At 41.3% G+C, this 205,032-nt stretch overlaps 1 protein-coding gene and 1 long non-coding RNA gene across 7 annotated transcripts; one reads left to right on the forward strand and one right to left on the reverse strand.

The window, feature by feature from the left end:
* Positions 1–26,952: 26,952 nt before the first annotated feature.
* LOC123611579 (collagen alpha-4(VI) chain-like) lies at positions 26,953–149,147 on the reverse strand. 6 transcript variants are annotated; one of them, XR_006718740.1, is made up of 38 exons: positions 149,022–149,147; positions 133,676–133,764; positions 129,668–130,270; positions 125,699–126,304; positions 121,133–121,762; positions 116,323–116,868; positions 115,424–115,978; positions 111,501–111,835; positions 110,435–110,513; positions 108,527–108,672; positions 108,056–108,148; positions 106,104–106,157; positions 98,918–98,989; positions 97,827–97,853; positions 94,851–94,895; positions 92,606–92,659; positions 89,366–89,428; positions 88,980–89,045; positions 85,097–85,150; positions 84,944–84,979; positions 80,229–80,291; positions 78,408–78,470; positions 77,282–77,344; positions 76,676–76,738; positions 74,636–74,686; positions 69,724–69,759; positions 69,557–69,619; positions 68,227–68,289; positions 67,020–67,055; positions 66,011–66,050; positions 63,680–63,691; positions 63,091–63,584; positions 43,952–44,042; positions 41,654–42,337; positions 39,371–39,467; positions 38,672–38,886; positions 28,798–28,917; positions 26,953–27,069 (listed from the first exon to the last, which is right to left on the reverse strand). XR_006718740.1 is itself a non-coding variant. In XM_045503672.1 (37 exons), the coding sequence occupies exons 2-37, from the start codon at positions 133,749–133,751 to the stop codon at positions 28,910–28,912; spliced, it is 6,282 nt and encodes a 2,093-aa protein (XP_045359628.1). In that variant the 5' UTR covers positions 133,752–133,764; positions 149,022–149,147; the 3' UTR covers positions 26,953–28,909. The 6 variants fall into 6 exon arrangements, 4 of the variants coding, with proteins under 4 accessions (XP_045359628.1, XP_045359627.1, XP_045359630.1 ...); XR_006718739.1 differs by having other exon boundaries at positions 28,513–28,917; XM_045503672.1 differs by having other exon boundaries at positions 26,953–28,917.
* On the forward strand, positions 28,886–35,696 carry LOC123611581. The gene is made up of 2 exons (XR_006718741.1): positions 28,886–28,990; positions 35,541–35,696. It is a non-coding gene; the product is annotated as an uncharacterized LOC123611581 (long non-coding RNA).
* Positions 149,148–205,032: the final 55,885 nt, after the last annotated feature.

Raw genomic sequence — 205,032 nt, forward strand, 5'->3', positions numbered from 1 at the left:
ATTTTTTATTATTTTTAATATACATCCACGTTAGTTAGCATATAGTGCAATAATGATTTCAGGAGCAGAAGCCAGTGATTCATCCCCTGCATATACCCTACACCATAGGGCAGTTCTATTTTTAATTTTTTGAGGAACCTCCATACTGTTTTCCAGAGTGGCTACAGCAGTTTGCATTCCCGCCAGCAGGGCAAAAGAGATCCTCTTTCTCTGCATCCTCGCCAACATCTGTTGTTGCCTGAGTTGTTAATGTTAGCCATTCTGACAGGTGTGAGGTGGTATCTCATTGTGGTTTTGATTTATATTTCCCTGATGATGAGTGATGCTGAGCATTTTCTCATGTGTCAGTTGGCCATCTGGATGTCTTCCTTGGAGAAGTGTCTATTCATATCTTTTTACCCATTTCTTTACTGGATTTTTTATTTTGGGGGGTTGAGTTTGATAAGTTATTTATAGATTTTGGATACTACCCCTTTTCCTGATATGTCATTTGCAAATATCTTCTCCCAGTTGGTTACCTTTTAGTTTTGTTGATTGTTTCCTTTGCAAGAAGCAAATAGTTTATTTTTGGTTTTGTTTCCCTTGCCTCCAGAGACATGTCTAGTAAGAAGTTGCTGCAGCCAAGGTCAAAGAGATTGTTGCCTGTTTTCTCTTCTAGGATTTTGATGGCTTCCTGTCTCATGTTTAGGTCTTTCATCCATTTAGAGTTTATTTTTGTGTATGGTGTAAGGAAGTGGTCCAGTTTCATTGTTCTGCATGTTGCTGTCCAGTTTTCCCAGCACCATTTGCTGAAGAGACTGTCTTTTTTCCATTGGATATTTTTTTCTGCTTTGTCAAAGATTAGTTGGCCATATGTTTGTGGGTCCATTTCAGGGTTCTCTATTCTGTTCCATTAATCTGAGCGTCTGTTTTTATGCCAGTACCATACAGGATTGCTTTGGCTATTCAGGGTCTTTTCTGGTTCCATACAAATTTTACGATTGTTCGTTCTAGCTCTGTGAAGAATGCTGGTGTTATTTTGATAGGGACTGCATTGAATATGTAGATTGCTTTGGGTAGCATCGACATTTTAACAATATTCTTCCAATCCAGGAGCATGGAATATTTTTCCTTTTTTGTGTGTGTCTTCTTCAATTTCTTTCATAAGCTTTCTACAGTTTTCAGTGTATAGGTTTTTCACCTGTTTGGTTAGGTTTATTCCTAGGTATTTTATGGTTCTTGGTGCAGTTGTAAATGGGATCGATTCCTTGGTTTCTCTTTCTTCATTATTGGTGTATAGAAATGCAACCAATTTCTGTGCATTGATTTTATATCCTGCGACTTTGCTAAATTCGTGGATCAGTTCCAGCAGTTTTTTTGGTGGAATCTTTTGGGTTTTCCATATAGAGTATCAAGTCATCTGCGAAGAGCAAAAATTTGACTTCCTCCCGGCCAATTTGGATGCCTTTTATTTCTTTGTGTTGTCTGATTGCTGAGCCTAGGACTTCCAATACTATGTTGAATAACAGTGGCAAGAGTGTCATGTTCTTCATCATAGAGGGAGTTTTTCCCCATTGAGGATGATATTAGCGGTGGGTCTTTTGTATATGGCTTTTATACTCTTGAGGTTGTGTTCCTTCTATCCCTACTTTCTTGAGGGTTTTTATCAAGAAAGGATGCTGTATTTTGTCAAGTGCTTTCACTGCATCTATTGAGAGGATCATGTGGTTCTTGTCTTTTCTTTTACTGATGTGGTGTATCACGTTGATTGATTCGTGGATATTGAACCAGCCCTGTATCCCAGGTAAATCCCACTTGGTCATGGTGAATAATTCTTTTAATGGTTTATGGTTAATGGATGCTGCTCTTGTGGAGAATTTTTGCAACCAATGTTCATCAGGAAAATTGGTCTGTAGTTCTCCTTTTTAGTGGGGTCTTTGTCTGATTTTGGAATCAAGGTAATGCTGGCCTCATAGAATGAGTTTGGAAGTTTTCCTTCCATTTCTATTTTTTGGAATATCTTCAAAAGAATAGGTGTTAACTCTCCTTTAAATGTGTGGTAGAATTCCCCGGGAAAGCCATTTGGCCCTGAATTCTTGTTTTTTGGGAGATCTTTGATTACTAATTCAATTTCTTTACTGGTTATGGGTTGGTTCAAATTCTCTATTTCTTCCTGTTTCAGTTTGGGTAGTTTATATGTTTCTAGGAATTTGCCCACTTCTTCCAGATTGCCCAATTTGTTGGTATATAATTGCTCATAATATTCTTTTATTATTGTTTGTATTTCTACAGTGTTGGTTGTGATCTCTCCTCTTTCATTCTTGATTTTATTTATTTGGGTCCTTTCCTTTTTTCTTTTTGATCATACTGGCTAGGGGGTTACCAATTTTGTTAATTCTTTCAAAGAACAAGCTCCTGGTTCCATTTATCTGTTGTACTGTTTTTTTATTTCGATAGCATTGATTTTTACTCTAATCTTCATTTTTTCCCATCTTCTGCTGGCGTTGGGTTTTATTTGCCATTCTTTTTCTAGCTCTTTAAGGTGTAAGGTTAGGTTGTGTATCTGAGAGCTTTCTTCCATCTTTAGGAAGGCCTAGATTGCTGTATACTCCCCTCTTATGACCGCCTTTGCTGCATCCCAGAGGTTTTGGGCTGTGGTATTATCATTTTCATTGGCTTCCATGTACTTTTTAGTGTCCTCTTTAACTTCTTGGTTAACCCATTCATTCTTCAGTAGGATGTTCTTTAATCTGCCATTATTCGTTGTCTTTCCAAATTTTTTCTTGTGGTTGATTTCAAGTTTCATATGTTGTGGTCTGAAAATATGCACAGTATGATTTTGACCTTCTTGTACTTGAGGGTTGATTTGTGACTCAGCATGTAATCTTTTCCAGAGAATGTTCCATGTTCACTCAAGAAGAATGTGTATTTCACTGTGTTAGGATGAAATATTCTGAATATATCTGTTAAGTCCATCTGGTTCAGTATGTCATCCAAAGCCTTTTTTCCTTGTTGGTGTCCATTGTTGTAAGTGGGGTGTTGATGTCTCCTGCTAGTATGGTATTATTATAAATGTGTTTCTTTGTATTTGATTATTTGATTTATGTATTTGGGTTATTCCACATTTGGGATATAAATGTTTACAATTGTTATCTTCTTGGTGGATAGACCCCTTAATTATGATAAAATGCCCTCTTCATCTCTTGTTACATTCTTTATTTTAAAATCTAGATTCTCTGATATAAGTATGGCCAATCCAGCTTTCTTTTGGTGATGATAGATGGTTCTCCATCCCCTTACTTTCATCTGAAGATGGTCTTTAGACCTAAAATGGGTCTCTTGTAAGGAGTATATACATGGATCTTGTTTTTCTTATCCATTTTGATACCCTATGTCTTTGATTGGAGCGTTAGTCCATTTACATTCAGAGTGATTACTGAAAGATATGAATTTATTGCTATTGTGTTGCCTGTAGAGTTGGAGGTGTTCTCTGGTCCTTTCTAGTCTTTGATGCTTTTGGTCTGTTTTGTTTTTGTTTGTTTGTTTGTTTGTTTGTTTTTCATCTTTTCTCCCCTCAGAGAGTCCCTTTTAAGATTTCTTGCAGGGCTGGTTTAGTAGTCACCAACTCCTTCAGTGTTTGTTTGCCTGGGAAACTCTTTATCTCTCCTTCTATTTTGAATGACAGCCTTGCTGGATAAAGAATTCTTGGATGCATATTTTTCCCATTCAGCATGTTGAATATATCCTGCCACTTCTTTCTGGCCTGCCAAATTCCTGTGGACAGATCTACTACCAACCTGATCTGTCTTCCCTTATAGGTTAAGGAGTTTTTCCCTTTGCTGCTTTCATAATTCTTTCCTTGTCTATTTTGTGAATTTGACTATGAAATGTGATGTCTATTTTGTGAACATGACTATGACCTTGATGATGGTCAGTTTTTGTTGAATCTAATGGGAGTTCTCTGGTCTTCTTGGTTTGATGTCTGTGTCTTTCCCCAGGTTATGAAAGTTTTCCTCTATGATTTGCTCACATAAAACTTCTACCCCTTTTGCTCTTTCTTTATTTCCTGGGACTCCTATGTTTCCAATGTTACCCTTTTTTAATGAGTCACTGAGTTCTCTAATTCTTATATAGTGTTCTTTTGCCTTAGTCTCCCTCTTTTTTCTGCTTTATTTTTCTCCATAATTTTGTCTTCTATATCCCTGATTCACTGCTCTGCTTCATCCATTAGTGTCATCCTTGCTGTCATATCATCATTTGAGATTGCATCTCAGTTATAGCATTTTAAATTTTATCCTGACTAGATTTTACTTCTTTTATGTTTGCAGAAAGGGATTCTATGTTTTTTTCAACCCCAGCTGGTATTCTTATTATCGTGATTCTAAATTGTGGTTCAGACATCTTGCTTATATCTGTGTTGATTAAGTCGCTGGCTGTCATTGCGTCTTGTTCTTTCTTGGGGGGGTGAATTCCTTCACTTTGTCATTTGGAAGGAAGAAAAAGAATTAATAAAATAAAAATTAAAAATTAAAAAATTAATAACAACACAAAAAATCAAATAAATGAAGCTAGATCCTAGGGATGTTTTGGTCTGGTTATTGAAAGAAGTTTGATAGAATAGAGGGAAAAAAGGGAAAGAAAAAAAGAAAAAAGAACATGTATAAATATATATATATATATATATATATATATATATATATATATATTAGTGTATATATATATATTAGTGTATATATATATTAAATGTATATATACATTAAATGTATAATGTTTAAATGTGTACACACACATACACACACACACACATATATACACACACAATAAAATAGGATAACATAAAATGAAGTAAAATAGAATAAAAAATTTACAAATCAAATAAAAATACATGGCACAAGAACAGACACTCAGATCAATGGAATAGAATAGAGAACCCAGAAAGGGACCCACAAACATATGGGCAACTAATCTTTGACAAAGCAGGAAAGAATATCCAATGGAATAAAGACAGTCTCTTCAGCAAGTGGTGCTGGGAAAACTGCACAGTAACATGCAGAACAATGAACCTGGACCATTTTCTTACACCATACACAAAAATAAACTCAAAGTGGATGAAAGACCTCAATGTAAGACGGGAAGCCGTCAAAATCCTCGAGGAGAAAGCAGGCAAAAACCTCTTTGATCTTACCCGCAGCAATTTCTTATTCAACACGTCTCCGGAGGCAAGGGAAACAAAAGCAAAAATGAACCACTGGGACCTCATCAAAATAAAAAGCTTCTTCACAGAGAAGGAAACAATCAGCAAAACTAAAAGGCAACCGACAGAATGGGAGCAGATATTTGCCAATGACATATCAGATAAAGGGTTAGTATCCAAAATCTACAAAGAACTTATCAAACTCAACACCCAAAAAATAAATAATTCAGTGAAGAAATGGACAAAAGACATGAATAGACACTTCTCCAAGGAAGACATCCAGATGGCCGACCGACACATGAAAAAATGCTCCACATCACTCATCATCAGGGAAATATAAATCAAAACCACAATAAGATACCACCTCACACCTGTCAGAATGGCTAACATTAACAACTCAGGCAACAACAGTTGTTGGCAAGGATGTGGAGGAAGAGGATCTCTTGCATTGTTGGTGGGAATGCAAGCTGGTGCAGCCACTCTGGAAAACAGTATGGAGGTTCCTCAAAAAACTAAAATTAGAACTACCCTACGACCCAACAATTGCACTACTAAGCATTTATCCAAGGGATATAGGTGTGCTGTTTCAAAGGGACACATGCACCCCCATGGTTATAGCAGCACTATCAACAATAGCCGAAGTATGGAAAGAGCCCAAATGTCCATCGATGGATGAATGGATAAAGAAGAAGTGGTATATATATACAATGGAGTATTACTTGGCAATCAAAAAGAATGAAATCTTGCCATTTGCAACTACGTGGATGGAACTGGAGGGTATTATGCTAAGTGAAATGAGTCAGAGGAAGACAAAAATCATATGACTTCACTCATATGAGGACTTTATGAGAGAAAACAGATGAACATAAGGGAAGGGAAACAAAAATAATATAAAAACAGGGAGGGGGACAAAACAAAGAGACTCATAAATATGGAGAACAAACTGAGGGTTCCTGGAGGGGTTGTGGGAGGGGGGATGGGCTACATGGGTAAGGGGCATTAAGGAATCTACTCCTGAAATCATTGCTTCACTATATACTAACTAATTTGGATGTAAATTTAAAAAAATAAAAAATAGAGTTAAAAAAAATAAAAATAAAAGTACAGTAAAAAGAAACTTAAATTTTTTTTATAAAAATGGAAAAAAAATAATTTTTTCTCTTTCTGTATCCACAAAGAAGAATAGAAAAAGAAAACAAAACCGAAAAGATGGACCAACGAACAGAATAAAATCCAAATGAAATTACATCCAGTTTCCCCTAGAAGTCAAACTATGAAGCATTTTATACTCCATACACTAAGCAGGCAGAGAGACTTGTGTTCCTCTAGAGATTGGTTGGTGCAGTTGGGACACGACTTGGTGTAATGGCTCCATTCTCCACTAGGTGGCGTTGCTTAGCTTACTGGGGTGGATGGGTGTGGCATGCATGCGTGTGTTTGTGCATGCGAGGGAGAGGTGAAAATGGTTTCACCCAGCTTCCCAGTCTCTAGCACAGGAACACTGCACTGTCACCAACCAGCAATCAAGCACCACTCCTTTGTCTCTAGCTTCTGTCCACTCCTCGTTTCTACACTGTCCATGTCCAAGCCATCAGCCTGCTAGGCAGCACCTCCCTCCCCAGTTTTATCTCAGATAGGGCTCTGTTTCCAAACCCCTCACTTCTGAGTTCCCTGTGGCTTGGACCTGCTCCAACCCTTTGGGGGAGAGTCTCTCTGAGCAATGGCTGGGTGCTGACTTGCCCCTGGGAATGTTAGAGTGATTGCACTGCAGCAGAGGCTCAGAGATTGGGGCTGGGTGTCAGCTTGTCCCAGAAAAAGTTTGTGCAATTGCATGGCAGCAGAGGTTCAACGATTATGTTAAATCACAACACACAACTGGCACCAGGTTTCACCACGCCCTGGGATCTTTGTTCAATGCCAGCAAACGTGACTGTTCTCCAGGGTCTGCTGGGACTTTTGCCTGTGGGGAAATTGTATGGCCTCTACCAAATGCCCTCCAAGCAGGAGAACCACTTCTCACCCTTTGACCCGCAGATCCCTCAGACCTGGCTGCCTGCTCCTGGGAATTCACCCTTCCCACGAGAGCACTGCCAGGTATTGAGCTGCGGAATTTCTGAGTCTGCTCTCCCTTGTTAATAGACTCATAATGGTATTGAAACCCTCTCATTTCTCCTTTCTCCTTTTCTTGTTCTATCATTTGTGGGTGTTTGCACTCTTTCTCTTTCTTTCCAGCTACTTTTTGGGGGAGTGCTTTTCCTATACTCTTCCCCCTTTCTCTGTCCTCTCTCCTTAAAAACAGCTCTGTACCCTCCATGGCTTCTCTCTGTGCCAGGTACCTGGCAAGTTTTGTGGCTCAAGTTATGCAGATTGTTGTGTTAATCCTCATATCAATTTTCTAGGTATACAAAATGGTTTGATTTTGTGCTGATCTAACTGCATTTCAGGGACAAGAGAAGCAGAGAACTTCCATGCTGCTCCGCCATCTTGGCCCCTCATATTATTTTTTAAGAAGGCAATTCTTTCCTCAAGCCTTGACAAAGGTGCAAAGGAAAAAAGAAAACCGTGATCTGATATTATTTGATATTAGTAATTAATAATACCTAAATGCAAAGTATAAATACATTACAGTATTTGATTCAAGAACACACCACAACCAAATGCAATTTTAAAGAATTCTTCCATAATAAAAACTTTAATGAAATAACTTATTAAATAGGTCAAAGAAGAAAACTCTATTAATTATTGCAAAAAAATAAAAGCTCTGAAATTCAGAGCCTTTTGCTAAAACAGATGTTCAAATGCAAAGACAACAGCATCTTGCAGATTTGTTAATTAAACAAAAGCTATACATAATAGAAATCAAACTATATGTTAATGTATATTTTGTGACCTGAATGATGAGTTTAAAAAGTGGGGAAGGACCTTGAGAGTATTCACATGAAAGCAAAGCTGCAAAAGATTACAAGAATTTTTATACCCAGTTATAGAGGTTTGTACTATTAGTTTGGTTAAAACTACATTTTCCAGAATTCCCTCTGGTGCATAATAACAGGTTAGGTTTGGACACAAGAGGGATTTGCATGGGATTTGGAAGTTGAAAATGAAGGTCTCTGAAGGCTGCCATGATGGATGGGGGTGGATAATCCAGCTTACCTTTGGTCTCTCTGCTCCATTTCCAGCTCATATTCTCAACTGATGCTCCTGATGATCAATGGCAGTCACAGGCTGAACACCAGCTCTTGACAGAAGATGAGAGACAGAGGTAGTAGAGGCATAGCTTCCCGTGGACGCCCTATGTGCTTTCTCTTTATAAACAGCCTCACTTCAGTGGGGGTGTAGGCTTGACTTCTCAGATTAGTGGTAGCTTAGATTCTTCACTCCCTCCAGAATCTTTGCTTCTCAGATCCTCCACAACTGTGTAAAGTTTGTTTCCTATGCTGAATCCTACATCCCAAATTCATAGCATTCTACTTCTCTCATTGAACTCTGAATGACTTATGAACCACTGTCATCTGTAGATTAAAACAATCAAAGTTTTTCTTAAATATGCAAAGACCCAAAGTAGAAAGCAATATGAGCCTTTATGAAGATCAAGTCTTTGAAGAGTGTTTAAAAGAACCAGATGACTAAGGGAAATTTTTTTTTTAAAAAACTCATTATAAAGAAGTTATGGGCCAAAAGGATAAATGAAGGCTACTAATATTCTTAAATATAGAATTAAAACTAGATGAATGTAGGAAATAAAGATATAGAATAGAATGCCAATATCATACAACCTCACCTTAGATTAATAATGGAAATAAACAGAGACAATTTGAAAGATGGTAAGAGGGAAATTTTCTAAGTACACCATTTCTTTAACATTCATAGTGGGAAGCTAATAAATACCTTATGAATGGGAAATTTTTAAAAGTGAGATTTTTAAAATGAGACTGTCAAAGTTATGAAGGGACTCATGTGAAACAACAAAAACAGGTAACAAGACATCCAAATTAATGAAGAAAAAAAACTTTCAAAGCAAAAGAAAGAAAATCGCAGATCATAAAACAAACGAATGCTTTTAAAAAGAGAAAACACAATATTATGAAAACATACATTGAAAAAAAAAAGAAAAAAGAAAACAAAAAATACTTTTAAAACTTTTTTTTTTTCAACGTTTATTTTTATTTTGGGGACAGAGAGAGACAGAGCATGAACGGGGGAGGGGCAGAGAGAGAGGGAGACACAGAATCGGAAACAGGCTCCAGGCTCTGAGCCATCAGCCCAGAGCCTGACACGGGGCTCGAACTCACGGACTGCGAGATCGTGACCTGGCTGAAGTCGGACGCTTAACCGACTGCGCCACCCAGGCGCCCCAAAAAATACTTTTAAAAAGAGGAGATTGATCAGTAAAACCAGAGTCAGATTCTTTGAAAATAATAATAAAATTGACAAATTTTTTTGCCACCCTGATAGCAACAAAAAAGAAGACATTATAGATAAACTTTGAGTTGACAGACCAGAGCTATACACAGAAATAGGGTTAGAAATTAGAGATTATTGGACCACCTGGGGTGGCTTGACAGGTTAAGCGTCTGACTTCAGCTCAGGTGGCGATATACCGGTTTGTGAGTTCGAGCCACACCTTGGGCTTTGTGCTGACAGCTTGGAACCTGGAACCTGCTTCAGATTCTGTGTCTCCCTTTCTCTCTCTACCCTCCCCCTCTCGTGCTCTGTTGCTCTCTCAAAAATACGTAACCATTACAAAAAAGAAATCAGAGATTATCATGCATAGCTTCATTCAGTAAGCACTAACATTAACCAGAATGGGTGATTATACAGGCACATGTAGATGGACAAAATAATTTTAAGTAGGAGAAACCTTAACAAACCAATCATATTAAAATAAATTGCATAGGTTCTCAAAGACGTACCCCCCAAAATAACCACCACATGCAGATGAAAAAATTGGATCAATCATTGGAAAATTCTTATGTCAACTGTTCAAGGGCATAGTAAATTACAGAATCTATTCAATAATGTTAACAGAAAACACTGATTTTTAAAAACCCAGAAAGTTGAAAAGAAGGAAGTAGGGAAGGAAGATGGGAAGAAGAGGTGAAGAGAAGGGAGGGAAGAGATGAAACAAAACACATATGAGTCATTTTCATTTACAAGTATTGAATTCTGTTGTATAAGGCAGTTAACTCACTTACAGATCAGATTTCTCCACTTGGACTCCGGCTCTAGCAGCCCGCCCTAGGGCTTTTAGCTCTACTCTTAACTTACGGCCTTTCTGAGGTCTCCGCTGAATGCCTCCTCTGTCCAGTGAGCCCCTCCACCCTGGCTGGTTAGAAACCCACTGTTCCCCAGCACTTTGTGTCTTCGGGAAATTCCACTGAGCTCACAAACCCACAGTACCCATTCTGCATCAGTCCTCGTGGGATGTGTCAGCCATAGGCTCAAGTGGTCACCAAAGATTTCGAAGAGATCCTTCCCTGCACTGCTGCCTTCTCTGTTTATCTGGCACACACATTCCAGCCACCTCCTTAGCTCGCCAGTCTCTGGGATCCACTTTCCTGTGCCACAGTTTGGAAAATTCTCCAATGCAGATAGCTGGAGTAAGCACAGCGTTCCACTGATGTTTTTCCTTCTCTTGAGGATTAGAACGCTGCAGTGCCTACTGTTAAATGCTTAAAAATAGTGGCTTCCGGGGCGCCTGGGTGGCGCAGTCGGTTAAGCGTCCGACTTCAGCCAGGTCACGATCTCGCAGTCCGTGAGTTCGAGCCCCGCATCAGGCTCTGGGCTGATGGCTCAGAGCCTGGAGCCTGTTTCTGATTCTGTCTCCCTCTCTCTCTGCCCCTCCCCCATTCATGCTCTGTCTCTCTCTGTCCCAAAAATAAATAAACGTTGAAAAAAAAATTTATTTAAAAATAGTTGCTTCCAAGAGGTGCAGCCACCCTGGAAAACAGTATGGAGGTTCTTCAAAAAGTTAAAAATAGAACCACCTATCACCCAGCAATGGCACTCCTAGATATTTATCCAAAGGATACAAAAATACTAATTCAAAGGGATACATGCACCCTGATGTTTCTTGCAGCCTTATCAGCAATAGCCAAATTATGGAAAGAGAGCAAATGTCCATCGACTGATGAATAAATAGACATAGGGTGTATACGGAAGTGCTGAATCACCACATTGTACACCTGAAACTAATATTACATTGTATGCTAACTAGCTGGAATTTAAACTTGAAAAAAAAGTAGTTACCTCATATATTTTGATCAGTTTTTTTAACATTTACTTATTTTGAGAAAGAGAGGGGAGGGGAGGGGAAGAGAGGGAGGGAGAAAGAGAGACTCCCAAGCAGGCTTGGGCTGTCAGCACAGAGCCGGACGCAGGGCTCGATCTCATGAAATGTGAGATCGTGACCTGAGCCAAAATCAAGAGTTGGACTCTTAACTTGCTGAGCCTTCAGGTGCTTGCCATCAGCTATAAACAGCAAGGGGACAGTACAATATTTGTTACTCTATCGTGGTGAGTAACTCCATCATGGTGGTCATCTTTTAATTTTAAAAGGTTTTAAACCTTGATTGTAACACAAGAATAGGAAACTGAAAGCAAATAAAAACAAGGAAATTGCTGAATTTCCAGGTAGATGCTTCTTTGTCACAAAAAGTATTCCTAAAATATTCCTCTTAATTAAAAAAATAAGTAGTCATAAAAGGCATTATGAGGCTAGGGATAATGGCTTTTGGGTTTTTTTAACTACATATTTAGATTTTACACAGTTCCAATTGACATCCTGCCATGAGGGATGAGGACGTTGGGACTCTACCAATTTTCCTCACCACTGATTTGATACATATTATACATAATACAGAGTTTTCATCCATAATACATCATTTTCAAGGTTTATAACATTTACCTTCTGTTTTGTTCATTTCTTTCCAATTCTTATCCCCTATTATTTCCTTTCGTTGTCTTATTCAATTAGCGAGGAGCTCTAGTAAAATGATGAAAAGAGGCAGCGATAGCGTCACAGTTTTGTACCTTATTTAAAAGGAATATTTCTAAAATTTCATCAAGTATACTGTTTGCTATGGTTGTTGGTAGTTTCTTTTCATAGGTTAAGTAAGAATTCTTTAAAGTTTAAAAAAAAAATTTTTTTTAACGTTTATTTATTTTTGAGACAGAGAGAGACAGAGCATGAACAGGGGAGGGTCAGAGAGAGGGAGACACAGAATCTGAAACAGGCTTCAGGCTCTGAGCCATCAGCACAGAGCCTGACGCGGGGCTTGAACTCACAAACCGCGAGATCATGACCTGAGCCGAAGTCGGACACTTAACCGACTGAGCCACCCAGGCGCCCCAGAATTCTTTAAAGTTTTAAGTGACTATTGCATTTTATCAAATGCTTTTCTGCAATTATGAGATGGCCATACAATTTTTAATCTGTTGATAACTTACCATGATTAATTTTACTGAGCCCATCCTTGGATTCCAGGCACAAATCCTATCTGAACATGCCATATCTTTTCATATGCAACAAAAGTCCATTTGTTACTAATTTATTTAAGATTTTTGCAACAATTTTATTGTGTAGTTCTTTTTGTCTTTGATATAAAGTTTTTATTAGCCTTTTTTTTAATTTCCTATATTTGGAATCAGTTTGGGTAAGATAGGTATTTATCTATTCTTAGAAAGTTTGACAAAACTTATCTATAGGAGTCTGAATAGAAAGACTTTTGATTGTAGGTTCAACTAATTTGATATACTCCATTTTTCCCATTTCATTTTAAGTTAATTTCACAAAATTATATCCTAGAAAATTGTCTTCTTTATCTAAACTCCAATTTATTTTTTTATTTAAAAATTTTTATGAGTTTTTCGTGTTTATTTATTTTTGAAGCAGAGAGAGACACAGTGTAAGTGGGGGAGGGCAAAGAGAGGGAGAAAGAGAGAATCCCAAGCAAGCTCCACGCTGCGAGCACAGAGCCCAACATGAGGCTCGAACTCACAAAACCATGAGATCATGACCTGAGCCAAAACCAAGAGTCAGACACTTAACCAGCTGAGCCATCTAAGTGCCCCTAGATATTCCAATTCAATGACACTGAGTTTTAGTATTTCCTTAGGTTTCTAACACCTATTTTCAATCTATAAGATTATAGTTATATATATATATAGTTATGTCTCACATTTTATTTATTATAGTTTATTTATTATAAATAAATATAAATTATTTTTATTATAGTTTATTATTATTATTTATTTATTATAGTTATATATATATATATATATATATATATATATATATATATATAGTTATGTCTCACATTTTATTTTTGTGACAGATTGTTTCCCAAAACCGGCCACAGCAATACTTCCCATCTCAAATGTTCTTCCATAACCTAGCCACTCCTTCAAGTGGCAGAGTCTATTTCCCTTCTCCTTGAGCCTGGACCGTGGAGCAGAGCCAAGCCCTCCCCACTGTGCCCACCTGAAATTCATCATCCACAGAGTCTGGGAGCATGATAAACAGTTTTTACACCACTAGATTTTGGAATCGTTTATTAATCAATTCTAGTAACTGAAATAGTCATGGATATTGCTTAATTGCATATACTGTAGAAAAATTTTCTTGATGTATATTGTTGAACATTTTATATTCCATTGTTCTCTATACTGAGTATAAGTAAATTTTTTTGTACTATTTCTTCTCTAATCCTTTTATACTCATATTTTCCCATTCTATTTTATTTTTCTCAGTTTTCTGAAACCTATCTTTTATACCCTTGATTGGATTTTTAGTACTGCTTGTACTCCCTTCTTTACTTTAGGGCTACCATTACATAATGGCTTCAGTCTTCCATTTTTTTTTTTTTTTCCCTGAGGTCTTCCAGACCATTGTTTCTCTCTTTTCAGCATTTTTTCCCTCTATCTTCTTTGTACCCTTGCTTCTCTGAGCTCTTGGTGCAAAAAAGGCCATATTCTTAAATTCATCTTCTTTATTTGATTTCAGGTATTTATATTTTCTTCTACTTTGCAAAATCATTATTCTGTTGTCCTTCTTACAGTGAGTTTCTCCATTTTTATCTTTCAATATTTTTCTCGGGGCGCCTGGGTGGCGCAGTCGGTTAAGCGTTCGACTTCAGCCAGGTCACGATCTCGCGGTCCGTGAGTTCGAGCCCCGCGTCAGGCTATGGGCTGATGGCTCAGAGCCTGGAGCCTGTTTCCGATTCTGTGTCTCCCTCTCTCTCTGCCCCTCCCCCGTTCATGCTCTGTCTCTCTCTGTCCCAAAAATAAATAAACGTTGAAAAAAAAAATATTTTTCTCACATTCCCAGCTAGTTTCTTTATGATTATTATTCATCTTTTCCACAGAAGCCTGTATCTCTTGGTCAGCGGCTTGCTGAAGAATAGTCAGATATCAGACTGGGTGATTGGTCCAGCTGGCAAGTAGGCTTTAGATCTGTGGTCCTAAAAAGCTCCCACCACTTTCCGCTCCAGAGCTTTTCTCCTTTGTCTCAGATGCCATATGTGGTGGCTCTTGGTGAAGCCAATGCCACTGAGTGTTCATGCATTGATTTTGTGTCTCCTTCTCTTTAAATGACCTTACCCTCCCACAACATTTCTCCTTATATTGCCTCTCCACAGCGTGCTTCTCATGAGATGGCATGCCTACTACTCCTCTGTAAGCCTGAAATATCTTTCTACTACTTAGCATCAAATGGAGTTTGAGGAAACACTGGCAAACCATCCACTCTAAGATCAAGGGTTGCCAGTTGGTAATCCCATTATACCACATATTCATGGAGAATCCTATGTACTTCTAGCATCTGCAGAAACATGTTCATTCATTCAACAAATATTTACTGAGTGCTCACCATTTCCAGGCACTATTTTAAGCTTTTGAAATGTATCAGTGAGCAAAACAAGCAAAACTCCCTACCTTTGTAGAATGTATACTATTGAGGGGAAGGGGGAAGCTGCAGCAGACAAGAAAACATACATGTTACTGTTTGGTGTAAATTATATAGTATGATAAAAGTGATAGATGCTAGAGAGGCAGAAAGGGGGAATCAGGAGTAATAGGAGGTAAATAGGTTATCATCTAAAACAGAACTATCTTGGGGCACCTGGGTTGTTCAGTAGGTTAAGCATCCAACTTCAGTTCAGGTCATGATCTCACGGTTTGTGAGTTTGAGCCCATGTAGGGCTCTGTGCAGACAGCTCGGAGCCTGGAGCCCGCTTCGAGTTCTGTGTCTCCCTCTCTCTGCCTCTCCCCTGCTCATACTCTGTCTCTCTCCCTCTCTCAGAAATAAACATTAAAAAAATAAAGAAATAAAATAAAAATAGAATTAGCTAGATTTCCCTGCCTTTGGCAGCTTTTCTTTACAGATGCTGGTTTGGGATTTTCTTCTCCTATAATCTCAGTTGTTTTTCTGTTTTTTCAGAGAAGAAAAGAAAACTGGTTTGAATGATTCTGTTAATCCTAACTTCTACCATCTCCCTTTGTATAACTCTAGTTATCTCATAAATTATGATAAATTTGCAGTGAAGCATTTTTGTTTTTCTACCCTTGGCCTTGCTCTCTATGTGTCAATGGTTAAATTCTTAAAACCTGACTTTTTTTTTTCATTATTCTGAATCCAACCTAAATCCAAAAGCCACACTGTGACTCATATGACTCTTCCTAGTCCCCTTGAGCCTTAGTTTATTTATGACAAATGGTTTGAGCTTTCTTTTGTGGTTTTCCTTAGAAAAGCACATTCTCACATGACTTGGAGGAGGAGTGGGGGGAGACACATGAGAAAATAACCTGTTTCTCTCCTCTCCTCCTCCTAGGTATGTAGCTGCAGTGATAAGGACGTTTATGTTTTATTCAGATTTGCTGACGAGATTTCAAGATAAAAGCTACCCTCCTACATGTGTCTGCTGGAGAGGAGAAGTCTTCCTGACAGGAAATCTGGACCAAGAAGCGACTACGAAGTAGCATACAGCGGAGACGCTAATTTTGACTATGCAGAGTCAGAGTGTCAAAGACGTTTCCTCATGGTAGATCTTGGATGACACCCAACAGATGAAAAGGATGAGAGAGTTCCAGCGCTCTGTGGCAAGTGTGCTAATATCACAAAACAAGAAGAGAACCCTTATTTTCTGGTGGTTTAGCTGGGAAGATGTGGCCAAGAAACTATTGGGATGACGGTCCAAGACTTTTAGAAAGAACTGGTATGAAAAACTGGAACGGACCCACACAAAGAATTAGAGTTAAAGGTAGAAGTAAGACGCTTAACCACCATTTGAGTCTCCTGTTCCCAAAATCCAACTGTATCTGTTCCTTCAAAGGGTTACCTAAGCCAATGAATTCTTCTTATTGTCTTTGCTCATTTTGAGTTTTGCTTCTGTCACTTAAGTCCTAAAGAGTCTTGACTAAAGCACAAGAGATGAGGGATCTGTCTACTTGACCTAGAGATTTAAAGGGGGAGTTTTAAGTGCCTTTGTATCAAGTAGGGTCCTGTTTGGTTGCTGGTTCCAGAAAGCCTGATAAACCTAATCAAATGAATAAGGAGTTTGTAATCACATGACAAGGAGTCCAGGATAGGCAGTTGACAGTGTGTAGTTCGAATGCCTGTAACAAGAAGCCAGACTTTTTCCAAGTGTCTGCCGTCCCTAGCAAAGGGGTCTGCCTCCGCATCCTCATGTGCACATTGTAGGTGACAAGAGCGAGGAAGCTGAAAGGCAACACCAACAGGCTCCTATGTACTTCTGAGTCACACAGCCTCTCTGGCTACAAGGGAGTCTGAGAAATTGGGCTTTCGGGGTTCCAGCGTGTAGAGTAGAGTAGCGTTGGAAAGGTTGAAATCCCCAGAGACAGTGTGATGGTGGCAGTGAGAAAAAAAGACAGTAAGAAAGGAAGTCAGTATTCAAGGGACAAAGTTTGTTTCTCAGGTGTTTTCCCAGCTTGGAGAGTCTCTTCCCATTGCCAGCTTTGGAGAGTCCTGGGGAGGTACCGATTGTGGGGAGCTGCTGCTGTTAAGAGAAGTGATCATTGCAAACATCATTCTATAATTTTGTTTTATTTTTTCATAAAGGAGAAAAGACACAAAAAAATACACAAAGGGAGGGACCACAAGGAAATGATTGGCAGATTGGCTACATAAAATTTGAAAACTTCTACTCTCTACCTTTACTACATATATGTATGTATGTATGTATATATATATATATATATATATATATATATATATATATATATACATAAAACAAGGTCTGAAAACTAATGGCAAACTATAAAAAATATCAGTTACATATATGATAGATAATTTTCTTTATTTGCAAAGAAATTCTAATATCAATAAGTAGAGATAATGAACTCTGTAGAAAATTTGACTTAAAGGCTATACATTGGCAGTTGTTGAAGAAAACCCAGAAATCAAAATAGCCCTCCTAAAAAAGGTGACCAACATATTCATAATCAAATAACCATAATAAAAACAAGCTACCATTTTTAATAGATCGGATTCACCAAAATTTTGAAATTTGATGAAACTGGTGCTGGTTTTGTAATTTCATAATGTATTTCACAAATGTAGGAGGAAGTGGGCATTATGATACCACAGGGAGGAATTTAAGTTTGCAGGGCTATTTGGCAAGATCTATAAAATTTAAGACACATACTTCTTTTGCTGCAGCAATCTCATTGCTAGTAGTGAATTTCTTTATCAACATTTGCCAAAACATAATGCAATCAAAAGTTATATCCAACCTTTGTATGCTGTTATGGTCCTCTGCTGGTGTCCATCTGTTTGATAAGTGCCCATGTAATGTCTTTAATATCAGTCTTAAAATGTATCTACTGACTAAAAGCTGGAAGTTACCAACTCATCTGTCCGTAGGAGACTAGTTCAGTAGATTGCGGTCTTCCAATCCAAGAATATGTGACATCTTTCTATTTATTTGTGTCAAATTCAGTTTCCTTCAACAATGTCTTATAATTTCCGGTGCACTAGTTTTTCACCTCCTTAGTTCAATTTATGCCTAAGTACTTTATTCTTTTTGATGCAATTGCAAATGTGACTGCTCTCCTAACTTCTCTTTCAAATAGTTTGCTGTTTGTGTATAAAATGCAACTGATTTTTGTATGTTCACTTTGAATCCTTCCACTTTACTGAATTTGCTTATGATTATAGCAGCTTGTTGGTGGATTCTATAGGGTCTTCCAAATATAAGAGCACATCATCTGCAGAAAGGCCATGTTATTTCGTCTTTCCTGATTTGAATGTCTTTTATTTCCCTTTTCTTTTCCTAATTGCTTCTGTCTAGGACTTCTAGTACTGTGTTGAATAGGAGTGAGGAGAGTGGGCACCATTGCCTTATGCCTGATCTTAGAGGAAAAGCTCTCAACCTTTCACCATTGAGTATGATGCTAGCTGTGGGCTGGTCATATATGTTCATTATTATGTTGACATACATTTCTTCTATATCCAATTTGTTAAGAGTTTCTATCATAAAAAGATATTGAGTTTTGTCAGATGCTTTTTCTGCATCTATTGACATGATCAATTTTATCCTTTGTTCTATTAATGTAGTGTCTCACATTTATTGATTTGCATATGTTAAACCATCCTTGCATCCCAGGGATGAATCTCACTTCATTGTGGTATATTATCCTTTTCACGTGCTGTAGAATTTTGTCTACTAGCATTTTGTTGAGGATTTTTACATCTATATTCCTCAGAGATACTGGCCTGTCATTTTCTATTCTTTAGTGTACTTATCTGGCTTTAGTAACAGGGTAATTTCAGCTTCAGAAAATGAGGTTGGAAGTGTTCCCTCCTGGTCAGTTTTTTGGAAAAGTATGAAAAGGATCATGTTAATTCTTCAAATGTGTGATGGAATTAATCACTGAAGCCATCTGGTTCTGGGATGTGTTGTAAATGCCTGACAATTAGCTTTTTTGATTTTAGTTTAAGTTCCCAACATTAATCTTCTGGTTGCCGAGGCATTCATTTCAAAGACCTCCATCTCAAATAAACATATTGCCACACACAAGAGAAATGGCCAGGTTGCCATACCCATGCAAGTCTTGGGTGACCTACGAAACTGACCATTTGAGTGACCCTGCATTTCCCTTCCTGTGACTTAACTCCTGCTCTTCTGTTTTAAATTCACCAGTAGTGAGTGAGCCTGTGAAACCCTAGGTACTCCTCCTTCAACCCTAATAAATGCAGAACCCAGGACCACACTCTCACGGTCTCTCTACCCACAACCTTGCTATTGGCCCCAGGGCATACTACGTGCCCTCCAGGATTTGTAATAAACCTTACTTTTTTTCGAGGTTCCCAGAGAGTTGTTGCTGAAGTGCATCTTACAATCACAATAAGAGCCTCAAGGGTCAGTGCAGCCATAACATTAGCTCTGGTCAGGGAAATGTCTGTGGGGGCTTTCCAGACCAGGTACCAGTCCAGGTGAGTGCCCCCATGTATTTCTAGCCCATAGCATCACTACTGATAGGCTGAGACCAACAAAAAACATGGGCTTTTCTTTGTTGGGAGATTTTTGACTATTGATTCAATCTTCTTACTCATTATCAATCTGTTCAGATTTTCTATCTCTTCATGATTCAGTCTTGGTAAATTGTATGTTTCTAGGAATGTATCCCTTCTAGGTTATTCAATTTTGGGGTGTATAATTGTTCACAGTAATCTCTTATGATCCATTGTATTTTTGTGATATCAATTATAATGTCTCCCTTTCATTTGTGATTTTGAGTCTCCTCTCTTTTTTTTATAGTCCAGCTAAAGGTTTGACAATTTTGTGTACGTTTTTAGAAAACGAGCTCTTTCTTTTGTTCATCTTTTCAGTTGTCTTTCTAGTCTCCATTTCATTGCTCTCTGCTCTAATCTTTGTTATTTCCTTTCCTCTGCTAACTTTAAGGTTAGTTTGTTCTTTTTTTATTTCCTTGAGGTACAGAGTTAGGTTATTTATTTGAGATTGTTTTTTTCTTACTGTAGACAGTTATTACTATAAACTTCCCTCTTAGAACTGCTTTTACTATAGTTCATACGTTTTGGTATGTGACAATTCCATTTTCATTTGTCTCAAGATATTTTTTTATTTCTCTTTTGATTTTTTCTTTGACTTACTAATTGTGAATAAGGTCTCTCTTTGATATTTGACGGTTTTATTAGAATGTGTCTCAATGAAGTCCTCTTTGTGTTAAATCTGTCTGGGGACTTCTGAGATTTATGTGCCTGGATGTTCATATGCCTCCTCAGATTTAGGAAATTTTCAGCCATTATTTCTTTAATTATCTTTCAGCTCCTTTTTTTCTGTCCTTCTTCTGAAATTCCCATAATGCAAATATGGTTTTAGTTGGTGGTGTCCTATAATTCACACAAGCTTGTTTCACCCTTTTTCATTTTTTGTTCTTCTTTGACTGGGTAATTTCAAGTGACTTATCTTCCAGATCAGATTCTTACTTTCTGTTTGATCAAGTCTGCTGTTGGTGCTATTGCATTTTTAAATCTCATTCATCATATACTTTAGCTCTAGAATTTCGGTTTGTTCTTTTTAATGAATTCTATCTCTCTGTTGAACTTGTCATTTTATTCACATATTGTTTTCCTGATTTCATCGAGTTGTCTATCTGTGTTCTCCTATAACTAGCTGGGCTTCCCTAAAAAAAACATTTTGAATTCTTTGTCGAACAATACGTAGAGCTCTTTTGCTTTGGGCTCTGTTAGTGGAAAATTATGTTCCTTTGGTGGTGTCCTGTTTCCTTGATTTTTCATGTTTTTTGGAGCCTTGATGTCTACATATTTGTTGAAGCAATCACCTCCTTCGGACATACAAATGGTTCACCTGCAGATGGGTGCTAGGGTGCCAGCTGGGTGGGGTGGGGTGCTTTCAGATTTGGGGAAGGTCTAGTATCATCTCTGTGCAAATCTCTCAGCTGAGGTTAGTGCTGGCAAAGATTGTAGGGATCCTCAACAATCAAGGTTTCAACCAAGATGTCTGTAGCTGCAGTAAAGCCTGCTGGAGTCTTCAGTGGTAACAGCCACGGGGGACCACCTGATCTCTTTTTGTCCTATGAGCGATGTCATGGCCAAGGGGATTCCTCTTGGTGCTGGGTCAAGCCTATAGGTGCCCTCATGGTGGTGGCAGCACTGGTGTCTGATGCATTTGTGCCTATTGAACAGCCAGTGAGCTGGAATCGGGAGCGCTGGTGCTCACAGAGTGGCAGCTGCTCCAAGTCATGCAGTGGTAGTGGCTCCGTGCCTCAGGTATGAGTGCTTGTGGCACAACTGTGGACGTGGGGTCTGGAGTATGAGCATTCACAGAGCAACAGTGGCAGGGCAGGTCCAGGGCAACTGGCTAGCCTACAATATGATGACTTGTGTACTTGAGTCACAGGTGAGCACCAAGAGGCCACAGAACCAGGTTCTAGAGCAAAGATATAGACAGAGATAGCATCTGAGGGGCTGAGGTGCTGGTTTTCCTGCATTATGTGGCTCTGGCACCTGAGATGTGGGTGTGCACACAGCAGCCATTAAGCCAGGGTCTGGAGTGCAGGTGCACACAAAGCTGGTGTCCGAAATGCAGCTACATGCGGAGCAGCTATGGCTCTGGGGTCCGAGGCATGCACGGGGCTTGGGGGCAGGAAGTGCGAGTTCCAGGGCAACACAACAGCAGCTCCTTCTGAAAGGTACACTGCAGCATCTTTCTTCTGGGGGTCCGTGGCAGCTACGGCTCTTGGTATGTCTGTGGCAAAAGCTGTTGGCTCTTGGGGTCCATGCCAGTGAACGTTATGGGTCCTCTGCTATGAGAGCTATGGGGAATCTGCCACTGTTGCGGGGGTTGTGAGGTCCTCCGTGGCAAAGGCAGGAGGGGGTCCCTCTGCAGAGCAGGTCACCAGGGAGATGGCAGCAAGTAGCACCTGCTGCACAGCTGATTGTGGCAGCCCCTGCCCCTCTTCTTTGTCCTAGTCGTCTCCAATGTCCCAACTAAGACAATTTCCCCAGTGATCTTTTTTATGCAGTGATTCATTTTTTGCTACACTGTGTTACAGTAGATTCTTGATGGAATTCGAGCCCTTCCATTGTTATTTCGGATAGTTACCTAATTGCTATTGTTTTGGTGCTGGTATGTGAGGAGACAAAGGCCAGGATCAAGTACTCTGTCACACTGCTGACCAGCAATGATTTTTTGAATGTGACATCGAAAGCTTAGGCAACAAAAGCAAAAATAAACAAGAGGGACAACCTCAAACTAAAAAGCTCTGCACAGCAAAGGAAACAATTGACAGAATGAAAAGGCAACCTACGGAATGGGAGAAAATGTTTGCAAACCATATATTCAATAAGGAGTTAATATCCAAAATATATAAGGAACTTCTACAACTCAATAGCAAGAAAGCAAACAACCAGGCTGAAAAAAAAGAAGCAAAGTAACTGAATAGGCATTTTTCAAAAGAAGATATACCAATGGCCTAAAGTACATGAAAAGGTGCTAAACATCACTAATCATCAGGGAAATTCTAATCAAAACCACAATGAGAAATCACTTCACACTTGGATGGCAATCATTAAAAAGAGGTAACACATGTCGGTGAGGATGTGGAGAAAGAAGAACTACTTGTACACTGTTGGTGGGAATGTAAATTGGCACAATCATTATGGAAAATAGTACGGAGGCTTCTAAAAAAATGAAAATTAGAACTATCCTATGATCCAGCAATGCCACTTCTGGGTGTTTATCCAAAGGAATTGAACCCAGTACCTTGGAAATATCTGTGCTCCCACATTCACTACAGCATTATTCACAATGGCCAAGATGTGAAAACAACCTAAGTGTCCTTTGACAGATGAATAAAGAAATTACGGTATGTATATACAATGTGACATTACTCAGTCTTAAAAAATGGTTACCCTTCCACTTGCAACAACATGGATGAACTTAGAAGACATTACACTAGGGAAAGAATTCAGATATGGAAAGAAAAATACTGTACGATCTCAGTTATATGTGGAATCTAAAAAAGAAATCAAATACATGGAAACAGAGAGAAGAGTGGTTAACAGGTGGGAGAAATGGGGAGATGTTGATTAAGGGGTACAAAGTTGCAGTTATGTAGGATGAATATTTAAAAATATAATGTACAGCATTATGACTCTAGTTAATAATTCTATGTTGTATACTGGAAATTTGCTAAAAGGGTAGATTTCAAGTGCTCTCACCACATACCAAAAGAAAAAAATGGGGGGGGTTCCCAGATGGCTCAGTCAGTTGAGCATCCAATGCTTGATTTCAGCTCAGGTCATGATCCCAAGGTCGTGGGATCGAGCCACATGTCAGGCTCTGCACTGAGTGTGGAGCCTGCTTAAGATTCTCTCTCTCTCTCTCTCTCTCTCTCTCTCTCTCTGCCCCTCTCTCTCACTCATACTTTCTCAGTAAAATTAAAAAAAAAATTGTAAATAAAAATAAAAGGTAACTACATGAGCAGATGAAAGCAAGAATTCACTTTTTTTATTCTTCACTTCTATAACCCAAGCTAATAGAAGTGTTCTTAGCATATAATAACTAAGATAAGTAAGGGTTCAGTAAATTTTTATTTGGATAAATAAATATTACTTCTTATATCTCTCCTTTTAAATTTCTTTCTAAGTCCTGTCCAGTTCTAAGAGTCAAAATTATGACAATCTATTAAATGGGAGAAAATATTTGCAAATGATATATCTGATTAGGGGTCAGTATCCAAAACATATAAAGAATTTATACAACTCAACCCCCAAACAAAACAAAACAAATAATCCAATTAAAAATGGACAGAAGGCATAAACTGACTTTTCTCAAAGAAGATATGTACATAGCCAACAGACATGAAAAAATGCTCAGCATCACTCATCATCAGGGAAATGCAAATCAAAACCACAATGGGATATCACCTCACACCTGTCAAAATGGCTAAAATGAACAACACAAGAAACAAGTGTTGGTAAGGATGTGGAGAAAATGGAAGCCTCTTGCACTGTTGGTGGGAATGCAAACTGGTACAGCCACTCTGGAAGACAGTATGGAAGTTCCTCAAAAAATGAAAAATAGAATTACCATATGATCTAGTAATTCAACCACTGGCTATTTACCCCCCACCCAAAATCAAAAACACCAGTTCAAAAAGATATATGCACCCCTATGCTCATTGCAGCATTATTTGCAATAGTCAAATTGTAGAAGTAACTCAGGCATCCCTCAATAGATGAATGGATAAAGAAGATGTGGTATATATACACAATGGAGTATTATTCAGTCATAAAAAGAACGAAATCTTGCCATTTGCAACAACATGGATGGAGCTAGAGGGTATAGTGGTAAGTGAAGTAAGTAAGAGAAGGACAAATACCAGGCGATTCCACACATACGTGGAATTTAATAAATAAAAAACAAATTTAAAAAAAGACACAAATAAAAAAACAGACTCTTAAGTATAGAGAACAAACTGATGGTTACCAGACGGGAGGCGGGTGGGGGGATGGGTTAAATGGGTGATGGGGATTAAGAGTACGCTTATATTGGGCACCTGGGTGGCTCAGTGAGTTAAGCGTATGACTTAAGCTCAGGTCATGATCTCAAAGTTTGTGAGTTTGAGCCCCACATTGGGCTCTGGGTGGTGAACAGCCTGCTTGGGATTCTTCTCTCCTTCTGTCTCTGCCCCTCCCCTGACTGTGCGCGCTCTCTCTCTCTCTCTCTCTCTCTCTCTCTCTCTCTAAATAAACTTTAAAAAAGAAAAAAAAAGAGTACACTTATACTGATGAGCACTAATATAGAACTCTTGAATCACTGTATTGTACACCTGAAACTAATATAACACTGTCCATTAATTGTACTAGAATTAAAATAAAACAACCAAGGTATTTCAATGGACTTCGAGATTAAAATGAGACTGAACATCGGACATAACTCTTCACTTTCCCCTGAGGAAAGTGATTAAGAAATCAAACCCGGGCCCAGTCTGAGTATTTCTTTTCCTAACAGAAGGCATTCTGATGTAATTGCTGTCTTCTGATGAATGAAAAACTCATGCTTTTACAATGAGCCCACTCATAAATACATAGTGAAGAGCTTGCTTCCGCTTCCAAAGAAAGACATTAACTCAGACCAACATAGAACGTGTTCTACTTGCCTGAATCCAAAGTTATATGCAGATAACATTAGCTCACATGTTCTGGCTTTGTATTTCCAAGGAATTTCTGGAGTACTGTGGTGCGTAGAACATAAATCAATGGCACAAAACATAAATGTACACTTTAGGGACTACACGTAAAGGAAATACCTGTGGAGACAGAACTCTGGTAGGAGACTTGAACATAACTGCCATCCATGTTCTACTTCCCAATCCCAGGCACCTCCCTTTGCAAAAGGATGACAAACTAGGGACCCTAGGAAGCAGGCTCTGAAACAGAGCTTAACATGTAGACTATTTATAAGGGAGTGCTTTTGAGGCCAACACCTGTGGAAAGGAAGGGAAGAGAATCCAATTAGGCAGAGACAATAGTTGGGCTGTGTGGGAGTCCCAAAGAAGTTCTTAGCTGACCCCACAGACAGCTCAGAGCTGGGATGGCCCCATAAGTGTCCCAAGTGGTGGGGTTGGACCTTTATAATTTAAATTTAATACTGACCAGTCACTGGATACATCTGCCCATGGCAGGATGCGAGTTTTTCTTCAACCGAGGAAATCTCCAGTGAAGGCTAGCCTCTGAGGGTCACCAACCAGCAGCACTCACAGCAGCTGGAGGAAAGAATTCTTCATTCCTAAAAGGCGGGTATGGGTGACACATCACAGCCTGTACCACATTGCCATCCTGACTCCAATGGTAACTGCATCTTTCCTTTTTTCCTGCCTAGTCTCACCACATAAGGTATAACAATATAATTTAATTTTGCCTGTTTTTGAAGCTTAGATGAATGGAATCCTATTCTGTGCATATTCCTTTCTCTCAAAAATATCTTTTGTAAGATTCAGCCATGTTGCTGAATCTTAATTCAGTTTCATTAACTCCTTTCCATTTCTGTACACCCTGTTTTAATGTAGCACAGCATGTTCACCCATGTCTTTATTAATGGACATATGGGTTGTTCATGACTTGGGGGTCAGAACTTGCTGTGAACACTGCACATTAACGTGTATGTATCCCGGTGATCGTGCACATGAGTTTCCAGGGGATACACCTAAGACTGAAGTTGCTGGTCCAGGGTATTTGTATTTTTAATTTTAGTAGAAAATGCCAGAATTATTTCTAATTTTGACTCCCTAGAACCATGTTTGTGAGTCCCCATTGCTCTCTATCCGTATCCCTGGTAATAGGCTCGGTAATGCTGCAGTAACATCCCCTAAATCTCAGTGGTTTACAGCAAAAAAGGTTCCTTCTCAGCTGTATTTTGTGTCCTTCATGGTAAGTTGTTCCTGATCACTGCTAGATCCAGGCTGATAGAGCAGTCTCTATCTGTAACACTGCTGTTCTCTTAGATCTTTTTATTTTTCCAGAAACATATTCATATCATCTACAAACAGAGATTATATTACTTCTTCCTTTCCCATTCTTCTGCTTCTAAAGCTTCCTTTAACTTAACTGCATTGGTGTTTTATATATTTTAAGGCTTTATTACTAGATGCATACAAATATATTACTGTTTGCTCATTAGGAGGATACCCTAACTGATCAACAGACTGGTGGCTGGCTGCAGATACATAAGCCAGCTCAGCCCAACTTTCTTCAAATTATATCACCCCAAAACTTAGTGTTCTAAAACAACAATCATTTATTCAGCTCATTATACTGTGGGGCGACAATTTGTGTTGGACTCAACTGGGTGGTTCTTTTGTCCTCAGCTGGGCTTGCTTCTTTTAGGTGCCTAAGGTAAGAGAAGAGCCAAAGAAGGAATGGATTAGTTTGTGTGCAAAATTTAGACAGACTACAGGAGGCAAGAGATGTTCTTCTCATCCCCTGTCTCCTCAGCCAGAAAAGACCAAGGTCCAGAAAAAATGGAGTCAGTTGTATAAGTCACCAGGGAAATCACAGAGGGAATCAGATGCTGAATTCTGGTGCCCAGTCTTGGTATTTCCCATAACACGATAGTGCCAACTATGAATCCCCAGCTACATTGAAAACATACCTCTGGGACTATTCAAAAACCAAAGGAATAATCCAACACAAGATCTCAAGATGGCAAAAATTTAACAAAGTTTAATAAAATTTAATAACAAAAATTATTCTAACTTTAGACTACCAAATGATTCATTACATGAGATTTGATTTCACTTGGCCTTTCTAATCTTAATTCCTTCATCAGAAAAACCAATATCCCCAAAACAGTTGATAGTGATGATATGATAACTGATCCAAAGAGGAAATTAAAAATACACAAAACTTTTTCCACTTGGCTGATGGGGCACTGATATCCTGACATCTGGAACAAGTGTAGAACATCTACAAAGCAGAGAAGTTTTCTACAGTGAGAGGTATGGAATGAGTCAAGCATTGTTGGGGGTGGGGGTTCCTTTCTAACAGTCTCTGAAAACAGATAGAGAGTTACAAAATCAGGACTGAAAGAAAATCAGTTGGGCCCTTTGCAGGGCAGGCAGTTCTAAGGTGAAAAAACTCACAGTCTAAGGAGACTAATAGGTAAATGACGTAAACATAGTGGAAAAAAGGCAAAAAGAGAAGTGTGCCCAAGTCAGCCTATGGCAGGTAATGACTAATTCTTTCTTTAAAAGGGATAATCAGAGGAGTTTTCAGAGAGGCAATGAGACCTGAGCTGGATTTTGATACAGGTAATGGACCTGGTACATAGTAGATGCCTATGAAATACTTTTCAAACAGAAGAATTAAAAGGGCACTCCCCACAGAAGTATCACCAAAGGCAGCAGCATGGATAAATAGGATGTAGAATTTCCAGAAAACTATACGTGTTCTATTTAGTATTGTTCAAGTGAAAACTTGAAGGGACAGAACAACTGTCACCGTCGGTGAGGCCAGAGACTGAATGCGAAGACCCAATCTCTGAGGCCTCGTGCTACACTAATGCTTCTGAGTGTGTCCTATCGGATTCAGGAAGCTTTGGAAATTTGGAAACAATGCAGAAGGACATTCCCTGTAACAGCACTGTGATGCAGATGCATCCCCCAGAGGTCCCCTCAACAGAGGGATGTTGCCCCAGCTGCTAGGAGCACGGTTGGCAGACAGCTCTCAGGTGGGCCCCTTCAGAGCTGCCTCACCCACGAGTGTGCCCTTCCTGGGGCATCCCACTTCCAACGGCTAGTGGAGGCAGCCATTGGTCCCAACTAATTCCACACACCTGAGGCAACTTGGGCCAGACTTTTAGCTCTAAAGCTCCCTGTGGGGTTGGCCAGGGCTGTCCTTAAGATTCCTTGCCTCACAGGTCAGCTTTTCTTTCAGTCCATCCCTGCTGTTTCCTCTTCCAGACTTGGGCCAGACCAGAACCCCCAGGGCTGGGAGGGGAGCATCTGAGGTAGACAGCAAAGTCCAGCTCCTTTATGTCAAGCAGGAAATTTCTCTCTTCTGTCTCAGTCTATCCTCCTACCCGACCCACTTTGGGCTCTGACCTTCAGAATTCTCTGACCTTCGGTGGCAGCCAATGTTTTGGAACAATGGAGTAGAGCTGAAGGAGCACTGTTCTGGGGATCAAAAAGAATTCCAAGCCAGTTTCTGTTAGGTGCCTGGGTCAAGAAGCTTCACCTTTCTGAGAATGGGAAGAACAAGGGGAAAAATTAGAAAGAACAATGCCAACATCCAAGATTTAGTGGTAGGAGTAGGTAAGTACATGAAATAATGTTGGAAAGTGTCTTATAAATTGAATAGTATCTAGAACAATAGATATTGTTTCCAATCCTTGATCAGATTGTCTAACTCATGGCTTTTCTTTTTTCTTTTCTTTTTTTTTTTAACATTTTTTAAATTTACATTTTAGTTAACATATAGTGCAATATTGGTTTCAGAAGAATTCAGTGATTCATCACTTACATACAATATCCAGTGTTCATCACAACAGTTGCCCTCCTTAATACCCATCAGCCATCCAGCCCATCTTCCACCCATATCCCTCCATCAACCCTTAGTTTGTTCTCTATCATTAAGAGTCTCTTGTGGTTTATTGCCCTCTCTTCCCTGAAAGCTTTTCAAGTACACTTTCTGCTTGGGTCAGAGGAGCTCTGAGGAAGAGTTACACCACCACCTATTAAATGCAAGGAGAACTACAGGCGGACCTTATAAGCGTTCCAAGGATGGCAACAGCCAACACCTGAACAACTCCTCCCAACATTCCTCTTATATTGAATCTTTGCCTTTGGGTTCTCAATTTCTAGGCACTGGAAGGGCAGGGTGGGGATAAGAAGTGGAAAATAGATCACAGCTCAAGTCACATACCATCCGCAGGATAGATACGCTCAACCCCTTTATGCCCAGGCAGCCGAGGTTACGCCTAAAAGAGAGAAATGCATACACGCACCTGCACAACGAGCAGCTCTTTCAAACAAGACGGAACAGTTCCATTTCATTCTAATCATGAAAATGCGTTAGCTAAAAAAATAATAAAAAAAAATAAAAAAAATTAAAAAAATAAAAAATAATAAAATAAATAAAAAATAAATAAATAAATAAAAATAAATAAATAAATAAATAAATAAATAAAAAGAAAATGCGTTAGCAAAATCAGGTACAAGGTAGTGTGCTAAGGAAGGGGAAAAAGATAGTATTCTAGGCATTTCTGGATTATACCAAATGATTACCTTTCGGAGAAAAGATTATAAGTGATATTTATTTCTTTCATGTGCTTTTCTGTTTTTTACAAACTTGCTGCCATGAACACATAGTTATCATTTCGTGATCAGATAAAAATAATTGCCATAGAAATGGAATCAAAACGTTAATGTTTCTGTGATTATTTTATATAAACCTGGTTCCTATCCCATCTCCTTTGTCACTGGGCCGAGAGGAGGGACGAATAGGATTCTGTTGAACCAGAAACTTGCCAGGGAGCAAACTCCCCTCTGGGTCCGTGGGGGCACCCACCAGCTGCTTGTGATCCTTTATAGACTGAATGTTTATGTCACCTCAAAATTCGTATACTGAAGCCCCAATGTGACTGCATTTGGAGATACAGCCTTTAGGAGGTAATTAAGGTTAAATGAGGTCATGAGGGTAGAGTTCTAATTCTATGGAATTAGTGTCCTTGTAAGAAGAGACACGAGAGAACTCTCCCTCCCTTTCTCTCCTTCTCTCTCTCTCCCCGCCCCCATCGTCATTCCCTCACTCCCTCCCTTCCTCCCTCCTTCACTCTCTCCCCACAGAGGAAAGGCCATTTGAGGGCGGAGTGAGAGGGCAGCTTTCTCAAACCTAGGAGCCCTCTTCTTTTTTCAAATCGTCCACACTTTGGTCTCAGACTTCCAGTCTAGTTTGGACTTCCAGAACTACGAGAAGGAAGTTTCTGATGTTTAAGCCACGCAGTCTGTGGTATTCTGCTATGGCAGCCCAAACTGATTCGTACATGACCCTCCCAAGGCCCCACATCAGGCACCCTCAATATCTAGCAGCTCTAGAATTCCATGCAGTGCCCATTTCTGCCCTGAAGCTGGGCCCAAGTTAGAGGCCTGGGGGATAGAGCCATGAAGCCAGAGGAAGAGCTCCCCAAATCATAATTTCTTCACTATCTATATGGAAAAACTTCTCATCCAGGGTGAACCTAGACCCTTCGTTTCATATTTGCATTGAAAACATCAGCTTTAATGGTGAGTCACCAAGTTTCAAAGCACAAGAGTCGTAACAGATGACAAAGACTCGGCCCCACGGCAAACTCACTGCTTTCTCACCACCATCTGCTATGTCACAAAATATAACACAGATTGCAGCGAGCAGGTATCACACACAGTTTCACACCAAGTGACTTAGTCAAAATACCTTTATTTTTACACTGAGTAGCATGGATTAAATATCGCATGAAAAATTCCCAGACCCCCACTTTGACTAACACTTCCATGTTCTCTTAGTGACAAACAAGAATTCAAGTTGCAACTCACTTCCAAACTAGGTTTTATTCACTGCTTCCATTGAGTTTTCTTTTGCCACAGAGCCAAAAAAAAAAAAATTTTTTTTTTAAGTAATGTTGTAGGTAAAATTCAAGTTTCTTTTTCATTCAGTTCTAAGTCCTTGACATACTTGCAGGAACCTTTCAGTTAGTCTTTTAACCACTAGAACGCAGTCCTTCTCAAGTGACGAATCATCTGGCCCACGTCCTCGCTCATAGGAGAAAATTCAGGGGTTAGGAATCCGACCAATGAGATTGTAGAGTGAGCTACATAATTTATGAGCCGTGTGGTACTGTCTCGGGAAAGGTAATCTCATTTTCGTCAGCTCTGAAAACAGAAGCAGCTGCAAGGCCCTACAGGGGTGTTGGGACACACCGGGCCTCGCACTCTTCCTTGGTTTGGAACCGGTTCGCGTTGCCCCCGCAGCTGCCATACCAGAACTGTTGGCAGGCCTGTTTCTCCTTGTCATAGTACCATCTCAGGGTGTAATTCTGGCACTTGCCTTCCATTGGATCGAGGGAACAAGGGCCTGCAGCAAAACGAATGCAGAGAGAGCTGAACTTCCTGCGTGAGCCTGACAGCAAAGGAACGATGGTATGGAGACACAGACTGGGAATGAATCCTAATCTCACCCCCAACTGGCTGTGTGAGCCTGAGCTTATCCTCTCTGAGCCTCAATTTCTTCAACCGTAAAAGCAATTTAAAAAAAACCCACATCCCAATGTTTTTATAAGGTGGCACAGAACATACATGAAAAGTGCAATACAGTTGTAACTATCATTTTGCACAGTACCTGGCATATGGAATGCACACTAGACAATGCAGAAATGAGTGAACGAATGAATGAATAAAGCTTTCTGATACCAAGAAACTCCTCAGTTGCTTATAATACTCATCTCCCTCTTTTTCTTTTTTTTTTTTAACGTTTATTTTTGAGACAGAGAGAGACAGAGCATGAACAGGGGAGGGTCAGAGAGAGAAGGAGACACAGAATCCGAAACAGGCTCCAGGCTCTGAGCAGCCAGCACAGAGCCCAACGTGGGGCTCGAACTCACGGACCACGAGATCGTGACCTGAGCCGAAGTCGGCCGCTTAACCAACTGAGCCACCCGGGCGCCCCTCTCCCTCTTTTTCAAACCATATCAATCCCTTGCCTAATCCCAAACCTCCAGCCATCTAATGGCCTAGCAAAAAGGCAGCTTATTTATTATATAGTATACCCTGACACTTGCCCAAGAAGTTAAAATATCTCTTCTAAGAAAAACATGATGTTTCTGGAGAATAAAATAGTATTGAGATCAACAAGTTACAACAGAGCAAGATTTGAGATGTCCTGAATTTTAAATCAGACGCTAATTTCCCCATGTATGTAACTTGTGCCTTCCAGAGAGAACCAATTTCCTTGGGTACACTTGAAGTCACAGAAAAATATTCCTGTCTGAGTTCGACCATACAGTATAGAATAAACCATGCTCCAGATGGTTTCCCCTGGGTCTTCCAAGCACCACCAAATAAAGAAGATAATGTCTTCAGAAAGCAAGGGGCTAAAATTCATTGTCTGTTCCTTGAAAGACACCTCCCATTGGCATAATCAGCACAGACTAGTTTTCTTGAAGGAGTGATCAGATGTGCTGGACCCAAGGGAAAGAAATATACTCTTAGTAGGGTAAAGATTTGATCATGGAAATTGTCCACGAGAAGCAAATGCTTCTCCAAAACTTGTTGGAGTCAACAGGAGAACACTCCAGTGGCGAACTTTTGGCTGTACTCTGTAGATTCAATAAACAGACTTGCGGCTCAGCAATCAGCTGGTGCCCTCTAATTTAACAAGCCAAGGACTTGTTTAAACCAATCATTCATAAAGCAAAAATAAACTACTGGGACTTCATCAAAACAAAAAACTTCTTCACAGTGAAGGAAACAATCAACGAAACTAAAAGGCAACCTATGGAATGGGAGAAGATACTTGCAAATGACATATCTGACAAAGCGTTAATATCCAAACTATGCAAAGAACTTTTAAACTCAATACCCAAAAGACAATCCAAGTTAAAAACTGGGCAAAAGACATGAACAGACATTTTTCTAAAGAAGACATACAGATGAAAAACACATGAAAAGATGCTCAACACCACTCATCATCAGGGAAATGCAAATCAAAACTACAGTGAGAGGGGAGCCTGGGTGGCTTACTCAGTTAAGCATCTGACTCTTAATTTCAGCTCAGGTCATGATCGTACAGTTCATGAGATCAAACCCCACGTTGGGCTCCATGTTGACAGCACAGAGCCTGCCTGTGACTCTCTCTCTCCCTCTCTCTCTGGCCCTCCCCCATTCACATACAGGTGTGCTCTCTCAAAATAAATAAAATAAACTTTAAAAAAAACTACAACGAGGGGCAACTGGGTGGCTCATTCAGGTAAGTATCCGACTCCTGATTTCAGCTCAGGTTGTGATCTCACAAGCTGGCCAAGTTCAAACTCCACAGTGCGGAGCCTGCTTGGGGTTCTCTCTCTTTCCTCTCTCTCTGCCCCTCCCCCCCCTCAAAATAAATAAATAAACAAACAAACAAGCAAACAAACTTTAAAAAACTACAATGTGATATCACCTCACACCTGTCAGAATGGCTAAAATCAACAACACAGGAAGCAACAGATATTGGCGAGGATACTGAGTAACGGGAACCCTGTTGTACTGTTGGTGGGCTTGCAAACTGGTGCAGCCACTCTGAAAAACAGTACAGAGGTTCCTCAAAAGTTAAAAATAGAACTACCCTACGATCCAGTAACTGAACTACTATTTACCCAAAGGCTACAAAATACAGATTTGAAGGGATACATGTATCCTAATGTTTACAGCAGCATTATCAACAGTAGCCCAATTATGGAAAACCCAAATGTTCATTGACTGATGAATGGATAAAGATGTGGGGTGTGTGTGTGTGTGTATGTGTGTGTGTGTGTGTGTATACACACACACATATATATACACATATATATATACACATATATATACACACATATATATACACATATATATACACACATATATACACACACATATATACACAAAATATATGTGTATATATGTATAGTGTGTATATATATAGAGAGAGTGTATATACACAATATACATATATATAATGGAATATAATTCATATATATATATATATATAATGGAATGTAATTCAGCTATCAAAAAGAATGAAATCTTGCCATTTGCAATGACATGGATGGAGTTAGAGAGTATGATGCCAAGTGAAATAAGTCAGAGAAAGACATACCATATGATTTCACTCATATGGAATTTAACAAACAAACATAAAAAGGAAGAAAAAGAGAGGAAAACCAAGAAACAGATTTTTAACTACAGAGAACACACTGAGGGTTGCTGGAGGGGAGGTGGGGGAGGGGACGGGTTAAATGGGTGATGGGTATTAAGGAGGACACTTGTGATGAATAGCGGGTATTCTACCTTAGTGTTGAATCACTAAATTCTACACCTGAAACTATTACACTGTATGTTAATTGGAATTTAAATAAAAACTTGGAAGAAAAAAAATAAACAGATAATTCACTTCTCTTAGTGACACTGTGGCTTTTGCCTTTAAAACCCTACCCTTGCCTTTAGTCTGGGAGACAAACAGAGGCTGCTTCTTCTAGATTATACTCCTAGAGCAGTACCATCCAGAACTTCCTCCAATGAGGGAAACGTTCTATCTTTGCACATAAATACCCAGTGTGTACTGAGTATTTGAAGCGTAGCTATTGCAAGTAAGAGAGTGAGTTTTTGGTTTTATTTAATTTCAAATTATTTAAATTTATTTTTTTTAATGTTCATTTATTTTTGAGACAGAGGCAGAGCGCTAGCAGGGGAGGGGCAGAGAAAGAGAGAGACACAGAATCTGAAGCAGGCTCCAGGCTCTGAGCTGTCAGCACAGAGCCCCACATGGGGCTCGAACTCACGAGCCTTTGAGCTGTGAGATCATGACCTGAGCTGAAGTTGGCTGCTTAAGCAACTGAGCCACCCAGGCGCCCCCAAATTATTTAAATTTAGATAGCCAATTTGGCTAGTGGTGGTTCGGTGCCCCTAGAAGTGAGTAAATCTTTGATGCTTTATCTCTGAGGTATTCTTTGTAACCTAACACTCAGAGTCTTCAGTTTTATTCTATCAGTAGGATATGGCATGGGGGGCAATGAGTGTTACCCAGGCAATTAGTGCTAGCCCCCCAATTTTACATTTGCATTATTTTCACCATGAGTATTAACTTTTGTCTTATTAGAAAGATCCAACAACAGCATTACTCAAACAGGTCCATAAAATCCAAGAATGAAGGGGAAAAGAGGGGGAGAGACAGAAGTTTGTTGGACAGGTATGGGTCTGTCTCCTCTATGTCTTATCATGCAGTCCTATCTGCAGGGGAAAAAAAACACACACACAAAAAATAGACCTGTGTGCTTTGGAGAATACACTGACATTGAAAATATACCACGAGCAGCCTTGTTCTGTGAAAAGAGAACAAGTAGGTGCAATAAATGGTTGCCGGTGTTGTGGCAGAGTTTAACTGAAGATGCAGGGACACAAAGGAGGCTATGAACATTTAATATCTCCCTGGGCCAGAATAGACTCTAAGTAGAGGTGAAACTTGACCTGCGTAGTCAAAGGTGAGTAGATGTGGTGTAAGTGGACACCATAGAGAGGATGCAGAAGGGCAGATGAGAGTGAGCACCCCCTTGGTGGCTCGGGATAAATAACAGGGCATCAGGGGCAAATAGTGCAAGAGGCATCTGCAGGGGAGTGGCAGCCAGTGAGGCCCCGGAGGACCACAGCAGGGGTGTGATCACAGAGGCATGTGTCCCTTACCCCGGCACGGAAACATTGTTTACTAAACGATGGGGAAATACAGAAGAAGAGAAACGGCCTGGCCACATGTGCAGGAACATCAGAAAATGAACTTGGTGCTCAAACTGCAAGTGGAAGCAAGCCAAATTGGAAGAAATGAGACCAGATGGAGAACTCCACAGTTACACTTGAAGTGAAAGCCAAGCTGTGGGGAGGAAGATGCAGGAAAGAGAGATGGACCTCGGAGATGACAAGGAGGAAGTCACACCAAGATCTGGTCACCAGCTGGAGGTGGGAGGCGAGGAGAGAATGAGAAGCGTGATGTTTGGGTTTTGACTTTCCATTCCTGGGCTGATGGTGGTGCGTTCCAGTAAAGGAACAGAGGAGGAGAAGGTATGAATGGGAAAGACAAATCCAGCTCATTTAACTGAATTTGTTTGAGATGACTGAGGGCATGTGCCGTGGTGCAATGTGGAGGGTAGGTGAATACACTGGTCTGCAGCTCAAGAGAGTGAAGGTAGAAGGTACGGATTTGGGGCACACAGGGCAGAGCCGAAGTCATGGCAGGAAAGCTCGCCCCAGGGCATGTGCCCAGAGTGCTCAGGGCGCTGACCGCAGCCTCTGGGGGAGAGTATTGCGGGTTCACCGTGAAATTAACTAAGCCTAAGCTTCTGGGCCCTTCACCTGCATGATCCTCTTCTAAAGAAATACTGTTTGTACTGAATTGTTATAATTTTGTTTTCTTAAAGAGAGGCTTAAATGTAGGCGTTGTGTAAACATCAGGTTCCATAAAACCTAGACCCCCGCTGTGAGGATGGACCCGGGGGGAGGAGCCCACAGGATAGACCAGTCCGGAGGGGAAGACCAAGATAAGAATGCCATATCTGAAGCTAAGAGAGGATGGGGTTTGAAGAGGAGGCTAGCGGTTAACAGTCCCCAAGGAACCCAAGTCAGTGGGGCTTGAAAGAGCGAGCCCTTTGGTCTTTCTCGACAGTTTGGAACATGCTTGAAGACAAGGGCTTGCTCTCTTCTCTGAGTGGACGGCTGGAGGAGAAGGTGTGTGGCCAGGCATATGGGATGTCACAGGAAGTTGTACCTGGCCACCTTTATCTCTTTTCAAAGCAAAAAAAAAATCATAAAAATAAAATAAGGGCATCTGCTAGAGGAAGGGACGTGGCGGAAGGAGCTTGGGGAGGTGGTGAAGGTTTAGGGTGCCCTTGGAATGCATCAGGAGAGGAACTGACCAGAGCCACGTTACAGAGGGGTGGGAAATTTGGGGGGACTTCCGGCCTCAGTGTTTGGCTGCGAATGGGATCGGATTCGATAACCAGTAAGCTCTCCTCCATGTCTTTCACTTTGAACGTGAGGGATACGGAGCCTTAGAGCAGTTGTCACACTTGTTTGCTCAGTGGACTCGCTGGGTAAGTTCCACACCCAGAGACCGTGACTGCATTGGTCTGGGCTGAGGTCTAGGCATTGACAGTGTTTGGATTCCAAGGTGGTTCTGGTGTACAGCCAAGACTTAAAATCATTGCTTTAGTAAGATTACCTGAGGATATTATATACTGAAAATATAATAACTGACAAGGTAAGTTCTTCTATGCTTAATGTTCAGCCTAAGGAGGTGAAACGTTGCTGTCTATGCCAGGAGTCCCAATTCCTAGATCTGTCTGGTTTTGTTATTTCCCTTTGGACATGTGTTTGCGTTAGAATCCAAGAGGTAGGACATACCATTGATATCTTAATAGCTAACTTGTATCCCTCTCTGTGGCAAACACATGCATTATCAAGTTTCATTCTTCAAATAATCCTATGAAGTAAAGATTCACATAATCCCCATTTTACAGATCAGAAAACTGAGCCACAGAAGGATGAAATAATTTTCCCATGGCCACCTAGCTAGTAGCCCCAGATGGTAAACCATCTGGGCACATTCAAAACTTCTAGGTCATTATCTTTCATTTAACCTAAGTAGGGCCGACCCCACCACTCACTAGAAACCTCTTTCAGCTATCTTGTCCCTGCCTTTTCCAAACTTCAGAGTCCCACCCCACCCCATATCTCTTTCCAATGTGTTCACTGTTTTGCTCACCTTGCTGATTCCGTGGAATCATGGCATTTGCATTACTATCTGCTGTACTCAAAACTGATGCTATTTTTCTATTGTTTTAGATGGATCCAAAATGTTCCTTAAACTTGGTCAGTTTATATGTAGCCACTCATAGAGGAAGGAACCTTCTACTTTCCTTCAAGGTCAGGAGGATGTTCACCACTTCTGCAATAGATCATTGCTTCTGGCAATGAAGTAAACACTTCATAGGGTCTGTCTCATAATACTCCCTGAAAAAACTGCTGTTCAGCTCCACCTTTACAGTCAGAGGAAAGTTAGCCTTCATATGTTTTCTTCAATTAATTTCTTTGGTTGCGTACATGAATTTGCGCATTTGAAAGGAAAAAGTGTATTAAAAGCCAAAACTTGCACGTGAACACAGTGCACGGGAATTAAAAAAAAAGAAAAGAAAAACAACCAAAGGAACAAGGAGTAGTTTGGTTTTTTACCACAGGCAGTACCTGGAGTTCTTTTTTTCCCGGTTCGTTTCTGTTTTGCAGGCATTTCTTGTTCATTTCCTTCAGCATCATATACATTCTTATAATTTTCTAGTGCTTCTTGCTGAGTTACAGATTTCACTGGGGCTTGTCTATTCTCCTCTCGGAAAAAGTCTGTCATTTCAAGTGCTTCCAAATCGTCAGCAAAGCCAGATATGCCAACCTGGCCCTTGGGCAACCTGCACAGAGAAAATCCATCTCAAACTGCAAAACTGAACCGCAGGAACTGGAAGGTTCGGCTCCCAGTTGACACTGGCAGGCTCAATAAACTGTAGGTTTGGAGCATTTCCTGATGGCTTCGGTATCCAATTAGCTATGTTCTCAGGTTTGGACAAATATCAAAATAATATGTTTAGCATTATTAATTTTGCCTCTGAGACATGGTATGAGGGGCTGGCAGGGTGTAGTAGAATGAGACTGTGTTATTTTTTGCTTTTATATACTGATGGGCCCTTTAAATTTTTTATATTGTCCCTATATTACTCTTAACATTAAAAAATAAGAAAACCCAAACCATTTCGGAGTTGTCAAACACAGGAGCATCCTTGCCCCTGTGGTTTGGGTCAGGTCAAGGACTGGCATTGCCTGTGACCTTTCTTTAGGGACAGAGTCTCCTGCAAGGGACAGAGATGTGACACAACCTCAGCTCTGCCTTCAGCCTACCTCCTGGGAGACCTAAATGACTGCAGCAGAGTGTCCCCTCGGTTCGGGCCCCCACATTTTCTAATGAGCTCTGGAGATGGGTACTGGTTTGCTCCACCTACAAAGAAAATAAAAAATTAAGTCAAGTCAAATCAAGCATAAAATAACATAAAACTTGGGGCGCCTGGGTGGCGCAGTCGGTTAAGCGTCCGACTTCAGCCAGGTCACGATCTCGCGGTCCGTGAGTTCGAGCCCCGCGTCAGGCTCTGGGCTGATGGCTCAGAGCCTGGAGCCTGTTTCCGATTCTGTGTCTCCCTCTCTCTCTGCCCCTCCCCCATTCATGCTCTGTCTCTCTCTGTCCCAAAAATAAATAAACGTTGAAAAAAAAAAAAAAAATTTAAAAAAAAAAAAAAAAAATAACATAAAACTTAAAAATAACATAAGCATTGGGGCGCCTGGGTGGCTCGTTCGACTTCGGCTCAGGTCATGATCTCACAGCTCGTGAGTTCGAGCCCCGCGTCTGGCTCTGTGCTGACAGCTCGGAGCCTGGAGCCGGTTTTGGATTCTGTGTCTCCCTCTCTCTCTGTCCCTAACCCGCTCGCATTCTGTCTCAGTCTCTCTCAAAAATAAATAAACATTTTAAAAAGTTTTTTTAAAAAATAACGTAAGCATATAGTAAAATAAAGCATAAAAACAAAATGTTGTCCATTAAGACATAAAATTTTAAAGACAAAATAAAATCAAATATGCAATAAAACAAAATAAAAAGCATCAAAAATAAAAATAAAATCAAACAAAACAAAATCCCAAAAGTCCCTGACAGAAAATGAAAAAACTATACATATAAAATGAATTCAAATAAAGCATAAAATAAATACTAAAATACAAGCAAAGAAAAACCCAAAAAAACATAAAATTCATTCTATCCCATAAATAATATAAAATAAAATCGAACATAAAAGAATATACCAAAACATAAAATTAAACCTAACAAAATAAAACATACAAAAACAAAATGAAATTGGAACAGACTAGAAAAGTGATTCTCTCCGCCTGCTTCTCCCTCAGAGTCACTAAGCCACCAGCCATCTATTATAATTCTCTCCTGTACCTCCTACGAAGATAAGGAATCTGAAATTCAGAGTGTTTCAATGACTTTCTAGGGTCACACAGCTCACTTGTGGTAAAGCTAGGACTAGCACCAATTCACTGATCTTTGTACTTCTAGAATCCAAGAGGCACAAATGCTGTCAGTACTTCTAAGATGTCCATTAGCTTCCCTTTATTCCTTCAGTGATGAAGGGGCAGGCATCCCTCAAGGCCCCAATGGGATGTCATACCCCCTTATAAATGCAGAAGCGAATGTCGCCCTGTAAGGACAGCAAGAAGGCCTGATGTGTCACAAGGAGGCACCCTGCACATGAGGTGTCTTAGACTGCACGTTGGTAGACAAAGCCCAACAGAAGCTCCTGGGAAGGTGATCGTGATAATACCCACACCCAACCCTAACGCTCTGCATTATCGTGCTAGGGACACAGGAACCGGCTGTCTATGAACTTGGTTCAACTAGTTCTGACTGGAGGTAGGGATACTAGGACAGGAGGCGGGGAAGAATCTGGGCCAGGACCCACTGGCACAGTGCCCCTTCATCTTCCCTGCTGGCTTCATCCACCCAGCCTGAGGTGGGAGACCCGGGACATCCGTCCTGTGTCCCCAGTTCCTGGAAAGTCTCTGAAGACCTCTGAAAATAAATGTCCTTCGCTCTTATTATCCAAGGTGTGGTCCATGGACCAGCAGCACTAGCATCGCTGTGAGCTTATTAAAAATGCAGAATGTCAGGCCTCAACCGAGACCGACTGAGTCAGAATCCACATTTTAACATGATCCCTGGGAGATAGATGTGCACATTAAAATTCAAGAAGCACTGTTATATGCCACTGGATTCCAGACTCTATTCCTGGATACAGAATAACAATAACTATGCCTTAAATTTGTACAACACTGGGCTTTCAAAGCCCCTCCGCACCCATATTTGAATGTAGGCTTCACAAATAAGGAAGAGACTGTGATCCTCATTTGGGTAAATGAGAAAATCAAAAGGTTAAGCAGAAACCTGAGGCCTCTCAGCCACCAAGTGAGCCACCAAGCCAGCACCAGGCTTGGCACGGTGTCAGGGCAATGATAGCTCAGGGTTCTGAGGCCCGCCTCAGCAAGGTGAAGGGTGCAATGGGTGCCTGCTCTCCCAGATGCCAGGCTCTGGTAAGTTCCTCTCCCCACCCCACCCAGAGTGTCCCCAGTGCTTACTTTTTAGGAGGTTCAGGAAGGCCCGGGTGAACCCCTGGGCATAGGCTACTTCTGGGCCTGAGACGCCCTCCAGGCGCAGCAGGTGCTGCTCAGAGGGGAGGCTGGCCACCTCAGTCAGCTCCGCCAGCTCGTGGGCCCCTACACCGGGGCCCAAGGCCAGCACAAACACAGCGATGCCCTTGCACTTGGCCTCCAGGGACAGAGTCCTTAGCTTCTCCCGGTCCCAGGCGCTGGTCTCGCTGGCCACGATGGGGAAGAGGACCTGCACCCGCCTGGGCAGAGGGGCTGCCAGGAGCACCTTCTCCAGAGTCCATTCCAGGGCATGGCCCAGGGCGGGAGATCCCCGTAGAGGGCCACCGGCGGCCTCGCGGAGGTGCCTCTGCATCTGCAGCCGGTGGCCGTAGGAGGTGAGGTGGAAGCCCTCCAGCACAGGGGGTTGCCCCGCACCTGGCCAGAAGCCTGGAGTTGTGTGCATCACCAGGGCCACGCGCGACCCATGGGGGGACGTGCTCGGCTGTGCGGCCACCTCCAGATCGCCGAGCATGGCATCCACTAGACTCAGGGCGGCACGGTACACGTCAGCCCCAACGCCATAGGAGCTGTCCACCACGAATGCCACGTCCATGTCTACTGCCAGGGGTCCCGGCACGCTCGCCATGCACTCTGGGGCTGGTCTGCACTTGTCTGGGGAGGAAGCGCCAAGAGAGGCTGGGGTTACCAGGCATCCCTTTCTTTTCCATGCAAACCCATTTCCAGCCTCTCGGTAAGAATAGTTGCTGCTGAGCTCTACCAGCATTGTGTTAACAAGGCAAGCTGATGGGCCCTGTAAGTAAACGTGCCCATTTTTCAGAAGAAAGGATTCAGAAGATCTGATCCCACACTTAGAAGTTTTTTAACCACTAGGCCACAGCATTCTAATCTGTAGGTTCACAGACACCTGCCTGGTTCAGTCCTGGCTCTCTTACTTGGATGAATTATCCAGCCTTCTTCCCGCCTGTTTTCCTTATTTGTCAGATGGAGATAACGATAATAATAACAGTACCTACCTTATGAGGTTGTGAAGTTTAAATTAAAAAAAAAAAGAGTTAATAGATATAAGTGCTCAGAACAATGCCTGGTGTATGTCAGAGTTCAAGCTCAATAAATACCAGCTAGCTTTAAGCTTCTACAGGAGAAGGAACTGAGGCCCCCAGAGGCCATGTGTCAAATGATTTGATGGGTGTGAAAGCAGCTCATCAACTGTAACATATTCTACAAATGGTGGTTACTGTATTTGACTCGACCGAGTTCTCAGAGCCAAATGTCCCATGGCAGTGTTTGGTCTAAGTGTGGATCAAGTAGAGGGAAAAATTAAATCTCCTTTCAATTTCACCTCACTCTGGCCCCAGATACTATGGGTGTGGATGAGAGCCCTTCACACTTGGGCATGCATGGGCTTTAGTACAAATTTCTCTCTGGCACAGATTAACATGGGGTGCAGGTACAGTGATGAAACCTGGAGACCCAGAGACATTGGATGGCTTGCCAATATCCCACCAGTGGTCAATGGAAGTTCCAGGCTTAGAGCCCAGGATGGCTTGCCAATATCCCACCAGTGGTCAATGGAAGTTCCAGGCTTAGAGCCCAGGATGGCTTGCCAATATCCCACCAGTGGTCAATGGAAGTTCCAGGCTTAGAGCCCAGGATGGCTTGCCAATATCCCACCAGTGGTCAGTGGAAGTTCCAGGCTTAGAGCCCAGGACTCTTTTAATTTAATTTAAGTATTTTTTTAGAGAGGGAGGAGGGGCAGAGGACGAAGGGGAGAGAAAATCCTAAGCGGGGCTCCATCTCACGACCATGAGATCATGACCTGAGCCAAAATCAAGAGTCAGAAGCTTAACCAACTCAGTCACCTGTGTTCTCCTAGAAGCCCGGACCCTTGTGTCTAGCTTCAGAGGTCTGCCTTATACACTAAGGGGTCACTAAGTAAGGAACACAGCCCAGCCATCTACAGGATGAAATCTAAGAGCAGATCAGGGATAAGACAATAGGGATGAAAGGGACTATGGGGCACTCACAGATGCCTGCCCCATCAACAGAGGTCAGGCACAACTCGGTTTGGGCTGACTGTGGCCACAAGGGAATGCGGTGTGTGTGTGATTCTCAAGATGATTCCTAAGAAAAAGTGATTCCCAGATTCTAAGACTCTGCACATATCAAGCAAATACACATCTGCAGAGCAGACCTGGCCTGTGGCCACCAGTTAATTCACCCCATTCTAAAAACATCAGTCCTATCAGAAATACTATCTGGGCTTACCGTAACACAGAGTGCAGCGGGCCATGTGCTCCACATCCTGTGGACTCTCGGTCTCCCACACGAACACGTGAAATCTGTTGGATCCATCCACCTAATCCAAACACATACACAAGGCTATCATTAGCTGAGTTAAATTTCCAGCCATGCTGTTCATGCTTTTCCCAATTCCGATGAGAAGGACATTAATATGATATTTTTAGAGAACATGTATAATTATATACATAATTAGAATTTGGTATTATCTGTTACAGTCATTTATTGCCATTTAGTTTTCCAGTTCTAAACTGGATATGAGACTATCATTGCTGTGGGTACGTGCAGGTCTTCAGACTCCCAATGTGTGTAAAGCTCAGTCAATGTCATGTCGTGTTGGAATGAAGATCAGGGAGTTGAAGGTTCGGTCATTTATAAATTCCATACATCTGGAGCTGCCCACAGTATGCAAGATGCAGTGTGGTGGGAGTTACAAACACAAACAGGCAGACTCTTCATGGTGGTGGTGGCCATATATGTAATACAGCATTAAAATACAAAGAGGTAGATACCATAAGGGAGGCCTTTCTAGCATATTCCTGGTGTTTAGGGCTGGTACATGCCCAAGCCAGAAGCCAAGAGTGAGGAGCACTCAGGGAAGGCTTTGGGGGAAGGCAAATATGTTCATCTCTTTCCTTCAACCTTTCCAATTATGACTAATTTAATAACTGATATCAAAGCTTAAAAGCAAACTATTAATAAATCAAAATAGTGATAATGATAATAATAATAATAATAAATCATCCAGCAAAGTCCATGTGACAACTGGTTATCAACAAACCATTCCCTCTTCTTCTTTTTTTTTTTTTAATTTTTTTTTTTCAACGTTTATTTATTTTTGGGACAGAGAGAGACAGAGCATGAACCGGGGAGGGGCAGAGAGAGAGGGAGACACAGAATCGGAAACAGGCTCCAGGCTCCGAGCCATCAGGCCAGAGCCCGATGCGGGGCTCGAACTCATGGACCGCGAGATCGTGACCTGGCTGAAGTCGGACGCTCAACCGACTGCGCCACCCAGGCGCCCCATTCCCTCTTCTTCTTAAGGCCACAACTAGACTACATTTCCCACCCTACCTTGTAGCTATTTAAAAAAATTTTTTTTAATTAAAAAATTTTTTTGAATTTAAATTGAAGTTAGTTAACATATAGTATAATAATGATTTCAGGAATAGAATTTAGTGATTAATCACTTACATATAACACCCAGTGCTCATCCCAACAAGCACCCTCCTTACTGCCCATCACCCGTTTAGCCCATTCCCTACCCATCTCTCCTCCAGCAACCCCGTTTATTCTCTGTATTGAAGTTTCTTATGGTTTGTCTCCCTCTCTGTTTTTATCTTATTTTTGCTTCCCTTCCCCTGTGATCATCTGTTTTGTTTCTTAAATTCTATATATGAGTGAAATCATATCATATTTGTCTTTCCCTGACTTATTTTGCTTAGTTAGCATAATACTCTCTAGTTCTATGCACATTGTTGCAAATGGCAAGATTTCATTCTTTTTGATCGCAGAATAATATTCCATTCTGTGTGTGTGTATACACACACCACATCTTCTTTACCCATTCATCAGTCAATGGACATTTGGGCTCTTTCCTATGATTCAGATGTTATTCCTTTTTAATGAGTCACTGAGTTCTCTAAATCTTGTGTCGTGATTTTTTTCCCTTTCTTTCCCTCTTTTTTTCCTGCTTCATCATTCTCCATAATCTTATCTTCCATATGCTGATTTGCACTCTGCTTTGTCCATCCCTGCTATCAGGGCATCTATTCAAGGTTGCATCTCAGTTATAGCCTTTTTAATTTTGGCCTGACTAGAATTTATTTCTTTTATCTTTGCAGAAAGGGATTCTCTGGTGTCTTCTATGCTGTTTTCAACCCCAGCTAATATTCTTATAATCCTGGATTTAAATTCTAGTTCAGAAATTCTACTTATATCTGTGCTGATTAAATCTCTGGCCATCACTTCTTCCTGTTCTTTCTTTTGGGGTGAATGCCTTCATCTTGTCATTTTGGAGGGAGAAAAAATTAACCAAAAAAATTAAATTAAAAAATCAGAAACAAAACAAAAATATCAATTAAGAAAGCTAGATCCTAGGTATGTTTCAGCCTGCTGGTTGAAAGAAGCTTGATAGAGAAAAAAGGGAAAGGAAAGAGAAAGAAAAATAAAGGAAATTTTTAAAAATTGAAAAATATATATGTAGTAAAATAAAGAAAATAAAATAGAATAAATTTTTTAAAATTGAAAATAAAATAAATCAAACAAAAAATAATTTGTTCTTTCTGTATCCAAGAAAGAGAAAGAAAACAATTTAAGCAAAAACAGAAGTAAAGAAACTGAATAAACAAACCAGTAAACAGAATGAAATTCAAATGTAGTTACATCCAGTTTCCCCGAGAACTGAAACTATGAACCACTCTATAATCCATACACTAAGCAGGTGGAGGGATTTGTGCTGGTCTTCTGGGGGATGTGCCTAGGGGGCTCAGTTGGGTGGGGCTTGGTGTAATGTCTCCATTCTCCACTAGGAGGCACTGCTTAGCTTACTGAGGTGGGTTCGTGTGCACGCACACATGGGCGTACAGTAGATGTGAAAATGGCTTCACCCAGCTCCCTAGCCTCTGGTGCCGGAACTTCACACTCCTATGGACCCGCTGTCAAGCATCCCTTCCCTATCTCAGATGGGGTTATGTTTCAAAACCCCACACTTCAGAAACCCCTGAAGCTTGGACCCACACCAACTCTCTGGGGGAGGGTCTCAATGGCCGAGTGCCACCTTGCCCCAGAAAGTGCTCATGCAATTGCACAGTGGCAGAGATTCAGAGATTATGGCAAATCATAACACACAGCCAGTGCCAGGTTTCATTGTACTCTGGCATCTTTGTCCCAATACCAGCAAACGTGGCTGCTCTCTGGGGTCCATTAGGACCTTTGCCTGTGAGGAGGCTGTATGGTCTCTACCAAATGCACTCCAACCAGGAGAACCACTTCTCCTCTTGTGGCACACAGGCCCCTCAGACCCCACTGCCTGCTCCTGGGGATTTGCCCTGCTTCCTCAACCAAACACTACCAGGCACTGAGCTTCAAACCTTCAGGCGCTGCTCTTCACTGTTTATATACTGGTGCTATTGAAACTCTCTCTTTCTCCCCATCGATGGTTTTGGGGAACAGATTTCTTGTTTAGTCACCTGCAAGTGTTTTCATTCTTTCTGTCTCTCCAGTTACTTTTGGGGGGAGTGTTTTTCTTGCATGATCCCAACGTGCCACACTCTCCCCCTTTCTCTTTCTCTCTCTGTCCTCTCTGTCTACAAAAACAGCTCCCTACCCTCTGTGGCTTTTCTCTCCCAATTCACCTCTCCACACCATGTACCTGCCAAGTTCTATGGCTCAAGTTATGCAGATTGTTGTGTTAATCCTCAGATCAATTTCATAGGTGTTCAAAATGGTTTGGTGATGATCTAACTGCATTTCAGGGATGAGAAAAGCTCAGGGTCTTCAGGCTGCTCTGCCATCTTAACTCCTCCCCACCTTTCCTCGTAACTAATTGGACCATGACTAGGGTCTAGCCAATGTCTAGCAAGCAGATGGATGCCATTTCTAGTGCATGCACGTCTGCCAGTCAAATGTAGATGGCCCAGAAAAAGTTCTGAGGACCTTGGGTATGGTGGGGACATTCATAGGAGCCCAGGTGCTGAAATGGGTCCATAGCACAAAACACTCCTGTCCTCCAATGCACATCAAAGGAATTGCATTATGCCAAAGGATGGCATAAATATTACTTTATTATGATAAGCCACTGAGACTTGGGCATCAATGGTTCCACAATTAATCTTCTCTGACAGATGCAGATTATTTCCAGGACTTCTAACTCGTGATAAAATTAGGAATACTTTCAGATTATTTCTCTCCAGATGTGAGGTGGTTGTTAGGTTAGTCGTATCCATCCCATTGTCTGCTCTCTGCCAAACCATGAAGGACAGTGGCCCACTGAGGAGAATCTCCTCCTCCTTCATCCCTGTGGCCAGGACCAAGCAGGCTCTGGACCCTCCTCTGGAATCAAGGGCCTAAGGTCTAGGGCTAACATCATGTTACTTTGGAAAATAATTTTCTGTAACATGTACTCCTTATAGAGCTCTTCACTCTTTTTGTTTGGGACTGCAACGTATCCCAAACTTTATCTCTCAGAGTGAGCTTACTTGAAAGAAAATCCCATGTGGAGAAAGAAATATAAAGAGTTGGACTTTTGTTCGTGCTAATATAACACAAAAAAAAGAAAAAAAACCATGGAAACTTTACTAAGACTCTTGAGAAGAAAGGCAAAATGCATCTTCTCTTCTTCCTCACATGGTTATACTTTTTGCTGAATTAGAAATTCACATTAACCAAGATCAATTAAACAGCTACTACATAAAAGCCTTAGCAAGCCATGTGGCGATACAAAACTGACATAATCACACCTTCAAAGAGCTTAAAACCTAACAAGAAGGAGAGAAAAACAATTTTCAAGAAAGAAAGAGACCTATTGATATGTTTTAGGAATGTTCATTTCAAGAGCAAGGGATAGAGGGAGCCTGATGCAGATAGCAACATCTAGCACTTTGGGGAGAATGAGTAGGATACTTACTTAGCAAAGAAGCAGGCGAAAGTATTACAGTGTGGAGGAACACCATGTAGGAAGGCCCAGAGGTAGACAGTGGTTGTCTATAGAATTCTCCTCAGTGTTCCCACTCCCCAGAGATTAGAGAACACCCACCTCCAATGTGCAGCTACACAGCACATGTGAAACCCTGGAACCCCCTCCCCTGACAGATGGAGGAAGCTGACATGAAGGAAAAGTGCAGAGTTGCCAAAATTCAACATTCTGATTTACTCCAAATGGTCATCAGATCTGAATACTGACCAAATCAAATAAATCATCAGGAATTAAAGAGAAGAGCGTAGGCACAGATATGACAGATTGATGGCTTTACTGGAATCCACAAGAGACAATGTGAAAAGCTTCTGAAAGCAGGACCCATAGCAGTGTTCCAGAAGCTGTGAGAGGTCCAAAATCATCCTAGGAGTATCAATTTTATGCAAAGAGTTGTGGGGAAATGCTAAGTTAGTGTATATTATTTTTAAACCACAGGAAACCTAGGTGAAGTGTATTACAAAATTCAGGATTTGTGTGGAATTTTAAGATACTATGAAAAACTTCAAAGAAATTCAAACATCTCCCCAAGTTTGACCCATGGGAAGGGTCCTCTGCCATAGTTGGCTGTGTGACCTTGGACAAGCCTCTGGCCCCTGATTCCTCAGCAACAGAGTTTAGGATCTGAATGGATGCCATGGGATTTCTTTCTGTTTCAGTACAGTACAGCCTGGTCTTCAGTTACAGTCTTCTATATTTGCCTCATGTTCAGGACACTGTGTTACCTTTTCAACTCTGAGCAACTCAGAAGATATAACTATTCCATCTCTTGTACGCTTATTGGAAAATTACCAAATTCAACTGAATTGGAATAGTTACAAACTTACATCTTTTTAAAAACTTTTCTTAGGGAGAATAATTTTATGGTCACGCTTAAAAATTTTCCTGTTCTTAAAATAAAATTGTGGGAACAAGTACACAAAATCCAATGCAAGTCCACAGGGAAATATGATTCAGTATAGAACATCTGTATGTAGTTGTTATCAATGAAAAATTAATTACTTTGAATTTGGACTTGCCAGCATGGTCCTTGTCATTGATAAGGTGAATGAGACAATTCCTGGGAAAGCTTAAGCAGAGAAACAGTATAGGAGGGAATCCAGTAGAAAGAGAGGAGAAAAGTGGCTCTATGATCCTTACTACAAACTCCCATCGGCACCAGAGTAGGAAATTTCAAATATAGAGTACCTTAAACACTAAGTGATCTGCTTGGTGGGCGAAGCTTTACAGTGGTTTAAATTGACACCTTTGGTGATTCTCTCAACCAGCCTCCTGAATGCCCGGCTGTGGTCTGTTGGGATTAGTTGTGTACAAAAGACAGGAGTGTATGGAGGAGAGAAGACATGGCACATGGATTTGTATTAATGTCCTCTTTTGTTTCACAGACAGATATTTTTTTCAAAGGATCCAGACAACCTTCAAACCCTAGCCCCAATGTTAAAGAAGTATCCATGAGCCCTGAGCTGGAGAGATCCACAGGGTTTGATTCAATGTTTCAGCTGCTGTACTAAGCTGCCAGGGTCATGGGACAATGTTTGTTTCTAGAACTAAGTTGGGGGAGGCTCTTGGCTTGGACAGATGGGAGTAGAAGAGAAGGAACCAAGGGTTGGGAAGGAGGATTTGCTTTGGACAGATGGGGAGCTAACTTGACCCTAAGGAGGGAGAGCTGGAAACCATCTGGCTTCCAGTTGAGGCAAGGACTTGGGGAACAAGAAGGGGAAACTAGACAAATTAGGGAAGGAGACAGAAATAGAAAAAGAATCATCATGTAACCTGTGATGGACTCCAGGAGGTTGAGTCCAGCCCCAACTCCTCGCAGTCGGCATGGTCCCATCCCACCCCAAGACTGCTATGAAACAGCTGCCTTCTTCTGGACTCCCCAGGGTTTGGCATTAGATAGAATGGGGTGTCAGGTGGCAGAGTGGGACTTGGGAACCTGACAGATTGGAGTGCAAATTCCAGGATTATGCAGTTTAGAACATGTTGCTTTCAATCTTTTTTTAAATGTTTATTTTTGAGAGACAGAGATAGAGCACGAGTGGGGGAGGGGCAGAGATAGAGGGAGACAAGAATCCGAAGCAGGCTCCACACTCTGATTTGTCAGCACAGAGCCTGACGTGGGGCTCGAACTCACAAACCATGAGATCATGACCTGAGCCAAAGTTGGACACTTAACCAACTGAGCCACCCAGGTGCCCCAGGAACAAGTCGCTTTACCATTGACCTTCCCTTACCTCATCTGGGAAATGCAGATTATCATTATTAACTTGTGTGATAGTTATGCAGATTAGGCCAACACTCCTCAAATTTAAATGCCCATGCAAACCATCTGCGGATCTTGTTAAAAATGCAGAACCTGATTAATTAGATCGGGTAGAGTCTGAGATTTGGCATTTCTCATGGACCTGGGTAATGCTCATGCTGCCAGTCCCGGGGCCACATTCTGAGCAGTGAGGGGTGAAGGTGACAAGGCATGAAAACCACATAGCACGTGGTTGGAACGTCATAGGTGCTTACTTAATGGAAGCTGTCTAATTTAATAAATAGTTACTGGGCATAGAGGCACTCTTAAGGTCCTTGAAGCGATGGTAATAATAACAGCTATACACTGAGTATATAAATAGAAAGTGTCAGTTTTTGTGCCTGTAGACACTATCTCCTAGAACTCTTAGAACAAATCTGTGAGTTTATTCCCATTTTACAGGTGAATAAGTGAAGCTCCAGTGCCAAGAAAACATGTCTAGATAACACAAGGAACAAAAACATAGTGTGAAGCCTCATTGTCTAATTTCTTCCCTTGGTTGCTGATCCTGGCTGTATGGGAGTAACAATCTAATAGAAAATAACAACCCACATGGCCTCGGCAGCAGGTCATCCATGACCTCTGCAAGAGCCTCTTTGGACAACCCAACACTTTCTTCAAAAAAGAATGTCCTCCTCTGGCACAAAAACAGATACTCAGATCAATGAAACAGAATACAAAACCCAGAAATGGACCCAAAAACATATGGGCAACTAATCTTTGACAAAGGAGGAAAGACTATCCAATGGAATAAAGACAGTCTCTTCAGCAAGTGGTGCTGGGAAAACTGGACAGTGACATGCAGAAGAATGAACCTGGACCACTTTCTTCCACCAGACACAAAAATAAACTCAAAATGGATGAAAGACCTAAATGTAAGACAGGAAGCCGTCAAAATCCTAGAGGAGAAAGCAGGCAAAAATCTCTTTGATCTTGGCCGCAGCAACTTCTTACTCAACACGTCTCCGCAGGCAAGGGAAACAAAAGCAAAAATGAACTACTGGGACCTCATCAAAATAAAAAGCTTCTGCACAGCGAAGGAAACAATCAGCAAAACTAAAAGGCAACCGACAGAATGGGAGAAGATATTTGCAAATGACATATCAGATAAAGGGTTAGTATCCAAAATCTATAGAGAACTCCAAGGAAGACATCCAGATGGCCAAATGACACATGAAAAAATGCTCCACATCACTCATCATCAGGGAAATACAAATCAAAACCACAATGAGATATCACCTTACACCTGTCAGAATGGCTAACATTAACAACTCAAGCAACAACAGATGTTGGTGAGGATGAGGAGAGAGAGGATCCCTTTTGCACTGCTGGTGGGAATGCAAAATGGTATAGGCACTCTGGAAAACAGTATAGAGGTTCCTCAAAAATTAAAAATAGAACTACCCTACGACCCAGCAATTGCAGTACTAGGTATTTATCCAAGGGATACAGGTGTGCTGTTTCAAAGGGACACGTGCACCCCCATGTTTATAGCAGCACTATCAACAATAGCCGAAGTATGGAAAGAGCCCAAATGTCCATCGATGGATGAATGGATAAAGAAGATGTGGTGTATATATACAATGGAGTATTGGCAATCAAAAAGAATGAAATCTTGCCATTTGCAACTACGTGGATGGAACTGGAGGGTATTACGCTAAGCGAAATGAGTTAGTCAGAGGAAGACAAAAATCATATGACTTCACTCATATGAGGACTTTATGAGAGAAAACAGATGAACATAAGGGAAGGGAACCAAAAATAATATAAAAACAGGGAGGGAGACAAAACAAAAGAGACTCAAATATGGAGAACAAACTGAGGGTTGCTGGAAGGGTTGTGGGAGGGATGGGCTAAATGGGTAAGGGATATTAAGGAATCTACTCCTGAAATCATTGTTTCACTATATGCTAATTTGGATGTAAATTTTAAAAAATTAAAAATAAAATAAAATAAAAAGAATGTCCTCCTCTAACTTTTCTGAGTCCTGAAATTAAACAAAAATTTAAAGTGACCCCCCCAAAATTTTTTGGCCCTCCTCTTAATGTTTTCATCTTCTAAAGCTGATTTCTTTTGTCTCCACGATAGCCAGCATTCCATTCTTTGGATGTGGATTTTTTTTTTAAGAGCAATACATAGAAATAAAAATAGAACCAGTTCATAGATTTATCTCATAGTGTTGTTGTAAAGATAAAATGAATTAACACATGGAAGAACTTAGAACTTCTAAACTCTCTTCCTATTTTTCACTTTTGAACTCAAAATCTTATTGCTGTTGGGAATTCCACACCTTGAGCAAGTTATTTAACTTCTCGGTGTGTCAGTCTCATCATCTCAAAAATAGGCTATGATAATAGTTATCTCACTGAGTTGTTTAAGGATTAAAAGACATAAGTGACTTAGCACAGTGCCTGAGTCAATAAACGTGAGCTATTATCCTAGGTAATGTTTCAAAGGAACATGTACTAGACTTTTCGTAAAGAAACATGAAATTTGAAACCTGGCACTGAAATTGCATTTTCCCTGCAATCCTCTGCTTTTTAACTTTAAAAATAGGGCAAATATTTTGAGACACAGGCAACTGGACAGTTCTTAACAAATGGGATCAGGGAAAAAGAAAGGTATGGGGACCTGAGCTTGTCTTGTCCCTGAAACACAGCTAGATCAGCATCAAACCATTTTGAACACCTAGAAAATTGGTCTGAGGATTAACACACCAATCTGCATAATTTGAGCAATAGATCTTGGCAGGTATGCAGTGTGGAGAGGTGAATTGGGGGAGAGAAAAGCCATGGTGCCGTGGAAGATAGGGAGCAATTTTCATGGAGAGAGGACAGAGAAAGAAAGAGAAAGGGGGATAGAGTGCAGTGCATTGGATCCTACAAGAAAAGAACTCCCCCTGAAAGTAGCTGGAGAGAAAGCAAGAGAGAAAGAGTGAAAATACAGAGGACTGGACAAGAAAACTGTTCCCCAAAGCCACTGATGGGGAAAAAGGAGAGGTTTTCAATACTGCCAATTTTCTATAAACAGTGGAGCACAGAGTCTGAAAGTTTGCAGCTCTATGCCTGGTGGTGCTCCAGCAGAAATGCAGGGTGAATCCCTAGGAGCAGACAGTTTATTCTGAGGGGCCCATATGCCCCACAGAGAAGCAGTTCCTTTGGCTGGAGTGTATTTGGTAGAGACAATATGGCCACGCCATGGGTAAAAGTCCTGGCAGACCCCAGAGAGCTGCCACATTTACTCATATTGGAACAAAGACACCAGAGTGCAGCAAACACTGGTGCCAGCTATGTGTTGTGATTTACCATAAACTCTGAGCCTCTGCCACTGAATGATCACACGAGCATTTTCCGGGACAAGGTGGTACCTGGCCATTACTCAATAAGACCCTCCCTGAGGACCAGCGCAGGTCCAAGCCACAGGAGTCGCTAAAGCATGGAGTTTTGAAACATAGCCCTGTGTGAGACAAAACTCTGGATGGAGGCATCACCTGGCAGGCAGACAGCTTGGACAAAGATAGGGTAAAGGCAGAGAGTTGAGGACAGCCTGAGACAAAGGAGAAGTGACTGATCATGCATCTGTGAGGGTGCAAAATTCCTGCACTGGAGATTAGAGAGTAGGGTGAAGCCATTTTCACCTCTAGCACGCTCTCACTGATCAACCCCAGTGAGCTAAGTAGTGCCATCAAGTGGCGAACAGACCCATTTACAACAAGCCCTGCCAACCTGTACAACCTAGTGGCATATCTCCACTAGGGCAAGTCAGCCTGAGAATTAGAGCAGCAGGACCCTCCCCAAGAAGACCAGCATAATCCCTTCCACTCTGCAAAGTTCCAGTTCTAAGGAAACTTGATAGAGCTTCAATTGGATTTCATTTTGTTTGCTTGTTTGTTTGTTCATTTTCCTTGCTTCTTTTTCTGCTTATGTTGTTTTTTCTCTTTATTTTGTTTCTTTTTCTTTCTTGGAAACAGCACATTTTTTATTCTATTTTATTATTTTAAAAAAATCTTTTTTTTTCATTTTTTAGCTTTTTTTTCCTTTTGTCTTTTCTATCAAGCTTCTCTCAAAAAGTAGACCAAAACACACCTTGAATCCAGCTTCCTTTATCTGATTGTGGGGTTTTTTTGTTTTTAATATTTTAATTTTAATTTTACATTTAATTTTATTAACTTTTTTTTCGTCCTCCCAAAATGACAAGATGGAGAAATCCACCCCCCAAAAAAGAACAGGAAAAAATGACAGCCAGGGATTTATCAATACAAAATAGGTAAGATGTCTGAACTGGAATTTAAAACCACAATTATAAGAATACTAGCTTGGGTTCAAATAAGCATAGAAGACATCAGAGAATCCCTTTCTGTGGAGATAAAAGAAATAAATTCTAGTCAGGCTGAAATTAAAAGTGCTATAACCGAGATGCAATCTTGAATGGATGCTGTGACAGCATGGAAGGATGAAGCAGAGCAGTGAATCAGCAATATAGAAGAAAAATTACGGGGGCACCTGGGTGACTCAGTGGTTAAGCATCCGGATTTCAGCTCAGGTCATGATCTCAACGTTTGTGAGTTTCAGCCCCACATCAGGCTCTCTGCTGTCAGTATGGAGCCTGTTTAGGATTCTCTCTCCCTGTCTCTCTCTGCTCCACTCCCACTTGTGCTCACTCTTCCGCAAAAATACATAAACATCAAAAAAAAAAAAAAGATAAAATTATGGAGAATAATGAAGCAGGAAAAAAAGAGGGAAAGAAAGGGGAAAAAAAAGACTTAGAGAACTCAGTGACTCATTGAAAAGGAATAACATCTGAATCATAGGAGTCCCAGAAGATGTAGAGAGAGAAAAGGGGGCAGAAGGTTTATGTGAGCAAATTATAGCAGGAAACTTCTCTAATGTGGGGATGGACACAGACATCAAAATCCAAGAAGCACAGAGAACTCCCATAAATTCAACAAAAACTGACCATCACCAAGGCATATCATAGTCAGATTACAAAACACATAAACAAGTAAAAAAGCTTGAAAGCAGCAAAGGAAAGAAGTCCTTAACCTACAAGGGAATACAGATCAGGTTGGCAGCAGATCTATCCACAGGAACTTGACAGGCCAGAAAGGAGTGGCAGGATATATTCAACATGCTGACTGGGAAAAATATGCAGCCAATAATTCTTTATCCAGCAAGGCTGTCATTCAAAATAGGAGAGATAAAGAGTTTCCCAAGCAAACAAACACTGGAGGAGTTCGTGACCACTAAACCAGTCCTGCAAGAAATTTTAAGGAGGACTCATTGAGTGGAGAAAAAACCAAACCAAACCAAACAAAACAAGATCAAAAGCAACAAGGACTGGAAAGGACCAGAGAACATCACCAGAAATACCAACTCTACAGGCAACACAATGGCAATAAATTCATATCTTTCAATAATCACACTGAATGTAAATGAACTAAATACTCCAATCAAAAGACATAGGGTATCAGGATGGATAAGAAAACAAGATCCACCTATATGCTGCCTACAAGAGACTCATTTTAGACCTAAAGATGTCTGCAGATTGAACGTGAGGGGATGGAGGATCATCTATGCTGCTCATGGACATCAAAAGAAAGCCAGAGTAGCCATAATCATATCAGACAAACTGATATTTTGGACATAATCATATCAGACAAACTAGATTTTAAAATAAAGACTGTAACAAGATATGAAGAAATAATCATATCAGACAAACTAGATTTTAAAACAAAGACTGTAACAAGATATGAAGAAAGGCCTCATATCATAATGGAGGAATCTATCCACCAAGGAGATCTAACAAGTATAAATATTTATGCCCCAACTTGAAACACCCAAATATATAAATCAGTTAATCACAAACATAAACTCATCAATAATAATAATACCATAATATTAGGGGACTTTAACACCCAATTTACAACAATGGACAGATCATCTAAGCAGCAAATCAACAAGGAAACAATGGCTTTGAATGACACACTGGACCAGATGGGACTTAACAGATACATTCAGAACATTTCATTCTAAAGCAGCAGAATACACATTCTTCTCGAGTCCAGGTGGAACATTCTCTGGAATAGATCACATACTGAGTCACAAATCAGCCTCAACAAGCACTAAAGATCGAGATCATACCATGCATATTTTCAGATCACAACACTAGGGAACTTGAAAGCAACAACAAGGAAAACATTGCAAAGCCCTCAAATACATGGAGGTTGAAGAACATACTACTAAAGAATGGATGGATTAACCGAGAAATTAAAGAGGAAATTACAAAGTACATGGAAACCAATGAAAACGAAAACAAGACAATCCCAAACCTTTGGGATGCAACAAAGGTGGTCATAAGAGGGAAGTATATAGCAATCCAAGCCTTCCTAAAAAGGAAGAAAGGTCTCAAATGCACAACCTAAACTTACACTTAAAAGAGCTGGAAAAAGAACAGTAAATAAAGCCCCAAACCAGCAGAAGATGGGAAATCAATAATACTGAAATCAAAAAAATAAAAAAAGAGTAGAACATATCAATGAAACTAGCAGCTGGTTCCTTGAAAGAATTAACAGAATTGATAAACCCCTAGCCAGATTGATCAAAAATAAAGAGGAAAGGACCCAAATAAATAACAAATGAAGGAGGAGAGATGACAAACAGCACTGCAGAAATACAAACAATAAAAAGAGAATATTATGGGCAATTATATGCCAATAATTGGGCACTCTGGAAGAAATGGATAAATTCCTAGAAACATATAAACTACCAAAACTGAAACAAGAAGAAATAGAAAATTTGAACAGACCTCTAACCAGTAAAGATATCGATTCAGTAAACAAAAATCTCCCAACAAGAGTCCAGGGCTGCATGGCTTCCCGGGGGAATTCTAGAAAAGATTTAAAGAAGAGCCAATACCTAATCTTTTGAAGCTGTTCCATAAAATAGAAATGGAAGGAAATTTTCCAAACAATTATATGAGGCCTGCATTACCTTGATTCCAAAACCAAAGACCCACTAAAATAAGAATTACAGACCAATATCCCAATGAACGTGGATGCAAAAATTCTCAACACATTACTAGCCAATCTAATGCAACAATATTTTAAGAGTTATTAACCACAATCAAGTGGGATTTATTCCTGGGATGCAGGGGGTGGCTCAATATCTGCAAATCTATCAATGTGATACACCACATTAATTTAAAAAAGAATAAGAACCACATGATCCTCTCAATAGATGCAGAAAAAAACATTTGACAAAATACAGCATCCTTTCTAGATAAAAACCCTCAGGAAAGTAGAGATAGAAGGAACATACCTCAGGATCATAAAGGCCATATACAGACGACCCACAACTACTATCATCTTCAATGGAGGAAAAACTGACAGCTTTCTCCCTAAAGTCAGGAACACGACAGGGATGTCCACTCTCACCACTGTTCAACATAGTACTGGAAGTCCTAGCCTCAGCAATCAGACAATGAAAAGAAATAAAAGGCATACAAGGAAGAAGTAAAACTTTCATTCTTCACAGATGACATGATACTTTGTGTGGGGTACCCAAAAGACTCCATCAAAAAACTGCTAGAAGAACTCCTACATGAATTCAGAAAGTTGGAGGATATAAAGTCAATGTACAGAAACCATTTGCCTTTCTATACACCAATAATGAAGCAGCAGAAAGCAAAATCGAGGAATCAATCCCATTTATAATTGCACCAAAAACTATAAGGTAACTATAAATAAACCTAACCAAAAAGGTAAAAGATTTGTATTCTGAAAGCCATAGAAATTTTGTGACAGAAATTGAAGAAGACACAAAGAAATGAAAAATATTCCATGCTCAGGGATTGGAAGAACAAATATTGTTAAAATGTCTATACTACCCAAAGAAATCTACACATTCAATGCAATCCCTATCACAATAACATCACCATTCTTCACAGAGCTAGAACAATCAATCCTAAAATGTGTGTGGAACCAGAAAAGGCCTCAAATAACCAAAGTAATGTTGAAAAAGAAAACCAAAGCTGGAGGCATCACATTTCTAGACCTCAAGCTGTATTACAAGGCTATAATCATCAAGACAGTATGGTACTGGCAAAAAAACAGATGCATAGATCAATGCAACAGAATAGAGAACCCAGAAATGGACCCACAAACATATGGTCAGCTAATGTTCAACAAAGCAGGAAAGAATATCCAATGGAAAAAAGACTGTCTCTTCAGCAAATGGTGTTAGGAAAACTGGACAGCAACGTGCAGAAGAATGGACCTGGACCACTCTCTTACACCATACACAAACTAAACTCAAAATGGATGAAAGACCTAAATGTGAGACAGGAAACCATCAAAATCCTAGAGAGGAGAACAGGCAACAATCTCTTTGACATCGGCCACAGCAACTTCTTACCAGACATGTCTCCAGAGGCAAGGAGAACATAGCAAAAATGAACTATTGGGACTTCATCAAGATAAAAAACTTCTACAGTGAAGGAAACAATCAACAAAACTAAAAGGCAACTGATGGAATGGGGGAAGATATTTGCAAATGACATATCAGATAAAGGGTTAGTATCTATAAAGAATTTATCAAACTCAACACCCACAAAACAAATAATCTGGTAAAGAAATGGGCAGAAGTCATGAAGTAACACTTTTCCAAAGAAGACATCCATATGGCTAACAGAGACATAAAAAGACGCTCAACATCACTCATCATCAGGGAGATACAAATAAAAACCACAATGATATACCACCTCACCCCACCCCTGTCAGAATAGCTAAAATCAACAACCCAAGAAATAATAGATGTTGGCAAGTATGCAGTGAAGGGGAACACTTTTGCACTGCTGGTGGGAATGTAAACTGGTGCAGCCACTGTGGAAAACCATACGGAGGTCAAAAGATTAAAAACAGAACTACCCTATGACCCAGAAATTACACTTCTAGTTTATTTATCCAAAGGATACACAGATGCTGATTCGAAGGGGCCCATGCACCCCGGTGTTTATAGCAGCACTATCAACAATAACCATATTATGGAAAGAGCCCAAATGTCCATCAACAGACAAATGGATAAAGAAGAAGTGGTATATACATATATACAATTCCTTGGCGATCAAAAAGAATAAAATCTTGCCATTTGCAACAACGTGGATCTAACTAGAGGGTATTATGCTAAGCAAAATAAGTCAGTCAGAGAAAGACAAATATCATGTGATCTCACCCATATGTGGAATTTAAGAAACAAAACAGATGAACATCAGAGAACGGAAGGAAAAATAAGATAAGATAGGGGCGCCTAGGTGGCTCAGTCAGTTGAGAGTCCAGCTCTTGATTTTGGCTCAGGTTGTGATCCCAGTTTGTGAGATTGAGACCTGTGTCAGGCTCCACGTTGAGCATGGAACCTACTTGGGATTCTGTTTTCCTCTCTCTCTGCCCCTCCCCTGCTTGCGTGGTCTCTCTCTCTCTCAAAATTAAATCAACATTAAAATAAAAATAAATAATAAAAATAAAATATAAAATAACAATAAATATAAATATTATATAAATATAAATATATATATAACATATGAAATTATATTTATTATAAAATATATAAAATAAATATTTATGTATATAAAATATATAAAAATATTTTATATAAATATAAAATAACAACAAACATAGAATAAAATGAAAACAGAAAGTGAAGAAACCATAAGAGACTCTTAAACACAGAAAACAAACTGAGGGTTACTGGAGGGGAGGAGAGGGGCTAGATGGGTGATGGGCATCAGGGAGGACACTTGTTGGAATGAGCACTGTGTGGTATATGTAAGTGATGGATCACTGCATTCTACTCCTGAAACCAATACTACATTGTATGTTAACTAACTTGAATTTACATAAATTTAAAAAATAAGACCAAGAAAAAAATGGAATCAGGCACAAATAATCCAAGGCTACAAAACTTTTGATGTTTGTTTATTTTTGAGAGAGACAGAGAGCACGAGCAAAGGGAGTGACGAGCAGAAAGAGAGGGAGACACGGAATCCAAAGCAGGCTCCAGGCTGTGAGCTGTCAGCACAGAGCCTGACATGGGGCTCAAACTCATGGACTGTGAGATCATGGCCTGAGCCAAAGTCAGACGCGTTACCAACTGAGCCACCCAGGCGCCCCATGGTTTCTTTATATTCTAGGTGTCCTTTTAGATTGTGGCTTTTTTTTCTGTGCCCCAGGGCAGACAAGTCTGCTCAGGGTTCCCTCCACGTAGCCTTCCCCACTGCAGTTCAACATCAAAGGTGAAGTTCCCTTCATTGCCATGTCAGCGTCCCTCTTGCCTTTCCCTCTGTAGTGTCTCTTTCGGTGTGCAGAAGCTGTTCAGTCAGCCCTCAGTTCTTCAAGAGGAGTTGCTCTATAAGTGGATTTGTGTGTTCATAGAGAAGTTGTGTTCAGAATCTTTCTGCACTGCCATCTTGGACCGGAAGCTGTTTTGTTTTCTTGATAGGTTACCTAGTAATTTATCTATTTTATGAATCTATTTCAGAGAATAACTTTTTAAACTTAATTTTTGTGTCTTTTTCTTAAAGCCTTTTTCTGCTTTTATATTAAATATATTTTTGTCATTTGCAATATTGTATTTAAGTCCATTGTAGAGGACACAAATAGCTACATCTAAATGCGGGGGGGGGGGGGGGGGGGGGGCTAGGAATGTAGCCATTTGCCCATCATTTCCCTTACAGTGGTAGAAATGGAAGTTGGATTTAAAAAACTTTTTAAATTTTTTTGTGTTTATTTTTGAGAGAGAGAGAGAGAACAAATGGGGGAGGGGTGGAGAGAAAGGGAGACACAGAATCCGAAGCAGGCTCCAGGCTCTGAGCTGTCAGCACAGAGCCTGATGCGGGGCTCAAACTCACGGACTGTGAGATCATGACCTGAGCTGAAGTCAGATGCTTAACCAACTGAGCCATGCAGGTGCCCCTACAAACTTTTATTTAGGGCTAAGATGACCCAGTGGATGGCTTTAAAAAGTCTTTTCAATATGTCCTACAGCCTTGAGCATGTTTAAATGGAACAAGAAATTAGGGCATCTGTTTATATAATTGTTTCAAATTGAACAACCATCATTTTTCCAGAAGAAGCATGTAAGCATTATTCTGTGAAATAAAATAACATAGAGGTGAAAGACAAAAAAAAAAAAAACAAAACCCACAGATAGTCAGAGATTCCTCTGACAGATAATTATAAAGACAAATTATAGGATATTCCTACTCTCCTAATAGGATCCCCCTAAGCATAACACACAGAGTAGCGGGGGAGGGTAAGGGCTATAATATGCCCAGCTATGAAGAAATGAGAATTTTCTGACAGGTCCTGAGAAGGGGATTTTTATTTTTACAATTTCTCCCCTTACTAGTATCACCAGAAATGAGGTCATCCATTATATTTGAGCTGGCAAGCGCCATTTAACACCATGTAACATTTCTACATTGCTACACTTAAGAAACAGAATTGGTTTCCAGCATCCTGGGGCAAGAATATGTCCAGGAAATAGAAAGGAGAGCAGACAGAAACGACAGAGCTGAGGTTCGAGTATATTGAAGCTGGCAAATTCTTTTCATATACCATTACATTCTTTTACCTGGAACCCAAAGCAACTAAGAGAGCAAGAACATCCTAACCAAAATCATCTCTACATCAGATCCCAACACTGTCTGCCCAGGATCCCCTGTCAGAGAAGAGCAGTGATGGGCATTTGGGGGACATAACTGTACCCCAAGGATCACTCTCCTCTGGACCTTTGATGGTACACTTAACCCCTTTAAGCCTCAGTTTTCTTATCTCTGAAATGGAGACATACAGGAATACCCACCTCATAGAGCTTTGGGGATATTAAATAAGTTAATATTGTGAGGCACATGGCACAGAATAAGTACTAAAAGATGGCCCGTTGGTACTAGTGGTAACACTAGGAGAAGAGTCCATACCGAGGACCACCCCTTCCCGCACATACACATCAATTTCTAGGGAATCCCTTCCTCTGAAAAACTCTCACTCCTCATGTGGTCCTCAGTGGAGGAGTAAGAAGCAGGTACTAACGCTTGCCCCCGAGCAGCTCCCCTACTTACCAACAGGGCATCTGGGAGGTTGTGCTCTCTTGTGAAGGTGATGACGGCAGGGGTGATATCCAGCGCATTGAGTTCCAAAATGGCAGTGTTGATGGTATCTGTATCATGGGCCCAGCCCGCCTGGAAGAACACAGCCACCTTCCTCATGAGAAGGCCAGAGCGCACACGTTTGAATACATGTCTTGCCACAAACCTCATGGCTTCCCCAAGGCTCCTGCTGCCAGTTGACCCTTGCAGGGGGATTCTCCTGACCGCCTGCAGGAGTGCAGGCTTCCCCTTGTAGTCTGAGAAGCGAGTCAGGTAGTCTGTTTTGGAGTTGTATGAAACGATAGCCACTCGGGCACCTGTTGGGCAGTTACTTTCACTTATATCCATCTTCATCAGTAGGGATAATAGAATGTTTCTCATTCTCTCAAAATCCAAGTGGGAGACGTCATTTGACATGTCCAAGGCAAAGACCACTTCGCTAGGGAACACGGGGCATTTGGAAACACCTTGACACAATGGATACACAGATTTAAGATTTTCTGTAATGTCTCTGAACAGGTGAAGTTTGAGATTCAAGTGAAAAAGAAGATCTATTACGTACCTGTTGAGCAAGCTGGAAGGGAAATTGTTTTGGAGAAAATACAAGACATTGTTAGTTTATATAGGCAGTGGTATGTTTTCCAGCTGAGTGCTTTAATATGAAAAAACCATCTCCTCTGAGAAATTCAAGCAGTGAACTTCTCTCTTGCCTATTTGCTCCCCAATATCCATTCTTCCTTTTTTCTATAGCAGTAGATCCCAGTCTCTGGGCATATGGCTGCCTGGCACAAAGATGGCATTTCCCAGTGGGGGGGGGGGGCGGCTATCTTACTAAGTTCTGAGTAATAGAATAAGAGAAATGGTAGAAACAATTTCAAAAAGATATTCTTCCCTTTTCCCTTCCTTTTCCTACCAGCTAAAGTTTGATAGACATCTTGGACCTTGAGGGCACTTGGGAAACAGGGCCCCCTTACCCTAATGGCAAGGCAAGAAACTATAAAGACCCTGTGTCCCTGAATACTGTGGAGCTCTGTATCAACCCTGCACTGGCCACTTCCTGGCTTTGATCTGAGAAATACACTTGTGTCATTGCTATTGAGCACTGAGGTCACTCTGTACTGAACTTAAACCTAACTAATACACTGAGATATTCTGAAACTATATATATATATATATATATATATATATATATATATATACATATATATATATACACACACATACATACACACACATATACATATACACACATACCTAAAACTATGTATAATATACTATATATATATATATATATCATATACCATATATTATGTATAAGTGTGTATGCACAAGTAATATGTTTTATGGAAAATATCAGAAAACCAAAAATTAAAATGACCTTTAATCTATAATGTATATGCATGTGTATGTATATTTAATTGTTAATTTAGTTTTATAAAACTCGGACCTTAGTATATGTCCTATGTTGAATCTTTTTTCACTTAATATATGATGAACATCTATTCTTCTCGTCCATATGTTTAGAGCAGTATCACCTCATCTACTATAGATGTCTCATGATACTCCCACCAACATCCCTTTGTGATGAGCGCGTTTATACATGTATCTGTGCATCTCTGTCCAATCATGGTCCTATAATATCTCTATAATTGTGGCTTTTGATATGCAGTGTCCACAATTGCTCTTCAGAAAGGTTGTACCAACTGACCCTCCTACCCGTAGTGTGTACTTTTATACATTTCCCAAATTTAGGTAGAGAATTTTTTCTCATCTCAAGAGTATTTCCAATTTGAGAAACGAAAAGAGTATCTCATTTTCACTTGTATTCTTTGACCTCTTGGGAGGTCAAACATTTTTACAGGTTTATTGTTTGTTTGTATTTTTTTCTTCTCCGAATCTTCCATTCATTCATGTCTTTTCTCCCATTTTCAATCCAAGAGTTTTTTACATCAGGTTTAACAAATATGAAATATCTGTGCTTGTAGGTGAAAATGATTGAGAAGGACCAACTGTATATACTTTGACCTGACATAGTTAAAAAGATAGGTCCTTTGCTTGGGTCCATTGCTTATATTGCATATATTTCCTCCCATTTTTCTGTGTGCTTTTGACCTCACAGTGCTCTTCAATATAAAGGGGTTTTAATTTTTGACATGGTCAACTCTGACGTTCTCCCTTTGGGGTCAAAATTATAGTATTATTCTTTATGATTTCTAGGAAAGAGGACCCCAGAATCTCCTGGACCAGAAACTGAAAGGGAATGGACAGAATTTAGAGTTTGAATAAGGAGGGCCGGGTGTATGTGGAGAAAACCCAAGCATCTAAATTAAGCACTCTGCCAAATCAACATTCTCTCCCTATTGCTAGTGAATAGGGAAAAGTACATGTTACAGGATGCAAATATCCTGGCATACATTGAAGACACTAAGTAAATTCCAGTCTGGGAATGTGACAAAACATTAAGATCCGATCATTTGCAAATCCATTTTTAAAACATAAATGTAAATTTAAAAAGACACATTTCTTATTGAAGGCTCACTGGTGATCCCTCTTGTTTAAATGGATGGGATAAAAATAACAAGGCTTCTCTGTATTTGTTTTAAGAAGCACCAAGATGCAGACACATAGGTGTGCAATTGCCAGTGCATTTCAGGAGGTGCCACATTACAAGAGAATTTTTCTCCACCATTGAGATGGCATGCCTTTTAACCACTTCATTTCTGAGACCACATTCATGAAGATTACTTGCCCCAGGGGAGACTGAGCCAACTACATTAACTGATAAGAGCTTTTCATGTGAGACAAATCCACAGGTGACTTAAGTCCCCAATCCGTGACCCATTCCAACTTCTCACCACTGATCCCCATTTGAGCCTTTTCCCAAACAACTTACGGCAGTTTTCTTGTATTAAGTCAACGATTTCACAAGATTGCTAGAAAGATAGAAAAAGAGAGAAAAGTAAAAGGTATTTAATGTGAACCATATTCCTTCTTAACCCCAGGACTTAGAAATGTTATATGTGTGTTATCAGTGCCTTTCTGAAGCTTTTTAAGCTATAATCGAAAACCAAAAAATTGTTACAGCACATGAAACTATCCAGAAGTTAGACTTCTAGACACAGCAGATATTTAAAAACATTTAAAATATATTTTATATACAACACAGTGCTCGTATTATTAGAGATAGGTAAATAAGGGGAATTCTTTATTTTTTTTATCTGCCTCACAAAGCAGTGGAATCAAATCTGATTTTGAAGAAGTTTCAATCCAGAAATCTTGGCATAAAAGGCAAAGAAATGCCTTCAATTCTTGGATCTCTATGTCAGCAATTCTTGGAACAGTTCATTAGAATAACTGCCAAGACATGGGCCCCTCACACCTCCCCTAGAATTCTGCTGTGTTCCTTTGATCTCTCCCCTCTGTTCTGTTCATCCCTTGACCCCATTACTTCTTGATTCTCATTTGTTCCCACTTCCTTCCCCCACAAAGTAGTATTTTTGTACTTGTGAGGTAAAAGGCCATCATAGCTTCTGAGATTGTTTTCAGGTGTGTCACGAGACACGAAGACCTGTACTATACCATATGTTGGCTTATAAATACTTTATAAGCAACTTTTAAACTTTACAACAAGGCACATAGCACAGGGGTAGTAGCCTCAAAGTCTTTCCTTCCACCTGCAGTACTCAAAAACAACCAAATTCCTTCCACAATTTAAAATATTATCCGACTCTTTTCACTGATGTGATTCTAACATCTCTGAGTAAAGTTTATAGATCAACTTAAAGTACTAAAATAATTTACAAGAGGAGAAACTAAAGAACCTTCATAGATTTCTATTTGGTGAAAATGGAAAGCTTTGTATGCTAAAAAGGATAAGGCTTAGAATTAAAATGTTCACGTACCATCACATCTACCAAACCTTTGGCGCCCTTGATGCCCTGGAAAGAACAGAAAGGAGTTTAAAATGCAAGGTTCTGAGGTACAACATATTATTCTCCAGAGTTGGCAAGAGATTCTGAGAAAGCTACCACAGTATAGCCCACTTTCTGCCCTTTACTCCTGGCCCTGAAATTCTGACTCCTTAAGGAAGAAAGTTGGAGTGTCTAGGAGGTGTGGCCCAGACCTCAGAATCCAGGATATCCAGGATTATGGTACATAAGGACCTTTAGAAGATCAGGTCATCTTGTGACCAAGCCACAGTATAGGATCCAATTCAGAAAAAGACCTTTCAAGATCTCAGGACCGTTCATAGACAATTGTAAAGCAGACCTCAGTCATTCCCTATCCCTTCTCCTCAGGCTACTCACCGACACCCCATCTCTGCTCTTGTGCTGCACAAGTCATCCCTGGAAACCCTCAGAACAGATAAGCCTTACTGCAGCTACTCTGGGAGTCAAAGGACCCTTGCTTCTATTTAGATTCTACAAGGTAGTAACTTGTCATCTCGGGCAGATAACTATAATCTTCTCAGCCTTTGTTTTCTCAACTGTAAATGGCCACGTCCAGTCCTTCTGCTTCTAAGATTTTTGATTCTATGACTTTGTTGCTGCTCTACAGTGAATGGTAAATGCAGTGAAACCACCAGGTTCAACCCAGGACTCATTCACTACACCATCCCTCACGAAATGACAACCTAGCCTCATAGGATAAGGTGTGGCACAAAGTGACAATAGCCCCAAAGTCTTTCCTTTTATACCAGATGAACTCCCAGGCAATTTTAAAAATATTTGTGGACCAGCAACATTGTTAGTTTAGTTAAGATTGTATAAATGTCATATTTTGTTAGGATTTCCTTCTAGTGTTTGCATAATGTTGTTACTCGCCTTGTTTGCATTGATAAACTCACTGTCCAGTGAGTTTTATGTATTATGTATTTAGACATGTTTATAAATCTCCAGCCACGCTAATATCTTCCCCATGTTCAGGTAAAAAATATATACCGAGTAAATATACTGTATCAGTTGATGTCCTCTAAAGCAAATCTGGCCCATTCCCTATATACATCCTCTAGTGCATCCTAAATGTTCATTTCTTCATTAAGATAGCTCTTTGCAAATTCTCATTTACTTTTACCCAGGGGTTGAAAATAGAAAGAAGAGTCAATGTTACCACTGGTCCTGGAGGGCCTTGGTCACCTGGAGTTCCAATAAATCCAGGAAAGCCAGCATTACCCTAAAAATAGCCAAACCAAAGGAATAAGCTTCTCCTCTTGAATACAACTTGATTAAAACCATCAGACCCATTTTAAGATACCAAGCTGTCATTATTTCTAAGGTCCCATGAGTCTGCTATGAACCAGTTAGTTTATGAACTGTATCAATGGAGTGAGACACCAAGACTAGAAAAGGAGGGGGCTCATTATGGGAGCCATCTAAATTGCCCCCTACATACCTAATCCAAGCCAACATGTGGACATACATACAGACACACAATTGAGTCCAAATTGACTCAATACTCAGTTGAGATTCCAGGTCGTATAATTAAAAGAATGCAGGAAATACACATTGAGGGCCTGGCAACAAGAGAAAGGAAAACTTCTTTCACCACCTTCTGGTCTTTGGAGTCTGAAAAAAGGTATGAGCTGACCTTAGCTCGCTGCTTGTCTTACAGGTATTTGAACTGACACAGCATTACCTGCATGTAATTGATGCTTTATCTTTTTTTATTTGAAACCAGAGAGATAAGTTTAGCTGAGCAGGGCAATATTAGCCAGCAGCAAACCAAGCTAGACATAGATCAAATTTTTCTGTATGTCCTTGCCAATGTGTGAAAATACCAATTATTGAGGGCTTAGATAATAAATATTCTCTTTCCTCTCTTCTGCACTGAACATTACTCGTGTCCTTTTCCCAAAAGCCTTGCTCTCTAATGTCTATCAGCTAAACACTACCAGGGTTTTAGATATCCACAAGATTATCCTTCCTGAATAGAGCCACCAGTGATAGCAGCCTTTCAATGTTGAGTCTTTACATCCTGAAGGAATGGATTTTTAATGGTAGACTCTACAAAGCAGAGTGAAAACATGGATCAAAGTCCACCAAGATGGCAGCCATATTCTTGAGATTCTAGTCCTAAATTAACAAAGAAAAATTTAAGGCTTGGAAGAATCTTGAAGAAACATCAGTGTTTACTCTGCAGCTAAAACAATGCCCTTCTGAATGATATCTAGACTTCACACAGATATTGATATTGTGTAACCGAAACTCCAACTCAGATTTTCTGTTATTACGGTTTGATGAGCCACATTTGCATTTATAAGGTAAGTGAGAGTGGTATTAAGTGGGACAGTGGGGTAGCCCAAGGGAGGTGTGGAATATGCACTGACTTAGGGGGACAATGGCCTTCCTGCTAAGAAGTCCATTAAGTCAATAGAAATCTGCTCCTGTGAGCGGTGTCATGTGGGCCTCTACAGATCTTGGGCAATTCCTTTGGTTCTTACCCTCCTCCCTCTGATTCCCTTCGCCCCCTTCTCTCCTCGGTGGCCCGGGTCACCATCTTCTCCCTTAATACAATCAAAAGCAGAGTGCTGAGTGTAAAGAAAAATAAGTACAAACAAATGACACATGCTGCATACCAGATGCCAGACCCCAAAAGATAGCTTCTTACTTGTGCACCAGGAGAGCCAGGAAATCCAGGTTCACCCTAGTGTCAGAAAAGAGATAAGGTCCTGTTTACTGTCATGTGATTAAGTCTTTCTTTCACATTCCTCCAAGAAAAAGAATAAATTATAATTTTGAGAAAACAGACTCAAAACAGGTGCCAGGAAAAACAACTAGAGCAACAGTTGTTATCTTGAACTACTCCCAAGTGGCCATATTTTATTTTTATAATTCAAAGTGAAACAACTTGCAAATGACTTTTACAAATTCTTCCACTTCTTTGATATATTATGTAATGGAACTTCCTTCTTAAACAATTTTATCTGTTGGTCTAAATATCCAGAGGTCTGACTCAATGGAAACCAAAGGAAAGGGGACCAAACAGACTGGTGGGAAGCAGGTGCCCATTGTCAGAGCAAAGGCACACCACAAAGCAACTGTTCATTCAACAAATATTTATTTAGCACCTATATGCCAACCACTTTTCTAAGCACTGGGAATTCAGCACTGAACAGAACAAAGACCTTGCTATCAAGGAACTCAACTGCTAGTAAGGAAGAAAAGTATGTCAGGGAAAGAGAAATGCTATTCCAGAAAGGAGATTAAAGAATAAAGAATGATATGGATGGGGTTAGGAAGAGGGTCATTATTTTATATGAGGTGGTTGGACAAAGCTTTTTGGTAAAGGTGGCATTTGGGCCAAGACCAGCATAAAGCAAGAAAGCCAGCCAAACAGGTATCTGGGAAAAGAGCATTCCAAGCAGAGGGAAGAGTGTATGAAGAATCCTGAGGCAAGAATATGAACCTGTGCTGTGTTTGAGGAACACTGAAGCAGAATAGGGGGAGGGGAGGAGGCGGAGATAATGTCAGAGAGTTCACAGAGGGGCCAGATTATATAGAATCCTGTAGGCCATGTTAACAGTGGGGTTAATTCTGAATGACATCAGGAGGCACAGCTGGACTTTGAGTGATCTAACTTTGCATTTAAATTTTTTTTTTCAACGTTTATTTATTTTTGGGACAGAGAGAGACACAGCATGAACGGGGGAGGGGCAGAGAGAGAGGGAGACACAGAATCAGAAACAGGCTCCAGGCTCTGAGCCATCAGCCCAGAGCCCGACGCGGGGCTCGAACTCACTGACCGCGAGATCGTGACCTGGCTGAAGTCGGACGCTTAACCGACTGCGCCACCCAGGCGCCCCTAACTTTGCATTTAAAAGATGGCACTGGGGGTACCTGACTGGCTCAGTCAGTATAGCATGTGACTCTTGATCTTGGGGTTGCAAGTTCAAGTCCCATGTTGGGTGTAGAGTTTACTTGAAAATAAAATATTTAAAATACAAAATAAAATAGGGCTCTGGCTGCTACATGGAGGACTAACTAGATGAGGCAAGAGTAGAAGCAGGGAGAACATTTAGGTGGCCATTGCAGTAATCCAGGTGGAAATCATGCTGGCTTGGCCCAGAGGATGGCAGTGGCGGTGGTGAGAGGTGATGAGAGGCTGCACGTATTTGGAGGGTGGACTCACCATTATTTGTTGATGGATTAACTATAGGGGGTGAGAGACAGACATTTGTTAAAGATTGGATAATGTCTGCCCTGAGCAACGGGCAGGAGGGAGGCTCCACTCCCTGAGATGGGGAAGGCTGGAGGAGAGGCAGGTTGTCAGGGCAATTGTTGTGGCTGACCAGATGTTTGATGAAATTAAAGGATCAGTGTTAATTCTTTGGTTGATAATGTATTGTTGTTATTTTGTTTTATTAGTTTTTTGAGTAGGCTGCACACCTAATGTGGGGCACGACACGGAGCGTGAACTCATGGCCCTGAGATCAAGACCTGAGCTGAGATCAAGGGTCAGACGCTTGACAGACTGAGCCACCCAGATGCCCCTGTGGTTATGTTTTTAAAGAATTTTTTAGAGATGCAACTTGAAATATTTACTCATGGAATATATGATATCTGGGATTTGCTTCAAAATAATTGGGAGAAAGATATATGTGTGGTGGAATACATAAAAAACAACATTAAATGGGTCAAGGTTTTTTATTCTTTGAGCTAGGTGATGGGTACATGGGGATAGGTGTCATTATATTAGTCTCTCCACTTGTACATGTGTTTGAATTTTTCCAGAATCAAAGGTTAACAAACAAAAGAAGAAGAAGAAGGAAGGAGGAGGAGGAGGAGGAGGCTGTTTGGGGACATGCCAATTTTAAGGTGGAAACATATTTAGAGTTTAAGAGTATGGTCCAAGCTGGAGAAATACACTGGAGATCACAGGATAGATGATACTTGATGCTATGTAACTGGATAAGGTCACCTGAGAAGTGAGTAAAGAGGGAAGTAAGAGAAGTAGAAAGATAGATCCCTGAGTTTTCTAATATTTAGAGTTCAAGAACATTCCAAAGAAACTGAGAAAGAGCAGTCAGCAAAAAACAAGTGAGTGGGCTGGTCTGGACGAAGAGAGAGGGAAGGTTCCAAGCATAAGCTCCTGATCCCCTTTGTCAAATTCTGCTGAGACGTGGAGTATGATGTGGGCAGGGAAGTGACCAATGGATTCAGCACCGTGGGTTTCACCTTGACTAAAGGTGTTTAGTCGTTGCGCGGGCAGAGCCGAGGGGTGAAGGCTCAATTGTCACCAGTTAGAGAGAACCAGAGGAAAGAAAGTGGAGTTTCTCAACCTCGGCACCACTAACATTTTCTACCTGACCATTCTTCTTCGTTGTGAGGGGCTGTCCTGTGTTTTGTAGGATGAAAAATAGTATCTCTGGTCTCTACTCACTAGGTGCCATTTGCATCCCCTCCCCTGGCGTGACAACCAGAACATCTCCTAGAGGGTAAAATCACCCCTGGTTGAGAACCACAGATCTAGACCTACTCTTTCAAAGAATTGTGCCAGAGAGAAAAGGGACAATGGTATTGTGTAGTTAAATGAGTGTTTTTTTTTTTTTTTTATTGTCTGTCTGCTTGTGGGAGGGGTGATATTCCCACTTCTTTGTATACTGACAGGAATGATCTATGGAGAGGGAAAAACATTACAGAAGGGAATCGCAGAGGGGAAAGGACCCAGGAAGGAAGCAAAAGGGGAACAGAGTGCAGCCCATGAGAGAAGAGATCAGTCTTAGACAAGGGCACGGACTCTTATCCACAGCAGGAGGAGGGAAGGCAGGGTACAGAGGCTGGCCTACGTAGTGGCAGATGTATGTAGAGGTTCTCTGCTCACTGCTCCTATTTAATTAATGAAACAAGAAGCACAATCACCTGCTGAAAACGTGGGAGAGAAAGCAGGTCTTAGAAGTCTGAGGAGAGGGGAACAGGGATGAATCCATTGATTCAGAGAGGAAAATGAACAGAGAAGGGAATGGTAGCCAGCTGGCCAAGCAGCAATAGGGCTATTTAAAGTGAGGCCATGAAGCCTTGCCAGGAAAAACCCATGCAATGTGGACTGAATCCACGGTGTTAGCCATACCACAATAAGCATAGGCTGCTTTGGATGTAGTACCAGGGCTGGTATGTGGCTTAAAACGTGAACATTTGAGGGGGGCCTGGGTGGCTCAGCCAGTTAATCACCTGACTCTTAATCTTGGCTCGGGTCATAATCTCACGGCTCGTGACATCGAGCCCCATATCCAGCCCTGCGCTGACAGAGTAGAGCCGGCTTGGGATTCTCTCTCTCTCCCTCTGCGCCCTCCCTGCTCGTGTGCACTCTCTCTGTCTGTCAAAATAAATAAAATAAACTTTGAAAAACTGGACATTTGAATTCTACCCAGAATTCCCCTGCTATGCAAACTCTCCCCTAGAGAAGAAAGACTTAATTTGCCAGGATGGAGCTCCAATGGGCTAGCTTCTACACTCAGCTCTGTCTCTAAGCAGCTGTGTGACCATCGGCAAATCACTCCATTTCTCTACGTCTCAATTTTCGTATCTATAAATCAAAAAGGCTGAACTAGATGATCACCAAGGCACCCATAGTTCGTCATTGTGCAGATATTTACGAAGAGCCTACTATGTTTTGGGCATGTATACACATTAATTATACTAAGGGGAATATCCTGATCAATAAAATGGCAACAGTGTCATCCAGGGAAACAAGACAATTGCAGGGTTAAGTAGCTGGGCATCACTAAACATCCTAGTGATTTCTTACGTTGTGAAGCAATAAATGGTAACTCTCAGACTGAAGCACTCAGAATAACTGTGGCTATTGACATTTGATTTGTTCAACAGTCTTCATGTGATTTCCATTCTTAAAAACCTGTCAGTAACCCATTAACTACATGTTAAAATACCATATCCTTATGAGAGTAGAAATATTCAAATATACTTACTGAGTACCTACTCTGTGCCAGGCTCATTCAAGCAATACGAAATTGAATAAGGTGTAATCGACTGTCAAATTCACAAACTGGGAAGTAGCCAGATATGTAGGGATAAACCTCAATATAACCTCAATAGAAAGGGGCTACTATAGAAACATGACCAATGTGCGTGAGGAACACAGAGTATAGGACAACCAAATCTTTCCATGGGGGAGTCCAAGAAGGGTTCCACAAGGAAAAGTTGATACATGAGTCGATCTGAGAAAATGTGTGAAAAAAGTCCAAAGGAGGGAGGTGTGTAAGGACATGCCTAAATAGAGTCAAGAGTGTTTGCAAAGACAGGAAATTAGGGAAGTTCCTGGCTGGGGTGGAAATATCTGGCATAGGTGGAAGATGAGGAAAGGAGTTCAAGTTTTAAATAAGGCAGTAACAAAATCAGCTTTTATTTTTTAAGGAGGGAACTCTGGCAGCTATAACATGTCATAAGCAGCATTTAGAAACCATTTCTGGCATACCACTTGGATAATAAAGACTTATTCTAGTAAAATTAAAAACAAATCACCGTAGTAGTTAGTTCAGAATACCCTGTAAGATAACCCTCACCTTTTTTCCTTTTCTTCCTGGATGTCCATATCCATCTGGACCTGTAAGACCCTAAGAAAATGACACAAGATGAATGGTAGAGTCATCTAGATCAATACTGGTTGACAATATTATCTGAACCCTTGGATTAATCAGCAGTCAGCAGTGCAAGCAAGTGGAGAAGGCAGAGGGGCTTGGTGGAGGCTTATACTGTATCATAGGATAAATCCTCGGCTACCTTTATAGGATAAGGAGAGGATAAGTATTTAAAACTTGAAAAGTATTTTTTTTTTTCAATTTTAACTTCTTCTTTAGCAAGATTCTGTACCTCACCAAAATGATGCCACAGATGTAGGGAGCCACATCACTGTACAAAATCCCTCTTGAGCTAAATTTCCTTTCTTTGCAGGGTAAAGTAACAAAGGAAGAAGCTCTAGAATTTGGCAAATCTCTAGAGATAAATGCAGACTTACGGAGGAAAAGACTGGGATGGAGACAATAGAGTTTAGTGAATAAGTTCATAGGACGTATACCCAGACAGACCTGAATTTTCATTCCACTTCCAACACTGGTTGGAAGCAAGTTATTCTGGGGGGGGGGGGGGGGGGGGGGGGCGGGGGGGGGCGGTGGAGGTGATGATGGCAATGGTGGTGATCTTGGTCATGATGACGGTGTTCGTGGTGGAGGCAGTGATAGTGGAAGCAGAGGTGATGGTGATGACAACAATTATGAATATGTTAATGACACTACTGGGATCTTAGCATCTGTACATATACACAGTGAGCTTCCTATGACAAGGGGTAAATTCAGAACCTTTTAGGTACATCTTGCTGAATGGACAAAAACTGCACCTAAACCAAGCAGTCAACTGAGGAGAACAATTTTAAGTTTTAAGCCACAAAGATCACTCCTATGGCCTAAGGGGGAAAAGCCTGAAACATTAGAAAAATGAAAAAGAATAAGATAAAGAAGATTGCCAAAGATGAATTGTTTGGGGACAAAAAAGATGCAAATGAGGTTCATTTGCTGTTCCTCCGTTTTCTCTCTGCTGAAGGACACACACAGCCTCGGGCACCTACAAATTTCAGAGATGCAAACCGCCTATCTTGGAGATAACTGCTTCTGACATTCCTGAAATGACACCTTCCAGAAAGGCATTGCTCCCCAGCTTTGTCCGTCCCAAGAAGAGACCGGTAGAAACAACCTTTGCGTTATTTTAAACCAGGAAATTTTAATAAAGTGAAACAGCATTAACTTCATCATCCGAACTGAGAGTAGATGCAGAACACTACTTATCCCATATTCCTTTTGACAGTAATCTTGTTCTATTTTCTCCCCCTTGCACATTTAATTTTAAGCTTTTTGGCCTGCTTTTTTCTTCTCCCCTTGCTAACAAATGCAATTTCAATGTTGAGTGCAAAACAATGGCAGGGTGTTCCCACTGTTGATGAAATAAATCTCAAACATAGGAGCTGCAGGAAAGACAACATTTCTCCCTATCATAAAGCTCATTCCAATAAAATGATGAATTGAAAATAGTCATAAAATAACTAACTGGCTCTCATGTTCAGAGGGATGGCTAAGGTCTAAATGCAGAGCCCTGTCTCTGGGAGCATTATCTGTTCAAGTAAACCTTTGATGATCCTTGGTGTCCAAAGGTTATTTCTATGTTCTGGGTAATTGATGCCATGCACTTAAAAGTTTGCAAGTCTGATTGCCTGCCTTATTTGTTTCCCTGGAAAAATTGTTTCATTGAACACATCTGTATTCCAAAAAATCTCAACTGCTTAGAAAACATCTTTGTCAAACAGACGAGGCTCACTGGCATATCCCTCTTCCACAACATGTGAGGAGGCAAAATAAATCCCAAGACATCTTTAGGTTCTTTATTTATGGGAGGAGTTTGAGAACCTTTGACTCTTTAGGGTCACAACAGCTCTGGCTATCATATCATATTTGCACCCCAAAATTCATCAGGAATATTCGAACTTTGTGTGAAACAAGAACAAATAACAAACAAGAAATTCAGCCGAGAGTCCAAAACAGAGAAGCCAGACTTACAGGTTGCCCTCTGAGTCCTTGTCGACCCCGTGGGCCTGTGGCTCCTGTGTCACCAAGATCTCCCTTTTGTAACAAAAGGTAAACATGAAGTTAATTTTTTCCTATGAGTTCATGCAGTTTTATGTCATTTTCCTTAGAGAGTTTACAGTCACCCTTATTCAGGTCCCGTTGCCAACACCATACAGTCTAAGGTGAGTATCTTCCTCTGGACTTTGTTACACAGAGATTACTAACAAATATAGTGGAGATTTGGGCACTGAAAATTAGTGAAATGAGGTATATGGCATCCGTGACAGAATTTTATATTTTTCTGGCTTTTTCTAGGTGTGAATGTAAGACTATGTTTGTGGAGAACCCATATATTTATCTATTTATTGATATGTCTTTGCCTACTGATATAGGTGGCCATCTATCTATCTTTCTATATGTCAGTCTATATGTCTTTCCTTCTCTGTATCCACTGTCCAACTATAAGGTATAGTCAATACCATCACCAATGATATCAAAAACTCACACTGGAAATGATCACATATGGAGAGATTCACATGAGAATACCCAAGTTACAAGAAAAAAAGAACAAAAAAAGATGTGTTCTCTGACATTTACCTTCATTCCTGTTGGTCCCGCTTTCCCTTTTGAACCAACTGTCCCTGGAGGCCCAGGAATCCCCTACAAGAAGACCACAACCAAAATCACCTCAAGGGCCACAAAGTTAACTCCCTGACTCTCTTGTTATTATCGAAATGGTCTGGAACTGGTAATATACTCATAAATCACCTTTAGTGTTTTATACAATTAATTGCATCCTTCAACATACAAAATGCTTCATATACACATTTAACGTCTGGGCTGGTGGTGGGGTGGGGGAGAAGGAGGGAGGCGTTCTATGTAAGAGGCCACATCTACCAAGCTCTGAGCACTGGAGCGATGATCTGGCTACTAGAGGGAAAAACGCCATTTGATTAAGAGATCAGGAAGACAAACACCTAGACTTTCACCGGCTCCAAACAGAAAATACTATCAAATGAGAATGAAAATAATACAATCGGTACAAGGCTAGACTTTTTCTGATCGAGAGTCAATACGAACAGAACTAGGGCATAGGCCATCCTGGAGCTGCTATTTTTGAATCTCCAGATCGAGACGCTTATCCCTAACTTAAACCATGCTGCTCAGAATTTAAGCTATGTCAAATGCTCCCATCATCAGGAAGCCACTCCTAATCATCTGTCTCAATGTGGTCTGACGCTTCTATGAACCACTGGGAGACTGGGTCAGGAGTAGAAGGGGCACTAGAAAGAACAAGTTGGAAGCCAAATCCACCATGGACCGTCCCCATGACAAATCATTTTTAATCCCTTTGAGCCTCGGTTTCTTCATCTATAAAATTAGGATAGTAACGCTTCCTTTTATGCTTGTGAGGATCATATTGGCCGTTTATACCTCTGTACAGCTCTATTTTTCCTTGCACTAGAGGTAAGGCACGATCAGTTTGTGTTAAACACCCTTGGGGCTCTAACCCAATCTCACTGATCACCATATTCCCACAATTTACCAGAATAGAAGGGGGTACAGCCAGTGATCAAGTTAGCTATTTCTAGAAACCCCTGATACCTACCAATTCGAGAACAAACAGTGTAGCTTTATGTTATTTATCCAGGAACACTCAGGTGTATGAATTGGCCACTGTTAATATGCAACTCTGCTGTAGTTTTTCATTTTTCAAACGTACCTTAGCACCCAGTAAGCCTTTTGGTCCAGAATTTCCTGGTTGTCCTTGCCTTCCTCTTGGTCCCTGGTTCAAAGATGACATTAGAATTCAATCAGTGTTTATGGTCTATTTCCCATGTAACCACAAAGTCGCCTTGGTCACCAACGGGAGCACAAATCAAGGTGCCCTGACCCATCACTATCACATGTATCACACTTTATTCAGCAGCATCAGCACCAAAGCAACCCAGACTCACTCCATCTGAAGCACTGGATATGAGCCTTCAGCATCCATATTTGTGATCACCTCTGCAGTTGAATCTGATGAGCCCTAAAATCTCAGAACATTGCTTTTATATTTTAATACACCCAACTAGTTTTAAATCCTCAAAGGGGAATGAAAGGGGCTGCTGGGATATTGATCTCCTCTGAAAGTTCAACCTTCTCTGTACACACACAAGGGCACATTTTGATTTTATCAAGAACCAATAGTACCTTTAAGAAGCCGAATCGCACTGGACACATTGCTGGGGAGTTACTCATTTTCTCCCCAATCTATTTTATTGTACTGATTTCGACACTAATTTTTCTCCAGCTTTTCTGAAAAAAAATGCTTTCCTATTAAAAGCATTGATCATGGCCTCTATACTCCTGGGTGAGGTATTGTAGTCATCTATTTAAATACAGCATCATACCCACATCCCAGTGGGAGGTGAAATTAAGGAGAGGTTTTATTGATTATCTTGCTCATGGTTCACAAACCAACATGTTCCCCTTGCGTTCAGCAGTAGGATAGAATGAATATAAAAGAGAAAGCCAGGACACAACAGTGGCGGGGGGTCCAAATTTGAATTAAGCCAGCGATCAAAATGAAGGCAAAAATATATCTCTAGGTTGTTTTCCCCTACGTTCAGACACTTTTCTATCATAAAATAAATACAATCCCTAATTACACTTTGATTACCCATTTCTTCCTTTAGTACCTTTGTCAAGTCGAAAAACAACAGAAACCTTTCAAAGTTATCACCTGACACTCATAGAGTTTTTAAGGTTATGGAGAATGATTCAATGTGTGAGTAAAATGTGTTGTTTTCAAGTTCTTCCACTTGATACTTGGGAACAATTTGGCTTTTAAAAGAAAGATGTAGAACATGTTCCAGAAGGGTTTGCAGAATGACAGATTTGGGTTATGCTTAGAAGATTCCAAAAGAACTGGACGGGGAAATTTAAATTTCCAGTTATCACTGAATCCTTTACAACACCCTGCTTGAGGGCAAGACTCTTCCTGGCCTTAACGTCCTTCCTGAAGGTCCCACGCCTATTAGCAAAGTGACTTATGTATTATAGATACTCAATAAACACTTCGCTGATTTTTTATGCCAAACTGAATAAAATTTTAATGAATTAAGTACTGTTTGAGTAAGTTCAGTACGGTTTCAAAGGCAGTAATTAAGAGCACAGAGTTGATAACTAGACTGCTTGAGTTTGAATCCCATCTTTATCATTTACTAACTGTGGGAGCTTGGCCACTTTACCTTACTTCTCTATCCCCCCCCCCCTCCACTTCTCTCTGTAAAATAGGGATAATAATCCCCCCCCCATTAAAGGATTAAATGGGTTAATACAAGTGCTTAGGGCCATATTTAAGACATCTTAAGAATTCATAAATATTGCTATTAGGGTTCAACCTGCCCAGGAGAGAGATACACAATTTGCTTGGGAAAGGCCCTGGAAAAGAGGTATCCAAGGCCATTCTGATTTATGTTAAATCTCCATCCAAGTATCTAAGTTATAATTTCAAACAAATATCCTTTAGCACTAAAATCAACTTCACTGATACAACCTGTGGGCCTGAGTATCCAAGCTCTCCCGGGTAACCCCGTTCACCGAATTCTCCACGCATACCCTGTTAAAATGAACAAAACTTAGTGAGTTCACCAGGCACCCTTAGGGTTCCTATTGAAGGCAGGCTTCCCTGCAATATGTCATTTGACAGCCACAAGAGAAAGATAGGAAAGATTTGATTGTCTGTGCTCAGTTCTCTTAGGATATGGAATGCGAGAAGATATGGGGGGAGGGGGATCCACTTATGTTGCAAAGCCAGATTTTTTTTTTCAGTTTTTGCATGACTCTTTCCAATGTCTTAGCTTAGTGATAGAAGCAAAAACACCTTGTTTAAACAACTCAAGCTCCCATTTGACATAATAACGGGTTCCTAAAAGCCCATCCATTCCTTTTAAGGGATATGGGCTAAGTACTCACTGGTGTTAAGGACTCTTATCCCACGTGAAGGAACCCAGAATGTTGAACACAGCAACAAGCGTGACATTCTGGGGGAAGGCACATGAAGCACAAAGAGAAAGGGCAGAAACCTGACTTTAAAACCCTATGGGTTCTTGTGTGGCGCCTGGGTGGCTCAGTTGGTTAAGCGTCTGACTTTGGCTCAGGTCATGATCTCACAGTTTGTGGGTTTAAGCCCTGCGTCGGGCTCTGTGCTGACAGCTCAGAGCCTGGAACCTGCTTCTGATTCTGTGTCTCCCTCTCTCTCTGCCCCTCCCCTGCTCATGCTCTGTCTCTGTCTCAAAAATAAATAAAACATTAAAAAAAATTTTTTCTAAACCCTACGGGTTCTTGAAACAAAACCAAAAATAAACCCTATAGATGCTTACAGGATTAAGCTGGCTCTCTGGGCAAAGGGTGAGCCCTTAACATGATTCGTCTAATAACTGACTTCATTTCTCCCTCATATTAAAAGTTTCACTTCTACAGAGAAGATACATTTTCTAAGATTGAAGACAATACCCATTTTGTGAATTATTCTGCCTTCTTTTTCATGTTGCTCATGTGTCGGAAAGGCTACTAATTATTCATAGATTTGCAAAGAGAAAAAACCTTAAACTGAGAATTAATCACTGTGTAGGTCAATTCCTCGTGCTTCTTAAGTTTTTTAAACCGTTCAGGTAAATGGGAAGCACTCCTTTTTTTTTTAAGTTTTTTTCTTAAATGTGTATTTATTTATTTTTGATAGAGCATGTGAATGCACATGAACAGGGGAGAAGCAGAGACAGAGGGAGACAGAGAGTTCCAAGCAGGCTCCGCGGGGTCAGCACAGAGCCCAACATGGGGTTTGAGCTCACGAACCGTGAGCCAAAACCAAGGGTCTGATGCTTAACTGATTGAGGCACCCAGGCATCCTGGGAAACACTTGTCTTAATCATTATCGTTATCTTATTCTGCTCTTTAACAGTTGACTTCTAGATTTATGAACATAGCTAAGTTTTAAAAGGACTGTAGCTAGAAATTTTGAAATAGGTTGTGACAATCTTTGCACATCACATTAGTGACATTCAGAGTGCAACATCCTGAAAACAACTTGGTTCTATATAGCCAAGTTCAAACTCTTGTTATACCTCCACGCTTGTACATTTATATTAAGGGAATCATTTCAGCAAAGCAAAAGCAAGAACAAAACAAAAAAACCTGTAATACAGTTTTTCTTTTCATCACTAACCACAATATCTGACAAAACAGAAATTATCTAAATGCTTAACATAAGAATAGTTTAGCAAATAGTTGTTCTTCTACAGAGTATGCTATAATATATTTAAATGATAATAGGATGATTTGGAAACAGAAAAGCAGACTGTAACATAATATATCCATTATAATAACTCCTATTATCTATCTCTTACAGAAAACACACAAACATGAAAATAATTGCAGGAAGCTAGTGAGCTTACACTTTAAAAATGATATTTCCTTTTTTAATTTTTTTTTAACATTTATTTTTTATTGAGAGACAGAGAGAGACAGAGCATGAGCATGGGAGGGGCAGAGAGAGGAGGAGACACAGAATACAAAGCAGGCTCCAGACTCTGAGCTGTCAGCACAGAACCCGATGCGGGGCTTGAACTCACAAAACCGCGAGATCATGACCTAAGTCAAAGTCAGACGCTTAACCGACTGAGCCACTCAGGCACCCCTAAAAATGATATTCTTAATTAAAGTTTCCCCTTATTGCCAAAATAATCTATGCATTGACTTGTCTGCCATAATACAATATTTTCCATAAACAAAATCTTATTTAAATTTTCAACGTATTATACATCTTGTAGATGTCAGCATATCTAATTTTATAGACAGTAATGAGCCATATTTTCCCCAGATCCAAGGGATGCTGTAATCTGGAATTCAGCACCCTTGGAAACTATAATCTTCCAACACGACTTGCTCATCGTTAGCAAGTCACAGCCTCAAAAACATAAATGAATCTATGTGACCAATGTTCCAACACTAGGTTAACTAGCAAACTATTGACATGTTAGATAAGTCCGCTTCAATATGATTTTATCTCTTATTTAAAAAATCAAAGCTTGAATAGGAAAAAGAGCAGACAACTACAGGGATTCATCAAGATTACAATGTGTTAAATGGAGAGGTCTCCTATTAAAGACAGTAGTTTGCACACATTTTTCTCTGCTCTCAAAATGAGCGGTTACTGTTCCACAATCTTTCCCAATAAGAAAACAGAGCAGAGGCCCAAGCAGCAATTGGTCTGAATCCGAGCAGGAGGTCAGAAGGCCAGAAAGGAGAAATCCAAGAGAAATAAACCTCACATGTTTGAATATACTAGGTTACTGGTTTTGTCAAAGAGCTTTATAGTTAACTGGCAAAGTTAATTTACAAGCAAATGAGGAGACAGAGTACCTCAGAGAAAATAAGAGTTATATAGCTGCAAATAATATTTACCTAGCAATCGTATGAACAATGAACAGTCTTGACCAAAAGTGGAGAAAGTAAGTATCTCGCAAGGATGAGTTGTGGGAAGTGTAAGAAGGAGAGGGATAGGTTAAGAAAAATCTTTATCCCCCCCATAGCAAGAAATCAATAGAACAACATCCCAAACTGAAAACCAAGAAATACCAAAGTAACCATGCTGTTTAGAGAAACGACAATAATACCAGAAGGACTTAGCCCGCAGTGAGTTGCTCCTGAAGAGCTGGGAAGAATGGACAGGGAGATAATGCAATCTGACTTCAAATGTATGCACAGGCTTCACTCTGATTTAAATTAAATTTAAAATAACACAGGAGATGGGGGCGGGGGAGCACGTAGGTGACCTGGTTAGTAGGTGTAACTCTTGATTTCCACTCAGGTCATGATCTCACAGTCATGAGATCAAGCACCGTGTTGGGCTCTGTGCTGACAGCATGAACCCTACTTGGGACTCTCTCTCTCTCTCCCCCACCCCTCTCTCTGTCTCTCAAAATAAACCTTAAAAAAAACCCACAGGAGATGAAGTGACATAGGGAAAGAAAAATAACCATGACCCAGCTGAACAGAGAACCCACTGTTAATGGATATTTAGATAAACGATATGTAGTGTCACAAAAGAATTAAATGATTCAAAAGTAGGAAATTTCTTCCACTGCCTAGAGCCACTTAATTTCTCCAAAACAGTCTATTTCTTTCTGCCTTTTGGGGATAAAAACAGTAAGATAAAATGATAGTTCCAGACACTATTTATTTCATAAGTATTAAAACCAAATTAACAGGAAATATCTATTTAAGAACTTATTTCAAATCCTAATATTTTGTGAGAAAAAAACATTTCACTTGGTGTCAACAAAACTTGTTTGGATTTTTGAGACTTGAAATTTCTTAACATCCGTGCTTTTCCAACACTGTTGTTATAAAGACACAGGAGTCACGTCTTCTTTGTACCTCGGAGGTCATTGCCCAACACACACACACACACACACACACAGACACACAGACACACACACACACGGGCTCAGAGTTGACATAAATCAATCTGTGATTTTCCTCCATCACTAAATCAGGATGATGCTAGAAAAAATAATACCAGCAGAGCATGACCACACTGTATTAGAGAGAAGTCTACATAATAAACTTATTTTGTAAAAAAATTCCAAAAGGATCCTGATCTTTGGATTTGAATCCAGCTCTACCAATTATTATTAGTATGTAGCCTCTGACAAGTTTTGCTAAACCATATTTTCTCTCTTATTCATAAAAGGGAACCAATGATGCTCATAACTCTGAGGGTTGTATAAAGGTTTACAGAAGGTGATAAAAATAAGGTCTAATGCTGTGACTGGTGCCAGATAATTGCTTAGTAAAATACAATTCCCCCACAGAGATATCCCCTTATCCGACCCTCTAATCGCATCCTTCCCATTTGGATAAATGGTAAAAGCTCGATCTTTTTCCTTCATTTAGGGACCATGCAATCCCCTTAAGCACTCATAGGAAGCCCCACTTCTTTACATGGAAAAATCATTATTTCAGAGGTAAAACCATTTTTCACTAAGGTATTAGCTTCTTTTCAATCTAAATGAAATACTCCAGGTTGGAGGGGAAGCAGGGAACCATACAAACTTTGTCTTCTTCGTGGAAAAGGTCCCATGAAAACCTCTCAGTGATCTTCCTGCAATCTCAGACAGCCCAGCCAGCACTCCCCTTGACCTCAGAGAGAACTCTTTAAAGTAGCCATACGTGCAGAACGTAAAGCAAGTCTTTGCGGAAAGCACTGACCTCCAGCCCTGGCACACCGCGTCTTCCTCTTGACCCCTAAGAACAGAAGGGAAGCAAAGACCTTAGCAAAAGAAACAACCCAATTTTCACCCCAGCCTACTTTACTCTTCCACAAAAGCAGGTGAAATTCAACGCAAGAGTGGTTATAGTTACCTGAGGGCCAACATTTCCAGGTTCCCCCTGAGGTCCGTCAAAACTAGACCTTCCCTGAAAAGGAAGAAGTAAAGGGAATATAAGTTTCGATGTCTACATCCTTCTGGGTTTACTCTTCAGACATGGGCTCTCTAATACAGAAGCCACTAGCTACGTGTGGCTATTAATTTTAAATTCATTAAAATTAAATTAAAATTTTAGCTTCTCAGTTATACTCGGCACATTTCAAGTGTCCAGTAACTACACATGGCCAGTGGCTACCATATTAGCACAGATATGAAATATTTGATCTCAAAAAGTTCTGTGGGTCAGCGCTTCTCTAGAAGCAAACGGATTAATTCTGGTGTTCTAAAATATCCGCACTGTAGGCATCCTCCCCCAAAGATTGTTCATGTGACAACTCTTCAGGGTTCATCGTGCTGCGACAGTAGTCATACACGTTCCCCCAATGAGCTATGCTTAATATTTGAAAAATACTGGGATTTCCCTTTCTACCCATCCTATAGGTACAGAGTGGCAGACAGAACCAGAAGGTAGATGAACGTGTCTCTGCACATGTGGAGCGATCAGTATGCACAGATGATGATGGAGGGAGAGGTTTTACACACAGTCACGATGAGGAAGCTTTGTGCTGCTCTCACTTCTTTAAGCCCAGAAGCGGGAAAATAAATGGTGTCCAGAGAAAAAAATGAGTCCATCTTTCAGGAGAAACAGAAACTACCTTGGATGCCAAGGAGGGACATTTTAGATACTCAGTAAAGTCCCATGCTAACTCAGTAAGAACACAGAAACAAGGTAAGAATGTGAAATACAGAAATAAAAGCATTTGTGCAAAGCTGTTCTTCCAACGGTTGCTTATGATAGATTAGATTCAAAAACAATATAAATATTCCACAACATGGAAGGAAGCGTTGATTAAATTATGGTAGGAACGCTTATTGAAATAGTATGCAACAATTACAAATTACGTTTATCAAAAGTTTATAAAGGAGAAAAAATGTGTTATAACATTCTTTTCAAGTATATTAAATTTGCTGAAAGAATAATTTATCCCAAATACGGAGAAAGATAAAATGACAGTTCCTCATTTCTTTATATTGTGCTAGAACATTTTTTAATAAGCCAATGGGATCCTTATTTGACTTTCTCAGGGAAAGTAATTGCATCACCAAGTTAGGAAAGTTCTGTAAACTTACTTTTTTTTCTTGGTTACTGGAACTATTCATTTTTTTCTTTATATTTTATATCCTGTATTCCCAAATATCTATAGTGTTACTTTTACTGTAAAATTTTTTTTTAAATATAGTAGGCTGTATGAGAAAGGAGGCTTTAGACAAGGCACTCTCACAACTGGTCTAGATATAAAAAAGATTCTTTCTTAAAACATTTATCATTTTCTCACTTCAATAGTAGACAGTTTTTTGCAGCCAGCGTAGCAAAGGAGTCATTTGGGCAGATGTTGGAATCATTGGGTAAAAGACTGTCGGGAAACAAGAAATTTACAATCTCAGTATCACTGCCAGATTACTTGATCATTACAAAGAGGGGAAAAGTGTGTTTACAATGACTAAGTCTCATGAACAGCATCTTAATCAAGTGACCAAATTAATGTACCAGTAATGAGACAGCCAGACATAGTTTCTCTCCTGGTGACTGAGAAGGCTACAGCCTTACTTAATCTCCTGAAAAAAAATATTTAAACTGAATCTTATCATGAGGAAACAATCAGACAAATCCTAACTGAGGGATGTTTGGCAAAATAACTGGTCAGGAATGCCCATGTCACGGAAACAAAGGACTGGACAACAGCTGTGACTGAGGGATACTACTGAGGCAAGACAACTAAACATACCACACAGTCCTTGATCAGAGCTCAGATCTTAGGCATCAGCATGTGTTTTGCACTGAGCCTTTACAGAAGCAGCCTGCACCCCAAGCAGCGAGAGGCCCCGCCAAGCTCCTTCCCTGGGGACCACACTCAGCATCTCAGCATCCAGCCGCCATAGCTTTGAACTCTGGGAGCATCCCTGCATCTCAATTTATTTGCTCATCCCTTAGCAAGATGTGTCCTAAGGTATCAGAGAAGCCTAGAAGAGGTTATTTTGAGGGGTCTTGGAACACTCAAATATGTTTCCATATAAATTAATGGTAATTGTTTCTTCGCTGACTCCATTTCCGCTTCTGATTGGTTTCAGAGGAACTCTCTGCTTTCGCACAGCCAAGGAAACTTGTACCTAGGAAAGATTGCCCCCTAGAGGTCTGTCTTCTAATGACACTTACCAACCTAGAATTTCAGCATTCCCAGCTATAGGCTTGTATAATTTGTGAGAGTGACTTCTATTACCCAAGTCTATTCAAAGAATATTTAGCACCCTTCTTTGAGCTCGGAATGGGAGTAGAAACCATGTGGAACACAAGTTCACTGTTACATGGCACCACCTCAGAGGGTTCCAATTTTTGTTTGCACACACAATTCAGGGATCTAATGTTCTAAGTTAACCCTCAGCTGAAGTCAGTGATGGAGACCTCTGAAAACTGAGAGCATGAGACTTTCCCCATGGCTGGGGTGCTGTGATGCACACGGTACTTGACAGTTTGTATAGAGGCCTGAGTTCTTTCCAGCTGTAAAACCATGAGCAAACCATGGAATCAAAGCTCAATTTATATGCCTTCCTTCCCATGACGCCCATTAACTCATGGGAACTTTGAAATGGTTTTTCTAACCTTCCTACCTTATAGATGAGGGAACTGGGACCCAGATGGGTTAAGGGTTGCTTCTCTTTGCTCAATTCTATAACTGATTGGCTATTCACAGGGCTCTCCAATCTCAACTCACCCAAGAGTTGAGGGCTCAATTCTATAACTGATTGGCTATTCACAGGGCTCTCCAATCTCAACTCACTCTCAATGGAGTTTGTCCAAAATAACTGTAATTCACAACAGGATGAGAAATTCTTGCAGCAAGGAGTTACAGTTTTCTCCCATAGCTACATAATAATGATCTTGTTACAAACTGGATTTTACACAGGACCTGGCCATCTACAAAATGGATGCAACCGAGTCACAATTCAGGGAAAAGAATCAACATCCTAAGGCTTTGTCAAAGGAGGCAAACTGGAGTTCAAAGGAAATAGAGGTTGCTTTACAGTTATAAACGTTTTGCTGTGCAGACCTTGTTTCTGGAAATTTGGAATCACAAGATGTGAGGACTGAGGCACTTGGGGTAGTTATCTTTCAGTCATGCATTTTAATAACCAGGACATCAAAAAAATTCTAAAGATGGCTTCCAATCAGCAGCATTTGCAAAGTGAACAAGTTTTTTTCCTTTGGTGCTACCTTCTGTCATAACACTTCCAGTTTTCAAAACCAGATAAGGAGCTTATCTCTAAAACTGGCTACTACTCGATTCACATCAGTCAACAATGGCAGTGGTGGAAAGCAAGTCAACAGTGTAATGTCCTGACTGTCTTTTGAATCAAGGCATCATGATGACCTTGGAGAATTTTTAAACTGCAAAGATCTTAGGCATCACGGAGCCTGATGCTTTCACTTTCGAGGTGAAGAAACCAAGCACAAAAGACATAAAGTAACCTGTACTGCTAGTGTTGTGGGAAATGAGATTTTTTTTCAAGATAAAAAGAAACCACAAGACAAGGATGCAAGAACATAAGGATATAACTGGGGATTAGCATTCGGAGCTCTTGTCTCCATGGGCAGTGGAGTCCCAGAGGTTTGCTCCCTAGTTTTCAGTGCTGATCCAACCAGAGTGCTCTAGCCTTCCTCACCAACTAGAATTTCCAACCGCCCCCTGCACCCGCCCCAGCCCCATCTCCACCCCACCCCCCATGTACCAATATCACCAAGTCAACAGAGATGATCTTACCTGATGTCCACGCCTTCCTTTTTCTCCCTTAGGGCCTTGGATGAAACTATCTGCTCCAGGATCCCCCTGAGAAAAGAAAAGGTTGCTTACCTCAAATGGACAGAAAAGATAGGAAAAGAAATTACAGGAAGTATGATTTTTTAAAGGCATCAAAGTGTACCTTTTTAATTGTCTGATTTTGCTTAGAAATCCCAAATACCCAATGCAATTAAAGTTGCAAACTCTTTAAGAACCCAAATGTTCTATAAGATGGATCTCCTCACAAATCTCTTATTTGTTGCAATGCTAAGACAGGCTGAACAGATGCCTCATTAGTGAATAATTAATTGCTCTCTGACTTTGTGTCTAAGCAAACTGTTTATAAGGCCCTGGATTAAAGCACTCACAGGATCTCCCCTTAACCCAGGCTCTCCACGCTTTCCAGGTGGTCCAGGTGGTCCCGTCAAGCCCTGAAATCACAGGGGGAAAACTGTGTCACATTAAAAGATCATCTATTGCCCAAAGGAAAGAGAACATTAAGAGGCAAAATGAGAATCACATTAAAAGAGCAATTTAGTACTTGAACTTTAAAGCATTTGCTGCCCAAGAGGTGAGGAGGAGATGAAGAAAAGAACATACTTTTACTGGAAATCTCTGATATATGTGGCCCTAGGTATGCATGACCTCACCGTAGGTATGTGAACCCTTACAACTCAGGAATTACATACTGCATGCAAGGAACCTGAGGCTCAGCAAAGTTGGACCCAGTTGTCCCTACCACCAAATTCCTAATCTTTCCACATCTCCCTGATACTCTTACACAGAAACACACGTGAGAAGAAGGAGGTGGTCTCTACCACAAGCAGGGGCAGCACTGGCACAGCAAGATCTCATGAAAAAGAGGCAAATGAGAGAAAAATGCTTCTGGAGCTCCTACTCTAGAAGGGGAACCAGTGAAGTGAAGCAATTTGCCATAGGACTATGACATGATAAACAAATGGTGGCTTCTCTTAAAATCTGTGGTTACTGGTACTCTCTCTGCGTAGTAGTTCCTACAGAGCCACGGCGTCAGGGAGAGCCCCCACCCCAGGAACCTTCCTCAAATGGGGTTATGTGCCTGGTTCTAGAGGGTATATGCCACACTGTGAGGACAGTGGAGTGGGACCCATCTCTGAGATATGGTTCTCAGACACACAGGGAACGGAATGTTCTCTAGGCTCTAAAAACGGCCACCTCATAATGTTACTCCTCCTTACCTCTTTCCTGGCCTGATATAATGGTAAAAGGGAGTTAGTTAATTCTAAATTCCAACCCTACTGTTCAATTTACTAGCTAGGTGAATTTTTTTGACTTCTCTAAGATGCAATGTTCTCATTTGTGAAAGAGATATACCCATTTTATCAAGCTGTTATAGAGATTAAATGGAATAATAAATTAAAATGCTGAATACAGAGGCTGGCATTTGGTTCTTATCATGATGTGCCCAACTTCCAGTCCTTCCTTTTTCTGACCCAGAAAATCCCAAATCCCTCACCATGGCACTACATTGACTCTAACTTGCCCTTCCAGACTTTCTTCCCACTCTTTTTTTTTAAGTTTATTTATTTTTGACAGAGAAAGAAATAGCAAGCATGAGCTAGGGAGGGGCAGAGAGAGAGGGAGACACAGAATACAAAGTAGGCTCCAGGCTCTGAGCTGTCAGCACAGAGCTTGATGCGGGGCTCGAACCCACGAGCCATGAGATCACAACCTGGGTCAAAGTCAGATGCTTAACGACTGAGTCACCCAGATGCCCCTCTTCCCACTCTTTATACCTTTTATCTCACCCTCCACTCCTGTGGACTTGGAATCATTATTTGTCCGAACTCACACTGAGCTCCGCTAACTCTAAGCCTTTCCTTTTTCTTTGCCTGGAATCATGTGTCTTAACAGGGCTGTGTGTCTCCCTCACAGAGGTCTATGAAAAATGCCTTGATTTCCTGTACTCCCTGGAATGCCGGGGTCCTCTCCTGCCTTGGGCACCATGATCAATCACCACAGGACCTTAGTATGGAAGGCTGACCTCTTGCCCCCTTCCCTCCTCCTTTACCATCTGGTTGTTACTCGTCTTTCAAATTGCATGCCATCCTCACTCCCTTGATGAAGCCTTCCTGAATACACAGTCTGGATCAGATCCCCGTCATTTATCTGTCCTTCATACCCTTATCTCAGCCATAACCTTACAGCTACTTTGTGATTATTTCATTAATATCTTTCATTCCTCACAGAGGCCAGTTTTGAGGTACAGAACCCATGCCTGTCTTGTTCCCCATTCTAAAATCATACCTGGATGACAACAGATAGATACTCAGCAAATTTTTATTATTGTTCAGATGAGGAAATGCCGCTCTAGTTTAGATTCTTCTCCAAGTCACTATACTCCCATTGATTCTTTATTTACACCATTCTTACAACCTTTATCTTATCCTATCTTGGATTATAGTTCTTCCTGTACAAATCTTATCTCCTATACTGTGAATAAGCTCTTTGTTGGTCACAACCATGACTTACTTATCTTTGAACCCTTCTTTGTATCTAGCAAAACACTCTACAGGTAGGAAGAATTTGACAGGTGTTTGTAGAATTTAACTAAATTCAATGGAAGCTGAAGGCTCTCCAGTCTTGAAAGAAATGTGGTGTCCCCCACCTTCTCTAAAATCAAATCCACAAATTGCATGTTATCGATTAAACCTCCCTCAATAAAAAAACATTTCTTGTGACTCCCTGCTTTACTTATTGGGAAATCGATCCACACCTTGGGGTAAAAGTATTACTCTAATTGCATGAGGGGTCCCCAAGATAAAAAAAAGAACAAAAGTAAATAAAATTTACCTTCCCCCCCCCCCTTATCTAATCCAATCAATCGACAGAAGCTGAATGTAACAGTTCTGAGATGGATCCTTCAGACTGGATTTCATAATCTCTCAGTAATGTCTGCAGTGGGCATAGGGACCTGCTTTCCCTTGCATAGAAATATAATTACCAGCACGAGGCAGTGAATAGTCCCTGTCAGGCACATAGTGCAAATAATGTACATGAGAAGGATGTAGAGAAGGGAGAGAGCAAGCACTACAGGCTGACATGGTCAAGGAGGGTGTCCTGAGGAGGAAAGAGAGGAGCTGGAGATTGGAGAAAAACTGATATTCAAATAAGCCCTGAAGGTGGAGGCAGGGAAAAACCACTCCAGGATGGGGTGCCTGGGACGAGCTAAGACACAGCGGTGGGCATGCACAGGAAATCTTCAGGGTACAATGAGTGGTACAATCTGATTGGGAAGGACCCTTCTGGCCTGAGAGTAATGAAGGTCGTGGCTGAGGGGCCTGGGGTGTGGGACTGGATCACTGGTGACAGGGAGTTTTGCAAAGCCCATGAGGTAGGACGCAGTGATTACTGTTCCAAAGGCTAAGTAACTGGATTTTTATCACTCATTTCACTAGCAACACAGGAGGGTCTCAACTAAAGACTCCAAAAAGATAATATTTATTGCCCTTGAACTCCCGATCTAGAACTTAAACCATTAGAGGATTCTTTCCCAGAACTTAAACATAAACTATCAAGGTCAGTTTATGCAATAGAAATATGAGAGAAGAATAATTCTCACACTTTACCCGATTTCCTCTGTTTCCTTTTTCTCCAGATGACCCCGGGGCTCCACGATTACCCTAGAAAAAGAAATATACAAAGAAGCTTTGTATATCAGGTCACAGTGGGAACTTTTTCCACGTAGTTTCACATTCTAGCCAAGAGCAGAAAGGTTACCACTCTCCTTGTATGCGACAGACTAGATGCCCTGAAAAATCCTCCCTTTGAAAATCATATAAAATTCCATATAGCAAAGTTTAAAATATTTTATATACATTAATGAGCTGATAAAGAACAAGAGAAATTCTTAGAGCTCAGAGTAAAGGGAAAGTAGAAATCCAGAGAAGTAATAGCCATTGGCCATCCTGAGGACTTCTAGTCACTCTGTGAGTTGAGGAAAAACCAAAATCTCATCATTTACTTTAAAGTGATCTCAGGAGCAAGTGCCCAAGTACGTGGCAGAAGAAAATAACCTCAATTCAGGCCTTAAAGACTTCTCACAGCTGAAGTTCAATCAAAAATGAGTTTAAATCAAAAGTCATCATACACGTGAGGGAGACACCATGGCGGCGAAGCCAGTAGAAACCACAGGCAACAAAATCAGACTTGCAATGACCGTAGCTGTTGGAATTATCATATACAGAATATAAAATAAGTATTTTTAATACATTTAAATAGGTAAAAAAAAAGAATGAGTAAAATAACAAGCAACTGTTAAAAGAGAGAGAGAGGGGCGCCTGGGTGGCACAGTCGGTTAAGCGTCCGACTTCAGCCAGGTCACGATCTCGCGGTCCGTGAGTTCGAGCCCCGCGTCGGGCTCTGGGCTGGTGGCTCAGAGCCTGGAGCCTGTTTCCAATTCTCTGTCTCCCTCTCTCTCTGCCCCTCCCCCATTCATGCTCTTTCTCTCTCTGTCCCAAAAATAAATAAACGTTGAAAAAAAATAAAATAAAATAAAAGAGAGAGAGAGAGAGAGAGAGAGACACCAAGCAGAACTGAGAAAGATAGAACTTCTTGAAGTGAAAATCAGAATAAATGAAATTAAAAATCCAATGGACAGGTTAAGTGGTATATTAGACACAAGTGACATAAGGATTAATGAACTTGAAACTGAAGAAAGTGTTCAGAATGCAGCACAGGAAGACAAACAACACATGAAAGGGAGATTAAGAGACATCAGGGCAAATTTCTTCCAAAAAGAGGTAATAGAGAAAATGGGAAGGATAAAAACTTCAAAGTAAGAATTTGTTAAGGAGTTTCCAAAAACGATAGAAGGCACAAATGCTCAGATTAAAAAACCTAACTAGTCCCAAGCAGTATAAATAAAAAGAAACCCACACCTGGACACATCATATTGAAACTACAGAACACTAGAAAGAAGGAGGAAATTTTTTTTAATTCACATCCAAGCTACTTAACATATAGTATAATAATGATTTCAGGAATAGAATTTAGTGATTCATCACTTGCATATGACATCCAGTGCTCATCCCAACAAGCGTCCTCCCTAATGCCCCTTGCCCATTTAGCCCATTCCCCCACCCAACACCCCCTCCAGCAACCCTCAGTTTGTTCTCTGTATTTAAGAGTCTCTTATACTCTGTCTCCATTTCTGTTTTTATCTTATTCTTGCTTCCCCTAGAAGGGGAAATTTTTAAAGCAATATAATATTTTTTGTTAAGACTGCTGACAAAGGAACAATAATTAGTTTGACAAATAACTTCTTAACAGCAGTAATGAAAGACAGAAGACAACAGAAGCCAGAAGACTATGAAATGACATTTTCTAAGTGCCAAAAGAAAATCATTATTTCCCCAAGAACTATCTTACAAGAAAAACTGTAAAATAAAGAGATTTTTAGAGAAACAAAAACCAAAGTTTATAAACGTCATCAAAGGAAATTCCAAAAGTGGTACCTTAGGCAAAAGACACAGGATCTTTCATGATCTTTTGAAGGCATCAGTGAAAGTAACAAATAAGGGTAAAGCTAGATGAGCAATGACTAAATAAAATAATAACAACTAATTGATAGACTTGAACAAAACTAAATGGAAACAAAATACTGAACAATAATATGTATTACAGAAGGCAGTTGATTAGACCTAAGTTTCTAAGGTCCTTATATTCTGAGGATAAGGAAAAATAATAGATTGACTTAAGACTTTGTTGAGTATGCATGCTAACGTTTCTAGGCTATATCGGGGAAAATATAAATAGAGAGTATAAATGCCAAACTAGTAGAGGGAGAAACATAGAACGAGAAACTTTCTATACCTGTTCCCCATCCAAGCCATCAGCGCCTTGGTCACCAGGATCTCCCTGTGGAGCAAAGGAAGATAAACTATTGAAGAAAAGAGGACCAGGGGTACATGACTACTGCTTTGATGTTGATATCCTTGCTAATATTTTTTTTTTAGTTGGTAGAAGAGTCTAGACCTTCCGAAATGACATTTATATGCTGCATTCACATACTAAAAAACAATGATTATACACTGTTTTCCCTGACAGTTTTAAGTGCTAAAGGGGGGAAAAAAAAAAGATAAGAAAAAAAAAAAAGAAACTCAAATTTCAAATGGGTATAAAGACTTTTTTCCACTTTTGCACTGGGAACAAGTTGTCACTCTTTCAAAACACTGGATAAAACATTTCCCACTGGTTGTCTACATGTTAAAGATGGTCTGGGGCGCCTAGGTAGCTCAGTCATTAAGCATTTGACTTTGGCTCAGGTCATGATCTCACAGTTTGTGAGTTCAAGCCCCACGTTGGGCTATGTGCTGACATCCCAGAGCCTGGGGGCTGCTTCGGATTCTGGGTCTCCCTGTCTCTCTGCCCCTTCCCCCTTGTGCTCTGTCTCCCTCCCTCACTCAAAAATAAACATTTAAAAAATTTTAAAGATGGTCCTTTTGTCATTGATTTTTTTTATTTTATTTTATTATTATTTTTTTTTAACGTTTATTTATTTTTGGGACAGAGAGAGACAGAGCATGAACGGGGGAGGGGCAGAGAGAGAGGGAGACACAGAATCGGAAACAGGCTCCAGGCTCTGAGCCATCAGCCCAGAGCCCGACGCGGGGCTCGAACTCACGGACCGCGAGATCGTGACCTGGCTGAAGTCGGACGCTTAACCGACTGCGCCACCCAGGCGCCCCGACTTTTTTTATTTTAAAAAGACAGACAAATATGCCTGAATTAATTCACATAATGGAAACTTAGAAGAGCCCAGATTAAGGAGGAATTAAATGGGAGTGCATCCACGTGTATGCATTTGGGGAAACTTACAATAAGAAAAGTCCTTAAGAACTGAAAAATTGATGCTAACTAGATAAGACTAAACACTGGCCGTGGTGTGGTGACATCTCCTCAAATATTCCATCACTTCCATCTCGTGGGCCCTTCGCTTTACTGACTATCTCAGAATGACAGTTAACGTATTTATTACAAAGCATTTTTTGAAAAAAAAAAAAAAAAAGTCCAGAGTTTTGCCAGCCAAATAAAATGCATATTATGCATGTGGAATAGTTGATTCATTCCTACCATCCGCATGAGGAAATCAAGTTTCAGGCACTTTGTTTTTAATATGAAAATTATTGTCGGGGCGCCTGGGTGGCGCAGTCGGTTAAGCGTCCGACTTCAGCCAGGTCACGATCTCGCGGTCCGTGAGTTCGAGCCCCGCGTCGGGCTCTGGGCTGATGGCTCAGAGCCTGGAGCCTGTTTCCGATTCTGTGTCTCCCTCTCTCTCTGCCCCTCCCCCGTTCATGCTCTGTCTCTCTCTGTCCCAAAAATAAATTAAAAAACGTTGAAAAAAAAATTTTAAGAAAATTATTGTCAAATTGGTTTCCATACAACACCCAGTGCTCATCCCAACAGGTGCCCTCCTCAATACCCATCACCCACCCTCCCTGCCCTCCCACCCCCCATCAGCCCTCAGTTTGTTCTCAGTTTTTAAGAGTCTTATGTTTTGGCTCCCTTTCTCTCTCTTTTTTTTTTCCTTCCCCTCCCCCATGGTCTTCTGTTAAGTTTCTCAGGATCCACATAAGAGTGAAAACATATGGTATCTGTCTTTCTCTGTATGACTTACTTCACTTAGCATCACACTCTCCAGTTCCATCCATGTTGCTACATAAGGCCATATTTCATTCTTTCTCATTGCCACATAGTACTCCATTGTGTATATAAACCACAATTTCTTTATCCGTTCATCGGTTGATGGACATTTAGGCTCTTTCCATAATTTGGCTATTGTTGAGAGTGCTGCTATAAACATTGGGGTACAAGTGCCCCTATGCATCAGCACTCCTATATCCCTTGGGTAAATTCCCGGCAGTGCTATTGCTGGGTCATAGGGTAGATCTATTTTTAATTTTTTGAGGAACCTCCACACCGTTTTCCAGAGCGGCTGCACCAGTTTGCATTCCCACCAACAGTGCAAGAGGGTTCCTGTTTCTCCACATCCTCTCCAGCATCTATAGTCTCCTGATTTGTTCATTTTGGCCACTCTGACTGGCATGAGGTGATATCTGAGTGTGGTTTTGATTTGTATTTCCCTGATGAGGAGCAACGTTGAGCATCTTTTCATGTCAGGCACTTTTTTTAAACCAAAAGACAGCTGAGTTAGTGCATGAAAATAAGCACACCAAACTCCCATACTAAAATTATGCAATGTATTTGCCACAAGCCACATGGGTGAATCTGTGGTACCAGAAGATAGGAGTAAAGTTCTGTCAGCCCTTGTCTGTCTTGTCCATCACTTTGTAACCACTCTCAAGGATAATGTGGGGAACAGAATGGGTACCTACAAAAATATTTCTTGAGTGCACGAATGAGCAAATGGATACTTTGCTTCTGAATCTGAATGTAAAGTCATTCCCTGATTGTGCAGCTCCTTTCCTACCAACCCTGTCCTGGCGTCCATCTCCCATTTGATACTCAGCTTGACCAGACTCCTCCCTGCCACACCTTGAATTCAGGACCAACTCTCCCAGAGCACCATATGATGAATATGGCGGCTCAATTGTTATAGAGTTAGCAGGGCATGAAAATTATATATGTCCCTGCCTTAAATATGAAATACATACCTGACAAATAGCCATTTATTGGCATAGCCGTTTGGCTGTTAATATCATCTGACATATCCCCTTGTCAGAAAGTTTGGAGGCTCACTTCACTCAAGCAAAGGAAAAGCAAGTGACCTGTTACTTTTTCCCACAGAAATTGCTCTCCCGTTTACGAAGGGTAAGGAAGGTCACCTACCTTCTCTCCTGAAAATCCTCTTGCTCCCTAAAGTTAGGGGGAAAAAAATGAAAAGAATTGAGTTTGAATAAGATTTTTCTCTTTTAGGACACCATATATTCCCCAAATCCAAGAAAAGGCAATTAATTAGTAGATCAAAATGGAGATTTCATCTCCAGCAACTACAATGCACATCATAGCACCTTGATTACTACTGCTCCCCTTTGAGTGTGACTTAGATAAAAATCACATTGGTAACTCCTCACATGGCAGGGGTGAGCAGGAAATGATAGCGACCTGCCGCTTATTAATAGAAGAATCGTATTTTTTTCAAACAAAAGTGAGAGTACACCGGCTAACAAGCGTGAGAAGGCTTCCAGAACAACCGCACAAATGAACTGAAAGAGTAACTTGTTAAGAGTGTACAGAATACGGTAACTTTGGTCAGAGAAATTCTCCATAGGACTCTGAGTTGTAGAGAAAATTTTCTGGCCTTCTTCAAGGAGATTCTCTAATCCTGGAAGGTGAAGAGACACTGACGACACCACTGAAAAGGGAGCCCCACCCATTATCGCTGTAGGCTTTAAAATTTCAGTATTCTCAAACCCCCTTCCAACTACCAGCACTATGTCTTTTCCTGAGGGCTTTTCTCTGGCACTGGAGCCTGTCCACACGAAAGATAGGCCAGAAGTACTGGGGAATTAATATCCACTGGGACCAGCTTGCAACTAATGCCTGATAGGATTTGGTGCATATATATCCCAGCTCTCTCACCGCTTGGATGGGGTAACATTGAGGTGCAAGTTCAACACTGGCTCACACAGTTCCTTAGCAGGACGAAGCTCTATCTACCCACAGTGGTGATCTAATTGAAACCATACCCTTCTTAGGCCACCTCCCTTCCCTTAATTCTCTCCTGTCTTGATAGTATTTACTGAGATCCCCTCCCTATGAACTATTTGCACTTGACTCCTTTTCTCAGGCTCTACTTCTGGGAAACCCTACACTGGGAAGGAGCTAAAACGCTATGTTGAAGAATTAAGATTTTCCTCAAACTCAAGGGATAAAGTTGGGATAGGGAAAGAATTCCACAGCTTTAGGTCCACACTCACCTTAGGTCCTCTCATACCCGGGCATCCTTCCTCACCTTGGGGTCCAGGAAGACCTTGGGGGCCTCTTTCTCCCTGTGGAATAAAAATACACACAGAAAGAGTCAAGCAACTATCTCTATCATCATCCAACCGATTCGAATCAGCAATAGTGACCGTGAGAATGACTAAAATATGGTGCTGTCCTTCCAATTACTTCTACATCCTCAAATACCTGATCAGATCACCTGCAAGGTAATCAGAATGTTTATCTGTCAACTGCCCATATCGACAACCCCAAATCATACAAATCAGCCTTATCTATATTTTTGACCAATTCATTCAAGCCACTTCGGAATTCAAACAAAACAGGTGTGTCTGAACACTGCCTTCAGGCAGCTAAAATTGGATAAAGGTTTCCTTGTGAGCCCACAAAGAATAAACCACTATTTAACTCTTTCTCTTCTAGGTGAAATCCTGCCCATTCCTAAGGTATAGACCATACGTCACGTCCTCTTCTGAGACGATTTTTCTGTTACACTGTGTGTTATTACCTGTTTCTGTGTTTCCTGCTATATGGAGAGCTTCTAAGGAGACAAGGACTCACTTATTTATCTGTGGGTTTCCAGCCCTCAGGACGTCCATTCCGAATTTGAAGAATGACTGCCTAAATTATATTAGTGAACATAATCTTTTGATCTAGGTATTGGATAGGGAAGAGAATGATAAATAGCATGCCTTTTTGCCAAATTAATTAATTATAAATTAGAAAGTACTGTATGGCCTGTGAGCTTTCATCAAAAGAGTCTACAAATATAATCTCACTTTGATTTAAAAATGTTAGATAACTTCACCACATAAGCTGCCCAGGACAGTAAAAGAGAACATGGTAAAGTGAGAAACACTTTGGATCAAAAGTGAAAAGGTCCCAGGTTCAAGTCCTAGTTCTGCTTCTAATTTGCTTTGTGAGCTTGGATGAGCACATGACTCTATGAATTACAATTTTCTCCATTTACAAAATATGGATCTGGGTAATACTGATTCTGCCCATTCACAGGACTGTTGTATTGCATGCATGAGATACTGTATTGAAAGTACTTCACAAGTCACATAGATTAGACACATGAGGCGTTTTATAATTAGATAGCAAGAGATGAGGAGAAAAGCAGAGGTCTTGGCATCAGACAGACATGGATTTGGGCACATCGGCAACCATCTCTGTCTGACCTTAAAAGCCACGCTCTCTGAGTTTTGAACTCTACATCCATAAAATAAAGGTATTAGCACTTATCTGGAGGGGGTTGTGAGAAAGACTAAACGTCATAATGTGTATAAGATGCCGAATGCAAAACCTAACGCACAGTAGATGCCAAGTCAATGGCTATTCTCCCCCTTCTTCCTAGCTATCCACATTTTTAGGTTCAATGTATGGTGTTTACGTTTCATCTGGACAATCTAATTTTAACATATCCACTTACAATATTGCACTATATAGTGTTATCAGTCATGAATAATCGGTTGTTGCCTTTATCAGAAAATAGTTACCTACAAAACAAATGTCCCTAACAAAGCAGGGACTCAAAGGGAAAATTCTTAAAATTTATTCTTAACAAAACAAAACAAAACAAAACACGCTAAGGATAGCTATCATCAAAAACAAAAACAAAACAAAAAAAACACAAGTGTGGGAGAGGATGTGAAGAAACTGGAACCCTTATGCACCGTTAGTGGGGCTATAAGAGTGCAGCTGCCATGGAAAACATACGGTAGTCTCTCAAAAAAGCGAAAAACAGAATTACCGTATGATCTCCCAATTCCACTCCTGCGTATATACCCCCAAAGAATTGGAAGCTGTGTCTCAAAGAGATATTTGCGCACCCATATTCATAGCAGCATTATTCACGACAGCCGTAAGGCGAAAGCAACCCAAGTGTCCATTAACAGATAAACAGAAAAACAAAACGTAGCATATCCATGCAATGGGATAGTACTCAGCCTTAGAAAGGAAGGAGGTTCTGACAGGCTGCAACACGAATGAATCTTAAGGATATCATGCCAAACGAAATGAGCTAAAAATACAAATACTGTTTGCTCCCACTTTATAAGGACCTAGAGGGGCCAAATTCATACAGACAGAAAGTAGGATGGTGTTCGTCAGAGGCTAGCGGGGAGGGGCTCATGGGGACAGAGTTTCAGTTTTGCAAGATGAAAAGAGTTCTGGGGATGCACGGTGGTGATAGTTTGCACAACAGCATGACTGGACTTAATACCACCGACCTGTACACTTGAAAATGGTTAAGATGACAAGTGTCATGTATATTTTGCCACAACTAAACACTTACAAGGAAATTGTGAAGAAAAAGCAAAAAGCTGACTCTTATGACTTCTACTCACAGTTCCTAAAGTTTCAATTGCCGTGCATTCATGATCAGGTATGTGTTTGCCCAAAATTATTCCTCAGAGAAAGAGTATTCTTTTTTTTTTTTTGAAAGAGTATTCTCAAACTCGAATTTTCACAAAGTCTTCACAAAGATTCTCATATTTCGAAGTACTTTCTCCATTGCTTCACTTTGAACAGCATAGTAGTGACACCCAGTCAGTGTTAAGATATTTCTAGGATCCCTATGGATGTCACCTACCAGATCAGTTAAAAAAGAAAAAACAATGGAAGTAAAGAAATCTAACAGAGATTACTTATTTATCATATTTGAAAGTGAGACCTCGCAATTTCGGATGTTAGATGCCATGCAAACAAGATTTTTAAAAATCACTTTTCTAAGCAATAGAATTCATGATTACACTGTGGAGACCATAAAGATATTCCCACAAGAAAAATGAGGCACTGGGCTTTTGAAGCTAAAACTGAAATTTGCAATGACAGCCTTTATAAACAGGCTTAAAAAGTGGTTTATCTTAAATAACTTAGATAGAAGTGAACACAACAGACTCTAGAAAACCAGATAAGACAGTCATAAAAGAGACTCTAGGAGTGCTGCAAAAACTGATATAGAAACTCCGTGGGAAGAATTTTTAATGATCTGAGAAAATATGAGAAAGAGAGAAAAAGCAGAATTTCTTACATCATTTTACATAATGAAAGACTTTAAAGTATTTGTATAGCTAAATAAGTTAAATGTTTTAAGTAGACACTTGCCACCTATGTTCCTCAAAGTTCATATATTCTAATAGAGCAAAAGCATTTTTTTGGATGTTCTCATGGGAAAACAGGAATTGCCTTATAATGAGCACATATGTCTAATGGTTTCGAAGATAAAATTTGGGCTTACTGTGTTTTTCATTCAGATACGAAGCTCTATCCTGCTTAAAAATCGATCCCTCATTTGTTCACAGTAGTTGTTTAAAGCTATCAACTATAGCTATGATTTCGTGGAAAGAATAACATCATCAAAAGCTATGCTGAAAGCTGTTCAAATGCTAGGCTGGCTCAAGTTAGTTTATGAGAAATGAAAATAACAGTAATATTTTATAGATGAAATGAGGAAATGTATATAAAATGTTTAGCCACGCATCTGGCACATATGAAGTTCTCAACGAATGTTAGCTGGTTTTGTTGCTGCTGAAGTTACATAGCTGTTCTTGGGGACCCTAGATAATCTAATTCGATATGTAAGGCTTTGGTATGTAACCAATGCATATTTAAACCACCACCTCATACTAGGTACATTTTGAAAATATATAGAATTTACGTACGAGTCTGGCAGATGGTATTTTCCAAAGATGACCACAACAAAATCTCAGGGCTCTTCTGGATATGACCTTGCCACTCCCCCATCAAGAGAAAGGATCTAATCCCCACCCTCTCCCCCATCCCTCTTGAATCTGGTCTGGGGTAAGGGACTTGCTTGTACCTAATAGAATGAGGCAGAAAAGTTACCACTTGACTTCTGAGGCTCCCTCAGAAGGCTTGAGCTTCAGCCTCGATCTCCTGGAATGCTCCCTCTCAGGATGGAACCTCCTTGGTGGGTGCTCCCTCTTAGAACCAGCCACCATATCTGTCCTTGGACCACCATGGTCCATCCGTCTGCCATCCCAGCCAAGCTCCAGAGCATTGGAGGGGAAGTCATCTCTGCAGGGGTCATCCAGCTGCCCAGTCAGCCCAGCTGAGACCTCAGGCACCTAGCAGAGAGCCATCCACTCTTTCCTTTTCACCTTCCCCACCCACAGAGTCCGTGGATGTAATAAAATGATTGTTGTCTAACACCACTGGGTTTTTTTTTTTTTTTTGAGGGGGGGTGTTGGGGAAAGAGGAGTAATAGATAAGTGGAACAACGAATTAACTATTTGTCATTATATACTTTCAATTTGAATCTACAAATTATAGCCCCATTTTGGAACCTGCCATCTGCAAAGAGCCGTCTTGGCCATTGAGCAGACCAGTGTGACCTGCTTTGGGGGGAAACAATATTAAAAGCCATTCAGAGGACAACATATTCTGTCACCTTCTCTCGTGAGAAATGCAGTAAAAAGAAAACGGCACCTACTAGAGCCATATATACCACACATGGCTACTGAGCATTTGCGATGTGTCTAGTCCAAACTGAGATGGGCTGTAGGTATAAGATACACACAGGATTTCAAAGACAGTATATTTTAAGAAGTAAGATCTCATTGGGGCGCCTGGGTGGCTCAGTCGGTTAGACATCCGACTTCGGCTCAGGTCATGATCTCACGGTTCGTGGGTTCAAGCCCTGCATCAAGCTCTGTGCTGACAGCTCAGATCCGGGAGCCTGCTTCAGATTCTGTGTCTCCCTCTCTCTCTGGCTCTCCCCCATTCATGCTCTGTCCCTCTGTCTCTCAAAAATAAATAAACATTAAAAAGTAAATCTCATCAATTTTTATATTAATTACCTGTTGAAATAATTATATTTTGGATAGACTGGATTAAATAAAATATGTTATTAAAATTAACTTCAGTTATTTATTTTTATTGTCTTTAAAATAACTACTATGAAATTTTAAATGTATAAAATTATATATATCACTCACACTATATTCTTTTTTAAATTTTTTTTTTCAACGTTTATTTATTTTGGGGACAGAGAGAGACAGAGCATGAACGGGGGAGGGGCAGAGAGAGAGGGAGACACAGAATCGGAAACAGGCTCCAGGCTCTGAGCCATCAGCCCAGAGCCCGACGCGGGGCTCGAACTCCCGGACCGCGAGATCGTGACCTGGCTGAAGTCGGACGCCTAACCGACTGCGCCACCCAGGCGCCCCTATATTCTTAGCTCTGTACTAGACTCTTTATAAACCATCTTTGTTTTAGGATGTTAACAGAGCAGAGAAGGGGGAGAAAATTGCCTCTTCCTCTACACAGACAAGGGCTTGTTTATATCTTATTTGTCTGAAATTGGTGTCAATGACACTAATCAGTCGGTCAGGCCCTAAATTATTGTCTTAAATTTAGCCAGACTCATTGAACCACAGGCCAAGCAGAAAAAATAAAATAACATTTGGGGTGCCTGGATGGCTCAGTCAATTGAGCACTGGACTCCCGATTTCGAGTCAGGTTATGATCCCAAGGTAGTGGGATCGAGCCCTACATTGAGCTCCATGCTGAGCCTGCTTAAGATTCTCTCGCTCTGCCCTTCTCCCTTGCTCACGCTCTTTCTCTCTCTTTCTCTCTCTCTCTCTCAGATACATACGTACATATATATTTTTCAAAACTAACACTTAAAGAACGTTTAAAACATCATAAAAATGGGGAAAAAAATATTTTCACCATACCTGAACAAAATTGCAAAAAAACACAGCCCACATTTCTGAATGTATTTCTAACATCAAGACTAATTACTGAGGCAAATTAAAGAGAGAAGAGTCGAGCAGTTCTCCAACAAATATAATCAAAGAAATGAATCAGCTTATATAGGTCTCAGCAGCTGCATTTCTTTTCTTAATTTCTGTTGATTTTCCAAGTTCCAGCAGCCTAAATGTTTAGAACAATAAAACAATGTGAAACTCTAACTGGGCAATAAGAACACTAATGCTTGACTATCCCAGCAAGTTGAAACGTATGGTCCAAGGACACTTCAGGCCCCCAACACCCTTTGGGAGGGGTTGCTCAGAAAGTTAAAACCACTTTCCTAATTACACGAAGATGCTATTTTATTTTCTTACTCTTATTCTCTCCGAAGTGCACAGCAGAGTTTTTAAGAAACCGCAAATCAAGTGATATCACAACAGACTGAACACAGACGCAGACATATGAATCCAGCTGTCTTCTAAGAAGCCAGACGTTGAAACCATGTAAAAACAATGCCACACCTCTCACGCACTTATTTCGTTTTAGAAAATGTAGTTATTCTTCACAAAGAAAGAGGTCACTTACATTAAGGGCTTGTTTTTCTTTGGGGGGAATAAAATAAATAAATAATTTAAAATTCTGGCAGTTTTGATTTCTACCATGGTAATGATCAATAGACAGAAACTACATCAACAAAAGTTCTTTGAGGTCCTTCGAGAGTTTCCTGGGACCGAAAGTTTGAGAACCAGTGGTGTATACAAATCAACCCTAAAATAGACACCTGTGGTAAAGGGGTTTTCCACAATTTGAAATTAACTGAAACCTATAACATCCCAACATCCTTTTGATGTTTACACGGTGTAATAAAGATGGTCCCTACCACATTCCAGTCCCTTAGCCAACAATTCTCTCTATAGTATGCATTTTTCTCCACATCTAATCACGTGACAGCTAACTTTCCCGTGCCCAGGGATATAGGCAGGGTTATGTGCAAACTATTTGTGGGTAACTACAACTCTATCACCTTTTCGACCACCCAGGAGGCATCCGAGTGATCTTGTTACAAGAATGGCCTTGATTCTCTTCATTATATGTTGTCAAACTACTTACCAACATTGCGATCTCACTGATAATAACAAATTGCCTGCAATTTAGCTCACAATTAACAACTACTATTATATACATACTCATCAGGCACAGACCACATTTTAAGTTACCTCAAATTCAGATTAAAATGACCACACTTCATCACTAAACACCTGCTGGAGCCTGTCCCCCTAACATTTGTTATAACAAACGGTTATTTTCATGAAGATATTTTTAAACCCATTTTAAATGGTATAGATGAGAAAAAAACTCATGACTCAAGTGCAGTTAAGTGTTTCTAATATTTGACCCATTTTACCATATGCCTTCCAAGAAAAAAAAATCAGATTCAGTACTTACATGCCCCCCTTCCTCACCAGGATGACCGGGCAACCCATCAGCACCCTTCTTTCCCTGAGAAAAAAAAAGAAATCAAAAGAAGTAACTTGGATTCTAAATTCTTCCCTCAAAGCCAAATGACATAAGAATTGTTACTAACAGATACCCTTGTCTCATGGAGTTGACATGATATCGGGAACCTACTAAACATTGAGTACAGTGTGTAAAGACATCCAAAAACAAGTATTTCTGGTCTGTCTTGAATATCTGTTTTTCTTAATAGTTGGCACATCAACCTACTTTTATTTTTCTAAAATACTCTTTAAGCCACTTTGTCATGAAAATCCAAGCCAAAGCTAACTTCTAGCTAAATGTTTGAGGAACACTGTTACTCTTAAAGAGGTCTTTGACCTTGTTCTACAAAAAGTCAGTAAGCAAAGGTGTTACCGCCCTATTGCTTATGAGAAATGGTTATTTCTGTATGACTCAGATGTTTAGTCTCTTCCTCGCTCTCTTTTTTTACTTCTTCTGAGATAACTAAACACATAAACTATTTCCTCTCAAGGAAGTTTGGCTTGCCATTTATAGCCAGATGTGCTTATTTGATTGAAAAACTGGGCAATAAGATATAGGAGCCGTATTCTCTTTGGGCTCAACAAAGACATGAATGTCGATGCAACCAACCAATCACTGACTTCTTAAGACAGAAAGAGCAGAGAAGTCAACTATTCAAAGCATTCTCATCTTTGGCCTGTGAGGCAGAGTCCTTGAGATGCAAAACAAAACAAAACAAAACAAAACAAAACAAAACAAAACAAAACAAAAAAAATATGTCAAGAGGTTCCCAAGCTTGATTTCCTAATTTCTCCAGTCTGATACCTAAGAATAACACAAGGGGGAAAAATCTAGTGGTAGGGAATAACTACAATTTTTATTAAAAAGTAATCATATACTTTATACTGTTCTAAATCACGACTGACCTGCAAAGTCAGTAAGAGCTCATTCCAACAACCTCACAGAATATCTTACAAAGAGGGAACGTAAAAAGATGGGCAAAGTCAATGGGTTTAACTCAATCTTACAGGAGGATTTGTGATTATCCCATCATAAAGCTGTCATTTGTGGGCGAGGGAACCTCGTAGATAAATGAGGACCATTTTTAATGAGATTTATTCTCCTTTAAAAGTGGGACACGTTAGGGGAGCCTGGGTGCCTCAGTCAATTAAGCGTCCAACTTTGGCCCAGGTTGTGATCTCAGTTCATGAGTCCGAGCCCCACATTGGGCTATCTGCTTGCAGCACAGAGCCCACTTCAGGTCCTCTGTCCCCCACTTTCTCTGCCCCTCCCCCGCTCATGTGCACTCTCTCTCTCTTAAAAAAATAAACATTAAGGTAATTTTTTTAATAAAAAAAAAATTAAAGTGGGACATGGTAATTTTCTATCACTTCACATGGAAGTGGAATTCACAGGCAGGTGCAAAATGACCACTACTGAACAAAGAAAGCAATTGTATCTTTCCTCAGTTTAATCCTCTAGAACAGAAGGTTAGTTAGCTCAGAGGGGAAGAAGTACTAACCACTGTAAGGAAAGCAGATGAGGCACAAGTGAAAATTCTGCGGACAAGCGAAAACTTCTGTGCAGCAGTAGAGGCTGTGAAATTTGCTTGTGAAATTATTTGTCAAATAAATGTAAGGAGACAGCATAAGAGAGTGGAAAGAACGTGAGACTTGGAGTCAGGTGGACAAAGGGGCTTCAATCCCCAAATGCCTCTTCGTAAGAGTGTGACTTTGGGAAAGTAATGTTCCCTCTCTAAGCCTCTATTGCACACCCGTAAAAATAATATTCACCTCGAAGGTTTATTAAGAGGGTAGAATTAGCAAAGGTATGTTAAAGACAGAACACGGGGCCTGGTACCTAGCGGTGCTGAAATGTCGTCTCTCACCCCCCACCGTCCACGTCCAACAAACTCTCACCTTGTTCCCAGGGTTCCCACCAACACCCCGGTGCCCATCTTCTCCAAAACACTTTGTATATGTATTGCAGCATCTTCTTTCTGCAATTGTGTCCTGAGAAATAGAATTCACATAACGTGATTTTTTCCAACTGTGCTAACCTATGTCACATGATACACCAAAGAGACAAAATTCCCTCTGGGTTTTGGGGCGCCTGGGTGGCTCAGTCCGTTAACTGTCTGACTTCAGCTCAGGTCATGATCCCGTAGTTCATGGGTTCAAGCCCCGCGTCAAGCTCTGTGCTGACAGCTCAGAGCCTGGAGCCTGCTTCAGAGTCTGTGTCTGCCTCGCTCTCTGCCCCTCCCCCGCTTGCATGCTGTGCGTGTCTCTCTCTCAAAAATAAACATTAATTTTTTTAATTCCCTCTGCATTTTTTAAATTATTAGAATAAACAGACCTAGTGAAGGATGGGGTTAGAAAAAAAATACTTACAAGTTGCTTCAGTAAGATGCTTGGGAGGGATTGCTGTGTGATGCTCAGAGGTTGATTGTATGAGAATCCTCTGCCAAATTCTAGCTCCTGGAGTTCTTCTAATTTATGCACACCTTCCAGGCCAATAATGAGGAGCCCAGAGAATCCTTCAAAATGCCAGCAGGTGGGAGATTTTACTTGTAGGTCTTTTGACTGGTCTTTGTCCTGGCCCTAAATATGCATGCATCATCCCACCCTTTTCTCCAGCCTTCACCTGTCTTGTGTCAAACTGCATTTCTGACCAATGAAACATGAGCAGAAGTGACGTGTGTCACGTCCTGGGAGAAATTTTCAGAGCAGTGCATACATTGCCCCATTTCCTGCCCCCTGCCACAGGAACAGACCCTCTCTCAGCCTGAGTCCTCGAGTGATGAGAATGAGACACAAATTAGCGGTCATGAGGCATAAGATAAATACATTCTTGCTCCTTTAAGCCACTGGGATTTGAAGGTTGTTTATTATTGCAGCACGAACCTATCCTACTGATGAAGGCATTACAAAATCATCTGGCTTTGTCCACATGACAGAGAACCAACAGACAAGGATGCTTTTCAAACAGCTAGAAGTCACTGTTTATAGTATTTCTGAACAAATATTTCTGTTAATATTTTGAGCAGTACATTCACACACACACACATCAGCTTTTTGCTATCGTAAACAAACCACTTAACAATCCTGTGGTTAAAAGTTGTATACATAGGGGTGCCTGGGTGGCTCAGTCGGTTAAGCGTCCGACTTCGGCTCAGGTCATGATCTTGCGGTTTGTGAGCTCGAGCCCCGCGTCGGGCTCTGTGCTGACAGCTCAGATCCTGGAGCCTGCTTTGGATTCTGTGTCTCCTCCTCTCTCTGCCTCTCCCATGCTCATGCTCTGTCTCTGTCTCTCAATAATAAGCAAACGTTAAAAAAAATTTTTTTAAGTTGTATGCACAGTCTTAATCATTCCTTAAAATTTCTAGAAATGGAATGCGGATCTAGCATGTGGGCAAAGTTCGCTGTCTTTCGTCCAAGATTTCAAATTCTCTTCCAGAAAATTTACTTTTAAAACTTCCTATGTGGTAAATTTAGTTGGAAGCAAGTTATCACAGAAAATATTCCAGCATAGTGTCGACCAATGGAAAGCATCATCTCAAGACAAATACACTGAACATACTCTACCGAGGAGGGAGAAAGGTAGACGGAGCATGAGTTGCTGGTGGTTCATCTTGAGTTTGCTTTAGAGCTTTTGAGTGGCACCAAATGGGGACAGAACGGCAATCGCACACAGCCACACAGGTGTTATTGCCCAAGCACACCCAGCTGAGGGAGTTGGTGGGCACCGAAATCCAGCCAGCACACCATTCATTAAGCCAGGCGCCCAGGCACAGGGTCGCATACACCAGGAGCATTGGCATCTTTTTTTAATTTCACAAAGATGCCGTACAGACTAGTAGCAGCCCTTGGGGATGGTCAAAGAGGAAGAATTGGTGAGCAGAGGAGGAATGATGGGCAGTGGAAAAAACGAAGCCCAGCTCTAGGGTGATTCCAGAGTTTAGGAAAAAGAGACCCTTGTTAAGAAAACACAAACAGCACTCAATTATCATGAAGTTGCACATTCAACCTTCAAAAGCAGATGCCAGGCTGATAATTGGCCAATCCTGTCTCAGTCAGAGAGACCCTTGATCGTTGTCAGGGTTATGGGATCCTGGGTTCTCTCAGCCCTGAACAGCCCCTAATTCATACAAAGCATCACCCTTGTGGGCACTGAGCGCCAACCACTCTATGGTTAGTCTATGGATGGCTTAACGGAATCCAGTGCCATCTGGAAATCTCAACGAGTATCTCAGTTCCTGTGGGAGGAACCACCCACCCAGGGTAACCACATGCACCCACCTTTGCTGCGGAGGAGTGCAGAGGTTTCCTTCAGTCTCTGGAGATCATCATCCAGTCCATCTGTAAACACTAAAAGGACCTGTTGTTTATGAGAGAAAGGAGGGTAGTGGGGAGCAGGGATGGAGTGAAAGGAAGGGGAGAGGGGAAAGGGAAGAAAGAAGAGGGAGAAAATGGATGCTGAGTGTTGCACATTTTATAAAAATGCAAAGATAAGCTTAGCTTTTCTGGTTGTATCCAGCCTTTCACCCTGTTTTGTTTCACCCCTTCGTTTATTTGTTACTTTATTACACATCCGTTTTTACTTCAATCTCAAGACCCCCCACCAAAAAGAGAATTGGAACCAGCTTAACTTGTTCACTTAAAATACCTCCAAAAACTGTCTTGCAATATCCATCTTCACTGACACAAAAAAATACCAAAATTTTAATGCGTTTTTAATAATTAAAATGTGTTACCTTTACTCACAGAAAATTTTAATTTAAAAGTGAATTACATATTTAAGAAATAAATCCACTGGCTGCATGATTGAAGGAAAAACTAAATGTAACTTTCAAAGTTTGGGGCTGTTGTTTCCAAATAAACATCACGTAAGGTCTTTTCATCTCTACAGGCTGTAGCAGGGGTATAGTTCTTGGGCACCAGGAAGGGAAAACAACCAACAAGCCCTTAGTGAGTTACTAAAGACAGTTCAAAGTGCTGACTGGAAAATAATGGGCTCTGATCTACATGACAATGAGTGACCATAATGAGCTAATATCTTCCAAGTTGTCTTTGGAGTGAATTTGCATCGTGGAAGAATCTGGATCACTAAACTGTGAGCAACTTGAGGGCAGGGATTTATCCTTTTATCCCTACTGGCATTATTTAGCACAGAGCTTCTTGAGCTTAGTGAGTATTTGTTGATTGAATGAAAACATATCCCTCGTTGGTCTTTACTGAATAAGACTATGGTTTTTCTCTACATAGAATCTCCAGTGAAGGGCAACTTATTGGCCTCAGTCACAAAAGCCCAATCCCTCCCACCCTGGCAATTGGCTCCATATTATAGATTCTCAGCCTTTATTACCTTCACTGTAGCAGAAGAGAGCCGGATAGCATTATCTCCCAAGGACCGCAAAAAATCCACATCCATATAGTTCCTCTTGGCAGCCTGATGAATTAAGAACGTCTGAATAATCTTATCACTATAATTTTTAAAGCCGGAGTCAAAAATAAGCTGGCCATTTGAGGCAGGGACCAAGTAGCGGAACATCACGTTGGGGCGACCAGGAGCCCTACAGCTGATGTTGGAAAGCTGGGCCATCTGTTGCATCAGCTCTGGCAGTAACCCTTGAAGCTTCTGCTGATCTTGCTTAATGGGACTGGAAATATCAATTCCTACGGACAAATCTATGTTGCATCCTTTGAAAGTGGAGGAGAAAAAAATCAAATTAGTCATCTCTAGATGCATGACCGGGCCCAGAGTATATCAGCCAACCATGAAAGAAGAACCTGCAGCCAACCCACAGAATATAAGCTAAATAATGGTAGGGATTGTTTGATTTGGGGAGTGGTTTGTTACACAGCAAAGCTAACTGGTACAATATATAGTGTTTCATAGCTCTGTTCCTCTGCAGATGCTATTCTCTTTACCTGAAGTGTCCTTTCTCATCTCCTCAACCCCAATCTGGTTAACCCATACATGTCCTTCAAGTTGTAGTTCAAGTGATCCCCTTCCCTAAAGCTCTGACTCATGTCTCCAGGTACTCAAGTTGACTTATTAAATACCCCTGCGTGTCCACCGTTATTTTACTTGACCTTCTCTCCCACTAAACAAAGTTTTCTTCATAGTAAGAACTATGACATCTAACTTCCCCAATGCCTGATACAGACAGATGCTTATTAAATGTTTGACAAATGAATGAAGAAGGGAATATGAATGAGCCTTGAGTCTTCTTCCAGCACAAAGCTGTACTATTTCCTTCTCCCCTCAAAGTTTTTTCCCTCATTCACCACTCACATGTATCCTTTATTTCAGGGAAGCATATTAGAAGAGATCAAAACTGACAATCACTCCCAATCTTCTGTTTCTTGTACCTAAAAATTGTTAAGCTCTTCTGGAAGAGAGCTAAAATTTGAAAACCCAGTGATCCTTCAGGCTATACCCACTCATTCACAGGTGAATAATAAAACCATGCACAGAATTCCAATGAGGCAAAAGTTGGTCATAGATGCACCTGGGTTAGAATGCGGACAAATAACTTAAAATGTAACTTATCGGGGCGCCTGGGTGGCGCAGTCGGTTAAGCGTCCGACTTCAGCCAGGTCACGATCTTGCGGTCCGTGAGTTCGAGCCCCGCGACGGGCTCTGGGCTGACGGCTCAGAGCCTGGAGCCTGTTTCCGATTCTGTCTCCCCCTCTCTCTCTGCCCCTCCCCCGTTCATGCTCTGTCTCTCTCTGTCCCAAAAATAATAAATAAACGTTGAAAAAAAAAATAAATAAATAAATAAATAAATAAAAATAAATAAAATGTAACTTATCGATAATAAAAGGGCCACTACCATTAACTACTTTTAGACAATAAGCATAACTTGCAATTTGTCCAGGACAAGCCAAGACACGTGGATATTTTCTCCTTAGTCCAGTGCACATTAGAGTATTTGGCTCAGAAGTTGTAAAAACAAAACTGCAGATTTTAGGAGGAAATTTGAGGAAAATAAATAAATACTGAACCCTTTACCAGTGAAAATGGTCATAAACAATATCTCAGGGATCTGAGATCCAGGGCTGAGCCATGAGTTTTCCATCCCCTAAATAATATACATCCATGCTAGCTGGCCAGATGTTTCCAGAAGTGCCAAGACACAAAATGCCTTTCTCCCCTCCTTTCATATAAAATATCTTGGTTTTGTTTTGACTTTTAAATCTCTAATTGAAATTCACCAAAAGGGATTTCCACAGATGTAAATCCCATTTCTACATTGGATCCAATTTCAGAAAAACAGAAATTTCCCTTTTGCAGTATGGTGTATTATTCCAACATTTCTAATTTACATTTTTTCCCAGGAACATTTCCAGCTGGCTTTATTCTGTAATGCAAGAATATGCAAGCATTTTCTTTCCCTATTAATGTAGAGGGTTGAACCTTGCCAGGTAATCTCTAACGTCTTTATGATTCAGTTTTATGATTCTGGAATTCTGGAATTAATTAGATTCCAGTCATTATGGAGGTATCCAGCTACTTCTATCAAAAAAGTCATAAGACAAAGCTGAAGATGAATGTAAATGCTAATTTACTACATGCTATAAAATAGTCTAAAAAGAGAAGCAGGAATCCTGTATTTCTTCTCCTGCCCAGGATAATACCCAGGGGTGTGTGTGTGTGTGTGTGTATAACAACCCAAACAACAAACAAAAATAGGACTTTGACTCCTGAAAAATCCAAACTGCTTAATACAAGACATCCCACAATCCATGCTTTTTAGAAAATAATTTTACACATCCACTCTTTTCAATTGATTTCTGAATTCACAAGGACACAACAAAGTGATATCCTTTACACGGTATGAACAAAAATATTAATTGAATGCTCTAGAAAGTTGGCTCCAGCTTTCAACACCAAATTTCTGGGAAGTTCAAACCCTGCCTCCATTATTTCCCATCTGCATTTCTCACCTGGGAATTATGTATGATAAAAGTATCTGCTTCCCATGGAGTTGATGTAGGAATGTTAGGCTTTATGGGTTTCATCATATACTCCTTTATATGATTTAATATTATACTTTGCTTTATTATACTATACTATGCATTACTATGCCATATTATACCATTGTATGCCATTCTATGGTATTCTATATCATACTATATTATACTCTTCTATACTATATTATCCTTCATTATGCCCTACAATACCATACTATGCTGTACTGTACTATACTACACACTCTACTACACTAGACTGTACTAGACTACTCTCCTATTCAAGGTGTAATTTGAGGACCAACTGGATCAACATCACCTGGGAGCTTGTTAGAAATGCAGAATCCCACCCTCACCTACTGAATCAGAATCTACATTTCAACAAGATCTCCAGGTGATTTGAATGCATATTCAAGGTTGAGAGGCCCTCTTTTGCTCTACCACACTATACCAAAAGACACTCTAGAACAATATCCAGTACACAGACTCTAGAACCAGACTGCCTCAAGTTTAAATCTCAGCTGTGCCATTTACTCAGGCCAAATAACCTGATTTTGCTGTGTTTTCGTTTCCTCAACTGTAAAATGGTATTTACTTAATAGGGTTATGTGAAGATTAAATGTTTTTATACATGGAAGCCCTCAGAATAGCCCCTAGCACACATACACACACACACACAAAAGGACCATCTAAAGCTTGGCCACTCTGACTACAATGTGATTGTGTTGGAGAATCTCACTCCCTGTGGGTAGGAGGGAGCACTGTCCATGAAGATATTCTCTGGGTCAACCTCCCACTGAAAGGCAAGTTTGGGGACCAGCATAGACCCAAACTGTTGGGAGGAGGAGCTTTGTCAACAAAGCAGAGAGACCTCTCTTCAAAGCCACATAGAAAAAAACAATGTGTTTTATTTCATAAGAGCACCCATGTAACTGATATTACTCTCTGCTTCGATTTCCTTTTTGGTATGCCCAAATCTTCATTAAGTTGTGTTTACATATTCCATTCTAGTTCTTCTATCTACAAGGAATACACTGAAGAATTGTAAGGACTTTCTACAGAGTCCTGGGAAGGTTCGGGCCACTGGAGTCCAGAATGGTGACAGCCTCGAGAATGACTAAAAAAAAAAAAAAAACCCTGGTGAAAATGAACCACAGCATTCAGAGTTCAGGCCAGCTGTCCTCTCCTCAGGGTGACCCTCCCTCCCTCCTCCAGTTAGAAGGACTTGTTTCATTTTATTAAGAGAGACAACAGTGTCCCTGACACTTACAATGGGCTCTTGGATCAAATAACAAACCCTCTGTCACTTACCTTGTGGAATGCAGACCTTAAGAAGAATTTTCTTCTCCAGGTTCTGGAGGGACTCAAAATTCTCCTCATAGTATACTTTTTGTGGGTCATTAGTAATCTCCAAAAGCTGAGCACTTTTGGCTGCTCCCACCCCAATGGCAAAAATAATGATGTTCCTGTCCCTGAGAGCCTTGGCTGGTATGGCTACATTATCCTGGGCAACCCCATCGGTGATCACAATCAAATACTGATGAACACTGGGTCTCCCTCCTCTTGGACTGTCAAAAAAAGGCAAAGTGAAAGTCAGGGCTTTCCCAGTGTAGGTGCCATGATTCATTTGCTGAACATCTGAGATGGCTCTGTGGATGTCCACCTTTGAGGAGTATTGGTTGAGCCTGAATTCTTCCTGGGGGGTTGAGCTGAACTGCAAAAGGCCAATCTGAATTTCATCAGCACCAATATTGGCATGGTTCACCATCCTCTTCATGAATCCTTTCATCTTTTCAAAGTTTATTGCAGAGATGGATTCTGAACCATCTATCAGGAAGATAATATCAGCTTGCCTATTCTTACAGGCTAGGGGAGAAAAAGGAGAACAGAACATTCACTCAGAACCTGAAACCAATGAATTATAAATCCCCAGGACAGTCTGGGGTGGCATAGACACAGCATGAAAACATTTTTAAAGGGGGTGGGAGAGGAAGTCAATGAAATAAATTTTCTGTGACCCAGCACAAATGAGATACAGCTGTATGATAAAGATAAAATTTAACCAACTTGCTTCATTCCAGGTCACGGTCACTCTGTGTCCAATATTCACTTTTGGACCAGTGAGTCCACACTTTGAGAATGAAGCCTATTCAAATAGATTGCATGCATATACTTGGCAGGAAAGAGAGACTAAGGGAAAAAATTCTTACACTCTGAGGAGCAGATGTCCTGTACCACGTCTTGTTGAATGGCCTTCAAGGAATCAAACTCAGCTGCAAAAAACATCTTGTCTTTAGCTATCTCCTTGAGTTCATTATCATTAGCGTTTTTGATTCCAATAGCATAAATGATGACTCCCTCTGCCCTCAATGCGTCTGCAGGCTCAGCCACCGGGTCCTCAGATTTACCACCAGTGATGACTATGAGATACCAAGGCACATTGCTGCGAGCAGTGTTCACAAAGACCTGAGCCATGCTGCCCAAGGCCAGACCGGTCATGGTGCCACCTCCCCTCTGTTGGATGCCATCAATGGCTACCTTCAGCTCTGCCACACTGGAATACTGGCTGAGGATAAATTGACTATTAATTCTATCTGAGTATTGAACGACTCCAAACCGTACTCTGTCAGGCCCAATACGAAACATCTTTATCACCTCATTCATGAACACCTTCATTTCAAGAAAATCATTGTGCTTGATGTTGCTAGACCCATCGACAAGGAAGTAGATGTCAGCCTTCTCGATGTGCACACAGTCTAGGCAATAAGAAGAAGGAGGAACCTGTTAGAACACAGGGTGAGATAGCAAGTAGCAAAAGCTATTCATCCTGAACCCCAGCCATACCTCCTCAGCTTTCATTGTTCCCTTGAGAGCCAACAGCTTTTTACTGAAAACACCTGTGACTCTGCCTAGAGGTACTGTTTGACCAAGAGCACACCAGGCAGACCACAGTGCCTGGGAATGAGTTTCAAAGAAGCCACGAACCAACAACTGACAGGGGCTGGTGGATAAACACCCAGCTCCCATCCCCTTGGGTGGGACAACTCTGAGGTGAGCTCTACACGGTTTGCCTGAGTCCCCAACAGAACTGAGCCCCAGCTACCAACAGCAATCATGTGCTCACCAATTCAGCCTCTGTTGGCTGCCTTCCCTTCTTTTCTCAAATCTCCACTCCCCTACCAGTATCCCCTGGGGGCACTTCCCCGATAAATCACTTGCATACATATCCTTGTCTCAGAGTCTATTTCTGGTGAACCCCACTTAAGATCTGAAGTAACAGTACTTGACCTTTCTCAAATGGGGAAGTTGAAGACAAGCTAAAGTAAAATATCAGGACATATTTGAAGCTAGGAATTGTCTCAGTATCCAATATCCCTGTTTCCCATGCAAGTCAGACTTTTAAAATAAGGGCAAAAGAGTACACTTGCTGAAGCTTTATTAATTTAAGCTAATATAAAACTTTGTTTTAAATGAGCTTTACTTTTAAATGAATCACTTTGTATTAAGGCTTAGACTCCAAAGGGCAAAATGGCTCTACAATCAGATCCTTTCTCAACCACTTAGTATCAGGCTTGCCCCTTTGCATCTCAATTTCCTAATCGTCAAATGATGATCTTAACACTTCCTCAGTAAGATTATAGTAAGGATTAAATAAGATCATAGAAAAACAGCAGAACTGATTTTTTAAAGTAGTGGTTAAGATCACTCATTATCACATAGCAGATTCCTCAGAAAGAATCAAAAAGGGGTGCCTGGGTGGCTCAGTCAGTTGAGCGTCTGACTCTTGATTTTTGCTCAGGTCATGATCTCATGGTTTCTGGGATCAAGCCCCATATCAGGCTCCATGATGATGGTGCAGAGCCTGCCTGGGATTCTCTCTCTCCCCCTCTCTCTGCCTCTTCCCCACTCCTCTCTCCCCCACCTCTCAAAATAAATTCATAGACTTTTAAAAAAAGAATGAAACATAATTTTCTCCTTGCACCTCTCATAAAAGGTGGGCCAGCCATGTGTCATTCATCTCTAGAACCCTTTGTTTCAGGGAAGAATCAAGAGCCTTTTCATGTTTCTTGGCTGAAAGGGAAGCAGTCTGAGGCTGGAGATGGGCTTCCTTGCTCAGGCCTTCATTTGAGAGGATCTTGGTTGACACAATATGTAGTATATACTTATACTTTTAAAAATAAGTATTATTATTTATCTGAATTAGACTCAAATGTTACTGGGCATCCCATATTGTACCTGGAAATCCTACCCCAGCAGGGAAAGCACTGGAAAGGTGTGGAGATAGTTATCCACCTCTCTGGTAAAGTGTTTTTTGAATACTTGGCGAATCGAGGGGAAGTTACAGAAAAAGAAGGCAGAAATTCAGATCTTGCTGGAAGTCAGCAACCACTGGTAATAGGTATGTGGCTGGCCTGAGTCTGAGAAAAAGACCATGGGGCAGGAAGGGGCATCTCTGGAGCCAGTCCCATGCAGCAATGCTCCAAAGACACTCCACTGTAGCCCAGGGCCTTTGCAGTGTCCAAAGGTATCCCAGAGCCCTGAAGACTGTCTGGCACTACACATTCATGCCAGTCTTGGCAGATGGAAATTTGAGGCAGGAAGGCAGGCAGAATAATTTTTACAGTCTGGATGCTGCTATATATCCATATCTATTACATACATAAAGTCCTTAGCAGAGTATCTGACACATAGCTGATGACCAATAAATGATAGATAATATGATCTTGTGATCACCCAGGACAGATTTCTGGTAAAACTTCCCAAACTTCCATTTGCCTGTAACCACTGTAGACTTTGGGCTGATTTTCCTGATTCTGGGTTTCATGTTAGCTGCTGTGCAGTCTGGGAATGAAATCAACTCTCAGCCCTTATACTGTCTATGAATTAGAAGAGAAAAGGAGCTTCTCTCCCTGTCCCCTACAGATTGTAGGGAAGGGTGCACAAGGAAATGAAATTCATATTTAATGATTTTGTTTCTCATTCCCAGAACAGAGAAAGGGACTAAAGATACAGGCCAAAGTGAAAGATGGGAATTTATTTAGATATTTTAAATCTCTAGACTTCAGCACAAGTAATCAAGAAACTACAAAATTATTTAATGATTATTTTTCAAAAAAGACTCAGTGCTTTTCCCCTGATGATATAATCACAGCCTTGAATTTTTAAGTTAATTATTTACATTTTAAGTAGTCAACTTCTATTATTCTGATCTGAATCTTAGAAATATTAGCATGGGTGGACAAAAATAGACAAATAGACAGACAGACACAAAGATACTTGTAATAACCAGTAAGTGGAACATTAGGGATTTAAAATTCAGGCAGTTTGTGGGGTGCCTGGATGGCTCAGTCGGTTAAGCATCAGACCCTTGAATTTGGCTCAGGTCATGATCCCAGGGTCATGGGATTGAGCCCTGCGCCGAGTCCCAGGTCAAGCCCCAGGTCGAGTGTGGGGCCTATTTAAGATTTTCTCTCTCTGTCCACCCCCACTTGCTCTCTCACTCTCTAAAAAAAAAATATTTAACAAAAAGCTCAGGCAGTTTGACTCCATGGTGCATATACTTAACTGCTATGTTTTCTCGGGTGTGCTTTTCAAACTGCATATGCAGTAGGAGCTCTCCTAACCAACTTCCTCTGAAGCAGCTCACCAGATAATTGACTTTCTCCCTTCCCTCTATAACACATGAGTGATGTCCACACAATACACTGAGTTCCCTCCCCTTAGAAGCCCCCAAGGGCAACATTAAACAGTTCTGCTTCACTCAGTGGAAGATGTGAACATTAATAAAGGGAAACCTCTCTAAAATGGACACAGGAAAGTAGAAAGGGGAGCTCTCACACCCTACCACTTGTCCATTACAGACCTCAACAGAAGAATCCTCAGTAGGAAAGAATCAATTACAGCCCCAACAGGAAAAATATGAATAATGCATCTCCTACAAAAAACCAACTACCCCAGCAACTCAGCCAATGAGAAACTGCCATCATTTTGAACTCTTGCATTTTTCCAATGGGCTTGTGTTCAGAACAATCCCTCCTGATTTCTCCCTTCTTCTCAATAAAATAACATTCTTCTCCTTTGTTTGTTGGACTCACCCACTGTTACTGTGCCTTGCTGTCTCTCGTTGCAGTTCTCTGCTATTCCCAAATAAACCCATTTTTCCTGGTAAAATAACTGACTCTTTTATTTGTAAGGCCAACAAAGAATAAGCCTACCAAGAACAACGTGAGTTTGTTCTCAGCCTATTTATGGCAGTTTTGTTACTACAATTACACAACAAATCAAATATTGTGCAGATCAATAGGACAGGAGCGTGAATAAAAGAGGTTTATTACGTCTATGAAAACCAGGTTAACTGCTTAGAAAAGACCCAATGAAAGTAAATTGTTTTAAAGGAAATTGTTGACGTACAAGATAGCACTACAAAAATTGAATTTTTGAGATCGTAAAAATAGGGATTTCTATACTCAGCTGTTTCAAAAGCAACTAAGTTTTCATCCCACTTTAAAGAAACTGAAACTGGAAATTATAGATACCATTGGATGATTGATGAAGAAAATATACAGAACTCCAATCAGCTGGGCTCAGATGCAAAGAAGCCTCGGTCTTCCACAAAAGATTGGCAAATTAACGTTCATTTATATTTTAAAGTTAAAATCTTTCAATTTCAGGAATGTTGGTATCTTTTTAGAAATAATTTTCCACTTCAAGTAGCTTAAGATTTGGTAAATCCATACCTAGATCCCTAAGGCCTCTACTGTAAATATACATAGATCTTCATCAAACTGATAAAAGGGATGAGAGCCAAGAAAGGTAGAGTGAGGCATGTTCACTCTTTATATTCTTTTGGAATCAAAACACAATAAAGACTTTGTAAGTTTTGTGTTCCTGTTTTTTAATAAACTGACCCTGAAATCCTTCCTTGGATGAGGAGTGGAGGATGTGGGTATATGGAACAAACAGAGTAAAGATTAAAAAAAAAAAAAAAAAAAAGATCAGATTTTGAGAAAGTCCTCCTACCTTCTTTCAGGGCACGGCCAATCCCAGAAATGGAAACACTGTTGTCCACAATCTCAGGGCAGAGCTGATTCTTAATCTTGCTCCCCACAACAGAGAGTTGCAGAAAGGATTCCAGTGAGATGACATGCTTCCAAGGAGGATATGATGCCATCATCTCCAGGTCCTTTCTGTTTGAGGCAAGCTGGGTGCCCACCACATAGATGGTAACCCCTGCCCTGCGGAGGAGAGAAGCTGGAACAGACACATGGTCTTGGGAGAAGCCTTCTGTGATGACCACAGCCATCTGCTGCACACCCTGCTTCGACCGGCTACCCTTCTCCTCAATGAAAACCTCGTTCCTTAGGAAATCCAAAGCAGCACCAGTTTTGATCCCTCCACTTCTTCTCCGGTAGGTTAATTTGTCCAAATGCTCCAAGATTTTGGCTTGGTTCTGAAATGCATCCAGGGAAAACTCAAGTCGTGGCTCCTCACTGTAAAATACCAAGCCAATTCTCACAACATCAGGATGAACGCGTAGAGAGCGGACAGTGGTCTTTAAGAAGTTGACAACTTGTTGGAAATTCGACTGCCTGTCCTTGCTGAATTCCTCAATGAGGAAGACTAAATCAGCTGGGACAGCAGTGGGACATACTGTAAACAAAAACAGAAAGAAGGGCTTTAGGATGAGAACAGAGTAAAAGATGATACTCATTTTTGCATCATGCTACATTTTTGCCATATTTTAAATTATTTTAATTTTTATTTTTTGAGAGAGAGAGAGAGAACGCATACATGTGCAGGTGAGGGAGGGGCAGAGAAAGAGGGAGAGAGAGAGAATCCCAAGCAGGCCCCATGCTGTCAGTGCAGAGCCCGACGTTGGGCTCAATTTTATGAATCCCTAGTGCATGACCTGAGCTGAAATCAAGAGTCCAACACTTAACCAACTGAGTCACCGATTTTTGCTATATTCTTATGTTGTAGTATGCTACATTTTTAAATTCTGTAATAATATATTTAGGATCAAAAATTCTAATAAATATGTTATACTAACTTATACTAATGAATTTTAGAATTTAGTAGAAGCCTTTATGACCAGTATTTGGCATGACAGTCAAAGAACATCACAGGTTTCATACCTATTGCAAAATTTTTCACTGGAAGGAGTATTCACATTACTTGCAAAATATGTAAATATATGAATATCCAAGTGCTTTAAGATCATTTTTCAATTCATCAAAGTTCATTAAAAGCATCTGAGTCTTGCTTGACTAGTTTTTTTGTTCATTTTTCTAGTTTCAGGAAACACTGGGTCAAATTCTCTATTATAGACCTAAAACCTCCTTGATTTAATAATTTTTCCTCTTGGTACAGAAGAAAATAAGAAATTGTGACTATTACCTTGTGCCTCTTTCTCTGAAAGATCTCATGTCATTTCAACAGAGACAACATGAAATGTTGCAAGTTCCTATGAAAAATCTTTGTCCAAAACCTGGGCAAACTTTTTCACTTTGCTATAAAAGAGCCTTCTCTTGAATGTTCCTCAAATGGGAGAATGGAGCTGTAACTGCATAAACTCCCTTCCAAGAGGAATGCAGACTCCTCCCATCCAATTTAAGGCAGTTCCCAACAGAAATCCACTGTGTCCACACACCAAAAAGGTCCAGATCTGCTTTGACATGTGAAGACAGAAGCCTGCCTAGCACAGAGCAAAGCTACACATGCAGAAGGCTGAAGCCAGGCTATAGACAGCTGGGCACTGTGACACAAAGTTTAGAGAAGCCAAAGAGTAACCTTGTGACTTACCTGTGGCCTCGTGATGTCCTGTAATTTCCCCCTTTTTATAAGGAACCAAAAATTTTGCCAAGCCTAAAACACTTTCTTTAGAAACTCCAGGCACCTTTGACTTCTCCTTTCCTTCACCTGCTAGTACAAAGTTATACCTGCTAGCATTATAGTTGACCCTTGATCAACATGGGTTTGACCTGTGCTGGTCCTCTTACACACGTGGGTTTTGCTTTTAAGAGTTGACCCCAAAAGATGCAGGTCACCCAAATCTCCACAGACACAACCAAAGGTGCCCGCTGCCCACTGAGCACCAGGGAGGCCTGCTGAGGCTGTCAGCAGCCCCCTGGGGCCCCAGAACTGGGCAGGGCCACAGGTTGCCCTGCATGTCCATGGGATGGTCAGGTAAAGTGCCAGGGCTGGGGCAGGAGGCTGGGCTGAAGCAGAGGAAAACACCCAGATGGCAGGGATGGCACCGTGTGGGGACCCCTGAGCCCCTGGTGTACCCACACCCTTCCCCTCCGTTCTCTGCTCACCGAGCTCCCAGGCAGACCTCTTTCCATGTGATGCCCTTGCCCCTGCATCTTGCAGAGGCCGGTGCACTCATGTGTGGCCACAGCTACCCATGGCCACAGGCTGGTGCTACACCTCCAGGCAGATGGGGCAGATGTACTGAACCCCAAGGCTATATGTATGCCACCACCCATGGGCCCACCTGGCAGCTGCCCTTACCAACCCGCAATCACCAGGCTGTGCCACACCTACCCTGTGCAGCCCCTGGCCCAGCCTGCCTGTGTGCAGATTTTTTTTTTTTCAGTACTGTAAATGTACTTTCTCATCCTTATAATTTTCTTAATAACATTTTCTTTTCTCTAGCTTACTTTATTGTAAGAATACAATATATGATACATGTAACACACAAAAATGTGTTAATCCACTGTTTAGGCTATCCATAAGGTTTCTGTCAACAGAAGGCTATAAATAGTTAAGTTTTGGGGGCATCAAAATTTATATGGAGATTTTCAAATATGGGGGCTGGGGTAAGTGCCCCTAACCCCTGAGTTGTTCGAGGGTCAACTGTATTCTCCTTTCAAGTTGTTCTCATTATCAGAGGCACCACAGGGCTAGACCCAGCCATCCTATGTGGCTAGGGGACAGCTCAGCCTTAAAGTCCTTCTGAGTTTGAGGTGTCCTGTGGAATGCAGCCTGGCCCCTGAAGACTTCTTTAAAGACCACTTTGGTCATGTCATTTTTCCTGCTTCAAAGCCTACAGTTACTTACCAGTACCATTGGGACCCTTGGGGTCCATCCTACCTCATCCAATCTTATCTCTCACTACTTCTAAACCCTCCCCCTTCCTCCCATTTGTTCTATTTTTCCACTCTCTTCCCCATTTATCCAGCCCATTCACATTTCCACACCCCTACTCTTCCCCTTACCAAGAGTAGCCTCCTCCTCCCTTCTCCCCGTATATTAAAATCATACTTATTATTGAGGAACCAACACAATTCCTCTCAGGTCAGATTCTCCATTATATCCTCCTTTCTACTTCTACTTAGTGTAGTGTCTGGAAGGTGCTTCTTAGTTCTTTATTACCTCTACTTAGATTTTCCTCATGTTGTCTCACATGTGTTTGTCTCTTCCGCCTATAAAATTCCAAGGACCCTCAAGCTCTACGTGTTGAGAGGTCTGGGCAGAGCTATGATAGTTCGGAGAAAAAAGGGATTTATCACATCTGTTGTGAGGATCAACTAGAAGCTCCACCAAGAAAATAACGTAGCTACCGAAGGATAAATTTTGCCTGTGGGCCTTCTAGGCTGGTAGTACAGTGTATTCAAGGGCAGAGACAGTGGTGGGAAAGTATGACAAGTATATAGTAAAAGCTGAGTAGTTCAGCTTGGCTAGTGATTAGAATGTATAAAAGGACTTAACAGGAGCTAAGTCTCCATGGTTCTCATCCCCAGGGGACATTTTGAAATATACGGTGGTGTTTCGAATTGTCATAAGATCTGGGGATGCTACTGGCAGGAACCAGGAATGTTAGGCCTCTCACAATGCACAGTACAATCCTACACTATGAATTGTCCCTCTCAGAATGTCAATAGCACCTCCCTTGAACATCTTGAACAGCAATTTAAGGACAGACTTTGTTTAATCTCTGGGGATAAGCCTGAATGCTCCTTTCTCCTGAAAAAAGGCATAGGGTAACTTGAATTATTGTGCAGAAATATTCACTGCCTACACCTCACTTCCATGGGAGGAATATACTTCCTTACTCCATTGATGATGACATAACTACATGACTTGCTTTGGCCAATGGGATATCAGCAGATGATGATTCAGAGGTCTTAAAAGTGCTTATGTAGTTGAGTTTTCTCTCTTGCACCTGTGTAATTACCACAGGAAGAATATGCCCAGACTAGCCTAATAATCCCAGGAGGAAGATGAGAGCTATGGAGCGAAGCCAAATGTAGATCAACCAACCCTCAGACAAATCTCAAATCCGTGAATAAGCCCAGGCAAGATCAGCAAAGCCATTCAGTTGAGCCCAACAAAGATTAGATGATCCCCAGCAGATCTGAGAAAATAAATGATTCTTTTTTCTGGATGGCTTCTTAAGTGGCGTCATTGTGACCACAGTTAACGAATATAAGGTGCGTGCCTGAGGGAACCCCATTCCTCCTCCTCTTCCCCATTCACTGATGTTGAATCCCAGTACTGAATCCAGAATGCCCCCTTCTCTGTTCTTTCTCCAGAGTATCTGAGACCTCTTGGTGGCTCACACACATAGGGACCAAACCTTACCTACTACAGCCTCCTTCTCGGACTCAATCCCAAACTCAGTCTTCCCAGTCCCTTGGATCACCACACTCACATCCTGCATAATCTGTCTGACTCCATCTTGTCCTTGCATCTCAAATACAAGGGGTGGGGTCGCCATCCCCTCCAGTTCTCTCTGGACAAAGTCCTGTACACCCACAGACATGACTTTCACGCCTTTCTCCCTCAAAGTCTGTGCGGCCTCCCAGACCTCATCTTCAGATTTGCCTGAGGTCATAACCACTGCATATTGGGGAACACCCTGGAGAAACCGGCTTCCTGCTCCCTCCTGGAAGAAGGTCCGATGAAGGTATCGCAGAGCTTTGCCTGTCCTCCTGGAGCCACCCCGGAGCAAAAAGTGTCCGTGGATGTGCGCAATCATCTCATCCTGGGTCTGATAGGTATTGAGCAAAAATTCAGTGTGACCTTGACCGCCATACTGAGCCAGTCCAATCTGGTACTTGTCCCTGCCAACATCCAGCAGGCCAACTACTCTGGACATGAAATTCCGCATCCACTGGAAACTCGCCTGTGATGTGTTCTGTGAGGTGTCGGCAAGAAAGACCACATCTGCATAAGCCTCGGTGAATTCTGGAATTAAAGAGAGAAGAAGGAAAGAAAAGACACAGAGGAGAAAGTAAATCAAATCAAGATCGCATGAAAATTGGATACAAGGACGTGGGGAACATAAGAGGGAGAGGTCCGCTCTTTTTGTAACACGGTACGTATGGTACTCCCACCTCCTCCATGTGAGGCTATCACAAGGCTCTCTCCCTCTCACACTCCACTTCCTTTGCTGTCTGCTTTCTTAGACGAAAGTACCTCTTACCTGTTCTTCCACCAATGAAAGAGGCAAGGAAAATGGACACATACAGAGCAGTTACTTTGTGCTAGCAATTTTTATACATTGCCTGATTTAATCCTCATCAACCATCCTAGTAGGCAAGTGTCATCTTCACTGTACAGAGGAGAACACTAAAGTGAAGAAGTGAAACCTGCACGTTGACACTCACATAACTAGAAAGTGGCAAAGGCAGGATCAAAAACACGGGTCTTCTAGACTTCCTCTGAACAACATGGCAGGATGCCCTTTTCTAGCTGTGAGAACGGCATTCATCCTTCAACCCTCAGCTCCAATGTTCCTTCACCCGGGAAGTCCTCCCAGGTTCCACAGTGATGGCAGCCAACTCCTTCTCCTGCCCTCTCACTACACTCTGTGCGTCCTGAATCATACTGTAATTACGTGTCTTGGTCGGAATATTGGATTTTGACATAGCTGCTTACCTTTTACCTTACCCTCCACTGCCAAGCACAGAGTCTGAAGAATGCCTCCTGAGAAATCCTGTGGGGTGTTGAAGTTTTCGGTGTCGAAGAGAAACTTCTCAAATGGCTCACTGGCTATTTTTTTTGCAGTTCCTGAACATCCTGCCCACTGACCCCTACCACATACACAAGAACTCCATATTCTTTTAACTTGTCGGCTGCCTCCTGGACTTCATCATTTGACTCCCCATCTGTCACCGGCATAACTATCCGAGGAACCCTGTCCTTGGCCCGGCTGCCAGCTGCCTCAGTGAAGTAGTCTATCCTGATAAACTCCAGGGCACTGCCTGTGTTTGCTCCTGTATGGTAGAGAAGATTCTGGATCTGTTCCAGGACCACACTCTTCAGAGGGTACTGGTTCAGCCGAAAGGCTGGGTAGATGTTGTCATTATACTGAGCAAGTCCCACTCAGACCTGATCACTGCTGATGCCAAGCCCCAAGACAACAGAGTGAAGGAAGTTCTTCACTTTCTGGAAGTTCTGGGGTCCAAGGCTGGCTGAGCTGTCTACTAGGAAGACAATGTCTGCCAGGACTGCCTCTCTGCAAGCTTCGAGAAAGAGGACAAAAGGCATGGGGGTCTGTGGGGCTTCACTCAAAATGCTCAGAACCAATGGAGCTGAACGGTATACAGAAAGGAGAGCAGTGCCAGCCAGACTACACTCCATGACCGTCAGCCACCCTAAATGACAATGCTCAGAGAAGTGACAACATCCTCTGAGCTTTTCCTTCCTTCGACTCCATCATCTTCTGAGGCTTCTGTCCTGTTCTATTGATACCTCCAGTCTTAGAATCCTTTTGGACAATCCCTTGAACCTCATTAAGAAGAAAAACCCTTTTATAAACGTAGCAGCGTGCTGAGAAAGCGGTTTTCCTCTTCCCAATGGCATTAAACTTCATCTCTACAAGTGTGCTGCTAGCAACAGGTCAGAAAGCTGGAATATACCCATGATACCCATGATACATCTCATTATAGCTCCATCACTTAGGAGCCCTGTGCCCTATTTATCACTCACCTTTTTGAGACTCAATTTTCTTCCCTGCAGCAATGAAATCTTTATACCAGCCCTCACACTTTCACAGAGTTGTTTTGAGGATAAAGTCAGATAATCCACTGTAGTACAATCATTAGTGCTCTGCCCAGGTCCTTTCAAATTCCTTTTTCCCATTTCTGGACACTGCTTTTTGGAGGACTTCTCTTCAGCTACTGGGGCTGCCTTGCCTACAGTATAGGAAAGCCTAGCTGAAGCATAATTTTTGTTCCTGAGTTCTCCTGTAGGATCAAACCAAAACTACCCTCTGTGGAACTTTTACCTGAGATCACATCCTTCCTTTCTTTCCTCTGCCTCTCCATCCTGCACCCCCCACATCCTTATCAATAAATTGTGGGAACTCTTCCACAAGAAATAATGTATAGCCAAATCCTTGCCTCAGGCTCTGCTTCTGGGGAACACAATCTCTGAACCCTTGTTCTACTGGGATGGATCTGCTCTAACAAACCTGAGATCAGATCCTAGCTCTGCCATCCAGTTACGTTACCTTTGGTCTCAGTTGCCGCGCATGAAAAATGCAACTAACAATACCAATTGCCTTACACATCTATATAAGAGTAAATACTATTTGCCCTACATAGCATACACTCCCTTATGTGTCTAACAAAGAATTGCCTTATGTATCTACCTACCTGTCAGGTGAGCCATGTAAATAAGTTTGGCAAACTATATAGTACCCAAGCAGGATCAAATGGGTGAAAAATTTCAGCACTTTTTCTCATCTACCTACCTTATCTAGAAATCCCAAAATAATGAATAAGGAATGAAGGCTCTATCCTCTTACGGATTTTGATGAAAACCACTAACAAGTTTCTCTTCCTCTGCTCAAAGGTCTCTGCTTTCTGATAGAATTAAGTAATTAATTTGTAGAGGATTTCTGCAAGTTTATGCCCATCACCACCAACGGAAGTACAAAGCTAATGATAGTTACGTCATCACAAGTAATGAGCACGATGCTTATCACTTCTGAAGGACTGAGCACTGTGAGAAGCACTCAACTTGCACAATTTTACTTAATGCTTGCAACAACTCTCTGAGGCAGGTCCTACCATCCTGGGAAGAAAATTTAGATTCCCAGAGATAAAGTAGCTTGTTCAAACGGACACAGTTAAAAAGTGGAGAACTGGAATTTGAACCCAGACCTTAGTTCTCCCTAAATTCATTCTCATAACCATTACATTATACCAACACGCTGGCAGTAAATTAAATAAGCTTCCTGGGGGATCTGCTGCCCCTCTCTCCTCCTCTGCCCTGCCCCCCATCCAGACAACATGGATAAGTTAATCTAGGCATAATAATATAATTCTGGGCACAAACATTCTTCCCTCAGAAATGGACTTACATTACATCTGTATATAGAACCAGCATCAGGCCCACAGGATTTATTTAAAAAGTTGCTAAGTCTCTGGTCAATGATTGGAGAGGAGCATAGAGCACAGATAGCTTAGTGAGACTGTAATGCTAAAATTCAACATGCACACATATGGGAAATAAGAAGGATGGCGGGAGAGATGAGTAAGAGATAAAGGTTTGAGCTCTGTGACTTCTAGATCAGAAATAAGAAGGGGAAATCCTCTGTACCTGGCAAGACGTAGCCAGCAGGTTGAGCTGCCTTTGCCAAAGTATCACAGAGCCGTTGCCGCAGCTTCTGAGCATGACTGCTCAGATCAGAGAAGTTAGGGACAAAGGAGGCAAACTTCTCCACCGGACTGCTCGCAATCTCCCTGAGCTCCGCCAAGACTGCATCTTTGACACCAACGGTATAAAGCAGGACGCCTGCCTTCTTCAATGCCTCCGCAGCTTCCGGCACGTGGTCCTCAGATGGGCTGCTGCTGATCACCACGGCCACCTGAGGCACACCCTGGCTGGCCCGACTCCCTGCTGTTTCCTGGAAGTGGTGATCTAGGAGGAACTGCAGGGCCAGGCCCATCTTGCGGCCCCCAGACTTAAATTGAAACCTTTGAATGTGTTTCAGCACATCGCTTTTGCGGTTGTAGGTGGAAAGGAGGAATCCAGAACGAGGTACGTCGCCGTACTGAGCCAGGCCCACGCGGATGGTCTCTCTGCTGACATTGAAGCCATTCACCATGATGTACAAGAAGTTCCGCACGTCACGGGCGTGTTGGGGGTTGATGATGGTGTCCACCAGGAACACGACATCTCCCACAGAGGCCTCCCTGCAGACTGGGGAAGAGAGTCAATTCAAGATAAAACATCACAAAATTGCCAGCTCCTGGCTGTGAATATCTCTCTCCCCATTCATTGCCTTTACACCCCGGAGATCTGCCTGCACAGCTCTTTGACGATAGCTAATCTGCACGGCTTAGGCACACCACCATCTTCCCTTGCTGCCTCATGGCTACCATCTACCCTCATTCACCTGCCAGCCTCTGTTCCATTTTAACAGACTCCTGACCCCTTCAGTGAGATCTCTGACCATGGCCCTCCACCCATCCCTTAAACTTAATAAAACAAACCACCTTTCTACCAGCAGAGGATGCTGTTGGTATCTCACCTAGATCTCTGCTGGTGGGCACACCTATGCCCAGCTGCTTCAAGCACTACAGTTAACTGTTCCCCTCTGAGACTTTGTCTAGAGACCAGACCCTGGCTGAAAGGAGCAGCCACATCTGAAGACACCTGGAAAGTTACACTGCCCGGGTGGCCAATGTTCGATCACATGGGGATACAAACACCTGGCCGCCTTCCTTTAACTGAAATAATTCATGGTGCTATTTATGCTCCAGCATCTTCCATGGCTCAGGCCAAGGTTGCATTTTACCTGAGACTACATCCTTGCTCGGCTTATTCACCTCCAGCCTATCTCACTTCTCTCTTTCCCTTATAGGTTTCTCCCTCAAAATAACACATTCACCAAATCCCTGTCCCAGGCTCTGCTTCTAGAGACCAGAACTAAGATCAGCTTTCCAGCTTTGACCTCTGGCACTCCCTACCTACCACCATCCCCTTTTAGTTTGACTCATGGCATTACCATAAGTGTGGCTCTCATTTGTCCTTTGGCTCCCTGAATTCAAGTCTGCACTGTACAACTACTTTTCCCAAACCCAGTTGTAACCCTGGGAACCATAATCCCAGTGGTGGTCAGACAAGTGGTGATCCAGCTGGGCCCACCCTGGTCTCCAGTATGGAAGGGATCAGACACCAGGTGGCTGCAGGACTTGAGCAAATAGCTAGTCTTTCTGCTTCTCAGATTTTGTCTCCTCTACAATAAGGGTTTGACCAGATGACCTGGTTTCTTCCATCTCAAACATTACATTTCTGTGACAAGAAATAAGTACACAGATTAAACACAGTGCTTGTGTGGACCAAAAAAAAAAAAAAAAAGGAAGAGGTGATTATGATCTACTCATCAGTGACCAGCATGACTTCTCCCCCATACCTCGCAATGTGATTATCTGTGATGATGGTAGGAGAACACATAAATTAGTGATGAGAGAGAAGAGAAACAAAACAGAAACCACCTCAAGATGGTGTTAGTTTCAAGTGGCTGAAAAAGGGGGATGATGGTCCCACACTGGTTAAACACATCTTATGTTTGGTTTTGTGCCAGGAAGAGGGTTTAAATACTGCCTTGGGCTGACCCTGCACTCTCTAGTTTGATCTCTCTGCCTTCTCCTTGTCTCTCTGCCTTACCACTTTGTTCTCCATGGTCCAGGCTCCTTAGCCTAAGTTCTCAACCTGCCACGTTCCCACTTGCTATTGCCTCCGACATACGATTCCATTGAGTTTCTTTCCATTGAGTTCCATTTCTTTTCCTTTCCCTCCCTCCCCTCCTCCTCCTGATAAATTCTCATAGAATCATGTTCTTTTGTCTTGGTTTGTAATGCAACATTCATTAAAGTGTTTATTCAATTAATGCCAATCTCCCCAATTAGACTGTGGGCTTCATGAAAACACATACCATAACTTTTCTTTGTCCATCACTCGTGTCTAGCCTAGAGTAATCACCCCAAAAAATATTTAAGGAAATAAATACTTAGGAAGAGAAAAGGAGAGAGGGAGGGAGAAAAGGAGAAGGCGTCACTTACAAGAATGGAAATATTGAATGTTAATGAAACCAAATAAGGGAATCAGAAAATTTTAGAGTTACAAATAATCTTATGAGATTATGCAATGAAATACCATAGCCACCAGGTACATGTGGCTGTTGAACACTTGGAATGTAGCTAGTACAAATGAGAAACTAGATTTAAAATTTTCCTGAATTTTAACTTAATTTAAATAGTCATATGTGGCTAGTGGCCACTGTATTGAAAAATGCGAGTAGAGAATAATGAGTCCAATTCATCCATCTCACAGATACGGAAAATGAGACCGAGAAAGGCAAAGTAACCCATGTAATCAGTTCAAATGGTCAATATTAGAAACCAGGTCTCCTGACATCCAGTCCATACCCTGGACTGCCATAAAGATTAAGCGAAAAACCCATATTATAGAAAGGCAAAGACCCTGTAAGAGTTTAAGCAGAGAAGAGCTCATGAAGGTTGGTGTACCCTAGGGACACTAAATCCATTTGTCACTTCTAGATTCCAGAGTCCCACCTCTCAGGAGTTTGCCTAATCTTGGTCGTAAAGCCAAGTGGAGTCATGATTTCCGAAAAGGCAGATAATAAATGAGCTTATGGCCTTTTGAGCTTTATTTCCCCTTGGCCCTCCAGAATGCACTCCTGTTGAGAGGAGAGTATTCAGTGAGTGCCCCAGGAAGGGCCAACTGGTTTGTCCCCCCTTAACATTTCTTTCAGAGGAGATCAAACACAGACCATGAAAGTATTTCCCTGATCATTCCAATCAGGAGAAACCTCACAGTTGTAGAATATTTCTTTTCAGACAAATTAAGGATTGGTTCCATCATGTACACCTTGAGAGATATATTACATTTTCGTACATTGTTGCTTTTCTTAGCCCCTCCACAAGTCCTTTGTCATTTTAGAAGGTGTTTGAAACATGAAAAGACTGACTGTCACAGCTTCTGTCCACAAGAGAGAGGATTCAGAGCTGGAGGGAAAATATAGAGAGCTTCATGTATTTTTCCTAACAAATAACAGTCTGTGTAATTATATATAAATATTTAAGCTTCAAGATTGTCTCAGTGGGGCTTTAGGCTACTTAACCAATCTTCTCTTCATGAGACTTTCATCGTGAAAAGTCACAACAATCTGTTAAAATAACTGCAAAAAAAATTGCAAAGCTGTCGCTAGTGTTCAGTGAAGCTATCCATCTTGTAACAACAATTACCCCTCAGAACAGCTCTGCCCAAAGAGAGAAAGCAAAATGCAGAGTCAAGAGAATAGGCTTATATTTACAAAAGCATTTGACAGCCTGGTAATACATTCAGAATTAGAACATTTTTTTCACATCTATTTTTTTTTTTTTGTCGTTTGAGGTTAAGCTTTGAAAACATCAAGTGCCTGCTGTTCACTAAAAGCTTCTAGGTTCTAAGCTCTACTGAAAAGAAGCATTTCCCTTTTGTTAATTATGAAGCTTCTGTAATATTTTCTTTTAGGATTATCACTACCGCTAGGTTCCCAGCAAGGTCATCGTTTTTGGCTTAGGGAATCCAACGCATTACCCATTCTCTGTGATTTGACGAAGCCAAAACTAGCTGCAAGAAAGACGAACTCCCAAAACATCTTCCGAATCTCCATTCTAGATATATACCTAGGGGGGGAAAAAAAACTTCGTAATTAAAATTATGTCTTCATACATTTAAAATGAGTATACCATACCATATGTTAATTATATCTGAAAAAGTTGATTTATAAATAGTGTGTGTGTATACAAACATACATGTGTATATATATATATATATATATATATATATATATATATATATATGTCTCCATGTCTTTCCACAGACCAACAGAAACTTTATAAAAATAAAGGGATTGTTACTACATTGTTTCAATTGTACAAAGAAGATGGCCTTGCTGACCCAACTCAGGAAGAATTTTGTAAACACCCAAAGCCTATACCTCAGACTTTACTGTTTCAAGTTGTCCAGATGCGGCTATAAAAGGATAAAGTATATAGGGCATGGGTTGGACTTCCATTTCACACACTGAATTCATTCCGTGGAACGTAAACATTTCTGGATGATTTTGCTTGTATTTTTATACAAGCACTGGGTGACCTTATAAACATTCGTGGCATGCAGAAATATTCAAATATCGGAGGAGCACATCTGCCTGATGAATTCAGGCTAGCCAGAAAATGTTTTCTACGTTGTCAGAAGGAGGAGAGCGTCAGTGTCCTCCCTTCAACTTGGACTCATTTCCAAAGGCCTCCATGAAAATGATCAAGTCCCCAATTCCATTCTATTTTTTGACTCAAAGCAAGGCCATGTGTTTAAAATTAAGAAAATCATGGCATTCACATTGAAGGAGATTTCAGCTGGAACAAGGAATACCCCGCCTTTGTCTTCTTAGCCAGCTCCCCTCAGCATCCTCGAAGGTTGAATGTAAGGATTCTTGAAGATAAACCATCTGAGTTGGAATCCCAGGCCCGCTACTTAATAGTTAATCTTGGGCAAGTTGCTTCACTGCCTGGCCCCTCTACCTCAGAGCCTTGAAATCAGGAGTAAGTGAGCTCATTGCTGCAAAATGCGTCACCTATACCGGGCACAGAGAAATCACACTTTCAGTGCTTGTTAAGTGAAATAAGTCTCCTTGGATGCCCACAATGTGAAAGTGACAAAGTATGGCCCCCAACTTGAGACTCAGAATCCGTAGAAGCAGAGGAACACTAACACTCTGTAGTGCGCGTTCGTAAGGAAGTTATTTTGTTTTGTATGTTTTCATTTATATTTTTTATTTAACTTACTTAATTTTCACTCTCAATCACTGCTTTGCAAGTCACTATGCTAATATCTCTACGTTCCTCACCTCAAGCCTGGGAAAGGCCCTGCTCATCTTGTTCATGGAAATGGAGACATTGGGCCCCACCAAGGTTAAGTTGCATATTCCAGCCCCCTGGCCACGGACTGTCAGGTTCTATACCAGGTAACCCGACCCTGGGTGCAGTGCATGGCAGGAACTCAAACCCTTCAATGAAAATCGCTAAGCCCAGACTGTCATTCAACACCCCACCCCCACCCCCCGCCTCCACCCAGAGCCCAAATGATGTAAAATGAAGAGCGATTTGCCATGGGGTAAAAAATGTGAGCTCAAGCCCTAAGTGTTAGCATCCACCAATCTGTCTTCAAAGACAACGGTTTTATGTACAAAACATTGTATTAGATGTTCCAGATAAAGGAATTACAAACCTGCTTTCACGTTTAGAGAACTGAACAATTTGGGGAGAGAAATGTTACACACCGGAAACACGAAGAACACGTGCTTTAAATATATCAAAGAGTTTCAGATAGAATCTCATTGGGCCTACATCACTTTGCAGTCTTGAGCCCTTTAAGTGGGACAGTGTGTAAAAATTATATCATGATGCCCAGAAATCCCAGTTACCCAGCAACTGAGGTCCTCTTTCCAGAAAGTGGAAGTGGAGCCATTCTGCTTCCCATAGGACATATTTCTACTATTCATGCTTAATTTACTCCTTAGAAAGGATTCAAGGATGTGAGACAAACACATCTATTTTATTATCTTATGTTAACAGAAAACACCGGGAGAAGCCTTGAACTCAAAAGAAGCCGGAAACCTTGATTCTCCTGTCGGCTTGACCATTGCCTTTGTGGACTTGAGCTATCCAGTTCACCTTTGAAGGTTTATGTGCCGACTCTCAAGGGCTTGGTGCTGATTTGGAACACCTACTACATTTCCCATGATATTACAAACACTCCCCAGGGTATTGGTCCGGTAATTTTCCAATAAGCACAAGTGATATAATTGGACTTCCCTGTTCCTCAGTTTCTACATCAACCTCCCACTAATGCCTCCTCAAGGAGACTAAGTAATTTGAGGGAAGGCACTTTCAGACTGTAAATATCCTCTTCCCCAACAAACGTTCATCTCACAGCAAACAAATGAATGCATGATCATAAAGAATAGACTCTTCTGATGGATTAAGGACAGTGTAAGAGTAAAGAGCTTCAGAGTCTGAAAGTGCCAGGAAGAATGATCCAAAATAAATCGGATGCATGGGAGAGAAGTTAAGATGGCCGAGGAGTCAGGAGGCCCTAGGCTTGCCTCATCCCTCCAACACAGCTAGGTAAATATCGAATCATTTTGAAACCCAAGAAATCCATCCAAGGACTGAGAGAGCAAAAATGTACAACTAGAGGTGAAAAAACTGCCACCTCACGGAAGGTAGGGGCTGCAGAGAGTTGATTTGGGGGAGAGAAGAGCTGTGGGTGCTGCAATGGGGAAGGAGCCCTAATTGGGCAGAGAGTGCGAGAGTGAGAGAGAAAGGAGAGAGGTAGAAAGAGTGAAAGCATGTGCAAGGAATTGCACAAGAAAAATCCTTCCCCAGAACCATGGACTGGGAAAGGGAGAGGGGCTGAATACCGCCAAGTTCTTCGAAAGAGCGAAGCACAGAGTTTGAAGTTTTGGAGGTCTGTGCCTTGCCGGGGTCACACGTGGTGGGCTTAGCAGTGCTGCAGTGGGGAAAGAGGGCAGACACCCAGGAGCAGGCAGTGTGTTCTGAGGAGACCCCGGGTCACACAGAGAGGAACAAGTCCCCTGCTTGGGTACATTTTGGAGAGGCGGCATAGCCCCTATGGGGGGCAAAAGACTCCGTGGGCACCAATGAGCTGCCCCATTCGCTGGAATAGGAAGAGAGTCACTGGCTGAGGGCAGTGAGCCATGGTGCCAGCTTTCTGCTGCACTTTATCATAAACTCTGAAGTTCACGCAACTGAATTCTGGGGAAAGCCAGCACCCACCACAGCGCAGCGAGACCCTCCGCCAGAGGATCAGCATGGGTCAGCACTGCGCAGATGGCTAAAATGTGGAGTTCTGAAACCCAGCCACGTGCCTGAGATAAAACACAGGAGTGCTGTGCCACCTGGCGGTGGGCAGCTCAGATGCAGCAGAATAAAGGTGGGGATCTGGCAGAAGCCAGGGACACAAGAGAGGTGATTGCTTGCTCTTCTTGTGAGGGCTTCCAGAAGAGTGACAGGTGTGAGATCCCCACTCCGGGGACAAGAGAGTGGGGCCATGCCTCTCACCAGTCAGCACTAACCAACTTCAGTGGGTAAAACAGCGCCACCAAGTGGAGGCTGGAGCCACATACGCAAGTCTCCTACCACCTCCCCTCTGCGCCCTGCAGGTAGGTGCCTCACCTCTAGGGCAAGTCTACCTGAGAATCAGCAAAGCAGGCCCCACCCCCAGAAGACTAGCACAAACCCCTCACATGCACCAAGTCTACTGATCATAGGGTACTATAAAGCTTCAGCTCTAGGGAAATATTGTTATTTTTTTTCCTTACAAAAAGAAAAGGCAATTTATTTTACATGGAACATACCTCAACATCACAAGGCAATATATGAAAGACCCACAGCTAATATCATTCTCAATGGGGAAAAAACTGAGAGCCTTTCTCCTACAGGCAGGAACAAAACACGGATGGCCACTCTCACCATTACTATTTAACGTAGTACTGGAAGTCATAGCCTCAGCAATCAGACAACAACAACAACAACAAATAAAAGGCATCCAAATCAGCAAGGAAGAAGTCAAACTTTCACTATTTGCAAATGACATGATACTCCATGTAGAAAACCTGAAAGACTCCAGCAAAAATTTGCTAGAATACATGAATTCAGCAAAGTTGCAGGGTATAAAATCAATGTACAGAAATCAGTTGCATCTCCATACACCGATAATGAAGCAACAGAAAAAAAAAATCAAGGGTTCAATCCCATTTACAACTGTATCAAAAACAGTAAGATACCTAGCAATAAACCTAACCAAAGAGGTAAGTGATCTGTACTCTGAAAACTATAGAACACTTATGAAAGAAACTGAAGAGGAGACAAAGAAATGGAAAAACATTCTATGTTCATGGATTGAAAGAACAACATTGTTAAAATGTCTATAGTACCCAAAGCAATCTCCACATTTAACGCAATCCCTATCAAAACACCACCATTTTTCACAGAGCTAGAACAAACAACCCTAACATTTGTATGGAACCTCAAAGACCCTAAATAGCCAAAGCAATCCTGACAAAGAAAAGCAGAGCTGGAGTCATCATGATTCTGGACTTCAGGCTATATTACAAAGCTGTAGTCATCAAGACAGTATGATACTGGCACAAAAACAGACACAAAGATCAAGGGAACAAAATAGAAAATCCAGAAATGCCCCCATACTATATGGTCAACTAATCTCAACAAAGTAGGAAAGAACATCCAATCAAAAAACAGACAGCCTATTCAACGACTAGTATTGGGAAAACTGGACAGCAACATGTTAGAATGAAACTGGACCACTTTCTTACCCCATACACAAAAATAAATTCAAAATGGATAAAAGACTTAAATGTGAGACAGGAAATCATCAAAATCCTAGAGGAGAACGCAGGCCACAACCTCTTTGACCTTGACCAGAGCAACTTCTTACTAGACACATCACTGGAGGCAAGGAAAACAAAAGCAAAAATAAACTATTGGGACTTAAAGATAAATGGCTTCTGCACAGTGAAGGAAACAATCAGCAAATCTAAAAGGGAGTCTATGGAATGGGAGAAGATATTTGCAAATGACATATATGATGAAGTGTTAGTATCCAAAATCTATAAAGAACTTATCAAACTCAACACCCAAAAAACAAATAATCCAGTGAAGAAATGTACAGAAGGCATACATAGAAACTTTTCCAAAGAAGACATCCAGATGGCTAATAGACACATGAAAAGATGCTCAACATCACTCACCATCAGGGAAATACAAATCAAAACCACGGTGAGATACCATCTCACACCTGTCCGGTTGGCTAAAATTAACAACACAAGAAACAGCAGGTGTTGGTGAGAATGTGGAGAAAGGGGAAGCCTCTACCACTGTTGTGGGAATGCAAACTGGTGCAGCCACTCTAGAGAATAGTATGGAGGTTCCTCAAAAAGTTAAATTTAGAACTACCCTATGATCCAGCAATTGCACTACTAGGTATTTACCCAAAGGATACAAACATACAGATTCGAAGTGGTAGAGATACCCCACCGTTTATAGAGGCATTCTTAACAATAGCCAAACTATGGAAAGAGCCCAAATATCCATCAACTGATGAATGGAAAAAGATGTGGGGTGTGTGTGTGTGTGTGTATGTGTGCATGCACACGCGCACTCCATTTCACAATGGAATATTACTCAGCCATCAAAAAGAATGAAGTCTTGGGGCATCTGGGCAGTTCAGTCAGTTAAGTACTGGACTCTTGATCTCAGCTCAGGTCATGATCTCACAATTAATGAGATGGAGCCCCACATTGGGTCTGTGCTGACAGCACAGAGTCTGCTTGGGATTCTCTCTCCCCTTCTCTGTGCCCCTTCCCCACTCATGCTCTCTCTTTCTTTGTCTCTCCAAAATAAACATTAAAAAATTAAGAAAGAAAAAGAATGAAATCTTGCCATTTGCAATGACATGGATGGAGCTAAAGTGTGTTATGCTAAGGAAAGTTAATCGGTCAGAGAAAGACAAGTACCCCATGATTTCACTCATTTGTAAAATTTAAGAAACAAAACAGATGAATGTAGGGGAAGGTGGAAAAGAGAGAGAGGGAAACAAACCATAAAAGACTGTTAACAATAGAAAAAAATTGAAGGTTGATGAAGAGAGGTGGGTAGGGGATGGACTAAATGAGTAATGGGTATTAAGGAGGGCACTTGTGTTTAATATGGGGTGTTATATGTAAGTGATGAATCACTAGATTCTACACTTGAAAACAATATTACACTATATGTTATCTAACTAGAATTTAAATAAAAATTTGAAAAGAAAAAAATAAGATAAAAAGGCATTGCTCATACATCCACAAAACAAAAAAGAAAATAAATTCAGATATTATGATTATTGCTATTGTTACAATAAAATACAATACTGTAATTAACTCTTAATGAAATTAGAGGAAGTAGAAAACATTCAAGTAGGGTACCTACATTTTCATATTCTGCTATGTCCTAATTATTAGTATTAATGCAATTAATCACAAAAAATGAGAAGTATTTTTAGTTAGTTGTAAATAAAGTACCAGAGCTGTTTATGGAAATACAATGGGAAAGTCAGAAGTTTCTAAACATTTGCAGCTGTGCATATTTGTATTTACATTAACGAAGAGAAAAATGTCTGTAGCTTAAGGACTTAATACCTGTATTATATATACTATTTCCTGACGATGTTTCTATCTAATTAAGCTGCTGGAGGGGTTTTGCATTGAACATGTAGGGTCCGTTGTGAAGGCAAAAACAAAAAACAAAGACAAAAAACAAAAAATAAACCCAAAGCGACTAAGTGGCATGCAATTGGGTAGGTCTAGCATAGAATGATACTGATTCTTTCTGAAAATAATTCTAATGGGTGTGGAGAAGAGAGATACTTCTCACAAAGTATGCTGAAAGAAGTTAAATAGTCAACTAGAACAATCTATTTTTTATGTTTATTTATTTTATTTTGAAAGAAAGAGTGAGTGGGGCCCCTGGGTGGCTCAGTCGGTTAAGCGTCCGACTTCAACTCAGGTCACGATCCCGCGGTCCGTGAGTTTGAGCCCCGTGTCGGGCTCTGGGCCGACGGCTCAGAGCCTGGAGCCTGCTTCGGATTCTGTGTCTCCCTCTCTCTCTCTGCCCCTCCCCCATTCATGCTCTGTCTCTGTCTCAAAAATAAACGTTAAAAAAAAATAAAAAAAAAAAAAAAAAGAAAGAAAGAGTGAGCAAGGAGGAGGGGCAGAGAGAGGGAGAGAGAAAGAATCCCTAGCGGGCTCCACACTGTCAGCATGTGGAACCTGATGCAGGCCTCAAACTCAAGAACCTGTGAGATCATGACTTAAGCTGAAACCAAGAGTCAGACAATTCACTGAGCCACGCAGGTGACCCTAGAACAATCTATTTTTTTTTTAAGATTAATCCATTCAATTAAAATTACCTTGCAACCAACCACTATAGTAATAATTGATTCAGGGAAGAATCACCAAATGAAGCTAAAACCATCGGGTAGAAGCATGTTGGGGAACAAGGTTTTAACACAAGTTTCAAAACATCTCCTAACAAATAACTTCTAAGTTATAAAGGGTAAAAAAGTATGTTTACAAAAGAGGAATATGGTGGACATGATTTAACCAACAATGTTGGGATAAACCACCATCACATACTTCCTGAACTGATGTATGAGAAAACTCTACATCACTTATATGGTAGTTCTCCTCCAAATCCACGACTTAAATCTAATAAACAGTCAAACAAACCGAAACTTGGAGATGGTCTAAAAAACAACTGGCTTGTGCTGCTCAAATATATTTATTTTTATTTATTTTTTTGTTTTGTTTTGTTTTGTTTTGTTTTAGAGAGAAAGAGAGGAAGCATGAGTGGGAGAGAGAGAGGGACGGGGGGAGAGAGAATTTTAACCAGGCTCCCCACTCAGCACAGAGCCCAATGTGGGGCTCCACACCATGACCCTGGGATCATGACCAGAGCCAAAATCAAGAGTGGGATGCTCCATCCACTCAGCCACCCAGGCACCCCCAAAATAGTAATGTCATGAAAAACAAAGAAAAGCTGAGAAACCAACTGAGGTTAAAACAGTCTAAAGAGACATGAAAACTAAAAGCAATGCATGATCATAGATTGGGGGGGAAAAAACGGCTATAAAGGACATAAAGTGAGATAATAGGTAAAAATTAAACATGGACCGAATATTATATAATTCTGTATCAGTGTTACATTTCCTGAGTTTCATCATTGTGTTGTAGTCATGTAAGAGAATGCCCTTGTTATTAAGAAATATACATAATATGAAGCACAGGGTCTTGGGGTCACCAACTTACTCTCAAATGTTCAGCAGAATTATAATAATTCATAAAGAAACAATGTATGGTGAGAATCTTATAACTTTTTTATTGAGTGTTTATTGTTTACCACATAATATGTCAGGCGTATTAAAGAAATAGTTCTTTTCCTGGGAGGACTTGGAACCCTAGGGGAGAGGAAGAAATGGATGAATTGTAATATTGTGGGATGAGCAAAATTATATTGAAATCTGTACAAGGTGTTGAGGAACACAGTGGGTGAGCATCCTTCTGCACTTGGTAAAGTCTTCAAAGAGCAGATGATGCTGGAGTTGAGACTTAAAGAAGGAGTAGAAATGTACAAGTGAGCAAGTGGAGAAAGGGAATTCCAGACATGGAACAGCATGAGCAAGGACTCAGAAGAGGTATTGGACACCCTGGGTAGAGCTCATCCAAGGCCTTGGGAGCTAAGGTTTTTGACCACAGGAGACCTGGTTAAGCCTTCTTGGAGCTCATACCCCCTTGCTGCACAGGCTCTGAGGGCATGCATCTAATAGAAACCTTTGGCTTTCTGAAATGCATGAACTCAGAAGGTGGGATATAAGAGGGGACCCGGGTAGAGTTTCTCAGTTTTCATCCATAAACTGCCTTAACTTCATTTAATTAAACCAGCAGTGTTTTATATACAAGTCTCCCTCAAGGTTTCTATTCTCCCTCTATGGGTCCCTCAAAAATGAAATGAAAAGATGCCATCTCTAACGTTCTATGCCACTGGTTCTTAGCCTGAGCATTGAGTCAGAATCACCCAGAGGACCTGTTAAAACCCAGCTTCCTGGACCCCATCTCCAGAGTTTCTGATGTAATAAGTCTGAGTGGTGAGAATTTGCATGCTGAGTGGAATCAAGGGACCACACTTTGAAAACCATTCTTCCATGCATTTAGCATGCAGTGGTTCCCAACCAGGCAGATGTCTGCTCCATTGACTTTCAACAGCATCTCTAGCTCCACAGGGAAGAAAACAAGTGTCTCTTATCAACTACGTGGGGAAAGGGAAGAAACGATCAATTTAAAATGTTTTCTTTATATATACATGACTGAGAGGTAAGCAGAAGCTTCAAAATTTTTAGATGAAAGATCCAATGCAAATGTGAAAAATTAATTTAACGCATTTTTCAATTTGCCTTCTAATTATACTCTATTCCCAGAAATAATGAAGAGCTATGTCCTTTCTTTTTTTTCCAAATTTTTCTGGTCATTTAAACAGGATTCTTTCAGGCAGTGTATACTTGGCTTTCTTACAAGATAGTCTTGGAGTATACCACATCTGGGCAAGAGGAAGCTCCAGGAGGCAAATAATTGGGGGACATGAACAGATTCTTCTGTACACATCACATTAGAATTCACACGGCATGTTTAACAGTTAAGAAAAACTAAAGGTTAGCCTTAACCTATTTCATAAACATTAACATTTGCTTCCGTGCCCATTCACAAATCTTATGACGGCTTGGATATATACACAACTTTGTTGTAAAATATTTGAGGGAGGCTGTGTCAAACATTTCAATGACAATTAATGTGTTATTAGGCTCAAAAAAGAAAAAAACCGTAACAAGATGCAGAATCTTGGAGCGTTGCTTCAGGGAGGGATAAGGATGACAATATCAGAGTTCAGCAGGGCCCTGACACTCCCATCAGCTGCAATAATTTCAAGATCAGCACACAATTTGTGAGGTATTTAAAATTTTGGAAGTGAATAGCATCCCAGCTTTGGGGCAGTTTTTCTCTATCTTAGGCCCTTTTCATATCCTAATTCACCTAGTTTCCCACAGTGCCTGGTTCATACATCACCTGCACCATTTGCCGTATGTATTGCCGTCAATCATTTATCTACCCCACTGGGCTGTGAACACACAGAGAGAGGAGTCTCAGCCCAAGAAATCTTTGTAGTGCTGGCTACATTGTTGAAACGAATAAATCTTTCCCTTTTATGATCATTATTTAACGTTTGAACAAACTGCTGAACGATTTAATCCAAGGAAAAAGAATATTCAAACTCTTACAACTGATGTGTAACTTATAAATTCCACCACCCCAGCGTTTCATGAGCTTGGTTTTGTCAGAGAGATGGGGATAACTACCCTGTCTTTCTCAAGTATTTCATTCAGGAAGAATGCCTGCAATCCGCTAAGCAGATCAGGCCCCTCCAAAGACGGTGGGCAGGTCACCGCACTCTGCTACTCCCTACTTCCTGTCACCAGGAAATGTAGGAAGAGCAGGTCATGATAGTGAATAAGGGCAAGATGGCCCTCTGCAATTGTCTGGTTTGGCCTCATATACCCTATCCATTATTTATTTCATGTCCTTTAAGAAGGTTGCTTCAGAATCTGTAAAGAAAGCATAGTATGGAGCAATAAAAAATTGCATAGAACTTGACTTTGAACGTTCTGGTTCAAGTTTCAACCCTGCCACGTTCTTGTTATGCAGCTTCTTGGAAGTCTCTTGAACTCGCTAAGACTCAGTCCTGGCAGCATAAACTGTGCCTTCACCCAGTTACTGACAGGGTTATTGCGGGCACAGCATAAGCTAATGGGGGGTAGCAAAAACTTTGGAGAAAGCTAGAAAACTTCAGAGGTTACTATCACTTTGTCAAGCAATAATCTACAAAACAAAAGTCCAAAAATTTAATACTTTGTCGCCTTAGAACCAAGCCTCAGAATTTTTATTCCAAGAGAAATGCATTGCTTGGACCAAAAGAGTCCTGGCTACATTTTCGCTTCATTATGTCTAGGAAATAATCACACTATGATGTAAGTGAGATTTTGGATAGTAACAGACATTTGACAGTAGTGAGAGAAGATTCCCTAAATCAGAGAAGTGGAGTACCAGGTATAACAGCAAGCTGGTGGTCACCTGGATGAGATAAGCTCTTTGTTTTTTGGGTTTTGTTTTTTTTTTTTTAATGAAATTTATTGTCAAATTGGTTTCCATACAACACCCAGTGCTCATCCCAAAAAATGCCCTCCTCAATACCCATCACCCACCCTCCCCTCCCTCCCACCCCCCATCAACCCTCAGTTTGTTCTCAGTTTTTAAGGGTGTCTTATGTTTGGCTCTCTCCCACTCTAACCTCTTTTTTTTTTCCTTCCCCTCCCCCATGGGTTTCTGTTAAGTTTCTCAGGATCCACATAAGAGTGAAAACATATGGTATCTGTCTTTCTCTGTATGGCTTATTTCACTAAGCTCTTTGAAACCTTATGTTACGAAACCTTAGCTGTCCATGTTCTTTGAGCTTAATCTTTTACTGTTGTTTCCAGGGCTTTAGCTTAAAATAACTTAAGGGCCATTGAACTTCTCTTTGTATCTTTTTTGAGTTTCTGAAATAGTGTATAATAAAATGTTTAAAGACAAACTGAAAGAATATCCACTAAATGCAGTGACACAAACTTACCTGACCCTCAGAAAGTTTACGATATTTCTTAGAGATTCCAAGATGCCCTGACTAGGCTACAAATCTTTCTGAAGTTTATAGAATTATAAGTCAGTGTGGTTTGCCAAGTCTATCAGACTTTGATGATTCTGAATGTCATTATTCCTTCCCTTTACCTGGAAGGCTGCATACTACTCCTTGGCCCGGGACACATGTGCATGCATGCGCACACGCAAGCAAACACACACACACACACACACACACACACACACACACACACACACGCGCGCGGCAGGCTCTATTCACCTTTCAAAACCCAGCTCAGGTGTCACCTTCCTAACTCAAGCTTGATGGCAAATCACTCCCTGTTCTGTTCTTCCTCTGAAGTCTGTACATTTATTTCAATGAATTATTTGGGATTTGTTAGGACTGTGTCTTTACTATTAATATATGCTCAGCACCTAGAACAGTTCCTTTCTCTGCTCTCTTTTTTCTTTCTCTCTCCCTTCCTTCCTTCTTCCCTCCCTCTGTTCATTTCTCTCAGTTCATGGCAACTGCAACCTTCTCACAGCATGGACCCAAAGCCACGGAGCTATCATTAACTCCTCTCTCACACACACCCCCTACATCCAACCTGCCAGGAAATCATGCTGGATCAACCTTTAAAGCTGTTTACACAGAAACCGATGCTCTTGTCATTTCTACCAACAGGCTGATTCAAGCCTCTCTTGCTTGATTACTACAGCAACCTCCATGGCTCTCCCTACTTCTAACCTTTCCCTCTGAAGCCTATTCTCAAAATATAACCAGAGAAATCCTTTTAAAACCTAGGTGACCTCTGCTCAGAGCCTTTCAATGGCTTCCTGTTTCATTCAGAGTAAAAAAACAAAATAGACTACAAGCTCCTATATAAACTGGCCCCCAGTTTTCTCCGACTCATTTCTCACCCTGGCACATTAGACTTGGATCACTTTGGCCTATTGGCTGTATAAGCCAGTTATACTCACTGCCTAGGGTTTTTGTACATACTGTTTATTGTTTCCTCCATCTGGAGTGCTCTTCCCCTCCTATCCCCATTTACTCACATATATCCCTATATACCCACACACATCTACACATACCCACATATATCTACATATATCCACAAATATCCACGTATCTCCTAAATATCCACTTACATCCACATATATCCATATATATTCCCACAGGTATCCATATATCTACATACTTTCCCATATGTTCCCATGTAACATTATATATCCCCATATATCCACTCATATCTATACATATCTACACATATATCCACATGGCTGATTCCCTTGCTTCCCTCAAGTCTTTGCTCAGGTATCACCTTCTCAGTGCAGTCCATCTTAGCCATTCTACTTAAAATTGCAACCTACCCTTGTTGTCCCAGCACACCCAAGCCCCCTTACCCTGCTCTGCTTTTCCTCTTTTCCTATCATCTTCTAACAGGCTATGTAATATTCATCATGGTTTTTATCAATTACCTGTAATCATGCCGCACCTTCACCTAGAATAGAAGCACTACGAGGAATCTTGTTTTCCATAACATATCCCCAGTGCATGACATACAGTAGGTGCTCAAAAAAGATTCGTTGCATAAATTCATTTGTTCAGAAAAAGAATGATTTCCTGTTCTTAAGACAGAATGTTCTAAACAAAGATTTAGAGGCATTCTTGGGAAGATTGGTGCTCCCTAGGCTATTCTTTTTTGGTAAATGGAGGACTCAAAGCCAGTTGGGTTCACTTTTATATTTTAATTCTATTTTTAATTCATTTGTATTAAAAATATAATCAGAACAAATAGCATAAAACTAAACATTTGGCAAATTTGTAGAATAAGTAAAACCAGATCACAGGCATAGTATTGGAAGGGTCTTGGTTTAAGACCTTTGAGGAATCCAAAATGGAGCCAGTCTGCAACTACAACTGTGCCCAAGGAGGCAGGAGAGAGACGCAGCCAGAGGTGAACCTTTAAAAACTCACAGTCACAAAAATCCACTTATACAGTGAGTTGCTCAAACATAAAGACACAAGATTAGGTTGGAATGTTTGGGCAAAACAATTTCCTATAGGATCTTTTTTAAAGGACTCATGGTGCTTTTATTTCAGACCAAAATATCAGGTAGATAATATTCATTATTTCACTTTCTAGCGACTCTGTAAGGGACTATATTTACTGTTTCTGCAAAAATGTAGACAGGGTTTCATTGTTCTTGGTCAGTGATGGAATAAATGCATCCACAGACCTCTCAAGGCCTATTCCTATGAGCCAGAAACTATCAGACAAAATTATGTGATGGCAGACTACTTTCAAAGGCCTGTGGCATGCACACTCTGGGTTGAAATAAAAAGGACCATCCTACATTTGCAATTCCCTGGGCTTATTTCGTAGCCTCTGAAGATCAATGCAAAAGAGAACAAAAAGTTGCTAGATTTTTCTCCTGTACTCCTGTGGAATAATTCTCAGTCAATATGTGATTCTTCCACCCCACAGAAGTCATCCTGAATGGTTGTCACCATCACTAAATTCAGTGAATTTAAATGTGTAGGTATCAACCCCAGTGACCAAAAAATTATACATAAAATCTGAACCTGATCAATTTCACATTAACCTTTCTTGAAGTTCTTTATAAAAATAATCATTTTCTTCAGCTCTAGTAAATGATATGCATGCTGATGTCCTTAGGGAGTTTACTGATGTTTCTAATTTAAAATGCATTTAAAAATAAGGTAGAGTAACACATGGCCAGAGGGATGATGTGAAAAAACAACGATATTAAAATGTTCATAGTGAATCTAAGTGGTGAGTATACATGTATTCCATGTGGATCCTTTAACTTTTGCTGTATGTTTGAAATTTTTTATTAAAAATGTAAATAACCATCTCACTTGTTTCTTAAAACTGTGTATGGTGGTCAAATGAAAAGAAACCTAGTAGTGGAGTTTCATGCATCCTGGCAAACTAGACGGAAGAAAACTTTATTTCCAACTCAAAATTGCACCTGGCATTGTTTTGAGAGAGTCATTTTTACCTAAGTTTTATATCTCTACTAAGCCTGTTTATTCCCTGATTCTTTAGTGTTTTCTTCTTCCCTTCGCCTTATGATTCTAATACTAATCTCCATGTTTAAATTCTCCCAAAGATTTGCATCAGTGAAATAATTCATGAGACATCTGTGAGTCCCCATACGTTGGTTTCCCCTTTCCACACAGATGGTAAATTCTGGACCCCATCTTAAAACATTTCACATTTTCCTGCTCCATAAAAGTTCAGAGTTACACGCCTCGTTCTGCCACAGTTTGAACCTTGAAAGTTACTCTTGCTCTGTGTGTCTAACAGAGATACCTTTTGGGTTTTTTTCCTCTGTGTCTTTGTCCCTGTCTCAATTTCTCTCTGTCTCTTTGCTATGCAAGATCTCTCTTTCAGTCTCTATCACTTTCTCCTCTGTTGGTCTGTCATTGAGTCCCTGTCTCTCTCTGCCTGGAAGTGAAAGAGAAGCAGTGTATTTGCAAAAATACATAGAAACAAACTAGAGTTCCCACCTACCCAACTCTCCCAGGGAAAAGGAATTTCCTCCTACCTGGCAAAACCTTTGCAACTTGTCCTTTTAATTCCTCCTTCTTGTCTTCATCCCTTAAGAAGCTGTTTGAGCCTTGGGAATTCCCTAGAGCACAGGAAGCCTCAAGGGTACAAAGACACACCAGCTTTTCCGGTATTTAATACTCTCCTGGGGGAAAGGGAATGGGGGGGGTGGTGAGGGGAGGAGCAAAAACGATGTTTATGATGACTGACGCATTGCTTGTTCTTATGTGTGCTTTATTGCCATTAAATCAAAAGGATCTTTCACTCTGTAAACACTGATCCTAAAAATGAATACAAAGAGTTCCCAGGGAGAGTATTCTCAAAAAATAGTAATAATAATAATTTTTAAATAATATAAATGAAACTAACCTTTTTCAAATTTAATTTAAAATTCCTAGAATAAAAATTAATCCTAATTATCCTTATTTCAATTATTTACTCTCCACCTGAAGTCTCTAGACTATGAGCCGCTTGAGAGCAGGAACAGGTATAATTCATCTTTGGGTCACTCATATCCCCTGGATATCCCCTAGCAAAGAGTCTTGTACATACTAGGTCTCAAAACAGCAGATATAATGGATGGATGGATGGATGGATGGATGGATGGATGGATAGGTGGGTAAATCAATGAACTGAACAATGGCAAACACTCCCTGCATTGATAACAAGGTAAAGCTCTTAGAGCATCTGGATGCTCATACCAACCAGATTAGGGATCAGGATGGAGTCAAAGGAAATAGAGAAGTATTTTTGTGTGTGCACATACATGAGTTAAACAATTAAGCTTCTGTAACAAGAGACGTAATAACCAAGATCGTTTCCTTCTCACATAGTTCAGTCCAAGGTGTCTATTCCAGGTCAGCAAGAGGCTTTCCTCCACATAGTCATTCAGGGACCCAGGCTAATATTCAACATGTGGCACCTGAGGTTTCTGCAAGTACCACCAGGGTAGCCAGTAGGGAGGGTGAAAGAGCTAACTCTGCACACTGCCTCCTAAACAAGTGAGGCAGAGGTTGCTCATAGTTCTTCCACTCACATTCTGCTGGTCAGACCTTAGTCACACAGCCACATCCAGCCGCAGATACTTGAGATCTTATTTCCAGCTAGGCAGCTATGTGCCTTGCTCAACTGTTACCATAAAAGAAGGAGAGGGAGAATGGAGGGGGAGGTGGGGGTGGTCAGCAACCATTTCCATCACATTTTGTATACATGTTTTTCACCATTATCTCAAAATCTGAAGACCCGTACTTGGAATGCAGTGTTGTTTTGTTTCTGGCATGAGTATTCAAGGAAGTGGGGTCAAATGAAGTTTCTCAAAATAAATTGTCAATAGAAGGACAGTGTGTCATTAGCGGAGTTGAATGCAAGCTTCTCTGTGTTTTTCCGGGATTGTTAAATTTGACATAAAACCTAGAGAGTCTCCTCCACAGAGGATAACTTCCAAAATGATAGGTTAGTTCACTCTTCATCAATTGTCCCTTCATTATTCATGAGGTGTGGATAACAGGGGCAAAGTTTTGCTCTACGCGGAAATAGAGTCACTTCATATATAGCTAAGAAACAGTAAGAGCTCACTAAATAGTCTGATTCCCTGAGGGAAATAATCAAACTATCATATGTAAGATTCTTCAGCGAAAACAGTGAAGTGCAGATATTTAATGCCATATGATGCTTTCAGTCTTTTGTTCCCTCCTGCTCAGGAAGTCATGTTCTCCCCTCTGACTCACCCACCCAACAGCATCCCGCTCCTCTGTCTCCCTTTCATTCCCCAAAGAGGTAGCTTAGACCCCAAGATAGGTTTAGGCTCAAGGTCTTAAACTCTAACACCGACCCTGGTTAAATAGCAAGGTCCTTATTTATTCTGTTACTTCAGAATTCACCATTTGGCTGTGCTCTGTATCCTCTCTTTGACCTTCAAGCAATATTTCTGCTTCTCCTTGTGTGCTATCCCCCCACCAGGAAGAAGCTGGCTTCTTGGGTTCCCCCAAAAGCAGACCCTGAGACAAGGACTTCAGTGTAGGCAATTTATTTGGAAAGCCATGTGAGGAAGCAAGAGAGGGAATATGGAAAGTAAGACCTGAAAGAATAAAAGCCAAAATTTGCCTTAATGTATGTGTTAACTCTGTAGGCAACTGAGGTTCAGTCTCACTGTGGACCCTCTGAAAAACTCAGAATATCCCTCAGAACCATCCCAGTGAGAGACAGCTTGGATTTCATCACTAAATGCCGTCTCTCGGTGGTTGAGAACTACAGGGGTAGGGGGAATGGGAAGGATGAAGTCCTGGGCACTTCCAAGCCGCCCTGTGAGCAGACTGAGTAAGCCTCCTTGGCAATCAAAAAAGCCCTCCCTCAAGTGGAGAAGCTGGAAGGCTGTGGTGGGCAACTGTACGCATGCTCAGAAACTGTGCTGGGCTGCAGGGGAGCTCAGAGATGCATTGAGTGGATCTGGAGCATGGCACCAACAGTGTCTCCTACGCGTGCCAACTTCTTCAGAACAAAGTCTCCTCTCCTCAGGACCCCAGATTCCTCCTCCCACTGACTGTTCTCCCCATGGGTAGAACCAGATTCCCAAGCTCAGAGTTCACAACTTCCTCCTCTTTGCTCTCACAAACGTGTATGACAAAATCCACTGTTGCCCTCACCCTGGCTCACGGAGTTTTGTTTTTTTTTTTTTTCCTTACTCATTGTATCCATCACTAAATTGTGAGCTGCTCAAGGGTAGAAACTCTATCTCCTTTGCAAAGATTAACACACAGTAGGAGCTCCACAAATATCTGCAGAGTGAATAAATGACAAATAATTGCCTCAATAATATACAGAAACTCCAAAGATCCTTCAACTTCTCTTTGTGAATGACATGACATTTCCACCTTAACTCACTCCTTGATATTGGCTACAAAAGCTGTGCTGTTATTTCAAGAGAGACCCTGATCAAGCATATATCTGATAAGTAGAAGAGAAAGAATCTCTTCTATGAAGCTCTGGGAGGAAAAAAAAAAATGCTTTTGTTAATTAACAAAAGGACATGAAAAAACTTGTTCTCTAAAATCATTGACTGTCAGAAACTGCTGTTTGAAATCACATTTAGTGAGAATGAAACACCTCTTTTTTGCCTAGAGGATCTAAGTCATTTTAACACAGAAAAACAGCCTGGATTTCCAACCCAGATCCAGAGCTTCAGATAAGGGTTTTAAACACAACATTCCATACTTATCTCAACTGTGTAGTTTCCCAGGAAACAGGACCCTGAGTTCTCATCTCAGCCCAGGCCCAATGTCAACTCTTAATACACCCCCACCGCTTTGCTCTGAGTGAGCCTATCACTGCTTTGTTGAAATTTTACTTAAACCCCACCATTTCCCCAAATACTAGAACAAGCTTGTGTCTTCCTTTGGTGAGGTGTCCTATCATCCTTTTGGTGCATGAGTCCCCTTGCTCAGCAGGTTAACTTTGTTGGATGATAAGTGTCTCCTTGGTGGTTTTTATCAGATGGACTTTATCACCTCTGGCCAATTTGCTAGTAGCACAAATTGATCAAGGTTGCTAGTCATTACCATGGACAGCCCTTAGAGAGAGACACTGAGAAGACTGGGCACATAAACTTTGGTCAGGAGCTAAGTCATAATTTTTTTTGGAAGACCTAGGGCTTTGACTGTATAACGAACTTTTGAGAAGGGCAAATTTATATGGTAGACCCAAACCTAGAGTAGAAGGGAAAAAGAGAACAACCAGGACAAGGTAAAACAATCATTTACTTTTTGCCCACCTGGAATGATAACCAGCCACCTTGTGAGAAACTTCCATTCCAACCTCTGTTCCAGTGGGAACTGTAGTCCCCACCCCATGATTGGTCTAGGAATCAGCATGTGACCCAAGACTGGCCAATCAAAATTCTTCCTTAGATTTTCCCCCCAACATCTCAGTTATAAAGCTTTAAAAGCATAGGGGCACCTGGGTAGCTCAGTCAGTTAAGCATCTGACTTCGGCTCAGGTCATGATCTCATAGTTCGTGAGTTCAAGCCCTATATCTGGCTCTGTGCTGACAGCTCAGTGCAGCCTGGAAAGTGCTTCAGATTCTGTGTCTCCCTCTCTGCCCCTCACCTGCTCACGCTCTGTCTCTCAAAAATAAACACTAAAAAAAAAAACTTTAAGATATGATGCTGAATTTGTCTGTTGCCATGGTTTCAACTTCATGGGCAGCCAGCCTGACCTCAAAACGCAAAGGAAAGCAGAGATGAAACTCTGAGGGCATTCAAGTACCTGCCCTTCTACTGTTTTTGTTTGTTTGGGGGTGGTTGTTTTATTTTGATTTTTGTCATTTGTTAACTCAGAATCATCATTATGACACTTAGGTAGACACAATCTAAAACTTTTTCCAGGGTCCAATATTAGATTTTCTTACTTGAGTTTTATTCCCTCTCTGCAGATGCAAGCCTGCATGTCTTTTTGTCAATGAACACCAGATAATTCAACATCTCTTCCTGTTTTCTTTTGCTACCAGGAATCCTAGAGTCAAATACAATATTCAGCAGCAACAAATATTTGTGCAGTTTACAAAATTTAGCCCTGGAAAGGATCTTTCAGATCATCTAGTCAAATCTCATTATTTTGCAGGGAAAACTTGAGGTCATAAAAGGTGACGCAATTTTCCCAAGAAACACATAAGCAATTAATGGTAATTTTCTTCAATAACTAATGACCTCTACTCACTCTACTGCTGTTATATTCTCTCTGCTCTTCTACCTGAAAACTGCCTTAAATAACCATCTCCATTTTCATCTTCACTAATGGGAGGACAGATGGCAGAGGATGAAGGGATGATTCTAGGAAATTATGGAGGGAAAGGGGCACCTATAACAGAATTTAACCAAGGAGTAAATATTTTTCAGGCCCTACTGAAAGCCTGGAAGTTTACATGAGAGATGGAGTTCACAGTGATTCCAGAAAGGCAAGGGATTATTGAGGAGCCAGGGAAGAGAGTTTTAAGGCTGTCAAGAGAAGACTTAGGCTTGGTGCTATACACAGGAATTCCTAAAAAATGATTACAGCTCTAGTACTCTGAAAACTTAAAGACATTTACATGCGACTCATGGAATGAGTCAGGCAATGCTAGTCACAAGTGTGTAACTTGGTGTATTCAATTAAAGGTGTATAACAGCCAGCCTGCAACAGAATCTCAGATGTAAGCCACCCCTCACAAGCCCTTCATGGATGAGAAATAGCAAGAGGGGAAGTGATGCAAGAAATGTCATCTGTGATTCATAATGTCTTTATGAAGTCTTCAGGAGGTAAGATGCTGGCTGCCATGAAGAAGATGGATAATTGTCAACTCCATGAACCAACATCAGACCCCATCAGAAGAATATGCCTTAGCGAACAAACTAACTTCATTGGTAACATCAGCCTTGTCCCCCTCTCAAACATCTCTTGATCTGGAAGCTAGAAGGGACACTCAGGACCACAGTCTTGTCCTCCATCCTCATCCCTATAAACAGAGACCTAAAGACCTTCTTCATTTGGGGCCAGAAAGGAAGGTATGAGGATTTTTGGATCCCCAAAGATGAAGAACCCCAGTCATCACCAACAAATGCGAGCTGAAAATTCACAGTGGGAGTGGTACTTCATTGGCTCTTGGAATCCAGACTAATCCCAAACTCTATGTTCTTTGGAGAGACAAGATTTCTGCACCCATGACAAAGAGCAGATAGGAAGGAATTAAGAAACAAAACGCAAACAAAAAGAACAGCCTATCTTCATATAGTCAAAGCCTACACTTTTGGTCATTCATGTAATATCATCATTTTTAAATTTTTTTTTTCAACGTTTATTTATTTTTGGGACAGAGAGAGACAGAGCATGAACAGGGGAGGGGCAGAGAGAGAGGGAGACACAGAATCGGAAACAGGCTCCAGGCTCTGAGCCATCAGCCCAGAGCCTGACACGGGGCTCGAACTCACGGGGACCGTGAGATCGTGACCAGGCTGAAGTCGGACGCTTAACCAACTGCGCCACCCAGGCGCCCCCATCATTTTTAAAACTATATCCAGAATATTCAGTAATTCTGTAACACAACTTCATCAGGCTACAGGGCAAGAGATCCAAACCCATTGTGGGAGAAAAATAATTTGTTTTATGTCACATATTTAATGTTTATTTAGATAGAACTTATGGAAGGAAGAATAACAGTCCTTCCTAAAAAAAAAAAAAAAAAAAAAGTTCATTTTCATGCTATGACTTGCTAATTACAATAAGATCAAGAGATCATAGTCAGGGGATCAGTGATCCCAAGGTTAGCCATAAATTCAATCTCAATGACAAACATAGCTTTCAACTTTAAATGATAAACACTGCAGGCTATAATAAATATTCTAACAAATGTAGTTCCTCATAACACAAACTAATGATCCCAAGGTTACTAATCAACAATCTTTCCAAGGTTTATATTAAGTAAACTTTTGAGTATTACAGGAAACTCTGCCTTTCTAGAAAACTGACTTAGCCTGAAAGTCAACTTTATGATGCCAAGATATAGGTTAAAAGCATGCTTAATCCCATTTTTTGAAGTTTCTGCATAAATCTTTTTTAATTATCATAATCTACATAAAGCAGTGCTTTCCATTTTCAAAGCACTTACTATTTTTTCAAAGTTACTGCTATGGAAATTATCAAACTTTGACTCAAAGATATTCTGACTGACTTATTATTTAATTCCTACACAAGCCAGATAGAGCTCAGTAAATTTTCCCATATCCTGAGTGTGATGCTATGAAAAATTCTTTAAAACATTTTCCCACAGTATGGCATGTAGGTTTTGGTTTTCATCTACACCCTAGGAGAAGTGTATTGCCCTAATCTGAATGGTCAAGTAGCACTTAATCAAAAGGCCACACACCAGAGATGGCTACCACCAGTGTTTTAGATGTTTTTATCTCCAACACCAGGTATTTTGTTAATTAACATGACCATTGGAAATGGATTCTTTGGTGAAATCAGTGACGTCCTACATATGGGAATTTCCACATATGCTACAGATGCTTCCCATCATTATACAAACAGGATATAAGAATTTAACAAGCCTGGTATATTTTTGGAAATGTTGCCTGAGAGATGATTCTCAAAAGTTCTGGGTCTGGCCCCTGATTTAAAAGGATTCTTGGTTCCCTCACTTACCTAAACAGTGAGCCAAACCATATCCCTAGAACATTGTCATGTTAGAGAGACTTTCTTTTGTGCAAGGTGCTATCAAGAGCTACTACAAATGGTGCCTGGGTGGCTCAGTCAATTGAGCATCTGACTCTTGATCTTAGCTCAGGTCTTGATTTCAGGGCCATAAGTTCAAGCCCCACATTGGGCTCTGCACTGAGTATAAAGCCTACAGGGAAAAAAACAAAAAGACCAAACACAAAACACAAAACAAAACAAAAACAAAAACAAGAAAAAAAAACTCCTACAAGATAAAGAACTAGAACTTTCCAGATCTTGCCAAGCAGGTGGTCTGTAAACTAACTCTAATTCCAACTTTACTCTGCTCGTTTGTTCCTGCTTAAGCATAAATGTCTAACTGCATAAATGTAACCTGAAACTTGCTCTCTTAGAACTTAATATAAAGACTTATATCTAGACTTACAGCTCTAGCTTCTAAGTATTGGACACAATAGATATTAATCAATAAGTAAAACAAAATAAAAACAAAGGGCATAATAATTATGAACAACCATGTCCACTTAAATCAGGTTTTAATACTGAGGCATCTACCTTTATTTTGTGGATTTTTTTTTCTCTGCTAAGTTATAACAGGAATTTAAACAGCTTATAATATAATGGTACTTCAAATAACAAACACAAAACAAAAGAAGGGAGGAGTTAAGCTGGCAGAGGAGTAGAGGGACCCCAAGCTTGCCTTGTCCCTCAAACACAGTGAGATAAATATCAAATGATTGTGAATATCCGAGAAATTGATCGGACAACTGAGAGAACAAAACTGCACATACACAAGTAGAAAAATGACCACCTCATAGAAGGTAGGAGCTGCAGAGAATTCATTTGGGCAAGAAAGGGGCTACAAGTGCTTTTAAGGGAAAAGAACCCTGATCACAAAGAGAGGAGCAAGGGAGAAAGAGAGACAGTGAAAACATGCACAAGTGCTTCCACAAGAAAAACTCTTCCTAAACCCATTGATTGGAAAAAGGAGGGGGGGGGGGGATAAATAACCACAAGTTTTAATAAGCAACATAGAGCAAAGTCTGAAGTTTTAGAGGTCTGCACCATCACCAGAGTCATGCCTGTGGGCTTAGCAATGTTCCGGTGGGGAAGGAGGGCAGAGACTAGGAAGTGGGCAGCTCCATCTGAGTCATATGGAGAGAAACAGTTCCTGGGTCACATGGGGAGAAATAGTTCCTCTTCTTGGAGTGATTTGGGAGAGGTGGCATGGCCTCTTTGGGGACAAAAGACCCTGAGGGCACCATTGAGCTGCCCCATTCACTAGCATAGGAACAGGGACTCTGACTGCGGGCAGTGAGCCTTGGTGCCGGCTTCCTGCTATGCTTTACCATAAACTCCAAGGTGCTATGTGGTTGACCGACCATTTTTCTGGCCAGGAAAAAACAGCTCCTGGCCACAGCACAGGGAGGACCTCTGCCCGAGAATCATTATGGGTCTGTGCCATGAGGGTCCCTGAAGTTTGGAGTTTTGAAACCCACCTGCACCTAAGATAAAACACAGGGGAACCAGGTGGACAGCTCAGACACAGGGAGAAGGCAGAGATCTGACACAAGCTAGGGACACAGGAGGGGTGATTGTTTGCTCTTCTATGAGGGCTTCCTGAGGAGTGGTGGGCGCAAGCTTGTCTACAGAGGGAAAAGATAAGTATTGGATTACGAATGTAGACAAAGGGTATTCAGCAACTCCTTAAAGCATAATAACATTCATATCATAGGAGTCCCAGAAGATGAAGAGAGAAAAAAAAGGGGCAGAAGGTTTATTTGAACAAATTATAGTTGAAAATTTCCTTCAACCGGGGATGGAAGCAGACATCGAAATCCAAGAAATAGAGAACTCCCATTAAATTCAACAAAAGCCAGCCATCACTAAGACATACCATACTCAAATTCACAAAATACAAAGACAAAGAAAGCATCCTAAAAGCAGCAAGGGGGGAAAAAGTCCTCACCTATAAGAGAAGACAGATCAGGTTTGCAGCACATCTGTCCACACAAACTTGACAGGACAGAAGGGAATGACATGATATAATGAACATGCTGAATGGGACAACTAGGCAGCCAAGAATACTTTATCCAGCAAGGCTGACATTCAGAATGAAGGGAGAGATAAAGAGTTTCCCAGACAAACAAAAACTAAAGGAGTTCATGACCACTAAACCAGCCCTGAAAGAAATACTAAAGGGGACTCTTTGCGGGGGGGTGGGGGGACCAAAAGCAACAAAGAGCATTACCAGAAACACCAACTCTACAGGTAACACAAAGGCATGAAATTCACATCTATCAATAATCACTCTGAATGTAAATGGACTAAATGCTCCAATCAAAAGACATAGGGTATCAGAATGGATAAAATAACAGGATCCATCCATAGGTTTCCTACAAGACACTCATTTTAGACACAAGGCACCTGCGGATTCAAAGTGAGGGAATGGATAACAATCTATCATGCTAATAGACATCAAAAGAATGACAGAGTAGCCATACTTATATCAGACAATCTAGACTTTAAACCAAAGACTGTAAAAAGAGATGAAGAAGGGCATTACATCATAATTAAGAGGTCTACCCACAGAGAAGATCTAACAATTATAAATATTTATGACAACTTGGAACACCCAAATATGTAAATCAGTTAATCACAAACATAAAGAACTCATTAATAATAATACAATAATAGTAGGGGGATTTGAAACCCCACTTATAGCAATGGACAGATCACCTAAGCAGAAAATCAACAAGGAAACAATAGCTCTGAATGACACACTGGAATGGATGGACTTAACAGATATATTCAGAACATTCAATCCTAAAGCAGCAGAATACACATTCTTCTCACATGCACATGGGACATTCTCCAGAATAGATTACATACTTGGTCACAAATCAGGCCTCAACAAGTACAAAAATATTGAGCTCATACCATGAATATCTTCTAAACACACGCTATGAAACTTGAAGTCAACCACAAGAAAAAAATTGGAAAGACCACAAATACATGGAGATTCAAGACCATCCTCCTAAAGAATGGTGGGATTGACCAGGAAATTAAAGAAGAAATTAAAAAGTACACAGAAGCAAATGAAAATGAAAATACAACAGTCCAAAACCTTTGGGATGCAAACGTAGTCCAAAAAGGGAAGTATATTGCAATACAGGCCTACTTCAAGAAGCAAGAAAAGTCTCAAATACACAACCTAATCTTACACCTAAAGGAGCTGGAAAAGTAATAGCAAAGAAAGCCTAAAGCCAGCAGAAAAGGGGAAATAATAAAGACTAGAGCAAAAATAAATGATATACAAACAAACAAACAAACAAACCAGTAGAACAGATCAATGAAACTAAGAGCTGGTTCTTTGAAAGAATTTATAAAATTGATAACCCCCTAGCCAGACTTATCAAAAAGAAAATAGAAAGGACCCAAATAAACAAAGTCACAAATGAAAAGGAAAGATCACAACCAACATCACAGAAGTACAAACAATTATAAGAGAATATTATGAAAAAGTATATGCCAACAAATGGGCAACCTGGAAGAAATGGACAAATTCCTAGAAACATAAAAACTACCAAAACTGAAACAGGAAGAAATAGATAATTTGAATAGACCCGTAACCATCAAAGAAATTGAAACACTGATCAAAAATCTCCCAACAAACAAAAGTCAAGGGCCATATGGCATCCCAGAAGAATTCTATCAGACATTTAAAGAAGAGTTCATACCTATTCTTCTCAAACTGTTCCAAAAAATAGAAATGGAATGAAAACTTCCAAACTCATAAGGACAGCATTACCTTGATTCCAAAACCAGACCAAGATGCCATTAAAATGGAGAACTATAAGCCATATCCCTGAGGAACATGGATGCAAAAATTCTAAACAAGATACTAACAAATAGAATCCAACAGCACATTAAAAGAATTATTCACCATGACCAAATGGGATTTATTTGGTTCAGTATCTGCAAATCAATCAACGTGATACACGATATTACTAAAGAGAATAAGGACCATATGATCTTCTCAATAGATGCAGAGAAAGCATTTGACAAAATATAGCATCCATTCTTAATGAAAACCCTCATTAAAGTAGGAATTGATCAACATCATAAAGCCACATATGAAAGACGCACAACTAATATCATCCGCAATGGGGAAAACCTGAGAGCCTTTCCCCTACAGGCAGGAACAAAACAGGGATGGCCACTCTCACCATTACTGTTTAACATAGTACTAGAAGTCTTAGCCTCAGCAATCAGACAACAAAAAGAAATAAAAGGCATCTAAATCAGCAAGGAAGAAGTCAAACTTTCACTATATGCTCACAACATGATCCTGTATGTAGACAACCTGAAAGACCCCACCAAAACATTGCTAGAACAAGACACAGATTCGGCAAAATCGCAGGATATAAAATCAATTTACAGAAATTGGTTGCATCTCTATACACCGATAATGAAGCAACAGAAAAAAAAAAAAATCAAGGGTTCAATCCCATTTACAACTGTACCAAAAACAGTAAGATACTTAGCAATAAACCTAACCAAAGAGGTAAGTGATCTGTACTCTGAAAACTATAGAACATTTATGAAAGAAACTGAAGAGGACACAAAACAATGGAAAAACATTCCATGCTCATGGATTGAAAGAACAAACATTGTTTGTTAAAAGAACAAACATTGTTAAAAGAATATTGTTGCATTTAATGCAACCCCTATCAAAACCACCAGTATTTTTCACAGAGCTAGAACAAACAACCCTAACATTTGTATGGAACCTCAAAGACCCTAAATAGCCAAAGCAATCCTGACAAAGAAAAGCAGAGCTGGAGTCATCATGATTCTGGACTTCAGGCTATATTACAAAGCTGTAGTCATCAAGACAGTATGATACTGGCACAAAAACAGACACATAGATCAAGGGAACAAAATAGAAAATCCAGAAATTCCCCCATACTATATGGTCAACTAATCTTCAACAAAGCAGGAAAGAATATCCAATCAAAAACAGCCTATTCAACAACTAGTATTGGGAAAACTGGACAGCAACATGTTAGAATGAAACTGGACCACTTTCTTACACCATACATAAAAATAAATTCAAAATGGATGAAAGACCTAAATGCGAGACAGGAAACCATCAAAATCCTAGAGAAGAACACACCCACAACCTCTTTCACCTTGACAGGAGCAACTTCTTACTAGACACATCACCAGAGGCACGGAAAACAAAAGCAAAAATAAACTATTGGGACTTCAAGATAAAAAGCTTCTGCATAGCGAAGGACATAATCAACAAAACTAAAAGGCAACTAAAAGGCAGCCTACAGAATGGAAGAAGATATTTGTAAATGACATATCTAATAAAGGGTTACTATCCAAAATCTACAAAGAATTTATCAAACTCAACATCCAAAAAACAAATAATCCTGTGAAGAAATGGACAGAAGACACCCAGATGGCTAACAGACACATGAAAAGATGCTCAATATCACTTATCATCAGGGAAATACAAATCACAACCACAATGAGATACCATATCATACCAGTCAGAATGGCTAAAATTAACAACACAAGAGACAACAGGTGTTGGTGAGGAAGTGGAGAAAGGGGAACCCTCTTACACTGTTGGTGAGAATGCAAACTGGTGCAGCCACTCTGGAAAACCATATGGAGGTTCCTCAAAGAGTTAAAGATAGAATTACCTATGATCCAGCAACTGCACAGCTAAGTATTTCCCCAAAGGATCCAAGAATACAGATTTGAAGGCATACATGTACCCTAATGTTTATAGCAGAATTATCAACAACACCCAAATTATGGTAAGAGCCCAAGTGTCCACTGACTGATGAATGAATAAAGAAGATGTGGTATACACGCCCCCCCCCCACACACACACAATGGAATATTGCTCAGCCATCAAAAAAATGAAATCTTGCTGTTTGTAACAATATGGCTGGAGCTATAGTGTATTATACTGAGTGAAATAAGTAATTCACAGAAAGACAAATACCATATGATTTTACGAATTAAAGAAACAAAACAGATGAACGTATCTGGGTAGGGAAAAAGAAGGGGGGGAAACAAATCATAAGAGACTCTTAAATACGTAGAAGAAACTGAGGGTTGCTGGAGGGGGTATGGGTAGGAGATGGGCTAAATGGGTGATGGGTATTAAGGAGGGTACTTGTTGTAATAAGCCCTGGGTGTTGTATGTAAGTGATGAATCACTGAATTCTACTCTTGAAATCAATACAGCACTGTATGCTAAGAAACCAGTATTTAAATAAAGAAAAAAAAAAAAACAGACCAATTAAGAAAAAAATAAGAATGGAGAAAACTGAGTAAAAACCTGTGGGCTGAAAAGAGGAAGAACAAATGAGCATAGGACTTAATATTGAACTTCCTAACAGGGCAAGAGTTGGGTGATTGGTCCAGAACAGTTCCTCAAAACAATCCCAGTCCATCCCAGCGATGCTGCACCTGAATAGTATGACCCTCGTGAGCCTTTTTGGGTTCATGACCTTCATTCTGAACTGCTCACCACACCTTTCCTAGGGCTCTTCCTGTCGGCTGGCATCTGACTGGTTTCCTGTTCGCTGCCTCAGCTTCCTCCTCGGACCTAAAAACACTCAGTATGCTTTGCCCAAACATAATTTGAAGGTTATCATAATTTTCATACAAATGGTAATAAGCACACTCAAAGTTGTATTCAATTCATTAATGTGGGAACTAGCAGAAAGGCAAAGACAGTTCTAGGAGGCTATGAGAAATTTGGTTCATATGGTCAGATGTACAATGTTGAGGAACGCCACACAAGGCAATAAAACTGTAATGTCTGAGTAATCTCCTCTACTGGACAAGAAAAAAAAATCCACTGTTAGTTTAATGCAACTTAATCTCTAACTTTTTAGAGCTGTGCAATGAATGGGATCTAATCAACTTGTGAATAGCAAATCAAACAAAGTTCCATTCCCTGAGCTTCAGATGATCCTGAGGCAGGCTTAGAAAATGCTCTAGCTGGGGCGCCTGGGTGGCACAGTCGGTTAAGCGTCCGACTTCAGCCAGGTCACGATCTCACGGTCCATGAGTTCGAGCCCCGCGTCAGGCTCTGGGCTGATGGCTCAGAGCCTGGAGCCTGTTTCCGATTCTGTGTCTCCCTCTCTCTCTGCCCCTCCCCCATTCATGCTCTGTCTCTCTCTGTCCCAAAAATAAATAAAAACGTTGAAAGAAAAAAAAAAAAAAAAGAAAAGAAAATGCTCTAGCATGCCATTTAAAATGTCAGACAATCATCTTTTTACTTCCTTCTCAGGTTTTAGATAATTCTCCTGAACACTTCCTTTTTTCCTAATGTCGGTCAACCAACAAGTGACCTGTTTTCCCTCTGATTGTGCTGCCAGGAGCAACCCCCAACAACCCCACTTGCACACGCACACATGACATTGCCTCCCATTGCTGGGGCAGAGCCATGAGGTTTGCTCTAGCTGTCCTGATAGGCCTTATCTACTACCTTTCCTTGCTCAACAGTAGGAGGCCAGTTCATGGGTGGAGCAACACGTTTCCAGACCCTGCAGACCTAAGGATCTCACATGCTCATCGTTATAAAAACCTCTGGTGGATTCTGATTCCATTAATCTTCGGTGGCGTTTGGGTATTTTTAACAATCATCCTCAAGGCATTCTTGCTTTTCTGCTTCCCACCTCTGCTTCCCTCCTGATTCATTTACTTCACATGCTCTTGGTTCATGGGAATGTGCAGGAGGATAAGCTATTTACAAACTTATACATGCTATTAGTCTGTCCTTCCCTACCTCCCACCCTGATCGGCGGGATGGCACTAAGATATTTGCCCCCTTCTCCAGGCAACCTCCTGAACTAATCAAAAATCCTTTGTTTCAGCACAACTGAGGATTCAACCAGGCGTTTGCAGGAAGAGATGACAGGGGCCATTATCTGGATTGAGAAAGGAGGCAGAAATGCCGTGAGACTATACTCTTAGAGTGGGGTTTGGGGTCTCCACACAGGACAGACTCTGGGCCGGGCATGCCCGGTAAGCCCCAGTAGATGGGGGCCCATGCAGGGGGCCTGAAGAGTGCCTCCTTAGCTTGCTAGGAGCCAGGTGGGAAAACCAGTCCTGAGGATGGCCACCACTATGGAACTCAAGGAGTCACAGTCCGAGGGAGAGCACCTTGGACTCATGACCCCCTCCTCGCTCCAAGCTGAGAATTTGTATTTGACCCTGCAGAGACGAGAACCTCAGTAATATCTGAAGTTAAGTTTCCTGCCAGCCAGGTAGAGGGATCCTTGGAAGAGGTCACCACAGTGAGAGAAAAAAGTACAGAGTTGAGAGCAGGGACGCTGGGGCCAGATAGTTCTAGGTTTCAATTCTGGCCCTGCCCCTTATTAGCTGTGTGACTTGGGCCAGTTATTTATTCTGAAACTCAAATGCAGTGGAGTAAAAGTCACACCTGCTACATCTACAGCCCTCAGCAGGGATGAACTACGTCCTTAAGAACAATTTTAGGGGCACCTGAGTGGCTCAGTCAGTTAGGTGTCCAATTTCAGCTCAGGTCATGATCTCACATTTCCTGAGTTTGAGCCCCACATCGGGCTCTCTGCTGTCAGGGCGGAGCCTGCTTCAGACCCCCTGTCCCTCTTTCTCAAAAAAAAAAAAAAAAAAAAAAAAAAAACTTAGGGACACCTGGATGGCTCCGTGAGTTAAGCACCCAACTCTTGGTTTCAGCTCAGGTCACAATCTCGCGGTTCGTGGGTTCAGGCCCCATGTCAGGCTCTGTGATGACAGTGTGGGGCTTGCTTGAGATTCTCTCTCCTTCTGCTCTTCCCCCACTGGTTCATTCTCTCTCTCTCTCTCAAAATAAATAAACTTTAAAATAAATAAACTTAAAAAAATAATATTACCCATCGGCAAAAGTGTCTTACTTCTGACTGTTTCTCACTTTGTTCTGCAGGAAGTTGAGTGCCTAACATTTAAGCTTGTTTCTGCAAAGCTGCTGCGGAGTCGGTGCAGGGTGGGGTTGGTGGAGAGATTTGGACAGAGTATGCAGGAATTTGACTTAAGACCTAAGGAAGGAAATATATACAGATATAAATATATGTACGTATATGTATTATCCCTCTCTATGTTCAGCTGTTTGATGATTTATTTAATTTACAAATTATCTGTGCAGCTGAATTTATTTTTTTTAATCTTTGTGCTGCACACACATGCACGCACACACACACACAATACATGTCCCAGGGTATTAACAAAAAATCTAAAAAATACAACAAGCCTAAAGGAAAAATAAACATCACCCATAACACAACCCATCACTCAGAAATAGCCTCAGGGATCCTTTTAAAAAGGAAAATGTGCCTTGTTTTGCTCTTTGAAGGTTGTTTTCCTTCCTGTGTTTGGAAGTGGTGTGAGATGAGCCAGGCACTGCCCAGAGGGGGAAAAAAAAGAATGGCCCAGAGGGCAGAGATGAAGACTTGGGTTGGCCACATGACCACCAGCAGCTGGGTTGATCTCTCTGATCTACACAGCACGGCCACCGGCAGGGTTTTCTTGTAGGTCTTTCCTGAATCCAAAGGATAAAAGCTGAACTTTCAGCAAATTTTAGCCTCTGGCTCCAGCTTCTGAACACAATGCTGGAGATGTCAGTCTTTCTGCAAAGCTCATTTAAAATCTGGAATGAATGAGCTGATTGCCAGAGGAAAGAGGAAAAAATCTGTTTCCCCATCTATCTGATCAGAGCTTCGACCAGAATTCGGGCTGCCAGGCACATTTACAGCCCAAAGGCAATCGTCCAGCCACACTCCTGGCAGAGATGTGCACCTTGGATCTGTGTTCTCCCTGAGTGGTTTCCTTTTTTCCCCAACCTGGAGGGAGATAAGTGTCTTAGTTAAAGCAGAGCCTTAGACACAGCAACCTGGAGGCAGGTGATTAATTTGGAAGGTAAGGCCAGGTAGCAGGAGAGAGGAAGGCAGGGAAGGAGGAAAGGCAGACCGGAGGCTGTGTTACCAAACCAGGTAGGGCCTGATCCTGCTGCAGCCTTGTGAGAAGTAAACCACACTGAATGGCTCAGTTACCTCTTAGCTGAGCGTCGCTTCCAAGGGCGTCAACTTCAACCAAGCTTACTAAAAAGCCCAATGAACTGCCTCTCTTAGCATTAGAGAAAGCCCTGGATTAAAAAGAGGGGAGGGGAACCTGGGTGGCTCAGTCATTTAAGCGTCTAACTTCTGCTCAGGTCATGATCTCATTGTTCAGGAGTTCGAGCCCTGCAACAGGTTCTGTGCTGACAGCTGGGAGCCTGGAGCCTGCTTCAGATTCTGTGTGTGTGTGCCTCTCTCTCTGCCCCTTCCCTGCTTGCTCTCTCTCTCTCTCTCTCTCTCTCAAAAATAAATAACCATTTAAAAAAAAAAGTGGGGATGTTCAGGGCCCCTGGGTGGCTCAGTGAGTCACGCATCTGACTTCAGCTCAGGTCATGATCTCACAGTTCATGGGCTTGAGCCCCACATCAGGCTCTGAGCTGACAGCTCGGAGCCTGGAGCCTGCTTCGGATTCTGTGTCTCCCTCTCTCTCTGCCCCTCCCTCCCCCCATCTCTCTCAAAAATAAATATTTTAAAAAATTTTTCAAAAAGAGGGGAGATTCAGGGGCCACACTTGAGGGGCGAGTCATCAGGGTAAGGGGCTTCTGGGCTCCCCCTGCACTCTCCACCACAGCAGCTGCTGAAGTCAGAGGTGGCCAAGGGGACGTGAAGGGGGGGCACAGACAGTGTCCGCTTCAGCGTGAGCTGGCTGCAGACCCATCCTGGCCCCAATTTCCAGACTTCCAGCTTTAGGCGCATTCCAGCATTAACCTCATTTCACAGTTGAGGTTCAAAGAGTTTGAATGGCTTGCAATTTCGCACCCCCAGAAAGTGGGAACAAAGGACTGAATCTGGGTCTCCTGCTACCTGACACAGTCTTCCTTCAGCCCCAGCCCCACTCGTGACGGCAGGACACGGAGATCCTTCCCTCTCTTCTTTTCTTACAAAAAGCTCCCCTACCTGGCATCTCGAAGCAGCCCAGCACTTCCCCTGGAGCGCCCCCTGGTCCCACCGAAAGTCAGTGTCATGCAGCCTGTAGTTAAACACATGAGCTCTGGGTTCCTGGCTCTGCCATTTTGACCTTGAGTTCATTACCTAGTCTGTGCTTCAGGTTCCTCAGCTATAAAATGTGATAATCATAGTATCTAATTCATAGCACTGATTGAGGCTGAAATGAATTAATATTTATAAAGCACGAAAAGGCAGCCCTGTTCTTGGGAAGTGCTCAATAAATTCAGTCCTCACTCAACAGATATTCACTGAACACCTACTTTATGTCAGACACTGTTCTAAGTTCTGAAGATGTGGCAGAAAACGAACAGATAAAGCTCCTTCTCTCTCATTTCCCAGACCAGTGATTCTCAAACTTGCGTGTGCATCACCGGGTGTTATACGTAGGGCATGAATCACTGGATTCTACTCCTGAAATCATTATCGCACTGTATGCTAGCTCACTGGGATGCAAATTTTAAAATAAAAATAAAATAATTTTTAAAAATTAAAAAAAAATGCATAGTGCTATTCCATTTGTATTTGGCAAAGAATAGATGTTGTGCAAAATACGTATTTATACATTTGCCTGCATGTATATGGTATACACAAGCATTTACCTACGTATGTTCAGCGTTGTAGCAAGGGAGGAGGTAGGCTGCTATGCAGTCTAATCCATAGGAAGGAGTCTTTTATCCTGGGCATTGTTTAGAATTCCTAGTACATGGTGCTAATAAAAAATAGACAAAAAAAAAAAAAAAAAAAAACTTTGAGTGTGCATCAGAATTACCTCCAGGGTTTATTAAAACACAGGTAAATGGGTCCCACTCCCAGGGTTTCTGATTCAAAAGGTCTGGGGTAGGGCCAGGAAGTTTGCATTCTGACAAGTTTCCAGGTAAGGCTGCTGCTGCTGCTGCTGGTCGAGGAGCTGATCTTCTAGAATCATTGTCTAGAAGGTAAAGTAAGTAAAGACAGGGGCGCCTGGGTGGCGCAGTCGGTTAAGCGTCCGACTTCAGCCAGGTCACGATCTCGCGGTCCGTGAGTTCGAGCCCCGCGTCAGGCTCTGGGCTGATGGCTCAGAGCCTGGAGCCTGTTTCTGATTCTGTGTCTCCCTCTCTCTCTGCCCCTCCCCCATTCATGCTCTGTCTCTCTCTGTCCCAAAAATAAAAATAAACGTTGAAAAAAAAATAAATAAAAAAAAATAAAAAATTAAAAAAAAAAGTAAGTAAAGACAGCATATGCCAGATGGCAGTTAGTAATGTGAAGAAAAACAAGGCAGGGAGAAGGAGGTGGGTGATAGCTCGTCCACAGGGCTCAGAGGAGATTTCTCTGATTAAGGTACCGTTTGAGGAAGCGCCTGAGGGAAGTTAATGAGCAATTCAGGTATTCTGAGTGGAGAAAATACAAGGCAAACAACAACAAGTGCAAAGGCCCTGGGGAAGGAGCATGCCTTAGGAAACCAAGACTGCTGCCAGGTAAGAGGACACCTTGGTGTCAATCATGCCAAGAACAGAGAGTGCTAAGTGCAGCCCAGGCTGGATTTCTGCTCTCTCTGCCCCCTTGGTTGGGTGCTTCCTACAGAGCTCAATTCACACAACGGATTGTGGTGGTTCTGGGAGGGCTCAAGGAACAGCAAGGAGGTCTAAGTGGCTGGAGCTGATTGAGGCGAGGAGTGGTAACAGAAGATGAGGTAAATATGTCTTCTAAGTTACAGTAAGGACGCTGGCTTTTACCCTGGATGAAATGGGAGCCATCAGACAGCTCTGAGCAGAGAAGTGATAGGATTTAACTTAAAATCACACTGCCTGTGAGGTGAAAAGAGAGGGCAAAGGTGGGAGCAGGGCAACTACTTGAGAAGGTTATAAGTATTAGTTTTACAGAAGTATCACGGCAGGGAGTGGCTTCCCGTAATAAGCCTAGTGATGCCCAGCCTTGAGCGACTCACTGCCTAGGAGGGCAGGAGTTATAGGAAACTCTCCATCATATCCTAGCTAAAGTATTTAGACAGTCACTATTATGCATTTTCCCTACATTGTATCATTTAATGTCCCAGGAACTCCATGAGCTGAATATTAACAATACAAATGGATAAAATGAGGCTCAGAGAAATGAAGCATCTTTCCCAAATTCTCACAGCAAGGTCTCTCAGACCTCAAAGAAGGCCTCTTGTGTCCTTTCCCTGTCTCCTGGATAATAGCTGAAATATTGTAATGAACTAACGAATAACTTTTAAAAATGTAAGTTAGTGCTGATTCCAAGTTGTCCCGATGGTACGGTCATTCTTAGTCACTTCCTTCTATGTTTTCTTGGCCTGGAGAGGACTGGAGTTGGACTGGGAGCTAGAAATTCCATCTCACCCGGGTAAACCCATGTAACCCTCACTGTAAAAGCTTTCTAGGGAAGCTGAAAATAAAGTTTAAGAACCAATGTAGAAAAGCGTCCAAGTTACTATTGCTGCATAACAAAGTACCCCAACACTTGAGGCAACCGTTTCATTTTCCTCACTACTCTGGGTCAGGGATTCAGGAAGCGCTTGCCTACAGTTTTCGCTCCTGGGGGTGTCCAACATGGTTGGGGTATCTAATGCAGTTGCAGCCAGATGTCAGCTGGGCCTGTGCTCATCTAATGGCTCCACTATCCAGATGTCCCCCTCTACATGGCCAGCAGTTAGTCCTTTCTGTGGCTGGTAGTTCAGCTGAGCTGTCGATTGGAGTGCCTACACGCAGCCACTGCAGCCTGGTGGTCAGGGTGGTCAGACTTCTTTCATAATGGTTGCTTTCCATAGTGCAAGCTCCCAAACTGAACTGGGTAGAAGCTACATGGCCTTTTATGGCATAGCCTCAGAAATCATAGAGCATCACTTGACCACAACTATTTCTTGAAGCAGTCACAGCCCATCCAGGTTCAGAGGGAGGGGACATACAGTCCACCTCCCGATGGGAGGTGCATCAAAGAATGTGCAGACATGTAAAACTTCCGTCAAAATGTCATCTGGTGGCGTTCAAAAAGTATCTGCCTAACTCATATACTTTGCTGGTGGGAAAATAAATTAACATAAGCCCCATAGAAACCAATTGGGGAATATGTATCAAAATTACAAATGCATATACTCTTAGATGGATCAATTCCACTTCCGGGAATTTAACTTCCGGATGTGGTCAACGCAAATTACAGGTCAACTCCAGTATTTCAGACGTGTTCAAGAAGTAGAGCCAGCATTTCCACTAAAAAAAGAAAAAAAAAATCTGGGTGCATTTCTCCATTTAAGGAGACCACAACACTATTAAGTATATTAGATGATCCTAATTATTATTACGTGGCCTTCCATGTGCCCAGCATGCTACCTGCTTTACACCTATTCTTTCTAATCTTTTGCACAACTCTCAAAGGTCAATTATTTCTATCTCTCTAGAGGTTTGGAAAAATGTGACCTGCCCAAGGCCACACAGTTTGTTAAGTAGGGGACCTAAAATTCAGATCCAGTTATCCCTGACTCCATACCCCAATCTTCAGCTTGCAGTAGCATAATGCAGTCTTTAACGTCATATGCTTGCATTTGAGAATCTCTAGTCTTTTTGCATTCCCCATCCACTGCACAATGTTTCATTACAAGTTGTTTCCTGACAGAAGTAACATATAAAGATAAACCCATACGATTCTTTGAAGGAGACCGACTGTGAGATTAATGTTTATACTGAAAATTTCCTTAGAAATGAAAATTATTCTTGAAATGTGTAAGTATAAACATTGTTAGTTTGCATATCTTAATAAATTCCCAGAAATTGCATCTCAGCACATTTTCCCTCATTTCTACTCTTGCCAACATTGTGTGAAGACAGCTGAAGATATAAGAATAGAGGTTAATAGGAATCAATAATGGTGGTTTATTGCCCAAAATGGAGTAAGCATAGGTAATGGGCAAAAATGCTTTGTCTTAGTAAGTTAGCCAACATCTTCCCCATCCCCTGATTCCTCACAAGTGTCACTGAACGTAGCTGCCCCATGGAAGTTGCCCCATGGAAGGAGCTGCCCCATCCCAGCACTTTACACACACTCACACACTTATACACATGTGCACATCCACACATCTTGCACCTGAAATTTACTCCTTTTTTTTTTTCCACTGAAATATAAAGGCACAAAAAATTCCCCAACTCAGCAAACTTTCCCAGTTTGTTGAGCCAACTGGGCCACTCCCTTGCTCAGACTTTTAGAATAGCTCCATATTGCTCACTGCAGTAAATCCACACTCCTTTCATCAGTAAAAGTTTAAAGTACTGTATTCTAAGAAGTAGATAAGAAAGTAAAACTTCCATGTTCATTCTACAAGGCCAGCATTACTCAGATACCAAAAACAGACAAAGACATGCCAAAAAAAAAAAAAAAAAAAAAAGCAGCTACAAGCCAGTATCTCTGATGAACATAGATGCAAAAATCCTCAACAAAATATTAGCAAGCCAAATTCAACAATACATTATAAAAATTATTCACCACAATCAAATGAGATTTATTCCAGAGATGCAAAGGTAGTTCAACAATCACAAATCAATGTGATATATTACATTAGTAGGAGAGACGATAAAAACCATAAGAGTATCTCAATAGATGCAAAAAAAAGCATTTGACAAAATAGACATCCACTCATGATAAAAACTCTCAACAAAGTGGGTTAAGAAGGAATATGCCTCAAAATAACAAAGTCCACATATGAAAAACCCACAGGTAACATCATACTCAATGGTGAAAAACCCAAAGCATTTCCTCTAAGATCAGGAACAAGACAGGGGTGTCCACTCATCACTTTTATTCAACACAGTACTTGAAGACCTAGCTTCAGCAATCAAATAAGAAAAAGAAGTAAAAGGCATCCAAAGTGGTAAGGAAGAGGTTAAAAGTGTCACTGTTCACAGATGACATGATACCATATAGAGAAAACCCTCAAGACTCCACCAAAAAACTATTACAACTGATACATGAATTCAGTGCAGTTGTAGGATACAAAATTAATATATAGAAACCGGTCACATTTCTATACGCTAATAACAAAGTAGAAGAAAGAGAAATTAAGAAAACAATTCCATTTACAATTACACTGAAAAGAACAAATTACCTAGGAATGAATTTTACCAAGGAGGTGCAAGACCTATACTATGAAAACTGTAAGACATTGATGAAAAAGGACACAAACAAGTGGAAAGATATGTCATGCTCATAGATTTGAAGAACTAATATTGTTAAAATATCCATACTCCCCAAAGCACTCTAGCAACCTACAGATTCAATGCAATCCCTATCAAAATATCAATGGCATTTTTCATAGAACTAGAACAAATACTCCTAAAATTTGTATGGAACCGCAAAATGAAACCCTAACTAGTCAAAACAATCTTGAGAAAGAAGAACAAAGCAGGAGGTATCACAATCTCAGATTTCAAGATACACTACACAGCTGTAGTAATCAAAATAGTATGATACTGGCATAAAAACAGATACATAGATCGGTGGAACAGAATAGAGAGCCCAGAAATAAATCCACACCTATATAGTCAATTAATCTACAGCAAAGGAGGCAAGAATATACAATGGGGGAAAGACAGTCTTTTCAATAAATGGTGTTGGAAAGACTCAATAGCTACATGCAAAAGAATGAAAGTGGACCTCTTTCTTACACTCCATACAAACATAAACTCAAAATGGGTTAAAGACCTAAAAATGAGGCCTGAAACCATCAAACTCCTAGAAGAAAACAATAATCTCTTGGCCATCACTTGTAGCAACACATGTATAGATAGGTCTCTTTAAACAAAGGGGGAAAAGCAAAACTAAGCAATTGGGACTACTCCAAAATAAAAAGCTTTCGCACGGTGAAGGAAACCATCAACAAACCAAAAAGCAAGCTACTGAATGGGAAAAGATATTTGCAAAGGATGTATCTGATAAGGGGTTAATATCCAAAAAAACACAAAGAATTCATGTAATCCAACACCAAAAAGACCCAAACGATTCAATTAAAAAATGGGTAAAGGACCTGAATAGACATTTTTCCAAAGAAGACATACAGATGGCCAACAGACACATGAAAAAGATGCTCAACACCACTAACCATCAGGGAAATGAAAACCAAAACCACAATGAGATATCACCTCACACAAGTCAGAATGGCTAGTATCAAAAAGGCAAGAAATAACAAGTGTTGACAAGGATGTGGAGACAAGGGAACCCTTGTGCACTGTTGGTGGCAATGTAAATTAGTGCAACCACTGGATAATAGTATGGAGCATCCTCAAAAACTTAAAAATAGAATTACTGCATGATCCAGTTATTCCACTACTGGGTATTTTCTCAAAGAAAATTAAACACTAATTCAAAAAAATATATACACCCTATGTTTATTACAGTATTATTTACAATAGCCAAGATATGGAAGTAACCCAAGTGCCTACTGATAGATGAATGGATAAAGATACATATATAAGAAACATAAATAAGAAATTTTATATCTATATATATATATATACACACATAACATATATAACACATATAACACATATAACACCTATATAACCTACATACATATAACACCTATATAACCTATATATATATATAACACCTATATAACCTATATAACATATATAATACATACATATAGGGGTATCTGGGTGGCTCAGTTGGTTAAGTCTCCAACTTTGGCTCAAGTCTTGATCTCATAGTTCATGAGTTCAAGCCCCACGTTGGTCTCTGTGCTGACAGCTCAGAGCCTGGAGACTGCTTCGGATTCTGTGTCTCCCTCTCTCTCTGCCCCTCCCCTGCTCATGCTCTCTCTGTCCCAAAAATAAACATTAAAAAAATTTTTTTTAAAGATATATATATAGGGGCACCTGGGTGGCTCGGTCGGTTAAGCGTCCGACTTCAGCTCAGGTCATGATCTCACGGTCCGTGGGTTCGAGCCCCGCGTCGGGCTCTGTGCTGACAGCTCAGAGCCTGGAGCCTGTTTCAGATTCTGTGTCTCCCTCTCTCTGTGACCCTCCCCCGTTCATGCTCTGTCTCTCTCTGTCTCAAAAATAAATAAACGTTAAAAAAAAAAATTAAAAAAAAAAGATATATATATATTATTCTGCCATAAAAAAGAATATCTTGTATGGATAAAGAAATTGTGGTTTATATACACAATGGAGTACTACGTGGCAATGAGAAAGAATGAAATATGGCCCTTTGTAGCAACGTGGATGGAACTGGAGAGTGTGATGCTAAGTGAAATAATAAGCCATACAGAGAAAGATGGATACCTTATGTGTTCACGCTTATGTGGATCCTGAGAAACTTAACAGGAACCCACGGGGAGGGGAAGGGAAAAAAAAAAGAGGTTAGAGTGGGAGAGAGCCAAAGCATAAGAGACTCTTAAAAACTGAGAACAGGGGCGCCTGGGTGGCTCAGTCGGTTAAGCATCCGACTTCGGCTCAGGCAATGATCTCACGGGGTTCGTGGGTTCGAGCCCCGCGTCGGGCTCTGTGCTGACAGCTCAGAGCCTGGAGCCTTCTTCGAATTCTGTGTCTCCCTCTCTCTCTGCCCCTCCCCTGCTCATGCTCTGTCTCTCTCTGTCTCAAAAATAAATAAAAACATTAAAAAAAATTTTAAAAACTGACAACAAACTGAGGACTGATGGGGGGTGGGAGGGTGGGAAGGATGGGTGATGGGTATTGAGGAGGGCACCTGCTGGGATGAGCACTGGGTGTTGTATGGAAACCAATATGACAATACATTTCATATATTAAAAAAAAAAAGAATGTCTTGTTATTTGCAACAACATGGGATGGAACTAGAGGATATCATGCTAAGTGAAATAAGTCAGACAGAGAAAGATAAATACCATATGATTTTACTTATATAGAACCTAAAAAATAAAACAAACCAAAAAATTCAAACAAACAGACTCTTACATACAGAGTACAAACTGGTCATTGCCAGAGGGATAGTGGGTGGTAGGATTAATAGGTACAAACCTCCAATTATAAAATAAATAAGTCACAGGTATTAAAAATCCAGCATAAGGAATATAGGCAAGATATTGTGATAACATTAGATGATGACAGATGGTCACTACACTTACCATGATGATCACTGAATAATATATAGACTTGTCTAATCAATATGGTGTACACCTGAAAGTAACATAACATTGCATGTTAATTATAGTTTAATCCTCAAAATCTTAAAAGTATTTGTAAAAAAAAGTATGAAACATCACTCCCAAATTTCTTCCTTTCTGCTACACTAAGTCCAGTCTCTGACACTTCTGTATAAACCAAATCCACTCCCCAAGAACCTCTCTGTAGTACCCATTATACATCTCTTTTTCCCAATGCCATCCAGTATTTTAGGACCTTTAGAATCCAACTTAACAGTTGGTTGTCTATGACCTTGAAACTCTTTAATTCAGTGCTCCCCAAATGCTGGCGTGCATAAGAAGCACCTGGAGGGTTTTAAACAGATTGCTGGGCTCCACTCCCAGGGTTTCTAATTCAGCAGATATGGGACGGGGCTCAAGAACCTGCATTTCTGACGAGTTCCCAGGCGATGCTGCTGCTCTGGGGACTGCAGCGAGGGAGCCACTGGTGTAGGGAAAGAGCAGGCTGTTTGCTATCTACTTGAATCTGGGAAAATGACAGAGACGTTCTTCATCCACACTCTCACTTCCAACGACTGTGGAAGGAACGGAAGTAATGTATTTTAAATGTTTAGTACAGTCCTGGTGCATAGTAAGAGCTCAATACATGGGAGCTATTATTTCTAGCAGAAAAAAGATCAGACTTCCTGGGGATTAACTAGATAACAAAGGCAACACCTAGGCTGTGGCTTAACAAAGTTCTGGGCTGTAGTCTTATTAGCAGGACGGCCACATCCCTTGCCAGAACCTGAAAGGAAGCCAAGCAAATTTTCACTCATCCACTTATGTAAGTCTTTATCCAGGAAGGGCAACTGAGAATAATATTTCCCATGTTTAGAAGACCTCTCTCAAAGCTGAACACCTGTGATTTATTCAAATCGCAATTAAATAGGGAAGTTTAATATTATTTTCACATTATTGTAAATTGTACTAACAGTGACAAGAAGCAAAATAACCTAGAGTCTGTCCCAAACTGTCTTATCGTGGCTCTTCATTAGAAAAAAAAATAAGGTAGAATCTTAAGAAAAGCTTCAGGAATAATTTATAATTACAAAACCAGCTCTGACTACCTTTGTCGGCAAGGGTATCTGAAAAGAAGGTCCACGTTTGCAGAATCCTGGACTGTGGTGGGGGTGTAGCTCTTTGCAACCTAACCCATTCAGGGGAAGGGGTGGGGGGCGGAAAAGCTGGCATCCAACCTGATCAGACCCTGCCGCACTGGCCTGCGGCGAGCAGGGGACCGCGGACCGACCTCTGATTTTGTAGAGCCGGGGCCTGACCAACACCCTGGCTTCAGCAGCTGCAGGCTCAGGCCTGGACTTTTCCTGGGACTTCCGGGAAACCGAGAGACAAAGAATGGGGCTGACAGAGCATATCCAGTCTCGTGCAGCCTCCAAAACCCTCAGCCCCACTGTTCCGCCCCCCTGCCAGTCCCAGGCGCAGCTTTCACACCTCTTTGAGACTCAGCACCTCATACACGGCACCTGGGAAGCGACAGGAGCTCAAGAAATGCTGATTTCCTAATCAAGTTACTAAACAAGGTAATAGTTGACAGGTTTTGTTTTGTTTTTTTTAATCTGTTATGACACTGGGGCTATATGGTGGCTGTGGTAAATTCAAGAAACTGGGAGTCATAAGAAAGCAGTATGTAGACAGGCTTCAAATTTGCCTGCTAATATTGTTTCTTTCCATACCTGTATCAGTCAGGGTTTAATCAGAGAACCGCCAGGAGAAATATAAGCAATTATGGCTTTTTTAAAGGGATCTGAACGTACATAATCATGAGCGCCGGTTAAACGGTTTATACAGGGCTGTTGTTTCCACATATGGTACAGGGGACTGAGTCAGCAGGGCTGGTCGGCGAAAGCACAGGTGGATGCAAAGTGGGAGAAAACGGGACAAGCTAGACTTTTCAGGCTGAGCAGGAAAGCACAAAGATGGATGGAGCCATGTCAGACTCTCACGGCCTCCCAGCCGCCATCTTCAGTGATGCAAGGGACCTGTAGGCAAAGTTGGTGCCCTTTGTCACAGAGATAAACACGCAGCTGGCACGGGAGTTGGAGAAGCCAGAGAGGAGATTCGGCAGAAGCAGAGTCGCTACGGACAGGGCTGCTGGCCCCCCCCCCCCCCACCAACCAGGTGAAGAGCAACAACAAGCATCACCTACCACACCAACCAGTACCCCAAACCCACCTTCCGAGCACTGAAGACAATATAGCTGCTGATTCATTTCTGCCTTCCAAGTTTCACACAAAATGTCGCATGGGGTCCCCACCATGCAGAAAAGAAAACTCTGGAAACTGTAGTCCTAACTAAGAGGAGTCGACGTGAAAGAAACCCACCACAACCCCTGGCATGGTGGCCAGAAGTCAGACTCTCCTGAGGGTGAACCTCCTTGCTCCAGCTCAGAGAGGGTCTAAGCACAAGAATCAGGTGCTGGCGATAAACCCTAACTCGCAGCCAGTTCTCAGAAAAGATGGTGAACAGAAGAGGGGCAGAGTGCAAACTGCAACCTTGGAAATTTTAGGAGGTGTCATTGATTTCAGATGGATTTCGTACCAATTAGCCAAGGGAGGCAACTCAGGACAGATTCTTGACAAGCTGGCTCTTCAGGACAAGATGAGAAATGCAATCTAGACACAGAAATTGGACTCCATAAAAATCCCCCACTTTGTGGTAAACATACAGATTCCTCCCCCCTCCCCCAATGATCCTGGAAGGTCCGGGAGGACTCCCGGGAATCTGTGTTTCAACTAACACCCAAAATGATTCTCCCACCAGTGAACCTTAGTCCACACTCAAGACTTTTCTAGCGGCTTGCAAGTCAACTTGCAAACTCCCAAATCAACCCCGGCTGCAAAAAGCTGGTGGCTGCAGGTTATTTTAATTGAGGGAACATCAGAGAGTATCTTTACAGAAAGGCAGCGGTGAGAGATTAGAAACTTGCTATTTATGTTAGCATGATGTTCTAAAGGTTATTTTAAAAGTCTATGTATTGAGGGCTCATAAATGTTACTTGCTCTATTAATAAAAAAAACTTGCCAGGTACCAAATCACATGCTCCGTTGTGACTTGCCGAACAACCCACACGTTTTACCCGCCTCCAAGCAGCCAAGATGTACTAGCGCCACCTAAAGGCCACTAGGGGCACACGCTAAGTGCAAAACAAGACATCCTCTGTGCTTGACTGCAGCAAACAAGAGACTGAACTTTGGGAACCGCCAATGATGAGGGTTTGATTTTTTTTAGTCATAAATAACTGTGAGAATTTGCTGTGTGTCCTTCCTTGACTGCTTGAGAGAATGGAAAGAACACGGACTTTGGAATTCGGCAGACTTGGTTGAAATCCCGGCTCTGTCACCTAAAAGCTATGGCCACATTTTGTGCCTGACTGCGCCTCTTGGCTCACAGGTGTAGCCCGTGTAGAGTGATGGCGGCTGGCCCCGGCTTTGCTGAGTATCTCCTTGTGTCTTGCCCAAGGCTCCTCTAAGGCAGAGGGTGCTTGGGATGCCCTTCTACGCGTATGTTCCATCCCTGGTGTAACCTTAACCACAGGGGTCCAGAGCCCATAACAAAGTCTTTACTTTTCTCTCCCATGCACATAATTCTGAAGCACATTCTACTCAGTTCCTCAGAAGATTCCCCGAGAAAGCTATGAGGAAGCAGCCCCTGTTGCCTAGAGTGATGGCCAATTCAAGACAATCCACCCTGGCATTAGTTTTTCCTCCTTGCATTCATATTCTCTGGGATCACTTTCCAAAATAAACAACTTGCACACAAGCCCTCATCTCACCTTCTGCTTTCTCAGGGAATTCAGGCTAAGACAAAATATAACTTGAGGCCTGGGTTTTCTCAGCTGCGGTATGAGCTTATTGCAAGATGGGGACGTTGTAAAAACTCGGTGAATTCCTGTAGGAAAAGCACTTGCACGATGTCTGGTCCGTAAGAGAACCCCATTTCCTGGGGGCTCTCTCTGCTACCTGGTAACTTCTTGGCAGAGGCAATTTCTTCTTCAAGCTAGATCGTCGTCACCAGCGTCACGTGCCTCACTGCCACTGCTCCCACCATGGTCACAATTATCACCTTCAACCCCAGACATACCACATACCATTAGCACCACCAAGGTCATTTTCATCACAACCATCACCATCCCTACCACTGTCTCCTGTGCTGGGCTTTCTCCCACATCCACCATCACCATCATCATCACCCATATGTCACCATTACCACACTCCTGTAGGTCCCTGAGCAAGATTTCTCCAGCCCGGGTCTAGTCGATTTCCTTCAGCTAGAGAAACTATTTGACACTGCTCTGTTATATCTGTCTCAGCAAAATCTACACACCGACTAATGTTAACATTTCTGGTTTGATAGCTCACTAATTTTCAGTGTTGAATAATATTCCATTGTCTGCAGACAGCACAATTTACCCATTCATCCACTGAAGAACATCGTGATTGCTTCCACGTTTGGGTAATCGTGAATAAAGCTGCTTACAAACATCGGTGTGCAGGTTTTTGTGAGGATTTGGCTCATGGGGGTCAATGCCAAGGAGCATCGTTGCTGGATCGTAAGGTGAGAGTGTGTTTAGTCTTATAAAAAAACTTCCAAACTGTCTTCTAAAGTGGCTGTACCATTTTCCATTCCCAGCAGGGAGAAATGAGAGCTCCTGTCGCTCCATATCCTAGCCAGCATTTGGTGAGGTCAGTGTTCTGGGCTTTTGCCATTCTAATAGGTACAGCGCAGTCTCAAAGTTGTTTAATTTGCAATTCCCTAATGATATGATGTGAGCATCTTTTCACATGCTTCCTTGCCATCTGTACTGCCTCTTTAGTGAGGTTTCTGTTCAGATATTTTGTCCACGTTTTACAAATCAGGTTGTTTGTCTTCTCATTATCGAGTTGTAAGTGTTCTTTGTGTATTTGGGAAACAGTCCTTTATCCGATGTGTCTTCTGCAAATATTTTCTCCTAGTATGTGTCTTTTCATTCTCTTGTGATGAACTGGATTTTAACCCAAATTATCTTAGTATAATAAGCTATAAATACTATAAATAAGCTATAAAAATCTTGCAATTAAGTTTCTTCTTTCACTCAGTAAGTACTGTAGTACTATTATGTGGCAGGCATCTATAAGGCGCTGGCAAACAAGACTGTGGGCTTTTCTCTCAAAGAGCTTTCTGCTTAGCGGAGAAGACGACGCACAAAGAGGGAATGCAATACAGTAGGACCAGCTCCATAACTGGGGGAAGTGAGGAGAACTAATCCAATTGGAGATGAGGAGTATTCAGGGAAAGCTTCTTATTTTTTTTTTTTAATTTTTTTTCAATGTTTATTTTTGAGAGACAGAAGACAGAGCATGAGAGGGGGAGGGGCAGAGAGGGAGGGAGACAGAATCTGAAGCAGGCTCTAGGCTCCGAGCTGTCAGCCCAGAGCCCGGCGTGGGGCTCGAACTCACGAACGGTGAGATCATGACCTGAGCTGAAGTCGGACGCTTAACCGACTGAGCCACCCAGGTGCCCCAGGGAAGGCTTCTCGAAGGAGGTGACTGTAGAAAGAGAAGCCAGCCAGATGTAACTGGGAAGAGATGGTAACAAGAATTCTGGCAGTGGGGACAGTACCGTACTTTACCCGGGACAGACTGTATGACCTCACAGGACTGACCACAGCTGTAGTAAAAGTGTGCGAGGGGCAATGGGGAGACGTAGAGTAAGACAAACTGTGGCCAGATCACAGAGGGAGTGTATGCCACACTAAGGACTTGGGAATCAGGGTTTTTTTTTTCTTTAATTTTTTTAATGTTTATTTATCTATTTTGAGAGACAGAGATTGAACGAGTGGGGGTGGGGAAGGGCAAAGAGAGAGGGAGGGAGAGAATCTCAAGCAGGCTCCATGCTGACAGCACGGAGCCCGATGTGGGGCTCAAATGCCACAAATCGTGAGATCATGTCATGACCTGAGCTGAAATCAGGAGTCAGGAGTTCAAGCAGCTGAGCCACCCAGGCACCCCCTCAGTTTTTCTACATAAATGGGGTCCCTGAAAGCACTTTTTCCCCTGGAGAAAGTAGCCTTGGAACAAAGCCAGCCCGAGCCAGATCAATGCTTCACAAAGCAAGGAAATGTTTATTAGCATCTGGTTTGCCGGAAGATTCTATCCACCGCGAACTTAGCGTGGGGTTTGAGAGTATTAATATCAACTTCATAGCTGCTTCCCTCACACGTGTCGGTTGAAGTCATCCTCGTCCGTGGGCAGGCATGTATGGGAGTTCCTATATCTGGTACCTTCTTGACAACCTTCCAAGCAAAGATAGCCAGACCCTTGGTCACGACATATATATATATATATATGTCGGCTCATAGGCTCTGACCTCAGAGTCATAAAGAAAGCAGACTGGTAAAACTAAACCCAACCAGCCTTCTAAGAATGAACCTCTTGGGGTAATCTGTGTACCGCTGACCCCTGGGCACCACTGGCCACCAAAGTGAAATTTCCTTTATGTGCAAGAGTGGTGTTTCTCCTTTGAATTCACCATGTTTAACTGACTCCAGACAGCCCCGAGACTGAGCAGTCTTAACAAATTCTGGTGGAGGACCCCATGGGATTAAACAAAACAGCCAACTCAATAACTCTCTGCCTAGGTTCCACCTCCTCCCTCACAACCATCCCTCACTCCTGCTCCCCAGGTTTGTACTTCCTAAGTGTAGGGGCCGGACTCTAGAGAACCCAAACTAAGACATTTGGTATTCACACAGCATTTAGGTGTATCGAGCCGTATGTGAAAGTCCTCCTTCTAAACCCTCCAGCACCTCCCCACCCGCTCCCCAGAGGTAACCACTATTTTTGTAGACAAAATACAAAATTGGAGGGCAGTTAGGTGGCTCAGTCACTTAAGTATCTGACTCTTGGTTTCAGCTTAGGTCATATCTCGCTGTTTGTGAGTTTGTGCCCTGAGTCAGGCTCTGTGCCTGCTTGGGATTGTCTCTCTCCCTCTCTCTCTCTCTGCCCCTCCCCTGCTCATGCTCTTTCTCTCAAAAGAAATAAATAAACTTAAAAAAAATTTTTTTAGTGTTTACTGATTTTTGAGTGGGGGGGAGAGAGAGAGAGAGAGAGAGTGAGGGAGGGGCAAAGAGAAAGGGAGACACAGAATCCAAAGCAGGCTCCAGGCTCTGAGCTGTCAGCACAGAGCCCAGTGCAGGGCTCGAACTCATGAGCCCTGAGCCATGACCTGAGCCAAAGTCAGATGCTTAACCGACTGAGCCACCCAGATGTCCCAAGCTTTTTCTAAAAAAATACAAAATTTTGTATACAAAACCACTAGTTTTGTATGCACCCTTCCTGTCTCTTCTTTATGCATTTCTGTATACATCCATACCTATGTATATATACGATTAAATGTATATATACGATTAAATGTATATATACGATTCTGTATATATACAAAAATATATATATCTTTAAAAGAAAAGTTTACATATACTAAATCATACCATTCGTATTATTCTGAGTGTATTGTTTTGCTGCCTTAGCAAGAGTTTCTTCCCAGGACATTTAAATGTGTCAAAGAGTAACTTATACACATAGTTAGCCACTCTTCATGCTATTTGGTTGTTTTGCATGCAAATCGTTTGCTCAGTTATTAGGGAATAGGTAAAATGCGTGAAGGAACAAAAGCGAAAACAGGATTTATGGGAGATGGGAGACTACAAAACTTACAGTGGGTCTTATCTGCACATTTTCCAGGGGGCCGGGGGTGAGGCCGGAAACGGGCAATGAATCTAGAGTCGCATTCTGTACTGAATAGGCTGATGAGGCTAGGAAGGAACACACCTCCAGTAGTTCATGGATTCCCCAGAAAATCTTGGGATTTGGAACCTCGTGACAGGCCATCTCTGTGGATTGTCTGCCAGGATGTCCAATCACACTTCCACCTTAGGCCAGGTCTGTGACTGTACCACAGCAGAATTTGTCCAATGTTGGGGCACCTGGGTGGCTCAGCCGGTGAAGCATCTGACTTCGGCTCAGGTCATGATCTCATGGTTCGTGAGTTGGAGTCCCACATCGGGTGAGCTCCAGCCCTGCTTCTCTCTCTCTCCCTCTCGCTCTCTCTCTGCCCCTCATTCATTTGAGCCCTCTCTTGCTCGCTGTCTCTCAAAAAAAAAAAAAAAAAGAACTTGTCCAATGTTAAGGACTCAAAGCTACTTGGTCAAAATGCCCTCATCCTGCACAGTGACAACCCACATGGAGAGCTGGGACAGACCCAGAGGGAGGGGTAGGCTTGAGAAGACACTGATCAGCACACAAGCCCTCCTCAGGACGCCCCATGGATTGTCGAATTCCTTGCCGCCCTCCCTGCAAATGGCTTCACTGTCACAGCAGCAAAATAAAGAAGCAGCAAAAGTTTTGCAATTCAGCCTTGCAAAGGGCTTCGGGAAATAGCACTGCCCTGGGACGCTGTAGGCGGGAGAGAGAATATCATTGCTAGTAGTAGTGTATTACTCTCTTTAAAGCTGCCAGCCTGGGAATGGTCATTTGTTACTTCGGTCAACAAACGCTAAGAATTCCTTTGACCGGACACGGGGGATTCGGGGGATTCGAACAAAGGGACCGAAGCGGTTCACACTGGAGCCCGTAGGAGGCACAGAAGCTAACAGTGCAAACACCACTGGATGACTGCTGAGAGAGGGGGCAGGCAGGGGCTGGCAGGGCCAGAGGAGCAGCTTGTCAATCAGCCTGGGGAGTCTCACCCCCAGTCCCAGAGGAAGGCAAAGAGCAAAGCAGAGAGGAATAGAGGGATGTGTCAGGCTCAGAATGAGGCAGGAGTGTGGAGCCCAGGGTGCAGGGAGGATTTCCGTTCCCGGGTATGGCTGTATGGCTGTATGGCTGTATGGGGAAGTGACGGCAATGACACTGGAAGGAGGCAGGGCTCCTCACACTTTGGCTGAATCGGGCTCACCTGGGGGTAGTGGGGTTCCACCCCCAGGGTTTCCGATTCAGCAGGTCTGGCTGGGGCTCTCTCCAACGTGCATTTCTGACAGGTTCCCAGGTGCTGCTGCTCTGGAGTTTAAAAGGAGGCATGGGAAGCCCAAGGTCAGTTCCCAGCCAAGACTCTCGACCATGGCTCCATGGCCTCGTGGCCTTGAACTTGCAGGGCTCGGGGAGGGCGTGTGTCATGCTAATGATGCCAGGACAGGGCTGGGACCCATGGCTGCTGTGCCAGCTCCATGTTCTTGAACTTTCCTGCTTTCCTAATCTCTTCCTCTGCAGCCCTTTAGGCTGTTTGGGTTTTGGCCCTGCAACGTGTCTGAACACAGCTTTTCCAGGCCTCACCACCTCACAGGGCTTGTAAGGAGACAAAGCTTTTGTGAGTTATCTGGGTGCAGGTGGATCGCCCTCGGGTGCTCCCACACTCCCTCCAGACTCCAGTCCTGGTGCCTCAGTCCCTGCCTGACTTCTTGTAGAAACTGTCCGATTTCAGTGACCTCCTTTCCTCCCCACATAATGGGAAAATGGAATAATTTCCCTACCTACCAACACTGCCCTGTGATTTCCCACATGGGAGAAGCAAAAATAACTGTTGGTCCTTGGTTTCTTGTTTATATTGTCTCACTTATTCCAAAAAGGGACCAATTTTTCATGTCACTGACGGATTGAGGACATTTGAACTAGAAACTAAGAGAGAAGATCCTAGTGAAAGTGAACATAAGTTAAGCTTTGTTTTCTAACAGATAAAATAAATGTGGCCCACTTGAAACGTTCGGGTCAACTCCAGAAAACTGCTGATTTTGAAGGTCTAAACAGTCAAATATTTATGCTTTCATATGGTTCGACATAATCTTATATTCTACTTGTATTAAATTTATATAATTCTATACATATATATCTTACTTGTTTTTAAATAATGTATTTCTGATTACATATCCTAATTTCATATATATCCTAATTATATGTATTTAATAGACACTAGTTTTATATATATGTATATATACTTTAATTATATAACAAATTGTAAATGTATTTTAACTATACCTATGCATTCTATCATACATCCTAATGAGATTTATATCCCAATTACATGTCAATTAGATATATCCTAATTATGTATCTTCTAATTTTAAACATTTTTATTACATGTGATATGTGTGGATATGTGGGGGTAAAGAAACACACCTTAGGAAATATGTAAAATTACAATATATTTATGTTATTAAAAGATGTGCACACACATTCATGGCAGACAGAATTCAAATTCTGGCCTGTAAAGAAAATCAGGACTGTTCTGTTGCGCTTCTCTGGCTACACCTTGGACGTATGTGGATTTCTGAGAGCACATCACCACCTTGTGTCTCCTTGAGGAACTGTGAGTCTCACAGCCTCTTACTCTGGTAGGGACTTGTGGCCGCTAGTTTGTTCGTTTAGTAAACATTTATTTAACACCTACGATGAACTTTGCACAAGGATAGATTCCAGGTACGATGATTTGTAGTCTGAAGTTTCTCTGGAGCTCTTCAGACAACATTAGCTTCATCCCGCATGCAAAGAACGTCCGTGTGCGAAGCAGGCTGGGTGTAGGAAGCAAGTAGAACAGCTCATGTCCCACCTAACTGGAGCAGTCACTGCTCAGCTCTAGACAGCTTCTCCAAGAAGGCAGAAGAGAGTATGGGCCTAGTATTCTCTCCCAAGAGAAGCCAGAAATCCAAATTTTGGTGTGAAAATCCAAGTTTTAAATAACAGCGAATTCCGATTATGTCTAGACACCGTAAGCCGACATCATGCGTCTGTGGGCTCAGCTCACATCCTGCCGGTTTGGAACCCCTGGTTTTCTTTATCCCTTTCTGTATCCCTTTCCATCATTCTGGTGGGGCCTCATGAATGAGAGCGGATAAATACTGACCCCTGGGGATACAGTAGTGAGCAAACACAGACACAGCCCTCCTCTCATGAGGTTACAAAAATGGCAATTCCTAACATCTACATTGATAACAGTATTTTCTAGACTGGTAAAAAGCATAGCAGTCTAGCATACCTGCAGACTTTGCTCTGGAATAAGCTAACAATCTGCCACTTCTTCATCTTGGCAAGTCACATAACAGAGAGTAGGTGATAAAGAGGAACAAATAGTACCTCTCCCCTCCCCCACCTTAACAAGGAGCTAAGCATCTGCTTCAGTACATCTCACCACCTGAGGTGGGGGTTAAATTGGTAGAGGAAAACGTGCACAAAGCTCGAGATCAACCATACCCCTGTCACTGTGACTAGTACCAAGAGAATTCAAAACTAATAAAACTACATTAGAACCCCCACCAGAATGACTAAAATTGATAAGGCTGACAACATGAAGTGTTGGTGAAAATGTGGAGGAACTGGAATGTTCATACATTGCTGATGGGTGTTGCAAGTTCACAACCCTCTCTGGAGCTTTCCTGGTATAATCTGAAACCAGCCCTGCATACAGAGGGCAGGGAGAAACCAAAGAAAGAGGCAGGTTGGTAGGTGGCAGTTGTTTGTTGTTGTTGTTGTTGTTGTTGTTGTTGTCGTCAAAATGTTTGTTTATTTTTCGGGAACCCTCTTGCACTGTTGGTGGGAATGCAAACTGGTGCAGCCACTCTGGAAAACAGTGTGGAGGTTCCTCAGAAAATTAAGACCCAGCAATAGCACTGCTAGGAATTTACCCAAGGGATACAGGAGTACTGATGCATAGGGGCACTTGTACCCCAATGTTTATAGCAGCACTCTCAACAATAGCCAAATTGTGGAAAAAGCCTAAATGTCCACCAACTGATGAATGGATAAAGAAATTATGGTTTATATACACAATGGAGTACTACGTGGCAGTGAGAAAGAATGAAATCTGGCCCTTTGTAGCAACGTGGATGGAACTGGAGAGTGTGATGCTAAGTGAAATAAGCCATACAGAGAAAGACAGATACCATATGTTTTCACTCTTATGTGGATCCTGAGAAACTTAACAGAAACCCATGGGTGAGGGGAAGGAAAAAAAAAAAGGAAAAAAAGAGGTTAGAGTGGGAGAGAGCCAAAGCATAAGAGACTCTTAAAAACTGAGAACAGGGGCGCCTGGGTGACTCAGTCGGTTAAGCGTCCAACTTCAGCTCAGGTCATGATCTCACGGTCTGTGAGTTCGAGCCCCGTGTCGGGCTCTGTGCTGACAGCGTGGAGCCTGCTTCGGATTCTGTGTCTCCCTCTCTCTCTGCCCCTCCCCTGCTCATGCTCTCTCTGTCTCAAAAATAAATAAAAACATCAAAAAAAATTTTTTTAACTGAGAACAAACTGAGGGTTGATGGGGGGTGGGAGGGAGGGGAGGGTAGGTGATGGTCATTGAAGAGGGCATCTTTTGGGATGAGCACTGTGTGTTGTATGGAAACTAATTTGACAATAAATTTCATATAATAAAAAAAAAGTTTGTTTACTTTTGATAGAGCACAGTGGTGGATGGGGGTGGGGGGCAGAGAGAGGGAGACAGAGGATCCAAAGTAGGCTCCAGACTGTCAGCACAGAGCCCAACACGGGGCTTGAACCTATGAACAGTGAGACCATGACCTGAGCTGAAGTCAGACGCTTAACCGACTGAGTCACCCAGGCACGCCCCCCCCCCCAAGGTTGGCAGTTTTTTGTTTTTTTTTTAATGTTTATTTATTTTTGAGACAGAGAGAGACAGAGCATGAGCAGGGGAGGGGCAGAGAGAGAGGGAGACACAGAATCTGAAACAGGCTCCAGGCTCCGAGCTGTCAGCACAGAGCCCGACGCGGGGCTCGAACTCACGAACTGTGAGATCATGACCTGAGCCGAAGTCGGACGCTCAACCGACTGAGCCACCCAGGCGCCCCAAGGTTGGCAGTTTTAATAAACAACTAAGGAGGGGTCCCTGTGTGGCTCAGTTTGTTAAGCGTCTGACTCTTAATTTTGGCTCATGTCATGACCTCATGATTGACAAAATCGAGCCTCGCATAAGGCTCTGCACTGACTGTGCAGAGTCTGCTTTGGATTCTCTCTCTCTCTCTCTGTCTCTCAAAATAAATAAACTTGAAAAATAATAATAATAGCAAAGGGAACTTACATATAAGGCTTGTCTTGGGCGTCAGTAAGACAATGGATCCCTGCACCCACCTTGAAATCTTAAAAGCTTATAAAGTGTCCCTAACTGGGCTCAGTTACACATACTGTGCACGTGTTTTAACACTCCCATCACCGTCTAGAGGCTACATCCTTGGAGCAGCCTCTGGGAGCAGAAAAAGCAAGGGGAACCCACCCTCCAAATACAGGGGAAAGGAGCCTCCGAGGGCCTGGGTCCAGCTCACAGGTCAATAGGGGGTCATGTCCTTTTTATCACATTCCCAACAGGTATGTAAACTATTACACCACTTTGAAGAGCTGTTTTTGTAATATCTTATAGAGCTGAACATATGCATATCCTAGATTCAGCAAGTTTATTCTCAGGTATACACCCAAGAAAAATTAGTGCATGTGTCCACTAAAAGACATGTGGAAAAATGTTCTTGGCAACTTTATTCATAATAGCACAAAACCGTAAACAACCAAATGTTCATCATGAATAGAATGGATAAATTCTGCCATACCTCTACAACTGAATATCATACAGTAGTTCTTTGCAGGAAAAAGTCACTGATGCTGATATATTAAAAATATGAATAAATCTGGAAATAAGGGGTATCTGGGTGACTTAGTGGGTTAAGCATCTGGCTCTTGATTTCAGCTCAGGTCATGATCTCATGATTCATGGGTTCAAGCCCCGCATCGGTCTTTGCGCAGACGGCGTGGAGCCTGCTTGGGATTATCTCTGTCTCTTTCCCTCTCCCTCTGCCCCTCCTCTACTTGCACTGTCCCTGTCTCTCTCAAAATAAACAAATAAACTTAAAAAAAATTTTTAATCTGAAAATATAATGATGGGTTACAGAAACAAGACTAAAAGAGTACATAACCATACGATTGCAACTGTATAAAATTAAAGAACAGGTAAAACTAATCTATATAATAGTAGTCAGAATAGTGCTCATTTCTGGGTGAAGGGAGATACTGCCTGCAAGGTGACAGAAGGGACTCTTCTAGGATGTTGGAAATGTTTTATAATCTAATTTGGGTATGGCTAAATATGGTACACAAATGTAAGAGTGTATTGAGATACACACATGCAACTTGTGCACTTTATTGGATTATTATTATTACTAAATTTGTAAAAGATCAAACAAATTAGAATCCCTAGGGACGTGTGCAATTCGGAGCTGGATGTACTCGCCAAAGAGTAGCTCTTATTACATTTTATACGAAATTGTTCAGGCTATTGACCCTTAGAGAATGTAAAGGAGGGACCTTGAAAAGTGATCTTAAACATAATCTAGCAGACACAGGGATGTTCTGGTCAGAACCCCCTTCAAGGAAAAACTCGATCTATAGTGAAGAAGAGTATGGTTAACTGAGTGCTTCCAGCTGCTAACCCTTTTGCATCTGCTTCAGCTCTCAATGGAGGCATCCTCTTCTGGGAACAGCCCTCAAGCTATATCGGAGCAAGGCAGCAACACAAGGACCTGACGTGCCCCAAGTGAGACACCTCTAGAGAACAGTATTTGCTCTGAAGTTTCCCAATAGACCAGAGGAGGCTTTGTCTATATAGCTGGCCAATCACTCGCCTTCCCAATCTTTCTTCCTCCCACTTTCTTTCCCAAGTGTTCCCAATAAGACTCCTTTTTGCCCATTTCAGCCTCTGATTCCCCGAGAACCCAGCATGTTACATAGGACTAGAGCACCACCTAGATGTTGTTTGAAAAGCAAGTGTTACAGTCTGAATGAAATGCCCTGACAGAATGTCTTAGAATAATGCTGACGACAGAGATATGTTAGCCACATGTATAATTTTTAATTTTCTGGTAGACACATATAAAAAGTAAACAAACCAGGTGAAATTTCTTTTTTAAGTATCTTATTTAACCCACCTTGTTTAGAATACTGTCATTTCAACATGTAAACAATATTAAAAATAATTAATGAGATATTTTCTGTTCTCTTTTGTACTAAGCCTTCGAGATCTGGTATAAATTTTATACTTACAGCACATCTCAATTTGGGCTAGCCACATGTCAAGTGCTTTCAAGGAGAAGAAGTCTGCTAAAAAGTAGGGAAGTTAAAGAGTATTGTGGACAAAGGGAAAAGGCAGGGATTGCGTTTGTACTAATAGCACGAATGAATAAAATTGTCTCCTTTTGATGTTCTGATAAGGTCGCTGTACCACCCCAGCCCTTCTCTTTTTTATGTTTTTACTGAGATATAACACTCCTCCTTTTCACCATCATATACCAAACTTTGGTTTGTTCCCCCAAATTCATGAAGAGCTGGGCACTTGCCACACAGCTGTCCTCTCCATTTCTACTTCTGTCACCAGGCAGAATCATAAGTGTCATTATTACCTACATGGATGACCCATCCAGTGTTCTCCCAGTGCTCCTAAGTGCCTGGCGGGAAGAAGTAGCCATGGACTTCTCTGGGGATCTTAAAACTTCCGGTCCATTTTGCAAAGAAAAATGTACATAAACAAAATGTTGCATCTAATTTCCTGGTGTCCACAGCACTCCTCAAGCTATCAATGAATCCCAGGTTAAGAGTGTGTATCTTTAGTTCATTTCTTCCACAGAACGAAGTCAAAATTCCCTTGTATATCATGAAAGGCATTCTGCCTGGGCGCCTGGGTGGCGCAGTCGGTAAAGCGTCCGACTTCAGCCAGGTCACGATCTCGCGGTCCGGGAGTTCGAGCCCCGTGTCGGGCTCTGTGCTGATGGCTCAGAGCCTGGAGCCTGTTTCCGGTTCTGTGTCTCCCTCTCTCTCTGCCCCTCCCCCGTTCATGCTCTGTCTCTCTCTGTCCCAAAAATAAATAAACGTTGGAAAAAAAAAAAAAAAAAAGAAAGAAAGGCATTCTGCCATTGAACCCCACCTTCCTTTCTGGTACCAACTCCCCACTGCCTCTCACCTTTAGCTTTCACAGGGGCTCCAGCCATCCTTTTGCAGTTTGCGTAACTCGCTATGCTGTTTCATACTTCTGCACATCTACTCGCTCTTCTCTCTACTTAATGCTTTCTCATCCCTCAAGTGGACTTCTCTGCAGCTCGAATATTGATCAAAAGAAACCTTCCCTGACACACACTCTTCCCAGCCATTGAGTTAATATCTTCTGTTGTGCTTTCAATCACTTCGGTGTTATCCGCAATACTATTTGATACAGCTTTTTGATACTTTTTGATACAATAATTTGTTCAAACATCTGTCTTCCTCCACAAAACTTTGAGCACCTTCAGGGTAGGGTTGTGTTTTACGCATCGTATCCCTATCACCTTGTGTCAAGTCTGGAATGCAACTGGTGCCCAATTAATGTTAACGGAATGTTGTTTAGAAAAATACTTATCTTACCTTTGGAAACAGTTTACACTGTCAGGTGCTGGCAGATATGTATGAATTTTATGTATTAATTATTGCACTAAGAATATATTACTGGGTCGGGGCGCCTGGGTGGCTCAGTTGGTGAAGCGTCTGACTTCAGCTCAGGTCAAGATCTCACTGCTAGTGAGTTCAAGCCCACATCTGGCGCTGGGCTGACAGCTCAGAGCCTGGAGCCTGCTTCAGATTCTGTCTCTGTCTCTCTGCCCTTCCCCTGCTCGTGCTCTGTCTCTCTGTTTCTCAAATATAAAATTTTAAAAATTTTGTCAAAAGAATATTTTACTGGGTCTTGAAATAAATTTGATGTCCTGGAAAGCTTAAATGTAAGAAGAAAAACACTTTTCTCCACCTATATTTTTCCTTTCATTTTAGAAGAGAAACATTGAGTGACCTCTTGACAGTCATGTTAGAAAATCAAGTCAACAAATATTAAAGAGAAACGTCTTAGCGAGAGCACGTTTTCCCCTAGAATCTAATCCCATCCTGGAAAGCCATTTATAAATCCACAGTCATGTGACGTACCAGGATAGAGATGTATAGCAGAAGAAATGCTATATGAAAATGCTATATGAAAATGCTCAGATAAGTCAGGAACTAGCTTATGAGTCACTGACATGAGGGATTTTGTTAACATAATAAAGGCAGGCAATTTTATTCTCATTAGGCTTCTCCTACTCAAACCTTTGTCACAGTGTATAGTATTGTTATTATGTAATTAGAAGTGATATCACCCTGTAGTCAAAACTTGAAATAATCTGCTAAAATGTGTTGCCTCTAACAGTCTTTAATATGCATTCCTTCTAGACATGATAAGTTTCTGACATACCTGGCCTGGTAGTCTGCAAAATTAAGCACTGGAAACTAATGAAAAATAGGGTGTAGCGGGATTTTCACACAGAGCCATGTGACACCAAGGCTTTTCTTTCCAGGAAGCAACTTTATTGGTGCCCACATGGCTCAACTGGGTTTGTATCCGAAGAACGGAGCCCCAAACGCCATGTGGCATAGTTTTTTTTACATATCTTTTACTTCTTTGTCTACCATATATAGTAACACACAAACATAAAGTCTGAGTAGGTGTTCTCCCATTACAAGAGTTACAAGGTCGTGAGGAATGTTGCCACCTACAGATAGCCAGGTTGCTTGAGGTTTTTTTTTTTTTTCTTCTTCTTCTTTCCTTAGGGAGGGGACCCTACCACAAGGGCTATGAGTGGATCACTCACAACCTGTGCAACTTTGTAACCAATTCCTAAAAAAAGGAACAATTGTTAGGTTGAAATAATCTAGGCAGCCCCAGGCTTAGTAGGAGGATGTTTGTAAATGCACGGAAACACAATGTGGAACTCCTGGATGGCATTCTGCGACAAAGAGGGTGGAGTGGGGCTCTGAACTAGCAGAGGTACTCTTCAGGCCGGCGTGGGAAGAGACACAACCCGCCGGCAGTGTGCAAGGCATGCACACATTCATTGTTCATTTTCTTAAACTTGAGCTGAAACAGCTCTTTACCGGATAGTCGCCATCAGAGAGCTTTTCCTTTCCTTTCCTTTCCTGCTGATGTTTTTAATTCTGCGCATCCTAGGATGGCTCCCCACGCCCAGGAAAAGATGTGTACAAACCAACACAACTGCCATGTATTGGACAATAGGAATATCTGAAATAGAAACACGTAATTTCTTTAGAAAAAGATGGAAAACATATTTTCTGTTTCTGCTTCATACACCAGCTTGAGATCATCAGAAAAGCATAAACTTCCTTAATTTGATACTACATATTTAACCTTTGGGAATTTGTGGGGAGGAAATACTTTTAATTTTTTTTTTTCAACGTTTATTTATTTTTGGGACAGAGAGAGACAGAGCATGAACGGGGGAGGGGCAGAGAGAGAGGGAGACACAGAATCGGAAACAGGCTCCAGGCTCTGAGCCGTCAGCCCAGAGCCCGACGCGGGGCTCGAACTCACGGACCGCGAGATCGTGACCTGGCTGAAGTCGGACGCTTAACCGACTGCGCCACCCAGGCGCCCCGGGGAGGAAGTACTTTTAAATTGCTACCCAGGAAAGGTTGGTGGATACTATTTTAGACACCAGCCAGATGGAAGCTTAACTAGTAAAACCACTAAAACATTGACAATCTTGTCATCTAGTTCCAAGAACCTTTACCTCCTTTACTAGAAACGATGTATTCTTTCTTTCTTCTGGATTCTACAATCAGTGGGCATAATTAACTACAGGGTGTAGTAAAAGCATATTTAATTATGAGATAGAAGGTAATAGGAGATAGAAACCATTTAAGTAATGCCAATTGGAAAATTAAACATGAAGAAATGCTAACTCTTAAAAGGTAGTTAATTACTGAAAAGGATTTTTTTTTTTTTTTTTTTTTGAGCGTTCTTAGTCCTATAGAAGTAGCAATTGCAGAAAGCTACCACTACTATGGCTGAGAGAAAGTGAGCAAGGAAGGAGCTGAGAAATTTAGGCACGGGCTACGGTGCCCTGGAAGGCTGACATTCAGGTCTCCTGGCAGAGGGTATGGTTGCCACGGGCATATGCATCCTACCAGAGTAACCTATTTGAAGGAGAGGCCTGCCCCTGGGTGGCAGACAAACTTACTGGAAGGTATAGATGATAATTGGTCCACATGAGCAACCTGCCTTAGACCATTATGGCATGAGCTTGATCTTGTCCTCTACATCACGTTCAGGTGTGGATGAGACCCCTTGGGTGTGATTCAGTGGGTACAGCTCCTTTAATACCACTCCTTTTGCCTGGGGAGCTGTTAATTGAGAAGACTAGTAATTTGCTTCACATATACACATAGTCAACATACCATGATAAGACAGACACAGGGCGATCAGTACAGAAAATCTTATTCAAAAGGGCATGGGGAAGGGAGGCAGGAGGCACACAGCAATAGTTCATACTAATTCTGAAATCCAGCTGAATACACACTTCCAGTTCCTTATTTGAACTTGGTCCTGGGGCACCTTGGTGGCTCAGTCAGTTGAGCATCCAGCTCTTGATTTCGGCTCAGGTCATGATCTCACTGTTCGTAGATTTGAGCCCCGCGTTGGGCTCTGCACTGACAGTGCGGAGTCTGCTTGGGATTCTCTCTGCCTCTCCCCCGCTCACACACCGTCTCTCAAAATAAATAAATAAACTTAAAAAAGAAAAAGAACTCGGTCTTATTCTTACTCTCAGGGAGTTTTTTCCTATGAATTCCAAATTCCAAAATACATCTGGTTCCAAAGGTGTTGTAAAGAATTGTGGATCTGCACCCACAGAATGTAAGAAAAAAACCTGATAAACACATCACCTGTTAATAACCGACCTCTTCAGATGATGCTATCGTTGCTTCTGTTTCCCCAAGGTGATCAGTCTCCAGGAAGCTGAATCCAAGCAGCTCAAAGGCAACACTGTTCCAGGACTATCCCTTTTGGCCCTACACTGACAGATCATCCCCTGAAACAACCAGAAGGCTACAGAGCACAGCAAAGTGTTGCAGGACATAACTGTCCAATGCCTCAAATATACCAGGCACTGTACAAAGGGCCTTTCCAACATTATCTCATTCAATCTTCTGCAAACCCTGTGCTTGTATAAATCTCCCCATCTATGTTGGCCCACTTAGATGGGATAGTTGAGACTTAGAGATGTTAGATAATATGCTCAAAGTTTGTAAACCTAGAAGATGGTAGCAGAAATTGTGAAGCAACCTTCTCCATCAATTTTCTTATCTTTGCTATTACGTTAGAAATGAAAATTTCTGAATTTTCTACTTTGTCCAGTGAAAACCTAAGTATAAATTGGTGGATTGTTACAACACTACTCTCCTGATTATGATATTATATTACAGATTGGCAAGATGTTACCATTGAAAGAAACCGGGTAAAGGTACATGGGATATGATCTCTCCATATTGTTTCCTTTGTTTTCTTTCTTACTGAAGTATAGTTGACATACAGTGTTATATTAGTTTCAGGTGTACAATATAGTGATTCGACAATTCTGTACATTACTTAGTGCTTATCATGATAAGTGTAGTTATCATCTGTTACTATAAAACATTATTACAATACTAGGAACTATATTCCCTATACTGTACTTTTCATCTCCATGATTCCTTATTTTATATAACTGGAAGTTTGTACCTCTTAATCCCTTTCACCTATTTCGCCAACCCCCCCCCCCACCCCACTACCCTCCCCTTTGGCAAGCACCAGTTTTGTTCTCAGTATCTGATTCTGTTTCTGGTTTTTGTTTATTTGCTTTGTTTTTTAGATTCCACATATAAGCGCAATCATATGGTATTTGTCTTTCTCTGCCTGATTTCTTTCACTTACTATAATACCCTCTAGGTTTATCTATGTTGTTGCAAATGGCAAGATCACATTCTTCTCTATGGCTAATATTCTGTGTGTGTGTGTGTGTGTGTGTGTCTGTACATATCACATCTTCTTTATCCATTCATCTATCAATGGACAATTGGGGTGCTTCCATATGTTGGCTATTGTAAATAATGCTGCAATAAACATAGGGGTGCATATATCTTTTCAACGTAGTGTTTTCATTTTCTTTGGGAAAATGCCCAGTAGTATAATTACTGGATCATATGGTAATTCTACTTTTAATTTCTTGAGGAACCTCCATACTGTTTTCCACACTAGCTGTACCAATTTGCATTCCCACCAACAGCGCGTAAGAATTCCCTTTTCTCCACATCTTTGCCAACATTTATTATTTCCTATCTTTTTGATACTAGCCATTCTGACTGGTGTGAGGTGATATCTCATTGTGGTTTTGATTTTCATTTCCCTGATGGTTAGTGGTGTTGAGCATCTTTTCATGTGTCTGTTGGCCATCCGTATATTTTCTTTGTTTTATTTTATTCTAAAGTTTATTCATTTATTTTGAGAGAGAGAGAGAAAGTGAGCATTCATGGGAAGGGCAGAAAGAGAGAGAGGATCCCAAGCAGGCTCCACACAGTCAGCACAGATCACCATGCGGGGCTCAAACTCACAAACCATGAGATCATGACCTGAGCTGAAACCAAGAGTTGGATGCTTGACTGACTGAGCTAACCAGGCATCCCCTGTATGTTTTCTTTGGAAAAAATCTGTTCAGGTCCTCTGCCCATTTTTATTTGTTTTCTTTTATTAGTGTGTGTGTGTGTGTGTGTGTGTGTGCGTGTGTGTGTGTGTGTGTGTGTATTGAGTTATATATAAGTTCTTTATATATTTTGGATATTAATCCTTTATTGGACATAATCATTTGCAACTATCTTCTCCCATTCCATAGGTTGCCTTTTTGTTTTGTTGATGGTTTCCTTCACTGCGCAAAGGCTATTTATTTTGGTGTTGTCCCAGTTGTTTATTTTTGCTTTTTTTCCATTGTCTGAGGAGACGTGTCCATAACTATGTTGCTATGGGTGAAGACCAAGGAATTACTTACTATATTTTCTTTTAGAGTCTGATGGTTTCAGGTCTCACATTAGGTGTTTAATACAGTTTGAGTTTATGTTTGAGTATGGTGTAAGAAAGTGGTCCAGTTTCGTTCTTCTGCATGTTGCTGTCCAGTTTTCCCAACATCATTTGTTGAACAGATTCTTTTTCTTCACTGTATATTCTTGCCTCCTTTGTTATAGATTAATTGACCATATAGGTGTGGGTTTACCTCTGGGTGCTCTATCTTGTTCCACTGATCTGTGTCTATTTTTATGCCCTTACCATACTGTTTTGATTACTATGGCTTTATAGTATACCTTGAGTCTGAGATTGTGACACCTCCAGCTTTATTTTTCTTTCTCAAGATTGCTTGATGGTTTGGGGTCATTTGTGCTTGCATACAAATTTTAACATTATTTATTTTAGTTTATCTGTATTATTTCTTACAATGGTATGTTAAATCACAACTCAAAATAAAAATGTTTTTTTAAAATACACTAAAGTTATCCTACAAAGATGGTTTCTCCAGACTTCTTTTATATCTTTCTGAGAGATGATACAATTCTTCGAGCAATTCAGTGAGAAAACTGAAGAGCGATGTCATGTAATGATTTATTTCATTATTACTTCATTGATTTAGGCATGCCATCCTCTATTTCCCTGTTATCCTAGCATTTTTGAAGCATAGATTGGAATTACTTAGTAATGTTAGTAGTAATATTTAGTAATTATTCAGTAAGGAATTTCATCATTGAATCATAAAATAGTAAAATATTTTTAACACACAGAAAGATCTCCAAAGGTTGTTTAGATGCTAAGCATCTTTCCATAAAGCAAGTCAAAAACTAAAATAGGGTCCAGTGGTCTATAATGTGTATTGAGGATTAAGATAGAATCTAAATCCTTAACATGGTCAGCAAGACCCTACAGGTCTGGTACTTGACCACCCACCTCCCTAGCCTCTCTGTACATCTTACCGCTCTTACTCTCTCTGCTTCAGCCACAGTGGTCCTGTCCCATTTTTTAAGTCTGGTCACAGAACCACTGTACAAAGAGGTCCCTCTATTTGGAGGAAGTCTTTGCTGACCCCCTAGTTAAGGTCAGTTTCCTTTTCATAAGCTCTTCCAGAATAGAATTACCTTTGGAATATTCATCTCCACTTGTAACTATTCATTTGCCAGTGGATTTTTTTTTTTTTTTTTTGTCATTGTATCTCCCACTAGACCGAAAAGGTCCACAAGCAGAGGGCTGTTTCTGTTTTCATTCACCATTGCGTCCACAGGTACCAGCATTACCCCTCCCCCACACCCCCAACAGAGATCCCTCTATAAAAAGCAAAAGAAATAAAGTACAAACCAAAAGATGGAAATGTCAGGATGTGGGCCCATGATAGCCTACGGATACACACTGTTGGCTCATTGTATCTAGAAAAACATGTTTATTCATGTTTATTTAAAAACGGAGATTTTTACACCAAAATTTGCAGTTCTGACTTCTCTTTTAAAAAGTACTGGAGGGGCGCCTGGGTGGCCCAGTCAGTTAAGCGTCCAACTTCAGCTCAGGTCATGATCTCATAGATCATGAGCCCTGTGTCAGGGGAGCCTGCTTGGGATTCTGTGTCTCTCTCTCTTTCTGTCCCTCCCCCACTCACCCTCTGTTTCTCTCTCTCTCTCTCTCTCTCAAAAATAAGTAAAGTTAAAAAAAAAAAGTACTGGAGGGTGCCTGGATGGCTCAGTCAGTTGAGCGTTGGGCTCTTGATCTTGGCTCAGATCATGATCTCACAGTTTCTGAAATCAAGCCCTGCATCAAGCTCTGCACTGACAGCGGGAAGCCTACTTGGGATTCTCTCTCTCCCTCTCTCTCTGCCCTTCCCCCACGCATGCATGTGCTCTCTCTCTCAAAATAAATAAATACTTACTTAAAAAATTAAAAAGTACTGGGTCCCCAATTCCCTTGAACTGTTAAGAACTGAGCAGTGGCTAGCCCAGTTAGGTGGGACATTGACCCTCCAACTCCCCTTCCCAACCCCAGCCTACTTCTGTTTCCTTTCCTTGCCCTAGGGATGGAGCTGTTAGCCCCACAAAGGCTTGGGACTGGGAACCATTGTGCTCTTGGGCATCACGGTAAGGGTTTTAAATAAATATTTGTTCAAAAGAGTAAACTAGTGACCATAAGCACTTGGGGGGTAACATGCAGCCATGTCACATTACCGTATACAGCCCCAGGGCCACACGGAAACACGAGTAGCAGTGTGATCTCAGAAACTCACATAAACCCAGCGTGGCTGGTGAAGCTCTGCAGTAAATAGGACGAGTTGTTCCTCGGACCTGTTTTGTTTCGGTTTGGGTTTTTTATGTGTATGAGATGGCAACTGTGAAGGACCAGCATCAGCACACTCCTGTGTCCAAACAAGTCCTTTCTCCATTCTTATTACTTGCCAGGCTTTAAATCTAGGACCACTTGAGTGTGGGTACATATTAGGATATGTATGAAATAAGCACATCAGCATATATAAGTATAAAATAAGGATATGTATATAAACTTAGGAGTTCTATAAATGAGGATTATAAAATCTGTATATTATATATATACAAATAAATTTAGAGTGTGTATAGATAAAAACATGTGCATATAGTTGGGCTATATTTAAAAATCGGGATAGAAAGATAATTTGGATGTCCATATGTGTGTATAAATGATGCAGGCATAAATCAGAGATGTTACGGTTTGGTTCTAGCTCACTACAACAAAGTGAACATCTCGATGCAAGTCAAATGAATTTTTTAAATTTTTTCAGTGCATTTAAAAGTGCTTGCACACTGTCATCCATTAAGTGTGCAATAGCATTATGTCTTAAACAATGTATATGACTTAATTTAAAAATATTTTACTGCTAAAATAGGTTAACCATAATCTGAACTTTCAGAGTCATAATCATTGATCACAGATCACCATAACAAATATAATAATGACAAAGTTTGAAATATTGGAAAAATTAGCAAAATGTGACAAAGAGACGCCAAGTGAGCAAAGACTGTTGGAAAATGGTGCTGAGGCACTTCTTTGACACAAGGTTCCTGCAATCCTTTGATCTGTAAAAAAACGCAGTAACTGTGAAATGCAATAAAACAAGGTGTGCCTGTGTTCCCCCAAAGGTAAAGCTGGCGGAGTCTGGACTGCCTTTCCAGGCTGGGCCTCGAGGTCTGCCAGAGTATCCTCCAGTAAGAAATTTCTAAGCCTTGATGACAAGTAACCAAGGACTCCATCAGGCAGCCAGGCCAAATGGGGCCTGAAAGCTGCCAGGTTAAAGCTGCTGCCTCAGAAAGATTTGGGAGAGTTAGGCCCCCTTTGCCCTGGAGACGATGCAGGTAGTTGAAAAGACCCAAGCTCGATGTTGCTGGAGGGCCCCAGCTGCCCTCAATGAGCTGGGACCCATCAGAACTCCTCAGGCATGTGCCTGAGATCAGGACCCCCATCAGGCATGTGGTCTGATGGGGACTGACTGTTGCCAGTTTAAAACTGCTGCCTCTGGGGCAACGGGGTGGCTCAGTCCATTAAGCGTCTGGCTCTTGGTTTTGGCTCGGGTCGTAATCCCATGGTTCGTGAGTTCGAGCCCCACATCGTGCTCTGCACTGACTGTGTGGAGCCTGCTTGGGATTCTCTCTTCCTCTCTCTCTGCCCCTTCCCTGCTCGTGCTCTCTCTCTCTCTCTCTCTGTCTCTCTCTTCTCTCAAGATAAATAAATAAATAAACTAAAAAAAGACAAAAAACAAAAACAAAAAACTGATGCCTCACAAGGAATTTCAGGCTAGGAGTCCCCCCACCCTGGAGGCCACGTAGGTGGTTTCCACTGGAGCTCCAGGCCGGCTGACAGGTGCTTACTGCAAGCTAAGCGGTGCAGGTCAGGGTAGGCAGAGACCGGGCACAGGACAGCTGTGGGGAGAGGCCTGATTACAGGAACAGGCTGTTGGGGGTGAAAGGTACCTGACTAATTCCAAGCCCTTAATCTACATAAATGTGCGGAAATATTTGCCCTGAAGGTAAAGCTGCAGGAGTCTGGACCACCTTGTTAGTATGGGGCCTGTCCCGATGGCCTTCCCTAAGACACCTGGGACTTTTGATGACTGGTAAGCTTGGGACCCATCAGACAGCCAGTGTAACTGGGGACTAGCTATCACTGTGGAAAGCTGCCACCACAGATTTTTAGGAGGTGGGCTCCTTTCACCCTAGAGGTTATGCAGGTGGTTTGGGACCCATCAGAACTCCACCAGCCTGGATGACCCCAGATGCCCTCTATGTGTTGGCGGGGTATGTGCTGTACGTGCGTGAGAGGCAGGGATTAGGGTAGCCAGGGTTCCGGGTCATGAGAGCAAGCTGTTGTGGCATGTGTCTAATACCAAGCCCTAACTTACACAAATGCACATACATATACATACATTCTAATTTTATATATATATATATCCATCCTAATTCTGTGCATATGTATATATATTTATTCTAATTGCAGGCATATATTTGATAAGGATATATAAATAAGCTATATATAAAATAACCTATTATATAATCTATGCATAATTACACATATAACCTATTAATATATAATTTATACATAGGGTATTCATATACAATTAAAATATATATCTAATTATATTTATATTTAATTTAGGATATATATTTAGAATATATAGATATAAATGGGATTAAGAATTTTGAATATATAATTAGGATATATACATATATATGTAGAATTAGGTTGAACCCTAGGAAGTTGCTTATTGTGACAGATATTTGACTATTTTTGACCTACAAAATGGTGATTTGATATGGCTGAGCCTAATACTTTAAATGAGCCAAAATAATAATATTTACTGGCGTTCGAAGCTCATTTTGTGCAACTTTTCCCCAGACTCTTCCGTTGTTTCTAGTTCCGGTGTCCCAATTCTTTAATGATTTGAAAAATTGTTCCCTCCTCATACTGTTGAGGAGCTATAACAAAAAAACAAAACCCAATGATTATTTTGCATATGGGAAATCACAGGGCAGTGTTGGTAGGTAGGGAAATTATTCCATTTTCCCATTATGTGGGGAGGAAAGGAGGTCACTGAAATCGGACAGTTTCTACAAGAAGTCAGGCAGGGACTGAGGCACCAGGACTGGAGTCTGGAGGGAGTGTGGGAGCACCCGAGGGCGATCCACCTGCACCCAGATAACTCACAAAAGCTTTGTCTCCTTACAAGCCCTGTGAGGTGGTGAGGCCTGGAAAAGCTGTGTTCAGACACGTTGCAGGGCCAAAACCCAAACAGCCTAAAGGGCTGCAGAGGAAGAGATTAGGAAAGCAGGAAAGTTCAAGAACATGGAGCTGGCACAGCAGCCATGGGTCCCAGCCCTGTCCTGGCATCATTAGCATGACACACGCCCTCCCCGAGCCCTGCAAGTTCAAGGCCACGAGGCCATGGAGCCATGGTCGAGAGTCTTGGCTGGGAACTGACCTTGGGCTTCCCATGCCTCCTTTTAAACTCCAGAGCAGCAGCACCTGGGGACCTGTCAGAAATGCACGTTGGAGAGAGCCCCAGCCAGACCTGCTGAATCGGAAACCCTGGGGGTGGAACCCCACTACCCCCAGGTGAGCCCGATTCAGCCAAAGTGTGAGGAGCCCTGCCTCCTTCCAGTGTCATTGCCGTCACTTCCCCGCAGCCATACAGCCATACAGCCATACAGCCATACCCGGGAACGGAAATCCTCCCTGCACCCTGGGCTCCACACTCCTGCCTCATTCTGAGCCTGACACATCCCTCTATTCCTCTCTGCTTTGCTCTTGTCTGCCTTCCTCTGGGACTGGGGGGTGAGACTCCCCAGGCTGATTGACAAGCTGCTCCTCTGGCCCTGCCAGCCCCTGCCTGCCCCCTCTCTCAGCAGTCATCCAGTGGTGTTTGCACTGTTAGCTTCTGTGCCTCCTACGGGCTCCAGTGTGAACCGCTTCGGTCCCTTTGTTCGAATCCCCCGAATCCCCCGTGTCCGGTCAAAGGAATTCTTAGCATTTGTTGACTGAAGTAACAAATGACCATTCCTAGGCTGGCAGCTTTAAAAAGAGTAATACACTACTACTAGCAATGATATTCTCTCTCCCGCCTACAGCGTCCCAGGGCAGTGCTATTTCCCGAAGCCCTTTGCAAGGCTGAATTGCAAAACTTTTGCTGCTTCTTTATTTTGCTGCTGTGACAGTGAAGCCATTTGCAGGGGGGGCGGCAAGGAATTCGACAACCCATGGGGCATCCTGAGGAGGGCTTGTATGCTGATCAGTGTCTTCTCAAGCCTACCCCTCCCTCTGGGTCTGTCCCAGCTCTCCATGTGGGCTGTCATAGTGCAAGATGAGGGCATTTGGACTTTTGACCTTAACATTGGACAAGTTCTACTGTGGTACATGTCACACACCTAGCCTAAGGTGGAGGTGTGATTGGACATCCTGGCAGATGGTCCACAGAGGTGGCCTGTCATGAGGTTCTACCACCAAACTCTCAAGATTTCTGGAGAATTCATAATTACCCAATACAAGGTCAATAAATAAATATCAATTCTCTTCCTATACACTACCAAAAACAATTGAAACTAAGCAATGCAATTGAAAATAGCATTAGTGATATGCTTAGTGATAAAATTTATTCAATGATGTGCAAGATCTGTGCACTGTAAAACATTGTTAAGATAAAACAGACCTGAACACATGAAGAGATTTACTCTGTTCATGGATTAGAAAACTCCATTTCACCGAGACTGCAGCTATTTTGGAGCTTCAACTTGCTTTTACCCTGCCTTATTTCACTCTCTTGCCTTTGTGTCTTCAATATGTAGCTCTGTCTCTGACACAAAGTAGGTGTCCAGTGTTCATTGAATAAATGAATAAGAAATAGGATTACGTGTATGGGGAATAAATGAACAAGTACGGGAAGGGATCACAACTACGTAGGAGTGCTAGAAAAGACTTCCTTCAAGATGAACTAGGAATTCTATAAGCTGTAATGAAGGAAAGAACATAAGTCATAGAAATCCTCTTATGAGTAAAACTACATTTGTCTGCTGTAGCTTCTAATCAGTTTGTGCAAGATAGTGACTGTAAATACCTTGGGAATATGGCCTGAGGTCATGTTCTGAAGGACCTTCTAATCTATGTTAAGGAATTTATATTTCATTCTTCAGTAATCAAGATGGGGGAGGGCACATTGAATATATTTAGTAGGGGAGTTCATTCATGTTTGACAATACTTGCTAAACACCTGCTGTGGATCAAGGTTTGTGTTCAGTATTACCATAAAACTGGTAAAGACGGAAGCCATCCCTGCTTCAGTTATAAAACTGTATATAGTAGCTAGCGACGAGAACTATCTTTGTTCCACGCAGCGTCCAACTCTTGTGCTTTTTACAACAGCCCAGTTTGATAGTTACTATTAACGTCACTAAATGTGAAGAATTAAAGAAACTATGGAAAGTTCCATTTAAATAAAGACTATGACTAAAAGAAAATTTATTAAGGTGTTATTAAGAAAAACATTGTATCACACATGTAAAACGTAGACTTTAATGGGTTTTGACAAACGTTTACATTTTGGCACACGTAAAAAGACATAAAAGACATAAAAAATTTCCATTATCCCAAGTTTC

Source organism: Leopardus geoffroyi, chromosome C2 (assembly GCF_018350155.1).
Source record: "Leopardus geoffroyi isolate Oge1 chromosome C2, O.geoffroyi_Oge1_pat1.0, whole genome shotgun sequence".
NCBI classification, from domain to species: Eukaryota; Metazoa; Chordata; class Mammalia; order Carnivora; family Felidae; genus Leopardus; species Leopardus geoffroyi.

Coding starts and splice junctions, on each gene's coding strand:
- LOC123611579 (XM_045503671.1), bottom strand. CDS start 133,751: ATGGAGATTCGGAAGATGTTTTGGGAGTTCGTCTTTCTTGCAGCTAGT. Junction 116,869..121,132: donor TGGCCGTGCCCTGAAAGAAG/GTAGGAGGACTT, acceptor CTTATTGCCTAG/ACTGTGTGCACATCGAGAAG. Junction 94,896..97,826: donor GAGGATTTTCAGGAGAGAAG/GTAGGTGACCTT, acceptor TTTGCTCCACAG/GGAGATCCTGGTGACCAAGG.